At 32.1% G+C, this 236,922-nt stretch overlaps 3 protein-coding genes and 1 long non-coding RNA gene across 7 annotated transcripts; 1 reads left to right on the top strand and 3 right to left on the bottom strand.

The window, feature by feature from the left end:
- Nucleotides 1-23,103: 23,103 nt before the first annotated feature.
- On the bottom strand, nucleotides 23,104-28,472 carry LOC143066643 (uncharacterized). The gene is made up of 2 exons (XM_076239500.1): nucleotides 28,375-28,472; nucleotides 23,104-24,636 (listed from the first exon to the last, which is right to left on the bottom strand). The coding sequence occupies exons 1-2, from the start codon at nucleotides 28,403-28,405 to the stop codon at nucleotides 23,591-23,593; spliced, it is 1,077 nt and encodes a 358-aa protein (XP_076095615.1). The 5' UTR covers nucleotides 28,406-28,472; the 3' UTR covers nucleotides 23,104-23,590.
- Nucleotides 28,473-33,761: 5,289 nt separating this feature from the next.
- On the top strand, nucleotides 33,762-143,150 carry LOC143069416 (serine/threonine-protein kinase Nek9-like). Of its 2 annotated transcripts, XM_076244033.1 has the most exons (23): nucleotides 33,762-33,910; nucleotides 36,599-36,776; nucleotides 37,363-37,415; nucleotides 37,800-37,870; nucleotides 39,558-39,663; nucleotides 41,089-41,138; nucleotides 41,986-42,067; nucleotides 44,103-44,272; nucleotides 45,723-45,837; nucleotides 47,325-47,399; nucleotides 49,683-49,745; nucleotides 51,103-51,247; nucleotides 51,815-52,015; nucleotides 53,464-53,510; nucleotides 54,272-54,430; nucleotides 57,236-57,341; nucleotides 88,987-89,148; nucleotides 89,779-89,946; nucleotides 90,571-90,621; nucleotides 104,227-104,426; nucleotides 108,102-108,326; nucleotides 115,551-115,634; nucleotides 135,197-143,150. In XM_076244033.1, the coding sequence occupies exons 1-23, from the start codon at nucleotides 33,779-33,781 to the stop codon at nucleotides 135,257-135,259; spliced, it is 2,706 nt and encodes a 901-aa protein (XP_076100148.1). In that variant the 5' UTR covers nucleotides 33,762-33,778; the 3' UTR covers nucleotides 135,260-143,150. The 2 variants fall into 2 exon arrangements, with proteins under 2 accessions (XP_076100148.1, XP_076100149.1); XM_076244034.1 differs by lacking the exons at nucleotides 104,227-104,426; nucleotides 108,102-108,326; nucleotides 115,551-115,634; nucleotides 135,197-143,150 and adding an exon at nucleotides 91,976-92,043.
- On the bottom strand, nucleotides 80,375-84,017 carry LOC143069417 (uncharacterized). The gene is made up of 2 exons (XR_012976392.1): nucleotides 83,953-84,017; nucleotides 80,375-82,140 (listed from the first exon to the last, which is right to left on the bottom strand). It is a non-coding gene; the product is annotated as an uncharacterized LOC143069417 (long non-coding RNA).
- Nucleotides 143,151-164,273: 21,123 nt separating the features above from the next.
- LOC143069415 (uncharacterized) lies at nucleotides 164,274-212,451 on the bottom strand. Of its 3 annotated transcripts, none has more exons than XM_076244029.1 (5): nucleotides 212,128-212,451; nucleotides 203,661-203,727; nucleotides 199,665-200,155; nucleotides 195,112-195,195; nucleotides 164,274-169,491 (listed from the first exon to the last, which is right to left on the bottom strand). In XM_076244029.1, the coding sequence occupies exons 1-5, from the start codon at nucleotides 212,212-212,214 to the stop codon at nucleotides 169,372-169,374; spliced, it is 849 nt and encodes a 282-aa protein (XP_076100144.1). In that variant the 5' UTR covers nucleotides 212,215-212,451; the 3' UTR covers nucleotides 164,274-169,371. The 3 variants fall into 3 exon arrangements, with proteins under 3 accessions (XP_076100144.1, XP_076100145.1, XP_076100147.1); XM_076244030.1 differs by having other exon boundaries at nucleotides 195,112-195,174; nucleotides 212,128-212,445; XM_076244032.1 differs by lacking the exon at nucleotides 195,112-195,195 and having other exon boundaries at nucleotides 212,128-212,449.
- Between the last annotated feature and the right edge of the window lie 24,471 nt (nucleotides 212,452-236,922).

The following is a 236,922-nucleotide window of genomic DNA, read 5'->3' as shown; positions in this document are numbered from 1 at the left end:
TTGTAAAACTTATGTACATATACTTTTTTTCTGAAGAAAATTCTTTAATTTGTCCATACGGTATTGCTATTTTGTAGATGTATCACTATCCGACTATGGATAAAAGAAGAAGCTCAGTGTTCATTAAATGGAAAAAAAACTTAACTTCCCTTCCCCACCCCTCCAAAAAAAAAAATAGTCTTACAAAAAGTTTTTACCAAAACATCAAAATTATAATAACCTTCAAGTCCCTCTCACCATGACATCATAAGTATTATGTTAAAGTCATATGAAATCTCAAATTATAAAAACATGATAAATATGGTTTTTTTTATTACCGAATGGATAGTTTTCATTATAAAACTATATACATATACCTTTTTTCTGAAGAAAATTTGGTTTAATTGCTTACTTCCAGGAAGCATTTAACCGACATATTTTCCGTATTTCAGTGACCTTATCATGACCCTCTCGTTAAAATCCGGTGATCGCATTACGCATGGATCTGTTATTGAAATAAACTATTATCTTATTGTACATGTTATACACGTGCTCAAAATCCATGCTTTTTGTTGATTGTTTACTACAAGGTGACTATCGGTAAACTCCGGCTTCAAAACACGACAATAAAGTAGCTGCCATATTTTTACATCATAACAGTAAACCTTAATCCAGGCCCAGATACATCAGTCCCCCCCCCCCCCCCAGAAAATAGCCCCCATACTCAAACTGATCTTCTAAACATCAATCGAACCGGGAGATGTACCATCTGAAAGGAGGAATGCCAATGTTACCCTTGTCTGCAAAAAAAAAAGAGATATAGAGCAGAGAACTGCCGACCAATATCTCGGACTTGTATATGCTGCAAACTCATAGAGCACATAATCACAAGCCATATCATGAACCACGCAGATCGCCAGCAAAATATCTACCTATTACAACATGGCTTTCGCTCCAAACGATCTTGTGAAACCCAACTAATTGAATTTGTGAACGGCATCACTAAAAACATGAGTACAGGTGAACAGACAGATGTACTAATTAAAGATTTCTCTAAAGATTTCGATAAAGTCGGTAACAGTCTACTCGTTGATAAACTCGAACTCTACGGAATTAGAGGAAAGGTCAATAGATGGATTGCTAGATTCCTATCATATAGGACACAGGCAGTAGTAGTGGATGGAGAGAGCTCATCCCATATTGATGTAGAATCTGGAGTACCCTATAGGCTCAGTCCTTGGGCGTTCGCTATTCCTGTTTTACATCAACCACATGCCTGATGGACTTAAATCTACTATCCGCATATTTGCTGATGACACCATAGTTACAATATCAAACGACAAAGTATCCAATGACCTACAAAAAGATCTAGATAATTTGGCAATATAAGAACCCACATGGATAATGGTCTTCTACCCGGACAAGTGCAATGTACTTACCATCAGCTGGAAAAACAACACCATTGCAACATCATACATGGTCACACTTTAGATTCTGTCAAAAGCGCCAAATACCTAGGCTGCACATTCACGTCCGAACTGAAATGGAATGACCATGTTAACAACATCTGCAACAAAACCAATAGAACAATCGACTTCCGAAAACAAAACCCGAACATCGGATCTACATCTGTAAAGGGAAGTGCGTACAAAACACTTGTTAGACCAATGACAGAATACGCCAGTCATGTATGAGATCCATACAACAGAAATAGACCGACTAGAGATGGTCCAGAGACGTGCAGCACGATATGTGATGAACAAACACCAAAATCACTCGAGTGCAAGCAAGATACTATACCACCTAACATGGAGATCACTTTAAAAAAAGACGAAAAGATGCAAGACTAACCATGCTCTTCAAAATAGTAAATGAGAAAGTTGCTGTGACAAAGGAAGATCGTCTGATACCACCAAACGATTGTCAAGATATATGCATGACAGAAGCTTTAAATTCCAGCAGCATCAAATGAATACCGGAAATTTTCGTTCTTTCCACGAACCGTCAAAGATTGGAACAGTCTCCCTCCTAGGGTAGTGACCGCGCCGTCAGTCGAGGCTTTTACTTTAAAGCCTCGGTGAGGCTTTTACTTTAAAGCCTCGGTGACAACGCGAATCCCGGCAAGGGAAGAACAAAAAATTTGCGAAAGCAAATTTACAGATCTAACATTGTTGGGTTGATGTTTAAACGAGTTGTATATATATATATATAATATAACTATTTTCTGTGACTGTATCTTACATTAATTTGTAGGATCCTTTACTATAGATAATTGAGCTGATCTGTAACAATAACATCGCCATGCCTTATGTATCATGTACTATAGTACGCCGCTAGATTAAAACTGACGAGGAAAGGTAACACACGGCCACTGAAAGCTTGATTTTTGTAGAGTCCAGGTGGACGTGTGGTCTAGCGGGACGGCTGCAGTGCAGGCGATTGGGTGTCACGATATCACAGTAGCATGGGTTTTCAATTTGTAATGGTGCATATATATAGAATAAACATAAAATGAAATGGGGTAATGATGAAGGTAAAATTATAGTAATTTAGTTTATACACTTCGGTGTATATAAAGGGCGAATCAAGTTAGTTAATTTTCACTGTCGAATGCGAGTATGTCTTGGGAAAACTGTCTTTGTTTACGTTTCGAAAATACCAAAAAAATTGATTTGAAACCTTGTTTTAACATATTTTCAATCTGATATGTCTTTTTAATGTACAATAACAGTATTAAAGTTCAAATAGAGCTTAATTACAAATTGACGAAAGGTACGTATGCTTCACGAATCATACGAAAGACTCGTTTAGGGGTCCTTTATGTTGACATATTTAAATTATAGTCGTGGAACTTTGGACAATTATCCTACATGCAACGACACTTATTAAATTGGATTTTTCTTGAGAATGTCGGGACGTACGATAGGTTAAAATATGATATCACCAAGTCAAAGAAGATAACACTACAAAATATCCAAAATATAGGGTAATCAGACAAAAAATGACACTAAAAGACTTAAAACCGGCCCCTCCCCCACTCTTCAATATTACAATGTTGCAAAGTTTAACCTAAAAAAATGTAAAAGCAAACACATTGTCTTCTTCCCTTATAGAAAAAATAGGAAAAATCAAAACACAAATACCTCCTTGATAAAAAATTTGCAACGCTCAAAATAATAAAATGGAATGAAGAAAAAAAGTTGATCTTCATACTATGCCATATGCTGCTGCTCGTTTAATAACGTTTGAATCATCGTCCCTCCCCTGGTAATATTTATCCCCCCTTTAATGTGTAGCGTATAATTGCGTTTTGCCTGTTGCCCTGACCATCTCGATTGTTGCTTGTATGTCATTTACTGTATAAGATGAAACGGCATGTGACATATAAATTATCCAAAGTCATTAAAGCGTGAAATATAAGTCAAGTTGTGTGGATCGAACTTTTCTGTCCAGGATGTATGCACTGATGAAGTTACCTTGGTACGTGATGTAGAGCATCCTTGATACAAACAGAATTTAAATAAAATGACTCGTAATCTGCAGCTTAATACTTCCGCAGAGGTCGAACCCTGTACAGTTGGAGGTAAGTATGTACACAACATTCGAGCTAGAATTGAAAAAAAAATGTTTAATTTTGGACCCTTTGGACCTCAATGTGGACCATTTCAATTACTTGACCCAAACTCCCAAATTTAAATACACGGTTGGATTATGCATACCAAAGAACCCCAAACATTCATTTTTTTTGGTGAAATTAAAGAAAAATATATATTTAGACAGTTTGGAATTTAAAACTTGAAAAATGGGCCAAAAATTTAAAAGAAATTGAGCACATATTTGGATTAGGACTACCAAAGAACTTCAAGAGTTCATCTTTTTCTAAAAAGAACACAGTGTGCCAATTCAAAAACCGGATCCAAAACCAAAATTAAAAATCTAACTTCACGGTCAGATTAAGCATATGTTGAAAGCCCAATTGTAATTGGTCAAAAAGTAATATATAAAAAAAATATAAGAAATGTTTGTCCCATCCCAGTTCGATCAGAGCCATTGATGTACGTATTGTTAAATCAAACTTTCTTTCACAAAGTAAGCATTGATTTATCAAATCCTTCTCTGACTTGAACTATTTCTTAAGCAGATCGGCTAAATTAAGACCTTAATAGATAAAAAAAATCAAACAGTGAAAATAAACCGCATATACAATAATAATGAATCGCCCTATGAAAAGTAAAATATCATTATTCGACAGTAAAAATGACTCACATTAAGAAGGCATCATAGTGGAATTTTGTTCGATATGAACAAACTGTATGACAAAACTATTGTTATACATCATTAATAGTTATGTTGAAAAGAATATTTTTCTCCAACTACATCTGACCTGTTAGTTTTAAATCACCTGCACGATCTGTTCGTGAACTTTCCTAAATATTCATCTAATTCGGTATGTATACCACACTTGAATGGCTCTTGGCGCGATAAAAAAAAGCCCTCATCTCTCACATTGTCTTATTTCTAAACATATATATTTGTACTATTTTTCTTTATTTTCTTCAAAAATCATAATTTTTCCGTCTGTTTATTTATCATTCTACATCAGAATGTTTATGGCATATACAGTGAAAATGGTAATTTAGGATCCGCACTTGACATTTGAGAGAATTATTTTTTTCAGAAAACAATTCCATATGTATAAACCAAATTTTTTTCTTTCAAAAAAATACAACACATGAACATTTATCAATTAAAAGTAAGCATCTAAGGCTGAATGGTCTGAATTCAAATATTTACAGTTAGTTTTATAATAATTAAAAAAAATGAAATTTCAAAAAGGGGATTCATATAGCATTGTGTGCTTTTTAAATTTTTTTAAAATAAGATATAAAAGTATTACATTTTACCAGAACATCTATCAATCCTTTTGTTCCTCAAAGACTATGTCAGAGCTATTTCATTCCATCCATTAAAATGATTACTTACTTACTAGTATGTTTTACATTCACTTCATTATGAAAAGTGAACTCTTATTTAGACGCTTACTTCAGCTTGTGCTTAAATCTTTATAAAACATTACCCAGTATTCTCTAACCTATCATATCGATTTTTGTGGAACAGGTAATCCGACTTTTCTAATAGTCAAGGCTTAGTATAGTTTACAGGCATGATAGGAGTGTTGCTCGTAGAACCAAATTGTTGTTTGACGAATATAGCTATGCTCATGTAGTATAATTGGGGTTTTTTCAAAATAAATGCACATAGTGTTTTTTTAGAATTTAACAAAATGCTCTCGGCAAATGATATTGTAGGATTTGGTGTTTCTAAACTGTGAAGAATGAACGAAACCATGTTAGCACATACTTACAACTTGTCGTCCAATCAAATTGATTGATCTTGCCTTATAATTTTCATAGTACATACTTTTTCCGTGTACTTAGTAACTACGCATGAATAACAACAAGGGTTAGATTTCATTGTATCGTATTCAAGATATTAAAACAAATAATTGCTACTGGTTATTTTGAAATAAATTCTATGTTCCAAATTTATCTAAATAGTTTGTAATAAGTTTTCAAATAGATTTTTTTAACATCTTACTACTAGTAATCAATCTTTGGATCTTAAAACAATTTTGACAATCAAAAGTTTCTTTCATTAAAATAAAGAGTAACAATTATGGTTCTTTATGTACCTTAATTACAGTACAACTCCATCTAAAATTTGTAATCCTTTATCTTCCATGCAGTTTCTTTGTAAACAAAAAGAGTCGACCATGAATCTTGTGAAGGAAAATTATTGATAAAGTAATTTGATATATTTCGTTATGAATTGGTCGATTATTGGTTGGTTAATGTCAAGTGACAAATATTTCAAACATGTAAACTATTCACAAGACTACCTATGGGAACAAACCAGGGGCAGATCCAGCCATTTTTAAAAGGTGTTTCAGCAAAAGATATGAGAGGGGAATCCAACTGATTGTACTCAGTCAAAAGCATTTTCAATATAATTTTAGTTTTTATTTGAAATTGAAAAATGTTTTCAAGAATGTAAAGCGTCCACTGCAATTTAGGTATTGTATTGATCAATTTATTTTTGTCATCTTACCATGTAAATAAGTACATGTTTGGTAAAACACCGCTTTATATCAATACACATGGTTACACCAGCAGCTACCATCTTTTCATTCTAAAGTCAAGGGCCTTTTGAAATCCCATATTTTACAATGATATTAGTGAGTAGATTTACAAAACTATGTAATTGAGCTACATTTAGTCAGCCAAAACATACCAATAGACTAATTACAGGATTACTCAAGTTGTAGATATGTGCTAAATTGGATAGTGTATAGAAAGGTATTAACTATGAAACTAAGAGCTCGGGGCAAGCCCCTTGCTCTAAGTTTGATAGTATATACCTTTCTATACACTAACCGACACTTCTTAAGAAAGGATTAACCTTTTGTTTAGGTCTTTTTACAGTTCAAAACAAATAGTTTGTATGAATGATTTACAAATGCCCCGAAGCACATTTATAAGCTTAAAAGAACTCGTGATGAATACTGAATAAAAACTAAATTTTGACACTAACAATTTAATCAAATCAATATCAAGTTTACTGATGCAGTAAGTTCCAACATTAGTACCGTTAACATTAATTTAGAATTGAATGCTTCTTTTTGTAACTTCATTGGGGTGTTAAAGCGTTGACCGAAGTACATTTTGTATGAAGCACGGAAGCGCTTCATTCTATAAATGTGCGCACGGTCAACGCTTTTACAACTATATGGAGTTACAAAAAGAAGCATTCAATACTTATAATTACATTTTTTAGCTAGGATCATGAAAACATGATTTTTATCAAGTTTTTATTCTATTTACCGGTGCACTTTATTGTGGGACCTCGTGTCATCATGAAAGATACATTTTATTGTGTAATTAAACGCGAGATTGCAGTGTAGCCAATCAGAATAACGTATTATAATTTACCATACATCAAATGTAATTATATGAGAAAATTATCAACTTCAAATTTATACTAAAACGAAATAAACAATTTCAAAGCAATGCAAGAAAAAGAAAAGATTGAAAATATACCAATCTTTTTAGCTAAATATACTACTAGTCTTTTAAAATCTCAGATCAATGGAAAATGGAGTTAAGTTAAACTTTTGAACATAATTTGTGTATATATTTATTTGTGCTATATATATATTTGTGCTGAAAGGATTTGTCATTGATATGGTTATATTTATAAATTTACTGTTTACTAAATTTTAAATTTTTTGAAATACTAATTTAGGCTTTTCTACCTCAGGCATAGATTACCTTAGCTGAATTTGACAACACTTTTTGGAATTTTGGTCCTCAATGCTATTCAACTTCGTACTTTATTTTGTCTTTTTAACTTTTTTTGATTCGAGCGTCACCGATGAGTCTTTTGTAGACGAAACGCGCGTCTGGCGTATATATAAAAATTAAGTCCTGGTATCTATGATGAGTTTATTTATAAAAGCATTGTATTTTTATTTCCCTGACAAAAATTAGTAGTAACTGCAGTAGCGCATCCAGAAACTTCGATTATGGGCGGGGGGAGTGGGTTGCACTGCCTACTTAAGCGGGTGGCCCGCTACATTTATGCTTTATCATATTATCCTTAAATGATCAACCAATCGTTTCCTATAAAAGAGAGGGTGGCGTCATGCTTCCCTGAATCTTATGTAATTGATTGTACAAAAAACGGCTGTAATTAAAATTTAATTGTTATTCATATTTTGTATTTAATGATTTATACTGCACATAAACAAAAAAAAATCCTCGCTAAAATGTTACATGAATTACATTCATACTTACAATCAGAAAACTGTTCTTACCATTTCATTGTAATGTTGTGTCATCTAATGTCTAAATCACAATCTTTTATATTTTCCAAAATTCAAAGAAAGTCCTTACATCACCAAAAGTAATAAATAAATGAAATAGCTAATAAAGGAAGTCATGCATTAATTGCAAACATTTCAATGAAAATGAAACTTATTTTTAAACACAACCAATCAAGAAATCATTTTATCCCTGAGCACTTTACAATATATATTCTAAGTTCGTAAGAGAATGAAAACAATTAATGTATCTATTACTCAATTTGGATAAACTGGAAAAAGAACAATATACATAGCTCTTACATTTATATAAGTAGAACATCTTAATTTTTGTGTTTATTCAGAGAAGATCGTGCAATATTTAACGTGTTTCATAAAAGGTTTTTGTTCGAAATTCGTGTCACTGCGCAACATGTGCTCCTTTTCGAGTGCATGCATGAGTCTTTTATAGACACCCTTTTTTCAAAACACCATCATCGCCAATAAGTGTTTGATTGTTTTAAATAGGTTCCAATTAGATAAAAAAAAATTGAAGCACAACGTGTTATATATAATCTTAAGCTCGGAATCACACAATATTTTTGGTATATATGCAGTAAATTATTTGTGTGACCAGAACATGTTCTCAAGACTTTCCCCTGTCACTGTATTTTGTTATCTCCCATTTTGAAAATTTTGCTCGTCAACGACAGCGGCATCTGTCATCTAAAGGACTTCTGTACTATCCTGAAGTGGATGTGTGCGGACCCTGATTTACATTGTTCTCTCTCTAGAAGAATCTATCCGTCGTCAGAATCAGTCACGCGTAAGCCGTTCGCCGAAATAATCTACGTGTTCATCACATAACGTTTTTACTTTATCTGATATTTATTTTCAGAATGTTTATAAATGCTATTATCAGGACTATTATTAATACTTAATTATTGCGCTGATTTTTATAATGAATTGTACTTCAGCACATATTTCAAATAACTTTTTAAAAAAGTGACAAGGATGTAATCAATATTTTTTTACTGGTTTTAAAGTGATATGATATAAAATTCTTTCTTATAAAAATTGTCATAAAAAAAAGGAAATGTGATCAATTAATAAAGCATTGTATGATCAGGATTATGAATGTATGGTAGGGGCCTTGTCATGGCTTTATACAAGGTTGACCAGGGTTGTCTCTTTATAGAAAATAATAGTGGATTGACTTGATATATCAACGATATTAGGATTAGTCTTAAAAACGGGGACATGCGGGGCTCTGTTGAAATCCGCAATCGGTGGTGAACGAAGACGTTCTTTGAGAATAAACTAAAATACCAACAATAAGCATAAAACATACATGTAATGATATATAGTATGCAAAGTGAAAAATGATATTTTTTTTCCTTCTAAAAATTGCAAAAGAAATCAGTTTGAGTCGTTGTATACATTGGAAACAAGAACAGGTTGAAGACAGATTTGCCATAGGCATTTAACTATCACACAGTCGCAAAAGGAGATATGATGCAGCTTTACCAGATTCTGTTATGTGAATACACGTAATCACTATTTATTCCAATCCGGATAAATTCTATCCGGTTGAAGCTATCTGCATGATCTAGGGTTTGGTTCAAACAATAAATTATGCATTGAACTTTTCATAGAAACATGTTTAACCAGCGTTAACCCATCAACGGAAGCATACAATTGAGAATGGAAATGTTTAATTACTCTAGATTATTGCTGATTGCATGTTCAATAATATTGGACATTTTCAAGCGAGATAACCCATTTTTTTATATATAAAATCTCTGATAGATTTGAATTGCTCACCGAGATATAATTTATTATGACCCATGATATCTCGTATGTGTATTAAAAATAAGTCTTCATAATTTTGGAAAATTGAAATAACCTCGGTGTTGAATGTATCTGTGTTATTTTTTTTTATCGAAATGTATCATGACCACGGTATATCAAATTCATAAAATACATCATTTTGATACATTTTTCTGTTTCAAATCTCTTAAAATTCTATAGAACTTTCAATAACAATTACAACTTTTTGTTTCTAAATAATGAAAGTGGGCAAAGCAGAAAATTTTATAAAGTCAACCTTTCTATTTTGTCGATCCATTTGTATACTGTACATACGACATTTGTCGAACGGAGGTTTGGAGTTTGCATTTCAAAATGCAGTTGACAACAGAAAACATGGATTAAAAAAAATAGATTGTTTCATCATTTTTTAATCTTATCTGCGATTGAAAAATTGACTGCGACGAAAAATTGGAATTGATAAGATTTGTTTAAAATGAAAGGTACAATAACCACAATAGAATTTAGGGGGAAAAGAAAAAAATATATGCTATTTTTAAATGCCATTTACATCAGACTGTAAACGCTCGCTTAAAATTGTTTTTTTTTGAAGAATCATATTTGGAAATCTTTCTAAAAGTTAACTTGCTATGGTAAATTTTTATCATATTTAAGGTAAAAAAGATATATTAAAAAATGTAACCCGGTATAATTGTTTTCCGTTTAATAGGATTTAAAATCTAAAATTTAAATCAGTTATCGGTAGTGCTCATACCACTGTCCGTCGTTATACTACATCGTCAAGTAATAGTATTTGGTTTCTAGTTGGATTATCGATCTTTGCAAGTGATTGATTACCAATAATCCTCCTTTTTGACGTCGACATTTAGGAAAAGCAGACGCATTTTTTAGCCATAGATTTATCTTCTAAAAAATCGGAACCAATCTGACACATAAGTTGTTAAAAACCTTATTTGTTTTAAAACTGTTTCAAATAATATTTATCAATGATTTAATTGTCGTTTATTTTGACTCGATGGATACAATTGTCGAAGGGTCATGGCAAATTATGATTTTTAGAAGACGGCATGGTCAGGTTTTGTCGTCATTCCGAGAAGAAAATAGATTACTACTACATCGAATTATTTCTAAATTTTATTTCCGATATGCAATTTTGACAATTTGAATTTAGTTCAAATTTAGAGCAAACTTCTAAATCTAAATTTAGCATTATTTTGGTTGATTAGAGACGCACGTTAAAAGTTGAGATGGCTGGATTATTGAATACAAAATAAAATATTGTTTGCTTTACGATGGATGGGCCATTGGCATTGGCAAATCTTATATTCATTTTTTTGTTCTCGTGCTTTGAGACACGATCGGCCACAGCAGAATCAGCAAATGCGTTGTTTTTTTTTTGGTTTCTTTTGCATTGTTTTAATTCTTATATGTTCATATACATATTTACATAATTTATCATAGCATGTCTTTTTCAGTTTAAAATGCTCAAGGTATCTGGTAGGAAGAGGCGACAATGTGTTCTATATAGGCTAAGAAAACTTTTTGCGTTCAAACATTGATGGAGATTCGAGTGTTAACATATATATAGAGGGTCCAGTAGCAACAACTTTACACAGTTCAGAGGTTATGTCTATGACTTACTATGGCTCCGGTATTCACGACCGCTACTTCTAGTTCTGCTGATGATAATCAGGTAATTTTCCAGTTTTTCAAAATTCATCTCCGTGTAGTATTAAGGACAATGATGAGCTTGCAAGAAATGTCGATAAGTTGAATCATTTCAGGCGAATATGTTGATCTGGCCTTACCATTAGCTTATTCAGAGGCCTCTCCTGTGGATAATTAGAAAGTCGTTATTTCACAGGACTTGTGATACCCCCCAAAAAAGGGGGGTCTTCCTTTATTTTTATATGTAAGAATGTGACACAGAAACAGGCCCCTTATTTTCATGTCTTGCTGATTAGAACAGGGTTGCCTTTTCTTGCACTGCTGTCGGGAACAGGTTTAATTTTTAAACAATTGAATTAAAAAGAACAGATTGGATACTGGATATTGAAACACGTATGTTTTTTGCTTACATTGATAAACTGTTTGGTGACAGGATTTATATTTCTGAACTAGTCTAGAAAATAAAGGTCTCTGGCCAGACTAAGGTATACATTTTACAAGCGTGTCTAGAACAGGGTATACATTTTCGCATTCTAAGCATGTCTAGAAGGTGATTTTTTTTCTACAATATTTCTGTTTAGAACAGGGTATGTTTTGCAACGTTTTATGGTTAGAACGGGTATGATTTAGAGAGTGCTGTCGGCACAGTTATACCTGAAAAGATAGTCAGTAACCCCCCTCCCCCGGAATACAACCAAGACAGCAACAAAACAGAAATTTACACAATAGGTACATTGGGTAACTGGACAGATGCGTTTTTTAGTCTATATTAGTATATTTTGTACTACTGATCACTCGACTGTTTTTCAAGATTTACTCAAGTACATACAATGATACATAGTATATGGCTAGGCGCTAAGTGGTGCGCACTAGGATGGAAGTCGTACGATGAAAAATTTCGTCTCAGAATGTCACAGGATCCAGCTGGTTCTTGGGCTGTTGTTGACCCTGACTTATGGCTACTCAATATGTATTCTCCGTCTAGTATTGGTAATGGCAATAAGAATGGGGTCCTTAAAATGTTTCGCATTCAATTACCAAGGTTTATGCGGGGTTCATTCATGTGCTTATACTCATTCTTGTTTAAGTTGCTTTGAGGAACATCCACTTATGATTCAGTGTCCCATACAAGACTGTTTTCCTGAAGGCAGGCAAAAATGTAAGATTTAAGCAAACTAGGCCTCTGTTTAGACCGAGATTTAAGGCACGTGTAAGCAACTCGTTGCAGTATCTCGTCAATACGAACTCGTATACTGGACAAAATATGAAGTGAATTTTTAGCAAATGCTATTACAATTGATCTTAAAGAGATATCAAATTGAGAATTTTTGTTATGTTAATCTTATGTTTAATTTTGTATAGAAGTTGGATTGCATTGATTTCGAATCCAAACTGATGTATCATCTATTGGATAAAGGGTGGACTCCAATAAACACAACTGAATTTAACGTAAATTCGTATTACTATCATGTAAAATCAATCAAGAGCTATACTGGGATCAGATACTTTTAATCTTATTAAAATTTTTGTTAAAAGATAATTCTAACCTCTCAATTTAGCAACATTTTTTTTTATCATTATTTATTAAGATTATATTAAAACCAAGCACTATATTTGATGATTAACAAGCAAATATCAAAGTTAGTAAGGATGTTGATTCGTCCTCTAGTATTGTTATTAATGGTAATTAATTTCAGATTTGAGCGTTGTATATTCCAGGCTCAAGTAATGCAGCTGCAGATTGTCTGTCTCGTTTTCGGGTGATCCGATCCCGTACATTGGGACCGGAAGCATTTATCATACCACACATAACTTTCATATGGTCATTTCGAAACTGGAATAGACTTTCAAATACACAATTCGGTAGTAGATAGTACGAAAATTTTACACGGGCTTTACATTTGTTAAACAGTTTCGGGAAAGATTTTGGTCTTGCCAATGTATGGCTTATGTCCTTGCAGGACGTTGTGCTTTTACTGCATATATTTTAAATTAGGATTTGCTAATTGAACAATACGTACACATCGATCAGCTTGATCTGGCTTAAGCATTTACAATAAGCTAAATGTTTATGAAGACTTTACTAAAAATTTACAGTAAGCGTTGGTTTGGAGCGTTCAGAGTTGCTTCAGATGGACAGTAGGTTGACTTTTTAAGAGTGATATTGCATCGTAATTTGTCAATATTATCAGGTATATGAAGTTCTGCATACGAAAGCTATGATATTCCAGGCTGTTTTTCCTGGGCTTGTCGTGGTCTTTTTATGTATGGTTGGGGAGTTGACAGTTCAAAATATGAGCAATACATGGTCTACAAATCATGCTTTAAACAAGACTGATGTCAAAATTTACAAGAAATATGTAGAAACTCATTTGGTTTCATCTAAGACCGATCAGTTTGGTAGAGGGTTAACTATAGAATAGAGTATCTTAATATTAGAGTGCAACCTGAATTATAACAAACACTTACATTCATATATACAAGTAATACAGCCAGCCAAATAAGCTTATGATGCACTGTACATTGTGTATCATTATTGAAAGTTGAATAAATAAATATAGTTCAAATTTACACGCAAATTATAGCAAGGCACGTTATCATTTGATCACAGATTGTCTGAAGGTAAAACAGTTCAAAATAATATACAACTATACACATTCTTCCTGAGCAATTAGACAAATGTGTTTGTCCAGTGGCTTTTATTGCTTTGCTATTTGCCAGATAGACTTGTAGTAGGTGGACCGCTATTTTGTCTTTTGATGGTTAGCTAGTTTAACTAAATACCAATTTTCTACAATACTCAAAATATGATATCTACATGTTTTAGGTATTAAACATTCTCGTTGTTCGTCGAACTCATTCAACATAGGTATGGACCTATAATGGTTACTTCTATAAATTGTGACTTGGATGGATTTTTGTCTCATTGGCACTCATACCACATCTTCATATATCTATATATGGAGAGAACTTGTGTTGTGATGGATTATCCAATAAAATATTTAGGTCGTTTGAAAGCGGGTGCATATTTGCGTTACATATACGAATTCCCAGTTAATTGTGTGTATGTTTCCGATTCTCCTATAAGGGTTTGGATTGTTAGGTCGTCAATATTAAGAATGTGATTTTGGAAGCAAGACAACGACCGGGAGGAGGTAATTTGGCTTTGAAAGGTCGGAAGTGAAAATTTGATGGTAGGTTTGTTTTTACCGATGGCTAACTATCTCTAAGGTGAAGAATATTCTAATGCGAAGATTGGAAGATCCTCACAGCTATATTACAGTGCACATTGGGAAATGATATATTTAAAATATCAAACTAGGTTACTTTCATCATTAGCTAGTTCAATTTATATCAAGGTTATATATTGATTTGCCTGTTACAACTTGATTTGGTCTCGAGTTTTATTGCCAAGACTGCAATGACGGTCTTCAAACATTACATTATATATATATATATAGATTGGTTTTCCCGTTTGAATGGTTTTGCACTAGTAATTTTGGGGCAATTTATAGCTTGTTGTTCGGTGTGGGCCAGGGCTCCGTGTTGGGGGCCTACATTTACTAATGGTTTACGTTTTTTTTTTTAATTGTTGTTAGGATGGCTAGTTGTCACATTGGCACTCACACCACATCTTCCTATATCTATTTGACAGTTTTTAGTTGCCTATATATGTTCTTATTGAACAGTTAAACGAAATATCGACATTATTGGGCTGTTTTATAAATAATACAAATAGTTGCTTGTTAATTTACAATTTATATCATATAATGGCATATTCATTTATCAGAAAATTATTTTAATCAAATTTTGCTTGAAATGGCACAGCTATGCGCAGCTCCCCCCAATTTTATTGGCGGTTGACGGTTCTGTGAAAATTTTAACTATAGGCTAAAATTGTCGCAGCACCGCCAATTTGGCAGATTTCGCTGCGCTTAGATAACATATTTGCAGTTTACAGACTTATTGTAATCGTATGATAGCATTAGCCTCTGATTTCCAGGGTTAATAGCTTATCTTGAACTTCCCCTTTTCATATATGGTCTGCCACCTCAAACATATTCGGCGATCATCATATAACATTTTCAAAGACACATATGCATTTTTATCAGTTAATTTTAGTTCATATATCTACATGTATCACAAATTGCATTTCATATAATAGTACATATATCATATCACAAATTGCATTTCATATAACAGTACATATATCATATCTGTTAATAAATGCTGTGGCCATTTCCTGCCAATACCAATCTTGTTATTTTTTATGAGCATCTAAGATAATAGGATTTAAAATCTAAAATTTAAATCAGTTATCGGTAGTTCTCATACCACTGTCCGTCGTTATACTACATCGTCAAGTAATAGTATTTGGTTTCTAGTTGGATTATCGATCTTTGCAAGTGATTGATTTACCCATAATCCTCCTTTTTGACGTCGACATTTAGGAAAAGCAGACGCATTTTTTAGCCATAGATTTATCTTCTAAAACCCGCCCACCCTCCCTTAAATTTATTAGTAGAATGCAATTCCTACGGAAGATACTGCTGTTTGGTTTTGTTTGTTTATTTCAGAATTGTATTGCCTAGACTACATCAATTAAATCATCACTCTATGTGGAAAGATGTACAAAAGTTCTAATGACGAGACGGTCTTTCAAGAAAAAAGATTAATCCTGGACGAGGAGTGGACGTGCATGCATATAGAAATTGAATGGATAACTTGGAAAGAAATTTATTAGTTTGTTGTTTTTTTTCTGATTTTTATTAAACTTTGCGTTGGTAGCGATAACTTCTGATATCCAGGGTTAGTCGCTTGATTTATGGCAGATTTCGCTGCGCTTAGATAACATATTTGCAGTTTACAGACTTATTGTAATCGTATGATAGCATTAGCCTCTGATTTCCAGGGTTAATAGCTTATCTTGAACTTCCCCTTTTCATATATGGTCTGCCACCTCAAACATATTCGGCGATCATCATATAACATTTTCAAAGACACATATGCATTTTTATCAGTTAATTTTAGTTCATATATCTACATGTATCACAAATTGCATTTCATATAATAGTACATATATCATATCACAAATTGCATTTCATATAACAGTACATATATCATATCTGTTAATAAATGCTGTGGCCATTTCCTGCCAATACCAATCTTGTTATTTTTTATGAGCATCTAAGATAAATCAATGATAACTATTTATAAGATTTATCAATGACATAGCAAGTGACCAAAAATTAAATGTCCTTCATTCTTGTGTATGGCATTTGTGTTGCAACACCTGACACCAGCAGAAAAACCTAAGTATCTGGTTGGTTTTCTCTCGTATTTGATAAAAAGATGGTAACCCAACAACACAAAAAACTAAAACGAAGCTTGTTATTTTGTCCATAACCATTTCTTGTCATTAGGTTTCTCAAATTACCATTCGTACCATACACGTCTTTTTATATTATGGTTGTAGCCTGTTATCCATGACTTCTTGCATGAAGAGATAATTCCTCCATCACACTTCATTGAGTGTTATAATAAGAAAAAAGCATAAGCTTGATTGCATCATGAAACGTTATTGCGACATTAGATTTCATTACAGAATCATGCCTTCAAGGCAGCTCTTTGTCCTTCAACTGAGTTAGCCGATGGTTATTGATGTTGTAGATTATACCAATCCCTGATGATCCTTGTGAAAAAATGGCTATAGGTATATTTGTTAGTTAGTGTATACTATGAACTAACATATAGTCTCAACAGGAGATTTATTAAGCATGACCGGATTTTGGCATGTGAATACACGTTATCGCTATATTCCAATCCAGATAAGTTCTGATATAAAGACAACAGAGGTATAACTGTTCGCAATTCATTAATTGATTGAAAAAATTAAATTCGGGTTACAAACTAAAACTGAGGGTAACACATCAAATATAAGAGGAGAACTACGATACAACAGAAACACAATACTAAAATGTAACACACACGGAAACGAACTAATCTATAATATAACAATGACTATCTGCATGAACTTAGACCTTATTTAAACAATGTGTTGTTTAACAATCACAATAGTAGTATACTGCTGTTCAGAAGTCATAAATCGAGTGAGAAATCAAATCTGGGTTACAAACTTATACACCACGCCCCCAAATTGTCACTGAACAAATAAAATAAGAGGAACCTGTCGATAAGTACATCTAAAATAGTATGTCCTTATTGAAGTTATTAACTACAAAGTCTGATGAAATTCTGGTGTGGTGTTTCAGGACTTGACAAACTGTTGCAGTAGTATATTGAGGCAAATAATTCAAAGGGGCGTAACACCTATCCAAAAAATGATTTATGATTTCCTGTCAAAAATTTCATAAACACTGTATGCTATATAGCATTAGCTTTATAGTAAAGGGGGCATCTACCACTCTAAATGGTTGTTAGAAATTAAAAATACTTTATATGAATGTGGATTTAATTTGATGTGGCATGATCAAATAATTGTTAATAATTGATATTAGTAAGAATATTGAGTTAATAATTGTTTGAGTGACAAATTTATGTTAAACTGGAGTAATAATAACTGCAAAATGTCTTAATTACAGAATATACAAATCATTAATCTTATTTGTTTTGAGAAATATTAATCGGTGTTACCATCTGATCTAAGAATGTATCTATGTAAATTACGTTGCCATATTTATAAATTGCCCATTGAAACAGGCAAATGTTTAATATTGATAAAACTGAAAGACATTGTAATGTTTGTAATGCTTATGAACTTGATGATGAATCAAATCTACCTTTTTCAACAATATAAGAGATAATTTTGTATCTTTAAATATATATAATAATTAACGTACCCAAATGTTTTAAAATTTAAAAGAATTGATATTTACACTTACTGGAATAGCAAAATTTTGCAAAAGTGATATCAAAACCTTTTAAAAAATGTGCTTATTAATGTTACTATATAATTTGTACTTCCTGTCAAATATCAGTATATTATCTATACTTGTCTCATTGGCAATCATACCACACCTCTTTTTATAGAGTATTGTACCTCTGTTGACCATGTTGTTCTACTGTAAGTATGTTCACAATTTTATTGTTTGTTAAAAAAAAAAGTCTACTAACATACCCCATGTGTGAAATAAAATGTCTTATGTTTAATGTCTAATGTCGATATGAAATTCTATTGCGTGGTTTCAGAGGAGTTGTGATGATAAATTTTGCAGTAGTATATTGAGGCAAATAAGTGCAAAGCGGTGCAACTCCTAGAAAAACAAGAGTGCTGCTGCACACGCTGAAATGTCTAGCTTTCTTTACTAACTATTGCTATTATGTTGATAATCTTAAATATAAAGCTTTCCTACAACTATCACATAAATTTACATGTAACATGATCGAAGAAAATGACGCCAAGTTCAAATAAACCAAACGAGAAATACGTGTTCACCTTACAATCATTGAACACTCAATATGGTTGACATGTTGCTCATAGTTTCTAAGAAACAGTCTTAACCAAGAAAACTAGGTCAGATGAACCATACATGTAAAGCTTACAATCCTTCCATACAACACATAAAGTTGACCTATAGTTTAAAGTTTACGACAAATAGACCAAAACACAAAAAACTTAACTTTGACCACTGAACCGTGAAAATGAGGCAAGTTCAATTTAAATGTACGAGACTGACATGTACATCATAAAATATTAGCATACACCAAATATAGTAGAACTAATGCATATAGTTTAAGAAAAAAGACCAAAACACAAAAACTTAACTATAACCACTAAACCATGAAAACGAGGTCAAGGTTAGATGACATCTGCCAGTTGGACATGTACACCCTACAATCCTTCCATACACAAAACATACTAAATTTATTGCTTATAGCATCTGAGATATGGACTTGAACACCAAAATTAACCTTGTTCCCTGATCCATGAATTAGTTCGAGGTCAAATGAAAACTGTCTGACCGGCATGAGGACCTTGTAATAGAGAAGTTAGTATTAGTCACTGAACCATGAAAATGGGGTCATGTCACACACTGAAACTTCGTTACATTAATAAGGCATATATACAAAGTATGAAGCATCCGTGCAGGTCGTCCACCTTCTAAAATATACAGCTTTTAAAAAGTTAGCTAACGCCGCCAGATCACTACTCCTTTGTCGAGCTTTCTGCGACAAAAGACGCAGACTCGACAAAAATTGAGTCATGATTTCTTCTCGATGTGCACATCTACATAGTACATAGCATGTCCTTTCTATCTTCGAAATGTCATTCTTAGTGAAGTGTGGTTACAGCATGTAGAGAGGAGTTACGATGACAAAAACAGGATTGACGGTCTGGCGGGAGGACAGACAGAAAAACAGACGGACAGACGGACATTAAAATCCATAATAAATAAAAAGTAAAAAACACAAAAATACTGAACTCCGAGGAAAATTCAAAAAGGAAAATCAAAAATCAAAAGGCATAATCAAAAGTCCAAAAACATCAAACGAATGGATAACAACTGTCATATTCCTGACTTGGTACAGGCATTTTCTAATGTAGAAAATGGTGGATTGAACCTGGTTTTATAGCTAGCTAAACCTCTCACTTGTATGACAGTCGCATCAAATTCCATTACATTGTCAACGATGTATGAACAAAACAAACATACTCAAAGAGTAAAAATGTCAAAAATAGGGGTACAACAGTCAATATTGTGTTATCATCTTAATATCACTACATAAACAACAAATGTAACAAAGAAGCACAAAAAGGCATTCATCAATTTAGCATTCTCATTTTGCTTTTCTTATACGGCTGAATTTATCTATGTAAAGTCTATTCATAAATGATAGAAGGTTTTCCACTGGTGTGAAATTGCGCGTTTGAAATTCGTACAGGTAGACATAAAAATAATTTTGTCGTATGACGGCATACATAAATGCAGACTCACGTAAAGTAGATATAACAAAAAACAGACTTAACAGTAAAAGTAATAATAATAAATAAAATAATGGTGTGGTTCAAAGTATGACGGGATACATAAGTACAGTTTCACGTCAAATACGGCTGAATCTATCTATGTAAAGTCTACCCATAAATGATAGAAGGTTTTCATTACTGGTGTAAAATTGCGCGTTTGAAATTCGCACAGGTAGACATAAAAATAATTTTGTCGTATGACGGCATACATAAATGCAGACTCACGTAAAGTAGATATAACTAAAACCAGACTTAACAGTAAAAGTAATAATAATAAATAAAATAATGGTGTGGTTCAAAATATGACGGGATACATAAGTACAGTTTCACGTCAAATGTATATCATAAAAAACAGACTAAACAGAAAAAGTAGTATTATTGAATAAAATAGTTCATTCATAGTATGTCAAGATCCTTAAGTAAAAGTATAATCCAATCAATGAAATAATTTTGCCGTTCAACGTATATGGTGTTACATAACCACCGAGTCACTTCTAATGAATATCTAAAAAAGACATATAAAAGAATTCTATAATACGTAATTAAGATGATAACAAACGTCAGTACGCAAAATCTATACTTCAAGACCATCTTGTATTATTTGTGAAGTTGATACGGAATATTTATCAACAAGTTCTGGGTATCTCCCGATGAACTTTTTTAGAAAAAGGACGAGACGTTCTTTGACATACCCCTGGTTCATCAACTTTCTGCTCAGACACTGGTGACGTTTTACAAAGTCTGAATAGGTGCTGCAAGCTCTTGAATACCTAATAAGTTGGGAAATGTATATTCCATATGCAGGTGAAGTTGGTATATTACTACTAAGGTGGGGGAAATTGATAATTTCAAAATTAAAATCGTCTCGTTTGTCATAGATTCTGGTACTGAGATGACTGTGTATGTCAAATTCGAGGTATAAGTCTAAAAATGAGGCGGAGGAAGCCGTGTCTGTGGTCTCTTTAATTTCTAGTTCTGGTGGGTATATTAATGGAATCCAATCAGAAAAGTTCGGATTGTTAATGGAAAGAACATCATCAATATACCTGAAAGTGAAATTAAATAACCTGGCTTTTTTGATCTTCTTGTTTTTGACAAGTGTCTGAAGGAACTCCGATTCATATGAAAATAAGAAGAGGTCAGCAAGGAGAGGCGCACAGCTCGTTCCCATAGGAATGCCGACAATTTGTTGAAAAAGTCTACCTCCAAATTCAACAAACATGTTGTCAATAAGAAACTCGAGCATACTGATCACTTGTTCCTCTGTGTAGTATGTTTTACCCTTTTGTTCCTTATTAACAAAATATGCCTTATGGTATCTTAAAGTGATAAATTTATAGCTTATGCTACCATTTTTATGATGAAAAGCATTGTGGATTATTTCTTTTAGACGGTTTTTCAATTTCACATGGGGAATGGTTGTTTACAAGGTTGAAAAATCAAAAGTTTTAATAGAACTGATTTCAGAAAAAGACCGAGATTTAAAATAATCCAGAAGTTCTTTAGAGTTTTTCAGAATCCACATATGGTTAATACTACTACGTGAGTAAACAGTTTAATAAAACTTTTTGAACAAGAATTTACTCACAATCTTGACCAAAAAAAGTTAAATTGGTGAGTTTATTTACAACCACTGGGTGGATGCCACTGTTGGTGGAGATTTATTTCCCCGAGGGTATCACAAGCCCAGTAGTCAGTACTTTTTTTTTTGGCTGACATGAATTGTCATTGATATGGTTATATTTATAAATTTACTGTTTACAAATTTTTGAATTATTTGAAATACTAAGGTTTTTCTACCTCAGGCATAGATTACCTTAGCTTTATTTGGCAAAACTTTTAGGAATTTTGGTCCTCAATGCTCTTCATCTTCTTGTTTTATTTGGCCTTTTTAACTTTTTTTCAATTAGAGCGTCACTGATGAGTCTTTTGTAGACGAAACGCGCGTCTGGCGTATATACTAAATTTTGTCCTGGTATCTATGATGAGTTTATTTACAACCACTGGGTCGATGCCACTGCTGGTGGAGATTTATTTCCCCGAGGGTATCATGGTGTGCTGACATGAATTGTCATTGATATGGTTATATTTATAAATTTACTGTTTACAATTTTTTGAATATTTTGAAATACTAAGGCTTTTCTACCTCAGGCATAAATAACCTTAGCTGTATTTGGCAAAACTTTTAGGAATTTTGGTCCTCAATGCTCTTCAACTTCGTAATTTATTTGGCCTTGTTAATACTTTTTTGGATTCGAGGGTCACTGATGAGTCATTTGTAGACGAAACGCGCGTCTGGCGTATATACTAAATTTTGTCCTGGTATCTATGATGAGTTTATTGCCTACAAGGCACTTTTAAAATATGTTCCAAAAACAACTCCTATTGAAACCTTAACATATTTTTGGCATGTGATGTTTCACTATATACAAAGCAAAACACTGCATGTCTTAAACAAAAACATATGACACAAGATATAGCTTGTGATATTTTTCAATATAAAAATACACAATTTATCTTAATGATAACAATCATGACTAGTCAAATGATAGATGTCTTTATGGTGTAGTGACAGATCATTCAAATCATTTCATTTTTTAAATCCTTCAGTATCATTTCTATGTATAGTTCTTAAAAAGAACAAAAGCATTTCGGAATATTGAATGAAGCCATTTCTTTTCCATTGACACTACAAACATAAAGAAGAGACTTTTTGACATCAAAGTAGATACACTTCGCACAATCCATTTCCACAACTCTTTTGAAATGTTCCCCATCACTAGAAATAAGAATTACACAGTTGGAATCTTGACATGCTACCAATAAATTGCCTTCAGCATCAAAACACATGTTACGTGGACCGAGTACTGACGGATGCGAAAATTGCCACTGTTTTCTCCCATTAGTAGAACTATAGCAATGAACACTATGGTTTTCAAACTCTGTACGAAAATGTCTCCCTTTTCTTTTTGAAACATAAACAAGATTCTTTTGCTTCATTGGAGTAGCTTTTTTAATATTTCCAGATAAATTAAGAAACAAAATTTCAACACTTCTTATGGCAGCTATGAATAAATCATCTTCATACTGTAAACCCCAGCACCCTACACCTATCTGGATTTCATTTAATTCTGAGAATGTATGCAGGGAGTAAAGTTTTATGTTTCTTTTTGCTGGAAATGAAACTGCAAATGTATCTGTATCAACAACGGTTAATCCAAATGGTTTACTTAGAAAATGTATTTTTTTTCTTTACTGACCCACTGATATCAAATATGAGCATGCAGTTGTTGACCCTCATAATCTGAAACCAGTATATCACCCCCTGGAAATCCAACTAAACAAGAAATGTTTGCATGATCCATAAAAGCTGATTTGTCAAATTTAGTCATTGTTTTTTTGACAACTGATGTTTCTGCTTCATTATCTTTTACACTTTGGCATGTTAAACTACCTTCTACATCCTTCATAATAACCTTAGAATTGTCTCTATCTATAGTCACATCTATTAAATCAGACACAATTTGTTTTAAATTGTCACTCATTTTTGCTTTTATTTTCATCTCTTGCATAGATGGCTCTTTAATAATTTCACTAAGAGCTTTCCCTTCTTCTTCTATGAATTTTTCTATTTGTTTGGTTCCATGAAACAGTTGTGAATCTGCACCAATTTGTCTCAGCTGTGATATATTATTTTTATAGTCTATTATCATCTGTCGCTTTTTCTTGAGTTTTGCTACACCTGCTTCTATTTCTGCATATGCAGTCACATGCAACCCTTGACATTTAGACTGCAGTTTGATTTCGAGATCTTGCAATTCTAATTTCAGAACTGTAAACAAGTCAAATTTTGTTTTACCATGATCAGAAATTTCTTTCAAGTTGACTTGGCGATTTTCAATTAACGAGTCAATATTTTTCAATAGAGTTGCAATGTCATTATCAAGATAGGTTAGCTTATCTGATCTCTCCAAATCACTTACAAAGCTATGGAACAGTGTGATGCCTATGCAATTTGGGTGGCTTAGTGAAGCACATTTGGTACAACAAGGTTCTTCATGGCATGGGCAATAAAGTTCTAATGGCTTATCATGAATAGAACAATCTGTTTTGAAAGATGGAATGAATTGCTCAAGAGCCTTCACGCTTTCAAGGGGAACAACTGAATGATTTCTAGATGACTTTATTGCTCTGTGATGGTCGTAACATTCTGCACACAGACCTTCTTCACAGGACATACACCAGTATAGTGACTTGTTATTTTTCTTTCTCACATGACAGGGTCCACACTTTGTACCTGATAGTTTTAAAGAACCTATAAAATAAAATTGATATTAACGTTTATAAGAAGGTTAAAGACAATTTGCAAGAATGGAAATTAGCTAAATATCATGTCTGTAATATAAAAATGACCATTCAAATTGGTCAACATGATCAACAAAATAAACTTCTAATAAACTTCTAAAAAAATGAATTCAACTAAATAAAACATGAAAATAATCACCAAAGTGAAAATGCAGGTGATGAACTTTTCCAAAATCTCTAAAGCATGACGTCATGACATGTAACCTAGATTTGTGAATTCTACAGAGTATAGATTTCAAGCAACAATAAGTACATTTCCCTGTTGAATATATCATATTTTCATGTTAAACTAAATAGATTGTAATTAGTGTTCAAATTTATTTTTAAACATCCTACTATTTCATCTTTGGATCTAAAAATGATTTTGACGATTAAAAGTTTCTTTCATTTTAAAAATAAAAAAAAACAGATATGGTTCTTTATACCTTGATTAGAGTACAATGCCATCTAAAATTGTTATTATTTATCTTCCATGCAATTACATTGCACCCAAAAATAGAGTGAATCATGAAACCTTGTGAAGGGAAATTAAAGCAATTTGATCTATTTCGTCATGAATTGATTGATTATTAGTGTCCAGTGACAGATATTTCATGCATGTAAACTATTCACTAGACTACCTATGGGTACATACCAGGGGCAGATCCATCCATTTTCAAAAGGGGTTCCAATCCAAGATAGAGGGGGAGGGGGTCCAACTGTATGTCCTCATTTAAAAGCATTGATCATCCCCAAGAGAGCGTTCTCCACCACCCCATTTTTGGATCTGCCACTGCAAACATTTATATCTATATTTATGTTTATATCGATTAATTAGATGGTGTCATGACTACAATACACCAAAACAAAGCTACACATCATCCAGTCCATGCCCTGTAACTTGTTTATTTTTGACTTTTTATAATATGGATAAATGTAGTTCATGGTTATAAATCAGATATAATTTAATTCAAATCGATGAACATGAATTTAATACAGGACACCACAGAAAACCACAGAACACTCAAAATATACCACAGAACTACACAAATTACAATAAAACTACTGAAAATACCAATGAACATTAAAATTACTATAAAAACTGCAAATCTAATAATTCAGAATTATATTATTTTTTTTGTGTGCAATGACATAACGATTTACTGAGTGAAAAGTTTAAAATTTAGTATAACCAGATTTCAGAAAGTTTGAAATTCAGATATAAAAAAATATTTACATTCATTGTATCTTTCGAGCTAATCCAAAAATATGAGAGGTATAACAACTGCTGCATATTATCTATTTCATTTCATTGGCTGGCAGTGGCCTCAAATGCAGTGACAGTTGCTCCATTTTGATAGAGTGGAAAAACAACTTTACTAACGTGACGATACCCAAATTGCACCTATTTTTACAGTTTTTTTTCACCTATGTTTTTTACGATCAAGACAAAAAATGTCCATTCTGTGCTTATTTTGTAGACATATCCTTCTTTATTATATGGGTACACCGATTTGATATTTAATCCATATTGAGTCGTTGAAAATGGGTTTGAATCCACCGCCAAACTATCCATGATTTCGTACCCAAATGAGTACCCAAATTGCATCATGCTTTAATTCACATCATCAAAAAATCGAACAAAAGATTTTTGTTTTATTTTTCCAAATATTTAGAACAATTTGACATTAGTACAAGCTCACTATTCATTTTTTTTTTAAATGGATGTTTATAAAATATTTTTTTTGTTCATTTTTATAAGACATGTAAGATGACTTTTTGTGAACGTCGCATGGCAGCGTTTTCGTACATTTTTCTTTTCCAGCGAAACTTCAAAGCTTCAGCTGTTGATATAAATTGTGAATGTTTTTTTTATATAATTAGTGTATATTTGAATATATTCACCTCTTTTGTAAGACATGTATAGTGTCAAATAATCCAAAAACAAATTATTTAGTCTCAAAGAAAACTTTTAAGAATTTCTCAGAGCTGTTTATGTTGAATAGGTGCAATTAGCTTCACTACAGATGAAAAATTGTCCCTTGTGACATATTTTTATAAAACATCCATGAAGTTATGTCCAAGTACAAGGGACAATTTTTCACTAAAGGAGACACTATTTTATAGTTTACAAATGTGATATTCTGTCCTGTGAACCAAATTTCACAGATCAACTGTGAAATTAATAAAGGCTTTTCATCCAGACAAATGTACAGTTCTCACTGCCTCAAACAAGAAAAATACAATTACACATGACTACATCCTTCACAGTATTACCCTAGAATTTGTCTCTTCCGCTAAGTATCTTGGTATAACACTGCATTCTGACTTAAAATGAACCCAGCATACAAACAACATCATTGGCAATGCAAATAAAAGTCTAGGCTTTCTAACAAGTAATCTAAAAACATCAATGAGTATGGTAAAGAGGGGGTGTTTGCACAAAAAAAACGTGAAATAAGACATAATTTCACGTTGAACGTGAATTAGTTTCTGTAATGAACGTTGCACGAAAAAATAAATACTTTTATGTGAACCTTTTGTGACTGAGTCACTGTCGGCTTGTATATATTAACTCTTTGATTTACTTGATATTCCCGATTTAGTATACACATTTATGATATAATTGGTTTACGGCTTAAAAAAGTATTTCTTGACGATCCCTGCCAAGTGTTTGAATTTTATTTGAAAAATACTGTGCATGCAAAATAAGACTTTGAAAATCACGATGCACGTAAAATTAAATAACCAGAACACGTTGAACGAGGCACCCGTCTTGCATGACTGAACGTCAAATAAAAAATTAAAAACACGTTGAACGTGAAATAAAAAATGGTGATCACGTTGCACGAAAATAACCCTTTACCACCCTCATCAATCACATTTTTAACATTAAGTCTCAGGCATACCTAGCACTAGTCCGAACAAAACTAGAATATGCTTGTTCGGTTTGGAACCCTCATACCGCTGAACAATGCAATAAACTTGAGATGGTTCAACGTCGGGCAGCTAGGTATGCCTGCAATCATTATCACAACACCAGTAGCGTTACAGACATGCTCAATACTTTAAATTGGCCTACCTTACAACAACGCAGACTTAAGACTAGACTTATAATGTTCTATAAAATTGTTCACCATATTGTCGCCGTACCATCAGATTTACTCATACCAACAGACAATAGAACCCGACAATTTCATCCACAAACTTACAGACACCTACTTACAAATTTTTACATTTAAAGACTGTTACAAATATTCATTTTTTCTGTTTACTATTACACAATGGAAGAATGTACTACCTCCAAAGGTAGTACTTTCTCTGACCTTAAATGTTTTTTAGAGAACAGTTGACACCTACTGTTCTCTACAATATAGAACAGTAAACCTAGTAGTTATGTAAATAGTTTTAACCACATGTCATGTTAGTATTTGTTTATCTTTGGCACTGGTATTCTTTTGTAAATATTTATTTATTATTATCCTACACATGCGCAGCAGTTAGTAATCATCAAAAGTCTGATGAATAATTGGATACCCATAAGAAGAAGAAGGAGTTCAAGAAGACACAGTTTCATGGGACACTTTTTTTGGCTTACATAATTTGGGTACTCGATCGGTGCAATTTGGGTACCGTGACGTCTATATATAATTTTTTATATATAGCTTTTGCAAACAATGTTTGCATAATTCTGACTAGAATTCCTAACCTGAAACTGGCTTTATTTCTGCCCAAGCCATAATTATATAATTGGATTTAAGTTTGTCGACTCAAATCTCAGACTCAGTGGGCAGGTTGCAAAGGGACAAGAAACGAATGGGGACAGTAACTAATTCTTTTGTAACGGGTCGATTTGTATAACATCATAAGAATATAATATTAATGATCATTAATGCTCCGCAAACCGTGACTTATTATAAGATTAATCCACAAATGGAAGTTTTTAACGACCTTGACTGCTATAACACTTAAGTCTTTAATAGATAACTTCTACTACTAAGTATCCACCGTCATCAGGTTATCAAGTTCTGTCACTTTTAAAAGAGAAACTTTCTCTGACTAAACTTGGGGTAGATCATATTAGAGACCTAATATAATAGATCACAATACAATATGTCTCTGATCATATTAACCGGGAACTAAAAACTAGAAAGCACTGGTAATTTTCGTTCGGCATAGTAATTCTTCAGTGCAATTGGGTCCACAAAATTTATACAATATCAATAAAGATCAATAAAGATTCATATGTCTTATCTTAGGGGATGGCCATTTGAGACACCGGGAACTGAAAACTAATGCACCGGATTGCATTGTTTCTTCTTTTTCATCTGCCGCCGATTAACCTCTTATCTCTAAGTTTGTCCTTTCTTGGCCGGACAAAGTTATGCATCGTCTCCTATGTACCAGGACAGGTTATTCAATTTCAAAATTATCCTTCCACCAACTAATCTAACCCAGAGTTAGTTGTTCTTTTGAATGTCGCCCTCTGTAATTTGTTATTACTTTTAAAAAATTGTATTCTATCATTATATTATAGTTTTATTTTGCATCTGTGGTACCGTATGTTGTGAAGGATGAGCTTATCATTAGCAGTTATTCGCACACACTATACAAACCAGCCATCCATCTTTACCTAATAGAAAACTTGTATATAATAATCTGCCTCATTGAAATACAGTCGTAGTGATATATGAGGGCTTTGGTGGGGTTTGTATAATAGCAAGAGAACTTTAATTACGGACCCCAAAAAAATAGAAATAGAAAACTAGAGCCCGGCTGTGACACTCGCCAAGATGATATGTGCATCTTTAACCAGGGACACTCTCCAACATCGTGCATGGACAAAAATATAATCAGAACAAAAGTCTTCTCAGTCTTGTTGATCATGTTGTATCGCTGGTATTCAGTTTTTTATCGTTCTGTTTACATACAGTTTCCGTCTACCTGCTACAATTGAGTATATGTTGTCAAAGGATGATGTTCAAGATATAGACTAGAATCAGTGACCTTAAGATTGTGATGTTTTATATGATCAGACCAAAATACTACACATTTCACATCGTAGAAATATGTGTGATAATACTACACTTATTGGCAACCTCCTTTAAAATTCATGTAACTATGACCCCTTTCATAAACATTATTGTATTTTAACGTGAAATATGGTAAACGTTTCCATAATTTTAATTGTGTTTTGCCTGAGACTACTATAACACATTGTGTTATAGTAGTCTCAGGTTTTGCATAAAATCAACCTTGGCCGCCATCCACGATCCATATGTTGATGAATTCTATATCAAGATTGCGGAATGATCAATCGTATGGTTACAAAATATTTGGGATGGCACGTGGCGGCCAAGGTTTTCCTAAAGCTTTTAGATCTGAAAATTGCACAGAAACATCATATTTTGACAAATGTTCAAAATGGGCTTAATTTCAGGAATATTATGTACTTTTATGAAAATATAAAAAAGAAGATGTGGTATGATTGCCAATGAGACAACTCTCCACAAGAGACCAAAATGACACAGATTTAACAACTATAGGTCACCGTATGGCCTTCAACAATGCGCAAAGCCCATACCGCATAGTCAGCTATAAAAGGCCCCGAAATGACAATGTAAAACAGTTAAAACAAGAAAACTAACGGCCTTATTTATGTAAAATAAAATGAACGAAAAACAAATATTTAACGCATAAACAAACGACAACCACTGAATTACAGGCTCCTGACTCAGGACAGGCACATACATACATACATAATGTGGCGGGGTTAAACATGTTAGCGGGATCCCAACCCTCTCCCTAACCTGGGACAGTACAACATAAGAACGAACTATAAAAATCAGTTAAAAAAGGCTTAACTCTTCAGATGGACAAAAATACAAATGGACGTGGCCGGTTACTTATACATCCAAACAACAACAACAAAAAACCACTAGGAACAGATCTGAGAGTACTTGCAGTTAACTGACAGCTAGTTCAAAGCCACTTAAAACTAATAAAAAAATCCTGTATCTAAGACTTAATTATCAATCCGTACACATCCAACTTCCAAGGATTTAGTGTAAAGACGTCATTTATACAGTCAGAGAAAAACATGACCTTGTGCAATGCCAAGATACCGGTATCGACAGATTGTAGATCCATGAATGTGTATATGACTATATGTATATAACATACTAGTAATATTTAGTTTGCTTTTAATTTACTGATAACAAAATCAATATTTATACCAATAAAAACAATATTCATTGATCTTATTACAGTGTTGATTGGTTACCTTTTAGAATAAGTTTATTTAAAGAAGCGATAAGTTTACCAGGATCATTTCTAAATTTCCGGGCACGGTTAACAACATTTTCGTAAAAATGAGGATGTGCTTTCCCGTTTGCCTTGAAATAAGTTTTCTACATGTACAACCAAACTTTAAAACCAAATCTTTATATCTATTGAAAAATTTAGTAAAAGTTTTTAAGTAATTTATGGTAACGATATCCCTGGTTTAAAATGATTTACCAGTAATACATAGATTACGTTCGTTAAAATCGAAAACTTCACAACAGACACTGACATAGAGAACGAGCTGTGAAAGATAAACACCGTAAGATGGTGCCAAAGGAACATCGATCATCATCTAAAAATGGAAAATTAACAATAGGGAACGAAAAATCGTGTGGAGTTTCCAGTTTAAATCTGAAATATCTAAATTTCGGAAAGTACAGTTATTACCGTTTAAATTTGATTTATTTAAAGTAGGTTCCTTGGGGTAAATTGCAGCAATATGTTGAGAAAATTCTGGATTATTTAACGCAAAATTTCATCAAGATAACGGTATGTGTTGTTGAATCATCAATTAAATGCAATTTCGACGGGTCTTTACTGAGTTAAGGATGTTTGCTCCTCCATTTTTAGATTTTTTGCCAGATTTTCGGAATCCTCTGGTTTTATCCATGTATTGTCAGTAAAAAAATTTGCCCACTAACCCCTACTTTTCTTTTCATAATTTTATTACATAAAGTTTAAAAAGCCATATTTCAAAATTTTATAAAATTCTTGTTATTTTTTCATAGTTTTTGAAACAAATAAGGTGCCAATGTTAAAGATATGAAAAATCTAGAGAGAATTATTTCCCGCCAAATTATCAATGGCTTATATCTCGAAAATGAGCACACGGACCCTCCATTTTTTTCTACTTTTTGAGTTTCTTTATTAATAAACTATCAATTCATAATAGTCTTTTAAAAAGCTTGTTACTTTTTAACAGAGTGGCGAACATCCTTAAGTCATAAACTGTGATTCGTAACAGTACAAAAACAAGTCTACTGAAAAGAACTGATTTTTTTTAGCATTAAGGGTTTTGAAATACACTTATGAACCAAGTCATGACCATTTTGGTGTTTTATGATAAAGTTTATATTTTAGGCCATATTGTGCCATAAGTACTGAGTCACGGAACCTTGTTCTTTTGTTGGAAAGTTTACCTTAGCTCATTTACTAGACGTTGAATTAAGATGCAACCGAGACATATATACAAATGACTCAATTGGATGAATAAAACAGAATACACATCCCATGTTATTTAAATAGAATGTAAACTATTAATTGATAGAATTTTAAAATTAAATTACATGACTTGCTTTACTTGACTTAATCCACTTCGTCCCATGGAGAACAAAGGGCGTCCACAGTGGCTTTCCATCTCTTTCTGTCCTTGTCTAGTTAATTTCTCTGCATCTCCCCACGATTTTCCCAATTTTCTGTAGATCAGATGTTAGATCTCTGCGCTCGGTGGTTTTTGGTCGCCCTCTTTTGCCCTGGGGAGTCCAATCTAACGCCTGTCTAGTTACTTTTGTGTTGTTTTTGCGTAACGTGTGTCCAATCAATTTCCATCTGCATGCATGTTGTAATCGTTCTTTCTATTGGTTTTGTCTTGTGCTTTTCTATAATTCTTTGTTACTTATGGTATTTTGCCACTTGATTCCAATAATGTTTCTTAAACACCTGTTCATGGAAACTTGTGTTGTTTGTTTGTAGACGTCGCTATTAGTCTCAAAGTTTCTGACCAATAGAGAAGTATAGATTTTGCATTTGAGTTGTAGATCCTGATTTTTGTGTTTGTTCTGAGTGCTTTACGCCTCCAGACTGTTTAAGGATAGCAAAGGCTTGTTGTGCTTTTCTTTTTCTTGGTTGGATGTATTCATATGTCCCTCCTGATGTACTGATGATACTTCTATGATATGTAAATTCTCAGACATCTTCACTTTCAGCAGCTCTCACTTTGGTTTTGTTAAGGTTTATGACCCCTTCTGTAGCCATTAAATTACGAAATTTTCAAACTGCAATTGTATCAAAACAGCAGAGAAAATGAATAATACAGATGGGCCATTTTGTACATATACCAAGGGGAAACTTCATGCTAAGCATTAATATTTATTGTTTCATTGCATTTGATAGAAAAAGGGGATTTTGTGGCAAATAAAACCAGATTTTTATAGAAAATCCACAGACTTTAAAACAAACCGAGATTAAAGTTTTAAAATTTTAAACATAGATTACTCACTTATTTTTCTATGGTGTGCTAGCGTTTATTGTATACAAAAAATTTTAAACAAACTATAAAATCCAAAAAACCTCGTGCTGAGTCACTAAAGTCGAGTACACCCTAGAAGGTGTACTTGAATTGGTTTATATTTATATTTGTTTTTACCAATTTCAAATATATAAACTTATTTTAAGGAAATCATTGCTAGTACTGCATCAAATAATCATGTACCGAATTGCCAAATATGAGAGAACGTTATATCATCCAGATATATAGATGGTTTTATAATGTACAATGTCTCTAAGGCTATTTGTTGCTTATATTATCATGATAATTGTTAAATGTAAATGCCCCCTGTAAGACCCTGATTGGAATAATGAAATAGCTGATATGATTTGATTGTATTGTGACTATTATTTCCCAGATTCGTATGATATTTAGACATCAGTATGATATTCGGTAATCGACATTTTGCCACTTATTTTAGACCTTCCCTGTGTTTTGTGATAGTGTGTTGTTTTGTGGTAAAAAATAACCTAATCGGATAGTCTCCCTTAGATTGTTTACAATGGCGACCGATGGCCAAGAAGTCGATTCTGAAATAAGAAATCAAGACGGTGCATTAGAAGCTTCATATATCTATGTGAAAGTTCTTGGACGTGGTGCTTTTGGAGAAGCAAATTTGTACAGAAAAACAGAAGTATATTGCATGCATTGTTTAATCATGTTAATGAAAAGTTATCATAGTTGCATGTATTAGTCGAGGGGTTTTCAACACAGGCACTTGTTTCTGTCAATGTGGGGTTTACTATCCATACCAGTACAAAAAAAAAACACAAGGTAGTGTTTTTTTTTGTACTGGTACGGATAGTAAACCCCACATTGACAGAAACAAGTGCCTGTGGTTTTCAAACTGGTGTTTATGATTTATGTTGACAACCACCCCACATCTCTTTAGAACTGCACAATGACACCTCCCCTGTATAAAAAATACTATAAAGCATCACAGCATACAATTAGATTGATTCTGACTCTGAGTCTAAAGGAAAGCTAGTTTCTTTCCACACCTGTTCGTTGATTTTGACATATATATATATGTCGATCATGTCGATGTGATGTACATGTACTCCGATTTCTCATCTTCCATAGGATACATGTATGTCAGACATACTGTCACTGCCAGACCTTATAAATTATATTTATTCAACCTGAAAAAAAAGAATGGACGACACCATTTAAAAAAGCGGTAGGTCTTTTCACCACTGAACACCACCGGACACCCCAAAAGTTTATTATTTTGTCTTCTATCGTTATAAAAGTGACTTAAATATAATATTTATGTTATTAATTCAACAAATCAGAAGATTTAGAGTCCAAATATCTATATAAAACAGAAAGGGAGAGTCTAACACCCCACTTTTTGAACTCCGCAGACCCCCATGGACACCTCAAATATATTTTTTTCCATTTTTTTTCGACTATAAAATAGTTGTACCAATAATAAGAGAAGAGACAAATATCAAAATCTAACCGAAAACAGAGATCGAGGATACTTGAACTGATTAGTAATTATGAATATACATGATATAGGAGCACCTCTATTTGAATTTTATTATTTCAATAACACACACAATGTTATCCGAAAATTGATGAAACCGAAGACGTTTTTCCTTATATTCATTATCGATTTTAACATAAAAATCTAACAATTGATTAAATTATAGGTAATTTAATTTGTTTTATCTTTTTATTGTATAATATCACAGTTTTCTTAGTGGTCAGTGGTTTTTGGGGACTGTTCGGTGGTGTGCTGTGGTGTTCATTGGTGAAAAGATCCACCCTTAAAAAAGTATTGATGATGTTGTCCTATGTACATCTTTTCTAGAACTTTTACTTCTACCACTAAGTGACCACCGTCATTAGGTTGACTATTCTGTCACTGTTAAGTGTGCCCTTGCAAACTTAACAAGTCCAAAAAAAATTTAAACAAAAATGAAAAATTTTGTGCTGTATATAACATTTAAACATGGTGCATATAAAAAAATGGGACTTGAAATTTAATGTGCATGCAGTAGGCCCTTGAACGAGTCAACAGCTAGGCAGGTAAAGTGGATAGAAGGACTCTTTCCTGATGCTGGTCTTGCATGATGGTATTATTGACTATGTTTGGCAGTCTCATCCTAAATCGTATACACCTTATCGCTATTACAAGTTGACCTGAGAATCTATACCTCTTGAACTTTTGACGTCATACAAAAATCACTTTTCCGTTGTGGCGTCAGTTATTTTGTATCATGATGTCAAAATTTTACGGGAACCTGTGTGATGTCCACTAATATGTTCACTAACGGTGGACAAATAGTGATAAGGATTAAGGTCAACTTGTTCCAATTGATTTTGTTCATTATTAGTGGGGCTTTATAATTTGTTCCTTCTTTTTTATGTTTATGGCTCCAAATATATATTAAAGTTTTTGTATAGATCAGTGTACAGTCATGACAGTGAATGCAAAGTTGGCAAACGTAGTTCCACTAAAAAAAATTAGCTTTTTATATTTTATATAAAAATTACTTTGTTTTTTCAATTATTATTTTGATTTATGGTTGCATTTTAACAAACAATGTGTTGAAAAAAGCAGAACCTGTATGATATTTAGAGAGAATCTGTCTTTTGTATTAAAGATTACTTATTCATTTCACTTTTAACAAAATTTTGACTTCTTATTGTTCTAACAAAGCAGAATAATTTGATGATGGAATGCAAAATAATTGGAATTTGGAGCTTTTAAAATATTTAAGTTTCAAAATTTAATTTCATTAAGTTTAAAGATGTTGACAAAAAAAAAAATGGTTTAAGGATTCTACACCTCCAAGCATAGACTTTTTAATTTAAAAACAAATTTCTGTTATCTATTTTCATTTGAAGAAGCTTTTTGGTTTCCTGTAGACTTTTTTTTTGAAAAACATAGTACATTAAATTGAGAATGGAAATGGGGAATGTGTCAAAGAGACAACAACCCGACCAAATAAAAAACAACAGCAGAGGGTCACCAACAGGTCTTCAATGTAGCGAGAAATTCTCGCACCCGGAGGCATGTACATTTTTGAAGATAGTTTTATGTCTATTTGCAATTGACTTCAAAATCAAATTATATACATATGTGCATAACTCTTCAGAAGATAAAAGCAAACAGTGAAAATAAACTGGAAAGGGCTTTACTGGTCAGTTGGTACAACATGTACAAAAAAACTTGAATAAAAACCCAGAAAACAAGGTACAAACACCTCAGTGTCTCACTCACCTTAAACTCAAAAGAATTAGTATATGTAACACAATTGTTCTTACCATAGATGGTAAAGATTCTAATAATTAAAATTGTTTATTTTAGGATAAAAGTTTAGTGGTATGGAAGGAAGTTAATCTTGCCAGGCTGCATGAAAAAGAGAGAAGAGATGCACTTAGTGAAGTGGATATATTATCATTACTAAATCATGCCAACATCATTACATACTACAACCATTTCCTAGATGGGGAAACTTTACTTATAGAAATGGAATATGCCAATGGTTTGTATTTTATTTTCATTTTTTTTAAGACCTTGGCTATACATGTATTGACATATGATATCCATCACAATTTAAAATAACAACATCTTTTTTAAAAGATAAATGCTCTGAAATTTAGAAAAAGTAAAGACAACTTTGTATGTGCTAAAGTTTTAATTTTCAGCAAGATGGATATCTGATATCCAATAAAATATTCGGGTAGAAATATATTAATATTGTTTAAAAAAATTAAGAAAAGAAATCAAATTTTGAAATTCCAAAGTTTTTAATCAGAGCAATAAATCCCACATAAATGACAAGTTTGTCTTTACTTAGCTGAAGAGAAATTTTCCTAGCTTAGAATGTTTCATCATACTCTTATTCTCTTTTAGTTGTTAAATATTGTAATTCCATTATCAAACAGCTTTTTGCATTGGAGACTGACAGTTTTAATCTTAAGGCCTTTTAAAGAAACCCAGTTTAACCTAACTACTGCAGCTCTTGAAAGGCTTTTTGAATGACCAACTAAAAGAAAGCAAGATAGAAAATTGAAAAATAAATCTTTTGAAGTTTTGAATTTTCAAACCTGACATTTTTTACATTGCAGGAGGATCATTGTACCACAAAATTGCTGAGCAAACAGAACTGTTTTCTGAAGAGGTATATACAAATTCATATATAAAGGGAGATAACAATAGCAGGAGTCACAAAATGTACAAGAACAACAGGGCTAAACAACACCTAAAACCCAACTGCTTTGAAAAAAAAAAAAAAAAAAAATTTTTGACAAAGACAGACAACAGCAACAAACACATGGTCCAGATAGCCTGAATTGTCTCCCTTCACCTATTTAAACCAATGTTAACTGTCATAGAACTATAAAAGTACACAATTAAAAACCTGCACAATGCAGCAACAAATGGATGACCAATTACTTAAAAAGGAATAAAGAGGAAAATACAGCACACAATTTGTTAAGTAGGATTATTGTATTGCAAAGTTACTTAAAGAGGTAGACAACTCTGTTTTTTTGGTAATTTTCAGGTTATACGATGGTACTTGTTCCAGTTAGCGTCAGCTTTATCACATATACACGGCCATGCCATTATACACAGGTAAATTAAACTGCTGATTGATGCATTATGGTTAAGATGAAAAAAGGTCTTATAATTTACATTGGATATTGATTATTCAGGCTTCTCTTGATAAAGGATAGCAGAATCAATGTTAAAGTCATATGAAACTAGTGATTGGTGAAAAATAATGTTTTTCCAATTCTTGAACCAATGCATGTATAGATCATAAACTTAGTCTTCTGTGAACAGTTTTATCCTTTTTTATGTAAATATATCGTGTAATCCTCAATTTGTTTTTCTCTCTGTCTGTTATGATGTGAAATATGGCAGCTCATTTATTGTCGTGTTTTGAAGCTGTAGTTTACTGATTGTCACCTTATAGTAAACAATCAACAAAGAAACATGGATATTGAGCACATGTATAGCATGTACAATCAGATAATAGTTTATTTCAGCGACAGATCCATGCGTATTGTGAGCACCAGATTTTTGAGAGAAGAATCACACTTATGTCACTTGCATACAATAAATATGTCTGCGAATTGCTTCCTGGAAGCAAGCATTTAAAAAAAGGTTAACTTCTTCTAGATGTAGACAAATGAAAAAATTTTCTTCAGAAAAAAATATATGTGCAGAAGTTTAATAATGCAAACTATTAAAACATATGTATCATTTTTTTTAATTTGAGGTTTCATATGACTTTAACTACAAGTTATGACTAAAATTGAAAATAGAAATGGGGATTGTGTCAAATAGGCAACAACTAAAGTAACTGAAGTAATTTTGTTTTACACCTAAAATGTTGTATTAAATAACATTTATTTTTGGGCTGCTTAATGAGCAATGATTTGTTACATATTAATATTAATATAAAAAATCAACACAATATATGTCTTAAAATATCTTACAAAAGTAGATCAGATTTACATTTATAGAGTTGAATTTGATTTATGATTAAGAATTTTGTAAACAAATACAAAAATAGATTTGAAGAACAAAAGATCAAAATGAAAAGGTGATATGATCAAAAGAATATTTACCTGTATATATCAAAAAGACAACAACTAAACAACACATATAAATGCACAAAAGATACATAAACGTAAACAGATTGTCTTGAAATCAAATATAGAGAAACGTTGCTTTACTATTAATGTTTAGTTCTGAATAAGCCAAAGTTTTGACAAGAGGTGAATAACAAGCCATTTCTTCTTTTTTATATTTATAATTATAACAAACATAAATAAGAACTGACTTACAAATTTTTTTAAGAGATTTTTCATTCAAATCATATTGTAAAAATAAATTGTAGACCGAATAAGGTTGCACTGCCAGTTTTTGGTAGGGTTGGTGTTGCTTAGTCCTTAGTTTTCTACGTTGTGTCTTGTGTACTATTATTTGTCAGTTTGTCTTTTTACTTTTTAGCCATGGCTTTGTCAGTTTATTTACGATCTATGAGTTTGACTGTCCGTCTGGTATCTTTCGCCCCTCTAATTTACATTATGTTTTATTGGTTAGGGGATCAAACTAGAACAATGTGGTCCACTTTTATCAAAATGGAAATCTATTTGAATTATTACGTATGCTCAATTTGTCTGTGTGAGAAACTAAGCATGTGGACAGAAAAATGTCAATTGAAACAACTTTTCAATCCACATTGAAAAAACAACTGTATCATAATACTCATATTGATTTAAATGAATTTGATAATTCCTTTTTTTTGCAGAGATGTGAAGACATTAAATATATTTATGAGTAAATCTAGCTTGTTGAAACTTGGAGATTTTGGAATATCAAAAGTTTTAGAAACAGAATCCAAGATGGCTGACAGTGTAAGATAATATTTTTTTCTTTTCTTTTATTAATATTCTATATAGATGAAAAGGATTAGTCTAGAACATAGAGATGGAAAACTAGAACATATACCCTATTTTGGTATAATAATTGTTTAAGAGTTTCAATGCCAGATGGGTTTCAATTACAAAATGCAATCAGTTCAGATTAAATCTAGGCACATTACAATTTTGGGTGGATAAACTTACCTGAGTCAAATTTGTGTTCCAATTTTTATACGCCCGTCAAAATTTTGACGGGACGTATTATGGTATACAAATGTCCGGTGTCTGTCCGTCCGTCTGTCTGTCCGGCGTAAACATGTCGCACCGTAACTTGAGAACGACTAATCCAAATTTCATGAAACTTAACATAGTTGTTTCTTATGATGGTCAAATGATCTGTATACTTTTTGGTGAAAATAAGATTAAAACTTTTTGAGTTACGGCACTTTGTAACTAAAACAGGGGTGTGTTTTTTTCACATGTCGCATCATATCTCAAAAATGGTTCTTGATTATGGCTTAAAACTTTACACACTTCTTAGTTATATTAATCTTCATATCTGTATACTTTTTGGTGATGATTCAAAATTTTGTTTTTGAGTTATTGAGTATTTTGTAAAAAAGGGGGAGGGTTTATTTACATGTCGCACCATATCTCAAAAACGATTTATGATTATTGCTTAAAATTTTACACATGTCTTTGTTATATTAATCTAAAGATCTGTATACTTTTTGGTGATGATTCAAAATTTCATTTTTGAGTTATTGAGTATTTTGTAAAATAGGGGGAGGTTTTTTTAACATGTTGTGCCGTATCTCAAAAACAATTTATGATTATTGCTAAACACTTTACACACTTTTTTGTTATATTAATCTAAAGATCTGTATACTTTTTGGTGATGATTCAAAACTTTATTTTGGAGTTATTGAGTATTTTGTTAAACAGGGGAGGTTTTTTATACATGTCGCGCTGTATCTCAGAAATAATTTATGATTATTGCTTAAAACTTGACACACTTCTTTGTTATATAAATCTAAAGATCTGTATACTTTTTGGTTTTGATTCAAAATTTTATTTTAGTAATATTTAGTTTTTTGTATAAAAAAAACAGGGTTGGGGATTTCACATGTCCCACCATGTCTCAAAAACAATATATGGTTATTGCTGAAAACTTTCTCAGAAACTATTTATGATTATTGCATAAAACTTCCACACAAGACGTCGGGCGTATCATGCGCTCATGGCGCAGCTGTTTATTCAATTTGGAACCAATTCAATAGTGTTTGTGTTTTTTATGGCTTGATAGTCATACCAAGATTAAAATTTCAAAAGGAAATGGTAAAAAAAGTTTGAAAATTCAGTTTGTTGAAGAAAAAAATAGTTCTACTTAATTGGAACATGAATTAATCTATTTTTTAGGTTGTTGGGACACCATATTATATGTCACCAGAGATTATACAAGGCGAAAAGTAAGTACTATTGATAAATGGAAATTAATTTAAAGATTGACAGATAATTTTACTACCAAAGCTGACGTTTATTTAAACTAAACCATTATGTTGAAGAAGCAGACAACTCAATGTCCCAAAGAACAAAAAAGGAAAGGCAAAAGAAATCCAGATAACACTACAGAAAACTTAAGTTTCAACTAAAATGGTATAAGGAATAGCTTAAAATGTTTCAAAACAACAAATCTTTTGAAAAGACCTATAAATTGATAGTATATAATTAAGGGGAGTTAAAATCAGAAACATTATAGGTTGGTGTCCTTGTTATTAAAATATAATTGATTGAAAAATTGTCGAAAAATGATTCTCTCTAGATTTTTCATACATTTAACATTGACACTTTTTTTTTTTTACCGTTATGGATTGATGTTTGGTGTCAGATATATCAAGAACTTAAATTTCATTTAGAGTAAGAGCATATATATAAAACATAAGTACATGTATGATAAAGTAAAGTGAGCCGTAAAGAGCTCTCACAACTTTCTATATAGACCATCTGCATATGTACATACACACACTATACAAGCTAAACATAAACACATACAGCATAATAAAAAGCAGTGAAAAAAGAGCACAAATAATATCATAGAAAAACTTCATCCTTTCATCATTTGCTCTTAGCAAAACAGCTATTTTTTGTATTTTGTCAAGTGCATGTATTTCAACTCGTGGATTACCTTTGCCAATGAAATCCATGAAAAGTGATATCCCAGGAATATTGATGTATCAATAGAATATTTTTATCAATGACAAAAATACTGATGCTTGATTTATAAAAAGCCATGTATATTTCATTGTATTTTGATAGATATGACCATAAAACAGATATATGGGCCCTTGGCTGTGTATTATATGAACTTCTAACATTTAAGAGAGTCTTCCAAGCCACTGTAAGTACTAATGAATAAAAAAATACTTCAGAATTGTATTATATTAAACATCTTTATTTTACTACATGACAAATAATTCGACACAAATTTGAAACAATTTTTTCAACATACCACATAAAAAGTTATATTTACACACGTGCATGCACCTGTCATCAGCAGTACACATATTGATAATTCCAAATGAACAAAAGAAGATGTGAGGTAAACCAGGGCTTCCAAAACGGTCATATATTCCGGTCATTTGTATAATGTCCGGTAAAAGTCCGGCTGGGCAAAGCATGAAACGGTCATATACTTTTTAGTTTTCAAGGCTTTTTTGGTCATTTTTACGTAATTCAAGATCTTTTTGACCCAACCTTTTGCCTTTAACATCAACATATTTCCGGTCATAAATGTGACATGATGATTAATTACTATCAAAACAACACCTACTTCAATACTTTCTAATTTTAATCAAGGCTAATTAGTAGTTGGACAGCTGAAATCTACCTGTTCAGGTGACAGGTGAACTATGTTCAGTAACGGACATCGTATAAATTGATCGGTTTATTCACAATTATTTTCTTACATTTCAGCGGTTTGAATCTAATTGATTTAGTCCAAAACATTAAAATTATTAGAAATTAGTTATATCAACATGATTTGATGAAAAATTTTAAAAGTTTTTAAATAAAAAATCGTCAGAACAACGTCGTATGAACTAGAACACATGTGCGCATGTGCACAGGTGGGAAATTTAATAATGCATCCTACATTTCTTAAAAAATGCTAAAATTATCATTGATACCTGTATCTAACATTCAAATCAAGTATTTTGTTGAAGAAATAACGTGAAAAGAGCTTCTTCTCTCAGTCGTGCTCTGTAAACGTACACGGATTTTACGTATCCGTTTATGGTCCATGTTTTAAGGTCAAGTCAACATCCGGTTGAAAACGAAAGTAGTTTTTGACAATGTCAATTTGCACAAATAAAAAGTTTAAGGCAGATAGGAGCACGCTGATGTGCACACTTTGAATGATGCATTGCCAATTTAATAGTAACATCCGATGTTAATGTTAATGTAATGTCAAATCATTGGAATGGCCATCTGATTACCATAATTGCCTTTTGTGACTTAGTCTTAGGGATTAAAAATCGGGATGAGATATAAAATGTCCGGCTGGCTCAAATATTTTTTGGAAGCCCTGAGGTAAACATCAATGAGACAGAAAGACAGTGAAGAAAACACCAAAACGCTTCTTCAGGTCAACATACAGTTTATATCAAAAGACAGATTTATGCACAATATATCTTTATTTAGAAATAGCCTTGGGTCTAGTACAGAGATGAAGATATTTCACAGAGACTTTCAAAATTCCACATTGATAAGTTATGAAATTACAAAGAAATTCTGATTCCAACTTTTGTCAGGCAAATTGACCTTATCTGATTTTAGCTATCCATTTTATGTCCAGTTTTGGTCACACAGGTCAAAATGTTTCTATGTTTTCAACATCCCTGGTTTTCAAATGTTTGGGTTTAATTGTTCTAGTTGGATGTAATTCAAGAAAAGTGTTTCCAATACACAAAATTTAAAGTGTTATTTTCATTTCAAAGTTCTGCAATCACAACTCAAGTACTAAAAGGACATACAATTACCGGTAAAGACAACCATTTTATTAAGTTTTTTTTTACTTGAGACAGGCACATAAGAGTGTGTTAAATTGGTAGTTAATTCTTTAGAAATCAACTCTTCTGTACAAATATCAGTCAGTGGAATAAGAAAAGATATAAAAATGAACCTGCAATAAATCATAATATACTGTAAATTCAGAAATTATTGTGTGCATTTATTATTGGGATTTTGTCATTTTTCACTTGAATGCGATTTTGATTTTTACGATTTTAAGAAAATTCATGTTTAATTCAGTTAAAATATTACAAAATGCGAGTTTTAATTATTGCGTTTACAACTCAGTCACATTATTCGCAATAATAGAAACCACGCAATAATTTCTGAATTTACAGTAATCAATTATGTTTTTTCTATCACAGAATCAACTACGTCTAGCTTACGAGATAGTGAAAGGTGATTACGAAGACATTAACCCACAGTATTCTCAGGAAATCAAAGATCTAGTCAAATCTACTCTACAGAAAAAATCAAAAGACAGGCCATCGTCAGAAGAAATATTATCTAGTCCTATATTTACGAAAGAAAACAGGTATGAACCTGTCTATTGTGGACACCATATAGTTGTTGGTTACCAATCAAAATGATGCAATCTTTATGAAACAATGAAGTAGTTTTATTATACAATTGTGGCCCTTAGAAAAGGTGAATATCAAAAATTGTCAACACAAGAAGGTTATTTAACTGAAGTGAAACAACTTTTAAGGGTTGACAATTTGAATCTTCATCACTTCTTAAGGGCCAAAATTGTTTTATTAGATCAAACTAACAGTGGAAAGTCCATTTGAACCATTGATATAATTACAAACACAAGTTTAAGCTTGAAAATATATTTGTTTTACAATTTCTCGTATGTACAACAAAGGTAGATTCCCTGTTGTAAAATTTGGATGGGCCCTGAAAAGGACCGCTCATAAGAGATATCCTCGACACTAAATGCATGTACAAAGCCTTTTTTCTCTTCACTTCATGGGCTTTCTGTAAAGTGAATGTTGCCATTTTGTTAACTTACGTCTGTGACGTCATTTTCATGATAGATAATTCTTGTAAACATTAAGAAACCAAAAGTGGTTATTTGCTGGTGAATATTAGGGTTATTAACCGCTTGTGTAAAATTTTAGGGTTATCAGTTCTTCCTTTCAATTAAATGAAAATTAACTGAATTATTTAACGTCAAGTGATAACATATCACCCAATAGAATAGTATATGTATATGATATATATAAGGTATAATAATATTAAGTGTTTTAACAGAACAATCAAAAACTTTACCTTTTAAGGAGGCTCGCGGGTATAAGATTTTCATTACAAATTTTATTTATTACCTTAAGTAGCTGTTACTTTATCATATGGTACAAAAATCATTCCCAAAAACCAATTCGTGTTGGCCCCAGGTGACTTTTAAAATGTAGATATCATTGTAAAAGCTCCAAATTATCTCCCTTTGGTGCAAAAATGCCATTTTCTGGCATTAAAATTGAAATATCTTTTTTAACTCATCGGTGACCTATATTTTTTATTGTTGTTTTCAAATAAGCTGTACATAAACTAAATAATAGTAAAATTTAAGCGATTTCTGTAATTTAGTTCTTTTTTTTATTTCGATATAACCGCTATTTCTCCTATTAGTTCAACAGATAAAAAGGACATTAACAAAAATGTATGCTTCTTTCGAAGGCAGATTGTGAGCATAAATGAACAGTGACCCCATTTTTTTATTTCAATTTTCTATTAAGTATAAGATAAAGTTCATTTATAGAAAAATATAGAGAAATCCTATATTAAATTAAAAAAATTGATTTCGACCAGTAGGCCCCCTTAAGCTCTTAGTCTGTTCCCATCAAATGTCTTTAGACCAACAAAGTATTATAAATATACCATGCCTTTTTAGGTATCACAGAAATAATGAAATATTATCTGTTTTTTAATGAAATAATCTATGTAACAGTTAAAGATTGTAGTCTTAAAATATATTATTTTAGTAACGAAGAAATGAAGAGGAAAGTTTGGGAATTAAACACGCAATCCAGACGACTAAGATTACAGTCAGTAGCTTCAACAGAGACTGTACCAATCATCAAATCAAAATCTAGTGAGGTAGGTATTGTAAAAAGATGAACAATATCTTTATCTGTACCAATTTAATCATAATATAGGTTTATAATATATAAACATATAAACTTTTGCATGATCTCTAATTTTTGTTAAGCCTTAGACTTTTGTTGAAAAAGCGAGACATAGCAATCCTACATTCTGTCGTTGGCGGCGTCAACAAATATTCACTCTGTTGTTAAAGTTTTTAAGATTTTAATAACCTTCTTAAACTATCCTGGATTTGTATCAAACTTGGACAGAAGCTTTATAAGATCATAATATAGTATCCAGAAGTAAATTTTATAATCAATCAAATGTTGTCCGTGCATTAACTCATGAACCGTTCAACCAAAGCTTTTAAACTTTTAATATTGTTGTTACTGACAACTAAATGAAGGTCAAGTTCAATAATGGCGATTTTGACTTTTACCGTTCAGGAGTTATGGTTCTTGAAAGATTGAAAAATGGAGTTTCCAGTCGTGTCCGTGCATTTGCGCATAAACTGTTCTACCAAAGCTTACCAAATTTTAATATGTTGTTCCCGATGACAAAATGGAGGTCAAGTTCAATAATGACGATTTTGACTTTTACCGTTTTTCCTGGTTCTTGAAAGATCGTAAAATGGCGTTTCCATTCACGTTGTTGCATTTACTAATGAACCATTCAATCTAAGCTTTTCAAATTTTAATATGTTGAAAATGACTACAAAATGGAGGTCAAATTTGATATTGACGATTTTCACTTTCAGCATTCATCAGTTATGGTTCTTGTGATATTGCCAGGACACAAATAAATGTTAATAAATCCGGTTTGCTGTCATTGTGACAGCCTCTTGTATTACTTTTTAAAACTATCCTGGATTTCTACCAAACTTGGACAGAAGCTTCCGATAAATTTTGTAAAAAGAAAATCCATTGCTTCCGTATTTTATTTATAAATGGACTTAGTTTTCCTACGAGGAAACATATCATTCACTCTGTGGTTAAATTTTTTTTAATTTTGATAACTTTCTTAAACTATCCTGGATTTGTACAAAACTTGGACAGTTGAAGTTTGTAAAATATTTATTACATTCATAAACTCTTCTGGATTTTTACCAAAATTGGACAGAAGCTTCTTACAATCAAAAGATAGTTAGAGAGGAATATTTTTATTAAATTTTTCCTCATTTTTGTTGAGCTTGCGATTTACAGCAAAAGTAGGCGAGACACTGGATACCGTGGAACCCTTACAATTTTTTTATAATCAGTAAACTGACCCATTTTCCCATAGCAAATATTTCACTTTCAATATAAATGCATTTTACAAGGCACCGAAATGAACTCAGGGAAAATACCAGTCAAAGCCTTAAACCATAAAAATATCCTGATGCGAAAATAACCCCATATTAATATTGTGGGAAAAAAGAGTCATGTAGCAAAAAAACCCTGGTTAATTAATCTGTTACTCATATTTTAATGACTATGACAAATATTTTATTTTTCTATCAGGTGTACCAGTGGGGAGGTGGAAAGTTTACACCACAAAAACAAGATATATTTACTAAAGGCAAAAGTGCCGTGCAGGTAAGCTTGAACCAGGAAAGGAGGAGGTACGATCTAGGGCATATGTGGCCTTGAAGTCAAATGTAATTTAATCTATCTTTGATTTGTTTTATCAAGCGTTGAAACTATTTATTTCATTAACATTGCAATTTGGGTTTGAAATACACACTTTCATGGATTATACAGCCATTTTTCGGAAATTGACTTTGTTTGCTTAAAATTTGGAAAATCTCCCTTATTATGTCATAGCCAGTCTTTGTTACCAAGGCTTTGCAAATATTCATATTTTCCTAAAACCTTTCACTTGAAACTTACAGAATTTGATGGATATTGACTTTACCACAATTATTTTTTTTTTTGTGTGGATTTAAAGGGCCAAATAAGCATTAAAATGTTCCTTCTCCTTGAGAAATGTGCTTTTAAAAAGAGTTACTAGTCCAAATAAATATATTACCATCCAAAATTACAAAGGAATAGAAATATCGGGAATCAGTTTATCCCTCTCTCTGTGTGTCTGTAAGTTTGTTTGTCTGTCTGGTCTTGTAGGGACTCTTTATACATTTCTTGCCAAATTTTATCAGAGGTATATTTATACCAGCAATTTCTCTGACGTTTTTGGAAAATTAGTGCCATTCAACTTTTGATGGAAAGAATTATTCCTCTCAGAAATTTAATCATTAGCAAAATTGCATTGAAACACTCTCACATGTGTAATTCTTACCAGTTTTTTATCAAACCTATATCGATGGTTTGTATCATCAATGTCCGGCCAAATTTAAGCTGGTATATATTTCCCACCTTGGGGCATTATGTTTTTCTCTGTGTATGTTTATCCGTTCATTTGTTTGTTTGTCCGGCCACCCGTCTTTCTAACTTCAGGATGAACTTTTTGATGAAGTTAAGAGTCCAATCAACTTAAAACTTAGTACATATATTTCCTATGATATGATCTTTCTAATTTGAATTCCAAATTAGAGTTTTGTCCCCAATTCCATGATCCACTGAACATAGAAAATGATAGTCCAAGTGAGGCATCCATCTACGTTTGACACATTCTTACTTCTTCACTAAATGCTGAATATTTCATGTCAGTATTAACCCTTAGACTGCTACGCGCGACTATTGTCGTTCCGATAAAGCAGTCTGCTACTGCTACGCGCGACTATAGTCGTTTTCCGTAACTCGTTTGTTTACACAGTTACCATGGAATGGGCGGAGTCAATATTCATGAGATTGCGGCAGTTTCGACTTGTATGGATTCTGATTGGTTAAAAATCTGCGTTCTTTCGAGTGTCTCTTGACTTTAAATCAGGTATAAGAGATAAAACCGAAAGTGAAAATTTGTGATGAAAAAAGTGACAAAATGGCGGATATTATTTGGAGAAATGGCCAACACGTTCAGAAGTATTTCAATGATAACAATTTAACAGCGGCGGCTGATAAAAAGGATTTGAACGAGAACAGAAGATATAATAGATGGAAATAGAAATATTCTATCAAAACTGCGAACAGAAGACTTTTAAAGTGAGAACCACCGGGATTCTCAGACCTTGTCCAAATCAAATGGATGACATGAAACAGGATTTGCGATGTTTATCATTTCGCCTTTCAAATGTGAATCAATATTGACTGACATCGATAGATCCGAACTTTAAGTTTGCCAAGATTATTTATTGATGAAAGCAATAACAATGAACTTGTCGTATAAATATATTTGTACATGGAAGTAAAAGTCGGCGCAGTGAAAGTCGGAGGAAAATACCGGAAAATATTTGCATCAAAAAGGCTGTTGGTTCTAGAAGAAACTTTTTTTATGTTGATAATCACAATGGAACTAGTTCTTAAAAGAGATTTTTATATATTGGTTCAATTCTGAAGTCATGGATACTTTTACATTGATGGATTCGTTAATAAAACATGAAAAAAATAAGTTACCTTTGTTTACCTCTATTTGCACCTGTACAGGTAAAAAATGACCAGAGACTCACACAAAAATAAAATAAATAAAAAATACAGAATCTAACAATACTTTTTTATATAACTTTTATTGATGAATATTCAATATTTACAAAGATACAGCAATTGTAAGTGAACATGTTTATTTCATCAGTGATTAAAATTTTATTCAGCAATACACAAAAGTACAATAGAAATGAATGCAGCAGTCTAAGGGTTAAATTCTTTGTTTTGAACATGATTGGAATAAAATTTAAAAAATAAAAGTGAGATTTTATTTGATAAATAAATATCATGATCAAAATAATCTAAATTTAACTTATTAATATTTTTTTAAATCTATTTTAGGTAGCTGTTGGAAATTCCCACTTTGCTGTTGTTACAATGGAGAAAGAACTGTATACATGGGCAGTGAGTAAATGTTTTTAATATGTTTGGTATAAACATTTGTATACCCTTGCTTCACTGGGATCATTGTTACCATAAGAAATGTTTGAACAGAAGTGTCTCATAAGTCTACATAAGGTTGAAAAGGTTGTTTCACTCATTTCATAAAATTGAGAATGGTAATGGGGAATGTGCCAAAGAGACAACAACCCGACCATAGAAAAAACAACAGCAGAAGGTCACGAACAGGTCTTCAATGTAGTGAGAAATTCCTGCACCCAGAGGCGTCCTTCAGCTGGCCCCTAAACAAATATATACTAGTTCAGTGATAATGATCGCCATACTAGTTTCCAAATTGTACACAAGAAACTAAAATTAAAATAATCCAAGACTAACAAAGGCCAGAGGCCTCTGAATTGGGACAGGTGCAAAAATGCGGCGGCGTTAAACATGTTTATGAGATCTCAACCCTCTCCCTATACCTCTAGCCAATGTAGAAAAGTAAACGCATAACAATACGCACATTAAAATTCAGTTCAAGAGAAGTCCGAGTCTGATGTCAGAAGATGTAACCAAAGAAAATAAACAAAATGGCAATAATACATAAATAACAACAGACTACTAGCAGTTAACTGACATGCCAGCTCCAGACTTGAATTAAACTTATTGAAAGATTATGATTTCATCATATGAATATCAGGCACAATCCTTCCCGTTAGGGGTTTAGTATCATACCATCATAACATATATGAAAAGAACATAACCCATGTCATGCCAACAACTGTTTTTTGAATAAAGGTTTTTAGTTCCAATGCAAAGACCCTATAAGTGAATCAATATTAACGCCAAAATATGCAATCTTTAATGATCTGACAACAGTATCGTAACTATATCCCTTCTTTATAAGTCTATTTAAAGGTTTTGTTAGGTTTCTGAGGTGAATACTGACATTTTTGTGCTTTTCAAAGAATATTTTCATAAAAAATTGGATGTGAAATACCTGAATGTATAAGAAGTCTGCATGTTGAGCTATATTTACGAATGATGTCCTTATACCGATGATAAAATTTAGTAAAAGTTTGTGATATCGAAAACCCTGGTGTAATAATTTTTTCATGCCTACATTACACTAAGAATCAGTTGGGTAAAAAAAAAGAGATGTGGTGTGATTGCCAATAATACAACTATCCAATAAAGTTTAATTGAAGTAGATGTAATCACATGGGAAAATGTACATCCTTAGACCATGAGAAAACCCATACTGTATAAAATATAAAATGCCCAAACATGAAAAACTATTCAATTGAGAAACTAACAGCCTAATTTATATGTATAGGATGAACCCATTGATAACCATTAGAAATATCTTATATTTTTTCAGAATGTACAGGGTGGAACAGAGATTGTAGGACAGTTAGGTCAGGGTAACAAATCTGCATACAAAGCCCCACAGAAAGTTGAAGGACCAACTGGAGCAGGTTTTATTCAGGCAGCTTGTGGAGAGGACTTTACACTCGCTGTTACAGGTACAAAGATAGTGCCATCATTAACGGTATTGTGATTAATGATTAACAAAAAAAGTATGATTAATTAGGATTCAGGAAATGTTTTATTCGTATGAAAAAAAACAGACTCTGGATTTTTCCATGGCCATGCATTAAAAATATATGGTCTGTAACCCCCATGTTTTTCCAATATTTTTAAACCTTACAGGATATACATTTATAGTAAATTATTTTAAAATATTTGCTGTTTTTAATAAAAAAAAATCAGTTCAGTTGTTTCCAAAAAATGTGTATGAAATCCCAGTCACTGCTTTGTCTAACACCGCATAAACCATGGAGTTCCCTTAGAACTTTCACAAAATGAATTATGGGGAATTTAAAATGTAGAAATTGGGATTTTGATAAGATAGATTCTCCATCAAGAACAACAAAAATCTTAATGTTTTAGTACATCATCTATTTGATTGGTTGATCAGTATGTTTCCAATATGCTACAAGAACTTGCCAATTACTTTCTTCAGAACCTTATGTTGTTTTGATGTATTTTGGTTTACATGCATGATTAGACATTTTTGTTTTTTCATGCAGATGAAGGCCAGGTATATGCTAGTGGGTCAGATTATTATGGCTGCCTTGGTGTTGACAATGAGGAAGGTGATTCTGTACTTTCTCTAATACCAATAAACTACTTCAGCAGCAGACCTGTTGAAGAAATATCCTGTGGGGACAACCACTGTGTGGCACTTACTAAGGAAGGAGATGTTTATACATGGGGATGTGGAGAGTTTGGTAAGTAAATAGAGTTATGTCCCCTTGTGTGGCACTTACTAAGGAAGAAGACGTCTATACATGGGGATGTGGAGAGTTTGGTAAGTAACTAGAGTTATGCCCCTTTGTCTGTTGTGAGTATCTTACAAGAAAGCAGATCTACATGGTAAATATATTTGATAAGAGTTATTCCCCTTTATATGATGTGAGGTCTACGAATTGGTATCAGTTATTTACCTGAGCATTAAATTTGGGAAGCTAAAAAGTAAGTGTTCCCTTGTATTTTCTAATGCAATCAATTGTCTCCATGGGCATAATATTTTGGTAAGTTTCACAGTTAGCTCTCTCTAATACCTTGCTAAGGAAGAAAATATCTACTTGGGCAACAGATTTGGAAAGTTACAAACATGTGCTCCCCTATGACCTTGCAATGCAGGCAAATTTCTACTATTACATGATATTTAGTAAGTAATGAGGCAAACACTCCTTGTTCCTTAAAACGGAAGGAGATCTCTGTTTTGAAAATTACTTTTTGAGAGGTAGAAAATTGACATCCGCTCTTTAGAAATGTAGTGCTTACAACCATAGTAAGGCCCTCACATAGAGATATATGTATTCATTACATGTGCCAGTTTTTTGTTTCTTTTAGAATTCTCATAGAGTTATATCCTCTTTGTTTTGTATGCTGTTGACAATCTGTGTGTGACCTTTACAAAGAAATGTTAACATGTTAGAATTAAACAAGTTTGACAAGAAACAGAGTTGTCCTCTCTTTAATTGCCCTCACAAATAAATGGGTTATATATGGGGATAAGGACAGTTGGGTTAGTTGAATACTTACCACAGGTGGGCTCTTGAGATAGCTGTCTAGTACATTTGTTTCAGGTACAGGTGTATTGAGACTTGTACAGTAGGAATTGTGTTAGGATTTGGTAGGTAAGGAGTTATCTCCTCTTTATCATATGCAAGTAAGAATTTCTTTCGACAGATGTTATTATCTTTCTCTAGGAGATTAGGAAATTTTAAGGAAAGTAGCCTATAATGTTCTTTTAGAAGATTAAAATATTACAGTTAATTAAAAAAATGTTGATAGAGATTGATAAAATTGCTTTTTGATTTCATGAATAATGCAAGCAAGCTTATTGAGGCTGAAAAAAGGGCATCAGAAAATTGACAGAAAATATTATTGGGAAACAAGTTCAAGAATGTCAATGTTTTTACCTTTCATTGTGCCCTTTTTGTGTCAAAAGCTCTTTTAAGTTGCATGGATTATGACACTCTTCCTATTTGAAACTTTGAAGTCAACAGATCAGGTGTTTGGAAATTTTATAGTATGTTACAAAACATATCTATTACAATTATAAATTTGGTATGCTATTTTGATAGTTCAACATTTTATATTTTCACAATTACAGTCACAAAAATATGAAGATATTTAATAATAATAATATTTGTTTTAATTTTTTTAGGTCGACTTGGTTTAAACAGTGAAGATGACCACTTTTCACCTCAAAAGGTAAAAAATTATTTGATAAAGATTGCAATGAGATTTTTGTATTTTGAGTAGTATTTTCTTTGATTTAAGTTCCTCATCGCTCAACTCATTGCTATTTAGATTTTCTCGCTTGAGTTGGTATGGCGAAAGTGAGAAAAGCAAGCAAGTTGAGATGACCAATAATAATCTGTTTATCGCTATTTTACCTATCAAGACGTTAATTTCATTGACAACCAGCACATGGGACCTTAGTTTCTAGCAATAATTTTTCATATCACTCTACTGTGCTGAGAAAGGAAATTATCAGTCCGTAAAATCAAAGGAAAATTTTGTAAAATAGCAATAAAAAAGTATTATAAAATGATTACATTCTTCTTTCAATATTTGTACATTAGCTTTCTAACATTAAAACTCAAGTAAGTTTTCAAAATTACATTATAAAATGTATGTAGTATACACACATAAAAAAACAAATAGTATATAGGAAGATGCGATATGAGTGCCAATGAGACAACTCTCAATCCAATTTACAATTTATAAATGTAAACCATGATAGGTCAAAGTAGTCTTCAATACAGAGCCTTGGCTCACACTGAACAGCAAGCTATAAAAAGCTCCCAAAAATTACTTGTGTAAAATCATTCAAACAGGAAAACCAACGGTCTAATCTATATAAATAATGAGAAACACTTATGAACCACATAAAGAAACAACAACTACTGAACATCAAAATATGTTCACTTATAATTATCCAATGCACATTTGTTTCTTTTTATTTAAAGGTGAAAACCCCAGGAAAGCATTTCATTAAGCATGTACTAGGGGGCAGTGAAGGGACATTTCTAATTACAACAACTGGTCGTGTTCTGGCCTGTGGTAGCAATGAACATAATATTCTAGGATTTAATTCAGAAATGTCTGGACTACGGAAGAGAAAACAGGTAATAATTGGATTTATAAAATCTATTTTTAGTAATTTTTGTGTCTGAAGGTTTTGAAGCACAAGGAAAATTGATATTTATTGCTATTTAGAAATTTTAGCACAATTTTTATTGTGAAAATTACAATAGAAAAAATGTTTTGCAACTCAAAAAGACCCTGATTTTTGATTTCCACAATATTGTGGTATTTCTAGAATTCACAATAATTAATCTGACATTTTTGTCGATTTGACAATTGCAATATAAAATGCACAAATAAAATTTTACCCAATTGGCAGTAAATTGTTATGTTTTCACTTTGAGGTAAAAAAAAAAATCAATTAAAGCACCATATTTCTATTGCTAGGTGTTTTTAAGGATTTGAGTCTTAAATTTCCCCTATTTGATATCCTGTCATTTTGCCTTAAGAATGTTTTATGATTCCAAAAGTATTGTACCATAATATTTTAAGTATTTTTTTATTACAGACTTGTGATATATACCGTAGAAAGGCTTGTATAGTTTGCACTGGTACATTGTCCTCACCTACTTCTCCCCACGAAATTTTAGGAAAAAAAACTTTTTGTAACTGTTAGAAAAGGTCTAATGAAACTCCGGTAATTTCAAATCCTGTGCGATCGTTTGCGGTATTTTCTTGGGAAAACCTGTTTTCCATCATCAAACAGAAGCTGAAACTGCTTTTAAATGATTCTAGAACGCTTCATGATTGTTAAAACAAGTTTAATTCACTTAAAAAACAATTTAGAAACTTGTGTATGTTTAAACAGGAAGTTTAAAAAGCATGTGTAAAAGAAGAAATTAACCGGTGAGAATCGAAATCTGTACATGACAGATATCACTATAATACGACTTTGAAAGTAAAACAGTTTCATCTTTTTGTGAAACAGCCTTTAATATACCTATAACATTTATGTTTCAAGGTTCTTAAGCTAATACAACTAATACAAACCATATTAGTCAGTATGAAACACCAAAACGGAATGAACAATAACCGATTGCATTTTGTAGATTACAAATTCTAAGCTTGTTTACTGTTGTCTTTTTTACTATGTTTGTATCATTTCAATCAGACAAGCAGATACCAGTTTATTTCAACCAATGCATTGAAAAGAAACGATAAATTTGAAATGAAAGGTTTAGTTTTTGTCGAGCCTGCAACTTTTGTTGCAGAAAGCTCGACAAAGGGATAGTGATCCGCGGCGGCGGCATTAGCTAACTTTTTAAAAGCTTTATATTTTAGAAGGTGGAAGACCTGGATGCTTCATACTTTGTATATAGATGCCTCATGTTACGAAGTTTCCGTCAGTTACATGTCAAATGTCCTTGACCTCATTTTCATGGTTCAGTGACCACTTGAAAAAAAAGTTCAGATTTTTTGTAATGTTGAATTCTCTCTTATTATAAGTAATAGGGTAATTATATTTGGTATGTGCATACCTTGCAAGGTCCTCATGCCTGTCAGACAGTTTTCACTTGACCTCGACCTCATTTCATGGATCAGTGAACAAGGTTAAGTTTTGGTGGTCAAGTCCATATCTCAGATACTACATGTATAAGCAATAGAACTAGTATATTCGGTGTAGTATATTCAGTGTATGGAAGGACTGCAAGTGTCATTCAACCTTGACCTCATTTTCATGGTTCAGTGGTTATAGTTAAGTTTTTGTGTTTTGGCCTGTTTTTCTCATACTTTATGCAATAGATCAACTATATTTGTTGTATGGAATGATTGTAAGGTGTACATGTCTAGCGGGCAGATGTCATCTGACCTTGACCTCATTTTCTTGGTTGAGTGGTCAAAGTTAAGTTTTTGAGTTTTGGTCTTTCTATCTAATACTATATGTCATAGGTCAACTATATTTGGTGTATGGAAATATTTTATGATCTTTATGTCAGTCACGCAGGTTTTATTTGACCTCGACCTCATTTTCACTTTTCATTCCTCAGTGTTAAGTTTTTGTGTTTTGGTCTATTTTTCTTAAACTATAAGTAATAGGTCAACTATATTTGTTGTATGGAAGCATTGTTAGCTGTACATGTCTGTCTGGCATGGTTCATCTGACCTTGACCTCATTTTCATGGTTCATTGGTCTTTGTTTAGTTATCTTGGTTAATAAGTTTATGTGACAGTTTTTAATAAAGCTTTATACTTACGACTATCAACATAATATCAATGATTAGTAAAGAAGGCGAGACATTTCAGCATGTGCACTCTTGTTATATTTATCAGTATTAATTTGATATTGAATAGAAATAACTTATTAATAAGGATGAGTTAAAATTATTAGTTTGAAAAATGATGAGAGTGCCCTCTACAATTTTAATAAAAAAGATTGCGGAAAGTAAACAAACCACCTCGCCCGCGAAATTGAACTAACTTGTTCTCTTATTTCTTACTTATTGTACTCTATAGTCCGCACCCCCTCTGGAAGGTCCAGTTTTGGAGAATAAAACCACAGACTATACAAGCCTTTCTACGGTATCCTGTATATATATATTTTTTTATGTTATATTAATTGTATATTGATATCAAAAGTTATGATATCCTGCATGCATATATATTCTAAAGTTATGATATCCCATATACATTTTATATTCTAAAGTTATGATAACCTGTGTATATTTTATATTCCAGATTTATGATATTGTATGTATATTTTATATTCCAGATTTATGATATTGTATGTATATTTTATATTCCAGATTTATGATATTGTATGTGTATTTTATATTCCAGATTTATGATATTGTATGTATATTTTATATACCAGAGTTATGCTATTATGTAATTATTTTATTTTCCAGAGTTATGATATCCCATGTAAATACACCTTCAGCACAGTAAAACCATTAGTACGCTATAACGTAGTTTCCATAGCAACCAGCAACACACATTCAGCAGCTATAGATTGTAAGTGTTTATTTTATTTTTAATATTTATTCAAATCTGTAGATCAAGTTTGATGCAACTTTCCACTCTGATAAAGCCATCTTTCCGCCTTAAAATGCCTCTTTACTTATAAGACCTGTTTCAGTTTTTATTGGTGCAGTATCGTGTTGGGTTGAAAGTTGTGGCAGCATGACTTAGCAATCCTATATCACCTTGTTGGGGGGAATGCATACCCTCATTTGCTATTTTGTATTCTTTCCTGATGATTAACTGGGGGGGGGGGGGGGGGGGGGGGGAGGGGGGGATTTTGCATTCAAACCAAACTTTTTGCATATGTGATGTTAAATACTGAGAAAAATAAGAATACTAAACTCCAAGAAAAATGCTAAACAGAAATTTCCTATGCAAATGGCAAAATCAAAAGCCCAAACACATAACAAATGGATAGCAACTTTTATATTCCTGACTTGGTACAGACATTTTCTTACGTAAAAAAAGGTGGATTATACCTGGTTTTATACCTAGCTAAATCTCTCACTGATATGACAGTGCATAAAATTTCATTATATTGACAAGGATGTATGAACAAAACAAACAGATATGATAGGAAAAAAAATAGGGGTAAATCAGTCAACATTGTGTAATAACTTAAGACTTTATACAAACTATTTATTTGTGTATGTATATTTGTTATAAAAGAGGGTAAGGTTGGGGTGCAGAGACACATAAATAAGATGAATTATTACTAGCATTTACAGAAAACACGAGAGTTTCTATAAAAATTTATTTGCAGATTGAAAAATATCACAACTCAGATTTTATAAACATAAGCTGTTCCATATAATTTGCCATTACTATCATTCTTAACTTTACTAGACACTATCATCATTCCTGTTTCTTTGTTGATGTCTATTGCATGAGGTTGATTGATTCCATCAGCCTCTGATAGTATTGTCTTACAGGTTTTACCATGTGGTGATACTACCACAATACTGTTGTTTCCAGAAGAAGCTATATAAACAAAGCCATTCTTGTCTAATGCAAGTTCTCTTGGACTGACAATGTCTTGATTCTGAAATGTCCAGAGAGATTCTCCCGTACTAGTATAACAGTTGACCTGCTTTGCCTTACGAAGTGAACCATAGATATTTCCTTGGAATAATGCAACACAATTTGCTCTTACTCCTTCTAATATTGTATGTGACTTATTTCTCAGATTTACCACTGTACTTTTCTCCGAACTGCTGATGATGAACATTTGACCATCATTTGCTATTCCATCACAGAAATGAGAAAGTTTAAAGGGAAACTTCGCAAAAAAATCAAAAATTGATATTATGTTCATTCTGTATAAAAATGCTCAAATTCATAGATATCAAAGTTTTATTCCGCTAGATAAGCGATCACCATCGATTTTAAATTTAGAGTATCAATTCTCTGCGATCCGCCATTTTGTCTTCTTTCCCAATTAATAAAAACGATATGTCTATAAACCACAAAGAAACAAAACTACAGTAACCGATGTAGTCGTAATTGCGTGTCGATATCTTGTCAATCGTACGGTTGTTTTATCCGACTAACTAACTTGATACGAAAAATATTCTTACTTTTTTTAAATTACCATGGTCTGTTGTTTTTAAACTGTTGATATTGGAATTAGGTGAAATCATAAATAAGTGTTCCGTGAAAATTGTTTTCGAAAATCTAATTTGTTCATAATTCTTTAAAGTAATAAACAAATATATTTTGATCTTCCCTCATCTGATCACCAGCATGGCTAAAGGTATTACTTCCAAAGGTATTGTGAGGGGTGTGAGGTGACACGTCCAGGTATTCAAGCGATTTCCTGTCGGGCTTGCAAGTTCATGTATCGTTTCACTTCTGCAGGTATTGATCAGTGTACACGGCTGATAACTTATAACTTATAACTTTCCATTTTGAACTATCAGATGAATAATATACTTGTAACTCTGTCTTACTTGTCATTACTAAACTCATACGCTTGTTTATAAATAACATTTCTGGTGTAAAGAATATAATTCATAAACATATAAATAATACCCAAAAAATAAGATTTGATGAAATTAAAATCTATTTAAATATTTTTTCCAAGGGTGAATTTGGGAAAATGTAATATATAGTCATTGTCAATAGTGAAGGACAGATTGGAACAGACCAGAAATATTGATTTAAAAAAATGTACGCACTTGCCGACGATTCGTTTATACGACTGGATAGAAAGTTACGGAACTATAGCGCAATTTAAAATATATACATGTATACATTGAACATAAGAAAAAAACATATATTTTGAATAAATAGGGGTAAAAGTGTTGTAAATAGACTAGTCCACGTATGCCAACAGTATGTAATCATCGAATGTCGATAGACTATTGTATACCAGAAGAAGAAGAGAACCAATTTGATTTAAATACAGGTCGATGTATAACTTTTGCTTTGGTTCATTGAAGCTGTGGACCTAGTAAAATCACAGATTTATATTTCAATAAGATTGTTCTCGAACAAAGGAAGTAATTTGTCATCACAATTGTTATATATGCCACTGGACGAACACTAATTATCCCCAGGGAATGTGAATATTTTGCTGGGAAACTTTTGAGTATCAAAGTTTCAAATTAATTTCGGGATTTATTTTCTTTCTTGGTATTCAATAACAGAAAAAAGAATAAATTACTTGTTCGCTAAATAGGGGTATTCTTGTCAGATAAAAGACTTTTAGTTATATTTAAAAAATAGGGAAATATGACATTAAATTGGTTCTGTCTTTTTTTTAAACATCGTTAAAAAGATGTGTGTCTAAGGTGAACGCCACAAGAACCCTGTAATACTAGTACGAGAGTATAGCATGTAAACATTCCTTCTCAATAATATGGTTGTATTGGAAATCTTTTCATACAGATTGACAACTCATTGTCCGATATGCATGTAATATTTGCCACATGACGCCCATAGTTCTTTCTACCATTATCATCTTATTCTGTGATATTGCTGTAAACATCGATGGTTCACACCCAAACAAAATGGGAGTAATGGACCTTCAGAGCTTCTCCGTGTTATACACTTGTGAAATATATAGACGAAATTTCTGTATTGAAATGAATCTACATCTCAAATAACGATTGTGAGTAATCACCTTACAAACCAATATAAACGTATGGCAAGATATAACCATGAAGGAATTTAGTTTTTGTCAGACGCAAGAACTCATCACTATATATATCATAAACGTATACGTATATATATGCATACAGTTTCAAATATTAAGAACAAGCAGTCGATGTCGATAGTCTGTTTTCTAACTGTTCAGAGTTAGACATGTCACTTGCTCATTCTTGGAAGCCTTCATATTCCCTGTCTAACGATGGGAACTCTTTCTGATTGTGTTGACTATAAATGCTTGTATGGTAATTCTGTCGTTTATCTGTACAAGCGGTTGCATTTCCTCTCCTTTCCCAACAAACAAACGAACGAAACGCCACTAGTCTGATTTCTCTGGAGCTCATCCTCAATGGCTCTTATACGTCAGGAAACTTACATGTATACTAATAATGATTGTTTCAAGAACAACGATGTATGGACGAACTATTATAAATTCGTCAATATCAGTTATGCATGACTAAAATATAACTTTTATTACAACTACTGTATTACTTATTTGGATTAATGACGGCTATCATGTTCAACATTGCACAAATATTATCATAGAATTTTAAAAAAAATCCTCAAAAATCCTCAAAAATCCTCAAAAGAAATAATGCCTTAGCTTAGATAATTGATATTCTTTTCACAAAAAGTTCGTGTAAATGATTGTCAAATGAATTTAATTATGTAAGAATAAAATGTTAAAAAGAAACTAAAAAAAAATCATGCATGTTGTATGTTGTATTTTTTTGTCAATTAAAAACTTTAAAATTGCAATAGTTTTATTAGCATTTAAACACAGCCAGATTTGAATACAAGTTAAGAAATTCCGGTAAAGTCAATGATATCAAACAGATGTACAATGGTATATCAAATTGGGTAATATTGCATTTAGTTTTTATAAAAGATTAAAACTACTATTTTTTGCTTCATATTTGAATCTTTACGCCAATTGCCGCTAAGAAAGTAATCAAAAATTGTTTCCTTTTATTTTTATACACTTTCGGAATTACGAATCTGAATTTTATTTTCAATTAATTTACACAATTTAATTATTGTATCTTTATTCTCATCGTGTATTAAATCTTAGTGTATTAACATCGTGACAGCATACTCTTTCTAATCCTTTCTGTTTATCCTTTCCAAATAACAACATTTATACCTGTGTACGCTTGAACTCACACCTGCGGCTAAATAGCTACAAGGTAAACGAATTGACCTCAAGCCGAGAAATATACAGTGACCTTTACAAAATAATATACACACTCTGCTCACACATTAGTTGCATTGAAATGATTATCAAAACAATAACGGTAAATAGAACTGAAATATTTTCAGTTCAATATCAGTAAAAATGTTCAATAAATATTTTATGAAAAAAATCTCAACAATAATTAATTAAATTTATTCAAAAACATTTACTAGAGATAATTTTATGGGAGTTTAATTCAATCAAAACAAAACGGTATATAAAATTGAGAATGGAAATGGGGAATGTGTCAAAGAGACAACAACCCGCCCAAATAAAAAACAACAGCAGAGGGTCACCAACAGGTCTTCAATGTAGCGAGAAATTCCCGCACCCGGAGGCGTCCTTCAGCTGGCCCCTAAACAAATATATACTAGTCCAGTGATAATGAACGCCATACTAATTTCCCAATTGTACACAAGAAACAAAAATTAAAATAATACAAGACTAACAAAGGCCAGAGGCTCCTGACTTGGGACAGGCGCAAAAATGCGGCGGGGTTAAACATGTTTGTGAGATCTCAACCCTCCCCCTATACCTCTAACCAATGTAGTAAAGTAAACGCATAACAATACGCACATTAAAATTCAGTTCAAGAGAAATCCGAGTCTGATGTCAGAAGATGTAACCAAAGAAAATAAACAAAATGACAATAATACATAAATAACAACAGACTACTAGCAGTTAACTGACATGCCAGCTCCAGACTTCAACTAAACTGACTGAAAGATTATGATTTCATCATATGAACATCAGGCACAATCCTTCCCGTTAGGGGTTTAGTATTATACCATCATAACATATATGAGAAGAACATAACCCGTGTCATGCCAACAACTGTTTTTAGAATAAATGTGTTTAGTTCCGATGCAAAGACCTTATCAGTGACTCAATATTAACGCCAAAATATGCAATCTTTAATGACTTGACAACAGTATCGTAATTATATCCCTTCTTAATAAGTCTATTCAAAGGTTTTGTAAGTTTCTGAGGTGAATACTGACACCTTTGTGCTTTATAAAGAATATTACCATAAAAAATTGGATGTGAAATACCTGAACGTATTAGAAGTCTGCATGTTGAGCCATATTTACGAATGATGTCTTTATACCGATGATAAAATTTAGTAAATGTTTTGACTAGTTTGTGATATCGAAAACCCTGGTGTAATAATTTTTCAGTAATACATAAATTTCTCTCGTTAAAATCTAAAACATTGTTACATACACGAGCGAATCGTACAAGTTGAGATATATAAACACCGTTTATGCATATTCATTTTCGTTCATTACTATCTTGTGGTTAATAACTTCGACCATTCGTCAGCTGTGTGCTTTTAATTACGTATATTGTCGATAAGCTATAAGAGTTAAACAGATTTTATTTTTTCCCAGAATTCAATAAATCGGGCTAATACGTCACGACCCACTCGAGAATTCAACCAAAAAAGTTACAAATACTTGATTTTCTCCGTTATTAGAAGGAATATAAATTTAAAACTTTGCAAATGTGTTTTTTATGTTAAGATGAACATAATTAGATGATAAGTAAAAAATCGCGGAATTTCCCTTTAATTGTTTTGATTTTTTCATTCTTTTCTGCATCCACCAATGCTGTCTTGTTTTCTAATTCTAATGTGACAGCCACTGTATTAGCTCTCACTAAGCAAGTATTAAATGAGTATCCTTTGAATGCCACTACTTCTCTTCCATCATTACTGAACAGTAACAGATGACTTTTATTCAAGCGGCTATAAAGAATTAAATTTTGATCATCAGGTAATATTATACAAGCATTTATATTAGAAGACTTCCGATCTTCTGGAATTGTCAGCTGTCTTAAATTGGATGGTTTAATTTGTTCAATTGAAGGAATTGTTGGAGCTAGGTACTGTGCTTGATCTTTTCTTCCAGCCTTAACTTGAAGGCTAGATGGACTGGTATTGATATTTATATCTCCAAATGATTTGATATCATTTAAAATTGATTGCAGATGCGACGGTTACTTCTAGATTATTTTCACCTAATTTACCTCCACTTTTTAAATCTTCTATGTATTGTGCTGCTTGAGATGTGGTTTTCTCAATTTCTCTAAGACCAATGTAAGTTTGTAAGTTTGTAGCTCAGTAGCATATTGTGTCATCTGGGAAAACTCACTTTGCAATTGGCTGATCTGAGTGGCTTGTGTATTCAGTTGTTGTAGTAAAGTGTTCATCTTAGATTTCAGCTTTGATTGCTTCGATTCAAGATCATCAAGCATTTCTTGTTCTAATTTGTTTAACAAATCATCTATCAACTTTCTCATGGAACGAATTTGTGCAGCAGCTATCTGTTTCTGAATAGTGCTGGTTTCCATTCTACTGTTCAAATATTTTATAATCTCTTCAAAGTTTTCCTTTACCTCCTTCAAATCTTTTTCAAAAAGTTGAACTGAAGCAGATGATTTAACCTGCTTAAGGATACCGATAGTTGTTGCATTTCTTGACATTTCTGGTGTGTATCAGTGACACACTCGACACAGCATTGACAGGCATGGGTAGAACAGTAAAGTTCAAACTTCTTCTTGTGGTCTTTGCACTGATTGCTTATAACTTGTATGAATTTAGGTAATTTATGGTAGTCTTTAGTTGACATGGTTTTATGTTCTTTAGTGCAAGTTTCACAGCTACATTTAATCAACTTGACATTGAGAAAACTCTTGTAGCACTGATAGCATAAACATTCATAATATTATTGATATTGTGAGGTTTATTTATGCTTTTGAAGTTTGACAAACTTTGGATTATAATCTGAGAAAGTTCGTGGATCCTGTATACTTTATATTTTAAAAAAAGTAATAAGTTTCATCGGCTTAACTTCATTCACAGCTGAAAATCAGATTTTTTTAATAATATGATATCATTCTCCCAAGTACAGTTGTGGGGGTGGGGGTGGGGGGGGTAAAAATCTATGTAAATGTCAGTCCAGACATTTAGGCACCCTGACATATACAATTTTTGTCAGATTTATAATTTGTATATATTTTTTATGCACTCTTATGCCTATTTTTTTTAGAAAGAAAATTGTAGTTTTTAGCCAGTTAGGAGGATCCTAAACTGGCCTATTTTAAAATAAGGAGCTGTGGAAAGTTTGCCAATTGGAAAATTGCTTAATTCTGTCCAAATGATGTTATTAAATATGTCACTTTACTACATTCAACAAATAGAAATTCTATAAGCCCCATTATAACCAAATGAGGAACCAACAGCCTCTACCTCTAAACAATATCCTTAGAATATAACAAATAGATTTCACACATATTTAAAATTTCTGCATCAGTTATTATGGAATTGCTTCAAGTATATTTTTTCAAACTTGGGAACATAGTTGTTTTCTGGAAACATTTACCAAACACACTACATCATGTACTTATTTTGTAAAATAATCAACTTTTACAGTTTTCCACCCAAATCATGAAACTTTATGTATGTTATACAAATTTATGCACCTGCAATTGTTTGAGGATAAATTTATTCTTTTTCCATAATTAGGACTTTTTAATTATTTAGCAACATTTATATATTAAAATAAAACCAATTTTGTGTAATCAAATCTTCGGAATTTGAAAATCCACCTTTATCTCATTTTCAAACATGTTAAAACATTGTATGAGTCTGTTACACAGACAAATTAAAATCAAGGTACATTTGTTTTTGGCATGGATAGCTTGTTAAAATATTCAATGATAGTTATATTGGATGTGAGGTATGTGAGATTGCTTTGTTTATTTGCGTAATTCTTTATACGAAATGTTCTTGCGCTCATTTGTACTGAATTCCTGTCATGTAATGGTGTCCTTTTGGTGTTATATTTAATATTGCCATAAAAGTGTGAGGTTTGGCTAGCCACAAAACCAGGTTCAACCCACCATTTATTTCTGAAAATGTCCTGTACCAAGTCAGGAAAAAGGTCATTGTTACATAATTGTTCATTTCTGTGTGTTATTTTTATGCCCCACCTACGATAGTAGAGGGGCATTATGTTTTCTGGTCTGTGCGTCCGTTCGTCCGTCTGTCCGTTCGTTCGTCCGTTCGTTCGTTCGTCCGTCTGTCCTGCTTCAGGTTAAAGTTTTTGGTCAAGGTAGATTTTGATGAAGTTGAAGTCCAATCAACTTGAAACTTAGTATACATGTGCCCTATGATATGATCTTTCTAATTTTAATGCCAAATTAGAGAATTTATTCCAATTTCACGGTCCACTAAACATAGAAAATGATAGTGCGAGTGGGGCATCTGTGTACTGTGGACACATTCTTGTTTAGTGTTGTGTTTCTGTTGTGTCGTAGTTCTCCTCTTTTATTTGATGTGTTTCCCTTAGTTTTAGTTTGTAACCCGCATTTGTTTTTTACACCCCATTGATGGGCATTATGTTTTCTGGTCTGTGCCTCCGTCTGTCCGTTCCTTCGTCCGTCCGTTCGTCTGTTCATCTGTCTGTCCTGCTTCAGGTGAAAGTTTTGGGCGAGGTAGTTTATGATGAAGTTGAAGTCCAATCAACTTGAAATTTAGAACACATGTTCCATATGACATGATCTTTCTAATTTTAATGCCAAATTAGAGATTTTACCCCATTTTAACGGTCCATTGAACATAGAAAATGATAGTGCGGATGGGGCATCCGTATGCTATGGACACATTCTGTTTCTCAATTGATTTATGAATTTCGAAATACTGTTTCCTTTATTTATTGGCATTCCTTTCAATTGTTATAGGAGAATCTTGAGATCTGAATGCAGCTTCAAATGTGAAGATTGTATGTCATCAGTAAATGTTCTTAAAGTTTTTAACACATGATTTAAAGACTGGTAGAATTACTTTTCCCTATTTACCTTACGCTTTAAGTATTTCAGAAATTCCTGCAAATCCTTCAAATGCTAGAAGATAGACTTGCTTTTGAAGGTCTGTCTATGTTGCATGCCTTGTCACAACTTCTGTTGATCAATAACACACTAGACACAGCAGTGACAGGCATGGGCAGATCATTAAAGTTCAAACTTCTTCGTATGGCACTGGCTACTTATTGTAATTTCATTACCTTTTGTGGACATAGTTTTATGGGTTATAGAGTGTCTTTACTTTCTAGGCTTTTATTTGCAGTCTGTACAAATAAACACCTGTCATTTTTATACACCATGTGACAGCATCTTTAGATTTGCAATTATCATTTCAGAGAGTTCAAATTCCCTATCTTATTTGGCCCTTTCCTCTTTTTTTATTCTGAAAATCAGACCTCTACACGATTTGTAGTAAAATAGAAGAATAAATTGCCTAAATTGATTTTTGCTAGAAGTAATCATCTAAGAACACCTTCAAATAAAGAACTAAAAGGTGTTATTTCTTAAACTAGTGGAACCAATTGGTCAAATATGCCTTAATGCTTAAATTTGTTTTAAAACAATTAGTGCTGGGTTTGATCTTCTCTTGCAGTCCTTAAAGGTATTTAAAAGAGTTTTATTCAAAACAAGATAAATATCATATCATATACTTTCAGAAATTTAAAAAACAAGGCACTCCTTATCATATAGAAACCTGTCTATTATTTAAGACTGTATGCCGACCTCTTGATATTTGGTTGATTTTTTGTTGTTAATTTGCAATTTCATTGACTTATCTCCTTTTATCATCTAAAATGAGTAAGGAATGATGTAAACAGATTTATCATAAGCAATTCAATGATTAATTATAAGGAAATATAAACCACCAATCTGAATACCTGTTTCGGGTCACTAATGCCTGTTACAGGATTCATTTAAATGCATATACCAAGTTTTAAAACATCATATCTTAACAGCTCTAAAGAATAATTTTGTATGCATCACTAAATACTATATATTGATAATTATTAAAGCCCAAAACGATGAATAGCTTAATGGATCTGTAAACATTTAAATAATGAGTTATAGACAAAAAGACAGAACTGATATGAAAAATTAGCATCATCCTGTAGCAGAAATATTATGAAATGACAACTGGTTATAAGAATTGAATTTGAACTTGAAGAGTTTATTTTTGTCTTTCTTTATACAAAACAATTGTGTGTTACAGCCTTTAAAATAGTTGTCTTATTGTCAATCATACCAAATCTTCCTATATTTATTTTATTTTTACATAGTAGATATAAACTATACTTCCTAATGAGATATATATTTTATATCCCCGCTTTAAAAAAGTGGAAGTATACTGTTTTGCCTCTGTCTGACCATCCGTCAGTTTGTCCATCTGTCAGTTCGTCCGTCCCATGAATATTTTCTTCGCATTTTTCTCAGGAACTACTTGACAAGGATTTCTGAAATTTGGTTTCAGGGTGAATATACGTAAGTTATACTGTGTGATACGTTTTCAGATTCATCGCTCACAGTTTTACTTGTTATATTAGTGCTGTTGCTTGGATCTTTTGAGAACGCCTGCATACAAGGGTATAATATTTCCCAATTGATACAATATTCACGGACTTGTATATCCTATCATGATTTCCTTGATAAAGAGTTAACTGATCACAAGGAAGCTATTAAACCAAGAGTTCCAAATGGGGAAGTTGAAATCATCTCTTCGTAAATTTTACTGATGGCATCACGAGCTGGTTGACCGTTATGAAATATCCGTTTCACAGATATCGAACATTTTTTGTTCCGTATGTCTTAACTACAATCCTGTTCCCTTTTCACGAATGTGACCTACCGAATTAGACTATTCACCTGGTTTGTTATAACACGAGCAACAGGACGAGTGCCACATGTGGAGCATGATATGCTAGCCCTTCTGGAGCACATGAGATCACCCTAAGTTTTTGGTGGAGTTCGTGTTGCTTAGTCATTAGTTTTCTATGTTTTGTCTTGTGGACTATGATTTGTCTTTTTCTTTTTAGCCATGGCATTGTCAGTTTATTTTCGATGTTTTAGTTTGACTTTCCTTCTAGTATCTTTCGTCCCTCTTTTTAGAGAGTTTGTCAATGAGTTTTGTGCAATCTTTTAGTTTATGATCATGGGCGTTTAATGGTCTCATATATATATATAGAGGTCCACCCTTAAGACTCCATTTTTTTAAAGCCATATTTCTATTTCCATTATTTTAGGTTCTGCAATATTGTCCTAATTTTAAAGGCCTTCTATATCGTAGTCACAATATGATGTGTATTTTGTTTAACATACTTTATCAAAAGTAAGATATTGTGTATGAATATGTGATAAAAATCGGTTTCACTACAAATGTACAATCATGGACAAAGAAAGATAACTCAAAATTTGCCTAACTAAATACAATTCCGAGTTTTATTTCATATTCAAAAAATTCCAAAAAAGAAAGCAAACTTTATCCCTCAGTGCTCACATAATTTGCCATGGTGTTTTCAGTAGCTTTTGGACTTTTGAGTTGTTTAAAATGTTGTCTTTGTATCTTCTGACTCCTCTTTTTGTTACCAAGATCTAACGTGCATAAAACAATATTACTATCTACAATCGATAATTTGAACCTACATCAAGGTTGTGGAAGCCTTGTAGTATTCATTTGGTCTGTCTTGTTAGTCTGTCAACAATTTTTGTAAATGTAAAAACACAAAAAGTATGGATAGGACCAAATTTGAAAACTTGATGTAGGTACTATTTAGATGTCCATAATATTTTTTGGTGAAAATAGGCTACTCAACTCTTTTAATCACAAATATTTTCTAGTTGTAGCAGATAATCTTTATATGTCTGTCCCAAGTCTGTATTTTATTAGTTTTCTTTAGTTCATGTTTGTCATATTTGTTTTTCATAAATTATTTTGTTTTGAATTAGGCCGTTTAGATTTGACAATTGAATTGTTTTATAGTTTGCCTTTTATAGCCAACTATACCGTATGGATTTTTTCTCATTGTTTTTTGCAGTATGTTTGTCTGTAATTGCTTACATCCACTTCATTGAACTTTGGTGGATAGTTGTTTCATAGACATTCAAACCACATCTCCTTATTTTCATTTTTATTTTGTTTTTATTTGGCTTTCTTAAAACATACACTAGAAAATACCAAAAGGACAGTCATAAAAAAATTATAGTCGAGAAAAGACATGTTTCAATGAAGAGTTACACAACAGTATAATGACATGGTAAAATATCGATTAAGCAAAAAAATCCCAAGAGGGAACAGGAGTAATATTCTGATTCAGTATCTCTGGAATTGTTGGCATTTTTTTTTATCTGGACATTTTCCTTTGTAATCAAAAGTCATATATAAAAAATATTTAATTTTATGTAAATGACTAATAAATACAAGAAGACGAAAAACAAAAAAGTGGATTTTGTACTATATTATGATCCACTTTGTAAAGACATATCTTTATTTACAAGGAAAACAGATCTCTCAATATTAGATTGAAAAATGACACATCATTTAAATGATATGTGATCACTAATTTTTTTTTTTCATTGAAATTTTAAAAATAAAACCCGATTCATATAATCAATATATATGTAACAAAGAGGCTGCTGGCTTCCTTGTTACGGGGGTCATAATTTTATACGTAAAATCATTAGAAAAACGTTGAGGTCAGCTAGAGATGCTGAAGAATTAAACTTAGCTCTGGCACTGAACTAATACCAAACTCACAGTAAGACTTTCTAATTTAATTCCAAACCAAAATCACATACAATGGTAAATGTCTATATAATATGACTCCTACTGTAATAATACAATTCTATTGATGTTACTATCCTACTCTGTTCTTACTTATTGAATTAACAACATATATACTATTTTATCATGACAAGTTTTGAGTAAACGAATTCACTCTAATTAGTACAAATTCATAATTACAATTATGTCAACTAATAATACTGATGCTAATGAGAATGTTCAATTAATTACATAACACATAATTAACTTAACTTGAACTTGTCACGTGATGATTTCTCTAAATTTATGACACCACAAATAATAAGAACTAGTCCAAATCTATACAAAATGCTGAAGGTAAAAATTACTCAAAATGCCTCTATGACATATATTCAGCTCATTCGCGCCACATAAACAACGAGGGGCAAGTGCAGAGAACTAATTTTAAATATATTTTATTAATATTATGATCAAATTTGATAAACAAAAGCGGTTCTGTATGATATTTCATCACTTTTATCACTATCATCAGTACTATCACTATCACCTTTATCATAATCATAATTTCTGTCTCTCATAACACCTGACACAATCATTGTTCCTGTATCTCGGTTGATATCTATTGCCCAAGGATATTTGATTTGATCATCCTCTGAAAGTATTGTCTTACAGGTCCTGCCATCTGGTGATACCACTACGATATTGTTGTTTCCATAACATGATAAATAAATGAAACCATGCGTGTCTATTGCAAGCCCTCTTGGACTTTCTATGTCATAATGCATACATGTAAATTTCCAGAGAATTTCCCCAGTGATTGTATAGCACCTTACTATGTTTTCATGCACAATGGTACTATATATATTTCCTTGGAATAATGAAATAAAATCTGCACGAATTACAATTGGGGTTCTTTGAGACATATCATTTATATTAACTATGGTACTTTGTGACTCACTGCAGATTATCAACATTTTATCATCACTTGCTACTGCATCACAGTTATGAGAAAGTTTAATTGCTTTAATACTATTGTCTTCAATATCCACCAGTACTGTCTTGTTTGTGAATCCTAATGTGACAGCCACTGTATTATTTCTGACAAGGCAGGCATCACACGAAGATCTTAGTAATGTCACTACTTTTCTTATAAAGATGCCATCATTATTAAATAGCAACAGGTGACATCTTTTATTTAGGTAATCAAGAATTAGATATTTACCATCAGGTAATATTCTACATGCAATTATACCCATATTTTTCATATTTTCTGGAATTGTCAGTGTTCTCAACATGGATAGGTTAATGTGTTCAATACAAGGAATACTCGGAACTACATACTGTGCTTGGTCTTCTCTTCCAGCTTTCAGTTGAAGAGTGGTTGGGCTAATATTGATATTAATATCTCCAAACGACTTTGCATTTTCTAGAATTGATTTAAGAGCGGGTGAAATGGTTATCTCGATGTTCTTTTCATCAAAGATGTCTGCGCTTTCCAAATCTTTTATGAAGTTTTCTGCTTGGGATATTTTTTTCTTAATTTCTGTTAGACCAACATACATTTGTAGCTCAGTTGCATATTCTGTCATTGTGGCAAACTCTCTCTGCATGTGGCTGACACAATTGACTTGCAGTTTTAGTTGCTGGAGGAGAGGGTTCATATTTGATTTCATCTTTGAATATTTAGATTCTAAATCATCAAGAATTTCTTTTTCTAATCTGTGTAACAATTCATTTATGGACTTCCTCATAGACCGAATTTCCTCAATAGCTTTTAAATTCTGAATATTAGTGGCATTCATCCTTATATTTAAGAATTTTATAATCTCTTCAAAATTTTCTTTTACATCTTTCAAATCTTTGTCAGTAAGATGAATAGATGCAGATGATTTAATTTCCTTAAGAATGTCTGAGAGTGATTTCATTTCTTGACATTTCTGATGTTTATCAGTGAGACACTGGACACAACAGGGACAATCATCGAAAGAACAGTAAAGTTCAAACTTCTTTTGGTGGTCTTTGCACTGGCTACTTATTTCTCGCATAAATTTTGGTAATTTATTGTAGTGTTTTGTAGACATGGTTTTATGGTCTTTAGATATTCTTAATTTCTTGTGATGTTTTTCACAATCTAGGCAAAGGAAAACCTCACATTCTGGGCACCATGTGACAGCTTTTGAAGATGTCCCATCATCATAACAGAGTGTACAAAAGTCCCGATCAGATGAGGCCATTCTTTACTCCTAAAATTTTATGTAAATAAAAGTTACTTGTGAAGAAATTATGTGTTCAATTTTTATTGCACCAGATGCAAAACAATTTATGCCTGTTCACTGTTCAGGGATGTTCAAGGCCAAAATCTATTTATTATAAAACAAATGAAAAATGAAGACCTGTTAAAAGCAAAAGCGACCAAATAAAACTCAAGAGGAGACAAGGATTCAGATCTTGTGCATAAGGGAGATATCCTCATGGAGTCTAAAATTTCACATTAGCAGATTCTAATAAAATAATATCCATACTTAAGTTAAACAAGAACCGAATTAAGCAGGGTAGAAAAAACTGCCGAATCTCTAAGAAAATCAAAGAAAACATATCATTTCTTGTATAATCAACTTCTAAATATACTGATATTGTCAAAATGTACTGGTAAAAAATCATCGGAATTTTCACCCAGTTGTGTTAATTAACTGCCTTATTTGATAATCTTCAGTTTTAAACCAGAATTAACTAATTAAATGCATCAATCAAAACAACAATCAAAATAATCTGTTTGAAGGAGCCTTTAAAGAAAGGAGGAGTAGACATCAAGAGACGGGACAAGTCAATGAAAAACAGAAATCACTACGGAAAACAAATGAGATATAGACAAAAGAAAATTTAGTAAATGCCAGATTGAGCTACACAAACTATAAAAATGATGCAAAACTAAGATGTTTTTAACATAATTACCGAAGAGTAAGTGCATCAACTACTTCAAGCTGTTGAAATATTTATTGGACTTTCTTATACAATTCTTTACAAGAAGGGGTCATTTAGCTGAAATTACAGGGACTAATCAATTTTGTTGTTTTTGTCTTTTTGAAAGTGTACATTAAAGTTGATTGACTCTTGACCTATTACATTAAAAAAAGACGAATTCAGAATCTTTATTTTGAGTTTAAGGTTAAAAAGATAGAAATTCAGTTTTTGAAACGTACCTAATAAATTTTTTTAAAGAAATTTGACTTTACTTGCAATATTTAATTATATGGTATAACTGTTATTTATGCATTTAATATGTCTTACCTTAAATATTTGGATAAGAAATGCTCACAAAAACCATTGTATCGAGAACAAATAGTTTTATAAATATGGACTTGATATCTATGATTTGTTTAAATTATTATACATTTATCTGTGTTAAAAGAGCATAGCCAATAATAACTGCATTGTTCTGATATCTATTGGTGATTTTATGACTTCATTCACAGAATACAATTATAATTGATTAAAAAATACCCTTTATGAGATGGTTGAACTATTTTTTACAATATTTTCAATGATTTAGTCAAATATATTTTAAGATTAGATGATTTAACTGCTATCAATTATTTTATTGAATTAGAATAGTTCTGTTTTTAAAAGTATATAGAATGAAACTTAAATATAAGGTGCAATTAACCACCAAATGACCGTACCTCACATCTGAGTGCATACGAAAAAGGGTAAATAAAAATATTTCCTTAAAATTGACAGTTAAGAAATTAATCAAACATTTCATTGCAGTTAAAAAAATCTTGGTCATAAACATATATCTTCGGTGTTTCAACTGCATTATTATTTTTTCATTTGGTGTACCTATAAAATATTTTGGAAACTTGAGGTTACATGGTTACATCAGCTTGTACACAGGTAAAAAAAAAGGGGGATGAACATTGAATTGGCTATCTCCAAGTGATAGTTATTTTCTTATATGCAATGAAATATTATGTGAAATTTTCATATTATTAGATATTTACTTTAAAGGTGTCGATATTTTCTGGATTTTTCAAGTTTTCAACAGATGACATGATATTGAACGTTGTCTTTTTTGTTGAATTATGCATGAGGATAAAGGGTTTGTCCGACTAAATATAGAAGCTACTTGTACAGTTTTCAAGTTAGAACCTTTATATTATAAGACTTTTAGTAAATAAACTATAAATTATAAATTAAAATGACAAACTTCAAAGTAAATTTAAAAGGGGAAAGAACATAAATCCTGACAAAATAAAATACCCAACTGTATCAACCAACATATAAAATGGAAAACAACAAATATATTTCTGACCTATTAAAGGTATTCTCAAAAGAAAATGATGGATAAAAACTGGGTAGTTAAACCCCCCACTTGTATGGCAGTTGTTTAAAGTTGCATTATATTGACAAAATTAGTAGAGCAAGATCTAAAGGAGACCTTTTTGTGTAGACTACTGTTATTGCCATGGAGTTGCATGATGAATAAAGGCAACAGTAGTATACAGCTGTTCAAAACTCATAAATCCAGGGACAAAAAACAAAATCGGGGTAACAAACTAAAACTGAGGGAAACGCATTAAATATAAGAGGAGAACAACGACATAACACCGAAACGTAACACACACAGAAACGGACCAAGCATCAGACAAAACACCACGAGAATAACAAATATAACAAGAAAACCAAATACATGAATTTGGGATAGACAAGTACCGTGCCACGTCTGATCTCAATATCTCAAAAATAAGAGAAAACACAAACGACTCAACGTTAAAATTCAACACACACAGAAACGAACAATAATATAACAATGGCCATCTTACTGACTTGGTACAGGACACTTTTAAAGGGGAATAAAAGTGGTGGGTTGAACCTGGTTTTGTGGCATGCCAAACCTCGCACTTTAATGGCAAAGTTAAATATAACATTGAAATGACAACATAATATTACAGGACTACAATACAAATAAATAGGAGAACATATAAGACAAAGAAAAACATGATTAATAGATAACAAAAAGCATCAGGTTTAAAATTCAATACGCCAAAAACGCGCCTTGTCCACACAGGACTTACAAGTGACGCCCAGATATAAAAGATCGAAAGTGAAAAAAGTACAAAGTTGTACAGCACTGAAGATAAAAAGTTGAAAAAGTTTCGCCAAATACGGCATTGTTTTTATGCCCGGGATAAGAACATTCTTATTATATAGAACAATTCATGCTATTGCAAACAGTAAATTTTATCAAATGAATATGAAAGAGATATACATAAAGAAACTGAAGTATTAACTAATTACAGAAAACTAAACCCGAATACATAACGCCCAGATATAAAAGATCGAAAGTGAAAAAGGTACAAAGTTGTACAGCACTGAAGATCAAAAGTTGAAAAGGTTTTGCCAAATACGGCATTGTTTTTATGCCCGGGATAAGAACATCCTTATTATATAGAACAATTCATGCAATTGCAAACAGTAAATTTTAACAAATGAATATGAAAGAGATATACATAATGAAACTGAAGTATTAACTAATTACAGATGATGGTGTCGATAAAATCAGCTTTTCATTTCATGTAATGATGATATATGTAGCTTTGAATTTACTGTTGATTCTTTTATGGAGTATTTATAACATTTTGAATTATTCAACAAACTAAAAAGTTATGGTCTTTGGTATGATCAATTCAGTTAAACACTCTAACTTCTACGTCAACTTCTTTTTCGTTCATCGTAGAGTATTTTCTGATCTTGTGAACTTTACTAGCTACTAGATGTTGGTATCATTTACCAAATTGTTTTTGAAATAACTAACGTTTACATGTCAACCATTTTTGTTTCAGACTTAACTATGCCTTTGTGATGATAAATATTAAGAACATTCTTTTATTTTGAATAAATTTGTAGATTTATAAAAGGGGGTTTGAGTACTTGTGTTGATTAAGTATGAAGACTTATAGCTGTTGGTAAATAGAAAGACTCATGACTCTAAACACTTAGAGACATATAGCCTTGAATTTGCAAAAGAAATCTCACATTTCAGATTTTATACACAAAAACTATTTGATATGATTTTATCCACATTATCATTACTATCATTTTCAATGCTTATTCTGCTTGGCACTATCATTATTCCTGTTTCTCTGTTGATGTCCATTGCACCAGGAGATTGTATCCCATCTGCTGCTGACAGTATTGTCTCATAGATTTTACCATCTGGTGATACTACCATTACTCCATTCATTGCACTAGAAGCTATATAAACAAAGCCATTCTTGTCTAGGGCAAGTCCATCTGAATAGCCAACCTTATTGTGCATAAATTTCCAAAGAAGTTCTCCAGTGATTTTGTAGCAGCGGACTTCTTTATAGATGGTACCATAGATATTTCCATTGAATAATGCAATCCTGCCCGCCCCAATTCCTAAGACTTTATGGGTCTCATCATTAAGGTTTACTAAGGTACTTTTCTTAATATGATTCACTTTGCCGCTTATGACCAACATTTGACCATCACTTGCTACTGCATCACAGTTATGGGAAAGATTAAATCTGTTCACGATTTTGTTCCTTTCTACATTCACCAGTGCTATCTGATTATCTCTTCCTAATGTGACCGCAACTGTTTTATTTCTAACAAAGCATACATCAAGTGATGAAGAGTCTAAATTAACTACCACTCTCAAAAAGATGCCATCATTACTAAACAGTGCTAGGTATTTATAATAATAATCGCCATTAAGAACTAAATATGTATTATCAGGTAATATTCTACAAGCAAACATATATTCATATTTCATATTAACTGGAATTGTCAGTGGTCTCTGCGTTGCTGGTTTGATTTGCTCAATTGCAGGAATAATGGGAACAAGGTACTGTGCTTGATCTTTTCTACCAGCCTTAACTTGAATAGTATATGGTTTTGACTTGGTTTTTATATCTCCAAACGATTTAACATCTTTTAAAATTGATTGAAGTTCAGATGAGATGGTAACCTCTAGACATTTTTCATCAAAGTTGTCTCCATTTTTTAAATCTTCTATGTATTGAACTGCTTTAGATGTAGTTTTCTCTATTTCTCTGAGACTTACATATATTTGTAGCTCAGTTGCATATTGTGTTATTTTGGAAAACTGGTTCTGCAATTGGCTTATCTTTTCAGTTTGCTGATGCAGTTGTATTAGAAGAATATTTGTCTTCGATGTAAGTTTTGAATGCTGAAATTCTAAGTCATCAATAATATTTTGTTCTAATTTGTTTAGGAAAGCATCTGGGACCTTACAGATTGAATTTCATATAAACCTTTTATTTTCTGGTCATTGCTTATACTCAACCTATCATTTAAGTACTTAATCATCATTTTAAAGTTTTCTTTCACATTATCCATCTCTTTTTCAAGATGATGAACTGAGGCCGAAGATTTAAATTGCTTTAGAATGTCTGACAGTGGTTTCATTTCTTGACATTTCTTATGTTTATCAGTGATACACTGGATACAGCAGGGACAATCATGGAAAGGACAGTAAATTTCAAACTTCTTCCTGTGGTAATGACAGTGGACACTGAACTCTTGCATTAATACGTCACATTCTGTACACCATGTGACAGCTTCTGTAGATGTTCCATCATCACAACAGAGATGACAAAAGTCTTTATTTGATGTGGCCATTTTCTTGTTGTTTTTATTTCTGAAATTTAATGTAGAGAAGCATTTGACACAAATAATCACGACTAAACAGTCAGTCTTATCTTATGTAGCATTACTAGAAAATCAGGATCTTTCTTAAACATAGATAAACAACTTCAATCTAAATATTTGTACAAGATTTTGAGCTTTTTTTCAGTACTATTCATTAACATACCCTTGGCCCTATTTTATGGTGTTTACATATCTCAGTTTAAACGTTTCACTGTTACACTTGTACATGTTTGTATTACACAGACTTCATTAACATGGGCAATCTCCTCACACAAAAAGTGTTCCAACAAGGTTATAAGAGGTATTTAAGAATTGAATGCTTCTTTATGTAACTTCATTGGGGTGTAAAAGAGTTGATCGAACACTTTATTGTGGGACCTCGTGTCATCAGGAATGGTAAATTTTATTGTGGTATGCAATTGGTTAAGGAATAACGCCAGATGTGCAGTTAGCCAATCAAAATAATGTATTATAATGAAACATACATCTAATGTAGTAATAACAAATTTATATTAAATTAATGGTCACCATCACAAATTATTGACTCAACTTGACTGACAGATCTAGTGTTTCTGTGTCTCATTTTACTATGAACATATTTTACAGGCCTAAATATTCAAATACAAGAGAGTTATTCTAATTGGAAAATTTCCATTTGTGTCCCATTCCTATTTAAGCCATGTTTTCTGAATTTGCTTTTGCATGGCAGATAATTCATGTGTAATATGCGATGATCTTAGTACTCAGTCAATTGACACAGTTATGTCCCTTTTGATTTTTTTTTTATTCCCTTAAGTTGTTCTTTTTGTTTGATTTGCCAAATGCTGTTGCTGCTAATTTTGTATTATTTAAAAGAGGGTCGAAACATACCAGAAAGACATTCAAACTCATATGTCGACAATAAACAGACAACGCCACGGCTAAAAAGGAAAAATACCAATAGACAAACAAGAGTAAACAAAACGTGACATGAACTCCCTATAAAACTGAGGCTGATCTCAGTTGCTCTTTAGGGGTAAGCAGATCCTGCTCCACATGTTGCACTCTTATGCTCTGTAGGGGTAGGCAAACATGTGGCACCAGGTCGAAAGGTGAGCTGTTTTCCAACAAAATATTAATATCAACTACTAAGTCCATTCCCAAACGGACTAAAATAAATCGAGGAGACACTGAGTTAAAGGCATCTGTTTAAGATGCTGTGCTGTGCTTGACCTTTGTGTTCAGCCTGATAATGAGATTAAATAGGATTCATACAAAACATGAGGACCAAACTCAAATATTTTATTGTTTAAGTAAAATTTCAGAAATTTAAACTGAATTGAATGACATTTAGCAGACATTTGTTTCTAAATGAAAACGTATCATATGTTGACATCTTGATTTTAATGTCAGTTGGTCGTTATCTTGTTGACTTATACACCATCTTTTACCTTTCATTTTTTATCTAAAACTTACAACTGAATTAAATTAAATTGTCTTACCATGAATATTCAATGGTGCATTCTTTAGGAGAAGACATTTTGTTAAAGCTACCTATCCAAACTCAAGTCTCCCAGAATTATTGATTTAAATTCATATACTAGTGTTATATTATATATCTAAAAAGACATTTCTTTGCATCAGAAAGTACTGATAAAGAAGACAGAAAGTTGAATAGCTTTATTCAAAGTTCTTCTGGTGTATGTACATTTAAGTATGTTTTTAAAGGACAAAAAACACCCAGGCAATATACAAATAAGCATGATAAAGTAGAAGAAAATTCACTTATGCATGAAGTCACATTTTGATGATTTATACAATTATTTGTTTGATACTGTCTGATGAAAACCCTATTCTGCCTTACTCAATCATCTTTGGTTTAAATTTCAATACCTTTATAATAACCTTATTTATATGGTCTATTCATGTTTTACTGTTTATGTTTTTCAATATTTTTGCTTTATTCCTCTACTTAACATACAAACATTATTTATGATCCTGACCTGTGTTGTGCATGAAATGAGATGAAGAACCAAAAAATATTCAGACAATGTAGTGAGACAACGAAACCAAATGATGTGGAGTAATATACATCTATAATAACCATACAGTCTTCATCAAAAAGTATGTTTTTTTAAAAGGAAGCAAGAGTACTAGTGTTGATCAGAGACACATTAGGAAGAGCATATAAAGATGTTGATAAATAAGAATTATAACTCTTGGTAAATGAGTACACTTTTAACTGTTGATAAATAAGAAGACTTTTAACTGTTTGTGAATAAGAAGACTTATAACTTGGTAAAAAGAAAAGCTTATAACTAGTGGTAACAGGAAACACTCGTGATCAACAGACATTTATTTGTAAAATTTAAAATCTCTCATTTCAGATTTTATAAACAAAAGCTGTTTGATATGATTCCTCATAACTATCACCACATATATGACTTGATACTATCATAACTCCTGTTTCTCTGTTGATGTCTATAGCATAAGGATGTTTTATACCATCATCCTCTGATAATATTGTCTTATAGGTTTTACCATCTGGTGATACTACCACAATACTGTTGTTTCCACGAGAAGCTATGTAAACAAAACCATTCTTATCTAATGCAAGTTCTCTTGGACTGACAATGTCTTGGTGCTGAAATGTCCAGATGCATTCTCCAGTACTAGTATAGCAGCTGACTTGCTTTGTCTTATAAAGTGAACCATAGATATTTTCATTGAATAATGCAACTCGATCTGCCACAACTCCTTCCAAGATTGTATGTGACTCATCATTTTGATTTACTAATGTACTTTTCTCTGTACTGCTGATGACCAACATTTGATCATTACTTGCTATTGCATCACAGACATGAGAAAGGTCAACTGTTTTGATTATTTCATTCGTTTCTACATCCACCATTGCTATGTGCTTTTCCAATCCTAATGTGACAGCCACTGTATTATTTCTTAATACGCAAGTATCAAAGGAGCATCCATTGAATGCCACTACTTCTTTCAGAAACACGCCAGCATTACTAAACAGTAGCAGATGACCTGTATAAAACCGGTTGTCAACGATTAGATATTTACCATCAGGCAAAAGTCTACAGGCGCGAATATTCATTGATAAGATATCTCTCGGAGATGTCAGCTTTTTCAACATAGATGGCTTAATTTGTTCAATTCTAGGAATAGTAAGAACTAGGTTCTGTGCTTGATCTTTTCTACCAGCTTTTATTTCAAGGGTACATGGTCTGGTATTGATAAAGATATCACCAAATGATTTGACATCTTTTAAAATTGATTGAAGTTCAGATGAAATATTAATTTCTAGGTAAATTTCATCAAATTGATCGTCGCTGATTAAATCTTCAATATATTTTGAGGCTTGGGATGTAGCTTTCTCAATTTCTCTCAGACCAAAATACATTTGTAGCTCAGTTGCATATTGTGTCATTTTGGAAAACTCACTCTCCAATTGATTGATCTCATTGGCTCTTTGTGTCAAATGTTGTAGAAGAGTGTCTATCTCTGATTTTATGTTTAATTGTTTAGATTCAAGATCATCCAGAATGTCTTTTTCTATTTTGTTTAAGTAATCATCTATAGATTTCCTCATATATCGTATTTCTTCAGCAGCTTTCTGTTTCTGAGAATTGCTGATTTCAATTCTACTTTTCAAGCATTTTATAATCTCTTCAAAGTTTTCTTTCACATTCTTCAAATCTTTTTCAAGAAGTTGAACAGAGGCAGATAATTTAACTTGCCTAATGATATCTGATAGAAGTTTCAGTTTTTGACATTTCTGGTGTTCATCAGTGATGCACTGGACACAGCAGGGACAAGCATGGGAAGAACAGTAAAGTTCAAACTTCTTTTTGTGGTCTTTACACTGGCTACTTATTTCTAGCATAAATTGAGGTAATTTATAATATTCTGTAGAAGACATGGTTTTATGGTCTTTGGATGTTCTTGACCTTTTATGATGCTTTCCACAGTCTTTACAAAGGAACACCTCACAGTCTGTGCACCACACAACAGCTTCTGTAGATGCCCCATCATCATCATAACAAAGGGTGCAAATTTTCTTATCTAATGAGGCCATTATTCTCTTATTTCTGAAATTTAGAGTAGAAAAATATTGAAAAATAAATGAAAACTGCACAATAAGGAGGAATAAATTTTGCTAAGAGAGAAGAAATGGTTATTTTAGGTAACACAGTTTGTAGCAAAGAAAACATGACTTTTAAATATTTGACATATTATGGATATATTTAGATCAATGCTCGTGCCATACAAAAACTTGGTTTATTGGAAAAGTTATTTGAAAATGTTATTAACATGAATAAACTAGAGTGTAGATGTTGAAGAAGAGCATGAATCAAGTTGAGCTTCACACGGTCTTTGAGTCTTGTATACATTTTTGGGTCGTCTATGATTTTGTATGATTCATTTAGGTGTCTTGTCATTAAAACCTTTAGGCTTTATGGAGACAGAGTTTCAAAACGTTATATGAAAAACCATCTTTTAACTCTTGTGTGTGGAAATCAACCTCATTTTATATCTGAACCTCCACAAATTTGCTTGTTGGTTTCCATTAACCTAAAACTTGGATGTGTTAGATTATCAGAAATTAACATCTTATTTTCTAGAGGGACCTGTAGATATATAGATGTATACTTATATTCTTATCGCTGAGATGATGCCATAGTTTTTTTTATCAGGTTCTCTTCAATTTTTTTTTAAAGTTTCCACTTGTCAAGTATTGAATGATCAAGTCTGTCAATCAGAAAAATTGTAATTGGGGAACATTTCCTCAGAAGGAGGACTTGTAAAAATATCAGTTTTAATCATGTTGGATATGCAAGCTTGATCATTCAAGGTTTGCCATTAAATGTATCAGTTCAATGTTTGAAAAAGGGTGAAGATTTTGTCTGGTGTATTAAATTATAAGCCTGGTACCTTATTATAGCTATTATTCCTGTGTTGTTTCTCTGTCCTATATGGTCTCCCATTTATTTGTATTGTAGTCTTGTCATGTAATGTTGTCATTTTTATGTTATATTTAACATTGCCATAAAAGCGGAAGTTTTGGCTAGCCACAAAACCAGCTTCCACCCACCATTTTTTTCTTAAAATGTCCTGTACCAAGGCAGGAAAATTCCCATTGTTATATTATAGTTCGTTTCTGTGTGTGTTAATTTTAGTGTTGTGTTTCTGTTGTGTCGTAGTTCTCTTATATTTGATGTGTTTCCCTCAGTTTAAGTTTGTAAACAGGATTTGTTTTTTCTCAATCGATTTACGAATTTCGAGCAGCGGTATACTATTGTTGGCTTCATTTGTGGCAAGAAAATCACTATCATCTGATATGTTAATATTTCCAACTAAAAAGGGGGTCCATGTTTGTGGTTAACTGGTTGTGTTTGTTATGTTTTTTGTCAGGATTTAGTTGTTGATCTTAATTTTTGATGATCTCTAATTACTTAATCTGTTATTTGTCTGAATGCTTTTCAGGCATATTTGAAAAATTTTGGACCAGGCAATTTAGTGTTTGAACCAAGTTTCAAATTTTTACTTATTAGTTAGTCACCAATAGGGACAAAATGTGGAAAAATAAACGTGCCTTCGATGGGATTTATTTAACCTTTAACTAGTGAAAAGCTGTCTCATATGTCTTAAAATGTCCTGTACCAAATCAGGAAAATGGCCATTGTTATATAATACTTAGTTTCTGTGTGTGTGTTACAATTTAATGTTGTGTTTCTGTTGTGTCGTAGATCTCCTCTTATATTTGATGCATTTCCCTCAGTTTTAGTGTGTAACTTGGATTTGTTTTTTTCTCAATCGATTTTTGAATTTGGAACAACGGTATACTACTGTTGCCTTTATTCATAAATGTTTATCCCTGATATAAAACCAAACATTCTTACCATTTGTGTTGTGATAGATGGTGCATGCTCAGTAATAGAAATTTCCACAGGGAAGTTAAATGTCTGGTTTAACCAGTACACTTACCTGAGATAATTGATTTATAAATAGCAAGTACACATTTACAGAGTGGAAAACTTGTTACTATATTTAGAGTGTATTAGATATAAAAATTGTATTTTTGTATTTTTGTAAAGGGACAGTGCAAGGCCTGTATAATAAGCCAGTCAAGGTCGTTAAAAATTCAATGTATTCCAATAATCATCAATGTTGCACTAAGTCAAATGTTTTAAATTGCCAGGCAATTTCCCTTATGATAGAATTTTTTTTTTCATCAAAGCTACTAATTGGTTCAAAATAAGATTCAGAGATTCCAAATGGAATTGGAAATAATTTACATTGCCAGGATCATGAAAAATCCAATATAGATTTTTTTTTTTATTAACTTTATTAAAGATCAAATTACACCTGTAAGAGGGCCAAAGGTATGACAATTTCATGAAATAACAACAATATAATGACATTAAATGATGACATTAAAATTTACGTAAAAATTCAAAATAAACCAAAACATTTAACACAACAAATGACCTCATTTGCCCCCTGTCCTCAGTTCGTTAGACTGTTTAATAAAGGAGCCTAAATATTTCACTTGCTGACTAGTGGTTGGATTTATCATTTAGTATATATTTCATTGTATTATCAGAAAAATCTTTGTATTGAGTTTTTAAATCACTAAAAAAGACAAAACAAAAACATCTCACACTATAACTTTAATATTTTACAGATATTTGTTGTTGTAAATCAAATTGCTTTTTAATAATTTTTTTTTTTGTAATAACCAGAAAGCTAATTCATACAAAATTTCACTATTATCAAATCACATTTCAAATTTGAAAAACAAAAACTTTTTGAGAAGATTTCTCCTTACTATCATCATTCATTCTACTTGATATGAGCATCAGTCCTGTTTCTCTGTTTATGTCTATTGCAAAAGGATTTTTGATTCCATCAGCCTCTGATAGTATTGTCTTGCTTGTTTTGCCATCTGGCGATACTACCATGACACTGTTGTTTTCGGTTGAAGCTATATAAATGAAGCCTTTCATGTCTAATGTTATCCCTTGTGGGAAGGTGATGTCACAGTGTTTAAATGTCCAGAGAGGTTCTCCAGTACTAGCGTAGCAGCAGACTTTTTGTTCATCACCAATTGTACCATAGATATTTCCTTTGAATAACGAAATAAAATTTGCCTTAACTTCTTCAAAGATTTTATGAGATTTAATTTCATCCATGTTCACTATGGAACTTTTCTCCATACTGCAAATGACCAATATTTGACCATCACTTGCTACTCCATAACAATCATGACAAAGTTTAATTTTTTTAATAACTTTTTTTTTCTCTATATCCACCAGAACTGTCTGGTTTGCAGATCCTAATGTAACAGCCACTGTATTATTTCTGACAAAGCATGTATCCATTGAAGATCCTGGTAACTTCCCTATTACCTCTTTTTTAAAGGTACCATCATTATTGAATAACCACAGCTGACTTTTTTTATCCTGGTTATTAAGAATTAGATATGTGCTATCAGGTAATATCATACAGGCGCCTATATGAATCACCTTTTTATCATCTGGGATAGTCAGTGTTCTCAACATGGATGGCTTAATGAGGTCAAATCCTGGATTAGTTGGAACCAGAAACTGTGCTTGGTCTTCTCTTCCAGCATTAACTTGGAGATGAGATGGTCTGGTATTAATATTTATATCACCAAATGATTTGACATACTTTACAATTGATTGAACAGAAGGCGAAATTATCACCTCCAAGTTGTTTTCTTTAAAGTTATTTCCCCTTTTTAAATCTTCAATGTATTGTGCTGCTTTAGATGTAGTTTTCTCAATTTCTCTCAAACCAACATACACTTGTAGCTCAGATGCATATTGTGTCATCTGGGAAAACTCACTCTGCAATTGGCTTATCTGATTGGCTCTTTGCTCCAGTTGTTGTAGAATGGTATTAATCTCTGATTCCAGCTCTGAATGCTTATATTCTAAGTCATCTTTTATTTCTTTTTCTAGTTTATTGAATAATTCATCTATCGAGTTCCTCATATATTGAATTTTTGCAAACGCTTGTATTTTCTGAATTTTGCATGTATTAACCCTACTATTTAAGTATTTTATTATCTCTTCAAAACTTTCCTTAACATCCGTCAAATCTTTATCAAGAAGTTGAACCCAGGCAGATGATTTCACTTGTGCTACAATGTCTGATAGTGGTTTCATGTCCCTGCACTTCTTGTGTTTGTCACTAAAGCACTTTTCGCAGCATGGACAGGCATGAAAAGAGCAGTAAAGTTTAAATTTCTCCATGTGATCTTGGCAATAGGTACTCATATCTTGTACAAATTGAGGTAGCTTGTGATAGTCTTCAATAGACATTGTTTTATGGTCATCAGATATTTTCATCTTTTTGTGATGTTTTTCGCAGTCTTTACACAGAAACTCCTCACATTCTGTGCACCATGCTATAGCTTCTTTAGAATTATATTCATCATAACAGAGAGTGCAAATGTCCACATCTGATGAGGCCATTTTCTTTAAATTTCTGAAATTTTATATGAGAGAAAAAGATAAGCATTTTGTTTTTAGGACAAAATTCACAATTAATTTACAGCACACTGTCCAAACCATACTTCATATATTAATTAGCTAAAATATAAGTAATCAAAAAAGTATTGACAAACCCAGATGAGGAATCAGAGCTATGCTTAAAGGAGTCTAAACATTCCTTAATTTAATAATCAGTATTATCAATAAAATAATTTGTTCTTACCATCAATATTGTGATTACTGTGAAATAATCTATAAATAGCAAAATAGCCAAAAAAGCTGTGCTTAAAAATGGCATTAAAACAAAAATAAGTAAAATGTGTCCATAGTAATGGATGCCCCACTCTCACTTTCATTTTGAATGTTCAGTGGACTGGGAAATTGAGGTCAAAACTCTAATTTGGCATTAAAATTAGACAGATCATATCATAGGGAACATGTGTACTAAGTTTCAAGTTAATTCGCCAGGACTTCAACTTCATCAAAAACTACCTTGACCAAAAAACTTTAACCTGAAATGGGGCAGACAGACGGACAAACGGACGCACAGACCAGAAAACATAATGCCCCTCTACTATTGTAGGTGGGGCATAAAAATAAAAATAACAATAAACATACCTGCATCAAACACCCAAGATCAAACAAGGAAGTCTATGCAGTGCATTTTCCATTTAAAGATTACAATACAAATTTGTTAAGAATGACTTCTCCAGAAAACGTATAAACTATCGATTACATATTGCATAATATTAAATTGCTTGAAGATTTAAAATCTTTTGACGTAAATAAAGTTATATGAATGCTTGGTTCTCCTTGGTGTTATGTTGTATACCAACAGACAATAGGAGAGGAGCATTATATCTTCCATTCTTATTTATTTGTCAATATATGCATTGCTTGTCGGTCTGTCTGTCTGTTCTGAAATTGCTCAAAGTCATGTTTTTCTCAGACTGTTGATTTGAATATTATTATATAAATTCAAATTAACAATAAAAATATTAACAATACCAAAGAAGTGCCTAAAAAAAAGAAAAAAAGTATTAAACTAAATATATTACCTAGATATTTAGCTTATACTTTCCAAAATTCACATTACTGGATCCACGGTTGGTAAGAAATATAATACATAAAAATAAGTAAGATAAATTGCCCTTCTGCATTTCAAATATTTGAAAAAATAATCTATTTGAACAGTTGAAGTTGATTACCTCACATAATGAAATTGTATTTGATGTGAAGAGCTAGGATAAAATATTGCCTGTCTAATGAAAATTAGTTGTAACTCAAAGTTTGAATTTATTGATTCGAAATGACAAAAAAACAATCAGAAAATATTATACCCAGGTACAAGATTACGTGATCCACAATCACATTCATACTCACAAGGAATAGACCATTTTCATATTACCAACTTTTGATTGGCATTGCAGAATTTATTTTTTTGTGAACATGAGGTTAACTTCTTGTTTATTTCTGAATATTATAATGAAAGAACGTCAGCAAACTGTGAATCATAACATCAATAATATAATTGAGGTGCAATGATATTTTTTCAGTCATTCTTTAGAGTGGTTCAAGATGTCTTTAAAATGTCATCAAATAATGGATGGAGTTGATTATAAGACAGGTCTGAAGTTGTCATTAAAAGTGGTCAGAGTTTTTTTTACTCTTAATTATTTCCTATGAAGTTTGATTTCCTTGATAAAGGGTTGCTGCTCACAAGGAAGCTTATTTAAACCAAGAGTTCCAAATGGTGAAGTTGAAATCATACCTTTGTAAATTTTAAGGATGTCATTAGAAGTTGGTTTACCTTTATGAAATTTTGTTTCACACATGATATTGGATATGTTGTAACTACAATCCTGTTTCCTTTTCATGAATTTGACCTACCAATAAGACTATTTAGCAGTGTTATAATACAATGAGTAACAAGAAGGGTGTCACATGTGGAGCAGGATCTGCTACCCTCTCAATGCACCTGAGATCGCCCCAGTTTTTGGTAGGGTTCATGTTGCTTAGTCCTAATTTTCTATGTTGTGTCTTCTGTGCTTTTATTTGTCTGTTTGTCTTTTTCTTTTTTATCCCTGGTGTTGTCAGTTTATTTTTTTTTCTATGTGTTTGAATGTCCCTCTGGTATCTTTCGTCCCTCTTGACACCTCTGTATTCAATTATTGAGATAATAATATTGTCTCTGGTGGAATGATGACTCAGTGCATGGCTATCATACCACATCTTCATTTTTTATTCAAGCATATACAAATGTGGTATATGGTAAACCTATTCTAAGAAAGAAAAAAGAAAGAGAAATATTTACTTTGTACCTATCTAAGTATGTTGTGCAATCTGCCAATAATTAGAGAATTATATACAATGTACAAGTATATCAACTGATTAGCCAGGTATTATTTGTTTCAGTGTTCGGACATCTGTTGACCTTTGGTTCTAATAAACATGGACAACTCGGAGTAGGAGATTATAGGAAAAGATTACACTTAGTGAAAATTGGTGGTGAATTGACGGGAAAACAAGTATTAAATGTGGCATGTGGTGATGGCTATACTGTGGCAGCTACGAGTGGTAAGTTATGTGTAGAATTAGCAGGGAACACAAGGATAACATATTTATACCCCTGCTCCAAAGGAGAAGATTATACTTTTTTACCCTTGTCTGTATTCTAACACATTATGGTCATGTATGAAATTTTATACATTGCATTTATTAACATATGATAAGTTATAAGTTCATACTTCATGTTGTTGTCAGTTTATTTTCGATTTATGAGTTTGACTGTCCCAGTCTGGTATCTTTTGTCCCTCTTTTAGAAAAGTAAGCAAGTGCATTTTATGTAGTTTTACAAAGAAAAATCACCTTTACTTTTCAAGCTTTGCCTCTAAAATTTGCAAATTAAACCTTTTGTTTTTTAATTTTCCAATCAATCAAACGCCCCAATTTATGGAGTTGTAAAATCTGGAGAACAAGAAATTAAATTGGATTATAAAATCATAGAAATGAAAATATTTGGTCAGAGTTATCTCTCTTCTTTCAAAAAATTAGAATTCTTGGTACTGTGCTAAAGCACACTACATTTTAGGAATATTATCAAGTCAACAACTAACACCCACTGAAATTGAAATCCCTAATATGCAATGATGTCTGCTGCGCAAGTCTGTATTCTTTAATTCACCGAAATGTTTTATTTTCTTGCAGACAATGAAGTTTATTCCTGGGGTAACGGTGAGAATGGCAGACTGGGTGCTAAGTATGATGGAAAGGGACCTAACAGTATGTGTACAGCCTACCCCAGACCTGTGTTTGGATCTCTACATGATGTCCCTAACCTGGCAGCCAGACACTGGCATACCATTATTATAGCAGGTAAGTGTAGATATTATTTATGAGGGTAGTAATGGGGGTACCATCATGACATATGACGGTAACAAAATTTTGCCAAATGACGTTAATGGTAATTTTTGGAGCATGATGACAAAATGTACACTTTCTTTTAGATGATAAAAAATTGGCTGATTTCCTGTTTGCAAAACTTTTAATTTTTCGGAAAAAAAAACTAAGGATTTTCTTATCCCAGGCAATGCTCTTCAACTTTGAACTTGTTTGCCTTTATAATTATTTTGAAATGAGCTTCACTGATGAGTCTTATGTAAATAAAACGCGCATCTGGCGTGCTAACTTATAATCCTGGTACCTTTGATAACTATTTGACGCATCACCTTAATTTTATTCCAGAAATGACGCTAACAGTAATTATTTGAGACCTGACAAATCATGATGATCATATTTTGACGAATCACGGTAAAATTTGAACCAATTTGACGCAAACGGTAGCCGAATGACCGTTGGATGCTTGACCGTAAAGGGCATTTCTACCCTCATTTATTGGAGGCCTTATTTGAACTGAATCTGATGTACTGCCTGTACTTTTTGATACATATTTATAAACATACCTACTTATAAAAGTGAAATATTGTCTTTTTCTTGCAGAAAAAGTATTAAACCAAAAAACTATAAGAGGTAGAATATCCTCTCCAAGCTGTAAGTAGATATTTATATTAATTTAGATCTTTAGCATGTTGTGTTTTAGATTTCAATACGAATATTTGTGTCATATTCTTATCCCTCTTTCTGTCCTAATACAAAATGTATCTAAATATTTTTTTGGATTTAAAATAGTTGTACAAGTAATACAGTGGCTACATCTCAGAGAGCAGGATCTTTTTAATTCTACCTAATGCATTAGTGTTTATTCAATCATATATTTTTTGAGCTCACCTGGCCCGAAGGGCCAAGTGAGCTTTTCTCATCACTTGTTGTCTGTCGTCGTCGTTAACTTTTTACATTTTGAACTTCTTCTAGAGAACCACTAAATGAAACGAAACCAAACATGGCATGGATGTTCCTTATGAGGTGCTGACCAAGTGTTGTTACTTTGTAGCCGATCCGTCATCTAAGATGGACGCCAGGGGGGGGATTTAGTTTAACATAGGACCCTATGGGAAATGCATACAAATGACTTCTTTTAGAGAACCACTGAATGGAATGAAACCAAACATAGCATGAATGTTCCTTATGAGGTGCTGACCAAGTGTTGTTACTTGGTAGCCGATCCAGCATCCAAGATGGACGCCAGCGGGGGACTTAGTTTAACATAGGACCCTATGGGAAATGCATACAAATGACTTCTTTTAAAGAACCACTGAATGGAATGAAACCAAACATAGCATGAATGTTCCTTATGAGGTACTGACCAAGTGTTGTTACTTTGTAGCCGATCCATCATCCAAGATTGCCGCCAACAGAATTCTTAGTTTAACATAGGACCCTATGGAAAATACATACAAATTTCTTCTTTTAGAGAACCACTGAATTGAATGAAACCAAACATGTTTGTTCCTTTCCTTTTGAGGTGCTGGCCAAGTGTTGTTACTTTGTAGCCAAATTTTATCTTTTTTTATATAATTTCAAAAACCCAAGAAAAGTCAGGTGAGCGATACAGGCTCTTGAGAGCCTCTAGTTTTTCTTTCTGCCTGTCTTTCAGTTCCTTTCTAGTTTCTGATTGTTCTAATAATTAGTTTAAAAAACAAGTGGTAAAAGAAATGAATCAAATAAATTGAAAGGTAAAAAATTGGAACCAACTTCTGAATGTTATATCAAAGTAAGGAGATGAGGTATGATTGCTAATGAGACTAATATCCACCAGATACAAAATGAGGTAGATATGAATAACTTACTACATGTATGATAGATCGCCATACAGTCAACATGAAAATTGTCCAAACAAAATGACTTTACTTGTAAACAATTGCATTAGATATTTTATTGATTGCATTTCTAACAATTTAAATGTAGTTTATAGATATACACTCTATCTTTCATTTCTTACTAACAGCCCCAAAAGATAAATGTAAGTACTTCTGTTTGATTTAACATCACTTAATAACAAGTTTATATATCATGTGTTGTTTTATATGCAAATTGTTTTTACAAAAGTAGTTATTGGAATATGGATTAAAAATATTTCATACAAGGTGATTCAGCTAAAAAACGGGGGAATTTTCAGAGTGAATGCTAGTGATTGTGAGTGATTCACTTTGATCACTAAGATTTTTATTTTGTAGTAATATTAAACCTGATGTTGATTTGCTCAACACCACCACAGGCATTTTTTATCTAATTAATCTTGCGTGTGCTGTACATATAAACACATAGGCTTTTTTAGGGTATGAGGAAATAGGTATTTTTATACGCCCGTTTAAATTCGGACAGGACATATTATGGTATACAAATGTCCGGCGTCCGTCTATCCATCTGTCTGTTGTGCCGTCTGTCTGTCTGTCTGTCTGGCATACACATGTCACACTGTAACTTGAGAACCGCTTATCCAAATTTCATGAAACTTAATATAGTTGGTCCGAGTACACAGTTATTTCGTAGTGCATTTCTTTTAGACAATAAATGAAAATAAAAAAATTCCCCCTTCTGCACTTTCTCAATAATATTTTTACAGTGTGTTGTACTACTTTTGGGACAAATTATATCAAAATTATAGAAAACATCATCAGCTCTAACTCAAAATATGGACAATTTTATGTTAAGGGGGTCTTGAAATCTTTTGACAGCTTCCGAAGTGCTAAATTTTTACCTTTTTCAGCTGGACCTAATCACTACTTTACATTAATATTTATGACCCAAATTGTTTTAGTGTCATTTCACCCCCCTACTTGCTATATGAGGAATAAAATTTGGAGAAATAAATTTGGAAGGGGTATAACAAAAATTGGCAAATAACACACTGTCCACACTAAGGACTATATTTGTGGACAACGAAAATCAAAGGATGATAACTGTGTACTCGGACCAGTTGTTTCTTATGATGGTAAAACGATCTGTATACTTTACAGTGAAAACAAGATTTAAACTTTTTGAGTTACTGGACTTTATAACTAAAACAGGGGTGTATATTCTTCACATGTCGCACTGTATCTCAAAAATGATTTCTGATTATTGCTTTAAACTTCACACACTTCTTTGTAATAAAACAGGGGGTTTTCACATGTTGCATCGTATCTTAAAGCCATTAATGACTATGGCTTTAAACTTTACATACTTCTTGGTTATATTAATCCAAAGTTCTGTATACTTTTTGGTGACGATTCAAAATTTTATTTTAGAGTTATTGAGTTTTTTGTAAAAAATGGGGTGGGTTTCACATGTCAGGCCATATCTCGGAAATTATTTATGATAATGGCATAAAACTTCTCACACAAGACGAAGGGCGTATCATGTGCTCATGGCGCAGCTGTTTATTCAATATGACATAATTTGAATTAGAGGTATTTCCCTTGGTTTATATAAAACATTTGTTATTGGAAAGTCTTGATAAAACAACCTTTGAAGATCATAGCGGTAAAATATACAGACATAACTTTTTTTAACATACTTGGGGAAAAAACTTTTTCCGAACTTTGGTGGTCAGTAAAACCAGGAATTTGTATGTCTTGGCCTCAAACTTAATTGGAAAGGGAAATAACTCTTAATTAAACTATGTCAATGAAAAACAATCTATACTGGTAACATTACATGATGTATAATCAGTATAAAGATAAGAATTTAAGGTCCCTTTACTTGGAAACCAATATACATTTTATACTTGTCCACCTCATTAAATAAGCATTTAAAAAATCTATGATTTTTATGATTATGCATTTTTTTATTGCCAAGAGATTCATTACTAAATTTTCAATGACTGTTATTTTATCAGGGCCGTAACTACCTATGAGGCAGGGGAGGCAGTTGCCTCCCCTGAATTTTCTGCACCATTTTTTTTAAAGTAACAAAATGAAATATTGACAATATGTACAAGAAGAACTTGAATTTATATCATAAACAACACAAGTTTACAGTTTTAACAGTGTTATCATGATACATGATATATCTGTCATTGTCTGGATTTTTGATTGATAGTGAACCGTTTCAGTATTTGTTTTATTTTTATTTTTTCGTGTGGCCGTCCATCTGTTATTCAGTATTCGTACGAGAACACATATGAAATTTTGCTTTCGACAATTTTGAATAAAACCTAACTATTGACATTTATTTAGGGGCTCAATTAAGCAGAGGAAATTCACTTTGTATTGTGATTCTTTTATGATATCGGAAATTCGTTACCGGCTGAATCAGTTGTTGGATCATTTTTTTAACATCTCCCGATCATACTAGAACATTATGGTCAATGCCTTAGTTACTTAGTTAAACACTCCCATTCGTTGTAGCAGGGACTTTCTATACTAAGTATATACTAGTATAGAAAGTCCCTGGTTGTAGTTTATACATGTCTGTCCAGCTTTCAACAATATTGAAATCCAAGGTCCTCGTCAAAAAAAAATATCTTGCGTTCTATGATCTTGCTTTATATGTTTTTTTAACTTACCAGTTTGATTTCTTACAAAAATATCTTTAAATACAGATAATAATTGTTTGCATAAAAATTGCTTCCAGGATCCAGCAATACTTGATGTTTCTTAAAGAAAGGAAATCGAAGAAAAACGGGTAATTTTTACGGCCACCGATTTTATTAAGAAAAAAATCCGCGGTCACATTGTATTTAATGTTAATAATTATAGGTCAAAGTACGGTATTCAAGACGTAGCCCTTGCTCAACCCAAAAAGCAATCTCAGATTGTTTTTGCATAAAATTGCTTCCAGGTTCAAGCAATACTGATGTTTCTTAAAGTAAGGAAATCGAAGGAAAACGGGTAATTTTTAGCCATTTTACTGACAGAAAAAAATATAATCGGCGGATCTACGGGCCTCAATCGGCGGCCCCCAAACCCCTGCCTCCCCTGAATTCGAACCCTAGTTACGGCCCTGTTTATGTTGCTTGTGTGCCTATGAAATATGGATATTGATTATACTTTATGATTTGTGTATTTTTATGTGGTAGAAATGGCTTTATGAAATATTTATGAGTTTGGAAATTTTTTTTTATGGATCGAAACATTTGAAATTCAATAGTTGTTACTTTTAACTCCTACACTTAAAATTTAACAAATATGTTTTGATAAAAACTGTGAAGTGTAATATTTTAAACATGATATGCATGGATCAGTTTTACAGCCAATACCATTTAATAAATCACTTTTTTGAGATATATAATTTACGAGAGAATTTTAAATATTGACAGGCTTCTGATTTGATACTATTTTAACCATTGTGGCCCTTATACAAATGACAGCTTTTTTATATTTGGGTAATATGTGTTATAAAGTGTATTCTTATGTTGTCCTGTTACACCACTGTCTTAGGTTGGGGAGGGTTCGGCACTCACAGACTTGTTATATCCTGTAGCATTCTTTATATTCCAGTCTTGCAATCAAGATTGATCGTAAGTCATGAACAATTTAGTATACTGTGGATTCATTATTATTTTTTGGATACCAATTTTCGTGGATTTCATGGGTATAGGTGAACCACTAAATTAAATGTTCAAGGAATGTAAAATTGCCTATAGGCTTGTATACTGACTTCAGCATTATAAACCACGTAAATTAAACATCAACAAACATTGAAATTTTCCTTAATTCACGAAAATTGGTACCCACGAAAATAAATGAATTCACAGTACTGAGGATAAATTTTAGTCGTATATTTTTTTGTGAAACCGTGACTCCTGTAATTCAGTGGTTGTCATTGGTCTGTCATTATATTTGTTTTGTCAATTTATCCTACGTTTATTCAAAATTAAGATAGAATTTTTCTGAAGGTAATACAGATACTTCATGCATACTTTTGTTTGTCTTTTCACAATAATTATCTAAATTGTAATGAAAGGGGTTGGTTTGGGAAGGGCCTTATTTGACCCCAAATATCAAGAGCATTATTTCAAGACTTTGAAAAGTCATACATGTATATGTAAAAATGTTACAGAACAATATAATAGAACTATTCTAATGAGATGTGAGCATTTGCATCCAAAACTGGTCAAAAATCGAGATTTTAGTGGAATTTGAAAAAATCTCCCAGATTTTCAAACTTATATCTAGGATACATATATCACAGGATTTGACAAACATATAATATTCTAATCAGATTTTTTATTTGATATAACAAATATCTTTCATGAGGAAGCATGCCCTATATGTTTCTGGTCCTGAAAACCCTGAGGATGCATGCCCTATATGTTTCTGGTCCTGAAAACCCTGAGGATGCATGCCCTATATGTTTCTGGTCCTGAAAACCCTGAGGATGCATGCCCTATATGTTTCTGGTCCTGAAAACCCTGAGGATGCATGCCCTATATGTTTCTGGTCCTGAAAACCCTGAGGATGCATGCCCTTTATGTTTCTGGTCCTGAAAACCCTGAGGATGCATGCCCTATATGTTTCTGGTCCTGAAAACCCTGAGGATGCATGCCCTATATGTTTCATGTCCTGAAAACCCTGAGGATGCATGCCCTATATGTTTCATGTCCTGAAAACCCTGAGGATGCATGCCCTATATGTTTCTGGTCCTGAAAACCCTGAGGATGCATGCCCTATATGTTTCTGGTCCTGAAAACCCTGAGGATGCATGCCCTATATGTTTCATGTCCTGAAAAGCCTGAGGATGCATGCCCTATATGTTTCATGTCCTGAAAACCCTGAGGATGCATGCCCTATATGTTTCTGGTCCTGAAAACCCTGAGGATGCATGCCCTATATGTTTCTGGTCCTGAAAAGCCTGAGGATGCATGCCCTATATGTTTCTGGTCCTGAAAAGCCTGAGGATGCATGCCCTATATGTTTCTGGTCCTGAAAACCCTGAGGATGCATGCCCTATATGTTTCTGGTCCTGAAAACCCTGAGGATGCATGCCCTATATGTTTCTGGTCCTGAAAACCCTGAGGATGCATGCCCTATATGTTTCTGGTCCTGAAAACCCTGAGGATGCATGCCCTATATGTTTCTGGTCCTGAAAACCCTGAGGATGCATGCCCTATATGTTTCATGTCCTGAAAACCCTGAGGATGCATGCCCTATATGTTTCATGTCCTGAAAACCCTGAGGATGCATGCCCTATATGTTTCTGGTCCTGAAAACCCTGAGGATGCATGCCCTATATGTTTCTGGTCCTGAAAACCCTGAGGATGCGTCCTGAAAACCCTGAGGATGCATGCCCTATATGTTTCTGGTCCTGAAAACCCTGAGGATGCATGCCCTATATGTTTCATGTCCTGAAAACCCTGAGGATGCATGCCCTATATGTTTCATGTCCTGAAAACCCTGAGGATGCATGCCCTATATGTTTCTGGTCCTGAAAACCCTGAGGATGCATGCCCTATATGTTTCTGGTCCTGAAAACCCTGAGGATGCATGCCCTATATGTTTCATGTCCTGAAAAGCCTGAGGATGCATGCCCTATATGTTTCTGGTCCTGAAAACCCTGAGGATGCATGCCCTATATGTTTCTGGTCCTGAAAAGCCTGAGGATGCATGCCCTATATGTTTCTGGTCCTGAAAAGCCTGAGGATGCATGCCCTATATGTTTCTGGTCCTGAAAACCCTGAGGATGCATGCCCTATATGTTTCTGGTCCTGAAAACCCTGAGGATGCATGCCCTATATGTTTCTGGTCCTGAAAACCCTGAGGATGCATGCCCTATATGTTTCATGTCCTGAAAAGCCTGAGGATGCATGCCCTATATGTTTCTGGTCCTGAAAACCCTTAGGATGCATGCCCTATATGTTTCTGGTCCTGAAACCCCTGAGGATGCATGCCCTATATTTTTCTGGTCCTGAAAACCCTGAGGATGCATGCCCTATATGTTTCTGGTCCTGAAAACCCTGAGGATGCATGCCCTATATGTTTCTGGTCCTGAAAACCCTGAGGATGCATGCCCTATATGTTTCTGGTCCTGAAAACCCTGAGGAAGCATGCCCTATATGTTTCTGGTCCTAAAAACCCTGAGGATGCATGCCCTATATGTTTCCGGTCCTGAAAACCCTGAGGATGCATGCCCTATATGTTTCCGGTCCTGAAAACCCTGAGGATGCATGCCCTATATGTTTCTGGTCCTGAAAACCCTGAGGAAGCATGCCCTATATGTTTCTGGTCCTGAAAACCCTGAGGATGCATGCCCTATATGTTTCTGGTCCTGAAACCCTGAGGATGCATGCCCTATATGTTTCTGGTCCTGAAAACCCATGTGATTTGGCCTACTTTCTTTAAATTTGATGTAAATTTTTAATTGATGCTAATTGTGATTTCATTAAAAGAATGTATATAATTTGAAAAATTAACATATTTTCTATTTAGTCATAGTTTTAACTGTGATTCATTGTGAAGGAATTCATTTATTACAATTTAATGAACTTTTAAATAGAAATAGAGGCTTTTTGGGGGAATTTTTAAAACTATTCCTCTCTGCTGTTCCAAAAAAAATTGGAAATCAATTTAAGTTTATGAATACATCACTTTCATCCATGGCTCTGGTTCCGTGTTCAGCTTTGGGTAATCTTTTTTCAGCTCTTCGACCTTCATATGAGGTTTTGGGTTTTCAAATATTATGGCCTTGAGCATTTCAGAAGATACCAGTACATTAATTGTCTTAAAATAATTATGTATCTACACTGTGTAGTAATTTAATCTTTTTCAAGGGCAAATTTTACTCTTAAAAATTGTAATTCCATTTGCCTTAAACTTAATTTTTTTGAAATATAACCGAGATATAACTAACAAGTGTTTACCTTTTTCGTATCAAGATAAAAAATAACATGGGTTATTGATCTATGTATTTGTGAAAACAAGATTTTCTGTTTCTTTCAATGTCTTCCATGCATTTTATAAGATTATACATATTTAATGTTTCTTTTACAATTCAAATTCAAAATTGGATCTTTCTTATTAACAACTCATCCAACTGTTGCAAGATGCAAAATTACTTTCAAATTGAAAAAAAGATAAATCAATTGATTTTTTAAGATGTGTACTATTTACATTAGAAACCGAGCGTAAATATTATATGCTTATAATATTAGATAGATGTGTTATCTGTTTGGGAGCTTCAAATCATTTCAACATTATCCTAAGGTAAGGATTAGATTTGTTAGGGACAGGGAAAGGATTAGGTTTCAGAAGTTGGTCCTTAATTGTACATTAAGATTACCCCAATTTGATTTTTTATTTTATTTAACTGATTTTTTTCTTAAGTCTATTATGACTCTGTAAGTGATGCTTAAGATGCGGTGCTAATTGAGCATCCACAGCATCAACAATTAACAGGCTATAATTTGAACTTGGAATTATTTCTAATTATGGAATTTGCATAATTTCTTATGTTTGAAATTTTTGATAAATTCCCTGTTTATTCTGTATTACTGTAAATCCAGAAATTATTGTGTGCATTTATTATTGCAATTTCATCATTTTAGACTTAAATGTGATTTTGATTTTTTACGATTTTGAGAAAAATCCTGTTTAATTTATAAAAAATATTTCGAAAAGGAGTTTAAGTTATTGTGTTTATAACCCTGTTGCATTTTTTCGCAATAATAAAAAACTCTTAATAATTTCTGAATTTACAGTATTATGTTTTGAGCGGTGCATAACACTTTCCACACAATATATTTTGTATAGATAGTTTTTTTTGGTATTATAATGTTTTGAGCAGTTCATAACACTTTCCATAAAATGTATTTTGTATAGATAGTGTTGTGGACGGCACAGTAAATTATATTGAAAATGTGCTATCTTCTTCGTAATAGAACATTATAATGCAGAATAAACATGGAATTCATTAAAAATTTCAAGCACAAGAAATAAAGCAAATTCCATAATTAAAAGTAATTCCAAATCAAATAATAGCCTGTAAATTGTTTAAGTTTGTGATTAGGTTATACTGGCATGATATTTCTCTGTATTAACATGTTATTTTAAACTTAAAAAAGATTGAACGAAAGAATTTCACCTTTTTCTCTCGCAAAATTAGTTTTTTCTTTTTATTATGAAAGAAATATTTTGAGTGCTAAATTTTTATGCCCCATTTATGGGCTTTATGTTTTCTGGTCTGTGAGTCTGTCTGTTCATTAGTTCGTCTGTTTGTCTTCATTCGTGCGTCTGTCCCGCTTCAGGTTAAAGTTTTTGGTGGAGGTAGTTTTTGATGAAGTTGAAGTCCAATCAACTTGAAACTTAGAACACATGTTCCCTATGATATGATCTTTCTAATTTTAATGCCAAATTAGAGATTTTCCCCCATTTTCACAGTCCACTGAACATAGAAAATTATAGTGCGGATGGAGCATCTGTGTACTGGAGACACAATTTCTTGTTTCTACTCTATTTGTTCTGGAAACATTGTCAGTTTAGTTTAAACATATTTATTTATAGTGGATTGGGAAACAAGTTTTGAAACTTATATTAATCCCTTTCCACTTTGCGGGTGCAAGTGCTGCCTTGTAGCGGCATTAGCCTGCTCTTTTTCGAAATCTACAAGGGTGTCTTTAACGTGCAAGAGATATGGCATTGTCAGTTTAAATGATAGATGCAAGGAAATTAATTTAGATAATTATGTTAAATTTTAGAAAATACTGTTACAAGGGAGCTATCACTTATATTGATAAAAAAAAATCTTGTTTGTTTAAACAGTAGGCATATGAGTTATGATTTTTACTCAGAAACTTTATGTTATAATGGCAGAATGATTTATTTACAATAAAAAAAAATGTGCAAAGGTAAGGCACTTCGGAAAGTGAGCTTATTACAGCTATTTTCATAGTATTTATATAAGTGTTAAAATAGTACAATGAAATGAGATCAATATCATAAAATAACAAAACATTATGAAACTCAAAACCAGGAAATTGGAAACTACTTCAATTAATAAAGGTAGAGTATAGACTGAATATTTAATTACTTTGAGTGTTTGTTATAATTCATTGCACAAGTTAGTTTAAATTTTTTTTTTTATTTATGTTGTGTTTACAAAATATTTACTTCAGTTTGTTATGTTAACATGGTTATGTTTTTGTTTGTATTGGATAAAGTTTGAGCAAAACAAACTTTAAAGATAATTACCAGTAGCTCTTTTATTTTAAAGATAATTTTAAAGTTTGTCTTAATTGTAGCTCTCTTTTTCATATAGGTTTAAAAAATAAAAAAGGTAAGAAAAATGGGATGGACAGGATTTAAAAAAATGCATGTTTCGTTTACAGTGAGTTATGCATCTTGAGGTGAACTTTTTAGAATGATTAAATTGAAAAGTTTTTAAGAGAGGAGTGTTGAAGAAAAGTTAGATGGGTTTAGAATCTGCAACTGAGTTGAGTTTTTGTCCTTTTTTTTCATATGTATATTATTACAATTTTCTTAACATATATCTTAATGTATTTAAATCAAATTTTGTATGTTAATTAATGATTTATGTTTGATATTTTAGTGATTTTACCATTTATTTATAAGAAATGCTTGATGATGAAAAGTGAAAATTAAGAAATTGAATGTTTTGAAAAGTTATACAAAATTTTAAAGTTGGTTCCTTGTAAACAGGTTTGGTCAAGTGAAGGTGAATTTTGAATGGAAGTACGGTGACCTATAGTTGTTAATGTCTGTGTCATTTTGGTCTTTTGTGGATAGTTGTCTCATTGGCAATCATACCACATCTTCTTTTTTTATATAAGCAGTTACTCTGATGACTATTACATGTATCTGTTTGCAAAGATAGTTTTCCATTAACCTAATTTCAGTTGGAGTTATTCCCCTTGCATATCAGAAAGCAAACAGTTTGTATAACAAATTTAAACGTGTGACATTTAGAAAAAGCAGTTGAATTTAAAAAAAAAAAATCACAATCTGACTTGCAGTCAAACAGGGTGACCAAGGCTAATAACTCTATCTTTAATTTGGTCAATTGAAAACTTGCTATAATGTCTTCAAAAAAGTATCAATTAAAAAATAAGAATTAAGTAACTTTAACCCTGTCCACCCTCATTAATGCATGTTGCTGTCGCATTTTGGAAGCATGTGGCTAGGTTGTAAAAGTACAAGTGAAAACTAATACCCAGCATGCATTGCTTATATAATCCATAATTTATGGCATTCAGCATAAATTTTATCCAAGCTTAACTAGAAAAATACAGCAGCATTGCGATTCTCTGTGGTGCTTCATGGCATTCTAACTGTGTGTGTAATGCAAACTAAATTTAGAACAAAATGTGTTAAACTATCTGTTCTAGGGGAGATAACTCTACATTAATTGTATGTTTCACTTGTCAGTAGCAGTCAGGTGTTTGTTGTATTTTTCGAAACATCACAACCTTATTGGTAAAAGTGCCCTTGATTTTAAAATTTTCACTATATGTATTCCGTAATAAACATATTTTAAAAATATAGAAACTTGACTATTCCCTAACAACAGATTATGACAAACAACAAATATTTCAAGAGGTCTATATACTTTTTCAACACTGAACAAATATCTACACAGTAACACTGTATATTTCAATCTCTAGAGACTGATTTTCCCCCAAAGTCCCAACAAAAAAAAAATTTAACAGAAGAAAAAAAAAAGATATAGTAAAAAATTTTATTATTTATTTTGCTCTGATCATTTGACAGTTTTGTTGAAGCTTGTATTTGTGTGGTGTAGATGTACATGTGTATGTAGATGTACTTGTGTATTGTTTTCTTTTCTATACAAAATTTAATAACCATGGTTAACAAAACTCTGAAAGTGAAGCTATGGGAAAAAGAAATGGATTTTTTAAACAAAAAAAGTCCTATTCAAAGATGAAGAAGTAAATTGATTTACACTATGAAAAGTGAAATTCTAGACAATGAGCAAAGCAATTTTGATGGAAGTTATAGGATTAACTTAAATCAGACAGCTACACCGAAACACAATAAAAACTTAAATTTGACTCTCTCATTATGAACAAATCTAGATGTGGGATATGCTTCAATGAGACCGCAACCTGACAGCACATATAGCTATTTAAAGTCATTTAGAGGTTAACAGATAGTTTTCTACAACTGTATTGTATTTTAAATCTTGAGTAATTCTTCTTGAATACTGCATTGCTGCATTAATATACCAAATATAATTGTTTGCTTATTGGACAAATTAATCTATTGGACAAATTAAACAGTGACATAATTTTAAGAAGGGCCGGGACATTGAAAATAAAATACTCAAATTGAGAAAGCAAATTGGGAATGTGTCAAAGCGACAACAACCCGACCATAGAACAGACAACAGCTGAAGGCCACTAATGGGAGAAACTCCCGCACCCCTATGTGTCCTTCAGCTAGCCACTTTAAAAATATGTATACTAGTACAGTGATAATGGACCTCATACTTAACTCTGAATTATACACAAGAAACTAAAATTAAAAATCATACAAGACTAACAAAGGCCTGAGGCTCCTGACTAAATTGGGACAGGCCCAAAATTGCTGCAGGGTTAAACATGTTTATGATATCTCAACCCTCCCCCTATACCTCTAGCAAATGTAGGAAAGTAAACGCATAAAAATATGCTGTTTTAATAAAATTGAGAATGGAAATGGAGAATGTGCCAAAGAGACAACAACCCGACCATAGAAAAAAAAACAACAGCAGAAGGTCACCAACAGGTCTTCAATGTAGCGAGAAATTCCCGCACCCGGAGGCGTCCAGCATTCCAGCTGACATGAGTTTTTATAATGCTTAATTTTAAATCTGTGGTTTAAAGCTTAGCTCCTTTGATTGTATTTGGTAATTTTGTATTTCATGTTTCATTATAAATCTTGGAACAGTATATCTAATATATCTAATATATCTAATATATCTAATATATAAGACCTGATGGTGACCTTCTGCTGTTGTCTGCTCTATGGTCTGGTTGTTGTCTCTTTGACACTTTCCCCATTTCCATTCTCAATTTTATGTTCCTGTTGTGTATTGATTAAAATTATATTTTTCTTAAGCTATACTTGTATAGGTGTCATTATTTACTGTAACATTAGTTCTATTTCAGTTAAACAAGTGGTGTTTTGTGTCTCAGATTTATGTATGCTCACTTAATTTCAGGGATTACATTTTTGTTTTAAATATTCTCACATCCAATGAAAACTGAGATATTGATCATATGCTATTTGAAATAGAAATTAATTGGTTCTTTCTTTTCCTCAGTTGTGTTACATTCACCACCCATTATAACAGAGGAGGACAGTGCTTATTGTGATGGAGCCAGTGATATGTCTAGTGAGGGCACATTAGATTGTGATACTGCAAAGGATTCTGGGAAGCCTGGCAGCCCTGTCATGCCCAGTGAAGTATCCCAACACCCTGTGGAAACAGCAGAAAGTGACATGCCTGATTGGCTCAAAGCTGTAAATATTTTTTGTTTTCTGAAGATTTGCATTTTTCTTCCTCTATAATTATGTATAAGTTGCCGCAACAGGCATGACATATTTGTTATTTGAAAGCAATCAATTAATCCATTGAAATATATGTCACCCTCTACATGTCTCTTGAAATTATTGATTTTAAACTTCAATTCAAAGTTTACTTCTCTTTTCTTCTGGGGCCTATGGTGACCATTATATATAGGTTTGACTGTTTTAAAATTTCGAATAAAATCAATTTAATACAAGTCCAAAATAGACGCAAAGTTGTGTTTAAACTTAATTATACAATCCTAGGTTTATATTTTGTACTTTGAATTTATTTATTTTTCGTTGGTAACAATTTTTCGTTAGATTAAAGAAGACTCATGCATTTTGTATGTGGATGTTTAGCGTTTTTGCCTTAGTCTGCCTATAGAAGGAAATACAACCTTATAATCTTTTCTAATAAGGATGAGTTGTTGTTCACATCTTTTTCCTTAAGGGGACTCGTGGGTCTAAATCATTTTTTTTATTTAATATTGGATATTTCTATATTTTTCTATAAAAGAGGGACGAAAAATACCAAAGGGACAGTCAAACTCATAAATCTAAAACAAACTGACAACGTCATGACTTAAAATGAATAAGACAAACAACAGCACACATGACACAACATAGAAAAACTAAAGAATAAACAACACGAACCCCACCAAAAAACTCGGGGTGATCTCAGGTGCTCTGGAAGGGTAAGCAGATCCTGCTCCACATGTGGCACCCGTCATGTTGCTTATGTGATAACAAATGCGGTAAATAGTCTAATTCGGTAGGTCACATTCATGAAAGGGAAAGGGATTGTAGTTATGACATAAGGAACATATCCAATATCATTTGTGAAACGGTTATTCCATAACGGTCAACCAACTTGTGATGGCGTCTGTAAAATTTATGAAGGGATGATTTCAACTTCTCCATTTGGAACTCTGGGTTTAAAGCTTCCTTGTGAGCAGCAACCCTCTATCAAGAAAATCATGATAGGAAATGAACTTTATCTTATACTTAATAGAAAAATGAAATAAAAAAATGGGGTCACCATTCATTGACGCTCACAATCTTCCTTGGAAAGAAGCATACATTTTTGTTAATGTCTTTTTTTTTCTGTTGAACTAATAGGAGAAATAGCGGTAATATCGAAATAAAAAAAGAACTTAATTACAGAAATGGCTTAAATTTTACAATTCTTTAGTTTATGTACAGCTTATTCAAATACAACAATAAAAAAATATAGGTCACCGATAAGTTAAAAAAGATATTTCAATTTTAATGCCAAAAAATGGCATTTTTTGCACCAAAGGGAGATAATTTGGAGCTTTTTCAATGATATCTACATTTTAAAAGTCACCAGGGGCCAACACGAATTCATTTTTGGGAATGATTTTTGTACCATATGATAAAGTAACAACTACTTAAGGTAATAAATAAAATTTCTAATGAAAATTTTTTTTTTCTGAAAATCTTATACCCGCGAGCCTCCTTAAGTCTTTGATTGATTGTTTCAAATGGCCAATTATATCTCGTCTCCCTTATAATGTTTTTGCACATCTTTTCAAGACGCAATACGTTCTCATTAGCTCACCTGGCCCGAACGGCCAAGTGAGCTTTTCTCATCACTTTGCGTCCGTCGTTCGTTGTCCGTCGTTAGCTTTTACAAAAATCTTCTCCTCTGAAACTACTGGGCCAAATTAAACCAAACTTGGCCACAATCATCATTGGGTAATCTAGTTTAAAAATGTGTGGCGTGACCCGGCCAACCAACCAAGATGGACACCATGGCTAAAAATAGAACAGGGGTAAAATGTAGATTTTGGCTTATAACTCTGAAACCAAAGCATTTAGAGCAAATCTGACATGGGGGTTAAATTATTTATCAGGTCAAAATCTATCTGCCCTGAAATTTTCAGATGAATCAGACAACCTGTTGTTAGGTTGCTGCCCCTGAATTGGTAATTTAAAGGAAATTTTGCTGTTTTTGGTTATTATCTTGAATATTATTATAGATAGAGATAAACTGTAAACAGCAATAATGTTCAACAAAGTAAGATTTACAAATAAGTGAACATGATCAAAATGGTCAGTTGACCCCTTTAGGAGTTATTGCCCTTTATAGTCAATTTTTAACCATTTTTCGTTAATCTTAGTAATCTTTTAGAAAAATCTTCTCCTCTGAAACTACTGGGCCAAATTAACCCAAACTTGGCCACAATCATCATTGGGGTATCTAGTTTAAAAAATGTGCCTGGTAACTTGGCAAACCAACCAAGATGGCCACCTTGGCTAAAAATAGAACATAGGAGTAAAATGCAGTTTTTAGCTTATAACTCAAAAACCAAAGCATTTGGAGCACATCTGACGAAGTGAAATTGTTGATCAGGTGAAGATCTAACTGCCCTGGAATTTTCAGATGAATCAGATAACCTGTTGTTAGGTTGCTGCCCCTGAACTGGTAATTTTAAGGAAATTTTGCTGTTTTTTTGTTATCTTGAATATTATTATAGATAGAGATAAACTTAAACAGCAATAATGTACAGCAAAGTAAGACCTAAAAATAAGTCAACATGACCAAAATGGTCAATTGACCCCCTAAGGAGTTATTGCCCTTCAGAGTCAATTTTTAACAATTTTCATAAAATTTGTATATTTTCACTAACATTTTCCACTGAAACTACTGGGCCAAGTCCATTATAGATAGAGATAATTGTAAACAGCAAGAATGTTTAGTAAAGTAAGATCTACAAACACATCACCATCACCAAATCACAATTTTGTCATGAATCCATCTGTGTACTTTGTTTAATATTCACATAGACCAAGGTGAGCGACATAGGCTCTTTAGAGCCTCTAGTTTTTTAATCCATTCAATTTCAGTAACTGACAGATGGTCAAGTATAGCTAAACCAAAACTTTTTTATGGTTGTCCTTTTTCAGATTTAATATTTATTCTTTGTTTATCTTGATTCATTAGTAGTTTTTCTTATTCGTGTTTAAAACTAAATGTTATGCATGGTTTTTTTTTCTGTCCAATGAATTTTTTAGGCCAAATATTACAAAATGAAATTGAGTTATTCCCCTTTCATTAAATAAAAAGTTTTAAAAATCCATGAGTTTTGTAAATTATGTTAAATGTTTCCTAAATTTCTATTTTAGAGAATTGTGTTGCGAAAAAATACAGCTGTTTATATGAGCTGATTTAAACATATCTTATTGACAGCAGATTGTAGTTCATTGGAAGGGGCTTTGAAATATTGGGATTTTGAGTATTTTAGACTCTAATTGTTGCAAAATTATGAACTTTGAATGAAAAAAAAAATATTCTGACAGTTTGAAAATAATAACAAATTTGCAAACTTTAAATACATGATAATTTAACATGATGTACAGAGTCGATTTATTTCTGTGATTTTGATATAGAAAGATGCAGTGGCATGCCCCATGGTTTTCGTGATTATAAAATTTGAGATTTATGAATTACTCATAGATACCTCTAAAACTAGTTATTTTGAAATTTTAAAAAGGCATGGACCATTATATAAAGGTCAAAGAAAATATTATGATATTTAACTTGAATGGTCAGATTACAAAAAATATTATACATGTATCAAAATACTAGTATAACTGTTTCAGGAATTAGAGGATGCTGAAGTGATACCTTATCCAGTAGGCAACCAACCACCTGTCCCACCGCTCCCTAACAAAACTTCCAGTATTAAATCAAATCAACCAGTTCCTAGTGTTCAACAAAATCCAGTAGCAAGTAACCAGCAGACGTCTGCCACCATGCCAACAGAGGTCTCCAAATCGAGTGAAAGTGTTCAACAAAATGAAATACCAGAAGAAAATTCGTCAGCTGTAAGATTTTGTTTTATATATTAATATGCTGCCAATTCATTAATTTTTGTGGGTAGAGTGGGGTGCTCATTTTCGCCGGGGACACAATTTCGCCGTTTAAGGATTTTGAGGTGTAAAAACTTCAAAGGATGGCTGAAATGGAAGAAATGTACCCGTAAATTATATTTTTATAACAAATATAATATTTTTTAAAACTGAGACAAAATTGCGGCTCCTACCGAAAATGACCGAAAAACGGACAACGATTTTCGGACAATTTCCTGAATAAAAAACACGATTTCAAAGAAGTATTTCTAAGTAAGTATTTGACTGAATGCCCTAATTTTAAATTCTTTATACCTTTGAAATGTCTGCTATTCATCTATAACATGTATAATGTAATTAATTTGATAAAAATTGTTAAAAGCTGCGGTTATTTGGTTTTAAATAGATGTGTAAAAATGGCGAATATGTGTCCCCCATTGACAAAACATCCGAAAATTTCAAACACCCTTTAATCTAACTTTTCAGATGATTTTCTTAAAACAAACCGGTTTTCAAGCTTAAGTATATTTTGCATTTGAAGTTATCTTCATATAGAAATATCAGTATACTTCAAAAACATTTAGACCTGAACATAAACTGTAGAAAACATGGAAAGATGCAGCGAAAATGAGCACCCCACTCTACACATTTTCTTGGATTGAGGATTTTTTGTATTTTCTTTGATATTTGGTTTAATGATTTTACTAAGGTCTGCTATAATACAAGCCTATAGAACATATGTTGACCATTCAAATTTATTGTTCACATGTATGATATAGCTACAAAATCAACAAAAATTGGAATCCAAGGAATAATAATGAATCCACTGTATACTGCCATCATATTAGTCATTTGTGACTTCAGAAATTCAAATATTTGGTAAAAATGCTCAAAAACTTTTAGTATTAGTATTTATTTGTAAAATTTGTCATGAATAGTTACAGTAAATGCAAACCAGTATAGGGTACTATGAATCAAATCATTTTTTTACTTATGGTGAGAGAGGGTGCATGTACACCCACATGTAAAACTATTTAGTCCCATCAAATTTTGTCAGTGTGGATCTTGTGGGCTGTCTAGTGTCTGGGTACTTCTCTTTTTAAGTTTTTTAAGTACATACATATGAGATATTTTTTTAAATGTACTTAAAAGATGAAAAACAATTCTAGTACTTCTTAATGACTATCTTAGTATCATAATTTTGCACTACATGTACTATATTTGTACTTCAGATTTCAAGTATCAATCTTGTGAAATCGTCTTTTCCTTTAAAATTTAAAAAAAAAAACAGACACAAGATGTTCGAGTCTAAAGTTTATCTATTTCATCCTTTTTGATACAGATATGATAATATATTCAAAATTAAAAAACTCTCACATGCAGTGCAAAAATCTACATTTCTCTAAATATCTATATCACACTTAAAATAAAGAATATGATGGTCCGAAGACAATTTCTAATACAAAAATATGATGATTTTTCATAATTAAAGATTTGGCTACCACTTAAGCAGAGGCTGATATAAGGGGCAGGGGCTCAGGTTCCACATTAAGCAACAAATACATGTATGATAAATTCATAGATTTTTCACAAGTTTCTCTCAAAACATTGGCCTAAAATATATTAATCAATAGATTAAATGCTCTGCCTGAATAAACTAACAGACTACAAATTATAATAACTGTATATAAAATATATTTAAGTATATTTTGATGAATTAACATAAAACATTAATTTAATGCAAAAACATACAAATTATGTTCTACTAAATTTGAACTGTAATCATTTTGTACTATAACGGTACGAACACAGTATAAAGTACTTGTTGAGTACTTTTTGGCAGCACTTTTACATCTTAAAATTTACTAAAAGTAAAACAGGTGCAGAGCCTGTTTATGAGAACACCACTATAAAAGAACAAAAACAAAAAAATATTAAAAACAAAATTCCAAGAAATTGCAAAACCGAAAAGTCCTTTATCAAATTGCAAAATCAAAAGTTCAAAAATATCAAAACGAATGGAAAACAACTGAAATTTTCCTGACTTGGTACAGGCATTTCCAAATGTATAAAACGATGGAAAACTCTGGTACTTCAAACTTATAGCATAAATCTGTTAGCTGATGTTACTAAACTGGTACTACATTTATAAATTTTCAATACTTAAAGTACTTAAAGTTTAAAGTACTAAATTAAAAAAAATGCACTTTCAAAGGACGCTGAGTACTTCAATCAATCAATTTATAATGTGGATTCAATATCATATGTTGGATACCAATTTTTCATGGATTTTGTGGGTATAGGTGAACCATGAAATTAAATGTTTAAAGAATAACAAATTTTCTAAAGCCTTGTATGAAGACCGGCAAAACCACGAAATTGAATGTCCACAAACATGCAGGTTTTCCTTCATCCATGAAAATTGGAAACCACTAATGAATGTCAATATAATACTTCCATGATCAAACTTATTTTGGGTTTTCCCCATAACAAAACTGTGGCCTTTGCCTCCATTCAAAAAATATCAAATCTTCCAAAATTTACATATCGTCGCTGTTATACAAAAACCTCGTATCTAAGGTTTTGATTATTTCACACCAGGCAGTAAAAACTGAAATCTTTTTATCGATTATTTAGAATTAAATGTGTATGTTCCACTGTATGCGAAAATATCTGATCTTCTAACCAATAAATTACCAAGACGAGCAAAAATGTCTGCACCTATATTGTATTTTGAAAGCTTTTCACATTATTTCTAAGCTTTATTAGCTTTGAGAACCTAAAATTGATTCAGTAAACTGTAGCTGTTATGATGTCAGCTGCCGTGCCGTGTGTTTTTCTTTTGAGATACGATATTTTCGAACAACAAAATGTCTCACCAATCCGACTACACTTTTTCGTCACATGTCAGAATTCAGGTTAATGATTGGTTAGAAGATCAGATATTTTCACATACAGTGGAACATACATATTTAATTCTAAATAATCAATAAAAAGATTTCCACAAAAAATTGAGATACGAGGTTTTTGCATAACAGCGACGATATATTAGATTAGAATGGGTTGAATCCTACAGTTAAACAGATTTCATCACATGTTAAAAAAAAAGTTTCACAGATCAGATAAACTTTTTGTGAGTAGTTTCCCTTTGTAACTTCAGGGAAAAGGCAGCAGGGGAGACATATGTTTTTTTGTCAAAAAGAAACTTTAATTATTTTCCGCTTTTAACATTTCCATTGGGAATATTAAATAAAAAAAGGCAATCAAGTTTTTCTTAACACATGCACATTCTTATTGCCATTAAATGTGAATTCTAATAGATTCCATGCAAAGCAACCATTAAAGTCAAGCTTTCTCTAACGAAATAAAAATTCCACTTGAAAATCATCATAGCCTTGAAATGTCTTAATGTTCTATCTAGAGTGCAATGGAAGAAACAAACGATAAAAGTACAGTATATATTCTACGCTTTCTTCATTAACCACCTAATCGAATAAAGGCCAAGTTTATTAGATAGTTTAATCTATAATAGCTAGCTAAAAACAGATCAATTGATATATGAGGGTCACCTGAATTACTTCATTAATTTGCTCCGCGAGAATATAATTCTAGGCTGAGAATATAATTCTAGGCTTTGGTAACGGTACTTTCTTCATCGGGAGAAAATTAAAAAGCACTGCTTAATCAACTCTCTGTCTGATGTATAGGCCTTTCACAAATATGTTATTTTACTCTATCATAATAAAAAAGATTCCTTCATTTGTTTTCAAGTATTTTGTTTTTCTTAATTCATTAGATTGAGAATTTACTTTGCCCACATTTACAGTGCTTATCCAGTGACCTTTGGGGTATCACAATAGCAATGGCCAAAACAGTTTACCAAATTGCAGTTAGATTTCTTCTCCAACTAACTGATCAACTGGTAAAATGTTTTAGCAGATTGCTCAAGTGAAATGTTGTCAGTATGAAGTGAGTGCTGTGAAATCAAAAGTAATACTTACCATCCAGATCCAGTTAGTTGATATCTTTGTCATTTGTTTCAAACACAAAAATGACTTACTATAGTATGAGTCACTGAATAAGGTCTAATTTTGACATGGAAACTTCTATCATAAATAGATTTTATAAATAAATAGTTCAAACCCTTGTTTTGTAGATGTATATTTTATAGCTTTGTCTTCTAAGACAAAGTTATTGTGTAATTATAATTCGTATAATATTTTCTATACAAATTACTGATCTGCTGGCATTAAAGGGAAATAATTTTTTTTGAGTTATTGTACACTAAACAATTAATCAATGATACCTGGCTTCTGATTTTGCCTACAATTTTTTTCAAAATTTTAATCATCTTAAAAATAAATTCCATTGTTTCTTTTCAAAACAGAGGATAAAAGTTTAATAATCATTAAAGTAATGTTACAAATAAATTAAATGAGGAAAGTTGATATTTGTCAGACAAAAATTGTGACAACATTTTGCTGATTTTCAGTTATGTAAATTATTTCCCTTTAATGGTAGCAGATAAGTAATTGCTTTAGAAAAAAAATTTCAAATTACTATTATGCACTAATCTGTTGTTGGAAAACGGAGCTATAAATTATAGACTTACACAACAATGTTTTCAACTATTTATTTATAAAATCTATTTATGATAGAAGTTTCCATGTCAAAATTAGACCTTCTTATTCAGTGACTCATACTATAGTAAGTCATTTTTGTGTTTGAAACAAATGACAAAGATATCACCTAACTGGATCTGGATGGTAAGTATTACTTTTGATTTTACAGCACTCACTTCATACTAACAACATTTCACTTGAGCAATCTGCTAAAATATTTTACCAGTTGATCAGTTAGTTGGAGAAGAAATCTAACTGCAATTTGGTAAACACTTTTGGCCATTGCTATTGTGATACCCCAAAGGTCACTGGATAAGCACAGTAATACATTACAATGTTAATAGTCATAATTACTTTTGCTGTTTTTTTTGTATAATTTGGTAAATTCTCAACAATAACAACTTTTTTTAAATGATTTTGATGGAACTTTCACCATTCAACTCAAACTTAACTCATAAATATGTGTAGTTTAATGTTATATATTTTCATAAGTTTGACAGGATCTAATTTTTCAAGAATTCATAAGTTAAAGCATGAACTGACTTTACAAGTTTCTCTACATGTAAATGTATAGTATTCCTATGAAAGGTTATGTGTCACATGAGTATCAGAGCCTTATGGCTTATCTTCCGTGTTGTTTTTATTTTTACCTCACCTAGCCCAACGAGCCAAGTTAGCTTTTCTCATCACTTTGCGTCCTTAATCAGCAATAATGTCAGCAAAGTAGAATCTATAAATAAGTCAATATGACCAAAATTGTCAATTCACATGGGAATGACCCATAAGGAGTTGTAACCCTTTGAAGACCCACTCTTTTACAAAATTCGTCTACACTCAATCTACTGGGCCAAACAGAATTAAACTTTTAGGTAGCCACAATTTTCAATAGGGTATCTTGATTGATAAATGTATCCACCTTGTCATCCAACCACTACATGGCCACTATGGCTAAAAATAAACATAGGGGTTTACTACAGTCTTTAGTGAAAATTGTATAAAAAAAAGCAATTTCAAATGGTCTTGCTCCACAAGTAGCAGCCATTATGTTAGTACAAACCCAATGAAAAGTCTTATCCACATTATCAAAATGATGTGGATGTAAGCAACTATTTAACTTTAAGTTACAGTTTGTGTGACAAGTTACATTAAATGCTGTTAAGAATAATTACCCGGACATTTATTAATGATTGGTTTCAATTTAATGAGAATTTTGTAAACACTAATAAGTTGTCTACTAAAGTAGAATACAACTTTTTCTAAAGTTAAGAAAATAGATAGTTACGGTAGATCATAAGTAAATGTTTTTTGAGACAGAATTTTCTTATAATTTGCCAAAATGAAGATTTTAATATGCCTTTTTTCAAAAATATAATAAAAAGTATGGGTCACCGTGCTATTTTTCAAGCTATGAGTCGTGGAAAATTGCCTAAATTTGGTTGGTTTGTTCATGAAAAAACACATAAGAGTGCATACAAAAAATTTTATGAGATAGAATTTTGAAATGAATTGTGAGAAGATAGGTTTCATAATATGTTTTAAGAAAATAAAAAGAAAACATGGTGTCACCGAACTTGTTTCTTGCCACAAGTAAAATTAAAAAATTTCCCTATTAGCCCAGTATAAATTTTGTACTAAAAGAGTTATCTCCCCTTAAATGGCTCATTTGAAAAAAATGATTTTAAAACCAAAAAGGTTGATTAAATTAACAAGTTTTCTTTATATAAATAAACTGTCTAACTTAACCATTTAATTGCAAATCTGTTTCCAAATTTGCTGATTTGGGCAAATAACTAGACCGATTTTATACTGTGATTGTACAATCCAAGATGGCGGTATACCATGAATCTACCTTAAAAGATATTTTATATTTCAAAAGACATTGACAAACTATATTATTTCATTCACATCAATTTCACGTGAATTTAAATTCGTGTGAATCTTGCGTGAAATATGTGAATTTCATCTCCAACGAGCTTATACGTGAAACTCATGTGAAATCTGTTTATGTGAGTTTCACATGAATTTGATGTGAAATTCACATGAAAATCACATGAATTTTGTTCACGTAAAATTCACATGAATTTTTTAAATAAAGTAATTCAAACAACATCTAAATTTTCAAATTTAAGTAAAATCATGATAAATACCAATTTTTTTGGTTGAAAAGTTCATGTGAAATTCATGTGAATCTCAATTCATGTGAAATTCACATGAAAATTTTCACTTGAGTTTCATACATAAGCTCATTTGAGGTGAATCTCGCGTGAAATTTTTCATGTGAAATTCACGTGAGCAAATTTTGCCTATGTAAGGATCAGCATAAGTTTTTTAACTTGAAACGTCTTCTCCACAATCAGAAAATAAATTCTACAGTTAAATCACCCTGCAAAAAAACATTTCTCAAGGGTTGTTTGTCTTTTAACAAATCTCTGTCTCTTATAACAGCTTCATCCTACCATGGTTCAATATTGCAAAAAGCAGACTTCTTTTTAAGCCATGTGTTGAAATAATCTTCACAAATTTATGAACTTTTTTATGATTTATTAATTTTTCATTTTTTTTTATCTTTATTACACAGAATAATACAACAGAAAATTCAGTACCAATAGATGTCAATAAACTTCTGGAAAGAATATCATTATTAGAGAAAGAAAACAAAGAGGTTAGTTATTTATAGGAAAAACTTTTTTTTTTTTTTTTTTATAAAAATCAAGGACATGACTTGTTATAGCCAATGAGACAACTTATAATCCACCAGAGTCACATGACATGCATGGATTCATGTAAACAACTGTAGGTCACTGCCTTCAAACAGTGACCAAATAGCTGTATACTTACGAATGAAAAGCCCTGAAATGACAAAATGAGAAATAATTCAAACAAGAAAATCAAATTGTATTTGCCTCAAAATTATAATGCTTGGCTTGTTCTTGAAATATAAAATATATCATGATGCTCATAGGATATTTGATATCAATGAATTTTATTATTAAACTTCTACTAGAAAAATATGTAAAAAAAACAAGAATTCCAACATATTTATCTGAAGTGGATTTTAGATGTACATCATACATGTATTTATTTCTTAAAAATAACGTATAGAGAAATTTAGCAATTTAAAATCTGCAAAATGTTGAATATCCTAGTAGAGTTGCAAACTATTAAAAAAAAAGTTGACAACATGAAAAATAAACATCTTTGAAGATTGAAATAAACAATTAATTTCCCCATGGGCTACAATGATAGCCTTTTTAGCTCACCTGGCCCAAAGGGCCAAGTGAGCTTTTCTCAGCACTTGGCGTCCGGCGTCCGTCGTCCGTCGTCTGTCGTCCGTCGTCCGTCGTCGTCTGGCGTCGTTAACTTTTACAAAAATCTTCTCCTCTGAAACTACTGATCCAAATTTAACCAAACTTGGCCACAATCATCATTGGGGTATCTAGTTTAAAAAATGTGTCTGATGACCCGGTCAACCAACCAAGATGGCCGCCATGGCTAAAAATAGAACATAGGGGTAAAATGCAGTTTTTGGCTTATAACTCAAAAACCAAAGCATTTAGAGCAAATCTGACATGGGGTAAAATTGTTCATCAGGTCAAGATCTATCTGCCCTGAAATTTTCAGATGAATCGGACAACCCATTGTTGGGTTGCTGCCCCTGAATTGGTAATTTTAAGGAAATTTTACTGTTTTTGGTTATTATCTTGAATATTATTATAGATAGAGATAAACTGTAAACAGCAATAATGTTCAGCAAAGTAAGATCTACAAATAAGTCAACATGATCAAAATGGTCAGTTGACCACTTTAGGAGTTATTGCCCTTTATAGTCAATTTTTAACCATTTTTTCGTAAATCTTAGTAATCGTTTAGAAAAATCTTCTCCTCTGAAACTACTGGGTCAAATTTAACCAAACTTGGCCATAATCATCATTGGGGTATTTAGTTTAAAAAATGTGTCCGGTGCCCCGCCCAACCAACCAAGATGGCCGCCATGGCTAAAAATAGAACATAGGGGTAAAATGCAGTTTTTGGCTTATAACTCAAAAACCAAAGCATTTAGAGCAAATCTGACACACAGTAAAATTGTTCATCAGGTCAAGATCATATGCCCTGAAATTTTCAGATGAATCTGACATTCTGTTGTTGGGTTGCTGCCCCTGAAATGGTAATTTTAAGGAAATTTTGCTGTTTTTGGTTATTATCTTGAATATTATTATAGATAGAGATAAACTGCAAACAGCAATAATGTTCAACAAAGTAAGATCTACAAATAAGTCAACATGACCAAAATGGTCAGTTGACCACTTTAGGAGTTATTGCCCTTTATAGTCAATTTTTAACATTTTTCGTAAATCTTAGTAATCTTTTAGAAAAATCTTCTCCTCTGAAACTACTGGGCCTAATTTAACCAAACTTAGCCATAATCATCATTGGGTATCTAGTTAAAAAAATGTGTCCGGTAACTCGGCCAACAAACCAAGATGGCCACCTTGGCTAAAAATAGAACATGGGGGTAAAATGCAGTTTTTGGCTTATAACTCAAAAACCAAAGCATTAAGAGCAAATCTGACAGGAAGTAAAATTGTTGATCAGGTCACGATCTATCTGCCCTGAAATTTTCAGATGAATCGGATAATCGGTTGTTAGGTTGCTGCCCCTGAATTGGTAATTTTGAGGAAATTTTGCTGTTTTTTTGTTATTATCTTGAATATTATTATAGATAAAGATAAACTGTAAACAGCAATAATGTACAGCAAAGTAAGAACTAAAAATAAGTCAGTCTGACCAAAATAGTCAATTGACCCCCTAAGGAGTTATTGCCCTTCATAGTCAATTTTTAACAATTTTCTTAAAATTTGAAGATTTTCAATAACATTTTCCACAGAAAGTACTGTTATAGATAGAGATAATTGTAAGCAGCAAGAATGTTTAGTAAAGTAAGATCTACAAACACATCACCATCACCAAAACACAATTTTGTCATGAATCCATCTGTGTCCATTGTTTAATATTCACATGGACCAAGGTGAGCGACACAGGCTCTTTAGAGCCTCTAGTTTGAGATACAGACTTTAGAAAGTTGACTTTTTTAACGAAACCTTGCTAGAATTACTGAAAATTTATTCGGACTATTTTTTAGTCCAAAAAATATAGGTTGGCATTGCTTTTCTTAACGTATTTTGTACTTATCTCCCATGCCCATCAATTTTGCACTTAAAAAAACATGTCTAATGTCCTAGTGTTGAAAAAACATCTCATTTCAGTTAGGGCTTAGGAAAATAATTTGTTTTGCCTATGATATAATGCAGAATGCACGAAGTCTCTAATAATAAAAAATAATGAGCGCACATATCAACCAATCAAGATTAGTCATACTTTTAATTCTGAATACCATGTTATGCTCATAAATGGCTTAGCCCATACAATCTAATGGTGTATTGAATTTGTAACCTGAAATATAACTGAATCAGTTGTCCTTCTTCCAGCAGTGATGCACTGGTTTGCTGCTGTAAAGGTATAATAATTAACAGGTCTTGTTTCCCCAACTGATATACCTATGATAGTTTATCTGCATGTTTTCATTTTCTATTCATTTATTGCTACTCAATTTATTCCTGGTTTTAGCATTGAGAAGTCTTTTCTATTATTGTTTAGGTCTTCATTTGAGGGAACCAGTAAAGTTCCAATAAAAACAAAGTTATTTGTATCAACATGCAATTTAATAGTTTTATGGCTTCATTTATTTTCTGCTTTTCAAACTTACAAATCAAAACAACTAAATTAATTTGTTTGCCATACACATTTCATTCACTTAAATCTTCCATTAAAAGAATTAAACTAGTAATCTTCTCCAATCAAAGTAATTTACAAGTTTTATTAAGCAGCCCACATATTATTTAGCCTTCAGCTAAGTAGTCAGCACCAGGTACTTGTATGATTTAAATTTCATATATATTCCAATCGCAAATTTTTATGATTGTATAAATATGATTAAGTTGCAACTTTTATAAAAAATAAGGAGATGTGGTATTTGAGATTGCCAATGAGACGATATGAATTATTATTATACCTTACATATATTTCAAACAATTCTATTGGGTAAAACGTAATCACGTGACATGGAATAATTCAGTTAATTTTCATTCAATTGCAAGGAAGGACGAATAACCCTAAAAATTTACACCAACGGTGAATAACCCTATTATTCACCGGTGAATAATCTTTTGGGTTTGTTTATTTGTACTTGAGTTACCTCCCATGCAAATGATGTCACAGACGTAAATATACAAAATAGCAGCGTTCACGTTACATTGGAAGCCCATTGAGAGATGAGGGAATATGGCATTGGACATAAATAAGGCTGAGAGTGCCAGCTGCCGATGATATCTCTTATATACAGTCCTTTTCAGGGCCATCAAAATTTTACAAAAAGATTCTACTTTTGTTGTAAATTCTAGAAAATCAAACACAAATGTATTTTCAAACGTCAGTCTGTGTTATGATAATATGTTAAAAATATAGACTAGTAACTGTAAGTATTCGAAATGCCCTTCCACTGTTAGTTCGGTATAATAAAACAATTGTGGCCCCTTAGATTCAATGAATATCCAAAATTGTCAACCCTCAAAAGTTATTTCACTTCGGGCTGCACCCTCAATGAAATAACCTTCTCGTGTTGACTATTTTGGATATTCATCTCTTCAACGGGCCATAATTGTATGATATAATACAAAGTAAATGTGGTGGTATTGCCAATGAGACAACTATCCACCAGTCCAAATAACTTAACTTACATGTAAGCTGCTTATTGTAAAAATATGTTTTATATTAAAGCTATAAGTAGAGGTAGATCAACATGTATGGACTATAGAGATTTTAGGTACAAAATCAGGATTTTTATTGAGGGAGCACATCTCTGAAACTAAAGAAAGGACAATTTTTTTTTTCTGAGTTATTATTTTTTTTAAATCGTTCAATTTATGGGCACCCCCTGGATGCACTTTGCCTCTATTCTCCTCTAGTCTATTTTGAAAAGTTAATCTATTGGTTCTGGGATTTTGGTTAAGTAAAGAACAACCTGCATAAGTTTGTGTTCCTCTTTAATTTTACTTCTGTTGTCATTTTTACAACCAGTAAGTTCCTTACAAAAATATTGCATTGCAAGTTTTATACATTATAGTGTTTGCAGTACTCTTGAAATTTCAGTCAGATAAAAATTAGTAGATTCAGCAAATATTTCTCTTCATTTGTTTTATTTTTTTAATATTGACGGAGTTCAATACAAGAAAACCTTCAAATGTAATTTATCCCCAGTGCATGTAGCACTATGAAAAATGTAGAAGACTTAAAGAAAATTGTCAACATAATGTCACTTTAGATTTCATATTTATCATTACAAGAAAACATAGAAGTGCTTATAAGAGTTCAGTCATCACTTTTTATTATCATCTCCATCAATTTTTTAAAGCCAAAATAATGTGCGAATAACAAATACGCTGAATTGATAAAAAGTTAGAAGATTTATTAGTAATCCAATTAGTTCTAGAATCTTTATGGGAATTTTGAAAAACGCTTATGTTGCAATTAAATATTCACTGCACAATAAGATTTTTTTTTAATTTTTAGATGTCGGTTAGAATTGGATATTAGTGCATACAAACTCATTATTTGATTTCAATGCTAACAATAACCTTGACAGATGAAATAATGTTTATTATAGGAAAAAATAACTCAATATAATATCATGGGATAACAAATTCTCACTCTTATATTATTATATAAAAATAAGATATGGTATGATTGTCAATGAAACAACTCTCCACCTGAGACCAAATGACATATTTAACAACTATGATATAGGTTACCGCACAACCTTATGAGCAAAAACCAGACCACATTCATGCCATTGTCAGGTATAAAAGATATAGATATTAATCAAAATCAATCTGGTACTAGAACACTAGCTACAAGGAAGATTGATTTAGATTATTTTTATGCCCCACCTACGATAGTAGAGGGGCATTGTGTTTTCTGGTCTGTGCCTCCGTTCGTCCGTTCGTTCGTCCCGCTTTAGGTTAAAGTTTTTGGTCGAGGTAGTTTTTGATGAAGTCCAATCAATTTGAAACTTAGTACACATGTTCCCTATGGTATGATCTTTCTAATTTTAATGTCAAATTAAAGTATTGACCCCAATTTCATGGTCCACTGAACAAAGAAGAAGATTGTAAGAAGCTCAGGTTAAAGTTTTTAGCTCACCTGGCCCGAAGGGCCAAGTGAGCTTTTCCCATCACTTGGCGTCCGTCATCCGTCGTCGTTAACTTTTACAAAAATCTTCTCCTCTGAAACTACTGGGACAAATTAAACCAAACTTGGCCACAATCATTATTGGGGTATCTAGTTTAAAAAATGTGTGGCGTGGCCCGGCCAACCAACCAAGATGGCCGCCATGGCTAAAAATAGAACATAGGGGTAAAATGCAGTTTTTGGCTTATAACTCAAAAACCAAAGCATTTAGAGCAAATCTGACAGGGGTAAAATTGTTTATTAGGTCAAGATCTATCTGCCCTCAAATTTTCAGATGAATCCGACAACCCGTTATTGGGTTGCTGCCCCTGAACTGGTAATTTTAGGGAATTTTTGCTGTTTTTGGCTATTATCTTGAATATTATTATAGATAGAGATAAACTGTAAACAGCAATAATGTTCAGCAAAGTAAGATTTACAAATAAGTCAACATGACCAAAATGGTCAGTTGACCCCTTTAGGAGTTATTGACCTTTATAGTCAATTTTTAACCATTTTTCGTAAATCTTAGTAATCTTTTACAAAAATCTTCTCCTCTGAAACTACTGGGCCAAATTAATCCAAACTTGGCCACAATCATCTTTGGGATATCTAATTTAAAAAATGTGTAGCGTGACCGGGCCAACCGACCAAGATGGCAGCCCGACCAAGATGGCAGCCATGGCTAAAAATAGAACATAGGGGTAAAATGCAGTTTTTGGCTTATAACTCAAAAACCAAAGCATTTAGAGCAAATCTGACGGGGTAAAATTGTTTATCAGGTCAAGATCTATCTGCCCTCAAATTTTCAGATGAATCCGACAACCCGTTATTGGGTTGCTGCCCCTGAACTGGTAATTTTAGGGAATTTTTGCTGTTTTTGGCTATTATCTTGAATATTATTATAGATAGAGATAAACTGTAAACAGCAATAATGTTCAGCAAAGTAAGATTTACAAATAAGTCAACATGACCAAAATGGGCAGTTGACCCCTTTAGGAGTTATTGTCCTTTATAGTCAATTTTTAACCATTTTTCGTAAATCTTAGTAATCTTTTACAAAAATCTTCTCCTCTGAAACTACTGGGCCAAATTAATCCAAACTTGGCCACAATCATCTTTGGGATATCTAATTTAAAAAATGTGTGGCGTGACCGGGCCAACTGACCAAGATGGCCGCCATGGCTAAAAATAGAACATAGGGGTAAAATGCAGTTTTTGGCTTATAACTCAAAAACCAAAGCATTTAGAGCAAATCTGACAAGTGGTAAAAGTGTTTATCAGGTCAAGATCTATCTGTCCTGAAATTTTCAGATGAATCGGACAACCTGTTGTTGGGTTGCTGCCCCTGAATTGGTAATTTTAAGGAAATTTTGCTGTTTTTGGTTATTATCTTGAATATTATTATAGATAGAGATATACTGTAAACAGCAATAATGTTCAGCAAAGTAAGATTTACAAATAAGTCAGCATGACCAAAATGGTCAGTTAACCCCTGAAGGAGTTATTGCCCTTTATAGTCAATTTTTTACCATTTTTAGCTCACCTGGCCCGAAGGGCCAAGTGAGCTTTTCTCATCACTTGGCGTCCGGCGTCCGTCGTCCGTCGTCGTCCGTCGTCCGTCGTCCGTCGTCCGTCGTCGTCCGTCGTCGTTAACTTTTACAAAAATCTTCTCCTCTGAAACTACTGGGCCAAATCAAACCAAACTTGGCCACAATCATCATTGGGGTATCTAGTTTAAAAAATGTGTGGCGTGACCCGGTCAACCAACCAAGATGGCCGCCACGGCTAAAAATAGAACATAGGGGTAAAATGCAGTTTTTGGCTTATAACTCAAAAACCAAAGCATTTAGAGCAAATCTGACATGGGGTAAAAATGTTTATCAGGTCAAGATCTATCTGCCCTGAAATTTTCAGATGAATCGGTCAATCGGTTGTCGGGTTGCTGCCCCTGAATTGGTAATTTTGAGGAAATTTTGCTGTTTTTGGTTATTATCTTGAATATTATTATAGATAGAGATAAACTGTAAACAGCAATAATGTTCAGCAAAGTAAGATCTACAAATAAGTCAACATGACCAAAATGGTCAGTTGACCCGTTTAGGAGTTATTGCCCTTTATAGTCAATTTTTAACCATTTTTCGTTAATTAAAGTAATCTTTTACAAAAATCTTCTCCTCAGAAACTACTGGGCCAAATTAATCCAAACTTGGCCACAATCATCTTTGGGGTATCTAGTTTAAAAAATGTGTGGCGTGACCTGGTCAACCAACCAAGATGGCCGCCACGGCTAAAAATAGAACAAAGGGGTAAAATGCAGTTTTTGGCTTATAACTCAAAAACCAAAGCATTTTGAGGAAATCTGACGGGATAAAAATGTTTATCAGGTCAAGATCTATCTGCCCTGAAATTTTCAGATGAATCAGTCAATCGGTTGTTGGGTTGCTGCCCCTGAATTGGTAATTTTGAGGAAATTTTGCTGTTTTTGGTTATTATCTTGAATATTATTATAGATAGAGATAAACTGTAAACAGCAATAATGTTCAGCAAAGTAAGATCTACAAATAAGTCAACATGACCAAAATGGTCAGTTGACCCGTTTAGGAGTTATTGCCCTTTATAGTCAATTTTAACCATTTTTCATAAATTAAATTAATCTTTTACAAAAATCTTCTCCTCTGAAACTACTAGGCCAAATTAATCCAAACTTGGCCACAATCATCTTTGGGGTATCTAGTTTAAAAAATGTGTGGCGTGACCTGGTCAACCAACCAAGATGGCCGCCACCGCTAAAAATAGAACATAGGGGTAAAATGCAGTTTTTGGCTTATAACTCAAAAACCAAAGCATTTTGAGGAAATCTGACATGGGATAAAAATGTTTATCAGGTCATGATCTATCTGCCCTGAAATTTTCAGATGAATCGGTCAATCGGTTGTTGGGTTGCTGCCCCTGAATTGGTAATTTTGAGGAAATTTTGCTGTTTTTGGTTATTATCTTGAATATTATTATAGATAGAGATAAATTGTAAACAGCAATAATGTTCAGCAAAGTAAGATCTACAAATAAGTCAACATGACCAAAATGGTCAGTTGACCCCTTTAGGAGTTATTGCCCTTTATAGTCAATCTTTAACCATTTTTCAGAAATCTAAGTAATCTTTTACAAAATCTCCACTGAAACTACTAGGCCACAATCATCTTTGGGGTATCTAGTTTGAAAAATGTGTCCGATGACCTGGCCATTCAACCAAGATGGCCGCCACAGCTAAAAATAGAACATAGGGGTAAAATGCAGTTTTTGGCTTATAACTATGAATTCAAAGCATCTAGAGCAAATCTGACAAGAAGTTAAATTGTTAATCAAGTCAATATCTATCTGCCCTGAATTTTTCAGATGAATTGGACAACTGGTTGTTGGGTTGCTGCCCTCCAATTGGTAATTTTTAAAGAAATTTTGCCGTTTTTGGTTATCTTGAATACTATTATAGATAGCGATAAACTGTAAACAGCAATAATGTTCAGCAAAGTAAGATCTACAAATAAGTCAACATGACCTAAATGGTCAATTGACCCCTTAAGGAGTTATTGCCCTTTATAGTCAATTTTTAACAATTTTCATTAATTTGGTAAATATATGTAAATTTTTACCAAATATAGTTCTCTGTTACTAATGGGCAAAGTTCATTATAGATATAATTGTAAGAAGCAAAATCGTTCAGTAAAGTAAGAACTTCAAACACATCACCATCACCAAAATACAATTTTGTCATGAATCCATTTGTGTCCTTTGTTTAATATGCACATAGACCAAGGTGAGCGACACAGGCTCTTTAGAGCCTCTAGTTTCGTAAATCTTAGTAATCTTTTACAAAATCTTCTTCTCTGAAACTACTGGGCCAAATTAAACTAAACTTGGCCACAGTCATCATTGGGGTAACTTATTTAAAAAATGTGTGGCGTGACCTGGCCAATCAACCAAAATGGCTGCCACGGCTAATAATAGTACATAGGGGTAAAATGCAGTTTTTGGCTTATAACTCAAAAACCGAAGCATTAAGAGAAAATCTGACAGGGTTTAATTGTTTATCAGGTCAAGATCTATCTGCCCTGATGTTTTCACATGAATCGGACAACCCGTTGTTAGGTTACTGTCCTGACTTGGTAATTTTAAAGAAATTTTGCCGTTTTTTGTTATTATCTTGAATATTATTATAGATAGAGGTAAACTGTATACAGCAATAACGTTCAGCAAAATAAGATCTACAAATAAGTTTACATGACCAAAATAGTCAATTGACCCCTTAAGGAGTTATTGCCCTTTATAGTTAATTTTTAACATTTTTCATAAATTTTTGTAAATTTTTAGAAAATATTTTCCACTGTAATTACTGGGCCAAGTTCATTATAGATAGAGATAATTGTAGCAACAAGAATGTTCAGTAAAGTAAGATCTACAAACACATCACTATCACCAAAACACAATTATGTCATGAATTTATCCGTGTCCATTGTTTAATATGTACAAGACCAAGGTGAGCGACACAGGCTCTTTAGAGCCTCTAGTTTGTCAAGGTAGTTTTTGATGAAGTTGAAGTCCAATCAACTTGAAACTTAGTACACATGTTAACTATGATATGATCTTTCTAATTTTAATGCCAAATTAAAGTATTGACCCCAATTTCACGGTCCAGTGAACATGTAAAATGATAGTGCGAGTGGGGCATCCGTGTACTATGGACACATTCTTGTTTAATGTTCAATTTTAGAAAAGGGTTTTATTTAGGGACAGGGTTGAATTTTACACAGTGTTTAAACTATTTAAAGGGGACATGTAAGCAAATTTGAAATCATACCTGCTCAAAGTTTAGAGTCAGGAACCTGTAAAATTTTAGTCTTTGTTTTCCTGTCATACATCATTAATAAGATAATTTTGACTTCAATTAAGCTATTAGTTTCATATTTTTAATTTTCTTCATTTTGTTTATTAGGGAGCACATATGTCTTTACCTTTCCGTAAGATTGGAGTCTTTGCTCATTATCTACAAATTAAGTCTACTTATTCATTTATAAGTGGTTTAGTTTCTTAAAATAATGGATTTTGAGTGAAAGGTTCCTGTTTTAAGAATTTCATATCAAATTTGATTTTTGTTTTTTACATCAATAAAACATTAAATGCAGGTGTTGTTTGAATTGCCTGTCAGTACAGGTGCTCCCATTAGAAGTTTAATATGTATCACATGTGATGAGTGTCTTGCTCTATTGGTTGTATATTTCTCAGAATGCCATGTAATTACCAAGACAAACACTTAATTACATAATATAAATAAACATAAGATATTCTCAGTGTATGATAAAGCAATTAAGGAACCTTTCTCACGACATCTTCCCCCTGGAATCTGGAAGTTTGCCCTCATAATCAAAATTAATACTTTACAATTTCAAAGATGCAGTAAACACTGCCAACATTTATTAGAAGTTTTGAGCTGATGTATTCATCTTGAATTAGTCTCAAATAGAAGCAGACTTTTAATTCCCCTTATGAATATGAAATCAATTGAAGTCTAAGACTTTGTGCATAATTTTTTAGACTGTTTATTTTTTTTTTCTATCATTTTCTATGAACTCTCTGTACTGAGGAATTCATTGAGATTTTTGTCTTCCTCTTTAACTACATTTTGTATAAAAATTAAAGTTTTAGTGTGTCAATTTAAATTATAATGTTTTCTGCACCCTTTAATTGTAAAGCTATCGGAGTCACACAAGATGAAGTGAAGATGATGCAAAAAGCTGAATAGGTTGAATTTTGTGTTGTGAAGACACTCTGTATTTTAAATATCTATAAGATAAAGTAATTGTGGAGGATACTTCATTGAGACAGCAATTCAAAATCACAAATAACCAAAAGATTAACCCTTTCCTCCATTGTAACTTTTTTTTGCATACTTGATTCGCATAGGATTTTTTTAATAAAATGCTGAACATATGCTTTAAAGTATTAAGGCATTGCGAAAAACAACTACATGTATTTCATCAAATAAATTTTAAGTCGGATATTCCTATGATATTCCTTTTCATATTGGATATAAATTTTATTAAGTCAACTGCAGACACTTTGTAGTTAAAGTGTTTCAACTGAGGTATTACACAGGCGTCAAAAGGTGTCATTATGGAGAAAGGGGGTGGGGTCAAAAGGCGTCATTAGAGAGGAAAGGGTTAAAAAAAAATATTATATGTAAACGTATATGCTATATAAGCCACAGATTTTGGTATAATTTTACATACAACTTCAGCTCATTTAATTTTCACTGAAAAAAATAATTGATTTATCACTAAATCTAAAATTGTGAAAAACTTTTCTAGGAAGAATTAAACATCTGCCATTGACACAAACTCTACAAATACCCAAAAAATCAGATGATTTACATCTGTATGCTGAAAAAACTCTTCTCTGTTTATCATATTGATTTTTGTGATTTCTGGCTTCAAAAACATACTTGTATTATATATCTAAGCTAAATGTTGTACTGTACTGTAAATTCAGAAATTATTGCAAGGTTTTTATAATGGGACAAAGTTGTAAATGCAATAATTTAAACTGGTATTTTGGAATATTTTATATGAATTAAACAGGATTTTTCTCAAAGTCATAAAACTTAAAATCGCAATAATAAATGCATGCAGAAAATTCTGAATTTACAGTATCTATGGGTCAAACCAAGGTCATATAACCTCCTTGGTCAAATATTATAATATCATTGATAATTTTGGTTCGGTATGAAAATAAATACTGCATGTAAATTCAGAAATAATGGCGTGCTTTTATTATTGCGATTTTGTCATTTTAAACTAAAATGTGATTTCTATCTAGTTTGCGATATTAAGAAAAATCCTGTTTAATTTTTATAAAAATTTTCAAAATGTAAGTTTAAATTATTGTGATTATAACCCTGTCACATTTTTCGCAATTATAAAAATATGGCAATAATTTCTGAATTTACAGTATATTGAACTGAAAATACGGGAAACACTTTTGTATTAAAATTAAGATAAAGTGATGCCGCGATAATCTGCTTAGAATAAAGATTTGTATAGAACTAACACTGGATGGAAGTTAGGCCATTGAACTATCAGTCCCTCAATGATACCATCTGCTTGGGAAGGCTTCAAGGATAATTTCCCATTTATGAATTATGTAATCATTCTAAAACTAAGGTTTTTTTTCTTCAGGCAAATTTGACCTCAGATGGGTTTGGCTGATCTAATTCAGGGTGCATTTGATTTTTTATGCAAAATTTACATTTTTAATTTTCCAACAATTTGTGACAATTGGTTTTTATATGTTTTTTTTTTTTTTTATACAGCTTAGACTTTTGTTAAAGTTCAGATATTTATATAATGTGCATGTCTTAAATTCTGCTTGAAGCATCTCAGCAGTTTTTAGTCTTCTAATTAACGAGAACATGAGTGTAATGCAGCACGAATTCATTCTAAAACTGTACTTGAACATTTAAATATCTTTAAGGGTTTTTAGACTATAGTGCAATTATCTAACTCAGTGGTTAGCACCGTAACAATCAAATTGTTAAGTCTCACTAACTACGGTACGACAGATGATGTTACTAAAATAGACTTCTTTAGGTACCAATCAATAGAATGTCTTCAACAAAATGTGTAAAATAATTGAAGAGATAATAAGAAGTATTAGACAAAGCATTATGTTTTTTGTACTGTAATTTGTAATTTATGAATTCCTAATGGATTTCAAGGTCGTTCTTTGTCCAAGGTTGTATTGCAACCGTCTCCAATATTTTCAAGGAATAATAATTATTTATATTCGCGGTTTTGAACTAGTTCAACTCAGCATAAATCTAGGTCTTTTTAATTAAAGCTTTATGTATCTAGCTGATTTAGTATTCGGGATCTTTTCGTGTCACAGATTGTGTGAAAGAGAGGCGAAAGATACCAACGGCATATTTAAACTCATATTTAAATTAGAAACGAACTGACTATGTTTTGGCAAAAACATACAAACCTTTAAGGTGGTTCCCAACACTTTAACTAAAATTAATTTGGCTGGTTTAATTTTCTTGAAATTTAGACAAGGTATTTACTTTGACCCTTAAGAAAAATATAAAAAAATTTAAAAATTTGAACCAACCGTTTTATCAGAAAAATTACACTGGTTATATAGCAGTTTGACAAACACTTGTTTTGATCATTGAGAAGCTTAATATTCCCTTAACAACACAATGTAATTAAAACGTTTAGCTGATTTTACAGAGTTATCTCCCTGTAGTGTTATGTACTATCTTAAAAGACAAACAACAGTACACAAAACGCAACATAAATAACTCAAAACTTAGCAACACAATTTTCCCACCAAAAAACAGGGTGATCGCCCATGTCAATGATGTTTTTAAAAGAGGAAGAAATACTTAAATAACATTAATTTTGAGGAAACTGTGTATTCAAATACAACATGACAGCAGTCTTTCAACTGGTTAATGATTTTGAATTCAATATATATATTAATATTTTACATTTTTTTTTTTATTGATTGTCTTATTGTAATTGAGGGATTTGTATTTACCAAATGCCATTCACCTGGGCCATTATAAATTTAGCTGTCACTCTGGCCCTGACAAATTTGAATTTACATGATTTTGAATATGTGGGGCCAAAAGTGTGATAAGGCCAGATTTTTTTTTACGTAAATGGGGGCCAGAATCAAATGGTCAACCCCTTATAAAAACAATTTAATTTTGTGTCTATCAAGAATATTATTTGTTTTCATTTGCAATTACTGGTACATTTATTATAATGAAGTTTCATAGAATAGAAATCAGCTTTTATAAATTGTTACTTAGATGGAGAGTTGTCTCATTGGCACTCATACCACATCTTCCTACATTGTATATCTATTTAAAGTTCAATTATCTCAAGAAGGTAATTTGTACAACATCCAAGTTTTGAATAAAGATGGTCTGGTCATTTGTTTTGTCTCCATGCTGAGCCATGTTCAATCATGTCTGGGGTGTAACTTTAGATAAAATCTGTTTTTATCTGATGCCAGAATTAACAGGTTAACATGCCACTAAAAACTTTACATAAACCAATTACAAACTATTAGCAATAATTACATTGTCTGTTAAGTTAAAATAATAAAATGACTGCCAAAGTGATTAAAACTGCACATGAAGTATTATAAATGCCAGATCGAAGATTTTTCTGTCAAGAAAAAGCAGAAAAAAAAATTGTTGGCATCTATTGCTAAATTTTTAAAAAGTTTGTATTAGCTGCAGCAAATTACTGTTCAGCTTACAGTGGCAGTGCCAGGATTTAAAAACCAGGGCACCCTAGAATTGCTCAAGTTGAGTTTAACTGAAAGCTAAATGTTTTACCTAAAATGGTGAGACAGTAAAAGAATCAGAAATGGAATAGAAAAACACAATTTTCTAGTTCAAGTTAAGGGGGACCTCCTAGGGTAGGGGGCTGTCAAAGACTCTTCCTCTCAACACCCTCTTTTCTGCAATGATTACTTTATAAATATTCCTTATAATATTAAGTAAATTTTTTCTTGATTGATCTGAACAAATTAGCAGATTTTAAAAGATATGATATGTTGAGGTCATCTCTGAGCAATATATAGTCAGATTAAAACAGTGTAGGGTTTTTTTATGTCTATTTTTCGTTTCTTCTTCTATTTTTGCACTTATTACTATGCACTTTTCACTAAAAATGAAGGAAATTTTACATTTTTATATCTAAAAAATATCATATTGATATTCTGTTCATAGTGGCCTTGTCTGCATTACACAAGCAATATATTTTAAGTTCATTGCTGTCTTCTTTGTGCAATATTTGTAAAGAGAAATTTTATACTTGACAACATAAACCTTCAAATGTAATCTGCCGCTTGATTTTCTATTAGTTGATTAAATTCCCAAGCTACGCCTAAACTTCTTTTTCTAAGTAATGCTGAAAATTGATTAAGATTTTTTTTTAAGTTTTCTTTGTTCACATTGTAACAATTGCAGCATCTTTGTGTTTTAAGCCAGTTGATGATTAGCTGTTTGTGGGATAACTGTCAGTATTAGGAATTTCTACAATTTCTCTTCAGTGTTTCTTCGCTAGCTGGAAATTAGATGCAGAGTCTTTCAAAACTAAGCTGCGGGAAGCGCTTTGTTTAATTTTAGATTGGAAATGCAGGCCTCAGATCTTTGTTCCGTAACTAGTTCTAGCATGTCTTCTTCATAAAGGATAGCATAGACATTGGTGCTGTTTTGATCTGCTAATGTTATATTTAGTTTTGGAAACTTTTGATAATCTGCATATTTGTCTTGATCTGTTTAATTTTCCGTTTTATTAGCTTCAATATTTGTGCTATTTTGAATTGCTTGTTATTTGTAAATTCAGTAAAATCACGCAAATTTGTATATGTTTGTTTAATTTCTGGAATAAGTGCAAGAAGTTTTGACCAGGGGAAAGTATCCTTTGGTGCAAAAAGCTGTTATAACTGGATTATATAACCTGTAGTCATCAAATACTTTTTATAAAGATTAAATGACAGTGAAAAATGTATAATGAGTTCAATCAGACATATTTAATGAATTATAGCTTCCACAATAGAAATTACTAATGAGATTTTTCCATATTTATGGTATCTTGCAGTAACTGGTTTTTTTTTTCATAAATTCTAATAGCTTTCAACTCTTTAATACTTTTTTTGCAATGGAAAAACCAGGAAGGTCTCCAAGGTTGGTCAAAGTCTGTTCTAATCACAGAATAAAAACTTGTTTTTTTTTCGCCGTGTCATTTTTATCCATTTAGACAATAACAATATTACAAATATGAAGAAAAAAAAATATAATAACCCACTGATTGACAGATTATTTTAGTTGATTTATTGTCAAGGGATCAGAAGGCTTTTACTGATAATGGGTAGAATGTCTGGAGGGATTTCTCTATAACAGATAAGAACTGTTGGCTTCCTTGTAACAAATCATACCTAATAAGACCTATAACACCTCATCTATTACTAAGACTAGGTTTATTCTGTACTTTCAACAAGTCCTACTATGTTAATGATTACTTGTTCTAATTTTTAAATCCGTATAAGGCCATATATACTTGTGTGTATATCTGAGCAAATAATCTGTGTTTTTTGGGGGCATTTTTTATTGGTATTTTTTGTTAAACGTTATAAACTGTACTTTGACCTATAATGGGTTTACTTTTATAAATTTTGACTTGGATGGAGAGTTGTCTCATTGGCACTCATACCCTGGAGCTCATACCACATCTTTTCATGTCTATTAAAAAAGATTTTTAATGTTCATGAGATTTTTATTAGAATGATATGTAATAATTATGCATGTGTTAAGCAGTGATTGTTTGAGTTTAACCCAACTTTTAGCTGTAAACTAGATTACCTGCAGAATAAGTGGCAATTCCAGTCAATTAAGTTTAGAGTTGATCTGACCTGCCACTGGAGGTTTCGACCTAACATATTAAGGGGAAACATTATAGGGGAAACAAACTAATTTTTATATGACTGCAAAAATTGAAAATATTTTGGTCATATATTGGTATGACGTTGTTGTCGTCATCATCTTCGTCCGAAGACATTTGGTTTTACGCACTCTAACTTTAGTTTACAGTAAGTAAATAGAAATCTATGAAATTTAAACACAAGGTTTATGACCATAAAAGGAAGGTTGGGATTGATTTTAGGGGTCATCCATAATTGTCAACCATTTTCCAAAGTGTACAAAACGTACACTTGAGGGGAGGGGGTTAAAAAATCAACATTTTTACCGTACGCTTTTTTTTTATTTCCAGAATTTATTTCGTTTCCGTAGGGAAGGTCGATGTATAAAATCGAGAATTGGCTTGGGTGTGTTTCTCTTCTTATTTCTTCTTTATTATTTTCACTTGATGATATTTATTTCGATATCATAATTCCTCAATCCGGATTGAACGATTAAAAGATCAAATCATATGAAAACTAAATCTTTCAAAAATGTAAACTTGTAAAAAAATGTAAATAAAAGTTTGCAAGCATTTCTCAGTACCCCCGATTGTCAATTTCACATGCTTTATTATAGATCCTTATCGTTTCACTCTGTTTAATAAACAAAACTGATGGAAACACTAAATTCTTTGAATGTTTTGATTTTGACAAGACGGCATTTTGTGAAAAGATTTTAAACTGGTCCTTAGATTAATTTCCTTGTAATGTATTCCAAAACAGTAAACCAGTAAACCGAAAGTAAACTTATTTTTCTTAGTATAAGCCTTCTTTAATTAGGAGAACCTCAATATGAAGTTTAACCTTAAAAATTATCCAATATATGTACACGTTACAGTATATGTACATAAACTATAATAGTGCCATGAATGGCATATTTACAGGGACCTTTTAAATAGAAATATAGGCGGAAAATTTAAAAACTTAAAATGTTTTAAAACATTACACTTTAATTGGTTGCTGTCTTGAGCTCTGATTCCATCAACAACTGTCAGTCCATACTTTACCAATGCAATATAACCATGCATTTCCCTTTCTTTGATTCTTAGCATAGTTTATGTGCCCTTTTGTTAATCTTTTGCATGCTCTAGGTGCCCTTTTTCATTGGAGTTCCCACTGTGTGATAGGGGAAACACTAATCTTTGAACTCTTTATTCTAACAAAACACAAGCATCACAGATAGATGTCATCAAATAAAACAGTCAGTTATGTTTTAGTTTATTTTCAAAGCAAATTTCTATATTAAACTAAAATATAATAAACAGGATCTTCTTTTTATTAAGAATGATTGATTCCTCTCTTGAAATCTGAAAATGGTTGATGTACACTTTTTGAGGGAGGGTGGGGGGTCTGAAAAAGTGTACGTTTTGTACACTTTGGAAAATGGTTGACAATTATGGATGACCCCTTAGGAGTTTTGATCCCAACAGTTTAGGAATTAGGGGCCAAAAAGGGCCCAAATAAGCATTTTTCTTGGTTTTTCGCTCAATAACTTTAGTATAAGTAAACAGAAATCTATGAAATTTTAACATAAGTATTATGACCACAAAAAAAAGGTTGGGATTGATTTTGGGAGTTTTGGTCCCAAAAGTTTAGGAATTTGGGGCCAAAAGGGTTCAAAATTAAACTTTGTTTGATTTCATCAAAATATGAATCATTGGGGTTCTTTGGTATGCCGAATCTAATCGTGTATTAAGATTCTTAATATTTGGTCCTGTTTTCAAATTGGTCTACATTAAGGTCAAAAGGGTCCAAAATTAAACTTAGTTTGATTTTAACAAAAAATGAATTCTTGGGGTTCTTTGATATGCTGAATCTGAACATGCACTTAGATTTTTGATTATGGGCCCAGTTTTCAAGTTGGTCCAAATCAGGGTCCAAAATTAAACTTTGTTTGATTTCAACAAAAATTGAATATATGGGGTTCTTCAATATGCTGAATCTTATAAATTAAACCATTGTAGTTAGATTTTTAATATTTGGGCCCGGTCCTTAAATTGGTCCACATTGAGGTCTAAAGGGTCTAAAATTGAATATATTTGATTTCATCAAAAATTGAATTGGGTTCTATGATATGCTGAATCTAACCATGTATTTAGATTTTGGATATTGGACCATAATAGGTAAATGTCCAATTTAAAATTTTTAAGTTTAAGTTCTTAGACCACATTCATTCTGTGTCAGAACCTATATGTTGTGTCAACTATATAATCACAATCCAAATTCAGAGATGTATCAAGCTTAAATGTTGTGTCCATACTTGCCCCAACTGTTCAGGGTTCGACCTCTGTGGTCGGATAAAGCTGCGCCCTGCAGAGCATCTTGTTTTTATTTGGCTAAAACATAACTCAATTATTATAATAATATTTTAAATGTCCCTATTAACCATTTTGTTATTTTATTTTTCAGTTGAAAGAATTAGTAACATCTCAAGCAGCAAGAATTTTAGAGATGGAATCCCATTCTTCATGAAATCATCTGAAAACAGATTATTGAAACAGAATTTCAAAGGTTATTATGGACAGATCAAAAACTTTGTCTCCTATCATGTTTTATCCCAGTGAATAGTCAATTTGTTCATTCAGTAGATAAAAAAATCTCTCTCTATGATCTTCATTGAGTAGCCAGACATTTTGCTCAGTTCCATTGTTGCTATCATTAGCCTATATAGTTGTCAAGGAAAGATGTACCTAAACCTGATTAGGAAAGATGTACCTAAACCTGATTAGGAAAGATGTACCTAAACCTGATTAGGAAAGATGTACCTAAACCTGATTAGGAAAGATGTACCTAAACCTGATTAGGAAAGATGTACCTAACTTTAGCCCAAAGGGCTTGAGGATATGTAGACCAGATGCTACAATGATGATCCTTCATTATCAAAATTAGTTAACACAATATGCTCCTTTTCAGGCATAAACAAAACAAAATTAAAATGAGTTACATTTGCTGTTTAATTTGGTTGGCTGATTATCATATAAGCGAGAGAGAGGGTAGTAACATAATTTATCATATAAACTTACTGGTACAACATAGGGATATGTTACAGTGATAATTCATTCATTTTGTGTTATCTTTATCCTTTGAAAGGATATTTACTATATATTGAAATTAGTATTTACAGAACTTTTTTGTCTGTATAAGAATTCATCACATTGTCTAAAAAAGGACTTAATCCATGTGTTAAGTTTTCAGTTTTCATGAAATTGACCAATGAATACTGTATGCTAACCTCAATCTGTTTATTTTTTTTTATATTTTTGACCTTGTCCAATGAAATACTGTATGTTGAATTTTATCTATATGAAGGATGTTCACTTGTTTTGGAATTTTTGTCAGATTTTTTAGAATCTACTGGTTTATCTATTTGAATGCCTTGAAAAATTTTGCCCATTGACTCCCATATTTTTATGCCCCACCTACGATAGAAGAGGGGCATTATGTTTTCAGGTCTGTGCCTCCGTTCGTCCGTCCGGTTAAAGTTTTTGGTCGAGGTAGTTTTTGATGAAGCTGAAGTCCAATCAACTTGAAACTTAATACACATGTTCCCCATGATATGATCTTTCTAATTTTAATGCCAAATTATAGTTTTGACCCCAATTTCATGGTCCACTGAACATAGAAAATGATAGTGGGAGTGGGGCATCCATGTACTATGGACACATTCTTGTTTTTTATAAATTTTTCTTTTATAAATTTTTTACATCTATAATTATAAGCCTTCGTAAAAGTCTTATAAAATCGTTGTTATTTTTTTTTAGTTTTTGCAAATTTAAACTTGTCAATGATAAAGCTATGAAAAATCAAGAGATTTTCCTGCCAAAATTTAAAAATCTAAAAAAATAAGCACATTGACCTACATAATTTTTTTGCTATTTGGGTTCCTTTATTAAAGATCATTAAACCCCTATCAATATATACTAGTGTTATGAAAAGTTTGTTTATTTTGAAACTGAGTAGTGAACTTCCTTCAAGTTTATGAACTGTATGTACTTTAGAGATATTTTTCCAGGTTTTTAGGTTGCTTGCTCATTGATGTATGCCCCTACATCTCTATTTATTCCTATCCCATGAGCCTCTAATGTTTTTCTCAGATCTAGAAATTGTCATTAGTTATTATCAAGTATGTTAGCAAAATAACATCTCTTTGATAAATTTGCTGTTACTTCAGTTTCATAATCATTGCTATGATGAATTTTTAATGAAAATGTATAAATTTATTTAATAAAGCAGAAAGCTACAGATCTAACATTAGATTTTTTTCCTGAATCCCATTGTTTATTTTTTTTTAAACTAATGGATGGTTAAAATTCTTTAATATACATCTATTTATCATAATGGAAGTACCTCACTCTTGGGGTATGAAACTCTAATGAACATAATGGGAAAACATTAATTTTAATACTCAGAGGATTTTTTGTTTTCATTTATTTTTATAAAAAGTTAAGTATCTACATGATTGTACTTCTATTTCTTTTTTACCTCACCTGGCCCGAAGGGCCACGTGAGCTTTTTTCATCACTGAATGGAATGAAACCAAACATGTCATGAATGTTCCTTATGAGGTGCTGACCAAGTGTTGTTACTTTATCCAAGATGGCCACCAGCGGGGGACTTAGTTTAACATAGGACCCAATGGGAAATGCATACAAATGACTTCTTTTAGAGAACCACTGAATGGAATGAAACCAAACATAGCATGAATGTTCTTTATGAGGTGCTGACCAAGTGTTGTTCCTTTGTAGCCCATCCATCATCCAAGATGGCTGCCAGTGGGGGACTTAGTTTAACATAGGACCCTATGGGAAATACATACAAATTTCTTTTATTAAGGAACCACTGAATTGAATGAAACCAAACATGTTTGTTCCTTTCCTTTTTGAGGTGCGGGCTAAGTGTTGTTACTTTGAAGCCAAATTTTATCTTTTTTATACGATTTCAAAAACCAAAGTAAAGTCAGGTGAGGGATACAGGCTCTTGAGAGCCTCTAGTTATTATTACTGTCATAGAAATTGATTTTCGTTTTGTCCTTGATAGTGAAGTGATAGCTATTTTTAGATTTGAGTAACACAAATATGTTATAACACTTTAGTTCACCTGGCACATAAGGCAATATGAACTATATTACCATCACATAGTGTCCATCATCTTTTTCTCTGAAATTACTTGACTGATTTTAACCAAGTTTGGCAGGAACAATGTATTTAAGGTTTTCTACAAATGATATTCTTATAATTATTCAATTCAATGTATCACATGGCAAGGACAGACCCTCTTTCTGTCTGATAGGATTTTTTTTTTAAATCTGGCATTTTCAAAGTCTTCTCCACTGAAATTAAGGCAAATTTATTTAAACTTTGGTGGATTGGTGAAAACAAATCTAACTAAAAATAAATCTGCTAGAAATGATCTTCTCTTGAGCTTATAAGCATAAAATTTGCTAGTTAAATGATAAAGCTGCTTATAAATCTATTTTATAAACTTTCCTAAATATTAATTAAAATTATTTTGAAAATAGGATTTGAAACGTTAATATATGGACATCTTGGGAATAGTCTGTTACTACATCATGCAACTGCAGAAATTGTTTCTGTAATAAATTGGAAAATTAGAGTGATATAAGGCATGCAGTAATGATTTGTTGTTGTAATTGTTTTCTATTACTGAATCATCTCATGCAAGAGCAGTGACTCAGTGACAGAATAAATAAAAATAAAAACAGAAAAATGACGTGGCTTTCTGAAAGAAAGAAAAAATCATTTTTTGCAATTTTTTAGTTCCATTTGACATAATAATACTTTGTTTCTATCTGTAAATATAATTATCATAAAGACTACTACCAGTCAAGCATACTCATAATTGTAAGCAACATGTCTCAAAAATATTGCTATTTATGTAAAAGCATTATCATTTATCAGAAAAAGTTGCAAGTTTTGACAATTAAAACCATGCCATGTGCTGTTTATCAAATTAAAACATCTTATGTCTGGGGACAATAGTATATCAGTGGCAGATCCAGAACTTTATATAAAAGGGGGGGTCACTGACTGACCATGGAGGGGGCTCCCTTCATGCTTCAGTGATTCCCTAAACATGAATAATCAACCAAATGAATCCCACAAACATGCAAAAGGGATTCCCCTATGTATATTCTGATTATCTTATACTTCATTTTAAATTTTATACCTGGGTCACAATCTATCCTTGGTCACTGATGGTAACTCAGACAAAGTGTTCTTTATTTATCTTTAGTTTTTCTGTGTAATGTGTAATGGTTTGTAATTGTCATTGTCTGTTTGTGCTTTTCATTTCCCCATGATGTTCTCTATTTTGATGGACCAATAATGTTCACCCCCTTCCCCCATATTTTTTAAGGGAACCTGGAATCCCAATGTACAACAAATTACAAATTTTCTATTAAAGAATGTATGCAGACTTCGGCAAAACCATGCATTCAATTATCTAGGAAAATCCAAATTTTCATCAATCCATGAAAAATTGGAACCCAGGGAAAAAAATGAATCCACAGTATGTTCTTTTGACATTGTTTATGACCAACTTGATTTGTTTTTATTTGACAGAATACATCAATATTGGTCTGTTGTTAGATAATTTTATAGTGCAAGTGCAGTTTACAGAATCAAGCTCCCCTCCCCCCCCCTTGATTTCAAGAGCTACCATTCTTTTTTAAAGCTCTTGCTTCAATATAATTACACATATAACCATTTGCTATAAAATATTTGACATATCATGCTATGCAGTTGCAATGTTTTATTTGAAGAAGATTTGATATTTTTCTTCAAAGTTTTTATTTCTTTGTTGTTATACATAAAACTATTTCATTGAAGTTTTAATCAGATCATGGAATGTGATATTTTTATTTATTTTTAAGTTTATTTTTGAAATTAAGCACCTTCTGTTATTTGTTTTTATATGCATGAATATTTATAGAGGAACAATTATGGAATGAATAGCTATAATATTTTGTAATTATCATAGTTTTTCTTTGTAGATAATACTTGTTTCAACCTTTAAAGCACTCAGTGTTTAATTTTCATGTTTAATAAAATTAATAACATTGCTGGCATTTTGCCTGCTATTCTTTGAGAGTGTCTTTTTGCAGTAAAACGAAGATTTATAGATTTTTATATTAATTCTTCTGCTGTAAATTTCTAATAAATTTTCTAGTTATTGGCAAATAAGATTTTATCCTCATCAGAATAGTAACAAAGTATTATATGTATGTTTAGACTGCAATAATTTATAATGTTGGTCAATTATTTATACTCCAGACATCACAGTATCTTGATTTATATCAAATTTTGGAAATTAATTTATAATATTATACAAAAAATTGATATAATCGAATTTGAAAATCTGGTAAATAATTTAGATTTCAACAAGTTCACTTATAGTTATTAGGCTTGCAGACAGAGTTTGAATTTGGATGGTGAGTCACTTACCATTCTAGAATTATGCCCCTTTATAACTTGGAAATTTGTAAAGCTTGAGTGGGGACATACATGTCCTTAAGACACATTCTTGTTTATTCTCTAGGTTAATATATTATAAATTAATTGGGCTACCTTTTAGGACTAATTTTTAATATATATTTTTTTTTTAAGTTTTTGGTGTTTCTTCTTTAAAAGTATGTCATTGTAACCAGGTTTTTTTTATTTGTTTTTTTTATTCTTAGGGACGACATCAAAAGATCGATGTAGGATCAAAAACTTAAATCGAATAGTTTGGGGGTGGGGGTCAACATTGCTGCAAGTTTTGTTAATCCAAAATCGATTTAACATATATCCATATAGGTAAAACAATTTTTCCCAAATTAAGTTAAGAGGGGGGTGGGGTCAGTGAAAAAACTATGTGAATTAAGTTTTTTATCCTACATTGAACTTTTGATGTCGTCCCTTACAACCACTTGAAACATTTATTTTATTATAACATGAAACAAAATAGGTTTATTGACATCTTTACATCTAACTGTAAATTTGCTAGAATACCACATACTTGTCAATAATAAATAGGACATGCTATTATCATACAGCCTTGGAATTGATCATGATATCATAAGAGCTCAAAGGAGTATTTTTTCTCCATGATTATTTTGAAGAAAAAAACATCTCCCCCATAAATTGTATGTTTAAGAGTTCATTTATTTTTTATAAGAACTACAAATGGATAATTTTCTGATTTATTTCTAAAATTATGAGATATGTTAATAATATTCCAGTAAATCACTTTCATTATACATTTTTGATCCGCTATAAGAATTATGTTTGATGACCTTATCACCAGCAGAAATAGCTGTAAGTAAGGAATTATATAGTAAGTCTTATTAGATATAGGAAGATGTGGTATGACTGCCAATGAAACAACTCTCTATCCAAATAACAATTTATAAAAGTAAACCATTATTACTCCAATGTATATTAATCCCTGCTATATGCGAAAACTATAAAAATCATCACAATAAACACTGAATTATTCTCTTCTTTCCTTTCTCTTGAAAGTTTTCCTTTATTAACAGCAATCCCTCATGGAAAATTGGTGGCTGAATATTGTCTTAATTATTTCTGAATTATATCTGAATAGTCGTCTGAATATGTCTGAATGTTGTATTTGTGTCAGACAATATTCAGATTTATAAGATTATAATTTACTTATTTCCAGTTTTCTGAATTTTGTCTGACATAACTTCTGATTGATTAAGAATAATTCAGACAATATTCAGATATTTAGGGGTGTATTTTATTTAATTGTTGGTTTCTGAATTCATCTTACTTTTTTTCTTAATAATTCAAACAAGACAGTATTCAGAAGTTCTGAATATGTCTGAAACTATTTCTGACTAAATAAGAAGTATTAAGACAAAATTTAGAAATATAAGACAATATTCAGACACCATCAATAAACAGGTCAGACAGGATTCAGACACCTGATTTGTTCTAAGACACATTTCAGCCAAAATTCAGAAAATTTCAGCCTCATTCAGCTTATATTCAGAAATTATGGTTCATGAGGGATAGATGATGAGAGTTGATAAATTCTGATTGTAAAGTGCCCATTTTGATGTAGTGCTATCTGTCAATGAGTATACAATTTCCTAGAAATTTCATAAGGTTGGTGTAATCAACTCTTCCTACAGTTTTCAACCCAGATCCCTAATAATTGCACATTTCTGGGAACTCTTACATTTATTTTTCAAAGATCTAAATGTTTAGTAAAGAGCATTCTTTTTTTTAAGAAACATTCAGCTTTATAACAAGGCTATTTAAGTTTTTGATCTATTTTATGTTGATTTCTATTGGTTTTATTTTACAAGGTACTTATGAAATGTAAAATCATTAACCAAAATGTAAGACAAAATATAGTTTTCTAGACCTTATTTTCTTCAACTATAAAAGAAATAATCACAAAAAGAATACAGAAAGTTGGAAATCCACCCACTCGCAACCATTTTTATCTTAAAATAAATATGAATAACAAATTGAAAGTGTTATGTTCCTATTAATTGGTCTAATAGAAAAGAGATTTTCACAAATGAATGTAGGTAAACATATTACAAAAAATGTAAGCTATGTCATCAAATATTGGCGAAACCTAATTACCGAAACAATTAATGTTAGAGAATGCCAGACTTAGGTACAATATTGATAGAGAAAAATTATGTTGTTCAGTATTAACTTGGCATATTTCTGTAATAACTATATATTTCCATCAAATTTTATATCATACCCCCTTCTAGAGGCTATATTGCATTCACCCTGGCCTTCAGTTACTTAAATAAATGTTTTGTCACACTTTTCTCCTGTAGTAAAGAACAGAATGACTCCCGATTTGATCAGCAACCTGACAATGATGAGATGGAATCTATGTTCACTGTTGTGATCTGTCATTCCATTACGTTCATTTCCCATTCTGGAGCCCACCACTGGGTACCATCGGGTTTTCTTGCTGCATTGAAGATCCTAAGGCTTTTTTCGCTCTTTGGTCTTTTAACACATTCCCCATTTCTTTTCTCAATTTTATTTGAATTATGAAAAGGGCTGTGTTTATCACAACAATAAATGCAACTTCTTGTTTTAATTGTTTTTACACAGCTTTTTTATTATCACCAATTTTATATGTTTTATTACTTTTATTTGTAATAAAAGTTGACAGTTTTATAAGATATTTGTTTGTTAGAATTATGTTTACATTTAAGGTAGACTTCATGTATTGTAGTTTTTATCTTGTAGAAATGTCAATTCCGTCCGTAATAGATTTCTGTAATATTGTTCATTATTGAATTGTGATATAAACATTTATTTATTTTCTTATTTATTTTGTTGACCAAATAAATTATAAACTTTAATTTTGTCTTTCTATTTTCTAAATGATGTGTGCTCAGGTGTCAAATCTTTGCTATCTATTGAGAGAAAGCCATGCTGTAAATGATATTATTTGCTTGCTTATTGTGGATTATCGTTCAGTGCCAAATATTTCATCCTTGTTCAAGACGAATTGTAAATGAGAGAAAAAAAATTAAAACACCTTAGTATGGGTGTCAGCTGATTGCCTTAAAAAGCAAGAATTTCTTACTCTCAAGGCAGTACCTAGAATCCTTTAAATCCAGAAAACTCTCCAAATTCCTGAAACTCTTTATTATAGACTTAAAACCAAATATATGGTTTATACTCATTTTAAACTCATTTTAACTTCAGAATGTTGTTTTTTGTCATGCTAATCTGTGATTCAAATGAATAAAACAATTTTCTCATGTTTTAGGCTTTTAGCACTTAATATAGATTTTGGTTTTCTGTTCATTACCAAGGGTTTTCAGGTTTTACTTGGCAATTCAATGTGCCCTTCTTAAGATTTTTTTATTTGTATTCTAGTGGTCTTAAATCCCTTTTCTTTTGTCTTGAAGACCTTCTTTTTAGAACCCAATGACTTGAATTTTCTTTTTTGTTTTGGCCTGGGTTATAATTTACCCTCTTTAAATAAAGAATTTATTATTATTATAATGTAATATTTGCTGATGGACATTCAAATTCAACCCAGTTACATTATAATATCAAAATAAGAAAATGTGGCATAATTGCCAATGTCGAATGACACAACACTCCACCAGAGACCATATTTCACAGAGGTTAACAACTATAGGTCACATGGGGCCTACAGATCCCATATTGCATAGTCAGCTATAACAGGCCCCGAAATGACAAATATAAATCATTTCAAACAAGAAAACCAGAAACAGCTTATGAAAGTGTGTTTAATTGGTACGTTAAAGTATGTTTAAACTCCATCATGTAAATCAATGATATATCTATATTATATCTTCTTACCAATAATTTATACTTATGAGTAATTAAGAGGCTTTTAAAACTTCACCAGTAAGACTACATACAGATTGTGAATAATATCTCTTTTAATTAAAACGCAGTCTGTTACAAGTATCATAAACTTGATTACATGATTCAGTAGGATTAAAAGCACAGTGATTATCATTGCCTTGAACACAGAACAAAATGTGTCCTTTGTTTTGCTTGCAATATGGCTCCAACTTAGTTAAATCCGGGTTTGGCAGGTGACCTTTTGACCTGATGTCTCATTGAAAAGGACATGTGACCCTTAATGCAGATTTATTGGTTAACTTAAACCATTTCGAAGTTGCTTATAAGTGATTAAGTTCTCTAATGCCATTTTTAAACGTTACTTCGCAACCTAAGCGTGTATCCTACTGGAGTCCCTACAATTAATGTTCCAAAATACAAGATATAAGGTAATCCAGTGCTGATGGCACTCACATTTAGTAAAAAGCAATTTAAATGTCATAAGGTTGAAGAGCTACATACTCATTACCTTGTACAAATATTTGTGATTTACTGAAGATTCCATAGTCCTTGACATCATTTTTATCGTTCAATAACTGCTTCAGTGATTCCCTATACAATCCACCAAATTTCCCCACAAACGGGGCCGGAGGCGCTCCCCTGGATCCGCCTATGGGATGTACCCATGCAGCCCTACAGACACGTAAGCCTTTCAATATTTCTATACACCATTATCTACAATTTAGTTGAAACGGTAAACGGACAGAATGTCACAGGACAAAAAGTCACAGGACATAAAGTCACAAAAAGTCACAAAAAGTCACAAATAATTTGTTGACATTTGTTTGAATAAATAAGAGAAATATCTTGAAATATTTTTATTACATAAATTCATTTTTAACTTTAGGAAATTGTTCATAAACCTTGATAAATGAACATTTATCAAATTTTAATCATGCAAAGGGTGCATTTCTTGTCACCATGCAGCCATTTAAGTACCAAGCCACTTTGACACTTTGTTTTCATAACAATTATGTGATTATTATTGATATTTATTGAATAAGTTTTAATTTCACAGTTGCTTTATATATAATAGTTCAAGAAATACGCTAAAATTATATTTTCAAAATTTTGTTTCTTGTCCAATGAAAAAAAATCTAAAAACTGAATTGTGACTTTTTGTCCGGTGACTTTTTGTCCGGTGACTTTTTGTCCGGTGACTTTCTGTCCTCTATTCGGTTGAATCATAGTACACGAGAAACAGGCTAAACAATGAAAACTTGACATTGACTAAATAACCATGGAATTTATTATATAGGTATGAGACTACTATAACACAATGTGTTATACTAGTCTCAGTATAGGTCAAGAACATGCATTTTAATCTCCGTGACAGATATGTACACCCTATAAGCACGATATTCTCTTTATGTAGTTGACACTTTCTTGAAATATCTGAAAAACAGATCAATCCATAAAAACCTTAATACTTAATATAAACAAAGCAAGAAAATTAGATCAAGGTCAGAGGAAACATAGCTTACAGAAATGTACACCTTTTATTCATTACATACACTAAATACTTGAAAACTAACCCAATACTTTTCCTAAAATACTTTAAAACATACAAAGCTTAAAAAGTCACTGAAACATGAAAGTAAGGTCAAGGACACAGGACATATTTGACAGACTAAAACCTCGTCACATTAGGCATCACTCCAGATTTTATCGGTCAATATAAAGTTTCGTGGTACCTGCGTTCTCAAATTCTTTCAACACACAATTAAATCATAATTATCTAAGCAGGCGAGATGATTTTTGCTTTTAATTTAATTTTTTTTATTTGTTTATGCTTATTGATGATCTTCATGATTGAATATTAAATAAACACAACTATTATTATATTTACTTTATCAATTTTTTTGTGCCTTTTCTGTTGCTTAAAAAAATATATTTTGTCGTTTATAAATTTGAAGTCTTTTTTTTCCATCAAATTACTCCAGGGGTCTTTGACCGAGTAACGCAGAAGTAGTCAAGAAGTTTAAAATGAATAAATCAGACAACAAAAGTAGAAAGAGAATTTTGTAAGATCTGTTTGTCTGTACATTGAGGGTAAAACAGTGACTGTGTTGGTTGTATAGATGGTAAAAGAGTGGGATCGGGGAGGGGGAATACAAAATAGCGAGATTTTGGGAAATGAACGCCAATGAGCACACCGTGTCACTTGATCAAAGATTGAGTTTTCAATACATTTGGGTAATGAATTCCAGTTAAATGGGACGTCCGAAACCTTTAGTCCATATTAGATGTATCTCGCTGTGACTTGGTTTATGAACCTTTGGCTTTGACGGACTTTGGCAAGTGTGTTATAACAGTGTAGAGTTATTATGTCGCGAATTTGAATAATAGCATTAACGGTACCAATTTATTTTATTGTACAGGATTTCATCAATAAACGTTTCTTCAGTTATTCAAAAAGCCAAATTATGAGGGGGAGGACAGGGGTAAGGGAGACAGGGAGAAAGGGGGTAGGAGAAAGGAGAAAGGGGGTTGGAGAAAGGAGAAAGGGGGTAGGAGAAAGGAGAGGAAGGCTGGGAGAAAGGAGAAAAAGTTGGAGAAAGGAGAAAAAATAAAATATCTCTCCTTTTAAAAAAATTTCTAATATTTCAAAAAAAAATATCTCAAAAGGAGATGTTTTATTCTAATGGGAGAAAGGAGAACGGGGGTAGGAGAAAGGAGAAGAAGGGTGGGAGAAGGGAGAAGGGTACCCCCCTGTCCTCCCCCTCAATTATATGGAAAAAATATAAACCTAAAAGGACAAAACGTGTAACCAAAGTCAGGCAAGGAATCGGAGCTCACATGTAGCATGAGGGAGATATATTCCTATAGTTAAAATAATTTCCAAAATTTTGTTTCATCAAATTTTAAAAACACCATATTCAAGCTCGTAATATCATGCCACTTACCGAAGTCATGAAGTTTAAATAATACATGACTTTTTTTCAATTACAAAAAACTTCTATAAATAATTTTAATCCTCCGTAGGACTTCTTTGAAATTTCCCTTAACAAATGTAAATCATATAGATTTAAAACAAAACTCTGTATCATAAAATGTTTATGAAATATAAATGCCAAAATCTGCTAATAATATCATTAATCAAAATATGTCTGTAACATATTCAAATACATTGCGTGTCGATTGGTTTTAACATACGTTTGAGTTGTTTGTTAATGGATGTAGGCAAAGAAAAACATTTCATTCTGTCAGAAAATCTTTTTTAAGCTCAAGCAAACCTCTCCATTAAGAATTCTTGATAAATAGTGTGCTCTTCAGTCAGATTGGATATATTTTAATCATTCTCACGAGATTCACGGCACTTCTTGAGAGATATTGTGTCACAATTCTTCTCGAACTATTTTGAATATAACCAAATGACCAATATTTCATAAAATAGAAAATCCATTGGGAAGTCTCATAAAGATCACAGTTATATTAGGCGATATTGACAGAAGTCTTGTAAAAGCATAAAGAAAAAAAGGAAGCCATTGACAGCTCTGTATATATTTAATTCCATCTGATGTAAATCATGTAAAGCTAGTGCTAATTAGGATAACGCTGCCTTATAGTTACGGATAAAAGATATTTCAATTACATATATTGATATATATTGCTATTTTTCCTTGTCTTCTTCTTTATTGTGGTTTAGGTCAAAGAAACACCATCAAAAACATCTACAATATCAAACGACTTTTTGATGCTAAATATTGGTTTGTGGTTATAAAAATCTTGTAAGCAAATGTAAATGGTTCACTTGACTAGAAAAATGGCACACACCAGAACGATCAGTGGTTATAATAAAAGGTACACATAAGAACAATCAGTGGTTAAAAAAACCCGGTACACACAAAAACAACCAGTGGTAATAACAAACGGCACGCACAAAAAGAGTAGTGGTCAAATCAAACGGTACACACAAGAACGATCATTGGTGATAACAAACGGTGATACACACAAGAACGATCATTGGTTATAACAAAGTAACGATACACACAAGAACGATAATTGGTGATAACAAACGATACACATAAGAATGATCATTGGTGATAACAAACGATACACACATGCAAGAACGATCATTGGTGATAACAAACGATACACACAAGAACGATCATTGGTGATAACAAACCGATACACACAAGAACGATCATAAATGATAACAACCTATACACACATGCAAGAACGATGATCGGTGATAACAAACGGCTCACACAAGAACAATCTGTGGTATAAATATATAAAACAACGACACGCACAAGAAGGAGGAGTGGTAATAACAAACGGTACTGACAAAAACGTGCAGTGGTAATAACAAACGGTACTGTCAAGAACAATCAGTGGTAATAACAAATGGTACACACAAGAACAATCAGTGGTAATAACAAATGGTACACACAAGAACTATCAGTGGTAATAACAAATGGTATTGTCAAGAACAATCAGTGGTAATAACAAACGGTACTGCCAAGAACAATCAGTGGTAATAACAAATGGTACACACAAGAACGTGCAGTGGTATTAACAAACGGTACTAACAAAAACGATCAGTGGTAATAACAAATGGTACACAAAAGAACTATCAGTGGTTATAAAAACGGTATTGTCAAGAACAATCAGTGGTAATAAAAAACGGTACTGTCAAGAACGATTAGTGGTAATAGCAAATGGTACACACAAGAACGTGCAGTGGTACTAACAAACGGTACTACCAAGAACGAGCAGTCGTAATAACAAATGGTACACACAAGAACTATCAGTGGTTATAAAAACGGTATTGTCAAGATCAATCAGTAGTAATAACAAACGGTATTGTCAAGAACGATCAGAGGTAATTACAAATGGTACACACAAGAACAATCAGTGGTAATAACAAACGGTATTGTCAACATCAATCAGTGGTTATAGCAAATAGTACACACAAGAACAATCGGTGTTAATTACAAACGGTATTGTCAAGAACGATCAGTGCTAATAACAAATGGTACACACAAGAACAATCAGTGGTAATAAAAAATGGTATTGTAAAGCACGATCAGTGGTAATAACAAATAGTACACATAAGAACAATCAGTGGTAATAATGAATAGTACACAAAAGAACAATCAATGGTAATAACAAACGGTATTGTCAAGAACAATCAGTGGTTATAACAAATGGTATTGTCAAGAACGATCAGTGGTTATAGTAAATGGTACATACAAGAACATGCAGTGGTAATAACAAATGGTATTGTCAAGAACAATCAGTGGTAATAACAAACGGTACTGCCAAGAACGATCAGTGGTAATAACAAATGGTACACACAAGAACAATCAGTGGTAATTACAAACGGTAATGTCAAGAACGATCAGTGGCAATAACAAATGGTACACACAAGAACAATCAGTGGTAATAAATTACAAACGGTATTGTCAGGAACGATCAGTGGTAATAACAAATGGTACACACAAGAACAATCAGTGGTAATAAAAAATAGTATTGTAAAGCACGATCAGTGGTAATAACAAATAGTACACACAAGAACAATCAGTGGTAATAACAAACGGTAATGTCAAGAACGATCAGTGGCAATAACAAATGGTACACACAAGAACAATCAGTGGTAATAACAAACGGTACTGCCAAGAACGATCAGTGGTAATAACAAATAGTACACACAAGAACAATCAGTGGTAATTACAAACGGTATTGTCAAAAACGATCAGTAGTAATAACAAATGGTACACACAAGAACGTGCAGTGGTAATAACAAACGGTACTGCCAAGAACGAGCAGTGGTAATAACAAATGGTACAAACAAGAACTATCAGTGGTATTGTCAAGATCAATCAGTGGTAATAACAAACGTTATTATCAAGAACGATCAGTAGTAATAACAAATGATACACACAAGAACGTGCAGTGGTAATAACAAACGGTACTGACAAGAACGATCAGTGGTAATAACAAATAGTACACACAAGAACAATCAGTGGTAATAACAAACGGTATTGTCAAGAACGTGCAGTGGTAATAACAAACGGTACTGACAAGAACGATCAGTGGTAATAACAAATGGTTTTGTCAAGAACGATCAGTGGTAATAACAAATAGTACACACAAGAACAATCAGTGGTAATAACAAACGGTATTGTCAAGAACGTGCAGTGGTAATAACAAACGGTATTGACAAGAACGATCTGTGGTAATAACAAATGGTACAAACAAGAACTATCAGTGGTTATAAAAACGGTATTGTCAAGAACAATCAGTAGTAATAACAAACGGTACTGACAAGAACGATCAGTGGTAATAACAAATGATTCACACAAGAACGTGCAGTGGTAATAACAAACGGTACTGACAAGAACGATTAGTGGTAATAACAAATGGTTCACAAAAGAACTATCAGTGGTTATAAAAACGGTAATGTCAAGAACACTCAGTGGTAATAACAAACGGTACTGCCAAGAACGATCAGTGGTGATAACAAATGACACACAAAAGAACTATCAGTGGTTATAAAAACGGTATTGTCAAGAACAATCAGTAGAAACAACAAACGGTACTGCCAAGAACGACAGTGGAAACAACAAACGGTACTGCCAAGAACGATCAGTGGTAATAACAAATGGTACACACAAGAACGTGCAGTGTTTATAACAAATGGTACTGCCAAGAACGAGCAGTGGTAATAAAACATGGTACACACAAGAACTATTAGTGGTTATAAAAACGGTATTGTCAAGATCAATTAGTAGTGATAACAAACGGTATTGTCAAGAACAATCAGTGGTAATAAAAAATGGTCATGATTGTAAAACACGATCAGCGGTAATAGCAAATGGTACACACAAGAACGTGCAGCGGTAATAACAAATAGTACACACAAGAACAATCAGTGGTAATAACAAACGGTATTGTCAAGAACGATCAGTGGTAATAACAAATGGTACACACAAGAACTATCAGTGGTTATAAAAACGGTATTGTCAAGATCAATCAGTAGTGATAACAAACGGTATTGTCAAGAACAATCAGTGGTAATAAAAAATGGTCATGATTGTAAAACACGATCAGCGGTAATAGCAAATGGTACACACAAGAACGTGCAGCGGTAATAACAAATAGTACACACAAGAACAATCAGTGGTAATAACAAACGGTATTGTCAAGAACGATCAGTGGTAATAACAAATGGTACACACAAGAACAATCAGTGGTAATAACAAACGGTATTGTCAAGAACGATCAGTGGTAATAGCAAATGGTACACACAAGAACTATCAGTGGTAATAACAAATGGTATTGTCAAGAACAATCAGTTGTAATAATAAACGGTATTGTCAAGAACAATCAGTTGTAATAACAAATGGTATTGTAAAACACGATCAGTGGTAATAACAAATAGTACACACAAGAATAATCAGTGGTAATTACAAACGGTATTGGCAAGAACGATCAGTGTTTATAACAAATGGTACATACAAGAACGTGCAGTGGTAATAACAAATGGTAAACTCAATAACGATCAGTGGTAGTAACACATAGTAAACTCAAGAACGATCAGTGGCAATAATAAACGGTACACAGAAGTATATAAAAGGAAAAGTATTTTACTCTATAATATATACCGATAAAATCAAACACCAAATAATAGCAACAAATGCTCAAAGGTTCTGAAAACGAGCTTCAAAATACATTAGCGACTGATATGGAATTATGATGTAAAGCAATCGGTGGCTTTACGTTGGGGTTGAGTTCATACAAAGACAAAGCTTGTGAATCGTCATGGGTAAATTTGTACAGAGTTTCCAATCAGGAAATAAAAACGCGTCTTTTGTTTATTTTCCAAGACACGCCTTTTACTGTTCTTTTTTTTTTTGGTATTATTTCAAGGAAGGGTAAATATTGCCTCAAAAGCATTAGATATTGACTTAGTTTCTGCTATTCATGTTTCTGATCATGAGAAAATAACTAGTCTAACTATAAAAATCTTGGTTTCAATTATAGGAGCAGATGATATTCATTTTAAAATTCTATGCAAATTTTATGCAAAAAATATTGGTGATTTTTCAACAGGATGTTTAAAAGTCAATTTTTGCAATTAAAAGAAAACTTACAATGCCCCCATTTGGTGCGAGCACCGGTATCCATAGAGTTAAAAATCAAATTAACGCGACTTAATTTCCGTTATGAATTTCTAATGGTACACTGTCGCATATGGTATCGCTTTATAATTTCGACTATATTTCCAGTACTATTGGCTTATGGCTAAAGTCTTTATAAATACCTTTTTTAATTGTTTGCTCCATTCGGCACACAACAGGAAGGACAAATCCATCCATCTTTTTAAGAAAGGAAGCCGTGATTACTGAATTGTACGTGCCAATTTATTCTGTTTGTGACAAGATAGGAGCTGATGATAAATTAAGGTCTTAGAAACTTGTCGAGATTACTGGAATATAGATGTGACAATTAACAGCAACCTAGTTTTATAACACGTTATATAGTGGTCAATGTCTAATTATCCACCATGAAATGTGGGTGTTGAAGAGGGTCTAAACTTGATATTCTGCTGGGTTTTTTTCTCTCTCTCAGAATAATGACAATCAAAGTACTGCAAGTACTGAACATCGGATGACAGCAAGCTCTGGTGAATGGCCACAGGCACTTGTCTCAGAAAACCTTAGGTTAAGATACTAGTTCATAGATATTTTTTCTGAGACAACATCATAAAAAACATCACTTATCTATGTTCAAACCATATATTTTCATGAATATTTATTAATGAAATTAATATATAACAAGCGATAAGGAATGTTAGTTTGCACTCAATAATGTCCGTGTATATATACATGTACGATTTACACGAAATGATGGGTGCTTAAAAACGCAAGGGCCGTCTACATGTATAATTTCTACAACAGCATAACACCGGAATGACCTCTCAAGGTCATCCGCTGTACAAAGTAAGCAACAGCTGGGATAAAACAAATAGGTAAAAAAAAAAATCGCACACGAAAGAAGTCATGAAAAATGTCACCATCACAATAAAAAAAAAACTAGAAATATTTATTAACAACTTTTAAAAAAGAGCATCATGGATATTATCACAACGTGAATTTGGGAGCTCCAATCAAGTGGACAAATAAGTGTGAAAAGTGAATATTTCAAGACACAATAAAACGTAAGGGATGTCAAATTGGTATTTATATCATTTCATTCTCTAGTGTTATTTTTTTATAAGTTTCCTGGTTATACTCGATTCCAGTTTTCCGGTTCCATATGCTTTTTTCTTTCTAACCATACTGAGTTATAACCATAGTGAACCATGTCCGACTCCAACTCAGGTTATGTTCAGTGAACCACGAAATCTGGATCAAAACCCCAATTTCGCATGTACCAATAATCAAGTATGTGTAACAACATGAATCTCATGGTAAACTATCTATTACCAAAACTTTAAAGTTTAAGCTGTAGATTTGTTTTTTATAAAATTTCCATATACTAGGCATTGAAACAACACAAGGGTTTATTATATCCTTAACTCAAACCCGGAAAGACAATTACCCTTACTATCGTAGGCGGGGCAAGAACACTTCGATTTATTTAGATCTCGCCGCATATACCCTTACACTCTTAAAGCTGACTTTACTAAGTAACCTTCTGTGTAAAAAGACACCTTTCAGACTCCTCTAAAATCAATACGGTAATTTCATTTCTTATTTATTCCACTTACAATCAGCATCTATTCTGGTTGACACTAAATTTTCACTTCCAATGGCTCAGAAATTTCTTGGTTAATGACCATGTACCGTTCTATATACTTTTATTATTACTTATAATGAGCACTGATTATAAGGATGAATAAAATTATTCCAAGTCACTCATGGATAAGCAGTATCATTTCCGGAAAATTAGGCGGTTGTGGATTCCAATTAATTTATATTCTCTTTATAATCTACAATCACAAAGTGTAGAGTTCTGCTATGTCTACAATAAACTTTGGACAACAAATATACCAACAAAGCTGCTGAGCATACTTTTAGGCAATCCCGTATACACCTGTAGTCCCCTGTATACATAGTACCACATTTATAAGTAATTAAGTGCACTAAGGGAAATCGAATATATCTGTATAATATTTATCAAAAGCACCAGGATTATAATTTAGTACGCCAGACGCGCGTTTCGTCTACATAAGACTCATCAGTGACGCTCATATCAAAATAGTTATAAAGCCAAATGTATAACATGTAAAGCACTTTGCCATTTCTGTTCGAAACTTTTGAGCACTTCTTTATTGATACTTTAATATGGTGTATACACTTGTTTCGTCGACAGTGATACCGAAATAAGTGTATTTTGCTTTTAGGTGTGTTTTTCTTATGCTTTTTTTTTCTGCATCCCTTTTGGGACTATTTTACTATTTTAGCTTTGGGCCTTGCAAATTCAGGGGGAAATAGTGACACATGACTTGTTGGTCTTTTAACTATACCTAATGTTATTCATTGACCAAATTAATAGTATTGACTGTTAGATTCATAAACTAGTTCTACAACAACATAAGACAAAAGTCGATGACCTTGTCTAGAGTTCTTTCTCCTTTGTGCAGAGTTAAAATACATAGCAACACATAATATTCGGTAATCCTCGGTAGAATCCGCTACTCTCCTTTATCTGAGATGAGGGTACGGAATCGGCCGAGTTGAGACGAATGTGTATGTTCATTATATGTTTATGTGTTAAGAATCAGAATGTATACATGTATTGTTGTCATTATGTCCCGTCAGAGGCCCTTAATTGGAAAATAAAGAATTTTGAACTTTGAACTTAGTCAGATCTGTGGTATAATTGCCAATCAAACTCCTATCCGACAGAGACAAAAGCCTACTGGTGAGGATGTAATAAACCATACCCATTCAACAATGGAAAACCCCATAGTACCGAATAGTAAGCTATTAAAGGCTCCAAGATTGCAGTAAGGTATCTGCACACAGTCAATAACTGTAGTATTTCACATACATTTGCATGTACACACAGTCACTAAGTAGGGGAACATTGTTTGGCAACATACAAGTGTAAATTTTGTACTAGTATATATGCATTCCCTTTGTATGGCAACATATGAATGTACCCAGATCTTTTGTTAAGCAACATACAAATATACGCAGTAAATCTGTAAGACAACATAAATGTACGCAATCACAATCACTATGTATGGTAAACGTTGACAAATGTACACAGTCAATTTGTATGACAACATATAAACGTATATGACAACATATAAATGTTTTTGTCAACATATAAATGTATGTATTCACTCTGCATGGCGACGTATAACTGAAAGTAGTGAATTTGCTTGGCATTCCCTCTTTGCAAAGGCAAGGTTTCCCAGGGACGGTTAATTTTCCAACAGGGGAGGAATCTAAATGAACCGGTGCACATGCTCGAATCCCCAGTGTTGCCCAGTTCTTAAGTGTTGTTTTAATGGTGTGTTTTTTTGTCTTTTGCTTTAGTCGTGTTTTTGTTTGTCTTTCTTGTGAGTTTTGGTTGTCCCTTTTTGGTATCTTCTGTCTTGTTTTTAAATGTACATACGTGGGATAAATGGATAAACTTCTGGATTTATAACAGTGAAAATTTAGTATTTGTTCGATATAGGTTCATGTACTTTTTGTATAAATAATATTGGCAATACATTAGCCATTCATTAATCTTAAGATCTTGACATGTCCGTGGCATTATTTATTCATTTTATCCACACCATCACGTCATGGTAAATTAGCCCCGTCAGTATTTCTTGGATTCAGGAAATAAATACAGATTTTCATTATACATATATTGGAGTGATGGTTAGAAAGAAATCGATTAACTTTAGTTAGCTATAAAACAAAAAAGTGTGACATGTTTTTCTCAAGTTCTTCTGTCATCTGTGAAGTTTACATTTTCTAACTCAATAACCTGTCTATACAAGGAAATGTAGATGTTTATATGTATTCGTCTTAAAATATGATGTCGTTTTGATGCATTTGGTATATGTGTTAAATTTATGTGTCATGTCAACCGTATGAATTGTAGTTTCATGTATGTCTTCTTTCAATCTGGCGATAAGAGGAGTAGAATAAACATCAATGAGACAGCAAGATAAAAAAAAACCAAGAAATATCAAACAGAAAAACAAAACAGAAACATTTACACGTACACACCTTCAAAAAACAAAAAATGAAGAAAAAAAGGCAGCCCGTTTGGTTATAATTACATTATTGAATACTAATGGACTAGCATCGGTAAATCAGATGGCCTCAACGTATTTGTTTTCCCTATCTTGACACTAGTTTAAGATGCATACCACGTAAAAGATTCAGAGCAACAAATGAACAGAGGAAAATTAGAATGTCGATATCAACACCTACAGATGAATCAGGACAACTTACTATTATACATGAAGTAAAAAAATGTAGATTTATAGTAATAACCTGATCATCGATATCGTTGGTTGAGATCAACACATACAGATGAACCAGCGTAACTGATGAAGTAGATGAATTAGGTAAATAGTGATTAAGTTAATAACGATTTCGATACGATACAATATCGTATATATAACATCGTGTCTTGAACATACCTCAACAGAAACGCAGGTGACAATCTTCATGTTTGACATCTTGGTTCTTGAATAACTCAGGTGGCCTTATGTAATTGTTGTGTTCTTGAGTAACATAGGTGCATGACCTTCTTTTCCCTTGTTTGACCTATCTGTATAAAAAAAACTACAATTTGGTCCTCGAGTAACTCATGTGACCATATGCAAAAAGTAAAAATACAGAAAAAAACGAACTCCAAGGAAAATTCAAATGGCAAGTCCTTTACAATCAAATGGCAAAACCAAAAGCTTAAACTCATCCACTCTGTCAATTTGAGACTTGATCAGCTGTGCGGATGAAACTGCAAATATATGAATTGTTATAGATCTTCAACTATTTTAAAAGTATAAGATAAGCAACACAAATACTAACTTAAATAGGTTTGATTATGCATGACACTGATCAACAAATTTTACTGACCAATAATGCTAAGGTATAGTGAATTAAAGGCCACTTGGACAAAAGAAAATATTAAATTAAGAAAATTAATCAAGAAACTGTAATACTGATCGAACTTTAAAAAAATCACCTCGAAGTTTTAAAGAGAGGGGGTCGTTAAAATATGATATATCTCTCTAACTGTGTCAAAATATACTAAAATGAAACAACTTCATTTTCTGTCGGTTATAAGAAATTACGCTTTATTTTGTTTCAGTATCTGTATATGACTTTGTTGTCTCCGTCAATATTATATAAAGCAGCATAAATGTCTTTCCTAAAGTGATCTACAGGATAATAGCCACTTCCTAAAAGTGATCTACGTGATAATAGCCTCTTCCTCAAAAGTCCACAAATGATAAAATATCAATTGTTCTTGGTTCCAGCATAATTCAGATCAGGCCTGACACATTTCATTACAATAAATGTTAGAAATTGAATATTCTGACCATAAACACAGTCTATACATAGGAATTCTTTATCTAATAAATATTTTCATTAGTTTGTTTTTGGGGCCAAGTCGTTTTTGTATTGTTGACAAGCGATTATATTAGAAACCATTGTACTGTTATTGATAACATTAGTAAACGTCTGGATTGGTTCACGGAAGTTAATATGTCAACTGGACAGTGATTAAACGTACAACCAGTCATAATGAAGTTTGTAAAAAGAAAGAAGATAGACATGGGAATCAGAAAGAAAAAAGAAGATACGCAAGGGAAGAAGAATGGAGATGTAAACGGGAATCAGGAGCAAGATAGAAGATTCAAAAGGTAATCGTGAACAGAAGAAGATATAAATAGGAATAAGAAAAAAAGGTGTAACGGGAAATAAAACTAGAGGCTCTAAAAAAACCTGTGTCGCTCACCTTGGTATATGTGAATATTAAACAAAGGACACAGATGGATTCATGACAAAATTGTGTTTTGGTGATGGTGATGTGTTTGTAGATCTTACTTTACTGAACATTCTTGCTGCTTACAAGTATCTCTATATATAATAAACTTGGCCAAGTAGTTACAGTGGAAGAAGTTAGTAAAAATTTACAAATTTTATAAAGGGCAATAACTCCTTAGGGGGTCAATTGACTATTTTGGTAATGTTGACTTATTTTTAGGTCTTACTTTGCTGTACATTATTGATGTTAACAGTTTATCTCCATCTATAATAATATTCAAGATAATAACCAGAAACAGCAAAATTTCCTTAAAATTACCATTTCAGGGGCAGCAACCTAACAACGAGTTGTCCAATTCATCTCAAAATTTCAGGGCAGATAGATCTTGACCTGATAAACAATTTATTCCATGTCAGATTAGCTCTTAATGCTTTGGTTTTTGAGATATAAGCCAAAATCTGCATTCCCCCCCCCTATGTTCTATTTTTAACCATGGTGGCCATCTTGGCTGGTTTGGCGGGTCACCGCACACATTTTTAAAACTAGATAGCCCAATTATGATTGTAGCCAAGTTGGTTTAATTTGGCCCAGTAGTTTCAGAGGAGAAGATTTTTGTAAAAGATTACTAAGATTTACGAAAAATGGTTAAAAATTGACTATAAAGGGCAATAATTCCTTAAGGGGTCAAATGACCATTTTGATCATGTTGACTTATTTGTAAATCTGACTTTTCTGAACATTATTACTATTTACAGGTTATCTTTATCTATAATAATATTCAAGAAAATAACCAAAAACAGCAAAATTCCTTAAAATCACCAATTCAGGGACAGCAACCTAAAAATGGGTTGTCCGATTTATCTGAAAATTTCAGGGCAGATAGATCTTGACCTAATAAACAATTTTAGCCCAGGCCAGATTTGCTCTAAATACTTCGGTTTTTGAGATAAAAGCCAAAATCTGCATTTTAACCCTATGTTCTATTTTTAGCCATGGCGTCACCGCACACATTTTTAAAACTAGATACCCCAATTATGATTGTAGACAAACAGTAATTTCAGAAGAGAAGATTTTTGCAAAAGTTAACAGACGACGACGGACGAGGGACACAAAGTGATGAGAAAAGCTCACTTGGCCCTTTGGGGCAGGTGAGCTAAAAAGAGACAGAAGATATATAGAGGAATCCGAGAGAAAAATAGAAGGAAAATATAGAGGAGTATAACATGGAAAAAAGAAAGACGACGTAGAGAGGAATCAAAATAAATAAAGAAAGAATAATATATGTAACGGGGAATCCGAAAAATTATGATACAAATGTGAGTCCGAAAAAAAACAAGATATAAAGGGGAATCAGAAAAAAGAAAGAAGATAATAAGGGGAATCAGAAAAAAGACAGAAGATACAAACGAAAATCAGATAAAAAGAAAGAAGATAATGAGGGGAATCAGGAAAAAGAAAAAGATAAGAATCAGAAATCACAAGTCTAGGAAAGACGGACAAGAACATATTCCAAAAGATAGAAGAAAAAGTCAAAAATATCCACGTAAAACAAAGATACCGCAACAAGAGCAATCAGGAACGGTGAGCTTTCCAGTTCCAATTGTGCAACCGTTCAATTTTGACCATTTGATAAGGCATCGAGATGCCTTGAAGTTTCTTTAAACAAACTTCTATATATGAGGCTCCCACAGGGTACCCCCCTCAGGTCGCAAGTTCGCTTTTAAATTCGCCGAGAGGTCGTTTTTTAGGGAAATGAACAGGTCGCAGGTCGTTTTTTTCCAACACAGAGGACGGAAGTCGATCGGAGGTCGTTTTTTTCCAAATTTTACAGGTCGCAGGCCTTTTTTAGAAGGCCCAGGTCAGAAGTCGCCTCTAAAAAGTCCAGATAATATGTTTAAACTAAAAAAGCCCAGAGGTTGCAGGTCGTTTTTGACCCTGCGGGAGCCTCATTACTGAGTAGTAGGTTTCACTGATATCAGATCACATTGTAAACATAAGGAATCGTGCGAAATGATTAGCATTGATATTCTATATCTCAGAATATTTATAATAATTATATCAAAGAATTTATCATTCAGTTCTAGAATTAAACCAATACTTTTAATCTTACAGAAAACCATGAATCTAAAATTTCAATTTTCGTGACAACTTACCTTATTTCAAGATATGTACTGGCACTTCACTGATCCAATAAAGGATTTTCTTCAATAAAATCACTGCAAAGCTATTTTATTCTTTAATATAGATATATGAAGATGTTGTATGAGTGCCAATGAGACAACTATCCATCCAAGTTACAAAATGTAAAAGTAAACTATTAAAGGTCAAAGTAAGGTCTTCGACAGTAACGCGGAGCTTTTATGCACACCGAACTTGCAGCAAGATCTAAAGGGCATCGAAAATTACTAGTATAATTTGTAGACTCCATTTAAACAGGAAAACCGAGGGTCTAGTCTATGTAAATAAAATTTAAAGCTGCGCCAATCCATGACCGCATGATACGTCCGTAACATTTTCAAAGAATATAGTTCAATTATTCCTCAATGTCATATTTGAATGAAAATCAATAGGGAGCTTACATCATTTTTTAATGAATAAACCCCCATAACTCGGAAATTTAAAATCTAAAATTTATAAAACTTTAAATGGAGCTTACATCAATAGATGACAGATGTAACTGAGGAGGGTAGGGCATTCCAATCCCTGATGGTCCTCGGGTAGAAAGACTCTTTCCGTGTTGTCGTGTTACATTGTGGGATCTGAAAAGAGTTTGTGTCCATATTTCTTGAGATCCCGTGGTTTGTGGCTTGCTGTAACGTTGACCTCTTGATCGTTGATCTTATACAGCATTGATAGTCGTGCGCTTCTTCTATCTTCAAGTGGTGTCCACTTTAGTTGTTCCAACAAATCAGTAACGGATGATCTGTTACTGTACCGGTTTGTTACATATCTGGCTGATCTCCTTTGTACCATTTCTAACTTGTGTTTATCTTTTTGGAGGTATGGATCCCATAAAGAGCTGGCTTACTCGACTGTTGGTCTAACAAGTGAGATGTAGGCCTTTTCTTTGATATCACTGTTAGAGATATTGAGGTTTCTTTTGAGAAATCCGATGATTTTTTTTGCCTTTGCCTTTGCACAGATGTTTCCGATATGTTTATCCCATTTGAGGTCTCCTAAGTATTTTGCAGATGTTACGTGCTCCAAAGTGTGGCTATGTAACAGTAACCCTTTATAATATGTGTTCTGTTCTTTGTTATGATAGTACCTGACATTAATCTGGATGGAATTTCATCACCCATTTTTCTTCCCAGACAGCCAACTTGTCTAAATCTTCCTGGAGGGTATTATCATCTGATGTTACTGTGATGTATGCAACGCTGTCAGCTGCAAATAGCCTCACAGTTGATTTAATATTTTCTGGCATGTCGTTTATATAGAAGAGGAAAATGCTGGGTCCTAGCACAGATCCTTGTGGTACCCCGGACTTTACTTCAATGGAGTCAGATGGTTCCCCTTCTATTAGTACTCGTTTGGGTTCTCTCAGATAGGAAGCTTTTAATCCAGTCGTTTGTTTTTCATCTTATTCTTGTTTGCTTGTTTAACTTCCAGTGGTAATTATTTCATATGTTGATCTTGGAGTACGATTTTTCGGAGGCAATTCTCGTAATTATTGCTGAATACCCTCAAGTAATATTTATGAAGATGAACAGCAACTTTAATTTTTGTTGCTTTCTACGTGTATCTCCCACGACCGTAGGCCAGTCGATTGATTTTTTGATAGATTGATGCTTGTTTAATTTCCAGTGGCAATTATTTCATGCATATCAACTATTATATAAATTATAACAAGCGTGCACACGCTGAAATGTCTCGCCATCTATACTAACCATTGGTATTAAGTGGATAATCCTAAATGTAAAGCTTCACTATAACTATCAAATAAATTTATTATGGTCCAAGAAAATGAGGTCAAGGTCATATAAACCAAAACGAGAAAATACACCTTAAAATCATTCAATACACAAAATGATAAGGTCAAGGTCAGATGAACCATGTCAGTCAGACATTTACTGCTTACAATCCATTCATTCAACAAATATAGTTGAACTATTGCTTATACTTTAAGAAAAACAGACCAAAACAAATAAGCTTAACACTGAGCAATGCAACGTGAAAATGGGGTCTCGGTCAAATAAAACCTGCGAGACTGACATGTACATCATCAAATATTTCAATACACCAAATATAGTTGACCTATGGCATAGAAAAAAAGCCCAAAACATGAAAAATTTACTTTGACCACTGAATGATGAAAATGAGGTCAAGCTCAGATGACACCTGCAAGTTTGACATGTACACCTTACAATGATTCGATACAAAAAATATAGTAGACATATTGCATACAGTATGCGAAAAACAGACCAAAACACAAAAACTCAGTCAACTTTAACCACTGAACCATTAAATGAGGTCAAGGTCAGATGACACATGCCAGTTGGAGATGTACACATTAAAATCCTTCCATACACCAAATATAGTAGAACTATTGCTTATAGTATCTGAGATGTGGACTTGGCCCCTAAAATTTAACCTTGTTCAATGATCCATGAAATGAGGTCGAGGTCTAGTGAAAACTGTCTGACGTGCATGAGGACCTTACAAGGTACTCACATGTCAAATATAGTTATTCGATTACTCATAACAAAAGAGAAATAAACATTTCAAAAAAATCTTAACTTTTTTTCATGCAGTAACTGAACTATGAAAATGAGGTCAAGGACAATGGGCATCGGACAGACGGAAACTTCGTAACATAAGGCATCTATATACAAAATATGAAGCATCCAGGTCTTTCACCTTCTAAAATATAAACCTTTTTTTAAGTAATCTAACGCCGCTGCCTCCGCGGGATAATCCCCATGTCAAGCTTTCTGCGACTAAAAGTGACAGGCTTGACAAAACTTTAACTTTGAACACTGAACCATGAAAATGAGGTCAAGGTCAAATGACACTGCGTTAGTTTATTTTCGTCCTACCTGGTATGAGTTTGACTGTTCCTCTAGTATCTTTCGCCACTCTTTTTTGGACATGTTCACCTTACAATCATTTCATACACCAAATATATTATATTGCTTATAGTATTTGAGATATGGACTTGTCCACCAAAACTTAACCTTATTTACTGATCCATGAAATGAGGTCGAGGTCAAATGTAAATTGTCTGACAAACATGAGGACCTCACAAGGTACGCACATACGAAATAGTGTTGTGTTATTACTCGTAGAAAAAGTATGAGAGAAATTAACCTTACAAAAAATCAAGGTAATTAATAGACATGTGACAGACGAAAACTTCAAAACATAAAGCATCTATAATATACAAAGTATGAAGCTTCCAGGTCTGCCAACTTCTAAAATATAAAGCTTTCAAGAAGTAAGGTAACGTCGCCACAGGATCACCATCCCTTTGTGGAGCTTTCTGAGACAAAAGTCACAGGCTCAACAATAAAAATAGGTAAGACCACAGGGATGAAAGGCTGGAAATCGGGATCAGTGAACGTAGATTGTTTAGTTAACTGCTTATGCCAGTTTTAATAGTATGTCATGTTTTGGACAAAGAAATCTTTGCGTCCATCAGGAGACTATGGCATTTTTAAGTCTTGTATTCTTTTTTAAATTTTGGTTCATTTAAATGTTTGGGAGTGAACTAGTACACATTTTTATTTAGGGGCCAGCTGAAGCTTGCATTTGGGGGAGAGATTGTCTGGCTGTTTTGAAGACCCATGTTTTTTCTGCTCAATGGGCACAGGGATTATTGTCTCTTTGACCCATTTCCCCATTTCCAATCATTCTTTTGGCACAGAGGCGGTCTGATTCTTTGGTGCACATTTTATCAATATTAAACTTGAAAGGATAATGTGGTTTGAATGCCAATGAGACCAGTATTCAACAGAGACGAAAGGATGTACATGTCAGCAGATAAAATTCCTTCAGATTGACAGGTTTTGTCTAAACTAGTAAATTGTCTTATTTAGTTCTAACAAAGACATAGCTGTTTTTCTGTCCTCTATATGTGCAAGTAACATTTTAAAAATTTATCCATTTAAATCCTCAACAGACAACAAGTCAATATATATATTCAACATTTCTTTTATTTTAATACAAAAATTTGTATACTGCATTATCAGCCATTTTTTACAATCAGTCCAATCACCATAGCAACACACTCTCTTTCTTCACAAAAATATACATACTAGAGGTAGTCCAACTATCACGTCATCTCTGTCAACGCTGAGTTAATCTTATCAACAAATTTCCAGGAACCAGCATCTTTAAACACATACTTATACTAGAAACCAGTTATTTTAAATTTCACTGGAAACCAGTCATTTTTAAATTTCACTGGAAACTAGTCCTTTTAAATTTAACTGGGAACCAATCATTTAAATTTCACTGGAAACCAGTTATTTTAAATTTCACTGGGAACCAGCAGTAGTTATTTCACTGGGTACCAGTAGTTATAATATAAACTGGGTACCAGTGTATATAATGTACAATGAGACAAGGGGATGTCAACAGGTATTTGCACATGTTTGAAAATGAATAAAAGTTACTTCAACCTTTTCTTTTGAAAAATATTTTTTTTCACAAAATTGTAAGATAACCCTGTAAAACCATTGGAAAAAAAAAGGTGGAGGTCCAATTGTTCAGTCATATTGGGGAGGAAGAAAAAGGAACACCCCTCCCCCACCAAAATCATGATTGCTTTAACTGAACAAATATTACTGAAATTGTGGCCAATTTCACTTGTGTGGCCAATTTCACTTGAATCCTGAAGCTTGAGTCAATCAATTTGTTCTTTTGAAGATTAGAAAACTGTTAGTGGACAATCTCATACTGAATAAGTTCAAAGTGAAAATTACCCTATACGTAGCCTTGAAGTAATCAATCTGTATACTAATATTTGTTTGCAACAAGAAGAGTCTGACAAAGGACAAACTATAGCCTCACTTTCATATGCGTAGAAGGTTATCGGGGAAGCATAGTGTCAAATGAACTTTGATTGCATTTTAATAAGATTTCAAGGTTGTTATTAAATAGAATAAAGAAGTATTTTTAGACTTGGTAACATGTTGAAAACTAAAAAATCAAATCTGCCTTTTTTATCTGATGTAATTTATATATCAGAACATGTATAACTTTTAACTTGTTATCTTCCATAAAAACATGTGCTGAAAAATATATTATAACATTATAATGTTTTTTATATCTTACAAAATTATTAACCTATAAAAATGTAGCCATAAAGTATGCTATCAGATCACTAGGTGATCAGCATCTTCTAGTCAAATTGAACTTCAACATTTAGTTGATTAAATACTTTAAGCATCTTTTATAATCTTTAATTAATATAATTAATAATTTGAGATCGTTATAGACAGAAAGATACACCAGACAGCACGAGTCTATCACAGTTTTTTTTTACAATGTGTTCAAATAAGAAACAGTATACCTTATATACAAAGCACCTACCTTGATCAAAGCCTATCATCATTCAAGGTTTAGTTTTAGAATTACGATAACAAGAGCAATGAAGATGGATATCACTTCTTAGTAAGGTGTTGAAAACTTGATGTGATTTTAACATAATATTTGAAAACTTCAAAATATAAAGCAGTTGCGCTTTCTATTTTATCCTTAACTGTTTCAGAATCATAGAAAGTTTTGTGGATTGCACATTAAAATGAAAGGTAACTTGGTACTGGTTGAAAATCCTTTGTTTAGATACAATTAACCAATCACAATGCCTAGTGATTCCACACCAAAAGTGAAAGGCCTTTTAGTATTGGTTGGAATTCCATTGTATTGCATATCATCAACAGAACACAATACAGGGTGCAAAATTCTAATTTTACTCCCTACTAAGTATTTGTAAAATTTGGGTAGTTAAATTTATCATTATTATTCTATTTAGCACTTTATAAATAAATCATAAACACTTCTGTAACCAGCTGTTGGGCTATCAAAACAATTCTGATGGTCCTCATCTTATATAGTGTTTCAATTTAATTAAATATTTATAAATTTGTCCAAACGTAACAAACCATCCTTAAAGAAAAATTTAGTTTGTAGATAAACAAAAAAGTTTACCCTGCCAATGGCTGCCATTATAAGTTTCACTGTTTGGTAAACAAACTATCTAATACATTCTCATAGTCAGGCCTCACCAATTTATATTTGGTAAACAAACTATCAAATATTCTTTTATTAAGGCCTCACCAATTATTTTGTTTGTTTGTACGTCCTCAACCTTTTATCAAATATGCTCGAAACCAAAGCTATTCAAACTATTCTTTCTATGTTCTTGAGCAAGTTTTTTTTATAGAAAAATTGTGAAATAAGCATGGAAAATCCCTAAGAACAATGAAAACAATTGATGAGGCCTAAAATCGTTGATTTTTTTTTCAAAACATGTATCATAGTTAAGAATGTTATACCTCTTTTTCAAAACTGTTATTAAAACATCATACAAAAATGTTGCATTTCCATAGCAACCCTGAATGAAAATAAAAATAATTCTCTCTCCTTTAACAAAATATCACAAATTCAACCTGAGATCAGTGGGGTATATTAACTGTCAAAATTTACAGCAATCTGGAATAAAATGTCCAAAATCTTACAGTTAATATAAGATAAAACTGCCAAAACACTACAGCAATATTCATGGTTTGACAGTTTTGTAGCATAAATTGGTAAAATTAATCAATACCGAATAAAAGTCCCAAAATTTACAGTTTTTACTAATATTTTACAAAAATTCTTTATAAAACAGATACATCAAAGTTCATTTAGGTACATAAAAGTTCATTTAGGTACATAAAAGTTCAGATAGAATACAGAAAATTGCTATATAATATATATGACTGTAGAAAATTACAGTAAAAATAAAGAAAAAACTTCTAGCACAGCTAGAGATCAGTGGGATTAAGACAGAGCCAGACTATATAGTTAATTATTTGTCAATTACAACTACATTAAACTGTAACCATAATATATAGTTTAACAAATATAAGTGCTGGAAATTCAGTGGTCAATTCTAAGACCATTGCAAGTATGTACAGTGTAGATATCATAAAGAGAAATATGGTTGATATTGGCCTTAATCAAATTTTATTTAAAAATAGTTCTTAGATCAGAAAGAGTTAAAAAGCGATAGAGATAAAAGGGTATAACAAGAAGACAGAGAGTAGAGGTGAGACAGAGGAAAGACAAATATAATAAAGAAATATGGCTATTCTTACTATTGAGGGTATTTTTTTCAAATACTTTTTTTGTCCATATGATCATGTGACCCAAGTTTAATTTTTGTCTTGATTTTTTCTGCATTTGAATTGACATGAGAATTGTCATTTATAATTTATGGACAAAATTGTAATTTATTTTGTTTGAAGAAAAACAGTATTTTTTTTTACTCATTATGAATCTGTTTTATTCTAACAAGCCTAACAACTTTTGATAGCTGCTTCCTGTGACAAAACTCTCTTACTTGCATCGTTTTTAAAAAAAAAAAAAAAACAAATACAAAAAAAAAAATCTTATTGATGTGGCCTTTCGAAAATATCCTCCATCCAAAAACCTTAATGAAATAGTCACAACAAATATTTTTTGTAATAAACGTCCAAATTGTTTTCCCTGAAACTTACTGTTTAATAATATGGCACTTAAGAACCTGAGTCAAAACAGCATTGCCTTATATTCATCAGTTTGTTTACTTGCATAAAAATCAATCCATGTTGTCAAATCTCACCACTGACAATTACCATCTTTTAAAAGTCAATAGTCAATGGAACTTATTCTTACCATAATCTACACTCTTAATCTATTTAGGCTTTCATAGATCTGACTTGATTATTAAATTTGCTGTACATGTACAAGGAAATAATGTGTGTGAATCTTGATTAATGAACCTGGTATGAGACAAAATGATTCATAAAGACAATTTGCTACCATTGCTAATTTTTATACATTTCTATCTGATGATAACATTACAATTGGTGGCAGCAGTTTGGCCAGCCATACTGCTTGATGATAAAAATGACAATGATAAGGTGACAAATGTTTGTGAAGAATGAGTTTTGCATTGTTTGGTAACACATGGGAAAGATAGACTGTTCTCAATTCAAAAAAAAATGTTATATGTGAAAAAATAGATTTGTCTTCATTTCAAAAATGTAAAATGTGAGAAAATAGACTGTCCTCATTAAAAACAATAATCTTTGAACTTTTATCAGGTACAGACACACTACTGTAACACGAGCTGAATATTATAAGATTGTGATGCTTATTAATTATTGAAAAATGTATCATATTTCTATACTACCCAATTTCAATCATAGATTTTTTTGTTTATAAAATAACTTTTTTGGTGACATTAGCAAAGCTTGAAAACAGATATTTGTGATTATAGAATCTCAGATTGACATTTGCCAGTATTAAAATACATTACTTATTCCTAATATAACATTTACTTTATCTTAGAGTTAATTAATTTTAAATAACAAATGTCATCTGTGATTGTGTTCACTAATCATGCTAATATTACATTATAAAACTAAAGGACTCAGCCCTGTGCCATTAAAAAGTGTTTATCTTATTTCAAAACTTCCTCCCATAAAGGGGCCTCAAACAATTTTTATAGATGCTATCTCACTATAATGATATTTTTGAAATCAGTGTCCTAACTTTCATAAATCATTCCCTATAATTTTAATTGCAATGAAACATAAGAAATGATCTAGACTTAACAATTATTGAAATCAAATTTGATCATATTTACATATTTGAAGAATTTGACATTCATTATAAATCTGTCAAATAGACTGGAAAATTGATGTTCTGAAATTAAACAATTTAATTTTTGAAAAGGGAACAATTAATCTTCCTCATGATTAGTCATATGATAATCATAATGATGCTATGATAATCTTGTGATCTGAAAAAATTAAAACTATCACTAAATGTTTTCCTCCTCTGTACACAAGACAAATAACAAATAAATAGTTAATAAATAACACATTTGTTCATTGAAGGAGTAATTGTTTTTAGGCTATATCTGATCTTGAACTCTATCACAAGCCATTTTTCAGTCTGTAATCCTGAACTTCATCATAAGACATTATGATAATCTTGAACTTTATACTGTTAATATGATAATCTTGAACTTCATCATGTTCAGTATGCACATGATGGTTCTTCCACAGGTGTCATGGAACTGTAAGAATTACTACTGATGGATTTAAATGTAAACATTCCTGGATCTGATTTGGCAGATTTGCTATTTGCATTCACAGTCTGAAACAGAAAATAAAGAATATTAATTTAATGTCACATACAATAATATAAACGTTCTAAAGATACATGTACATCATTACATGATCACAGAAATGTTGTGGCAACATTTGGTGTGGGTGTGTTTTGACATCCATAACCAAGGATTTGTATAGTAAGATTCTTACTTCACAAATCTTAACTACAAGGGTTCTACTAATCTACATGTTTCCATGCATTTGTTCCTATTTAGTTCTGTCCATTTATTCTAATTTTCTTGAAAAATCTGTTATTGTTTATTCTTGATTTAGTGGTTTTAATAGATTTTTTTTATACATATCTACATTTTTTTTATGATGACCTTAAATACTCTAATTTATGTTGTTACTCTACCCACTAAATCCATGACAATAGAACCCACAAAAAATGAGGAATCCACAGTAAGGGAGCTACCATTTGATTTTTATGGGGGTGGCTAGGATAAAAAATTTTGTCCTGCCTTTTTTTTTAGCTGCAATCTCTTTTTATTTTTCACTCTGTTCGGTCCTGCCTTTTTTTACCTAAATTGTAGCCCTGACTTTTTTTTTTGCAAATGTCTCATCCTGCTTTTTTTTTACTCAAAACTCCTGTCCTGCCTATTTTTTTTCAAATTCCCCCCCCCCCCCCCCCCCCCCCATAAAAATCAAATGGTAGCTCCCTAAAACAACTTCAACATGATTAACAAACCATTTATGATACCACTACCATGGAAGTACTATATTGACATTTGTAAATAACTCTAATGATAGGTAAATGTATACATCAACAGAATCGTTTGCTCATGCTGTTTTTCAATGTAACAGTCATGATATCTTCTTTGACATATTATGAATCCTTTTCTATGAATGTCTGTTAGCTCTTGATACTTTTTTAAAAACGAAAAAAAAGAAAGAATTAATATCTTCATTATTGCTGATATTTTTCAGTAAACAATAAAACACAGAGTACAAAAAAATTGTAAATCTTGCGGAATTTAGCATAGCATAGTTTGTCTGGCAACATTTCAACAAGAAATTTACTGAGACAGATTTATGAAATGATTCAGAGAAATTCTACCAGGATTAATAACAGGGAAGATTAATAGAGATAAAATCATTATTGTAAATTACGAGTAAATCATTTTGGAAATATGTTAGTTATTAGAGCACTATTAACAGCTCTCTAATATTACATCATAAAACCTAACGACTCTCGGCTCTGTGCCATCCGTTAATATGTTCTGCAGGCATTCTATCTATAGTAACAGAGATGTATCTCCGTGAGAAAGTTTGCTAAAACCACCTGGAGTTTACCTAGCACCTGTCAAAGAATTACCCAATCTTACTGAGAGAGATGAAAAACTAATGCATTGCTTATCATCAAAAGTCCTTAGAGATTCATCCTTCATTTTGTTTTTGTTCAGTTTTGTGAAAGAAAAGAGTAGCATAGTTTCAATACATCAAACACAGTTAGCTTTCGTTTTTTAAGTAAAAAAAGTTGTATCTCTCTATGATACATATCTTATCTAATTACAGCATAATTTGTTGGTTAACTGGAGGTCAAGTGTATGAACAAGGTCGCAGAAGTCAGAGTGTCAAAATAAAATGCTTCCCCATAATAAATGACTCAAGTGGAGCTGGTGGTTCCACCTGCTCCCCAAGGGGCAGTCAACTTAAGTTCAATCAGATTAAGCCGCAATTGTTTTTTTTTTTAGAATATTGAATACAAAAGCTAAAATGTTGTTTCCAAGGTTATAAATGTTTATAAAATAGAAATTGAATGTTCATTCCACAAATTAAAAAGAGAGGATGCAAAATTGATCCTCCATAGGATGAACAAAGAGAGTCACTGTAGATCTATCTACTTTGTCCAGAACACTGTGGACAGGAGGAAAAGACAGAGTTCACCTGGACTGTCCTGTAGAGTAATTCATACAGGTGGTTGTTCTTAGAGCTATGATGTCAATAAACAGGGAAAAGAATCATTTGGCAATCCAGTCTAACCCCTTGCTATTCACAAGCAAAATAAAGAAATGCATTTTTTTTACATTAAAATATAATGCAAAAATCTGCCCCCCTTTCTATGCTTCAACAATTCTCTCTTAGCTCCAACAAATTTAATAACTTAGTTTAACATTTTCACTAAAAGTTTAAAAAAAAATTCTAAAAAATTTCCTAGATTCTTTTTTTTCACTTATTGACTGCCGAAGTACTTCTTCTTCAAAGTGATATGCACTGATGCAATCTAAATAATCATTTACCATAAAACTAATTATCACTAACACTAAACTCTCCTTTCCACTGGAGACTTCCTTTTGCACTTAACATCAACATCAGTTGATACAAGGACATTTGTTTATGACATGTTTTATTGCCAAACTAAAAGTACATGTCCATTTGCTGTTTCCCACTAACTGTGATTACCAATCTGACATTGAAAAATGGCTTAATTTGCCATTGTATGTATTCTTATTGATAACAATTATTTTCCTAATGGCACCAAATTCAATTTTCAAAAGTACAATTTCTTTTACATAACAAAAGGATAACATTGCTACAGATTTATCACAATGAAATCTATAAAGTTTACACAATGATGGATTTTTGTATTTTGATGTTTAAATTACGATTGTACGTACATTAATAAATATGATAAACAAATTCAGTTTACAATATTTCAAATTTGCCTTATTAAAAGTGTTGTAATTTTTATTTGTGTTTAAGTTTTTTATTTGTCAGCTCAAATCTTCATAAACTACAAATGTACATCAGACAGTATATCATTGCCATGTAATTTTGCTCATCACAGCATTTATCACTTTAAAAGAATTATCCCCCTATTATGTATATTTGCAGCACACTTTTGCAGCAAACTATCATTTGTATTGCTATTTTTGTACAAAATTGAAAATTATGTGAAACTTTTTTTTCTAAAAGATAGGTGACAGATCTATTTTAATAGATTATCAGAACCACTGGCTACTTGCAACAAAAATGGTATTATATGAATAGATAGCTTACAAAAGATATAAAAGTGCAAATTGAAAGTGTCAATGTGCATGCTACCAATCTACTACAAATTACTGGTAACAGTTAATCAGCAAACTGTTTTTACTCTAGGTAATACTGTTTTTACTCTAGGTAATACTGTTTTTACTCTAGGTAATACTGTTTTTACTCTAGGTAATACTGTTTTTACTCTTGGTAATACTGTTTTTACTCTAGGTAATACTGTTTTTACTCTTGGTAATACTTAAGTATTTCAACATGTACCTGTGTACCTGTGTTAATGAATAAGTACTAATTCACATTCCTAGTTTTATATATAACTTCAAGTGAGTAGCCTCCCCTTATATATACTTTGCAAAGTCAATTTACCAACAAACACATTATACTACTGTACAGTCTGTACTATTAAACATGTAACTGTAGACCAATTATTGCAACTATTATTAAGTCAGTGTGATGTGAATGTTACAGTTTGCACTCGACACCTATATCAGCATCTTAGTCACAAGTTCTGGAAAATATCACAATTTTCTTCCAAATCATTGCAAGTTTGTAACAGGGATTTGAATGAAATTGATTTACTAAGATCTGTCAATAAATGATAATTAATTATGAGTACACAAATGTATCAGACATGTATTGTGACATAGATACATGAATAACTTATTTTTTATCAAGGTTAAATATTTCTTCATTTGTTTGTTGTCAAAACGGATGTCTTTCTTGCCAAAGCCTTGACTAGTACAGAGATATAGCATTGTTGCACTAACTGGTAACAGGCATTACAAGTTTAAGTCAACAATTTTTCAAATGTTTTTCAGGGACCAAATGATTCAAACCAGTGAATGAGGCTAAAAAATAACATTATTTTTTTCTGTAAACTTTGTTTAAAATCATGATGAAGTTCAAACCTATATTCATAACAACTGCTAACCTGCGCACCAATTCACAAAGGTACAAAATCTGACTGTTTGGTTTTCTCCTCTAAATTGTTATACAGTTTGATATGAAGGTACCTAACACTACAGGGAGATAACTCTGTAAAGTCAGCTAAACGTTTTAATTACGTTGTGTTGTAAAAGGAATATTAAGCTTCTCAATGATCAAAATTGGTGATTGTCAAATTGCTATATAACCAGTGTAATTTTTCTGACAAAACGGTTGGTTCAAAATTTTTTAAATTTTTATATTTTTGTAAAAGGGTCAAAGTAAATACTTTGTCAAAATTTTAAGAAAATTAAACGACCCAAATTAATTTTAGCTAAAGTGTTGGGTACCACCTTAAAAGGAATTTCAAACAATTTCACCAGCATGAGTCAACCTCCAAACACTTTTACACTTTTTCAACAGGAGTGTAAAACAGCAAAGGAACTGGCATGTACAACAACAAAGATGGAGCAGATGACCTCTATCTGACATTGCATGTGGGTATGCACTGACATGCCAAGTTCAGTGAGATTCAGACACGTCTGTCTCACAAACAACACGAACATGTATTGTAATGAGCAGGAAACTAATGGAGAAATGTTTAGAGATTTATTTGATTAACATACAGGCAGATTGCCGACACAGATACTGATTTTTTGCTGTTCATAATTTTATAATAATACTACAATGTCTATATTTTCAATTACTCATTTCCTGCCTTATTGGCGATTGTTCTGCATCAAAACATAACAATTTATCAAGCTGCAATACCTCTTCAGTATGGATTAAATTGAACTCAGACCATTTTATAATTCTTTTTCTTAAGGTAAAATAGCCCCTTAACTCCTTTTTTCCAAAATTTGTTTTACATTGTAGGATAATGATTAGGGACAAATTAAATCTGGGGGAAACCTATGAAAAATGGTTCCAGTGTATATAAAATTGTACATTAGATTTCTCTTTGGTTGGGTGTTGTCTCTTTGACACATTTACTATTTCCATTCTGAATTTTATTTGTTTTTGAAGATCAAATCCATAACCTACTACACTTATTGTTAGCATGCTCCCAGCAGAAAGCAGTGATTCTGGTATGGAAGCAGAAAGTCCTAGTAGAGACCCATTTATTCAATTTGCAGTCAGTTACAGAAAAGATTATAATAAATCTGACATGTTACTTCATTGAAAATCATCAAATTAAAATGTGTAAGATAAATTATGGATTATTTGGTTTAGATCTCCTTGAAAGATAGGATACGAGTTTTAAAATCAGCAGTTTTACAACATGGAGGACAACACACATGTATCTTAATGAGCAGGACTTATTTAAAATGAAGCTAATTTCTAAGGTTTATAGATTAACATACAGGCAGACAAACTCAACACATAAAGATTGGCATGTTTAAGCTTATCCTGAGTCCTGACAACCTTTTTAGCTCTGACAACTATGCCATGGTCCATTTTAATATTCATTTTCTTAATCTAATCCAATTTTGATCTTATTATTACACGCCACCGATCATTCGCGTAATAAATTTGACATTAGCTGCTGATGCTATTACAGAATGGTTATTTTGAAAGAAATTGAATGTAACCTTGAATTAAATGAAATATTCTTATCATGAGTTTTCAATTTATAAAATGTATTAATACTAAGATCATGAAGATTGTAGATCTATTTAAGATTTCTACGGTGATCTTAGATTATTTTTCATGCTTTTTAAGGTGGTACCTAACACTACAGGGAGATAACTCTGTAAAGTCAGCTAAACGTGTTAATTACGTTGTGTTGTAAAAGGAATATTAAGCTTCTCAATGATCAAAATTGGCGGTTGTCAAATTGCTATATAACCAGTGTATTTTTTCTGACAAAACGGTGGGTTCAAAATTTTTAAAATTTTTGTTAAAGTGTCAAAGTAAATACTTCGACAAAATTTTATGAAAATTAAACGAGCCAAATTAATTTTAGTGAAAGTGTTCGGTACCACCTTAATGTTTAAATATTTGGCCTTTAAAAGTTTACTAATAATGATTATTCCACAAATACATCTTTTGAGAACTGAAAATGGTAGAAATACTCTATTAATATACCAATTCTTGTAAATTATTCCAATTTATTTATCCTGGCCATTTCTCATATGCCAATACTATCAAGAAAATAGTAATTGAAACATTATAAACTTGTATGTGGTTTGGCAACAATGACAAATCTAAATTATTTTCTTGCTGTTTGTCCAATAATTGTTTCTAGCTGGTCAATTCTTTGTGGTCACTAGCCATGGCATTAACCTCATATTGTGCATCGTTAATAACACAAAAATCATTAACAAGTAAGACATTCAGTTGTATATCAAAACTGTTTCCTGTCGATCTCTAAATGAAGTACATTAATGTACAAATATAAAAATAAATCACATTTATGTTCCTAGTTAGTAATCTGGCCATTGATTATGAATTCCCAGACAATGAACAGCATGTATCATTAGTACATGTATGTACCAGTAATAGCAGTTGTAATTACTATCAATAATGACTTCCCTGTCTGCATTTGATTCGCTATGTCGAGGCCGAGGGTGTATTCTGCACATGCTTTAATTCTTTGATTGATTCATTTTTGGTGTATAATGCCACTTGCAGCACCTTTAGTTATGATGCCTATGCCCCTTTTTCATGAAGGAAGCTAGTGAACCTAGAGAAATAAACAGCTGCGCCATGAGCGCATGATACGCCCGTCGTCTTGTGTAGAAGTTTTATGCAAAATCATAAATGGTTTCTGAGAAAGTTTTAAATAATAACCATATATTGTTTTTGAGATACGACAGGACATGTGAAACCCCTCCTGTTGTTTTTTTTAACAAAAAACTAAATATCACTAAAATAAAATTTTGAATCAAAACCAAAAAGTATACAGATCTTGAGATTAATATAACAAAGAAGTGTGTAAAGTTTTAAGTAATAATCATAAATTGTTTTTGAGATACGGCGCGACATGTAAAAAAAAAACTCCCCCTATTTTACAAAATACTCAATAACTCAAAAATAACACTGGACATTTGTATACCATAATACGTCCCGTCAAAATTTTGACGAGCGTATAAAAATCATTGGCAGGAAACATTAGCAATCTAAGGGAGCTACCATTTGATTTTTATTGGCTAGGATGAAATTTGAAAAAAATAGGCAGGACAGGAGTTTTGAGTAAAAAAAAAGGCAGGATGAGACACTTTGCAAAAAAAAAAGGCAGGATGACAATTTAGGTAAAAAAAGTCAGGATAAACTATAAAAAAAAAATGCAGGACCGAATAGAGTGAAAAAATAAAAAGGCAGGACAGAGATTACACCTAAAAAAAAATGCAGGACAAAATTTTTCATCCTAGCCCCCCTATAAAAATCAAATGGTAGCTCTCTAAGTTAAGATTGGGGTCAATGCAATAGCAAAATGACAACCTCAGGCTAGTTGGTGACCCAATTATACCAGTGGTCATCTGAAGGCCATCAAATTCTTTGAGACTGTTATAAATTACTGATCATTTACTCTATTTCATCAATTCAACTTGTATGGACAATTTAGAGCTAAACATATTGTACAAACATAACTATTTATTTAGTCACATGAAGACCACATGTCGCTTAAAGCCATTCCATTTTTGCATGTTGATGGGTTACTGTCTTGTTGAATATGTAAACCCTATCTCTAAATTGCAAGAAGACCATAATTTTTTTTTTCTTTTCATTTTTCCATGTAAAAGTTCACTGTCTGAAGCCTTGGATATATATACATGTACGTACACCACATCTATTTTGATCAACAGCTATAATTGGTATGATTAAAAGCCAACCAATTAAGTATATAAATTAATTTCAATCATGAAATAATATGTCAAGGTTTTAAGCCTTGTGTATGGAACGCCGTAACTGCCTTATGTTAAAAACTTTCATTATATGATGGTACTTTGACATTATACGATGGTACTTTGACATTATACGATGATACTTTGACATTATATGATGGTACTTGGACATTATACGATGGTACTTTGACATTATACGATGGTACTTTGACATTATATGTTGGTACTTTGTCAATTTACAGTAGCTCAGGTGTCTTCTACAAATTTAATCATTTTTATATCAGTTGCGAGGTTTATTATTAAAAGAAACATAAATCATAATATATTGAAAAGCATTTTAATTATTTTACAAAAGTCACACTGAAGAATGTATGATATTTGTTATCAATTGAATGTTCTAGTCAGTTGTATTGTAATATGCACAAATGTTCTTGTGCGATTTTTTATTTAAGGTGGTACCCAACACTTTGACTAAAATTAATTTGGCTCTTTTTTGTAATTTTTTTACAAAACATGTACTTTAACCCTTTGAAAAATATATAAAAATTTCAAAAAAATTGAACCAATCACTTTGTCAGAAAAAATTGGTTGGATATATAGTAGTTTGACAAACACTGATTTTGATCATAGAGAAGCTTAATATTTCTTTATCAATACAACGTGATTAAAACGTTTAGCTGATTATACAGAGTTATCTCCCTGTAGTGTTAGGTACCACCTTAAGAAATAACAGTCCATCAAAGTTCTTGATTATAAGCTCATCTGGCCATGTGAGCTATTGCCATCACTTGGAGTCTGTCCGTAATTTATTTCAAAAATAATTTTTGAAATCAATGGATCAAATGGTTTGAAACTTTGCAGGAATGTTTTATTGAATGTGTACTACAACAATAGCACCTTTGTTTTGATTATAAAAACATGGCTATGGTTACTACATATGGAAAATTGAAGCAAATTCTTGTTTTTGGCCAATATATCGAAAATCTGACATGGAGTATAGAAATTATCTGGACAATAAGATTTAGCCACCCTACTATTTTGAAGTCAATTTGATGACCCACCTGAGAGTAATTGCCCTTTTTTCTTTGTTAAGAAAATCAAGATCTTCTTGCCTTGCAATTTGAAGTAAACCCAATATCTATCTTGGAGTTGTTGACCTTTTCATCATTTTTTTTTTAAGTATTTATGTTGCCTGGATAGCTATTTCATTTCTTCACAAAGACTCTTCAAATTAAAATGAGTTTACTCCTACCAAAACTTTGGATGAGTTGTTATCTCATCTGAAATGAGAACTCATTATCCCCTCACAACAAATCTGTGAATAGGATACACTGTGGATTCATTTATTTTCGTGGGTACCAATTTTCGTGGATTAAGAAAAACTTGCATATTCGTTGATATTTGATTTCGTGGTTTTGCTGAAGTCTGCATACACAACTAACGAAAATTAATCATTCGTTGAACATTTAATTTCGTGGTTCAACTGTAACCACGAAAATTGGTATCCAACGAATAATAATGAATCCACAGTAGTCATTTGTTTCTCGGTATCAATGTTGGGGACGGCTTAGGGGTCATATCTTACATATTTATTTTATTGCTCAGTGTAAAGTTTTAGTGTTTTGGTCTATAATTGTTGTTAGGAATAATTGTTAGCTGTACATGTCTGCCTGGCATGGTTCATCTGACCTTGACATCATTTTCATGATTTATTGGTCAATGTATAGTTTTCTTGGTTAATGTTAAAGTTTATGTGACAGTTGTAATACTAGTAGAGCTTTATATTTAGGACTATCAACATAATATCAATGATTAGTAAAGAAGGTGAGACATTTTAGTGTGTGCTGCACTCTTGTTGAGTTGATTGATATGAACCATGAAATTATGTATGAGACTTATGTACAATGGTGTAGTTCACTTTGTAATATGGGTGCTGTCATCCTGGAAGAGCTGTCATCCTGGAAGACTGAACACAGTGTTGTATATGTATTTGTAGGTTTTCATGTGCTGTGCATTAATTTCATAAATGAGCACGAGTGTACAAAGAGTGAATCAATACTCTGATTTTGTCAGTCAAAATCGAGGTCAAAACAATCTATGATAGCGATCTTGTTGAAAATATCTGCAACAATAAAATCAAATGTTATCATGGTTATAGAAATGTTCATAGCAAGGTACTGACAAAGTGCATCCTGGCTAACACAGGCTATTACAAGCAATAAGATACTAAAATTTTAAAGATCAACTTGTTTTAATTTATCAACAAATTTAATTTCTTGTAATGATTTCCAAACACTTTAAATAGTCATTTATTCCAAAGTTTTCATGAGTTAGGTTGACTCCTCTCAATGCCTGTCTAGACTGTTCGCTGATTAAATGGCTAATTGGGGCAAATATTGGTCGGTCCCCTTCCTCTGTGTTATTCAAATTAATTTGCCCTTCAAGTCCATACTCTAGTAATTCTGTTTCACTAAGTTGTATTCCTACTGGGTTTTGAAGTTGGCCAGATGATCACAAAATCAAAGGAGACGATTTAACTGTACGCATCCTATGACCAGCCCATGCTGTTTCCCACAGTTGAAGCCTTCTGTTTATCTCCCCTATATATATGAAATGTAGAGCTGCTAAATTATGGAGGTTGAATGGATCTAGAATAAATTGATCTTCCATATGATAGAATAAGTTATAAAAATAACATAGGACGCCCTCAAATATATCTCTCCATAATCTCTCAATCCTTTGATTGTGGGTACTCGGGCCTGTTAACATACTTCTGTTACCCCTTTCACTGAGCATAAAGTCTGCAACTGACACGTTTTCCAGTCCCTTGTCTGATCTAACCCTTAGAGGCACACCGAAATTGGAGACACCTGACAAAAACAGTTTAAGACTGTTTGAGACGTGTTGTTATCACAGCATTTAAGAAACATTGTCATTCTGCTGAAACCATCAACACCACCTATTATTACGAAACGCCAGCGTACAAGCTTATGGTTAGTGTCTATATGCCACAAGTGGTTAGGCCCCATTACGTTATAAACTCGTCTGTGAAGTCTTCCTGATTTCCTTGCTTGAGCTCCAGATGAATCTAAACGTTGAATAGAGTCTCTAAGACACCATCTCTGTACTCGAATGCCTTTGGCAATTAACATATGTTTAAGCATATTTTCACCACACAGAGGAAACTCTTGAATAGTGTCTCTCAATACAACATCAAGGTCATCATCGTTAAGTTCTGAAAATGTACGTTTATTCAGATCAAACTGTGCCATTCTTCCATATATTGTATGTTCAGATAGAAGTAAAAGTTTTGCAACATCCGAGATCAAAAATCCATTATCAAGTAAATTTTCAAGTGTAGATTTGTCTATGTCAAATTTAGGAGGTCCAGAACTTCCTTGAATTTTCTTTGGTTTGATAGTCCCATATTTAATACACTCAATTCGAAGCTTCATTATGTCTGCTGAATTTGAAACTCCTAGAGCTTCTAATTCATGTATCGAAAGCATACCCACAATGTTTGGTGTTATCTTTTCTCTTTCAAAATGTACAAACGCATGCTTCAAATCAACCTTCTTAAGTACACTCAACATTAGTGATTCTTCCATTTTTTTTTTTTTTTTTCTAATTTCCCATGATTCCCTTTGAGTTTGTAAAATAACAAAGTACCATCATATAATGTCAAAGTACCATCGTATAATGTCAAAGTATCATCGTATAATGTCAAAGTACCATCGTATAATGTCAAAGTACCATCATATAATGTCAAAGTATCATCGTATAATGTCAAAGTACCATCGTATAATGTCAAAGTACCATCATATAATGTCAAAGTACCATCGTATAATGTCAAAGTACCATCGTATAATGTCAAAGTACCATCGTATAATGTCAAAGTACCATCATATAATGAAAGTTTTTAACATGAGGCAGTAACGGCGTTCCATACTTGTGCATGTTACAGTAATTATACATGTCTAGTAATCCCTACAATTTGATGCATGCTTTCATTACAATTTAATGCACGTTATCATTTCAATTTGATGCATGTTATCTTTTCAATTTGATGCATGTTATCTTTTCAATTTGATGCATGTTATAACTTCAATTTGATGCACGTTATAATGTCAATTTGATGCATGTTATGATTTCAATTTTATGCACTTTAGCATTTCAATTTGATATGATTGTAAATTTTAAATAATGATTGCACCATCACAATATGTGCAGGATCAAAATATTTACATCTCTGTGGAGGGTTGATAAAACATTTGGACTTTTTTAAAAATAAGTTTGATATATAATCTCACATGTTTTTAGAATAAAAATCGGTTATAATATATCATTATTTAAATAAATACAAACATATAAGAATGCATATACTATTTGGGCCAACATTAAATAGTTTCTTCCATCCATTTTGAAATTACACACAATTCATTTTCATGTTTCTAAATTCACACACCCTATAGCTTCACCCTACACCCTTATATTACAACCACTATACAAAAATGGCATCTTATGTGAGGAGATGTTCTTGTCTAGTTTGAAGAAGGGGTTTTTCTAAATATTCTTTGAATACCCTCAATAAAACTTTCTAAATCTACATGGTAAAATCATGTACATTGTATTGTAGAAAACTAATTTAAAAGTACCACGTACCACCTTCAATAGTTACTTATTGTGCAAGCATCCAGAAAATCTGACTCCCCATGTTGATATATGTTTAATATTAAGCATGGATAATATTATATTAAATCAACATGTTTAATCCTTTAATATATAGTTGAAAGATTGCTTGATGTACCATATTTTAACATTCATCTATTTAATTTCATAAACCATGATATTAACAACTAAGATACGCTACCTTAGTCCTAAAAATAAGTTTGATAATAACTTGCGAATCTATCAAGAAAGCTTATATCTGCCAAAGGGATGACTTGTAGCCCTGATAGTCAGACAACCAATTTACAAAACTGACTAGACCATCTGAATCATTTCTTGTAGAATAAGCAGTCTTTATTTATCTTGTCCATTAATACTATGAACTGACCCTCAGACTAAATATCCTTGACCATCTAATCTAAGCTAGCTATATTTTGTTACTGGAAATAATGAAACTGCCTATCAATTTTAGAAGGGAGGATTACAGCATTATTTCTACATCTTTTGTAGGATTAAGTTATATAACATGATTATTTTACTGATAACTGCAAATCCAGTGTCCAGTAGTAAAGACAATTCAGAGTCTTTTAAAGGGCGTTGAAAACAGTGGATAGAAATGAACAAGTAAAAAATTAATTTAAATCCACTTTATAAGTTTAAAAGGGAATGGATTATGAGGATACAAGACAATTTTGTCAGTGTGGTCAATGATTTTTAAAAATTTTTGATAGACCAAAAAAAAAAATGCAATCTTTAAAGAAAACAATGAGACTGGCCATAATTTCAAATCAAGGTCATTAACTTGTTTTTTAATTTCTACACTTGTCAAACATTGAAATAAAACTCTATCAAATGTATTTTAAGACCAAATTATGCCATTAACTTTTTCTACACATGTGGTCAAACATTTTGAAAATAAACTGGACTACTTTGATGTTGGCCATAATTCTTCACCAACATTTACCAAAGTCATTAACCAATTTTACACTTGTGGTCAATGGCAATATAATGCTTTGGTCAATATAAAGGTGCTAAGTTTAATTTATCAAAACCTAATCTCATGTCAATAATATTAGCCAGTTCATCAATATTCCAATTTTCTGCCAAAATCTTTCTGACCATCTATATCTATACATACAAGACTATTGATTCATGACTGACAAAACTAAAGCATTCATTTAGCCAAAATACCAGGGTTTATCTCTGTGGTCAGTTATCTCTATGGTCAGTACTACGATAATATACCAGTTGAAAGCCAGATAATTTTATTCTGGGTGGTCAATGAAAAAGATCTGTTGATTGTTTATAGAAAACAAACAAATATCTGTGTACAACATCAAATTATATGAATAGCTATTCCTAGTGTAAATATACAATCGGGTCAATCTGTTTCAGGATGGTACTATCATGTACACCATCATTATCATTGCCAGTTTCTGGCTCTACCAGTGATGATTATGATACTAAGGGTAAAAGCAACTTTTACAGTACTTTGCCAAATCATCCTTAAACATATACACAGTGTAGATACTATTCTGTACGCTATCCGGAAGTCGCGATTTTCGAAGCGATAATTTCCAACTGACTAACAGAACGGTTTTGCCTACGGTGACTTTTCTCATCATTTGTTTACTCCTATATCTATAAAGTCTTTTGAAGGTCTTCAAGGTATGTATAGCATCATAAAAATGAGTAACTGTAACAAAAACATGCATTAGAACATAAAATATACGTGTGCATCACACCAACTTGATAGAAAAAAGTGAAATCGATGGACAATTTTGCTCTCGTAGTACAAAGCAAATAATCTTTAATTGCAAATATTTGCATCAGTTTACAGTTAAATATATGCTGTTTCAATATTCTTTTCGTATTTAAGTAGAATATTCGTATTTCCCCTAAAAAATATGTTTTCCTTGAGGATCCCAAAATATATTACTGTACGATCAGTCTAGAACTGACTGTATTCTAGAAGCGATTTCAGATTTTTTGACTGTATGACCAGTCATGATTTTAAAAAAACCAACAACGGCAATTTGAGGGTATATACGTGTCTATGTGATATTATGAACTGTCCAGGGAACTATAACGTATAATTTTTTTCATCAGACAATACAAATATATTTCTGATGATTTTTGCAGACGGCAAAATAATTGTTTTTTGTTCCGTCAGTCTTATTTAAAATCAAATGCCTAAAAAGCAATACATGGTTCGCTTGTGGACTTTGTAATAGTATATTGTTGCAGTTATCTGTTTAGCTATTACATTTTTAAAGGCTATTTACACCGTCCGCCGTTGAGGGGGATAATTCATGTGATATAATTTGGGTAAGTTTACAGAAATGATTACATGTATCAATAACGAATGAATTTAAAATGAAACGGATTTTATCAGTTTACTTAAAGCAATTTCTGGGTTAATCCATATATGTCATTGTATTGATTGCATTTATTAATTGCGTGGCAACTTGTGAAAATAATAATACTTAGCTTATACACTTTTACCCTTTTTAACAGAATTTTCCACAGAAAAATCGGTAGGTATGTTGAAGGTTGGTGCGACCATTAAAACGGTTAAACCCACTGTACTAAAATTTTAAAATAAATTGGAACTTGGATTGAGAATTGTCTCATACCGCATCTTCTTATTTATATTATTTTGAAGATGTTAGAATGCTGCCAAACATTGTCCATGCCCTTTACTCATGAACCGTTTAATCAAAGCTTTTAATAATATTAATTTGTCGTTACTGATGCCAAAATGGAGATCAATTTGATATATTGACGATTTTTACTGTTTCTGATCATGAGGTATGCTTCTTGAAAGATTTAAAAATGGTGTTTCCAGTCGTGTCCATGCGTTAACTCGTGAATCGTTCAATCATTCAACTTTTCAAACTTTAATATGTTGTTACTGATGATAACACGGAGGTCAGGTATGATATTGATGATTTTCACATTCACCGTTCAAGAAAGATGGTTCTTGAAAGATTGAAAAATGCAAGATATAAATAAATTTAAAAAAATCTGGATTGCTTCTTCTGAAAGGCTCTTGTTTTGATTTTCCTTGGGAGTCAGCTATGTTTTTTTTATCTTCATTTTTCATTTACATCTGCCCCATTATAGAACCATTCAGGCTAAAAGTTGGTATAAGTCGACCCTGAGAAAAACTTTGGGATGGGGTGAACGGGAGGCAACCATTAATATCTAGTCCACTGACTTTGTTATTTGAAAATTGTTTATGAAATGTACATGTTAAATTCAAATCAATATAAATACTGTAATGCATTCAAGTAAACGAAAGAAATTTTTTTTTCAGGATAATCCAATGTCAAGTTTTCATGATTCGAAAGAATTAAAGTTGAAAGTTGCAACACGTGTTTCTCCGTCTATTACAGATGTCCGAACAAAAACCTTTAAACTGATACCTGCTGAAATTAAGGAAGCTCGCTTGTCATGTTTTCAAAATTTGGTAACGCGCGTTATTCAGTGTGCACCATATTTTTTATGTTATTTCTTCATAGACAGAAAAATATTACAGTCATTCCTTAAATAGTTTTTGGGGACATAAACTTGTTAATGATAAAGCTATATGAAAAGTCAAGAGAGAACATTTTCCGGCAAAAATTTCAATGGCTAATATATCGAAACAAGCACGGTGACCTATATATTTTTTTGCTCTTTGGATTCCTATATTAATCCCCTATCAATATAAACTAGTGATTTGAAAAGTTAATTACTTTGAAACTGAGAAGCGAACTCTCTTAAGAAGGACAATACAATCACAATTCCACAATGTGAAGCACTCACTTAATGTATGTAATATTTCTTCGGAACTGTTGTCACCTGTTAAGAAGAAATGTGGAACAGAAGTACAATAGAGTATCAAAGAGACAGCTCTAAATCCAAAACAAATTGAAGGAACTGTGATCAATTATAGGCTCCAGTACGGCCTCGAATGTGTGTAAATACATGCATCTTTATATAACAATTAAATCTGTGTGTTTGTACAATTTTAAGTATAACGGAGGACATTTCTGAAACTTATATATAAAACAAACCTACTTTTTATTTTAGCAACATTTAAACATCCTTATACTTCATGTAGTAAGTCGAGTACATCCTATCCAGCTAAAACATGTTTCATAAGTTTTTAGGATGTGAATTTATTGAAATATATTTGTGTTATTTAGAAAAATGCCACCTTCTAATGTATCGTATATAATTTTGAAATCACCACTAGAATACAGTGAAATAAAGACTGATCATACAGTTTCAAAATATACAAGCGAGACTGATCGTACAGTGAGAAATTCAAACAAGTGTAAATTTCTTATTTCTGGCTTCAAAGATCTGGTTGAAACTTTTACCCCCACTTGAAATCTACTTCATTAAGTTAATTAAGTCTGGTTCATAAATTAATTTGTACACTAAGACGGTAAAAATCTTGTTTTTAGGTTCACCGACTGATTTTCCTTAGTGATGCACTTGAAAATCTCTTGATTAAGGCAAAGATACGAATAATGAATGTGCTGAATTTATTTCTAAACCATTTGAGAATATTGATGTCGCTGATTTAATCATTAAGCAATGTTCAGATGATCAACTTTCCGTTTAATTCAGTATATCCATCAAATTTAAAATGTGATCAAAAAAGTTCTCGCTTCGAAAATCGCGACTTCCGGATAGCGTACAGAATAGTATCTACACTGTGATATAGGCATGAAATATTTGCTACTAGATCTATAGTTGATGATAAAACACTTTTTGAAAGCCCAAAAATGGCTTAGAGGAGATATGAATTTTATTAAAGAAATATTCAAAACAAAAATAAATCAGGTGATTGAAGATTGAATATACATTCATAAAGAGGAGGAGGACATACATTCAAATATAAAGTACAAGGTATAAATATGCAAATCTCATTTTGATCTTAAATTACGTTTTGCCTACCCTTTTCACACCTAAAGGCAGTCTTAACCATCACCTGATCATTTTCATAGCAATATTGTTTACTGAGGTTGCCCCCTTCATTGATGACTATTCCTGATAATGCATATTATAACCTGCCTAAAATTGTCACTGGCAAAAAAACTATCAGATTCTATAACACAAGTTTTAATCTAACACTCTGAGTACAAATGGCTAATAGCAACGATTTTTTTTCACTGTCTTATAAATGACTTCATTGACCAAGCAAAACATAATTAGTATTACCGATCAGGAACAGATCAGAATATACATCATTGGTTTTTCCCTTTACTGGTTAAATGACAAAGAGTATTAACTATTCCAATAGATCTTCCTTATTGAAAAAGAACTTTATTTTGTTCGGCTGGCCTGCTTCATTTAGAAAAAAAGAGATTTAGAGCTAATACAACTGGCAAGGACTTGCACGAACGTAGATTAAATTCTACACCATTGGGTTTTTTATATTGATATTATCATCCTGGCAACCTTATGGATATTACCCTTGGAACAAGATGTCTTGATTAAAAAAGACCATTTGTTTCATATGCTTGCTTGACTGAAAAGGAAAATACAATTAATACTACTTTACAAAGGCTACAATATTGGTTTGTTCAGTTCATCAGAAAAAAACAAAGAAAACAAATGTATTTATCCTTTGAATTAGGGAATGTGTTATCAAAAAAAATCTCAAATGCAATAACATTTAGTTTGTGAAAAAAAGAAACATATTGTGCTACATGCTCAGCTAGCTTTATAAATAAGCCTACTGTACTTTCCGTGAAGTGAGAAATTTACATATAGGAGCTCATCCATTCTAAACAAATTCTTGTTTCATTAATCATGTTAATTGGCAAGGAAAAAAATACTATTTCGATGGTTAGAGTGTATTATTCTTGTAAGAACTAATATTCCACAACATTTTAATAGTATATGTTTGGTTTGCATGCAAAAGAGCACATTTTCGCACCATTTGACTTGTTTTTCATTTGGCCGAAAATTCTAAACATGATAGCTGCACAATTCTCATGCAGGAACCGAATGAAATGAAGATTTCAAGAATTTCAAACAAATACCTGTTGCACATGTAAACAACAAAACTATAAATAATAGTTTTGAAATGGAATTATCTAACCTTAACATTCAGAGAAAGATAAAATAATATTTTTGTAATTGTTGAATCAGCCTTTCCTTCAGCCTTGGCATTTATCCTACTAAACTTGGCTTTCTATCAAATAGTGTAACAATGCTATAGTAAACTTATCTAAATATTTGTAAACCGATATAAAACGTAGTTCTCTTATTTAGCCCATACTTCTATACATAACTTTCTTGTTTTCGAAATATTTCTAAAAGTTCACCGACAAGTTGTTTTTTAATTTATCTACTGAATATGGAAATAACGTAATAATAGTTTGAAGTCTAGATAAAAGGCCGATGGCAATGTGAAACGTTATTTGGATAAGGTATTTGATTTCACGCTACGATAGTACTATTTTGAAAGCAGGACTATTTATATAAAGGTGATATTAAAGTTAAAAGTTTTCAAGTGCTTCATTTAATATTCTGATTTTTATTGCATTTTTTGAAGAATAGATTTGTAATAGTACTATAGGGTGATAAATACATTAAAGTGTTGTCATACATAACTAAAGTTACAGTGGTAACAAAAGTGTCGACTGCTGAGACCATAATACATTACACAATTAGTGACAAAAGCGATCCTCTGGGACCATCGTACATTATACAATTAATAACAATAGTATGGAAACAGAAGACTATTGAACCTAGGGACAGCTGCAGATACTCAGCAAACTGCAATTTACATTCTAATTAAAGTAGGCCCCTATACACTGACGACTTTATATGAAATTAATGACTGACGATTACTATGCAGTTTTACAAAGCCAAAATCAGGAGTTTCATTATTCATATACCTTCCTAGCCTGAAGGCTGCTTGAACCAAGCTGTCATTAATTTCCGTTGATAACAGTTTCTGTCCGCTATTGTTACTTGCACAGGAGAAGATTAAAAAATATTTCTGTATAAAATTATCTGTCCCCAGAGGAGTCAAAGTGTAAGATACTACCGTGACAAATAATAATAACAGTACAATTCAGACAAATCTAGAAAAAAAATCTAATTACAGCCATTGCTATTATTGTCAATGTAACACCACTGGAAAGGTACAGAACATGTTTTACTAGAAAATAATCATAGGTTAATGTTAGATATAGAACTTATTCTCTCCTCTTATTTAATTATATCAAACAGTACAGATAGACTTGACATGTAGTATAATTACTAAATGTATATCATTCTATTTATTGTCTCCATATGATAATTATTTTTCTTTTTTCTCAAATTGTACATTTCGCAATGACATATATATATACAAAAGATCCTTTTAAATTATTACCAATAGTTAAATTATATCAATCAAATCAAATAAGGGTCTAAAAATAGGATTTTGTAAATTACACATATGCATTATTGTATTGTCAAGAATAGAAGCATATGGTGCACCACAAAAGCTATAAGCACCCAATCAGATGATTTAACCTATGACCTTGATATCAAACATCAAATAAAATTCCTCCCCTTCTAAATTTGGAATCCCTTTACCATTATTGGCAAACACTGCATACAAGTGCAATCTCGGTCTATCACCTTAAAGAATATTTGAAATTGGTTAACTGTTGACACAGACATATGCCTCACCTAGGCCTGCAAAACATATTAAAGTTTCAGTCATTAGGGCCCCATTAATCTTAATGGTAATGTGATGTGCCATGATTAGTTATGTAAAACTGCCCTACAAGATATCATTGACTTAATTTACCATTAGTGGTTCCCTTTCAAATTGACAAAATTACAAACTTAAATAAGTTTTGACACCACCAAGGCCAGAAACAGCAAGCCTAAATGGAAGGAACAAAAAACTGCCGATGCAACTGTCATAAATTTCATAAATCTATACAAATCATGCTGTTTCTCTTTTACACAGCACATATTAAATGATTCAAATTGTGTAAACTTTTCAAACAAACCGGATACTTTTATCAATTAAGAGGATTTTTACAGTCTTAAATAATCATTAGGAAAATTGAATTTTATCAAAATATTGAAAAAATTTGGTAATGAGGTAATTTAAATGCATTGAAATAATCATCTCATCTTTCAACTGCAACAATGCATATTGAATTATACCAAACTATTGAACTTAAAAACAAAAACATTTTTTCTGAATTCGATTTTCTAAAAACTTGAAATACATGATATGTACATGTATATGTATGACTGTCAATAATATAATTGTATAAATTGATAATCTTCATCTGGCAACCAATTCAATATTTTTATCATATTACTGGGTTTTTTTTATAGGTTTGTCTAAAGATAATTTGCATAAAGTTTATCATTTTTATCATATTTTTCTGCAAATATAGAATACAGTCAATAAAAGGTGTCCTAAACATGATGCAACAAAAGTAAAAAACTTGAGACCAAGAATAGATAAAGGAAAGTACTGAATTTTATCAATACTTATAAGAAATTAGGTCACCATCTTATTTAAATACTACATCATGTTTTTATCTCACTACTGTAACATTAAATTTTTATCAAATTATTGAATTTTATCAAAAATTCTAATCCTAACTGCACTCCATAAACCACTTCACTGATTGAATCCATATCGGACATTATCAAACTGGTATCAGTTAAGGTATCAGTCCGATCAAGGTGACATGGGAAAATTTCCAACTATCTTTTACCGAATGTAAACAAACACCTGATATTTTTTTATATATTGACCCAAGGTCTAAAGGAGATTAGAAAATATTTATATAACCATGTACCATAAGTAAAAGTAAGAATGATCTCTGGTTCTAAACAAAGCAAAGAATAATATGATCAATATAGAGAAAATCTGTGGGGTAAAAGTGTCTAATACTTAAACAATCTATTATTATTGAGTGACATGCTATAATCCACACATGAACTGGTATCTAAATCTCTCTCTCCAAGTACACATGTATTGGTATGAAAGGGTCTCCTCTACATTCACTACATGGACTGGTATCTAAATCTCTCTCTCCAAGTACACATGTATTGGTATGAAAGGGTCTCCTCTACATTCATGACATGGACTGATATCTTAATTTCTCTCTCTCTCCAAATGTAGATGTATTGGTATGAAAGGGTTTCTTCTAATGTATACTGGTGTTAACATGTATGCTTTAAACATACTCAATTCTATAATTACATGTACCTTGATCTTTCTATCCCCAGGATACATGTACATGTAGTTAATCTGTTCACTGCATTAAGGTCTAATATATATACACTGTATAAACCTATACTATATACATGTACATGTATGTAATCTTTCACTCTCTCCATCTTCTCATCTTTATAAATCTCTCTCTCTGCTAACCATGTACATTTTTCAAACAAATAATTCTTTGTAAGATTTTTGCATACAGGTACTTTGGGAGTCCCTATCAAATGCATACTACAAAACAATGTATTCATTTCAGACTTAATGTACAATTATGCAGAAATGTTGAAACTTAAACCTGTTAAGCTGACATGAAAAGTTTCAAATTCCATTTAACATGTAAATTCAACAATTCCTCATGACTACCACTCAATGGCCAATATTAAGACTGGTTTCTGCTTTTAAATGTGTCAAAAGGCTTAGAATATGACCTGCAAAAATGCTTTTTCCACAGTGGAACCACATACGCCAAAATTGGTTTGAACTCTAACTTAACAATTCCAACTAGGTAATAAACATGCATGGTCTTTTGTTTTCTTTTTATCTTTCAAACAGAAGTCTTCAAAATAAGCAATGTAACTGTTGATTGGCCAATACATATAAGAAAATGTGGTATGAGTGCCAATGAGACAATTCTCCATCCAAGTCTAAATTTGTAAAAGTAAACCATTATAGGTCTTCAACACAGAGCTATATTTAACCAGCTTGGCAATCTGAAAGGGCAGAAAAAGCAACAAGAAAGTATGACAACCCCAAAATGATGTTTTCTTTTGTGTGTGACAGTGTGTGTCATTGACATACATGTATATACCCCATATTTTCTATCAGTCCACTGTCAAGAGGGACAAAGGTTAATTCTTAACTATTTGATATCACTGAGTAGCACATACATTGTATCAATATATGTAAAACAAAAACTCTTAACACTATTTGTGCGATAAAGGTCCGTTTATTTTTACGATATTAATCTTCTCTTGAAATACTTGACTGACAAGGGTAAACCCACACAATCTTATACTGCTGTGTCGGTAAACAATTTAAATTAAAATTTCATGTAGAAATTTTAATAACGTTCCAAGGGTTTTATTATAAATGAAAACAAATTTAAAGGAGTCTTTAAATACATTTAACAGCACATGCCTACACGTCTTTTGTTTCGCACTACTCTTTATTTCTTCACAATTTTCATGGCACCAATTTGATGTCTGTGAGAGAAGGGGTCTTGCATTGAGACAACTTGAGTGATAATTTCTATTTTTTTTATGAGCACTAAAATAATTGTTTCTCAACAGCAATGGGAGTTCAAATTATTTTTTCTATGTAATTCATATATAAAAGTATTGATAAACCATCTAACATAATGAATGTTTTGAATTGACATGTACGGGTACATATTTTTTTTACTTTCACCTTTGGCAGAACAATTTTACCAGAGATCAAGATTTTTTTTTCGTGAAAGACAGCTATACTTCTCTTACTAATAAAACAAACTGCCATGAAGGCTAAATATCTGATGCCAGTAAAATTAACACCAACATGGTCTTTATTGGAATACATTCCACACAAGGTCATTTCTTTAAAGGTCACTCACTGACTCACTCTTGGTAGTGAATTTTCACAGTGAATGCTGGTAATTATTGGGTGATACTATCATGAAGGTCTGGATGGTGTTTATAAAAGAGAAAACTCTCCTATCTTCTTCATGTTTTAAAAACCCATAGATAAATTAAGGGAGCATTGGGGTGCCCTTCACCCCCCCTGTTATGGGAAAAATTTGGACATTTCGGGAATAATATGATTTTTACTTATTTTTTCTTGCATCATCAAAGTTGCACATAGGAAGAATAAGTTAAGTATTCAAATGTTTTACCAAAATCTGAGTAAACTTTTGATCGAGCAGAAGTTCACTGCCTAAGTAGGCAGGTGGAAGATGACTTAAGCTGTGCAGTTCTCTGTAAACTCATGAACAATACTTTAAATCAATATAATTGTAATCTATTTACATGTATGAACAATTCTTTAATATAATATTTGTAAGTTAATAATCATATCAATAAACCATTTTCCTATTTATATTTGTTGAACTGGCATCAAAAATGAAATTTTACACTCGCTTTACTCTAATTAATCAATATAACACTAATCTATTTACATGTATGAACAATTTTTTAATAAAATATTTGTAAGTTAAAAATCGTATTAATAAAACATTTTTCCTCTTTTTATATTTGTTGAACTAGCATCAAAGATTAATTCTTACACTTGCATAACTCTATAGAAATTTTCCAGTTATTTTTACCCTCTGGCATGTCACCGACATATGTCATCCAATTAAAATTCAAAGCATGTTTCAAAACATTAAGTATTACATATTGACCATTTTTATTTGTCTACGTTTTTTTTTTCCATTTGTGACATCTTGAATATGTACGTTTATACAGTATTTTCTCATCATGAAAATCCCAATGGATTTTTCTAGTGAACAATGGGATTCAATTACTGATGTTAATATTCAATTTTATACTTTCTTCCTAATAATACATGTATTCAAAATCTCCTGCCAACAAATATTGTGATTACTAAACGTCATCCAAGGCAACTGCCATTTAATATTTTATTCTTTAAAGACACTCACAGAATTGTCTATGCAAAGATATTATACTGCAACCTCCTTCTACTAGAAAACATAAATTTCATATTTTCACATTTGATTTTTTTTTTAAACAATAGCCCTCTTTCCTACTAAGCATTTCATTGTTCATAACTTCATACAACAATCTGAAAACAAACTCATGTCAAATTAGTTTAATTTTCATTGTTATGAACTTGATGGAGATTTTTTTTAAATTTTATTTTTTGCTTATTTGACAAATTTGTTAAACAAGTATGAAATGAAAAAAAACACTTATTTCAGTTCCTTTCACACCATTTCCCGATATTATACCCAAAGTATGTTTGTTTCCTTTCCCCAATTGATTTATATTAATATTCCACGATGTATTTGTCATTTTAAAGTACCGTTAGATACAAGTATTTGTTGACTTCGACGTTGACTTCGACGTTGCCCTCCACGGTAGGTGAATAAGTTCAATGACCAAGTTCTTCTACACTCCGACGAAACCATCCATAAAACTTAATTATCGTATAAATCATACAAACAAGACATTTAAAAAACAAACCGAACCTGCCCATATTACCATACAAGTGTTCAACATTCTTCAGCTAAATGATCAAAGATAGATCTAGAATAACTTAATATTAAAAAATCCCTTTATATACCATACCAATATATTTTCTTTTTTTTCAACAACCTATCAATTCAATTTTCATGTCCAAAGTCAAAAACAATAGCGTAATATACATGATATATATATATATATAGTATCTTCAATCAAACATCAATATAAAGAGAAGACACAACGTTGCCTGTTTTTTATGGTAGTTTTTTTTTCAGTTATTGCATTTCAAAGGTTTAAAGTACTGATGTTTACATCATTGTGAACTGAATATAGATTTTTCTTACTTTGATGATCATATAAAAAAGAATAATTTTTTTTTTATAAAGCATGAATATTTTCATGTGGAATCCATATGATATAGACATGAATTTTATGTTTTAAAAAAGTTGCGATCATTTCAACACAACTTTTTCCATGTGTGTAATACATTCTGTTACATATAAATTGTTCCATTTTGTACATAATACTCTGAGATTTTGTCTTTGACCATAGTCACAGTACATGCAATCTATGTCTCAGGTGAATTAGCTCTGTTGAACCCACAGCAACAAAGAGTCAGTACACATACATGTACATGCAGAGAGCAAAACATCATTTTTGTTCATTCTGTTGAACATAGCCAGGATTAATGGAAATGCATACTCTTTGGTTTCGTAATAATTTGACTACAGACATATTGAACTTACCTTGATCTTAACAATTTTTGCTCTACCTAAGCCATGAGTACACTGTTTTTTAACTGCATTTTTCTGAAGATAAAAATTTAACAACTGAAAAAGAAGTCATATTTTGCATTGCTAATATATATGGCCTCTTTCAATGTTTGTACATTGTACAGGCCATGAAATTAATGTGTATATAGACATATAACAATATATTAATTATCAGAGTATTATGACTTTCATATTTAATAGAAAATATTATTTCTTCTGGAAATAGCATCATGTATAAATCATTAAAACTCATGTTGGCCTTCCACTGATTTTTCAATTTGACTTGTCATTTTTGGTCCAAATTTGGGAAGAAAATCAATATCAACCAGATCATTGTGAAAAACAATAGACCAGCTGGGGTATATAACAATGAGAAAACAACCCATGAAAACATTAAAATCTCAACAAATTGCATATAATAACCTCAACATTAGCTATGGAAATTAAGCCCTGTGGCCCTGTGCTCATTTCTGACTTTTACAAGCCCAGTCGCAAGCCCAGTAGTCTGCACTTTTTGTGCTGACATGAATTGTCATTGATATGGTTATATTTATAAATTTACTATTTACAAATTTTTGAATTTTTTGAATTACTAAGGCTTTTCTACCTCAGGCATAGATCACCTTAGCTGTATTTGGCAAAACTTTTAGGAATTTTGGTTCTCAATGCTCTTCAACTTCGTACTTTATTTGGCCTTTTTAACTTTTTTAGATTCGAGGGTCACTGATGAGTCTTTTGTAGACGAAATGCGCGTCTGGCGTATATACTAAATTTAGTCCTGGTATCTATGATGAGTTTATTCTGACTTTCACAAACAATAGAGTCTGCAAATTACAAACATTTCAGAAAGACCATTAGAATAACAGTCCGCAACTACTTTCCTTTAAGACCACAATTAATTTCATTATAATTGAAATAAAACTTCCTTAAACATGATGAGAATGTACATATTGATTTTGACCTCAAACTATTTTGATTCAAAGCCATTGATGAGTCTAATGCAGACAGAACCTGTTTTTGGCGTAACAAATTATAAGCCTACGGTAGTATCTTTGACATGTTTCTGCACTTATTGATATAAGCTGATATAATTCTATATTTACAATAAGACATTCTGATTTTTTTCGATTGTTTACCGAACCATCAAGAATAGAATTTTTAAGACTTCTTTTGCTTCCTCTACAAAAAAGGTCAGAAGGACATAAACTCGTTGAAAAGATTAACTAGTCTTAATCAATCAATCTTGGAACAATGTTTGATAATAAAACTATTTCGAAACAGAAAAATCAATTTTTATTTTACCCAGGAAAGCCATACATCAAACATAGAAAAAATTAAAGAACCACTTCAACTGCAATTTTACCGGCTGTGTTCCCAATGCCAAGGACTTAATAAGGCATGTTCAAAGATATTAAAGATATTAAAACCGGTAGAGTTTCTAATTCTAGCAACAACATTAGATTGCAACCTTGGGAAAGTTGAAATACAAAACGCAAAAGTTGATCAAATTATTCATTACATGTCAATTGTAGTGATTTTACACAGTGAATGTTAGTCTAGTGATCGTAGAGGATACACTCTGAAATTAATATCTCTCTTTACTCTAATATATATATTAATTCAATGCATATTATATGAAACGGTCCAAATTCAGAGTGTTATCTCCCTTAATCACCAAGTTTCACACAACACTTAAGAAGAAGAACTGCGAGCAATACTGTGAGCGATTGCTCACTACTTATACCCACATTCAGCATTCGGTCAACAGGAAGGCTGAAGAAAAGAAGATCTGCCAAACTCTTCACTGAGGGACATGCAGACAAACCGGGTTGAAACAGTTTATCCCTTTCTACATCTATGAAGCAGTCAGTGTCACAAAGTGTAAAATACTCGATATCTTGAGTAGTACATGTATGCCCTATATTTTTTATTACGAGTATTTTACACTTTGTTAGCTTAGATATATATACTTGTTTTATAAGTGAAAGAAAACGTGGCTGTCTTTTTTTCATTTTTACATAGAACAATGTACATGTACAGCAAACTAAATATTTCATTTTTTTGTTTACAAAGTAAAGTAATAATCTATACTATATCAGCAAAATAAACATAACTATTTGAGAAATGTAAGAAATATTGAGTTACTTTTTTGTTTTGTACAGGAAACAATTAAGATTATTTGTAATTTATAAATGTGATATAACTATTTCCCAAAGGCTGGAGAAATCATCCTTCTTTATAAAGACCACCATAGAAGATCAAAGCGGACTTTCATACTTTTTTTATGTTTTTATTTTTTAAATGTAGCTGATTGCAGAGAGAGGCATGCTAACTAATCCAAATCCCTAGACAAAATTTAAAAAAAAAGACATAGTTTTTCCGTTCTTATTCTCAAGTTACTGATTAAACACATCAAACTTAACAAAATAGAGGCGGGGCCTTTTATACCTGACTATGCGGTATGGGCTTTGCTCATTGTTGAAGGCCGTACGGTGATCTATAGTTGTTAATGTCTGTGTCATTTTGGTCTTTTGTGGATAGTTGTCTCATTGGCAATCATACCACATCTTCTTTTTTATATTGGAAGTCAGAGAACTCTTCTTTTTGGTAAGATATAGCAGCAAGACCTTCCAGAACTGAATAAAATGTGCATTTGAAAAAAAAATGGTTAAATCTAACAACTACATATATATATACATATTAGAGTAAATGAATATCCCATAAAAAGATAATGTGCAAGTCAATTTTAACCAATATTTTCTTTATCCCCCAAATAAAAAAATGTCATCTACTGTGACACAACAAAGAAATCTATTTATAGTAACAGAGTCAGGCTGCCTTCAGGTGACACACTGCCTTTAATTAAGACATAATGACCGGAGACTTTTATCTCCAATGATGGACAAAGCAAGTGATAAAACGGATGTCACTGGTTCTCAAGTATTGACAACTGCCTAGGAAAAAAATCTGTAAATTAGAGCTGAGAATTGACTAATGTAAAAACTGGCAATGATTCAAGTTTGGAATCAATAATATCCAATAAGAAGGTATTGTGTACTAAATTAATACTCCTACATAAGGATATCTATCAAAGTTTGTTGCTGATCTTATGGTATGTAAAAGAAATCTCGCCAAGGTCATTCAAACATTTACATACCACCCACTCAAGCCTTTTACAGTTATTTATAACTGACGTTGCATATACTTCTAAATTTATCAACTTCCTTTGAGGCCCAAGGGCAACATTTATTTATCTACATAAATAAAGAGGTAGTTACTTGTAATTTGTACCTATCTCACTTTACCTCCTCCAAACAAAGAGAACGGAAACATTCATATCTAAATAATGAATGTTTCCTGCATTCTCTTTGTTTGGGGGAGGTAAAGTAATTTGAAAACCAAGGCAATGCTTAAATCAAATCAATACAATATTCTATCCTAAAATGAGAAAATCAACTTCTTTGATAGACAATGGTACATGAGGACTTTTTAGCCCCACTTTTAAGTACAGTATTGATTGATTGTTTTCTTAATGTCCAGTGGCAAGTATTACATGCATTTTCAGAACCAAAACTACAGTTTAGCTAATAAACAAATACAAATAGTAAAAAAAAAAGACTATGACCATATGGATAGAAATATTTGCTAGCAAAGTCAGTTAAAAAAGCTGCAGAGTTTTTAACTTTGCCTATTGAACATCAAATTTGTGTAGTCTCAAAATTAAAAGACTTATAAGTTATAATAATTGTTTCTATTATCATTTTCTAAAAAGCAACAAATATGCCACATTGTTAACAGTCACCTCCTTAAAATAACAGGGATTTTATCGTTTGATAATTCATTAATTATATAAGCCAAGGCCATACATAGACAAAATACAAAATAATAAAAATAGACAGGATATGTAAAACATACATGTTTTAACTGACTTAAATATAATTCCTCAAATTACATCAGATCTATAAACAAATATAGAACCAAAACAAACTTGTAAAATCTGGTGGCAGTTGTCACTTAATGACTTTTAATGAGTTTAATTCTTCACCATAAAAATACCTTTTTTTGTTGTTATTTTTTTGTAAATTAAAATGTAACAAGTTCCATGTATTGCCTTGTTTTCAAATAAACAAATTGTTTACGAGAATGTTGTTATAAATGTTATTATAAAGTATCACTAGTATTACACATATACATATATATGAGGTCTTACCAATAAAACATAAAATCAGTTTCTAAATAGATTTTTTAAGTACGACTTTAATTTTATATGTGTGATACTAGTGAAGGCGTATATTGACATATTTGTATAACGTACTGACTTTTATTATCTATTCAGGCGCTTAGATATTTCAACTTGAAACTGAAGGTGTGCATATATTGGCAGAACAAATATAGATACAGATATAATTGAAGCAGAATAAGACAAAGAAACATCACTGGCGCCAGTCAGTATGGCTTTGAAGTATATTAGGGAGCAAGATCTCCAACAAGATTCTAAATTTACTTATATGTAATTTCATTAGTACCTGCATTTTTTCAAAATCCAGAGAAGGTCGATGAAGAGAAGAGTCCATAGGTGAAGAATCAGAGGTAGTATTTTGACGATGTCGTTTCCGTGACGATATCGTCATAACTGTTACAGGAGTAATTTGTGTGTGAACAACTTTTGGTGGGGAAGAGCTGAAATTGATGGGCTGAGGTTGTAACATGAATTCTTTCACTTCTTCGTCTGACGCACTATCACAATGTCGATTTGGTTGTAAACGTTTTCGTTTTTCCGCTACGAATTCCTTGTGAAGAATTTCTAATTCCTCTTCTGAGCTATGATGCTCAAAGTCTAAACTTTGTCTTTCATAGTCAGACGTACAACTAATACTGTCCAAGTTGTAGTCAGACGTACAACTTATTCTGTCCAAATTATGCTCACTGATTTCATGTGTTGACCCCCATACTGTTGTTGAATTCTGGTTTACGGGTATTGGTAATGATCGTCTACATTTGTTATTATTAAATTCATCTGAAAACAAAAATATTTGAATAAATGTCATTTTACTAAATATATTTGTACATTACAGCCGATTGCATTGAGTGTGTTGGTAAAGGCAATATCTTTGGTTAAAAAGCTTGCTTGCTAGCTGAACAGTGAAGTCATTAGGTAAGGACTAGACTACTTTGAAATAATAATGACTTTATGGTTTAGCTAGTAAGCAAGCTAACCAAAGATATTACCTTTGCCTACACACTCAATGCAACTGGTTGTAATACATGTATATTGATTGATGGCTGATTATTAAGGGTCAAATGGCAAATATTACCTGCATATAGGACATGTATCAGACTGATAACTTGATTATGAGAGTATGTAATATCTACTTTATAGTAAACCAAGATGCTTAATCAGATTTTTAACGTCCTAGGTCACAAAGGTTGTGAGTAATCTCCTCAGTATTTTTGTTTACACCATGAAAAAGAAAATAATAAGAAGCTAGCACTGTTTCTCTTAGATTAAAGCACACATTCATAATGCATATTGAAGAGAAACCTGATCAACAACAATGAATGGATCTTCACACAAGAATCAAAATTTACTTCAAAACTTGAACTAGATATACATTTTTTGGTCCAAAAAAACAAAATATAACATAATAAAACAGAATCGAGCAGAACCAGGAGAATATTGTTACAAGATATGCAATGATTTTTACATTAGATTTTTATAAATCACATTTATAAGTACTGTTACTTTCACTACATTGTTTACATGTGTAATTTTAGATGTGTAAACAAAACAACTGTATTCTCTGATTATGTTTTGGTCTAAAGGGTACATATAAAGACAGGGTTCACTGTATTATGTATTTAACAATTTTTCTCTCCTTTTTTAATTTTAAAAGAATTCTTTCCCAATAAGGTATGCCGAAAAATTTTCTAACTGTGAAGGTTAATTTTGCTGACACCTTTAATTATTATCAACAAAGTTCACTGTTCATGCATACATGTACATGTATTCAAGAATTGTTACTAATTTAAAAGATTTCTTTCCTAAGATATGAGGGCAAAATTTGTTCTGACTGTGGAGGTTAATTTTGCTGACACATTTAATTATCATATGGCCAAGATATCAACAGGGTTTTAACTGGTCATGTATACATGTATTTCTTCTAACTGTGTAGGTTAATTTGCTGTCACCTTTAATTATTATCAACAAAGTTCACTGTTCATGTATACATGTACATCAGTATTCAAGAATTTTTACTGATTTTTAACGAATTTCTTTATGACGGAAAAATTTGTTCTGACTAGTACTGTGAAGGTTAATTTTGCTGACACATTTAATTATTATCAGGCCAAGATATCACCATACAAGTGTATTGACTGCATAGCTGTAGAATGTATTGATCATACGGCTAATTGATATAACTGTGCAGGTTCATTGTATCACTTCGGTCAGTAGCAAGGACAAAGACTGGGGTCAAATCCTAGCGTGTCATGCCATCATTACCTCCCCTTTTCACTCAATAACCTGTTTGTCAGGTAATTTTATACTAGACAATAAAACCGTTATTGAACATTAATTTTTAATCAGTTAACGACTGATTTTTAACAAAATCTCAATACAATTCTTTATACGGAATGACAAATATATAACAGATGTGATTTTTTAGAAAAATGCCCTAAGGCCACACAGCTTCATTTTGTCCCCGCTCATTAAAAGTCAGAGCACTTTAATTCTGTCAACCATGAGCTTGGACCATTATCTTTACATGTTGATTTCAGATTCAATATCCGTCTGTTGAGGAAAAGGAGGGATAAGTGGGCTTGACATCAATGCCCTACAACAATGACTTTTACCCATAATTCTTATAATAAAGTCTAATTTAATGGCTGTACTTACAAACATAACACCTGACTGCAATCAATTAAGCATTGCATGTTCATTAGAGAAGTCAATACAGCTTTTATTTGTCAAAATGTTTGTCAGAATAAAGTAATTCATTATATTTTCTTCATTTCGTTACATCAATCAATTTAAGAAAACATCATTATGTAAATCATTTTGCATCCAATTTTAAGAAAGTTCACCATTAAATTCTGATATATATCTAATGTTTATAAATGATTAGCATTGTACAAATGTATGATATTTTGGGGTTATATATTGCATGTTATGTATCAAAAAAGTGCAAAATGTATATGCTCTATTTGCACATTGTTGTCAACTTAAATTTAACGAAAAATGCACATGAAAAGAAAAAAAGAAAGAATTTCTGTGTTTGTTGGTACAAATCGCTAAATCATATAAAGTCAAGAAATAAAGTTAAAGAAACAAAGTTTAGGAACAGAATTCGAAGCAGATACAAAAGTTGGAAGGAAGACATCCACATCACATTTTATATACACCATAAATTTATCATAATGATTATAGAAAATGTATCATTTAATCATAGTTTACACCCACAGTTCAGGTGTACAATGTATATTGTTATTTCAACAGAATCACTGCCCACTCAAAATAAACTACATATTTGTAAAAATATTGAACACATATGAAAGCTAAACACTTTGCAATATGTAATGTATGTGAAAGTTTCATAATGAAAGAAAAGAAATGATATATTTTCTCTGTAGGTTGGGCAATAAGGCTAACAGTTTTGCTCTCTCCAGGACAGTGAAAAATGATATAATTCACTTAGCTGCAGTTAAAACTAATTTAAATTTATTCTATAACTTAAAGTATGGAGATAAAAACAAATTGTGTAGATAAAGTGAACAACAGACATATTTACACCTGTATGCAAATTTGTTTGAATTATTTAAAGTCACACAAGTTCCCACAAATATTGCATCACAGATAAATACATTTTAATCTGGTAATTGGAAAGCGATTGTTGCATGACTTCAAAGGGTTATTATGAGCAAAATCAGCTAAAAAAGTGTAAATATTAATGAAAAGAAGCTGTTCCTTTCCCAGTCAGATGAAAAGCAGCCCCTAATAACTACTTGTGTTTGTAACTGCGTTTGTAATAGTTACAAACGCAAGTGGGTAGTGGGGGCTGGTTTTATCAGACTGTTTCTTTCCTATTACAGTGTAACCTATCTGATATGACGCCCAACTATTTCAACATCCTGCTTCAACCGACACATCTTTCTGATCCCAAAATATATGCCTGTGAGGGCCTCAGGGAAGATTAGTTTATTGTAACTAACTGAGTTTACCCTCTTTAAATAAAGAATTTATTACTATTATTATTATTATCCTTGGATAAAAAACCTGAGTATTCTGACACGCTGCTTGATCAGACATTTTTTCTGGTCCCCAAAAGTGTCAGATAACTGAGGTTACACTGTATATAAAATATCATTTCCCCTTTCCTTTTTATACAGTATTATCTCCACTTTCCTATTTTATACAATATTATCTCCTCTTTCCTATTATATACAACATTATCTCCCCTTTCCTATATAATAAAATATGATCTCCCCTTTCCTATAAAATACAAAATTATCTTCCCTTTTCTTACCTGCTTCTAAAATATCCTCTTCGTTTTCTTCGTCCGATTCTGTACCTGAGTCTCGATCATCATCTTCCTGTAAAAATATACAAATTGAATTAAAACTTTAAGGAACTTTTACAAAAATGTGGTATATACATGTACTATTGCCCCATCATGTTTGCAAGGGGTTAAATTGCACCACCTTCAGAATCATTAAACACAATCAGAGATAAATTTCCTCATCCCTAAACTTAGTTTGGAAGCCAGACATCCCTTAAATTTCTCACCTAAGAAAATTTGCTACCCCCATCGAAAAGGTCTTAGTTCTGGGCTGATTTAAATTGTACCATTTCTTACCATGACCATTGATGACCATCAATATCAAGTTTTTGCAAGTCAAGTCTGATAAATATACATACATGTACTAAATAAACAATTAAAGTACAAATATATGTTTGTGTGGGTTTTTTCTTTTTATTATCTTAATTTGGCAAAGTAGTAAAACCACAGAAAACTGATAGGGATTGTCACTATCAAAGATTAGAAGTTCAAACTAAAAACAAATTTCAGAGTGATTTACAAAATTGAAAAATCTAGATATATACTATTTCCTTTGTCCACTTTTTGTCCAAAAGGTTATATTAAGGTCAAACTGAACATGCTGCTACTCAAATTAAACAGTCATCAAGTTTTTTTTATCTGTATCAGATACACATTGTAAATTCCTCCATGAAGAAATAATTTTATTTACGACTTGGACTGTTGCCAGTTCTAATTCTATTATTGCTACTGGTGATACATGTACTAAACATAATACTGGTACATTGTATAGAGCTGAAATATGGATGATGTTCAAGAGCCTTGGGGTATAGTACTGATATTAGGGGCTTAATACAGTGCAGGCTCCAAATTCTTATAAGGAATTATCAGTAAATTAAGTATTTAAACAACAACAACAATACATTATTTTAAGAGGGTTACACACATGACACAGTTAGCTATATAAATTGATTCTTTTTAATCGCAAATATGAGGAATTTGATGGAATACCTTCAATATTTAAAGGGGAAACAGATGATGAGACAAGTCAAAACACCAGCAATTATCATAGTTGCTTGGGAGTAAGTGTTGATGATTGATTGTTCATTGCTTAATGCCAGTGGTATATATTTCATGCATATCAAGGATAATTTTCTTAAGCTCCTCAGTTTTCTACAATTTGGTGCAATCGGGCGATAAATTCTAATACGGTTCACTACTGACCCCTACAGACCATAGAGGATAAATAAAGTCCATATGAGATTCAGCATTTGGCCTCATCCTCTATGGAATTTACTACAAATCAGTAGGGGTTAGTAGCAAAACCATGTATACATGTAACTTATAATATGTATATATTGTAGTTTTCCCCTATTGGAAGTTGACCAAACCAAACTGTATTGATCATAAATGTACATCATACATGTTTTAAGTAGGGTTCAAGGACTGATCAATGATATAATGACTGAAAAAGATTGTTCCTGGTACTGCAGGGCAGTGTGCCATCTCTGAAGTGCTTGAATTTGTCACCATATTCACAAATGTTTTCCTTTATGCATACTATGATAGAATACCTGATGCACTGCAGATGCATTACTGCCCACACATTCAAACCTTATTACCGGCTATGTAAACAGCAGATGCACAAATCATTTCAAACGCTGCTGCATATATTGGAAAAATTCTGCATGGTAATTGGAAACGTTGACAAAGATAGCCAAAACAATTGCGTTAAATAGCAGCCCTACCAATAGCTATTTATAGGGTCTTGACAGAAATATCTAATTTGTATCAGTTTAATTGCTATTATTGGGCATATTTCAATACTTCATGACATTAGAAGGTTAAAATTGTTGCAGCAATATTGGGTTACGAAGACAGTTAATAGCAAAGGTTAATATAAAAATAAATTTCATTTGCATGAACTTTTAGATAGATCATGTTTTATATGTTTTATATATGTATATAATATATGAAAATGTCTTTAACATTTTTCTTGAGGTAATATTTCTTTTACCTACATGTACCATGTATAAAGAATTGACTTAGCTTTAATTCAACCAAAAAATATAAACAAAAGTAGAATGTATGATAATATTTATGAGGGGGAGCCCGGAGGGAAGTCCATGTAAGTTAAATTACACTATATAACATTAAATATTTGAAGTATGGTGTTTCAAGATTTATATAATTACGAGGGTAGGTACATGTTACTCAAATTAAACTTTCATAAGCTAAATTATTTTAAGTACATGTACATGTATTGTGTTTCTCATGCTGATCCTGAATTTAAGGGATCAATTTTGTAGATGGTTTGTCTAAAATGTATTAAAATTGTCTTTTCTTTCTTATAAAAGAACTTTCAAAATAACTATTTCCTCAAATCAAATCTATGTTATCTATTAGTTTTTTCCTGATCTGATCATATAATATCAGTAATCCATGTTTTTCCTTGATTTAATTCATAAGAACTAAAGGAATTGGTTTTTAAGCTACCAAGATACATGTTTTTCAGGCTTTCTGTAACATTCTTTGGTATCCAGCATTATCTAGAACAACAACAACAACAATACTTTATTTTAAGAGGGTTACACAGTTAGCTATATAACTAATCTTCCCTGAAGCCCTCGACATGAGAAATCAAACAAAATGCAAACATATACATTGCATACATTAGTATAAAAAGTCAAGTATGATAATAATGTTCAATACAACTTGATAAAATGTGATGAAAAAAATAAACATGATGACATGATCAGTTTTTTATATTATTGATACAGTAGGTTGATTTCAATAAATGATCTGTTATTTTGTATTTGAAAGAATTAACATTTGTAATATTTTTTAACGGTATTGGCAAATTATTCCACAAGAATGGTCCAGAATACATAAAAGATTTTTTGAACAATTCTGTTTTTGGTTTAGGGAGTATGAGGTTTCCTTGAACAGCATTTCTCAAGGGGTATGGATTTCTGTCTGAAACATAATGAAACTTGTTAGTAAGATATGATGGGGCATCACATTTAATGCACTTAAATGTCATCACTAACTTATGATATTTTATTCTCTGTTCAACTGTCATCCAGTTTAAGTGTTTGAATAAGGGTGCAGAAGGAGCGAATGGGTCTGTTTCTAGTATTAATCTAGCAGCCCTCTTTTGTAATTTTAATATCCTTTTTAAACCCTCACTGCTACAACTACTCCACACTATACAACAATAATCAATTAGGGGCAAGATATAACCATTATAGAATAATTTTCTGCAGTCTAGATTTAGAATTTTTTTAATCTTTAATAGTAGATATAGTCCAGATGATATTTTTGAGCAGATCACATCAATTTGGTTTGGCCATGTGAGGGAAGGGTCAATTTTAATGCCTAAAAGACTTTCGCATGTGGAAGATTGTATCACTTGATTGTTAATAGTTAAACAACTCTCATTGTAATGTGGCATTGCTCTTTGTTTCGTTCCAATAATCATATATTTTGTTTTATTTTTATTGATGAACATATTGTTATCATTGCACCGTTCCTCTACACCATGTACTGATTCAAGTTTATACAAGAAAATGTGTTGCGCACATGGAAATAGGTGTCAATAGTTTTTTGGTCCAACTTGTCCAACCAGCCTAACCTGATGCACCAATTTAAGCCTTTTCTTTAAATTTTAGATTTTCTTATTACATATACGAGTTGTACAATTTATACTACATGTAATTTATTTAAAACTGAAGTCATTCCAGTCATCTTAGATTAAAAAATAAGCGGTCAATTTCAAAAACAGAAAATCAGTATCTTCTCGCCCTCAAAACACACATACGTACATGACATAACCATGTGGTAAAAACTCTCCTTAATAATCACAGAAACTCCTGGATACATTGTTTACAATGATTACTTTGATATTTGCAGAGACTCTGTCCAAAATAGACGTAATTGCACTTATGTATGCAAATATGTCAGCATTTACTTTAAACACCCCAAGTTCCCACAATTTTACGTCATACTAAATATTCAACTTTTGAATCAAATATTTGACGTCAAAAATTAAATAAAAGATTGGTGCATGCAGCAGAAGGTTATTCCGAGAGAGATCTTTGATCATATGAAGCTTATACATGTATGGCTTAATACCCTTCAGTGCAAATAAGTCTATAAACATAAGTACATGTATGTGACATTCACGCACAAGTTATGTATATTATGTAATTGATTTATAATAACACTGAAAAGTACGTCCTTGGTTATGTGAATGTTTATTGACACTTTATAGTATAGCAAATACTTAGATCAATTTATAAGTTGGTTAATATGAGCTTTACTATACTGACTCATCCACTATAGTATTATACAATTATACATGTAGGCCAAACAAAATCAATTGTTGTTTTTCTTCAGATTTACATGTAGTTACATGTACTCAAGATATTGTTTACATTCTTTCTAACACTAAAATTTTCAACAAAATAAAGAAAATCACTAGCTCTGTTCAACCTTGAAGAAAACAAATGATATCTAGTATAGATAAGTATCATTTTGATATTTAAAAGAGTGCTCTGTCTTTAGTAACCTATACAAAAATAAAAATAAAAAAATTATCCCTCACTCACGCACATCTTTAAGTTAACGGCTTCTTAAAAGTAGAAAAATCGGTACATGTACATGCATAACCTTTGAAGTTGTAAGTATTTAAACTTCATTTTAAAAATATGAAAATGAATGATAGGATAATCATGTTCATGTAGAAAAGGGACAGGCATCTTAGGCAGGGACAGGCAAGGCAAGGACATACAAGTTTCACATGCATCAGAATGAACTAAATAAAATGAAATTAAGAGCAAAATACACCAAGTCTTACATTTTGTAAATTAAATTTCGTTAAGTATAACAGTAACTAAATCATTTTTCAGTCACACTGAATTTCCTGGATTTGAAATGGTTTTATGCCTTTGTAATATTGGTGGAACTAAATATCGTACAGCCCTGCATGATTTTGTAACGATATTTTATCTTCGAAAAACTAATTTACGAGAGAGCTTACATAATTCAAAAATACTACAATTATATCTATCAACTTAAATGCAAAAAAAAATCTTTCCTTTATCTTTTCCCTGAATTGATTGACAATGATTACCAGGTAAGATAAAACAGCACTCAAGTCAAAGAAATAAAAACAGGTATGCCGCCCACCCAATCGTGAAATCCAGGATGTGACACGAAAAAAATATTCAATTTCATCTGACAAATAAGAAGATTAAGAAATACCTAGCTTCTAAATTAATAAATCATAAGGGAGAAATATCATCTAGGGTTTCAGATTGTTATAGAATTGGTAAAAATAATATGACGATATTATTATTGCTATATATCGTAATCATAGCTTAAAGTCAGGAAATTCCAGATTCATCTCGTGTATTTCATTACTAGCTTCAAGGCAGAAAATTATCCTGTTGATTTCCGTCTATTGAGTTATTAAAAACTGTTTGTTCTGCCATTTATCCTTTAAATAATCTACTTATAATTATATGACTTCTTTGCACTGGAAACTATGGTCAGCTGACATCTACGGGATTATCATTGTTTTATATATGGTCAAATATATGGTCAGTTTAGGTCTAATAACATTTCGTGTGTTTTGGTACTTAAACATGATATATTGGCTTTCAAATTTTGGTTTGAGCATTTCTGATGAAAGTAAATCCTGACAGAAAAGCGCTTTTGATGAATAAAATGTATGAATTTAATTCCAGGTTTGAGAAAATCTATGTACTGACCATTGATTCGCCACTTCACAATCAAAGGACAGGGTCTACAAGTAATTTCATTGTTGAAAGAATACATTACTTTCTGAGATGGACTTGGTATATACAATGTTCCATGCACCATTTAATATTCTAATCATTTATCAGCAAAACTTGCAGGTTTTGGCAATTAAATCATACAAAGACATGATTTAATATCAGCACAGTGATTTCAGTAACAATAAAATTAAAACAGTAGGGGTTTCCCTTCTAATTTCTGCATAATGGACCAAAACACATCGAGAGTATAACCATTCCATCTGTTTTTTTTTCTCTGTTTTAAATATTTTGTGATAAGCAGACAACTAGGTTGGCAAAAAGAGTTACTACAAGTATTGACCATACAGCCATGATAATACCAGCCAAAAATAGCTTGGAAAAACTGGGCAATCTGGAAAATATGATTTTTTATTTCACAGAAACATGATCTGAGAAAAAAACATGAATTGGTTAAAGACACTGCCGTGATGTGAATGATTATCAAAGGAAAAATATATGTACATGTAAATAATAGTTTTCAATATGACCAATTTTAAAATACATCTATGGATATATAATACACAAATAATGTAAATGTTAATAAAAGGACAATCTGAGTGACAGAAAAAAAGAAAAAAAAAAAGGAAAAATGTGAACATGACATGCCATTAAATGTAATGTTATATCAACATCTGCCATCATACATGTATGTACATGTATCTATGTAGTGACTGGCATTGAAATTCATGGCAACTTTCACACTGATTACACTGAAACATCCTGTTTATTGCATCATGACATCTAAAGCATGCCAAATAAACAGTGGAAAGGATTAAATTGTCTTATAAATACAATAATGAAATAACTTTAATCCACAAAGTTAATCCTTTAAAATTATCTCATCTTCCCTTCATTGTTAATGTTACATACTTCTAGTGTTACCAATGCATATTCATGTATTATTCAGTATCTAAAATTTCCATTTATTTTTAATTGTTTTTCATTAAATTGACAGAAAACCCAGAGCAAAATTTGCAAAAAAATATTAATTGCATGTTATTTCTTTCGTCCCAGATTTTCATCATCAAGGCATTCAAGGGCTCCCTATTCACAATACACCTCAATATATACAAATATATTGCTCTCAATTGGTCTTGACATTTAGGATTCTTACTTCAAAACAGAAGAATTACATCAGAAGACTTCGCTGAACAATATTCTTTAATGTATATTGGTCTGGTGAATGCAATTGTACTGTAGTGAAAATAACTGAACTATTAGATATTAGTAACCTGTGATGTCAGAAAAACCACAAGTGCTACGGGTCTGCAATAATCAGAACTGCCCTTAGAAGTGAAGTACATTCATTTGTATTTTTACAAATTGTGTTCAATGACACTGAATATGGTAATTCCCTTTACTCTCATTATTTCTCTAATTTGCATAAACATTGTACATGTACACCACAGAAACGACATTTTAAATAATATTTAGCACACTAACAGTTACATTTGTAAAATAAAACTTGATAAAGGCTTTTAACCTTTAAGCATTTTTGAAAGTTCACACACATTTCGAAGTCTCCAATTGGAAATTTGTTTCATCCCTTTAGAACTGGTTGGGGAGGAAAATGCACTAAAATGAATAAAGAATAGATATAGGAAGATGTGGTGTGAGTGCCAATGAGACAACTATCCATCCAAATAACAATTTGAAAAAAGAACCATATTTTCAATCAATTTCCAGTCCATTTTCAAATTGACAGGGCAAATTAAGAAGGTAAAAAATAAATAAACCTGCTTCTTATTACACCGTTTGATCTAGTATTCAACAGTTCTATGATATGATAACATATATTTCTGTGTTCGCTACTCTCCTAATAAGATTCTGATTCAATACCAGTGATCAAAATGGAGCAAAATTTAAATTTCATTACATAAAGTAATATTATTTAACTATAAATATGAAACGAGTTTTCTAAAGATTGAACGTCTACATGCGCACATTCACAAAGAAAATTTAACAATTGACAGAATTTGAAATTAAACATGTTTAATTGTTAATTTGTGAACTTACTAGTCTACCTGACAATTCTAAAATTATTATGTTTCTTTTCACAATTTCCAAGTTAGGTTATTGTCAACTCAAAATTCAAATGTTGCCATTTCTAAACGAAAACAGGTGTGTCAGTGTCAGTGGTGAATCCCTCCTTGGCTGCTAGTAGTAGAATTGTAATCTTTAAGGTAGAGGGGCAGATACAGGATTAAGTCATCATTCATATAAGTTTAATTATTAATTGGTGTTCTGCTCCTTAAATTCAGTACCAGAGACATATAAATACAGTATGTATTTTATGTCTCAGCAAGACTACTATACAAATCCTTAGTCTCAGTCAGTACATATGCATGCTTTCAACATCCACTAGTAACAAAATAACATGTGGACCTTTCTTCTTATACTATAGGAACAGAGTTTGGGTATCAAATAGACAATAACAGTTCCCACTTCTTTATGGGACCACTGCATCAACCATTGAACAAATTTCTGGTTTCTTCTATAGAATGCACTTAAAAAGGTGCACATACAAGGTATGACATGTAAAAACTGTACAATGTTGATATCTGCACTATGTACTAAGCTACGTTAGAATTTCTTTATTACATTTAACGGCTTACCTTTTCTGTGTAAGGTTGTACTTCATTTAATGTTTGAGATTTTAGTTTGTGTGTCAGGAACTTAAGCATGTTCCGTTTGGTCGACATGTGAATAATCTACTAGCACCATAAAAACCCTCAATACTATCCTCAACTGTTGGTTTAAAAAGGGCCAGTTGTCCAACTCTTTGCACCATTAATATTAAATAATTTCTTTGTTAAATTTGTCCTCTCTTTCTCACTTTTCACTATCACATGTTTTCTGTTTGCTTCAGCAGATTCTCTGTCTATGAGAAGTTGTAAGATTTGACAATGTTTATTGGTAAACGGATCATTGCATTCACGGGGATAACAAGTTGTCCGAAATATAGGTCAAATAGAAATGCTCTTGATTGTTAATTAACAATGACCGTTTATTACATGTAATGTTATATGATATTAATTATAGATTATATTGATTGTTGTAGGTTTTAATTATCGCGACACTAATTTCTTAAGTTAACATAGTTTACCTGTGTCAATAGAATCGTCCGAATATCTCCTAAATCTGATTGGTTGCCAAATACGCATGGAAATAGTTGGCTGCTAGCCAACTACGTGGTCGCGTATTGAATGAAAATTTGTAATAAAAACATTTGTAGTATGCAGTAGTGATTTACCGTTTTAAATTTCAAACTAACAGCAGATGAAATGATTTTAAATATTTTATCTGAAAAAGAAGTGGGAAGGATTAAATTACAAATGCTTGTTCTATTTTCATTTTAATTTGTGAGTTCAAGGATTTGTATAGTAAGATTACTATACAAATCCTTGGTGAGTTGAAATTAAAAGTATTGACCTCTTTTCTGTGTTCAAAGCAACCGGTTGTTGTTGTTGCTGGTACAAGACAAATAGACAAATGAATACAGTTTACTGTCTTTCTTTTAAATACAGGTTGAGTTTACCAAATAACTGTTCAATATTGCCCTTTGTCTGTATTCTTGAATGATATAATAATGACATTCACAACTGAACATGAGTTTTCCCGAAAACCTCGGACATTAGAAATATTCGAGAAAAAGAAAATTTTAAAAGTTTTGTGTAAGTTTCGTCTTATATATTTGGGTAGAATCATCATAAATCCGTTATTTGTGGTTTAAGGAAAGAATAAAATGTTTGTTAAATTTGGAAATTCCTAAAGATCGTTGTATTTACGAAGTACATTCGACGATATTGGGGTGTAATACGCATTACGGAACGGTATTGGAAAATAAAGAACCGTAATTTGAGCCTGTTTTAAGCGAGTCTCAGCTCGATAGGGTATAATAAAGGTTTTTTTTATATATATTTTTAGCTCACCTGGCCCGAAGGGCCAAGTGAGCTTTTCCCATCACTTGGCGTTCGGCGTCCGTCGTCGTCCGTCGTCGTTAACTTTTACAAAAATCTTCCCCTCTGAAACTACTGGGCCAAATTAAACCAAACTTGACCACAATCATCATTGGGGTATCTAGTTTAAAGAATGTGTCCGGCGTCCCGTCCAACCAACCAAGATGGCCGCCATAGCTAAAAATAGAACATAGGGGTAAAATGCAGTTTTTGGCTTATAACTCAAAAACCAAAGCATTTAGAGCAAATCTGACATGGGGGTGAAATTGTTTATCAGGTCAAGATCTATCTGCCCTGAAATTTTCAGATGAATCGGACAACCCGTTGTTGGTTTGCTGCCCCTGAATTGGTAATTTTAAGGAAATTCTGCTGTTTTTGGTTATTATCTTGAATATTATTATAGATAGAGATAAACTGTAAACAGCAATAATGTTCAGCAAAGTAAGATTTACAAATAAGTCAACATGACCGAAATGGTCAGTTGACCCCTTTAGGAGTTATTGCCCTTTATAGTCAATTTTTAACCATTTTTCGTAAATCTTAGTAATCCTTTACAAAAATCTTCTCCTCTGAAACTACTGGGCCAAATTAATCCAAACTTGTCCACAAATATCTTTGGGGTATTTCCTTTAAAAAAATTGTCCGGTGACCTGGCCATCTAACCAAGATGGCCGCCATGGCTAAAATAGAACATAGGGGTAAAATGCAGTTTTTGGCTTATAACTCAAAAACCAAAGCATTAAGAGCAAATCTGACATGGTTAAAATTGTTTATCAGGTCAAGATCTATCTGTCCTGAAATTTTCAGATGAATCAGACAACCCGTTGTTGGGTTGCTGCACCTGAATTGGTAATTTTAAGGAAATTTAGCTGTTTTTGGTTATTATCTTGAATATTATTATAGATAGAGATAAACTGTCAACAGCAATAATGTTCAGCAAAGTAAAATTTACAAATAAGTCTACATGACCGGAATGGTCAGTTGACCTCTTTAGGAGTTATTGCTGTTTATTAATGATTTGCCAGATATATTATCTAACAATTATGATGATGTCAATTTAAATGATGAAAAGATACCATGTCTACTTTATGCTGATGATCTTGTATTAATATCTGACTCAAAAGAAGGGCTTCAGAAGAGACTTGATACTTTGTGCACATTCTGCAAAGATTGGTGTATGGAAATAAATGTGAAGAAAACCAAGATTATAATATTCAATAGGAGTGGTAGACTCCTTAATGAAAATTTTAATGTAGGAAATAATTCTATTGAATGTGTTAAACAATACAAATATCTTGGCATAGTCATCCAAAATACTGGAAACTTTAATGAAGCCAGGAAACAATTATTCCAAAAAGGTCAAAAGGCCAGTTTTAAACTTTATAAAGATTTGAAATCATCTAATCCTCCTATTAAAACTCTTTTGCATTTATTTGATCACTGTATACAGCCAATTGTAACTTATGGTTGTGAAAATTGGGGTGTTATTAACATTACTTCTAAAAGGAAAAATTTGTCCCTTTATGACATATTTAAAGATTGGGAGTTTGAGAAGCTAAATTTAAAATTTTGTAAGTATATTATTGGTGTTACAAAGATGTGCACAAATGTAGCAGTCCTGTCTGAATTGGGTAGATATCCTCTTTATATAAATTTGCTAACACATATGTTTATGTATTGGCATAGACTAGAGAATTCTCCATCTGATTTATTGAAAAATGCTTATGCTGAGTTAAAAATGATAGAAAGTAAAGGTCAAACCAGTTCCAATAATTCATGGCTCTCTAATATCATTTTCTACAGTGAAAAATTGGGTATTGACCTAAATATATGTAAAAATCTAGGAAAAAATAAATTTAAAAACTTATTGAAAAAACAGCTCAAATCAAATTTTCAAAATGATTGGGAGAAAATGCGAGATTTTTATTTACAGAATCAAGGCAAATTGGACACTTATTTTTCATTCAAAAAGTCATTTGACTATGAAAATTATTTAGATTTAAAGCACCCACAAAAACATTTATTAACAAAATACAGACTTAGCAATCACTGTTTAAGAATAGAAACTGGCAGACATGAACGAATTACCAATGTATGTGGTAAATATGAAATATTACCTCGACATGAGAGGATATGTTTATATTGTAATACAAATTGTATTGAAAATGAAATGCACTTTCTTCTGGAATGCCCTATTTACAATAACCTCAGAAGAGATATCACTGATTATATAAAAAAATACCCCAGTTTAGATAGTTTAAATATAAATGATCTTTTTTCATGGATCATGATTAATGAAGATAGCAGATTTCTATCTATTTTATGTGCATACCTGGATAAAGGCCTGCAACTAAGAAAATCAGAAAATTAGTTAGATACTCTAAAATATATCAAAATTATCTCCCCTTGACCACTGATCCTTTCTTCATGCATTTGAATTTCAATTATTATTTTATGTTTCTTTAATCACTCTGTAATGTTTATGTCATGTTGTAATTAATGTTATGCTCTTAATGGGCCCTTTAATTTGGAAAATAAAAATATTGTATTGTATTGTATTGTATATTGCCCTTTATAGTCAATTTTTAACCATTTTTCGTAAATCTTAGTAATCCTTTACAAAAATCTTCTCTTCTGAAACTACTGGGCCAAATTAATCCAAACTTGGCCACAAATATCTTTGGGGTATTTCCTTTAAAAAAATTGTCCGGTGACCTAACCATCTAACCAAGATGGCCGCCATGGCTAAAAATAGAACATAGGGGTAAAATGCAGTTTTTGGCTTATAACTCAAAAACCAAAGCATTAAGAGCAAATCTGACATGGTTAAAATTGTTTATCAGGTCAAGATCTATCTGTCCTGAAATTTTCAGATGAATCAGACAACCCGTTGTTGGGTTGCTGCACCTGAATTGGTAATTTTAAGGAAATTTAGCTGTTTTTGGTTATTATCTTGAATATTATTATAGATAGAGATAAACTGTCAACAGCAATGATGTTCATCAAAGTAAAATTTACAAATAAGTCAACATGACCGAAATGGTCAATTGACCCCCTAAGGAGTTATTGTCCTTTATAGTCAATTTTTAACAATTTTCATAAAATTTGTAAATTTTTACTAACATTTTCCACTGAAACTACTGGGCCAAGTTCACTATAAATAGAGATAATTGTAAGCAGCAAGAATGTTCAGTAAAGTAAGATGTACAACACATCACCATCACAAAAACACAATTTTGTCATGAATCCATCTGCTTCCTTTGTTTAATATTCACATAGACCAAGGTGAGCGACACAGGCTCTTTAGAGCCTCTAGTTTTATAATTAACATTTTGATTGTCACGATGATTGTTATCTAAGATGTACTCACGGTTATTTTATAAAATTTAGCCACACCTTTCCTATGATTTATTGACTGTAGGCAACTTTATTTCTAAGTATACCTTTTCAATGAAACCACGGGCATATTTCTGAAAAAAAAAGTATAACGCCACCCGAAGGTTCGCACGATCTGTTTTCCTAGTGAAAAACCACAATATTGGTTAGTATCTCATATGCTTTTTTTTTTTCAAGGAGTTGTGGGGGCACTTCTGTTATTTTTTTTTTTCGATATTGGTGGACTTTTGAGAATTTAGTGTTTATTTAAAAACCTTGATAGTCTCCGACAAATAAAAGTAAGAATATCAATGAAGTATGATTGCCAATGAGACAAAAAAAGTCAGTGACGTAAAGGGTTAACTACTATAGGTCAACGTATGACCTTCAACAAAGAACAAACTCCAGACCGCATAGCAATCGGACCAGATATGACAAATGTAAAGCAATTCAAACAAACAAATAACTATCTAAGCTATGTACAAACATGGACAGTCTATACTATAGAAAGTCCCTGGTACAAATTATGTTCCCTACTTTTTGGATTCGGGCCCCTCGGGGACTTAACTGTTGGACAAATTATAGACATCTGTTTATTGTTGAAAACAGGTGCATAAAAACCTCTAGATATTTTCCGGGGTAGCTGTCTCTACCCCATGTCTCCTTATATTCACAAAATGATGCGTGATTTATAGACTGTTTGCCTTTTCAGCTGAATACCGTGAGTACAAGTCCTTTGTGCATACTCAATGAATGCCAACTGACCCTTTGATCGCATAATGTTTGGGCATTCCTGATCACGCCTGATTTCTCAGCGAGAAAAAAAAAACGAAATGGACAAGCAAAGTTTGTTACACTATGCCCTTTCAAAATATACTACTTTCACAGTTGAGTAAAAGTGATTAAAAGAAAGAAACAAAAATATATTTAGTTGACATTTGACCAAGGATTTTTCACAGTTTGACGAAAGTGGGTGTAAAAAGTTTGTAAAATATCAATTTACACCTTATGTCTCAGTAATTAACTGCATGGATAAAAAAATCCATAGACGCATGTAACATTTGTAAATAAAGTCATTTATGTTTTGACTGTAAAAGCGATAAGGAAATTTATAAAGTTTATACCAATAAATTTCCGATTAACACTTTTTTTCTCTAAAAAGTCTACTGTTAGATCGTCATATGTCATATATATACATATATCTAAAAATAAGAAGATTGCCAATGATAAAACTATCCACAAGAGTTCAATTCAGTGGACGTAAAAAAAGGATTTGTATAGTACTATATACAAAGTCTTGATGAAAACAGTTATAGGCCTTTAATAGTGCGACCTTCAACAATAAGAAAAACCGTATGTATATATGGTCGGCTATAAAAAGCCCCGACATGCAATATGTGAAACAATTCTCACGAGAAAACTAACGGTCCAATTCATAACAATACAACTTTAGAAAAAAAAAAACTAACAGGATAGACATGAACCAATTTGGAAAGAAACATTAACAACGTAGCGAGATAAATATGTGCACATGTGTGGTCGCTCAAATCTCCCGGCTAACCTGGGATACGATGTAACAACAAAACACAAGAACAAACTGCAAAAGTCAGTGGCAAGTGTCTTCACTCGAAAGATCTGTACAAGGCACAAAACCAACAACCATAACAACGATAGACAAAGAGCACAGACAGTTCATATTTTATTAGATTTTTGGGGAGGCAGCATAATTTTTATAAACAGTCAGCCTGCATGGTAGAGCTTGAAATAAGCAATCTTACGATAGACAGGATGAACATGAATATTATTTGACAACACAAAATGCAGGAATGAAATGTGTATATAACTGAAAATAAATGTTCAGTTCATAACGAATATCCAATCCGCAATTAAAATTCCTCCTAACCCTCCCCCAATAATATATCAAATGGCCCCGGCGTCCCTTACACACAAACTTTACTATTCTATGAAGGTATAATACATATAAATATAACAGGAATCACAAGAAATATTGTAAAGTATAAAACACCTCATTCAACAAAATTCTACTGGACTGCTCAGAAGAAGAAAAAATTGTCGGACAAACAAAATAAAGCCGGTCGTGACAGACAAACAACACATGGTCCCCCACCCCAATGAATAACATTCAGAATTATATTCAACTTTTGTCAAGCAGGGTTCATCTTGAAAATGAAGGATTTAATAAAAAAAATAGTAGTATTCTATTGTGAAGTAAGAGAGATAACTCAAACAGCTCAGATGCAACTGCTTTCTTCGTTGGGTTTAAGTCTGACAACGGAGGTTGAAACACTAACCCTTTACTTCATTTTCCATTGAATTACGAATTTCCGTTTTCCAACACCATTTATGCTAAGCATTATAAGAATCAGCACTACCACAGTTTAGTAATCTCATTCCAAATATCGACATGTACAAAACCATAAAAACGCAGAACAAAAAACTAAAAGTTAGCGTGAAGCTGCGAGGTAGAGTTGACGTTTGGATTAAAACTTTTCATGAAAGCATTATATAGTACTTCGATGCAACTATATAAAGTCATAGTTCGATTCTTTGGCTCTTTCTATTTTGTCCTCAACTTTCTGGTGTATTATCACTCATATTTTAGCTATACATTTTTCTGTAAGAAGAGATCTGTATTTGCTTTTATATGAATAGGCCTACTGTTACGGCCAGAAATCGCCTTTAAATTGTAGCCAACAAAAGACACAAATCAATACTAAAATTTAACAATATTTATTATACAAAAGTTTACAAAAGGTATTACACAAAATTTACTGTTAACTTAACTGTCAAAATATGAGTCCAATCTGTTATCTTTATCTGTATCCGGAAATCTTTCGGAATCCAATCTGAATATTATGTTCACTACTAAGGTCACAATCCAGTATGATGTTGTTTGTAGAATAAAAGTGTCAATCCAAATGCTGTGAATACTAATGTCTATCAATGTCTATGTCCAAGTTTAATAATAATGAGAGTTTAACTTTAGTGTCTGTATATATAGTGTTGTCATGGAAAATTCTAGAACACTCTATAATGGAACATTGTGGAAAATATTTGAGTCCTGGAAAGTTACAACGGAAGTTTCTGGAATAACGTAGAAGTTTAAATTACGCATCTTTTATAAGGATCATTCTAGAAAGTTCCAATCATTCTGTGATTGTTCCAGTGATTCCTAAACTGCACAGTTATAAGATTATTTGGTAAACAACTATCAGGCCATACAACACAAATTAAGCCAACATAAATAAACATAATAATTACAATATCATAACACCTCCCCCTTAAAAGAAGTTTTAGTGTAACAAAAACTTATCATGAATAATATGAACAAAAATACATAATATATACAAAGTGATTTAATAAGCTCTAGATAAAGCATCAGCTATTACATTATCTTTACCCTTAATATGTTTTACAATTACATCATATTCCTGTAACAATAAACTCCACCTAGTCAACCTCTGATTCTTGTTTCTCATTTTATGCATGAAGGTGAGAGGCTTATGATCAGTATAAACAAGAATAGGATATACAGTGGGATTCAAATATACATCAAAATGTTGAAGTGCTGACAACATTGCAAAACACTCTTTTTCAATAGTTGAATAATTTTTCTGATGTTTATCTAATTTCTTAGAAAAATATGATATAGGTTTTTCAACATTATCATCTGTCTCTTGATATAAAACAGCTCCTATTCCTACATCGCTTGCATCAACGGCAAGTTTAAATTGTTTTTCAAAGTCTGGAGTAATCAGAACTGGACTATTAATTAAAAGTGATTTGCTATTTTCAAAAGCTTTTTGACAATTTTCACTCCAGATAAATTTAGAATCTTTTCGTAAAAGTTGAGTCAATGGTTGAACCACAGTAGCAAAATTTGAACAGAATTTCCTGTAAAATCCTATCATGCCTAAATATCTCATAAGTTGTTTTCTATCTGTAGGAGGTGGAAATTTGGAAATAGCTTCCACTTTAGCCATAATAGGTTTTACTTGACCTTGGCCAACTGTATGCCCTAAATAATCAACAGTGGCCTGACAAAATTCACTTTTACCAAGATTAACAGTCAAATTTGAATGTGACAATCTATCAAAAGTATCATACAAATGTGTTAAATGCTGTTCCCAGCTATCACTACATACAATAAGATCATCAATATAAGCATAACAACAGTCTAAATCTTTTATAACATTATTGATCATTCTTTGAAATGTAGCTGGAGCACTTTTCATGCCAAATGGCATTACAGTATATTGAAATAAGCCATCTGGTGTAACAAAAGCTGATATTTCACGAGCTCTCTGTGTCAATGGAACTTGCCAATAACCTTTCAATAAATCAAATTTGCTCACAAATTTTGCTTGACCAATATTGTCAATACAATCGTCTATCCTTGGAATCGGATAGGAATCAGATTTTGAGACTGAATTTACTTTTCTGAAATCAGTCACGAAACGAAAAGTTTTATCTGGTTTTGGCACAAGGAGACAAGGAGAGCTCCATTCACTGTTACTCGGCTCAATAATATCATTGTCAAGCATATATTTAATTTCTTTTCTCATAACTTCAAGTTTGAGTGGATTGAGCCGATAAGGATGTTGCTTAATTGGAGAAGCATCTCCTACACCAACATCATGACAAACAGCAGTGGTTTTGTTTGGCACATCTGGAAAAAGATTTTTAAAAGAAAATACCAAAGTTTTTATTTCTTCTCTACGATCAAAAGACAGATGTACAAGTTTTGAGTCTAAATTTGACAGAATTTCTGAATTTTTCAATCTAACCGTCTCTTCCATAGTTTTAGAACTAAAAGGTGGTTCAATTGCATCTGGTTTGTCATGATTGTTCTCAAATTTAACCATGCCTAAAGTGGCAACTGGTTTACTCTCACATTCATTAGTACGCTCAAAGTATGGTTTTAACATATTAATATGACACACTCTATTTTGTTTACGCCGACCTGGAGTTTTTACAATATAATTCAAATCATTGATTTTACTCTCTATTGTATAAGGACCACAATATTTAGCCTGTAAAGGATGTCCAGGGACTGGCAAAAATACAAGTACCTTATCACCAGGCTCAAAAACTCTATCCCTGGCATCTTTATCATACCAAATTTTCATCTTGTTCTGTACATTTTTTAAGTTTTTCTGAGCAATTTGACAAGCAGTATACAATTTTTCTTTAAATCTAGATACATAGTCTAAAAGATTCAAGTCAGTATGTTCAGTAAGCCACTTTTCCTTAATCAATTTTAACGGTCCCCTTACAGTATGGCCAAATACCAACTCAAAGGGACTAAAACCAAGGGAATCTTGAACAGCCCCTCGAACGGCAAAAAGTAGAAAGTGAACTCCATCATCCCAGTCTCTGTCAAATTGAAGACAAAAAGTTCTAATCATGTTCTTCAATGTTTGATGAAAACGTTCTAAGGCACCTTGAGATTCTGGATGGTACGCACTTGATCTATACTGAGCAATCCCTAACTGGTACACGACTTGCTGAAATAGACCTGACATGAAATTTGATCCCTGGTCGGACTGTATAGACTTAGGAAGTCCTACTAATGTGAAAAATTTGATCAAAGCTTTGACAATAGTAGGTGTCTTGATATTTCTCAGCGGAATAGCCTCAGGAAAGCGTGTGGATGTACACATGATTGTCAATAAATACGCATTTCCAGTTTTGGTCTTTGGTAAAGGTCCAACGCAGTCAATTAAAACTCTGCTGAAAGGTTCGTCAAAGGCTGGAATAGGCAGAAGTGGTGCTGGTGGTATTTTCTGGTTAGGCTTACCAACAACCTGGCATATATGGCATGATTTGCAGTATTCTGCGACATCATTTCGAAGTCTGGGCCAGTAGAAATGCTGCAAGATCTTAAGGCAAGTCTTCCTTATACCTAAGTGTCCAGCCAAGGGGGTGTCATGGGCAAGACCAATAATTTCTTGCCTATAAACTTTAGGCACCACCACTTGGTATACCACTCTCCATTCCTCCTCTGGGGTAGCATCAGGAGGCCTCCACTTCCTCATTAAAATGCCGTCCTGATGGTAATAGCATTCGGCCACTTTGTCTGCTTCCTCTTGTGGTTGAGCCCGCTGGTTGAGCTGAAGAACCTCAGGGTCTTTATGTTGTTCTTCGAATAAATTCTTTCGGTCTAATGAATGGCTGTTTACATCTGGCCATGGCATAATAACTTTTTTGTTAACACTAGGTTGTTTTATAATAGCCTTTTCTGAGTTACCAGGATCTTCAATATCAGCTATAAAAGTGTCAGAAAGGTCCATGTAATCAAACTGGTTTTCTTGCAAATCCTCATCTTGTTGTTTTCTAGCCATCGCCCTAGTGACAACACAAGCTGGATACAATTCAGCATCATCTTCAGGTAATTTAACACTCACCACTGGTTCACTGGTAACAATTGGTTCAGCAACCACTTTGTTCCTAGCTAGATCATTTCCTAGCAATAATGTAACACCCTCAACAGGGAGATTAGGACGAACACCCACAATAACTGGTCCAGTTATCAAATCTGACTTCAGATAAATACGATGGAGAGGAACATCTATACAACCCAACTCTACACCTTGTAACAAAACGGAGGCACCTACAGAAGTCTTCTCGGACAAAGGCAACACACCTTCTAACAATAAAGACTGAGAAGCTCCAGTGTCTCGTAAAATCTTAATAGGCTGAAGAGTGGTATCATCAACAATAGAAATAAACCCATCAGACATAAAGGGTTTATATTCCTCCATGTAATCACAAAAACTGGACTTAAAAGCCTGACTCGCAGGACATTCCAACGTACTGGTAATATAAGGTGTCGTACAAGCACTGGACTTCGGCTTATTATCTCGTTCATTCTTCTTCTGGAGTCTAAAACAATCAGCCATCAGGTGACCAATCTTCTTACAATAAGCACAAGTCAGTGACTTCTTCTCAAAAGTATCAAATTTTGGACTAGACATATTATAACTGGACTGACTCTTATTCTGTGGAACAGGCTTACTATCAGTATGCTCACTGCTTTGATTTTTGTAATTTCCACTGGAAGTATTAACATTTTGACCCTTGAAACTTCTTTTATGTGAAAGGGTATAATTATCTGAAATTACAGCTGCATCATGTATTGTCCCAACAGTTTTGTCGTCTAAATGTGTTTTTAAGTCTAAATGAACACATTGTTTGAACTCTTCTAATAACATCAATTGTCTTAGGTTATCAAAATTGTTATCTGTTTTCTTTGAAGTAAGCCATTTATCAAATAGATCTTCTTTTTCCCGAGCAAATTCCACATAGGTTTGCGAATCAAACTTTTTATAAAATCTAAATTTCTGTCTATATGCTTCTGGTACTAGCTCATAGGCTTTCAAAACTTCCTGTTTCACAGTGTCATAATCGGAACTTTTTTCTGATGGAAGTGCAGAGTATATTTCAGCGGCCTTTCCTTCAAAAACACTTTGTAGCATTGTAGTCCAATATGGCTTAGGCCATTTCAAATTGTTAGCAATTTTCTCAAACTGTGGAAAATATTTATCAACTGTTTTTTCACAAAATTTTGGAACCAAACGTATGTTTTTTGCTGCATCAAAATAATCTGATTTCGAGTGAACTTTAGTGTTGCTTTCTTCTTTGACCATTTCAATTTTCAGTTTCTCCATCTCTAGCCTTTCCCTCATTTCAAGTTCTTTTAATTTCTCCCTCTCCTTCATTTCCAGTTCTTTTAATTTAAATTCATCTTCTTTTTCTTTTTTCTCCATTTCTAACCTTTCCTTCATTTCCAGTTCTGCCTGTTTTAATTTAAATTCATCTTCTTTTCTTTTCTCCATCTCCTTCAATTCCAGTTCTTTTAATTTAAATTCATCTTCTTTTCTTATCTCCAGTTCTTTTAATTTGAGTTCATGTTCTAATTCAAGCTGTTTTAATTTAAAGGCGTCAATATTTTCGACCTTAAGTTCAAGAGCCTCTTCACCTAAAATTTCTGCGTCAACTAATTTGTCTATAACCAAATTTTTTATAATTTGTTTTCTCATAGATACTTTAAAATCTAATTTCAGATGTTTAGCAAGCAACACTAATTCCTCTTTCTTTAAATTATCAAACCCCTCCAGGTCTGGCGTTTTCAAAAATTTACCAGCATCAAATGCCATTTTGTAGAATTTTGTTGGCTAGTTATAATAAAAATATTAAACAAATTTTGAATAAAATATGTTCAGTCTCCCGGACGAGCCCCCAATTTCTGTTACGGCCAGAAATCGCCTTTAAATTGTAGCCAACAAAAGACACAAATCAATACTAAAATTTAACAATATTTATTATACAAAAGTTTACAAAAGGTATTACACAAAATTTACTGTTAACTTAACTGTCAAAATATGAGTCCAATCTGTTATCTTTATCTGTATCCGGAAATCTTTCGGAATCCAATCTGAATATTATGTTCACTACTAAGGTCACAATCCAGTATGATGTTGTTTGTAGAATAAAAGTGTCAATCCAAATGCTGTGAATACTAATGTCTATCAATGTCTATGTCCAAGTTTAATAATAATGAGAGTTTAACTTTAGTGTCTGTATATATAGTGTTGTCATGGAAAATTCTAGAACACTCTATAATGGAACATTGTGGAAAATCCTGGAAAGTTACAACGGAAGTTTCTGGAATAACGTAGAAGTTTAAATTACGCATCTTTTATAAGGATCATTCTAGAAAGTTCCAATCATTCTGTGATTGTTCCAGTGATTCCTAAACTGCACAGTTATAAGATTATTTGGTAAACAACTATCGGGCCATACAACACAAATTAGGCCAACATAAATAAACATAATAATTACAATATCATAACACTACTATATACACCATTTCACGTAAATGAGAAAGTAAGAATATTGCTATATTAATGTTTATGGTAATTTCGTTTCTTTCAAGGCATATCTTAACATACTCGTAAGAAGATGTGGTATGAGTGCTTGCAATTGCAATGAGACTGCAACTCTCCATTCAAATCGCATTTTTTAAAAGTACCATTAAATGTCGATGGACGGCCTTCAACACGGAGCCTTGACTCACACCGAACAGCAAGCTATAAAGGGTCCCAAAATCGGGAAGTGGATTATTATGTTTTACTAGAATAATAGTTCGATTATGCTGTAATTTGTTGAAAAAGGACACATTCCGGAATCATATTCCTTATCCTGTAATTTCATGCAATTTTGTTTTCATTTTCATCTATTATTAACTATGTATATGTCTAATTGGGATCTTATGCAAATCAATCGAATTACGTGGATATTTTAGTTAACAAACAATAAGGTATAATAAATAAGAAAATAACTGTAATTGGAATTAGCCACCAAAACAATAGTTTTAAGTACAATTAAGACAATAAGCCTTAATATATACGCTTAATCCATTGTATTTCAAACACACGTTCTTATCTTGTTTCAATTTTGAAAACTGAAGAAAACAAATTTTACTTTTTTATCCGAATTTGTGCGTTTTTGCATGGCGTCAATTACTACTTTTGCCAAAAAATCAAAAAAATCTATTGTCCTTCAAAAATTTAAACTTGATGTGAACGTATAAAATTTATCAGAGCACTATTGTATTTCATTCAGTCAAATAAATTCATCTAGCTTAAAACTCTACAGTGACGTAACATGTAAGAACTTGACAACGAACAACGTTCCAACACAGCCCGTGAACGAGATACAATGTCATACTCTCCACCACGATGTCAAGGTAAGAATTCACGTTCTCCTCTTCTCATTTATAAGCAGTTTAAAAACACCATTGGAATTATTCTAAAAAAAATACAAAAATATGTTATAAGAAGCACAAGTTGGAAGTAAACAGTTGTGTTTATAATTCGCTTGCAGCTTTTAGTTTTGTAACATGTTTGAGGAGGGGTGTTAAGATTTTTAAAGTTTTGTATTTTATTTTTCATATCCAATTCTCTACCTCTGGCTACCATCGATAATTTGGAAACAGGGCCCTAATATCTGATCCTCCATATTTTACTTTGTAGAAACCAAAACTAGCTAATGTATTCATATAATAGTTTTCAATCATTTATAAAAGTGATATAATAATTTGCGCTAAGCAGCCAGTTTGTTTACATTTTGTCAAAATACGCCTAAAAAAATATCGCTGATAAATTATTCATTTGCAAATAAATGATTCGACCTCATCGAATCCGTATGCGTGTGACCTTTATTTAACACTTAATACACCTAATCGCTATTTATTCCATTCCGAATAAGTTCTAAAATTACACAACCTTTTCATCCAGTTGAAGCTATCTGGGACCCTGTTTGAACAGTCACCATGCATGATACTTTTTAAAGAGACATGTTTAAACTACCGTAAATTCTTCAAACAAAATATTTTTTGAATTCAATTTTAATTTCGAAAGAGTGGATCATACTCTATCAAAGTTTCTTGATGATCGCTTTCTAAAGTTTTTCCTCCCTCAGCTCACTACTGATGACCTCTATTTTCGGCGTCCTGACCCAAACGGGAAGTTGTAAAAATAACAGTTTTTCCTGATTGTACTAAATCGCGATAAGGTGTATAACGAGGGGTTACACATAAACTTGGCGTGTTCAGCAATTAAAAGGAAAGTTATATAAACTTTTGGTTAGATTCATTAAATTTCATTCTTATACAGTTAAAAACGATGGTTAACATATTTGTTAAACCTTTTATATTAAACCAAACAGACCTAGAAAAATCTAATTGCACGTGTTCGCTATCTATTTGTATCTACATTTGTGTTTATATCCGGCTATTTGACCTTCGACAATCTTCAGAGGTCAACTCGATAACTAATAAGATGATGTCTAAACAATAATACACATGAAATGCTGATACATATTATCGAGTGTATGCATCGTAAATTATTTATTTCATAACCTTATAGAATTTGGGTATACGTTGACATATTATAAATAAAACATGAGAATTTGAGTAAAATCCGGGTGAAAATAAATATGACAGCTAATAAAAATGTCCTTTTAACAAAAGATGAAAGCATGTAAAGCTGGTACAATTTCGAATACATAACAAGGTTTAATATATGTTATACTTAATTTAGAAATCAAACAAAAGGTTTAGATGCATCAATATGTAAGACAAAATAATGCCATTTATTCTCTATGTTAAGTATAAAATAAAAGTATATAAAACCAAGGATCATGCTTACTATACAAATCCTTGATAGAACACAGAGCTCTTCAGAAAAAGCTATAATAATACATCTACAAATAAACAAAGAAAAAAACTTTAGTATGGATCATAAAAAAAGTATAGGAGAAACAAAATAGGTGCAATTTGGGTACCCTCAAGTTACAAAATTATAAGTCTGTTACCTTTGTTACCCTTTAGGACATCATTCTTTAAGCTGCATGAAAGACTACAAGGCAACCACAATATAGAACACGGGTTAAATTCATTACGAACGATGCAAGCCAGCATTCATAAATCTATAATTTATTTTCTAATTTAATAACGGTGAAGCGGTACAAAATAGTTTAATACGACATTACACTATGGCTTACTTTCTTTAAATTAATTATAGTGAAAGTAAAAAGTCAAACGGATATGGGAAGTTAATACTCCGTGGTATAGCGTAGTTGTACAACACACGCAGACACTATAGAAATAAATAAATGAAGTCCCTATGCAGTATATAAAGACATTTTACATACTGACGACTTCAAATTAAATAATAAATTACTTGACATGGTGATCCCCAAGATGATGATTATTTTTCTACCAATTGATCAATAGATCTTTATTATTTTTCAACCGATTTTGTAAGAAACTTATTCTAATACCTTATTATTTAAGAGTATGTGTATTTAACTGAAATAACAAAAACATCGTTAAATAGATGATAAATTCTTGATAAAACATCTATAATAGAGTCCATTTATACAGGTGAGTTTATAAAAGAAAACTTAACGTTTGAAGTGGTAAGTTTCAATTATATATTTTTCTCTCTCTTCTCTTCTGCATTTCCTTTTACTTTCCATGATTTGCATTTTTATGTTTCTGAAAAAAGTCATTGAAATTTTAATTTAATTTTGCATCTGAAAATCACGAAACTAATGTTTCATCCTAGTGTTCATTCCAATGTTTTTTTTACGTACATTTCTTTTCAATATTTTATTTTGTAAATTTATTTTTTACTAGAATATTTTAATAATTGAACCAATTTTAATCGATTCTTGTATATTAAGTACAAAACTAAGCTAAAATCGAATAGGATCCTGTATCTTACAATTTAGATAGACTTTTGTCGGTGTTTCTCCTTGTGTGATTTTAGATGGATCAGTTTTAAGAGTCTGGGGATGGCGATACATTTTTAACTGACTAATATCAAGGATTTGCCTTACTATACAAATGCTTGCTAATATCAATTTCATCCTGTTTATGTTCAGTATGGACAGTGAAAGATTTATATAATGAAAGTAACGATCACTAAATAAGTAGAATTCGAAAGTAATAATACTGGAGATAAAACTTCATTGAACTTTATATTCGGCCGTCAGTTTTTCCAAAAGCGTCAACAGAAAAATAGGTATTATCTAAGTTTTTTCCAGTGTAATTTTCGGATAATTTTAGAATGTAATTTTGTTGTGCAGAATATTACGTCCTGTCCGATTGTGAACGTTAAATCCGATAAGTAGTAGTATAAAAAGAGACTGCAATGCTCTTTGTACGTGAAAGAACCTTTGCAACAACTCATTTGTGGGGTCCGTAAATGTGGTCTATCGGCCAACATTCTTAGTATCTTATCTTTACCAACGACCATCATTTCGAGTCAAGTCAGTTTGCCGAACTTGCTTGTTAGATCTATCATTGATTAGTTCTCGTCCTTAATATACATGAAATATTTCACACTGAACGTTATGCCCAAATCGATTTAATCAAACTGAAAATAGAATGAGAATAGTACGACTTATTTGTCATCTTCGTTAATTCGAGTCATTTACTCTAATAGAAAAACAAATTTTTTAGTCAAATAAACGATTTGTGGTGTTCCGGGGGTTGGAACCTCTCGTTTTCTACAGTAGATGAACCTGCACGTGCTGTATAAGGTTACCCATGCATGTATTCTGTTGATTTCTGATTTTTTAATTGTTGTAAACCTTTTCCACCAAACTGGCCTCTTTTAATCAAAATATTAAATCTGCTATTTTGCTATATCCTACGAGGAAAAACATTCGCGCTAAAGTGTATGTAGTCATAAATATTACAATTTAACTAGCAGGATTTTAGATATATATACTGCCAGATTTTACAAAATCTTTAGACAATCTCTGATTGTGAATGATCATGAATAAATGAAGGATTAAATAGGCCTAGGAACAAAGGTCATAGTTTTTAGTTGAAAGACTAAAAAAGTACTCTTTCCATCATAGCTGACCTATCAAACATTCAAATCTAAAATAATACTCTTATAAATTTTACGGACGCCAGATCACACGGTTTGGTTGGCCGTTATGGAATATCCGATTCAAAGATGATATCGGATATAGTCCTAATGTCATAACTAAAATCCTGTTCCACTTTCACGAATGTGACCGACCGAATTGGACTATTTACCGGGTTTGTAATCACATTATCAACACATCAACACGAAGGGTGCCACATGTGGAGCAGGATCTGCTTACCCTTCCGGGGCACCTGCTATCTCCCCCCCCCCCCGGTTTTTAGTGGGTTTCGTGTTGCTTAGTCTTATTTTTTCTGTGTTGTGTTTTGTGTACTAGTGTTTGTTTTTGTTTTTCTTTATAAACCATGGCTTTGTCAGTTTATTTTTGATCTATGGATTTGAATGTCCCTCTAGTATTTGTCGCCCCTCTTTTATAAGTCACGAACATTTCAATGTAATAACTTTCGACTAATTAGATCTACTTTTGTTTCACTTTGTAAATTTTGTAAATAAAGACAGACAGCTTAAGTTTCAAAATTATGTTTTTGTTCTTTAAGGAAAATGTGAGTTCACAGAACATTCAACGCATATCAATTAATAAGCAATTAGTATACATCAATTTAAGGTTTGATTGAGTGATTGATTGTTGACTGCTTAACGTCCAGTGGCAAATACTTCATGCATATTCAGGACGAGAACAATAAATACAATAGGTAGGTCTTGTCACAATAGAGGCCATCTGGGATGATGGTTGGGGAAATTTGGACTGCCACTGGAAAATGAGGGTATATTGGATAGGGACAGAAATTTAAGGTTTGACAAGTGCATTCTATATACAGTGTGTAACGGTCTGGACTCAGCATTACAAGTAATCTATATAACTTAAGATCACAGATCTGTAAAGCAAAGATCAAATAAATATATATATGTTGACGACCATGCAGAAGCAAACTTATTCAAATCTTTAGACTATCAGGGTATGGGTATGATTAAATGAAAGATTACATAATGCGTAGGAATGACAAACCCCAGTCACCATTAATCACCAACAAAGCACATCGATTGTTTTGTAAACAGATCTTTATCTTGATTTTGCTGCAAACATATTAGATAAGATTATTTTTGCAATGGTTGCCTTTACATAATAAGATCAAAGTCCGTCACGTGGGGTTGTAAACAATACAAACAAAATCACATTAAATCTTTTCTTTTACAGTCCAATACACATCTTTAACGTCAGGGTTTTACACTATGTAAACATTCATAATAACTAATTATTTTATGTAAACAAAGTGACAATCAATCTAATTTTTTAATTATTGTTAATGTATGTAACTGTCACACTCGAACAAAAACATATATATTATATACATACATTCATTACTCGATCAACTATACAAACTGAAATGAATTCCAGGGGTAAACTGCAATATGAGTAAGTCATTTTGATATTATATTTTATCCTGTTTTACAATCCATACATGTTAACGATATACTTCCTTTCAACCTTATTCTTGTCGCAAGTTATATTACTCATTTAATTTATACAGCCTCTTATATGGTTTTTAATTAGAAAAACAGCTCTCTTAACATATATACCATTATGAAAATGTAATGAAAATAACAATTTTTAAATTTGTCGCATCCCAAATGCTTTTTTGGATAAGCCTTCATTGTGTTCACTCAAACCAAACACTTGAAAGCTAAGGCAGGCAGCAACCATTTGATTTTCTGGGGGGGGGTTGGAAAAAAAAGTTTGTTTCCAGTTTTTGGAGAAAAAAATAATTTGTTTTGAATTCTGAAAAAAAAATTGTTTGTTACACCCTCAGCTGCCACTATATGTAATGCTAGAATTGAAAGAAAAAAAATTGTTTTCGACTTGTCGCGAAAAAAATAGATTGTTTTTCGCCGCAGGCGAAAAAAAAAGTTTGTACAGAAAAAAAAAACCACAGCCCCCCCAGAAAATCAAATGGTTGCTGCCTAAGGATATATGAGTTATTGAAAGCGTGAGAAATTTTTTTGGACCAATAGGCCCTTAAAGGAATAGGCAAATCCATCTATGATCAACTTTACCTGATGGAGTTAAAAAAAAAAAAACAACAGCTCCTCAAGAAGATACAATATTGACCATTTAGCAAATTTAGATGTGTTTGAAAGTACACATGTAGTTTATTCTTGTTCAAATAGCAAAGAGGAAGTCACAGTCTGATCACAAAAAGATATGGGGCATATGTTGATAAGACAGGAACATAAAGTCTAAAATAAAAAAAAAAAACATACAAAAACACAAAAAAAAACAAAAAAAACGACACGCCGGGTTTTATCAATTGACCATGTCTATATGCAACACGGCAATATCTGAATCAACGTCCGAAAATTTTGACAGATAAAAATGAGAATGAAAATGGGGAATGTGTCAAAGAGACAACAACCCGACCATAGAACAGACAACATCAGAAGGTCACCAACAGGTCTTCAATGCAGCGAGAAATTCCCGCACCCGGAGACTTAAAAAGTCTGCAATCTACACTAATAACTCAAAGATTTTTTTTTAAAACAGCCCCCTTTTAAAATATTGAAAAACAAAACTGTTAACATATAGTAGAACGTGCAAGTTAGAAATAAACCACTTACTTCTGACATACCTGTAAAAGAACATACTGTATATGGAAATTAACATTCATTAATAGTGTATACAACCAAAAATCTATACAATGTCAATGTTTATTCCCAAAAAATACAAGACACTATGATTGCTAAATGCAGCATATAAATTAAAACCTTTTCAACAAGTCAATAGATTTAAATGACAACTTCTGCACCTGCATGTTTGCTTTATAAACATTTTTGTCGTATAAAGCTGTCGTTTAAATTTTACATCATGACCGTTTAATAATAGAATGCTTCTTCGTCACGTCGTCTTTGATTATTCAGGGATTTTTTTTTATTTCCCCTTATAGTTCAACACAAACTTTTTTCAATTTTCGACAACAATCTTAGTTCTTTCATTATTTTCACTTGTTTTATTTTTTCAGTTCCCCACCTAGTACAGCGGTTTCCTCTGTCTCCATTGCCTCTGGAGATATGGACATATCTAAACAGAGACGGAGGCATGAGGCCATCATGAAAGCCAGGAAAAGAAACATGGTAGCAAAAAGTTTACTTCAAGATAAAATTCATCGTATTCATCAAAACCAAAAACTACAATTCAAACAGTTAACAAAAGAGAAGAGGTTACTCGAAGAAGAGCTGGATAAAACTGAAGCCAAAAATACAGCGGTGTCCTATTTACCGTCTATTTTTCCTGGTTCATCGTTAGCGTCGACTGTTTCTACAGCATCAATCAACACCGTGGACCCATGCTCAAGTTGTATGTTCGGAACAACTAAAACAATGAGATGCCAAAACTTTCCATGTTGTCTTCCACACACATATCACACCATTGGAGGACAAAATCTGACAAGATCTTACTCTAAACTAAGCAACTACCGAGAATTACAGAGAAGGAGCAGTGATATTCGGCCTCCGACGTCACATCGGCGTAGGGTTCATACAACGGAAAATAACGAAGATATCCGATCTCCAAGAAAATCTGTTGACGATAAAATACGTGGTTTGAACTATCTTATCCGTGAGTTGAGGGAAGAGCATGAGAAAAATAAACCTATAAACTGGTCTACAAACTATGGTGAACCCTTTCCAAAAAGACTTTTGTTAAGACCAGCTATTCCATTATCATTGTAACAATCTATAAATTATTGACTGTCTTAAATTTTTTTTACAGCATTTAATTAATAAATTAACTGTTATTTACTAGCGCAATTTATGTTAATCTGTCTTCTTAAACCAGTTTCTTGTCAATTGCAGTTTTTACTTATTGCTACAAAAATAGCATAGTGTCCTTTGAAAGAATAAAAAAATAACAATACCTATATAAATTTTAACATTTTCTGCACGAAATATTCTTTCGAACTTATATCAATGGATTAAATTTACTATTTTTAACGTCCAGTGGCAAATATTAAATCAATATTCCGGCCCCATCGAATTATGTAGCGGTCCACAGGAAGACAGGTTCTCCTACTCTTGACACATCAAGTTATTCTGACATGGAGCCAATCATTTGATTGTATTCCTTAATGCAAGAGAAGAATAGCAAAAGCAAATTTCCAAGTCAATGGTTTTTCCCATCTCTTGATCGAACCCATGACCTCTAGATTATCACTCTATAAAGACACCGCAGAAGTTGTGCTCAATTTATATATACATTGCGCGGAAAGTTTCCCGCTTTTATGGCATCGCACATGCAGGCAGTGATTTGACTATTTGCGTGTGCGTTTCTTTGCCAAAACGATACCACCAAAGCAGTCCTTTCTTCAAGTACACATTTTATTTCTGGGTGTAAGTTTTTCAACGGTACTCCTCTTACTTTGTCATTTTTCTGTCGATGTAGAGAAACACAAAATTATAGTAAAATAGATACCATAGAACATATAACTTTACTATAAGTCTATGGTACCCTTATGCAAAAGGAAATGTGAGTGCAACTTTTCAGTATTTAAGGTCTTGTTTCTGTTACAATTCGACCTCTTCGGCCAGAATTTCGCCCAGAACTGTGAATTTGCAGTGATCAAGTTGAGAGCGTTTGTCTCAATGTTTCTCGGCAATGAGGAACATTCTCGAATAGTTCCTTTAGTTTTGGTTTGGCAAGTGCATGCTGCATGTGTAAAGGGATTAATTGAAACACTGCCTTAATTTTCAATTCTTTCAAGTCTTGTTCCTTTATTGTCATGTTTAGTGATATAAATCAATTCGTACTAGAAGATGCCGGCGCGAAATCACGTTACGAGCAAGTGATAACATAAAAAGTTTAAACATTTTGTGGGAAGTACGTCGACCGTAAGTATGCGCGAACAAGACATTGATCAATAACGGTCTCCGAAGTGGCTTATTTTCTGAAGAAAAAAAAATGCGTTTTCTATGGATTAAGAATTGTTTCAAAGACAAATTTCTGAAGTACATAACATTACATTTATACGTCATATCACAAATAATTCCAACTTTGTAAGGTTTCAGAGGCTCAATGAAATCAGTTTCTTCCTTTAGTATAGTATAGATAACCATTATCTGCAATGTATTTATCTGTCACGATAAACTTGCAGGTGCTTGAGGTTTTTATATTTATAGATGATTCTATAGTATATGTTAAGACGTGAAGGTAAGTTAAAATAATCATGTAACAACTGTATTTGTTAAAATAATGTGCTATTGTTTAAAAAAATATATAATATTATAAATATTTTCCTCCTAGATCCACATGATGTTTAGTTATTTAAATCGTATTTTTTTATGATACAGACAGACGGTATTCAGTCATACAAAATGTATACCCCATAAAAGTACTATATAACTTACAATATTACGAAACAATTGAAGGATTGTACAAAGCAGTGTGTTTTACATCATTCTATCAAGCGACTTTCCAACGTTTTAAATCACGTTAGGAACGGACTCACTCATCCAACCCGTGATCGCAAACTAAAATAATAAGCAGCAAAAGCAACAAAAAAAAAACATAAAAAAAAGACAAAAAAAAACCGATAAATTAAAAGATATCATCCTACAACTTGTCATGGTCCCATGAAAAACTCATGAATACGATTCAAAAATGGAGGGGGGTGGGGGGGGGGGGGTCTCGCGTACTACTTACTCTGATAAAGAACGCAATATATCCCTGAGCACCCCTGCTAAAATTAAATTTCACAGAATACAGAATGTATATTCAGTATAATAGGTTCATAAACTGTTTCAAAAGTAAAATATATTACCATTCTAATTCCGTGTTTATTGAACTGTTTAATATCTAAATATGTTGTGCCACTTCTTTTGTATACTGGAACAAAAAGTTCCTTTTTTTCTCATTCTTCAACTGATCGATCTGATTTCTAATCACATCGAAACTTAACATTTACTGCGTCTTAGAATCAATAAAAAAGTAGAAGTAAATCATAAAATGTATTCCATAAAAGAAAGGCAGTGAAAAATACCAAAGAGACAATGCCATGGATAAAAAAAGACACAGACATATAATACGAACAACAGTACACAAAACACAACATAGACAACTAACGACAATATAAGCAACACGAACCCTACCAAAAAAAAAATGCTCCAAACGGGGCAACCGGATATGTTACAATAAGGGAAAATCAACCTATAAAGGCATATATAGGTAAATAAACAAATTAGAGACCTATAGACTATTTTTAAATGATAGCAACTTAGAAAGAAAACAAGATAGCCAGTTTTGAAAGTACACCGGATAGCAAGTCTGTAAAAAGTATCAAAATTTTAACTAATAAGTAAAAAGTACATACAATATTTATTTAAAAAAGTACATATGATAGCCATTTTGGAAAGAGTTGCCGTCTAAATAGGAAATAAAAATGGGAATGGAAATGGGAAATGTGTCAAAGAGACAACAGCAGAAGGTCACCAACAGGTCTTCAATGCAACGAGAAATTCCCGCACCGGAGGCGTCCTTCAGCTGGCCCCTAAACAAATATATACTAGTTCAGTGATAATGAACGCCATACTAAACTCCAAA

This window comes from Mytilus galloprovincialis, chromosome 3 (assembly GCF_965363235.1).
Source record: "Mytilus galloprovincialis chromosome 3, xbMytGall1.hap1.1, whole genome shotgun sequence".
NCBI classification, from domain to species: Eukaryota; Metazoa; Mollusca; class Bivalvia; order Mytilida; family Mytilidae; genus Mytilus; species Mytilus galloprovincialis.
The sequence above is the reverse complement of the archived record's forward strand: the minus strand, read 5'-3'. Positions and strand labels throughout refer to the sequence as shown.

Bases quoted from the DNA above. Each gene is read 5' to 3' on its own strand.
- LOC143069415 (XM_076244029.1), bottom strand. From the start codon at position 212,214: ATGTCGACCAAACGGAACATGCTTAAGTTCCTGACACACAAACTAAAA. The intron at 200,156-203,660 runs GTAAGAAAAGGG...TTTTGTTTTCAG, and splicing joins AGAGGATATTTTAGAAGCAG to ATGAATTTAATAATAACAAA. The intron at 169,492-195,111 runs GTAAGTTCAATA...TTTCTGTTTCAG, and splicing joins CAAAAATTGTTAAGATCAAG to ACTGTGAATGCAAATAGCAA.
- LOC143066643 (XM_076239500.1), bottom strand. From the start codon at position 28,405: ATGGCTTGGGCAGAAATAAAGCCAGTTTCAG. The intron at 24,637-28,374 runs GTTAGGAATTCT...TTTATTTTATAG, and splicing joins AGAAATAAAGCCAGTTTCAG to GTTCTTTAAAACTATCAGGT.
- LOC143069416 (XM_076244033.1), top strand. From the start codon at position 33,779: ATGGCGACCGATGGCCAAGAAGTCGATTCTGAAATAAGAAATCAAGAC. The intron at 57,342-88,986 runs GTAAGTGTTTAT...TATTTGTTTCAG, and splicing joins ACATTCAGCAGCTATAGATT to TGTTCGGACATCTGTTGACC. The intron at 108,327-115,550 runs GTAAGATTTTGT...TTTATTACACAG, and splicing joins CAGAAGAAAATTCGTCAGCT to AATAATACAACAGAAAATTC.